General features: G+C 37.5%; 3 protein-coding genes and 2 non-coding genes across 6 annotated transcripts; 3 read left to right on the plus strand and 2 right to left on the minus strand.

Annotated features, from left to right (window-relative positions):
- Positions 1-4,189: 4,189 nt before the first annotated feature.
- Positions 4,190-37,713, minus strand: AAMDC (adipogenesis associated Mth938 domain containing). Its single transcript, XM_068555915.1, has 4 exons — positions 37,565-37,713; positions 29,269-29,418; positions 6,145-6,240; positions 4,190-4,364 (listed from the first exon to the last, which is right to left on the minus strand). The coding sequence occupies exons 2-4, from the start codon at positions 29,398-29,400 to the stop codon at positions 4,224-4,226; spliced, it is 369 nt and encodes a 122-aa protein (XP_068412016.1). The 5' UTR covers positions 29,401-29,418; positions 37,565-37,713; the 3' UTR covers positions 4,190-4,223.
- Positions 35,168-35,274, minus strand: LOC137772756 (U6 spliceosomal RNA). Its single transcript, XR_011075559.1, has one exon. It is a non-coding gene; the product is annotated as a U6 spliceosomal RNA (small nuclear RNA).
- Positions 37,714-37,890: 177 nt separating the features above from the next.
- Positions 37,891-206,403, plus strand: RSF1 (remodeling and spacing factor 1). The gene is made up of 16 exons (XM_068554578.1): positions 37,891-38,285; positions 82,309-82,400; positions 134,975-135,067; positions 136,413-136,618; positions 156,791-156,945; positions 172,205-173,970; positions 175,723-175,929; positions 180,284-180,388; positions 181,635-181,714; positions 186,484-186,538; positions 187,501-187,610; positions 193,571-193,638; positions 194,759-194,966; positions 196,646-196,866; positions 199,138-199,326; positions 201,431-206,403. The coding sequence occupies exons 1-16, from the start codon at positions 38,099-38,101 to the stop codon at positions 201,997-201,999; spliced, it is 4,311 nt and encodes a 1,436-aa protein (XP_068410679.1). The 5' UTR covers positions 37,891-38,098; the 3' UTR covers positions 202,000-206,403.
- On the plus strand, positions 198,952-199,024 carry TRNAG-UCC (transfer RNA glycine (anticodon UCC)). Its single transcript has one exon. It is a non-coding gene; the product is annotated as a tRNA-Gly (tRNA).
- Positions 206,404-218,498: 12,095 nt separating the features above from the next.
- CLNS1A (chloride nucleotide-sensitive channel 1A) lies at positions 218,499-237,560 on the plus strand. 2 transcript variants are annotated; one of them, XM_068556214.1, is made up of 7 exons: positions 218,499-218,692; positions 223,851-223,987; positions 228,091-228,192; positions 228,851-228,958; positions 230,724-230,897; positions 234,278-234,367; positions 236,805-237,560. In XM_068556214.1, the coding sequence occupies exons 1-6, from the start codon at positions 218,568-218,570 to the stop codon at positions 234,343-234,345; spliced, it is 714 nt and encodes a 237-aa protein (XP_068412315.1). In that variant the 5' UTR covers positions 218,499-218,567; the 3' UTR covers positions 234,346-234,367; positions 236,805-237,560. The 2 variants fall into 2 exon arrangements, with proteins under 2 accessions (XP_068412315.1, XP_068412317.1); XM_068556216.1 differs by lacking the exon at positions 230,724-230,897.
- The last annotated feature ends 7,120 nt before the right edge of the window (positions 237,561-244,680 follow it).

A 244,680-nucleotide genomic window follows, 5' to 3' on the forward strand; every position in this document is an offset into this window, starting at 1 on the left:
ATGAGCGTAAGAATTGAATGGGCTGCATTAGGAGATAAGGAGTTTTCCATGCTGGATGTGTTCAAGCAGAGGTTGAACAAGCTCCTGACAAGTTTGTTGTAAAGGAATTCAAGTATCATATGAGCGGTTGGGCTTAACCTTTTAAATTCCTTTTACTCTGAATTCTCTGTGAATTATGAGAATCTTGATTTTTCTGACAGAAACCTGGAAGGGAGCATAAAGATGGCTCCGGTGTGGCACCCTCATTTATAAGTGAATGTGCAAGCCCAGAAAGACTGAGTTAGTAGAAGCAAGTCTGGAACCCAGGCCTCTCAGTCTAATACGGTTTTCATGACAGGGATCTGTTGTTCTGCCTTTTCAGTGGCCAACTATGTACCTTGTCAAAGCCAGAAACTGTGTCACATTGGACTCTATCCTTATGCCTCATATAAAACCAGCCATCAAGTCCTTTAGATTCTGCTTCCTTAAATGTTTCAATCCTCTTCTTGACTTGGTGGTTCTGTCTGGATGCAGCCTCATCATCACTCCTAAGGTATGGGATTAGCTTCTTAATGAGCTGCTTGCTTCAAATCTTGACCCCTTCAGTCTACTCTTCACACAGCTGCCAGAGTAATCTTTCTAAAACCCGGATCTGATCACACCATTCCCCTGCTTTAAACCCCTTTAAGTGGGTCACTTCTGGCCCCAGGATAAAGTTTAAACTCCTCTCCTTGAAGGCTCTTTATGCCCCTTGTGTCCTCTCCAGCCTCATACTCCGTGTCCCAAACATTCTCTACTTCTCCAGCTGTAGAGGATTATCTGTAGTTATTCCCAATACTAAACCATGCTCTCTCTTGCTTCACACCTTTGCACTTGCTGAGCCCTGGAATGTGCTCTTCAGATTGTCTCCTATGGTTCTTTTCTTTTCATTATTCAGGACTGAGCCTCATTCTGGAACCTATCTGTGTCTCCTGTGGGCTTGGTGCACTGCACAGCCTCCTATACGTTCTTCAAGCATGGTATTTATTGCAGGTTCACAAATGCCAACCTCTGAAGCAGGTAGGCAGGGAAAAAAAAGGGGTCAAGTGGCTTTGTCAATCTAATAAATGCATCCTAGGTAATTTTCATGAATGTATTTTTCAAAATTATGAAAAATAATAATCCTTGTACAAATTAAAAAAGGGGGGGTTGTCAAGTGACCTGGAAGAAGATAACAGAGACTTGAGGAATCAGCACATTCTGTGTCAGAAGAAGGCAGTTGCTATTCAGCTCCACTCAGTTCATAGGTATGGACCTGGTGATGTCAGATTTTCTGATTCTTCCAGAAAAGCCAGAAACCTGCATTTTCATGTGAAAAATAACCACGTTAAAAATTTTGGTAACTAAATAAAGTAAATGTTAAAATTACTCTGAGACAAACAAAACCTGTCTCCAGGTAGATTTGTGCCAGTTTGAAACTTCTGCATCGTCACTGCATATTTACATGTCTGTTTCTTCCAACCACTCTGTGAATAGCTAGACTGTAAGAATGTCTGTGTTGTATCCCCAGCATAGCTCCTGGCACATACCAGGCAAGGAAAGAAGGAATGAGTCCGTGAATCCAGAGCAAGTTTAGCAGTACCATGACATGCCTGCAAAACCCAGCCCTGAGAGTCGGGTTTCTGAAAGGACTTTATATTTGGCTTTGACATGATTGACCTCAGCAAACAATTATGGAGAAGGTACACACCTAGCACTTGACAGACTGCTCGTCTTAGGAACCGCTCAAGCTAGAAGAAATTAAATGTGGGCAGAGTGAGGGCTGTGCAAGCAACTTACAAATTAAATCAAAGGGTTTAATGATTAAGACATGGGACTAAGTATAGTGTCATGGAAAAGGAGCTTCTCTCCAGGCTCTGCAAATTGCCAGCATTGACCATGCAGAACAGATTCAGAAGTAGGGGCTATCATCAGGTTCTGTACAAAGTTTAATAACCTCACTGTCAGGTACTTCTGTCTCAAAGAAGTTTGTACTAAGTTCTGTTTAATGTAGAGACAACTCACTTAGGAACATTGATTACACCCACGCCTAATTCAACACCCACTGGAGCTGTCTCACCTTACATTTGACAAAAAAAATTTTTTATTGCATCAACCAGAGAAACAGTCTAAATTTTATCAAACATCCTTCCTAGCTATATATGTGTCTGGCTTTATGAGCTGAGGGAACTGAGATCTAGAAACATCCTGTCATCTGACAAATGGCTGGTTGTAGAAAGGGCACTGAGCAAGACCTTCTCAGACCTCTAGGCTGAGTCTCAGGTCTGTGAGGATCTCTCTCCCACGGGCCTCCTAAGGTGGTAGAAAGAGATCAAGACACAGCATTGGGTTCTAATCCTCCGTTTGCCACTTTCTTGCTGGGTAAGCTTAGAAATTAGATCACTTTCCATTCCAATGGGCTTAGCTCATCTTTTCTGGCCAGGCCACATCTTAAGTTGCTGTTCAGTCTACGGATTGGCTGTCCTGAGGTCAGATGCCCAGTGGGGCCAGTCAGGCAACAGGATCATGTGGAGCAAAGATCAGCTTTCTGGGCTGTGGCTTCAACAAGGGCTGGGGTGGAGCAATTTTATTTAGTTATGACCATGATAGATACCATCCCTAATAAATAGTTCCCAAATGCTTGGTGAATAAATGAACCTCTTCTTGTTCTTTAAGACTTGTGTTACATCCTTAGTGATGTCTTCCCTAATTTTCCTCCCATTCTGGTAGGATAAGTTAGTCCACCCTTTGTGCCACCACTGGACCTTGTAACTAGTATAATGTTAACACACTGTATCATTACTGTCTTGTTTATTTGTTTCTCTCTCACATAACTCCTGAGGGCAAGAACTATATCATTCCTGTACCCCTAGGATCCAGCAATAATTGGTCATAAGAATATTAGTAAGAGACTCTCGTAAATGAATATAAAAGAGAATTACTGAATAAATGAGAGAATAGAGTAGATAATTCCTTTGGGCTCCAACATTCTATGAATCTATGAAGTTATAAGCTGATATATTAAGAACCATAAAATGAAACCAGTTAGCTTTACACAGCAGCCCCATTAGGAGAAAGATACTGACAATGGTTTCAACTTATTGAGTCCTTACTACATGCCAGGCAATGTGCCAAGACTTTCTATGAATTACCCAACTTAACACCTATGGTAACTCCAGGTACTAATATGATCCCTATCTGACAAATGAGAACAGTGAAACTCTGAGAGATTAAATAAAAGCCCAACCAGTGAGTGGCCGTGAAAGCCACAGTTCAAAGTCAAGGCTATCTGACACCAAAGCTGATACTCATAACTCTTCAAAGAGGGGGAAATTGAAAAATAAGGTAATGCTGATTACTATTATAATTCTGTCAGTCTATTCTAAGGCTTCACAAAGGCCACCTGGTATTTAATAGAGCAAAGGCTATCCATGCCAGTAGGGACCATTAAAAGGCATTTAGTCCAGCCCCATCATTTTATAGTGAGGGAATCTGAGGCAGAGAGAACTGTCTGGCAAGGCTCAGGTTTAGTTAGTAGAACAGCCTGCCTAGAACCCTAGTATCAAGGCATAGCTCCTTTTACTGTTATTGAAGTGTTGCCTCAGTTCATTCAGGGCTCTACTCATATGTCATTGCACAAAGACACTTTCCCTGACCACACATCTGAAATAGCCCCATCACTCTTTTTCTTATCTTGCTTTATTTTTCTTCATAACATTCTACTTATATTATGTATTTGTTTCCTTGTTTATTTTGCCCACTAGAATATAAGCTTCATGAGCACAAGACTTTTATTGCTGTTTCTCTGGAGCCTATAGCAGTGCCTGGCATATAAGTTACTTAATAAAAATTGGTTGAATTGATGACTAAACATTTCAAAGCATCAATTGCAATGTGATTTTAATGCGCTGAAACTTTTCTTTGGCTTTCAAACTTCAAGTCAGAAGGCTTTCTTTATTTTTGCCTTTATTTTCGCTTACTTCTGGCCTAACATTTGCCACAATATTAAACTTTGGTAAACTTCTGTCTCCTCCCCTGATTTTCAGCCACCACCCCCCCACCCCCCAGGACAGGGACCTTGCCTAAGTCATCCATGCATCCCAAAGCCTAGCACAGGACCTGGCACAAGCAGCTGTTCAAAAATGCTTGGGGAGGCTGGAGTGGACAGAGGTAAGAGTGACAGTCACAGGCATCATTGCTTAGTGATTTATTCTCTTAAGGCTCCATCAGCAGGTGGAATGGAAGACCCCTCCCACCCTGATGCCTTGGGTAACCAAGGCATTATACTCCTTCACTGCCTGCTCTGTCTGGAGGACCCGCACATCAATGCCTTTTTTCTTGAGGTATTCCACGGTTGATAGGGGTACCTGGGAAGAAGGAAAAAGATGAGTAAATCAGGGGGAAAGGCCCCCAGGATTCCCTTTCCTGCTATGAGGCAAGTATATTCTACAGAACTGGACAGTGACAACTATCACTCCTCAATCACCCGGCGTGTCACCAGTCCAGAATTTGGCAGTGAGTCCCAAGGAGTCAAAAAGGCTTCTAAGAAGTTAACAGAAGTACCATGAAACATGTGCAAACAGCTCAGGTGAAATGGAAACTGCAAAGAGCATGGATTTTGGAGTCAGACAGTCTTGAATTTAAGTCCTTACTAGCAGTGTGACTTTGGGTAAGTGAATTAAATTCTCTGAGCCTTTGTTTCCATGTATGTAAATAGGGATAACAAAACCTGCTTACACGGTTGGTATGAGAATGAATTCAGCTAAGGTATGTAAAATGTTAAATGTTTGAGTCAGTCCAACCTGAGTCTAAATTCTAACTTTGCTGTGTACTAACCAAGAGACCTTTTGAAAGTCTTTCAACTGCAATTTCCTCCCCTATAAAACGGGGATGATACTACTTAAAATCAAACGGTTGGTGTGAGGATGAAGTTTTATGAATGTACGTACACTGCAGCTCAAATGCAAATGTCTTCTCAGAAAGGCCTTTCTTGAACACCCCATTTAGAGCAGCCCCTCATAAGTCACCATTTTCTTCACAGCACTTACTATGACCTGAAATTGTCTACATTTTTATTATCCATGAGGGCCATGACCTTGTTTGCCTTGTTTAGCTTGTCCCTGGTACCTAGAATAGTGTCTGCCCCATAGAAGGTGCTGAATAAATATTTGTAAATGAATTTATATAAAAGATTCTCAGGAGTGGCAGCTATTATTGGATATTTTCTCAACTCTGGCTTGTCTTCAATATTATTTTAAATAGATTTTAATTAGACTCTGCCTTGTCAGAAGGAGCTCTGAGTGAAATGTTTTTTAAAATGCCCTATATTACTTTTTTATATGTTTGAACAATTTTATAATAACAGTAGTCTTACAGATAGGGATCATTTTAATGGAGGAAAAAACTAGGTTAAACTAAAAAATATAAATAAAGGGCACCTCCATCAGTAGGGAACTGGATTTTAGGACATCTGTATAAAGGATAGAATGAGGTAGATCTCTATAAACTTATGTGAAAGGCTGTCCATAATGCAATAATGTAAGTGAATAAAAAGTTACAGAACAATATGTATAGAGTGATCCTATTTATGTAAAAACATGTATATCAGTATGTGTAAGTGTGTATATATTTGCAGATGCATAGAGAGAGCATTGGAGCAGTTATGATTGGGAAGGGGAAATCTTTCACCTTTTTAATTCTACATTTCTGCATTGACTCTTTTACAACAAGCATGTACTATTTCTATAAGTACAATAAAAATAAACTTTCTTTTTCTGAAAGGGGAAAACGGCTTAACTTGAATGTGCCCAAGAAAAGAAAAATTAAAAGTACTGTAAAAATGGAAAGTACTGTAAAAATCTAAAGAGCCAAATATTGATAACTGTAGAGCTTAAAAGAAATTCCAGGATTGAGGAATTTCTGAAAAATAGTTGAAACAGCACAGGCCTATGATTAGAGACTGGAGAGTCCAACCCTGATGAGGAAGAATAGTGCACAGCCACTATTTTATCCTGGGCCGTCCACTGGCTCAGCAAAATGAGGGTGCATGATATATAGAGATGAACTTCCAAGAAGGACATATCTCTAAGGTAAAGATCCAAGAGATTACCAGAAGTCCTCAGGAATGCTGTGCTCACCAATACCTACCTTCAAGGCCTCACTCATCCCTCGGCCAATGACAAGGATCTGCACACCCTTCTCGACAACTTCCTCCACATCTGCAGGCTGCACACCAGGAGAATGCTGGACATGGAAAGAGAAAGTATACCAGCTACCTGCTCTTTTCATCTTTCTTTGCGATCAGCATTCCTGTTAGAGTCATTCATTCACCGAACAAATGTTTACTGATGTTTACTCTATGCCAAGCCTCACTAGGGCCCTGGGAATAGCAGAAGATACAGTACTGCCCTTATGGAGCTCTAAGTCTAGTGAAAAATATAGAAGACTACAAAGATATTTCAGTAGTTTTACAAGTGCTACAAAGAAGTACGTTCAGGGTGTAGTGAGAACATACAGAAAGGGCACCTAATTCAGACCTGGGGAGTCAGGGCAGGGGGTCAGGGAAGACACCCCAGAGGACGTGACCTTTAAGCTGACACCTAAAGGACAAACAAGAATTAGCCAGGTTAAAGGAAATCAGGGGAACAAGGCATACCAAATACAGGGAATAGCATGAACTAAGGCTCAGGAAAGAGCAACCTAGTGAACTACAATTAGTTCCATATGACTGAAGTGTAAGTGACAAGTGAGTGGAAAGAGATAAAGTGGGAGAAGAAAGCACCTGCACACCATGCCAAAACTTGGAAAGCTCCATACTGTTTCCTTTTTGTGAGCCCCTTTCCCACTTAACTCCAGGAAAACTTTGATGCTTTAAAACCTATCTATCACTCTGTAAAGTCTTCCCAGATTCTCCCAGGGATATTTAAGGTAAGGTGTTTAATGAACATTAATCCAACGTTAAAGGATGGTGGCTTCTGAACTGCTTCCACATCAGCAAAGGGGATACAAGAGTTAGAGTTTGGTAAATACCAGCCCAACTATTGGGGAGTGAATAAGAGTGGAAAATTGTCATGGAAGACATGCTGTTCTAACTGCGTCTTGAAGTATGACTAGGAGTATGCCTTGATGCAGTGGTTGTAGAAGCGGTACATTCTAATCATAGTTAGACATGGTTTAGGGAAAGAGCTGCTGAATATACCAAGACAACAACAAATGTACCAAAGAAAGAAGGGTTTTTCAGTCTAAAAAGCTGATGGTTTAGAGAAGATAGGATTGAAATTTATTATAAAAGATATAAGAAGAACAAATATGAGTATTTTTATTAAATCCTGGAATAATAATATCTTACATGTTTACAGTTGCAATTTTCATAATACAGCTATAGAAATTATTCCATGTGATCTGCATTAATAGTAGCACAAAAGCATCCATTCTCCTTGTTTTATAGATAAAGAAACTGAAGCTCACAAAATATATACACACTAGCCAAGATGACACAATTACTAAGTAGCAGAGTTGGGATTTGAACAGAAACATGTTCACCTTTGGTTTAATGCACTTTATTAGAATACTGTAACCTAGGGAGCAACCTTGAAACTTGAAAGAACTAGCCCTAATGACCACAGAGTTGTGCTTAAGCCCAGTGCCTGGCCCATTGTAGGCACACAATAATTGTTACTTTAAGTGTAACCTGAATCTTCCCTAAGGCAATTGCCTGCCACCCACACACACACATGAGCTAAAAAACCAATAAAGGAGACAGACTGAAGTATTAAAAAATACTTGATTAACCCCCCTAAAAATGCAGGAATAAAAAACATGAGGACAAACAGAAAACAAATAGCAATATGTTAACACTTAAACATAACTGTAGCAGTAATTAACTTTAAGTGGACTAAATAGTTTAATGAAAGGCAAAGATTGAGTTAAAAAGCAAGACCCAACTAAACACTACTTACAAGGTATATACTTGAAATATAAAGGCATAAGTTGAAAGTAAAAGGATAAAGAAAGATATAAAATGCAAACACTAAGAAAGCTGGTGTGGTTATATTAATATCAAGATAGGAAGTATTACTAGAGATAAAGAGTTTCATCTCATGATACTTAAAGGACCAATTCATTAAGAAAAACATAACAACCCAAATCTGTACACTCTTAGTGAAAGAGCTACAAAATATATGAAAACAAAAATAACAGATCTGGGACTTCCCTAGTGGTCCAGCAGCTAAGAATCCGCCTTCCAATGCAGAGGATGCAGGTTCAATCCCTGGTCTGGGAACTAAGATCCCACATGCGGCGGGGCAAATAAGCCCATGTGCCACAACTACTGATCCTGTGCACCACAACTAAAGAGCCCCTGTGCCACAACTACGGAGCCCATACACTCTGGAGCCACGACTAGAGAGGAGCCCACATGCCACAACTAGAGAGAAGCCCGCACACTGCAAGGAAAGATCCTGCATGCCGCAACTAAGACCCGACACAGCCAAAAATAAATAAATAAATAAATAAATATTTTTTAAAAAAACAAATAAAAATAACAGAACTAAGGAAAGAGATGAAACCACTGTAGTTGGATTTTTTAAAAAATATCTTTATTGGAGTATAATTGCTTTACAATGGTGTGTTAGTTTCTGCTTTATAACAAAGTGAATCAGCTATACATATACATATATCCCCATATCTCCTCCCTCTTGCATCTGCCTCCCACCCTCCCTATCCCACCCCTCTAGGTGGTCACAAAGCACTGAGCTGATCTCCCTGTGCTATGCGGCTGCTTCCCACTAGCTATCTATTTTACATTTGGTAGTGCATATATGTCCATGCCACTCTCTTACTTCATCCCAGCTTACCCTTCCCCCTCCCCATGTCCTCAAGTCCATTCTCTACGTCTGCGTCTTTATTCCTGTCCTGCCCCTAAGTTCTTCAGAACCTTTTTTTTTTTTTTTTAGATTCCATATATATGTGTTAGCATACGGTGTTTGTTTTCCTCTTTCTGACTTACTTCACTCTGCATGACATACTCTAGGTCCATCCAGCTCTATAGTTGGAAATTTTAACAACCTTCTCTCAGTATTTGATAGAACACATAGACAAAGAGTCTAATTAAGGAAATGGGAGCTTTTAGCAACACTATCAGTTAATTTGACCTAATAGACATTTATAGGTTACTACACCCAACAACTGCAGAATACACATTGTTTTTTCAAGTGTACATGGAACAGTCACTAAGACCTTATGCTGACATAAGTCTCAGTAAATTTCAAAGAAAGGAAATAACAGAGAATATGATATATGACAAAATAGATTTGTTGATAACAATAAGATATTTAGAAAAGACAAATAATTGGAAATTGAGCAACAAAGTATTTTGAACTAAAGGGTAAAGGAAAAATACATCAAGATTTGTGGAATACAGCTATATAATGCTTATAGGCAAATTTATCACTTTAAATACTTATAATAGAAAAATAATTGTCTAAAATCAATGGTGTAAGCCCCCACCTTAAAAAGCTAGGAGAAGAGAAGCAAATCATATCCAAAGTAAGCAGAAGACAGATAATAATGAATATATGTGTGTAAATCAATGAAATGGGAAAGAAATGATAGAGAAAAGTCAACAAGGCCAAAAGTTGGTTCTTTGAAAAGATTAATAAAATTGAAACCATTGTAAGACTGATCAGGAAAAAAAGAGAAGATAAAAATCATAAATACCAGGAATGAAGGGGACATCACTATAGATCATACAGATAGCAGAAGAAAAATTTTAAAATTTGGGAATAAATTTACACTAATAAATGTGATAACTTAGAAGAAATGGACAGATTATTTTTGAAAGACACAACTTATTAAAATACAAGAAGAAAATCTGAATAGTCCTATAGATGTTAGAAATTGAATTTATAATTTAAAACCCACAGAAAAAATTATAGACACATGATTTCAGTGGTGAATTCTATTTTAAACATTTAATGAAAATCCTCAACAAAACATTAGCAAATGCAAGGTTGGTTCAATATTTTTAAAATCAACGTACTTCACCACAAAGTAGAGAAGAAAAATTATACAGTCGTGTCAAATGATGCAGAAAAAGCATTTAACAAAGTTCACCATGTATTTATGATTAAAAAAAAATAAAACTCTCAGAAAACTAAACTAGAATAGCCAAGATATGGAAGCAACCTAAATGTCCATCTAGAGATAAATGGATAAAGAAGATGTGGTACACGCACTTACAGCCACCTAATCTATGACAAAGGAGGCAAGAATATACAATGGAAAAAAGACAGTCTCTTCAATAAGTGGTGCTGGGAAAACTGGACAGCTACATTTAAAAAAATGAAAGTAGAACACTCGCTAACACCATACACAAAAATAAGCTCAAAATGGATTAAGGACCGGACACTATAAAACCCTTAGAGGAAAACATAGGCAGACCACTCTTTGACATAAATCACTGCAAGATCTTTTTTGATTCACCTCCTAGAGTAATGAAAATAAAAACAAAAATAAACAAATGGGATCTAATTAAACTTAAAAGCTTTTGCGCAGCAAAGGAAACCATAAACAAAATGAAAAGACAGTCCTCAGAATGGAAGAAAATATTTGCAAATGAAGCAACTGACAAGGGATTAATCTCCAAAATATAAAAACAGCTCATGCAGCTCAATATAGAAAAAAAAACAATCCAATCAAAAAATGGGCGAAGACCTAAATAGACATTTCTCCAAAGAAGACATACAGATGGCCAACAGGCACATGAAAAGATGCTCAACATCACTAATTATTAGAGAAATGCATATCAAAACCACAATGAGGTGTCACCTCACACTGGTCAGAATGGCCATCATCAAAAATTCTACAAACAATAAATGCTGGAGAGGGTGTGGAGAAAAGGGGACCCTTGTACACTGTTGGTGGGAATGTAAATTGGTACTGCCACTATGGAGAACAGTATGGAGGTTCCTTACAAAACTAAAAATAGAGCTACCATATGACCCAGCAATCCCACTCCTAGGCATATATCCGGAGAAAACCATAATTCAAAAGGATGCATGCACCCCGATGTTCAATGCAGCACTATTTACCATAGCCAGGGCTTGGAAGCAACCTAAATGTCCATCAACAGAGGAATGGATAAAGAAGATGTGGTACATATATACAATGGAATATTACTCAGCCATAAAAAGTAACAAAATAGTGCCATTTGCAGAGACGTGGATGGACCTAGAGACTGTCATACAGAGTGAAGTAAGTCAAAAAGAGAAAAACAAATATAATATCGCTTATATGTGGAATCTAGAAAAAAGGTGGAGATGAACTTATTTGCAAAGCAGAAATAGAGTCACAGATGTAGAGAACAAACTTATGGTTGCCAAGGGGGGAAGAAGGGTGGGATGAATTGGGAGATTGGGACTGACGTATATACACTACTATGTATAAAATAGATAACTAATGAGAACCTACTGTATAGCACAGGGAACTATACTCAGTGCTCTGTGGTGACCTAAATGGGAAGGAAATCCAAAAAAGAGTGGATATATGTATATGTACGACTGATTCACTTTGTTGTACAGAAAGAAACTAACACAGCATTGTAAAGCAACTATATTCCAATAAAATTTAATTGAAAAAGTTCAGGACTTCCCTGGTGGCGCAGTGGTTAAGAATCCACCTGCCAATGCAGGGGACACGGGTTCAAGGTATGGTCCAGGAAGATCCCACATGCTCGGAGCAACTAAGCCCATGTGCCACAACTACTGACCCTGCACTCTAGAGCCCGTGAGCCACAACTACTGAGTCCACGTGCCACAGCTACTGAAGCCTGTGTGCCTAGATCCTGTGCTCCGCAACAAGAGAAGCCACCACAATGAGAAGTCCGCACACCGCAACGAAGAGTAGCCCCCGCTCGCCGCAACTAGAGAAAGCCCATGTGCAGTGACGAAGACCCAATGCAGCCAAAAATTAAAAATAAATAATAAATAAAAATTTTTTTTAAAATGTGGTACATATATACAATGGAATATTGCTCAGCCATAAGAAAGAATTAAATAATGCCATTTGTGACAATATGGATGGACCTAGAGGGTATTATCCTAAGTGAAATAAGTCAGAGAAAGATAAATACTGTATGATTTCATTTATATGTGGAATCTAAAAAACAAAACAAAACAGAAATAGACTCATGATACAAAGAATAAACACGTAGTTGCCAGAGGGGAGGTGGTGGGGGAGATGAGTGAAATAAGTGAGGGACATTAAGAGGTACAAACTTACAGTTACAAAATAAATGAGTTGGGCTTCCCTGGTGGCACAGTGGTTAAGAATCCGCCTGCCAATTCAGGGGACATAGGTTCGAGCCCTGGTCCGGGAAGATCCCACATGCCGCAGGGCAACTAAGCCCGTGCACCACAACTACTGAGCCTGCACTCTAAAGCCCACGAGCCACAACTACTGAGCCCGTGTGCCACAACTACTGAAGCCTGTGTGCCTAGATCCTGTGCTTCGCAACAAGAGAAGCCACCACAATGAGAAGTCCGCACACCGCAACGAAGAGTAGCCCCCGCTCGCCGCAACTAGAGAAAGCCCATGTGCAGTGACGAAGACCCAATGCAGCCAAAAATAAAAAATAAATAATAAATAAAAATTTTTGTTAAATGTGGTACATATATACAATGGAATATTGCTCAGCCATAAGAAAGAATTAAATAATGCCATTTGTGACAATATGGATGGACCTAGAGGGTATTATCCTAAGTGAAATAAGTCAGAGAAAGATAAATACTGTATGATTTCATTTATATGTGGAATCTAAAAAACAAAACAAAACAGAAATAGACTCATAGATACAAAGAATAAACACGTAGTTGCCAGAGGGGAGGTGGTGGGGGAGATGAGTGAAATAGGTGAGGGACATTAAGAGGTACAAACTTACAGTTACAAAATAAATGAGTTGGGCTTCCCTGGTGGCACAGTGGTTAAGAATCTGCCTGCCAATTCAGGGGACATGGGTTCGAGCCCTGGTCCGGGAAGATCCCACATGCCGCAGGGCAACTAAGCCTGTGCACCACAACTACTGAGCCTGCAATCTAAAGCCCACGAGCCCCAACTACTGAGCCTGTGTGCCACAACTACTGAAGCCTGTGTGCCTAGAGGCCAAGCTCCGCAACAAGAGAAGCCACCACAATGAGAAGCCCACACACCGCAATGAAGACTAGCCCCTGCTCACAGCAACTAGAGAAAGCCCGCGCACAGCAACAAAGACCCAATGCAGCCAAAAATAAATAAATTAATTAAAAAACAAAAACAAAAAACAAATGAGTCACAGGGATGAAATATACAGCATGGGGGATATAGTCAATAATAGTGTATGGTAACAGATGGTAACTAGACTTATCGTGGTGATCATTTTGTAATGTATAGAGACATGAAATCATTATGTTGTGCACCTGGAACTAACATAGCGTTGTAGGCCAATTATACTTCAATAAAAATAAATAAATAATAATTATTAATATTTTAAAAATAAACTAGAAGGAAACCTTCCTTAGGTAGAGGACATCTAAGAAAAACCTACAGCTAAAGATTAAGTATAATGTTGAAATGTTAAACATTTTCCCCAAAAGATTGGACATAATAATTTATTTCCTTATTATCTCTTGGACCTGTCCATTCCTCTCCATCTCCACTGCCACTACCCTGGTCTAAGCTGCCATTACATCTTATTTAGCCTGTTGCAGTAACTTTCTAACTGGTCTCCATAAAACCACTTTAGCCCTTTCCAATTAACCATTCTTCAAATTGTAGCTAGAGGAATCTTTGCAAAACACAAATCCATTCAAATCACTCCTCTGCTTAACAGCACTCAATGGCTTCTCATTGCCCTTAAAATAACTGCCAAACTCCTTAACATGGTATATAAGTTCCCAGCTGCCTCACCAGTCTTACCGCATATCACTTTCTTCATGTTCTAGCAGGAAAACAGTTTGGCATTTTCTTAAATATGTACTTACGCAATTCAGCAATCACATACCTGGGTATTTATCCTAGAGAAATGAAAACTCACATTCACACAAAAACCTGTACATGAATGTTCATAGCAGCTTTCTATTGGGGGTGGGGGGAGGCGTTGTTAACTCTTATTTCCTAAACTTAGAAGCAGCATATCCTACTCTAGATTTTTTTTCCCAGTTTTATTGAGGTATAGTTGACATACAGCACTGTATAAGTTCAAGCTGTACAGCATATGACTTATGTATATCATGAAATGATTCCCACAATAAGTTTAGTTAACATCCATCATCTCACACAGATACAAAAAAAGAAAAAAAGAAAAAATCATTTTTCTCTTGTGATGAGAACTCTTAGGATTTAGTCTCTTAACAACTTTCATATATATCATATAGCATTGCTAACTACAGTCATCTGTAGCAGCTTTACTTGTAGTAAACCAAACTGGAAACAGCCCAAATGGTCATCAACAGATTGGGTTATAATCCAACAATGGAATACTACTCAGTAATAAAAAAGGAACAAATTATTGATACCTATGACAATATGGATGAATCTAAAATGTATTATGCTGAGTGAAAAAAGCAAGTCTCAAAAAACTATATACTGTATGATTCCATTAGTATGACAAATAAATGTAACGTGTATTAGGTCAATTGGCAAAATATTAATAAGGTCTGTTTATTAGATAATAGTATTGTATCAATGTTAATTTCCTGATTTTCATCACTGTGTTGTAAGAGAATGTCCTTGTTTTTTGGGGAAATACACACAGGTATTTAGGAGCAAAGGGGTACATCTACAGCAGGGTATCTACAGCAGTTCAGAAAAAAGTCTATTGGAGAAGAGGATGATAAAGAAAATATGATAAACTTAACATTTGGGTCTGGGTAAAAATGAGAATTCTTATATTCCTGTAAGTTTTCTGTAAGTCTGAAATTATTTCAAAATAAACAGCTTAAAAAATAACCCTATAGTATTGGCAGGTTATAGATTAGCAGGAAGAGACCACATATAGGCACACATACCTACTCACTACTTCCTGATTTATTTAGCCAAGGAAACAAAGTTTAGCAGAAGCCAGGTGGCTACACAAAGCAGGAGCAGATGCAGCACATCTTTGCTGGCTTTCTCCATGTCTCTTGATTTCCTGTGGGGTGTACAGCTACTGCTGACACTCTTCACTCAGTCAGTGAGTGTTCCAGAGCTGATAACATAGCCAGTCTCTCACACTAACACCTTTTTATATTCTGACTTACTTCATCAGCATCTTCTTAAGGAATTTACACTAAGACTATATGAGCTTACACTTAAGGGAATATCAGAGTGTTCTAAATTAGAACACCTGCACGTCAAAGAGTGAACCAAACTGATCAGCAGCAACGGTACTTCCTCATCGTGGGAGGGGATGCAGAGCTAGTGCCCAGGTGGCTCTGAACAGTATCTCTGCCTCCAGCTTTCCCTATTCTCCACAAAGATCAGAAGAGATTGGGGGGAGATTAGATTCTTTATCTCTAAAGTCATTTAGGTTTATACATTTTTAAAAATTATTTAGTTATTTATTTGGCTGCATCAGGTCTTAGTTGCGGCATGCAGGATCTTCGTTGTGGCATGCGGGATCTTTCATTGTGGCGCGCAGGCTGCAGAGTGTGTGGGCTCAGTGGTTGCGGTGTGCGGGCTCTCTAGTTGTGGTGTGCGGGGTCAGTAGTCGTGGCACGTGCGGGCTTAGTTGCCCGGTGGCATGTGGGATCTTAGTTCCCCAACGAGGGATTGAACCTGCATCCCCTGCATTGGAAGGCAGATTCTTAACCACTGGACCACCAGGGAAGTCCCTAGGTTTATACATTTTTAAAAGGCAAAACAAAAATGGGGATATTTTTTCATTTGATTATACAATAATTGGTTCTTAAAGAATGTATTGATAAAACGATTGGATTAGATGCTTTTTTAGTTCCACAGCTCTGTGATCAATCCTAGAACCACCCTGAGCTGAACAGCTATGGTATGAACTTAACTTTTTTTTTTTCTGGTACAACAACCAAGGTAAATATTTAACAGAATTACAAATCAGGGCTGGAGAGCTTCACCTGTCTTAAGTAAATGCATTTATCTGAAATACTGAATGATTCCTTCATTTAACAAAGAATAGGGGCTTCCCTGCTGGCACAGTGGTTGAGAATCCACCTGCCAATGCAGGGGACACGGGTTCGATCCCTGGTCTGGGAAGATCCCACATGCTGTGTAGCAACTAAGCCCGTGTGCCACAACTACTGAGCCTGCGCTCTAGAGCCCACGAACCACAACTACTGAGCCCTCGTGCCTCAACTACTGAAGCCCACGTGCCTAGAGCCCGTGCTCTGCAATGAGAAGCCACCGCAATGAGAAGCCCACGCACTGCAATGAAGAGTAGCTCCCGCTCGCTGCAACTAGAGAAAGCCCGCGCGCAGCAACAAAGACCCAAAGCAGCCAAAAATAAATAAATAAATTTATTTAAAAAAAACCCCAAAGAATAGCATCTACTTTGAGGAGCACCATGATCCCCAGGCTGTAAGAGCTCACATTCTCGTATAAGGAAACAAGGCCACTGCTCAATGAAGTGAAAGGTCATAAAAGAGTGCAAAAGCATAATCCTCTCAAGATTCAGAGACTGCAGACAGCAGGAGCCCATCAGAATTGCTGGAGCAGTGGAACTCAATTTGGCTGTTGTGTGCTTTACTGCAGGCCCAGGGTGTCACGTACAGAGCCATGAAAGATAACTGCAACAGCCTGTGGATCCAGGCCCTGGTGGGTGATTACTTACAGCCTTGTGCATAGGTCTGTGTTTGGAGCATCAACCTGTTATTGAGGCGTCCTCACCCTGCCACCAGCTCCCTCTCTGCTTCTTCCAATCCCTCCCGGCAAACCACTAAGGCTCTCTGCCCTTAGTGAGTGTCTGATTCTGTTCCTCTTTAAGAGGCTTTCCATAACATGTCAATGTTACGGAAATCTTATTGTTTTTTCTTGGAGGAAAGCTATTAGCATCTTTTCATGTGTCTGTTGGATATATGTATGTCTTCTTTGGAAAGATGTATATTCAGGACCTCTGCCCAATTATTAATTGGGTTATTTGTTTGTTGGTGTTGAGTTGTATGAGTTCTTTTTATATTTTAGATATTAACCCCTTATTAGATACATTGTTTGCAAATATTTTCTTCCAAAGCCTTTTGGTTTTGTTGTTAGTTTCCTTCATTGTGCAAAAGCTTTTTAGTTTGATGTAGCTACATCAGGGAAATAGAAATAAAAACCACGATGCAATATCATCTCAGATCTGTCAGAATGGCTATTATCAAAAAGATAGCAAATAACAAGTGTTGGCGAGGATGTGGAGAAAACGGAACCCTTGTGCACTGTTGGTGGGAATGTAAATTGGTGCAGCCACTATGGAAAACAGTATGGAGGTCCCTCAAAATATTAAAATAGAAGTACCAGACAATCCAGCAATTCCACTTGTGTATTTTTGCAAAGAAAATGAAAACACTAAAAGAATGAAATCTTGCCATTTGCGACAAGGATGTACTTAGAGGGTATTAAGCTAAGTGATATAAGTCAGACAGAGGAAGACAAATACTGTATGATTTCACTTATATGTGAAATCTAAAAAAACAAATAAACAAGTAAAACAAAACAGAAATTAGACTCATAGAGAATAAACAGGTGGTTGCCAGAGGGGAGGTGGTGGGGGAGATGAGTGAAATAGGTGAGGGAGATTAAGAGGTACAAACTTAACAGTTACAAAAGAAATGAGTCACAGGGATGAAATGTGCAGCATGGGGAATATAGTCAATAATAGTGTAAATATTTTGTATGATAACAGATGGTAACTAGACTTACTGTGGCAATCATTTTGTAATGTATAGAAATATCAAATCATTATGTTGTGCACCTGAAACTTGCATAGTATTGTAGGTCAATTATACTTCAATCAATAAATCTGTCTATTGATAGAGTAAAGAAACACGACAACAAAATGCAATGCATGACCCCTCACTGGATCTTGGGTTGGAAAGGAAAGCCAGCTATAAAAGATATTATTTTATTGGAACAATTGTTATAATTTGACTATGGAGTTGATGCTATTTAATATTATATAAATGTTGGATTTCTTGAGTGTAACATTATGATTATGTAAGGCAGAATGCCTTTGTTTTATTAGATACAGGCTGAAGTATTTAGAGTTAAGTCTCATGATGTCAGTACTTACTTCCAAATGATTCAGCAAATACAGTTATTCAGAGAGAGAGAGAGAGAGAAAGCCACTGAGAGATAAATAAAGCAAATGTGCCAGAATATTAAAAACTGGTAAATCTAGGCTGATGGTATACAAGTGTTTATTATTTTTTTCCAATTTGTTATATAGGTTCAAAATATTTCAAAATAGAAAAAGGGGTGGGAGAAGTTCAACATAGGCTTTCCAGGTCAACCAGGTTTAGAAGGTGAATGGGAAAACAATAGCAAAAACAAACACACACAAATGCAGAAAGGGTTAGGGACAGCTCAGCTCATCTATCTTTCCTTTTATAGCAGTGTCCTGAGTACAAGAACCTTTAGTCTGATCAAATGGACAAGACTCTGAGAATTATGTTATACTTTACACCTACTGCCTGTATTATATATAAAAATAAAACCACAAAATCGGTGATAGTTATAGAGGGCATTTTGGGGGAAATTTGAAGATAGACTGTATACTAAATAGTAATATTGTATCAAGGATAATATCCTTATTTGTGAGAATGATATTGTGGCTATGTAGGAGAATGTTTATGTTCTTAGGAAAGCAATGCTAAAATATCTGCCATTTACACTCAAATGATTGGGGAAAAATGTGTGTGTGTGTTTGTGTGTGTGTGTGTGTGTGTGTTTAGAGAGAAAAAACAAACATGGCAAAGTATTAACAACTTGAAGATTTTGAAAAAGGGTGTGTGGCTATTTATCATATTCATACAACTGTTTCATAGGTTTAATATTGTTTAAAATTAAAAGGTGGGACTAAAATCAACTACACTTCAATAAAAAAATTTTTTTTAAATAGGTGGGGTAAAGTTTCCACATTTCCTTTGGTTCTCTTTAGGTGCCTGCTAATTGGTTTGGCTTTCTTTTAAATTTACACTTTTGTCACATCTTCCTCCTTGTCCCCTTTCAGCCTAACAAAAGGATGTATAAATGAAAGACCTATGCATGTTTCCACATAGAAAACTCTTCTCCAATAAGACAATTATTGCTTTAGGATAGAAATGAGTGAGGACAGTATGTAATAGTAGAAAAGTATAGGCTTTATAGTAAGACTCAGGTGCAAATCTTGGTTCCAAAAATTATTAGTGGTGTGACCCTGGAAAAGCTATATTTGATCAGGCACACAGCAGTTGTTTAATGATTGGTAGAGATTTGGGAGTAGGTAGTAGTAATTATTATTTCAAGGACACTAGTTGAAGACAGTAAATTTTCTTGATATTTCCATTCTGCAATCACTATATCATCTGCCCCTTCCCACCCTTAAACTGATAAAAAAGGAATCACAACATTAACCTCCCTCAGAAGGAATGTCACAAAGTATAAAAAAAATTTTTTAACGACATTTATAATTAAAAATTCAATGCAGCCAACATTTATTGAGCCCATACTTTATGGGCACTGTGCTAAATGCATAGTTCTTGCCCTTAGGGAGTTCACCACTTAGTGAGGGAAACACGTAAATACAAACTCAGTACAATACAGGTGAACTGCACTAAGTGCTAAAATAGAGGCACAAAGTATTATAGGAATACTGAGAATGGAGTAAGCAGCTCATTCTCACAAGGATTATCAGGAAGTCCTTCATAGAGGAGATAAAACAAAAGCTAGGAATTGAAGGATATATAAGATTTCAACAGGTACCAAGGCGAGCAGGTCATTTCAAGTAAAGGAAATGGTTTTAGGGACTTCCCTGGTGGCATAGTGGATAAGACTCTGCACTCCCAATGCAGGGGGCCTGGGTTCAATCCTTGGTCAGGGAACTAGATCCCATATGCATGCCGCAACTAGGAGTTCATATGCCACAACTAAGGAGGCCTGGAGCCACAACTAAGAAGCCCACCTGCCGCAACTAAGGAGCCTACGTGCTGCAACTAAGGAGCTGGCGAACCACAACTAAGGAGCCCGCCTGCCACAACTAAGACCCAGCGCAACCAAATAAATAAATAAATAAATAAATAACAATAAATAAAAGGAAACGGTTTTACCAAAGGTACAGAGAATGAAAGATCATGGTAGGTTTGTAAGGGAATATGTATTTGTTATGGAATAGCTAGGTCTTCAGATGTGTTATGAAATATAGGGGATGAGAATGAAGGAAAAATTTGGAACTGTATCATTTTTTTAAAAAAATGGCCCTGAACACTATCCTAAGGAGTTTTGCTTAATTCTGAGGTCTATGGAAAGGCTGTGAAATTTTCTAAGCAGAGCAGTGACATGACTAGCTTTATGTTGGCCAAGTCAACAAATGTACTTTGTTGGATATGGTGGAGGAGAAAATTGGAGAAATAAAAATTTTGTCTGATGTTTCTCTTCTAGGTGACTGGGTGGATAGTGATTCCATTAATGGAGACAGAGAACACAAGAAAGTACCTGGATATTTGGGGGGGGTGGGGAGGTAGGGAAAAGGAAATGAAATCAGCTTTGGATATGTTCAGTTTAAGTTGCCCAAGGAACAACTCATATGCAGATGTACAACATGTGATTGAATATTCTGATAGTTTGGATAACTGTTCAGCAAATATTCACTCTTTTTGCCCTCTTACTGTGGGCAGAATATACTTCTGTGCCCTACTGATGTGAGAACTTATGTTGGTGAACCTGGGGCAAGCAAAGCCTTGAAATATACTTGCTCAGTGGGGCTTATGTTTGTGAGCTTCAGATAACACTGTGAGAAGATCAGGTCCTGGCTAGCTCACTGGTCCAAGATGGATAAGAGACACACGGAGTACCCAGCCAGCTTGCCAACTGCAGCTTGGAGTAGAGCTGCTCCAGCTAGACCTATAAGCATGATAATAAACACTTATTATTGTAAATCTCTAAGTTTTGGGTAGTTCATTAAAAAGAATAGCTGAACAAGGGAATTCCCTGGCAGTCCAGTGGTTAGGACTCGACGCTTTCACTGCTGTGGGCCCAGGTTCAATCCCTGGTCGGGGACCTAAAATCCTATAAGCTGCGTGATGCAGCCAAAAAAAAAAAAAAAAAAAGAATAGCTGAACAATACTACTATATATTTAGAGCATAAAAAATAACTAGAGATAATACCTCCATCAGTTCATGGCATAAACAATTGTAGTAGTCTAAAGTAAAAAGAAATCCCCTAAACACTCTCAGGCACTTAATTCCCTCAAGGATTCCCTATTAAGCAGCATTTGATGTACAAATCAGAGTGTTTCATGTCCAAGACTTTTAAAAGAATTAATTCAGTCATTTCTATAGTTGAGAAACATACTGTAGAGCAGTATTATATGCTAGGTGTTGTGCTAGGTAACTAAGGAAGAAAAGAAAAAAAAAGATCAAGTATCTACTATGTGACAGGCACTGTGGTAGATGCTTTACAAAGATGAACATATTTAGTATTCAAAGCAACCACGTGAAATATATTATTTTCCAGGTCCCACCCCCAAGAGATTATGATTCAGTAGTTGGGAGGAGTGCAGGAGATACAGAACATGCATTTTAAACAAGCCTCTAGGTGATTGTGATGCAAGAGATCCATGAATCGCACTGAGAAATACTGAGTGAGAGAAAGAATGAATTTGCATGATGGCAAGTGGCATGCATTTTTCAAATTTATTCTTCCCAACCCATTTATTACTCTTACATCAAGCCATGACAAACAGACATTATTATTCTCCTTTTATAAATGGTTAAACTGAGGCACAGTCAGGCTATATAACTTGGTTAAGGTATCTAGTTAAAATGTGACAGTGCCTGGACCTATAAATCTAAATATCTACTAGATATCTCTTGATGCCCTAATGTAAGTTCAAGCTCAACATATTCCAAAAGAATTAATCATTTTCTCTACCCAGCCTCTGCCCCAAACACAAACACATCTGTTCCTCCTCGTCATATACCCAATCTCAATAAATGGCACCACCATGTACCCATGTATCCATGCTAGAATTCTCCTTTGCCTGCTAAATCGAATAAACTGCCTTATCCTGCCAATTTCACCTTCTTTTCTGAAATTAATTTTTTTTACTGAAGTACAGTTGAATTACAATGTTGTGTTAATTGCTGCTGTACAGCAAAGTGACTCAATTATACATATATATACATACTTTTTCATATTATTTTCCATTATGGTTTATCACAGGATATTGAATATAGTTTCCTGTGCTACACAGTAGGACCTTGTTGTTTATTTATTCTGTATATACCAGTTTGCATCTGCTAATCCCAAACTCCCAATCCAACCCTCTCACCTTCTTAATAGTTTTCATATTTGCTGTTTCATATCCACCCACACTACTACTAACTTAACAATAACAGCTTCATTTATTGAGTGCCTACACCATATCTAGCACAGTACAGTAACCCTTAGATCAACTCTGTGAGGTGGGTAATATTACTATCTCCATTTTATAGATGAGGACTCTGAGGCTTAATAGCTTTGATTTGATGTCCTTTTGCTTCTATACAGATGAGTTCTAGTCAACAGCTCAGCTTTCCCTCTCATCTTTCCTAGTTCTTCTCTCTCCAACTAGTTCTAGAACACCTCCTCTTGTTTATTCTACTGACAAATGAAACTTAACAAGATGAAAACTAAACCTACAGCAAACTTTTCCTATTTTCCTATTATCATCACTGGCAACTTCACAGTTTTGTAGTCTTTAGTGTTGAAGTTTATAAGAGGAATCATGATGTTGTAGAAAGGAACAGGAAAGAAAGTTAGAATCTGACCTGAATTTACTATTTGATTTCACATTTTTCTAGCTTTCTAGCTCTAAACTCTGTGCTTATTAAGTTTCCTTAAATACAGAATGAGGTTAAGGGTAATATTAACTCATGTGGTCTTATATGGGAAAAATATATAGTGTTAAATCCATTTCTGAAGAAAAAAAATCTCTCCATTGTGGCACACTCATAAGTTGGTACTCCAATATATCTTAAACCCATAGTCTGGATAATCTTTGTCAGTCAAATCAATCTCCTGCTTAAGTATCTGAAGTGGCTATGTCTTGTCTACTGAATAAAATGTAAACTGAGCTCTGCAGACACCCGACACCCTCAACCATACCACTGCCTATTCTTACACCACACTAGCTTTACTCTATGAAACAATCCAATGGAGTCATTTGGTTCACAAGCATTACAGCTTCTTATTCCTCAGCCTTCTCTCATTCTGTCCCTTCTATATCTCAAAGCCCTCTCATTTCTTTTACCAATCCTTTCTTTTTGTAAAGAAAGGTATATTCCTTTCTTTAAGATCTAGGTTGGTAGCTAACAAGCAACTAGGTGTCTGGATCAAAACAATGAGTGTATGCAGTTCAAAACAAAGGCACCACAATGAGACCGGTAGGAGGGGTGGACTCACGATATAATCAAATCCTGTACCCCAGGGGTGGGCAACCCACAAACGGGAGATTAATTATATTACAGAGGTTCTCACACAGGAGTGAGAGTTCTGAGCCCCACGTAAGGCCTTCCAGCCCAGGGGTCTGGCACCATGAAGAGGACTTGGCTTTGAAGGCCTGCAGGACTTGAACGCAGAAGCTCCTCAGGATTGATGGAAATAGAGACTTCACTCTTAAAGGGCATACACAAAATCTCATACACCCTGGGACCAAGGGTAAAAGCAGTAATTTGATAGAAGACTGGCCCAGACTTACCTGCTGGTCTTGGAGGGTCTCCTGGGGTGGGGGAGACCCTGGGGACATAGACAATGGTAGCAGAAACATCAGGAAGCATTCATCTGCATGAGCTCTCCTGGAGGCTGGCACACCTTGGCACATCGAGACCTGGCCCCACGGAACAGGCTGTAGGCTTTAGTGCTGGGACGCCTGAGGCCAAATAACAAACTGGGTGGGAACATAGCCCCACCCATCAGCAGACAGGCTGCCTAAAGACTTCCTGAGCCCACAGCCACCTCTAGACAGCTTCTAGACACAGCCCTGCCCACCAGAGGGCCAAGACCCAGCTCAACCCACCAGGGGGCAGACATCAGAACTAAGAAAACTACAGTTCTGCAGCCTGCCGCAGGCTAGACACCACCCTGGGGCCAGCTGGCCCCTGGCCCTTGGGTGATGAGAGGGGAGTGTAATCCTGGGACACATAGGATGTCTCCTACAGAGGACCACTTTTCCAAGGTGGAGAAACATAACTAACCTACCACATACATAAAAATACAAATAGCAATTTAGAAAAGATGAGGAGACAGAGGAATATGTTTCAGATGAAGGAACAAGATAAAACCCCAGAGGAAGAACTAAGTGACATGGAGGTAGGCAATCTACCCACGAAAGTGTTGAGAGTAATGATCGTAAAGATGATCAAAGAACTCAGGAGGAGAATGGATGCACAGAGTGAGAAATTAGAAGTTTTTAACAAGGAATTAGAAAATATAAAGAACAACAAAACAGAACTGACAAACACAATAACTAAAATGAAAAACGCACTAGAAGGAATCAATAGTAGACTAAATGAAGCAGATGAATGGATCAGTGAGCTGGAATACAGAGTAATGGAAATCACCACCACCAAACAGAAAGAAGGAAAAAAAAATGAAAAGAAATGAGGACAGTTTGAGAGACCTCTGGGACAACATCAAATGCACTAATATTCGCATTATAGGGATCCCATAAGAAGAGAGAAAGGGCCTGAAAAAACATTTGAAGAGATAGTAGCTGAAACCCTCCCTAACCTGAGAAAGGAAATAGTCACCAAAGTCTAGGAAGCACAGAGTCCCATACATGATTAACCCACAGAGGAACACACTAAGACATGTTGTAATCAAAATGATATAAATTAAAGGTAGAGAGAATATTAAAAACAACAAGGGAAAAGCAACAAATAACATACAAAGCAACTCCCATAAGGCTATCAGCTGATTTTTCAGCAGAAACTCTGCAGGCCAGAAGGGAGTGGCACAATACACTTAAAGTGATGAAAGAGGAAAAATCCACAATCAAATAATACTCTAACCAACAAGGCTCTTGTTCAGATTTGACGGAGAAATCAAAAGCTTTACAGACAAGCAAAAGCTAAAAGAATTCAGCACCACCAAACCAGCTTTATGACAAATGCTAAAGGAACTTCTCTAGGCAGAAAAGAAAAGGCCACAACTAGGAACAAGAAAATTACGAAATGGAAAAGCTCACTGGTAAAGGCAAACATACAAAAAAGGTAGGAAATCATCCACACACATAGCTAGTAGGGAGGTTAAATGACAAAAGTAGTGAAATTATTTGTATCCACAATAAGTGGTTAAGGGATACACAAAACAATTAGATGTAAAATATAATATCAAACAAAGTAATTGTGGGGCTTCCCTGGTGGTCCAGTGGTTAAGACTCTGTGCTTCAACTGCTGGGGTGTGGGTTTGATCCCTAGTCAGGGAACTAAGATCCCACATGCTGTGTGGCATGGCCAAAAAAAAAAAAAAAGTAATTGTGAGGGGAAGAGAGTACAAATGCAGGTTATCTAAAATGCATTGGACATTAAGAGATCAGCAACTTAAACATATTTATATATACAGACTGCTACACAAAAGCCTCACTGTAAACAAAAATCTCTAATAGATATATACACAAAAAAGAAAAAGGAATCCAAACATAACACTAAAGATACTCATCAAGGACTTCCCTGGTGGTGCAGTGGTTAAGAATCCACCTGCCAATGCAGGGGACACGGGTTCAAGCCCTGGTCCGGGAAGATCCCACATGCCACAGAGCAACAAAGCCCACGCGCCACAACTACCAAGCCTGTGCTCTAGAGCCTGCAAGCCACAACTACTGAGAGAATAACCTTCTCTCATGCCACGGAGCAACTAAGCCCATGCGCCACAACTACTGAGCCTGCGTGCCACAACTACTGAAGCCTGCATGCCTAGAGCCTGTGCTCCACAACAGGAGAAGCCACCACAATGAGAAGCCCGTGCACTGTAACAAAGAGCAGCCCCCACTCACCGCAACTAGAGAAAGCCTGTGTGCAGCAACAAAGACCCAACATAGCCAAAAATAAATAAATAACATTTTTTTAAAAAGATAGTCATCAAATCACAAGAGAAGAGAACAAAAGAAGAAAGGGGAAAAAAGACCTCACAAACAAATCCAAAACAATTAACAAAATGGCAATAGTATCATACCTATTGATAATTACCTTAAATGTAAACGAACTAAATGCTCAAACCGAAAGATATACACTGGCTGGATAGATACAAAACAGGACCTGTATATATGCTGCCTACAAGACACTCATTTCAGGTCTAGAGACACATACAGACTGAAAGCGGGGGGATGGTAGATGATATTCCATGCAAATGGAAATCAAAACAAAGCCAGAGTAGCAATATTTTTATCAGAGAAAGCAGACTTTGAAATGAAGATTGTTACAAGAGATAAAGAAGGACATATACATAATGATCAAAGGATCAATCCAAGAAGAAGATATAACAATTGTAAATACTTAGGAACACCTCAATATATAAAGCAAATGTTAACAAACATAAAAGGAGAAATTGACAGTAACACAATAATAGTGGGGGACTTCAACACACCCCACTATCCCATCCCCACTTCTGTGGTCGCCTTGGAAAGCAACAACCTGGAATCACAGTGCAAACCACCAGCTGTGCAATCACCTAATGGATTAAAGCTCCTTCAAATGCCCATTCCCAGAGAACTGTCATTATTTGACCTGTCTGGTGGTTCCTTGGAAGGCCCCACTCATAGGCTGTCTTTATTTGATCTGACTTGGAGCTTGCCAGTGCAAACCATCTTTTCTCCCAGAGGAGCTTGTCAAAAACAGTCAAAGACAATTGTTTAACAGTGCAGCTGCCTGAGGCAGTAGACAACAGGGCAAATGAGAGGTTCCAATAAACTAAAATGAAAAAAATAAGAAATGAGATGTTTATGGGGGCTTTGAAAAGCTCAGGTATGAACCTTGGTATTGAAAAGGCCATACACATGTCCAGGATTGTGCACATGCTCAGGAATGACATGAAAAGGCCCTAAGATCACAATTCTGGGTACCCTTGAGAGTCTGCATAAGCAAGGAGCAAGCAGAGTTTTAAACTGTCTGGCTAAGTGCTGACTGCATACCCCAAATTGCATACAGAGCCCCTTACCATAAAGTGGAACACCTATTGGTTTCAGACATATAGGGAAAGTTCTGTCATTGTTTCAGGAAACCATATCTAAAGAACTAAAGGAAAGTGTGAGACCAGTATCTAACCAAATAGAGAATAACAATAAAAAGATAGAAATTATTTTTTAAAGGAAATTCTGGAGCTGAAAAGTACAATATTGAAAAGTTCACTAAAGGGGTACAATGGCAGGTAAGAATCAGCAAAACTGAAAGATAGGTAAATTGAGATGATCCAATCTGAGAAAAAGGATAGAAAAATGAATGAAAACAATGAACAGAGCCTCAAGAGACCTGTGGGACACCTGAAACCCCTACAAAAAAACAAAAAAACAAAAAAAACACACAACATACTCCCTAACAGTTTTCACAGAGGAGAAGAGATAGAAGGGGCAGAAAGAATATTTGAAGAAATAATGGGTGAAAACGTCCCAAATTTGATAATGAACAACAATCTACACATCTATGAAGCTCAATACATTCCAAGTAGGATAAACTCAAAGAGATCCACATGTAGATGTATCATAGTCAAACTGTCAAAAGTTAAATATAAAGAGAGAATTTTGAAAGCAGCAAGAGAGAAGTGACTTGTCAAATCCAAAGAAATCTTAATAACATTTGATTTCTCATTAGTAACCAGTAATGCCAAAAAAAAGTGGGATGACATTTTCAAAGCATTGAAAGAAAGACTGTCTATCACAAATTGTATATCCAGCAAAACTATCCTTCAGAATGGAAGGATCAACTTCCATCACTACAGGACAAAGAGCTCCATTACTCGCACCTAAGTGTAAATTATTAAAACAAACAAACCAACAAACATAACCTAAAAAAAATTTTTTTAACCCTAATCATTCAAAGACTTTGGAAAAGGTCCAAAGAGGAAACAGCAAATTAAGAAATACGTATTCAAGAAAAAATATAAATATTTGGTAGGAAATGTGAAAATCTGTGATATTTCAAGAAAGACTGCTGCCTGCCTCCCTCCTCCTAGTTCAGTGAGGCGGAAACTCCACTCCAGACTGCTGCAGCCAAGAACATAGGGCTATTTCTTCTTTCAGCTACCAGCTGTAAGGCTTTCTTCCTGGGAGAATCAGGACATCAATGTTTCTCATACTGCCTGCAGCTATCTATTGCTGAAGCTAAGTCCCAAGTGAGTGTGGTGGAGAGGTAGGGGGTTCCCTTCTTTTATCCAACCTCCACTCATGGAATGGAGACTCTATTTTGGGCATGGCACACTGAGAATACTTGAGGAGCTTCAATATAAGGGAAATGAAATTTCAAATCACAATGAGATAACATTTCACATCAACTAGGATGGTATAATAAAAACAAAGCAAAACAAATAAGAGTTGATGAGGAAGGATTTAGAAAAACTGGATCCATCATACATTTCTAACATCTATAATGTAACATGGTGCAGTTACTTTGGAAAACAGTCTGGCAGTTCCTCAAAAGGTGAAACATAGAGTTACCATATTACCCAGAGTTTCCAATCCTAGGTATGTGCTTAAGAGAACTGAATGATTTTGTTTATATGAAACATCTAGAATAGGCACATCTATAGCAACAGAACGTAGTAGTTGCCAGGAGCTGGAGGGAAGGAAGAATGGGTAGTGACTGCTAACGGTTATAGGGTTTCCTCTGGGGTGATAAACATATTCTGGAGTTAGTAGTGGTAGTTATTGTACAAGGTTATGCCAAAAAGTCCATTGAATTGCATACTTTAAAACTCTAATGGTGAGTTTAATGGTATGTGTATTATATCGAGAGAGAGAGAGAGAGAGAAAAAAAAATGGAAGAAATAGTTACTCTTTACTTGGAACTTTGTCATTATGGCTTAGGAGTTTGAAAATCACTTGGTCAACCTTATGCAGTGTCAACCATACACTAATAGCTTACCTCAGTTCCTGTTTCTCGCCAATCCCAAGCCCGACTTCCCCCTGGCCACACTTTGCAGTCCTTATAGATTTTAGTAGAGCCTTGTACTTTCATTTGCCCCCATGAGAGGGAAGCAATTTCAGGGGAAGACATAAGGAACTTAATTGAACTCTGAAATTGAAAGAAAAATATACTAAATCAGTTTTAAAGTAAGGTTGAAACAGCTCCAAAATACAGGAGCTATACTATAAACAGAATGTATTTCAAAATATAATGCTGTATACAAAATATAGTAAGCCCTGGTCCTCTATGAGTTAAGAAGCATCTTTCTCATTTATGTGGTTGTCACTTCTTCTCCGGAGGTCTAAAAAGTGAAATGTTTTTCTTGGGATCCTGAATCATCCAACCATGGAAACTAGATACTACAATTACTTCTCAGACTCTGGAGGGAATTCTCAGGATATTTTTGAGAGATAAAATTAAAGGTGGAGATTTACTTCAGCATGATGGAGTGAGGAAGTTGACAAATCCTTTCCCAAAAAGCAGGTATAGAGCTGGAAAAACTGTCAAAATAACAGTTTGGCACTCTGGAAATATTAAAGACATACTGCAAACTGAAAAACGCTTATTCATGAAAACCACTGAATTTCAGATAAGAACAGTAAGATGTCTTTTTGTTCTTGCCTGGGATTACTCCCATGCCCCTACAACAGTTCTGTTGGCACAGAGGTTCAACTTGATTGGGGCAGGGCATGAAAACCAACAGTCTTGCTGCTAAGGCAGAGGAGGCTCACTTGATTTAGAGCATTTTCAGTTAACCTGGTGATTTCAGTGGCAAGTAAATATGGATGGCAGGTGGCTCTGCTTCCTTAATATTGTTAAGCCTGTTTGGAACAAGCAATGGATTGTCAGAGTAGACAGGGATTTAAAAGGAATTCCCAAGAGGTGCTTGATAAGCTCTCTATCCAGAGTGGAGCAAAGGCTGTGAGCATATGCATCAAAGACAGGAATAGGCCTAAGTCATGGAAATGTTCTGGGCCAATGGAGCCTATAGAACATGCAAGGTGAAGAGGTGAGGGGGCTCAGGAGGACTCAGAAGAATGTAAGAGCCAGGGAAGAGATGAAAACATCTGAACATTGAACGTACTCCCCAGCACACACACTGATCCATCAGTAGAGAGGGTAAGTCTTACTGGCTTGAGGTGTTTGAACACAATCTTTGGCTGTACGCTAAGATATATAGGCACAGAGGAGACCCCCTAGGAAGCCAAGCTTAAAAGTGAAAACAAGGGGAACTCCCTGGCGGTCCAGTGATTAGGACTTGGCACTTTCACTTCTGGGACCAGGGTTCAATCCCTGGTTGGGGAGTTCCCGCAAGCCACGTGGCACGGACGAAAAAAGAAAGAAAAAAAAAAGCCCTTAATACAGATTTCAGTGGCCACACATTGCATGGGAGACAGAATCCACAGATTTAGTTTAGGCAAGTGACTAAACAGAAACAAATAAACTAAGAACAACAATGTAGGGGGAAAATCCAAATCCAGACTTTAATACACTATCTAAAATACCCAGTTTTCAATAAAAAATTACAAGACATGCAAAGAAACAAAAAAATGTGACTCACACTCATCAATTGAAACAGTATCTGAGCACTCCCATATATTTGATTTAGCAAAGACTTCAAAGAAGCTACTCTAAATATGTTCAAAGAACTAAAGGAAACTATTCATGAAGAATCAAAATTATGATGAAACAGGGGAAGGGCAAGTTAGGGGGATGGGATTAAGAGATACAAAATGCTCTGTATAAAATAGATATGCAACAAGGTTATATTGTATAGCACAGGGAATTATAGCCACCAGTGTTCTTGTAACTTTTAGTGGAGTATAATTTGTAAAAATAGTGAATCACTATGCTGTATACCTAAAACTAATGTAATGTTGTAAATCAACTATACCTCAGGGACTTCCCTGGTGGTCCAGTGGTTAAGAATCCACCTTCCAGTGCAGGGGACATGGGTTCCATCCCTGGTCAGGGAACTAAGATCCCGCATGCCGCAGGGCAACGAAGCCCGTGTGCTGCAACTACAGAGCCTGCATGCCACAACTACAGAGCCCGTGTGCCACAACTAAGACCCGACACAGCCAAAAATAAATAAATAAATATTTAAAGAAAACTATACTTCAATGTAAAAATTATGATGACAATGACTCAATGAATATAGAATCTCAATAAAGAGCTAGACATTTCAAAAAAGAATCAAATGGGAATTCTAGCATTGATAAGTACAATTAACTAAAAGGTGCTTGATTCAGGTTTCTCCAGAGAAACAGCACCAATAGACTATATATATTAACAGATTTATTTCACAGAAGTGGCTCATGCAATTGTGGGGATTGCCTAGTGCAAAATGTGCAGGGCAGGCTGGCAGGCTGCTAACTTTCAGGCAAGAGTTGTCATTTCAGTATTGACGTGTTATTTCTTCTTCCTCAAGGAAACCTCACTTTTCCTTTTGAGGCCTTTCAACTAATTGAATGAGGCCTTCCAAGAGTATTGAGGATAATCTTCTTTATTTAAAAGTCAACTAATTGTAGATGTAAACTAGGTCCACAAAACACCTTCACAGCAGCACCTAGATTAGTGTTTGATTGGATAACTGAGTGCTATAGCCCAGCCAAACTGACACGTAAAATTAACCTTCACAGTCCACCCTTGTTAATATGGTACCTATATACTTGTCCTTAAACTGTATTTAATCTCCAAATAAAGACAATAACAAAGTGATATTTCTCCCTAATATTAATAACTACTAACCCATTTTTAAAATGTGGAATATAACAAAGGACATAAACACACTATCTTTGGTGCTATGGGAGGAAGACACAAATTTATAAAACATGATTCTTGTTGAGAAGTTAATATTACACTAGAGGAGAGAAGACATATGCAAATAACTGTAACAATTTTTTAAAGGTGACTTTTAAAAATTACAAGGTAACTTGAAAAGTGGTATAAGGAAATTGTAATGAATTGTTATGAGGGTTGAGAAAGACTTCTGTACTAGTCTGCTAGAGTTTCCATAGTAAAATAACACAGACTGGGTAGCTTAAACAACAGAAATTTATTTTCTCATAGTCTGGAGACTGGAAGTCCAAGATCAAAGTGCCAGCAGGGCTGGTTTCTGGTGAGACCTCTTTTCCTGGCATGCAGATGGATTCTTTCTTGCTTTGTCCCCACATGGCCTTTTCTCTGTTCATGAGCACTCTTGATGTCTTTTCCTTTTCTTATAAGGATACCAGTCCCATGGGATTAGAGCCCCAGTCCTCATGGCCTCATTTAGCTTTAGTTACCTCCTTAAAGGCTCTATTTCCAAATATAGTCCCATTGAGGATTAGGGCTTCAACATATGAATTTTGGGGAGGCACAGTTCGGTCCATAGTAGCTATCCTGTGGCAGTACTACACAGTCTTGATTACTGTAGCTTTGTAGTCACTTTTGAAACCAGGAAGTGTGAGACCTTCAACTTTGTTCATCACTTAAAAAACCGTTGAGGATATTCTGGGTTCCTTGCACTTCCATATTAATATTAGGACCAACTTACACATTTCTACAAAAAAGCCAACATAATTTTTCTTTCAGTAAAAATAATTATTTCATCAGAGAAATTGGTTTCAGTCATGTTCTTAAGAAATAAGAATAGACTGATGCATAACTCTTAAGAAAAAAGATGGTAAGACACTTCTAAAAGTGTTTCTTCAATGAATAGAATTCTATTGCAACAGAGAATTCAGTTATCATTAAGAGAAAGAACCAGAAAATGGCTGGATTAAATCTTGTTTTTATTACTTCTTTTTATTTTCATATATTTTCCTATGAAACTATTTTGAAAACTATAGATTCCTACTTCTGTTGACACAACAGCTTTTTCACTACATGTAACATATCCACATACTTCTAGAAGTATTTCTTGTAAAAGTGAGTTTTAAACAAACCTAAGTAAATTTGCTCATCACTAATTAGGAATTCCCAAACTGGCTCCACAACTGAATTGAATTCACTTCAATATACATTTGCCAGGCTTACAATATCTGTAAAAAAGATTGTGTGACAAATGCAAAGATAATATGTTGGGGAAACAGAAATATGTATAAATTATTCCAATATAAGGCAGACTGTTATCAATGTAATTTGACAAAATTGAAGGCTAAGCCATTAAATTTTAAAATCAGAGCATAATTACATTCAATTAAATGCAGAAATATCTTTTAGAGTTCAAGAGTTTTCACAAATGTATAAACTTGCCAGTCATGAAACAGAATGTATCTTGAAATTTCCCTTGTGCACCTTTCTAGTCAATCCCCTTTCAAGCTCAAAAGAAGCTTTTGATTTCTATTCCCATATATTAGCTAGACCTTCATATTGATGGAATTTTACAGTACCTACTCTTTTGTGTCTTTCTTCTTTCACTCAAAATGCTTTTGAGATTCACCCATGTTGTAATATATATCAAGTGTGTATCAGTCTGAGTAGTAGTCTGTTGAAAGACTGTATCACAATTTATTTACCCATTCTTCTTCTGACGAGCATTTTGTTTGTTTCTTTTTGGTATTTTGAATAAACTAGTCATTAATTCTGAATACAAAACTATTTTGTCTTTTCCCTTAAGAGAATGTGAAATTTGAACTATCTTAAGAAATTTCTTATTCATAAATAAAGACTGAGTGTAGGTAATTTAATTCTTATTTAAAGGCTTCTTTATGGCAGTAGCAATAAATTATAGTTTTTTTTTAAAGCTACTTTTTTTTTCTATCTTTACCTTTTAGTCTGATATATATAACGCAATTATTTAACTACATAAATTGGGATTAAATTCTTGTAACCCACAAATTCTCTTAGCCCAAGGCAAGAAGAGACAGTGCTTATCATTTATTTTTTTTCCAAGAACAGACTTAGTGAAGGTATGACCTAAACCTTGTTTTGTAGTACAACATCTCTCATCTTTTGGGTGGATATAACTTTTGATGCCCATGGACTTTGTTCTAATGCCAATCTTGATCAGAAAAGCAGAAATTCTAACCTTATTTATCAGTCCCCACTTTGAGTAACAATGTCAGCACTGAGAAAAGAAAAAAATTATATAAAGCTTTTTTTTTTAGAAAGTTATATTTACAGTCCCATGGGAGAGCAGGTGAGGTGCTGGAAAAGCTGAAAGCGAAGAGAGAGAAAGGAAAGAGGCAGGGGGGTAGTGTTCAGAAAATGATATAGCTAAATCTTTCTTTTGGTTTGAAGGTTTTTTTTCCATCAAAATTCATTCACAAAGATATGATTTTATTTAATATTGTGTACCTGCTTTTCATTTAAGGTCAATTAAGTTATGATCTTATGAAGATTTTTGTATCTTTGCAAAACTGGTAAGTTCTGGGTCAAATTTTTCTTAAACTGGGGTCTTCAGGGCCCCAGGTATAGAGATATATACTTGGGAGTTTGAGAGTTCTACCAACATATTTCAGTTTACTTTTTTTTTTTTTAATTGAGGGATAGTTGATGAACAATATTATATAAGCTTCAGGTGTACAACAACACAGTGATTCACACTTTTAAAACACAATTTTTAAAGGTTATACTATATTTATATCCATTATATTGTAAAATAATGGCTATATTCCCTGTGTTGTACAATATATGTTTTAGTTTAGTTCTGTTTCATTTCAGTGTTGTTTAAAATATTTTACTACACATTAAATTAAGACTTCTCTTTTGCTATGATAATTCATCACATTTTCCTAAAGTGAGACTTTTCTTTTTTTTTTTAACTTTTTTTTTTTAAACATCTTTATTGGAGTATAATTGCTTTACAATAGTGTGTTAGTTTCTGCTTTATAACAAAGTGAATCAGCTATACATACACATATATCCCCATAAAAATATGGAATGCTTCACGAATTTGCGTGTCATCCTTGCGCAGGGGCCATGCTAATCTTCTCTGTATCGTTCCAATTTTAGTATACGTGCTGCTGAAGCGAGCACTTTTTTAACTTTTCTATTGTGGCACACCATTCTAACCATTTTTAAGTGTATAGTTCAATGGCATCAAGTACATTCACATTGTTGTATAGACTTTAATTACATCAGTATTTCTTAAACTGAAATTTTCAAGAGTATTTGTAAATTTTATTTTTTTTTACTAAAATTAATTTTTATTGGCGTATAGTTGCTTTACAATGTTGTGTAAGTTTCTGCTGTACAGCAAAATAATCAGCTATACATATACATATATCCCCTCTTTTTTGGATTTCCTTTCCATTTAGGTCACCACAGTGCATTAAGTACAATTCCTGTGCTATACAGTATGTTCTCATTAGTAATCTATTTTATACATAGTATCTATAGTGTATATGTGTCAATCCCAATCTCCCAATTCCTCCCCCTCCCAGTATTTGTAAATTTTAAAACAACATTTTTTTCCTTTAAAAAGGGTTTGTAGGGAATCCCCTGGTGGTGCAGTGGTTGCAGGGACTTCCCTGGTGGTGCAGTGGTTAAGAATCCGCCTGCCAAAGCAGGGGACACAGGTTTGAGCCCTGGTCTGGGAAGATCCCACATGCCGTGGAGCAACTAAGCCCCAGCACCACAACTACTGAGCCTGCGCTCCAGAGCCCGCGAGCCACAACTACTGAGCCTGCGTGCCATAACTACTGAAGCCCATGTGTCTAGAGCCCATGCTCCGCAGCAAAGAGAAGCCACCACAATCGCACTGCAACGAAGAGTAGCCGCTGCTCCGCTGCTCGCCACAACTAGAGAAAGCCCGCGCGCAGCAACAAAGACCCAACACAGCCAAAAATAAACAAATAAAATTTTAAAATAAATAAATTAATAAAAAGGGTTTGCTTTTTTTTTTTTTTTAAAGTTTTTGGCTGCACCCCACTGGTATGTGGGATCTTAGTTCCCCGCCAGGGATCGAACCCTCACCTCCTGCATTGGAAGGCAGAGTCTTAACCATTGGACTGCTGGGGAAGTCCCAAAAAGGGTTTGTATATTATTTGAGATTAAGAATCAGTGTTCTAGGTAATAAACTCCTCTTATAATATAGAATTTTTTTCTCTTGATAAACGAGTATTCTTTCTTTCTTTAGATAATAAGTCTGATATAGAACATTACAGTTTTCCCCTTTTTTACCTAGAAATGCAGAACAAAATTCAATTTTTAATTGTGGTAATCATTTTCTCTGTTCCCAATATAATTACTTGACTATATATTTATTTTCCTTTAATTATAAATGGTCCTATTTTAAATGGTTTATATTATACTTTGAAATTCTTTTTAGTAAGTAGATACTATATAAATTTTAAATGCGCACTGAAATTTTTGGCTCAGAGTAGTAAACTATCACTTACAAATAGCTGAATTCAATCTAAATTTTAGGAATTTTCTTCAATAGTAGCAACTAATATTTTTAAAGTATTTACAGTGTGCCAGGGCATTGTGCTAATCAATTTACTGTGAATTATCTAGTAAAATCCTATGTTGTAGGTACTATTATCACCCCGACTTTACAGAGGTTCAGAGAAATAAAAAATCTTCCGCAATGTCCTGAGGCGGTTCCGTTAGGAATCAAGTCTTGCCGAACTCCAAAGCTCAGGCTCTTAACCAAAATGCACATTGTATCCCAAGCTGCACATTCTACTCTGCATTACTGATGGTTTTTCTGAGATTCTTTGTGGGAGAATGCTCACTGCTTCTCCCAACGAAGCGGAACCCTGTCTTGTAAGAAACTTTTTGCCCTTGCACAAAGTTTCCTACCATGTCCACCCTCAGTGTAGTCCTAGTGCACCCTCTGATCTTGGGCCGCTACAGAGCCTGGTCCCCAGATCTTCGTGACTCAACAAAGCCCCTCCCCCTCACACGCTGGCAACCACAGCAGGGCCCTGTCCTCTCACACCTTGGTCCCTGTGAAGAGCCTGGTCCTTTTAGACCCTGATTTCCTAGCAGGGCCCCAACTCCTCAGACAGTGATCCTGGCAGAACCTCGTTCCATCAGGCCCTCGTCCCCCAGAGTTTTCAGACACGCTTTCCAGCACAGGTGCGGTTCTTGTACCTTAGCAGTATCCCTCAGCAAACTTTCACTGAGACATCTCCATACAAAGGTTCCATCCCAACCACTAATTCAGGGCACCTCTCCACCTTTCCCCTCTCCAATTTTTTCTCAGAATCGTTTTTTTCCCCCCTATTCCGCTCTATTGTTGCTTCTTATTCACTCTCCTCAACTTCCCCCACCATCTGGTGCCCCAGTTTCTGTCCCGGGAGTGCCCCCCCAAACTTACCCAATGCCCTCTCTCCGAGGAGCAGCGATCTCGAACGGCTCCCTGCTTTACCTCTCACCTTTGCTCCCGCGGACCCGTTTAGGCGATCCCCCCGCGACTCGCCCGGCCCTGGAAAAGTCTTTTGGCCTGTTATCGAGTGAAGCTCCGCCCCCTTCAAGCCTATTGGTCACCGCTCCTAAAACTCCCGCCTCTCCAGCTTCCAGCCCGCCTCCCTGCCCCGCAGCCCTTGTTTTCATTCCCCTTGTCACACGAGGCAGTGGCGAACCCGAAGTGGGAGGAGCGAGGGAGGGGGGCGGAAAGAGAGCGGAAAGCGAACGGCACTGGGCGCCTCTCTTTCCTACGTCTGACTCGGTTCTCGACTGCTCCGGGCCGCCGTTGTATTGTGGGATCGCTGCGCCGTGCCTGAGACGCTCGGATCCGCAGGGGCGCCCACTTGCTAGCGCCTCCTGTCGTCTGTAAGGTTGCCCTGCCATTCCTCGGCACCCCAACTCCCCCCACCCCCCTATCGCCTCCTCCTCCATCCGCCAGTTCAAAATGGCGGCGGCGGCGGCAGCGGCGGTGGCTATGGCTCCTCCGGGCTGCCCGGGTTCTTGCCCCAACTTCGCCGTAGTCTGCTCCTTCTTGGAGCGCTACGGGCCGCTGCTCGACCTGCCTGAGTTGCCGTTCCCCGAGCTGGAGCGGGTGCTGCAAGCTCCGCCGCCCGACGTCGGCAACGGAGAAGGTAAGCTAGGGGCCCGAACGCCCGGCGGGAAGCGGCCCTGGCACGCTCCTTCTCTCCGCTCTTCACAGACACCCGGGACCTCCGAGGCTCTGTCCTCCCGCCGGGGCGCAGTTCCGCCCGGCCGGCCTTCTCCTCCCAGCCCCCGGGGTCTTGGGCAGTGGGGAGGCGGGGCGGAGGCCCCGTAGGGCCACTCCGCCCGACGCCCATTAGAGGTGGGGGCGTCGCGGGCTAGGTCTGGGCTGGGGGCGGGGAGGGGTCATTGTGCTGGTCGGCCGCCCCTGGGACTGCTATCCCGCGGCGGGGGCCAGGCCCCCCAATCCTTCTCCCTCTCGGTGGCGGGGGAAGGGGAGCGCAGGTTCCGGCCAGCTTTGCGCTTTTCTCCTCTACTCCTCCCTCACTCCCTCCCCTCCTCCCACCATCCTCGCTACCATCTCCGGGGAGGCTGGGCTCATCTTCTCGGGGCGCCCCTTTCTCTCCCTCCACCTGGGTGGGCGGGGGCCAGCGGACACTTCATCTCTCCCTCCCTCTAGTGGGAACTCCCCCGAGAGAGTCGGCTCTGGTCTCTTTTCCTTTCCCCTCCAGGGCTGGTTTAACCCCTCAAACTCCTTCCTCTGAGTCGGGAGGTTTGCTCCTCCTCCTTAGGAGGGGGTCCTCCTCCATTCTCGCTTTGGGGGACGAAGTCGGTTCAGCTTCTCCACTTTGGAGGGTAGAGGGTTAATTTCTCCTCCCCCATAGTTTTCCTCCTCCTCCCCACCTCCCCCCAAATAATAGAAGAGCATCTCCCCACTTTTCCAGTCCCTTCCCCCTTCATCCTGGCATAAGGCTTAGGGGAAGAAGAAGTCGCCCTCCCATTTGCAGGGTAGGGTGGGGTGGTTAGTATGTAGGGTGGAGGAGGGGCTCAGACGGAGGGGAAACAGTTGAAGAAGGTGCTTGTTGCTCATGTTTCTCTCTCTGGTGCCGCCGGTCTATTATTGGTGTTCGCAAGTGGTGCTCCTTCCACATAAGGCCACCGCGCGGCTTCAGGGCGCATGCTCTGCCCGGCCCCATTGAAACTTCCTGCTGGTGCTGCGGCGGCGGCGGCGGCGGCGGCGGCGGCGGCGGCGGCGGCGGCGGCGGCGGCGGCGGCGGCGGCGGCGGCGGCTGGTGGTTCTTTTCGCTGGAGCATCTCCGCGCTGCGCCTGCTGCCTCCAACCCTCATTGAGCGCATCACTCACTCCCTGTTTATTCCCGATCCATGCCTCTGCTTTCTGGCACATTTCTTTTTTCAGAGAAGGGATTTTTGTTGTACTCTGAGCATTGCCTTTATCTGGGAACAGCCCTTGGCTGGAGAAGAAACGTTTCCAAATAGGTCTTTTTTTTTTTCCCCCTTTTTGTCCGTATTAGGTGGCCACAGTGGACTGGGTATTGTGCAAAACAGATAGCTATTTCCTTTACAAGAAATCAGGGCCGCTCTTCAATTCTCCATGGAAATGAAGAAGTTTCTGTTAACAGAATATATTTACATAGCTAGGAAGAGCCCAAGTGTGAAGTTGTTCAAAATATTACCTATAGAGAAAATTATATTATGGCTACCAAAGACTCAGATTAATACAGCAGTATGGTACAGGCATATATCTCTTCTTACCTGCCCAAATCTCGTCTACTATTCATAAACTCTGGCAAATAAAAGTTTATATAAAGACTTCCTGCAGAATTTCTTGAAAAGTTAAACTCCCCAATATAGTAATTTCAATTACAATTTGATGACTATCAAATTGTATTTATATTTCTTTTACGGAAATGGTCATTATGAAGGAGAGTGCCTTATAAGTTACTTTTAGGATACCTTGGAAAATGATGGTAATGTATAAGAGAGAAGTGTGGGAATTTGAGGAAAGGGATTGCTGGTAAATTGTTTTTAGAATGTATTTGGACCAAGTTGGAATGCAGGCATAAATTTTCTGTCATGGCATTATATTTTGGGTGGTATATAAGATTGCTTGCTTCTCCATTCCTTTTAAGTATTTTGGCCACTGCATTTGACTTCTGTTAGTAACAAGAAAAAATATCAGGGTCAGTCTAATACTTCATGTTACTTTTCTATCTAGGATTGAACGATGGGCGACTAGCTGAGTAAAAAATGAGAAGTAATACGAGTTGAGAGCTTATACAGTGGGTTCAGCCATGCATTACTGTTGGTATAGTTTCAACTATAATAATAGATCTTGTCATAAGGTGATCCAAGAATAATAATTAATGTTACACAGCTCAAGACCCTTGGCAAGTGAAAAGTCGCTGCAGGTGAAATTCTGCTACTGTGCAGGGAAAAGATTTTTAGGCCTTTGGTGATGGTTAACCTACTTGTAGTAGTTGATAATACTGCTCCAACTAAGAAGATTTGGACTGAGTCTTGGGGAAGGAGTTGTGGTGCACTAGAAAGAGTTAAAAGACATTGGTTTTAGTTGAACTAAATATTTTGCTGATAATCTCTGGACAGCTGAATCAACCTCTTGAATAGTGTAATAATATGTAGTTTGTGGGGGCAAATTACTTAATTTCTATGGACCTCAGTTTCTTGAGTAAGTAGAGGTAATATCTGGGGATCAAATGAAATGTTTCAAAAATCGTTTCATAAACCAAGTACTTACAAATATTATTATTATTATTTTTTTGGCCATGCCGCACTGCCTGCTGGATCTTAGTTCCCCGACCAGGGATTGAACCCTGACCCTGGTAGTGAAAGTGCCAAGTCCTAACCACTGGACCGCCAGGGAATTCCTTAAATATTCTTGTATTACAAATTTTATTAAAGATATTTGTGAGGTAGAAGACACAAAAGTACATTTGGAATGAAAATGTTAAATTCTTAGCATGTAGTGAGAAAGGAGTTTAAGCACAGTATAATGTTGAGCTACTGTGCTCTTGGGGAAAAGTCTTTGTTATAATCAAAGGAGTTTTGCTCTATATACATTTTAGTATTTTTAAAAGGCAGTTCTTAGTGCCATTTAAATAATCCTATTTTATAAAACTTTTGGTTTTTCCTAGTGTGATTAGTCCTTAAAAGGTTTGTAAAGTATATTCTTCTGAGTTGCCAGTTAAATTCTTTTTTACCTAGACATTTATTGTTGTAGCTATATCGACACTATGACATCTTTGGAGAAGACTGTATTTCTCTATATTATCCTTGTTTGGGCCCTTTATGATCTTTCCCTTAAATTTTTGTTTATAAGTCTTAATTTGACATTATGGCTTCAGCTTCCTTCATCCCCTACAGTCTCAATTTTTAAATTTGGTTTTATAAACTACTTGTTTAGTCTTAAGGATATAAGCTACCATTTATTGAGCATTTACTATGTGCAAACATCATCTCCTTATTTCTTACAACTATTCCCTGAGGTTGGTACTATTATTCCTATTTGGCAGGCGTAGAAACTAGGTTCAAGAGATTGATTCAGCTGTCCAGTGCCCAAGATTATACAGTTTTTGGTAGAATCTTAGATTTGTTATTGATATTAGTTAGAATAGGAAAAGAATGTGCCAACTGAAGGTATGTTTTATTCCCTCTCCCTCAGTCTACTGTAGCCCTCCCAATTCTGTGCTCTGTATGGACTTCCCCAGCTTCCTCTTGATGGGAGGTGGTTGATCAGGAGGTATGGCTGTAAACAAAAGTGGACATTGACTTTGTGGAATTACCAACATCCAGGGCTCCCAAGTATATTCCCTCTCCTCCAGAGGGCATTCTTCTTCAAGAGGAAAATATACTTTTTCATTCTTTAAACATAGTCTTTGTATGGGTACTGATTGAGAAGTTATATGTATCTAATAACAGTCTATTAAGGTGTGTATGGATAAGGTTGAGTGAGTTATTGTATAGTATTAAACAAGTTGAATCATTAGTTTTTTGGTTTGGTTTTTTAATTTTAATTTTTAGAGTAATTTTAGGTTTGATTTGTGTTTTGCATTTTTAAATGAATTGAAGTTTACCTCTTGCAGTCAAAATGTCAAGTATAAAAGGATATACCTTATTTTTTTAACTGGACTTGTGATTGTAACTTAATATGTTCTCTTCTGTTGGTGATAATCGAATTGTGTGACAGCAGTTTTTAGGTTCATTCATAAAGTAGAAAGGTGACTTTACCATAACTAGAGTCACCATCTGTTGCTTTGAGCAAAAGATCTTACCAGGTACATGTGCCAGGAGTTGCATGGATCTACAGTGGTAGACTGTTGGTGGTAGCATTGCTGGAACCAGAACCTCGTTTGGTCGAAAATGTCTAGTTTTGGCTCTTCCACCTTTGAAAGAAGAAATATTCTTTAGACATTTATTAGAGGGAAGGAGAGAAAGGTATTTCTTTTCCATCATTTTTGGTATATCACAGAGTTGAGGTAACCAAAAGTTATGGACGCTTGGAGGGAGGTTGTTGGCATTGTCCCAGAACTGGAGGTAATAGGGACAGGAGTTTTCTGGCTAAATTGGGCCTGTTAATGAAAAATGAGTTTCTTCTTTTTTAAATTAGTAAGAAGTTTGCCTTGAAATTTACCTGTGTTGTTAAATTCTCAGCTAGTAAGGAAGGTAAGCATTTATTAGCTACTTCATTTACTTAATTTGTATATTGAATATTTGCTATATTCTAAGTACAGTAAACATTATGGTGATTATTTATTTTTTAAAATACCCTTTTTTTTTTTTTTTTTTTTTTTGGCCATGCGGCTTGTGGGATTTTAGTTCCCGGACCAGGGATTGAAGCCAGGCCCTTGGCATTGAGAGCACAGAGTCCTAACCACTGGACCACCGGGGAATTCCCTACGGTGATTATTTTAAAAAGACATTAAACATGGGCCCTTCTTTTAAGGATTTCCTAATCTAGTAAGAAGTAGCAAGGCTGAGCTTGAGTTACTATCACCATTCAAATGCTTATTTTTTTCTCTGGGATTTTTTTTTAATATATAAATTTATTTATGGTGCGTTGGGTCTTCATTACTGCATGCAGGCTTTCTCTAGTTGTGGAGAGCAGGGGCTACTCTTTGTTGCAGTGAGCGGGCTTCTCATTGTGGTGGCTTCTCTTGTTGCGAAGCACGGGCTCTAGGCACGCAGGCTTCAGTAGTTGTGGCGCGTGGGCTCAGTCGTTGTGGCTCGCGGGCTTTAGAGCGCAGGCTCAGTAGTTGTGGCGCACGGGCTTAGTGGCTCCACGGCATGTGGGATCCTCCCGGACCAGGGATCGAACCCGTGTCCCCTGCATTGGCAGGCGGATTCTTAACCCCTGCACCAGCGGGGAAGTCCCCTCTCTGGGACTTTTGTCAACTGAAGTTAGTAGTCTATGAATTCTAGTCTATAAGTTAATAGACTAAAATTATTTCTATGACAACTTTATGGTGAGATGTACAACTTCATACAGTGTGGGAAAGTAAGAACAATTCAGACCCAAAGTACACTTTAGCCTGAATCATGTATTCAAGGAAGGTATTTATGTGTGTTCCTGGATTTGAGAAAATTTCTTTGGCTCTCTACCTGATGGATATAGTCTTAATATAGTGTGCCTGGGTGTTTTTGTTTTGTTTTTCTGTTTTTACTGTGTGGCAGATCCCGTTACAAAGGGTATCAACGTGTTTTCTGTTTTCATGTTAGAATTTTTGAAGTATCAAATACTGCTTGAGAGAGTAATGTGGGGCTTCATTTAAAAAAAAAAAGATTGATTCTTTCAACAAATGTTAATTGATTACCTAATGTGTGCCAGGTACACTATACACTGGGGATACATTGGTGAGCAAGATAGATAAGATACTTCTCCTTATGGAGCTCATAGTTTAGCAGCAAAGATAGACAATGAAGCAGTGATTTTTTAAAAAAATGTTATTATATGGGCAAGTATACTGTACACTGTAGTGATACATATTTTTAGTGAACTTTGTTTTATAATTTGTTTAGCTTTGTATTTATCCTATCTGTATGCTTTTTTTCCTATATTTGTACAAGTTTATCTTAATAATTTTCTGGATGGTAGGGTTATAAGTTTTTATTTTTTCTTTGTATCATATTTTTTCACATTTCCTTTTCAATACTAATTATGTATCTCTTTGGTAATCACAAAAACAAATTATTTAAAAGTAGTCGTGTACCAAGAAGTGAACTGGGTGAAAGTGGTCAAAAGGTACAGACTTCCAGTTATAAAATAAATAAGTCGTAGGGATATAATGTACAGCATGGTGACTATAGTTAATAATACTGCATTGTGTATTTGAAAGTTGCTGAGAGAATAAATCTCAAAAGTTCTCATCACAAGAAAAAAATTATAGCTATGTGGTGATGGATGTTAACTTATTGTGGTGATCATTTCACAATGTATACAAATATTGAATCATTTCATACACCTGAAACTAATATAATATGTCAATTATATCTCAAAAAAAAGAATTAAGAAAACTAGTTTTCGGGCTTCCCTGGTGGCGCAGTGGTTAAGAATCCGCCTGGCAATGGGGGAGACACGGGTTCGAGCCCTGGTCTGGGAGGATCCCACCTGCCGTGGAGCGGCTAGGCCCGTGCGCCACAGCTACTGAGCCTCCACTCTAGAGCCCGCGAGCCACAACTACTGAGCCCATGTGCCACAACTGCTGAGGCCCACGCGCCTAGAGCCGAGTGCTCTGCAACAAGACAAGCCACCGCAATGAGAGGTCCGCGCACCGCAATGAGGAGTGGCCCCCGCTCTCCGCAACTAGGGAAAGCCCGTGCGCAGCAACAAAGATCCAACGCAGCCAAAAATAAAAATAAATAAATAAATAAATAAAAATTTTAAAAAAAGGTAAGAAAAATTCAATTAAGAAAAAAAAAAAAAAAACTAGTTTTCTAAGAGGCTTTATAAAAGAAAAATTGAGTTGCTGCCTTATTTACTTTTAATCTTGAATTACCTCTCACCATGAATATTACCATCATCCACCCAAGTCACCCAGATCAGAAACCAAGGAGCCAACTTAGACCTCAGTCTCTCACATTCTTTGTTCCATGTCTTGAGTCTATTTCTTTATCCCATTTTATATTCACCCTCACTTTTCTATCGTCGTTACTACTCTGCTTTAGTCAAGCTGAACTGCTTGCAGGTCTCTGAAGGTATGAAAGGTTGTTTCACATCTTTATGCGTTTTCTTCATCCTTCTCCCTGAGTTGAATATTCTCTTTCCACCTTCCTTCCCTTGCCTGCTCACTGTACTCCTGCCCATCATTAATCTGCTCTTTAAGCACCAACTGCTCATGTGAAATTTTTCCTGCTTTCTCTGTCTCTCAAGTTAAATTAACCATTTCTGCCATTTTACCCCACAGTGTCCTGTGTAGATTTTATATCACAATACTCATAACAGGGACTTCCCTGGTGGCGCACTGGTTAAGAATCTGCCTGCCAATGCAGGGGACACGGGTTCAAGCCCTGGTCTGGGAAGATCCCACATGCTGTGGAGCAACTAAGCCCCCGAGCCACAACTACTGAAGCCCGCGCGCCTAGAGCCCTTGCTCTGCAACAAAGACAAGCCTCCTCAGTGAGAAGCCTGCTCACAGCAATGAAGAGTAGCCCCCGCTCGCTGCAACTAGAGAAAGCCTGCCTGCAGCAATGAAGACGCAACGCAGCCAAAAATAAATAAATAAATGAATACTCATAGCACTTTTTGCACTTACGGTCTAGCCTATGAGACTTTAATCTCCTTGAGGGCAGGGGTAACGTTAATGAGACGAATAGTTTTTTCCCAATTTATTATAATGCCATGTTCTGTTCTAAAACTTCTTTTTAGAATTAAATCTTAGTTAAAGTTAACTTTTTAAAAAACTATTTTTAAAAATTTATTTTATTTATTTTTGGCTGCATTGGGTCTTTGTTGCTGCATGCGGGCTTTCTCTAGTCGTGGCGAGCAGGACCTACTCTTCATTGCGGTGCGTGGGCTTCTCATTGCTTTGAGAGAGGAGGTGCATTGGGAATATAAAAGAGCAAATACCTAACTTTTCCCAGGGGATAGCATAACATCACTGTAGTCATTATGGAAATTTTGATGATTGAAGAGGAGATGGAAGAGCATTCCAGGTAATGAACAGCATGGGAAAAGGCATAGAAGTGTGAAATAATATGGTGTGTCTAGGAAATTGCAACCTAACTTTAGGCATTAGCTTTCCAAAAGATTTGTGGTTGAGGAACTTCAGACCATGTGAGAAAATCAATTGGGACACATGAGTTATAAGCTCCTTAGAAATATATTCTTTTTCTTTAAAGCAAAAAAAAAAAAGCACATGAAATAAAGGCAACATGTCAATGACTTAGCTCCATAAAGAATTCATTTTGCTTTATTCACTTTGTTTCTAGCATAGTACTTAGCATATAGTAGATGCTCAAATGTTGGTTGAAAGAATAAATGTCACATATTTCAGATTAATAATGATGGCTATTTTGATGTACTTTTAGTTTTTCTTTTTATCCTTTGCTTGCTAGAGATTTGTCATGGTGTAACTCTCCTTTTCATTTTGGGTATTGGTTATACAGATATGTACAGTTGACCCTTGAACAACAGGGGATTTAGGAATGCCCACCCTCAGTGTGGTGGAAAATCCACATATAACTTCACAGTCAGCCATCCGGCTGTCTCTGTATGGAGTTCCGCATTGGCAGATTCAATCAATTGCATATCACATAGTTAAACCAACTGTAGGTGGTGTGGTATTGTAGTGAATAAAATCTGTCTGTAAGTGGACCTATGCAATTCAAACCCTTGTTGTTCAGGGGTCCACTGTACTACTAAATCCCCCTCTGTCCACTTGTTTTTTTTTTTTCTTTTTCTTTCTTCCTTTTCCTTCTTCCTTTCCTCCCTCCCTCCCTCCCTCCCTCCTTCCTTCCTCCCTCCCTTCCTTCCCTCCTTCCTTCCTTCCGACTTTCCTCCCAGGTCCTCTCCATCTTGGGTTTTATTATTACTGTTATTATTATTTTTAAACTAGAAGTATACTTTTATTATTATTATTATTTTTAATATATATTTATTTATTTATTTTGGCTGTGTTGGGTCTTCATTGCTGCACACGGGCTTTCTCTAGTTGTGGCGAGTGGGGGCTACTCTTCGTTGTGGCGCGCGGGCTTCTCATTGCAGTGGCTTCTCTTGTGGAGCATGGGCTCTAGGCGTGCGGGCTTCAGTAGTTGTGGCTTGCAGGCTCAGTAGTTGTGGCACGTGGGCTTAGTTGCTCCACGGCATGTGGGATCTTCCCGGACCACGGCATGAACCCCTGCATTGGCAAACGGATTCCTAACCACTGCGCCACCAGGGAAGCCCTGGTTGTACCAGGTCTTAAGTGCATGCCAAAGCATATGTGTTAACCTCTGTCTTCTAAGCTTATTACTTTTTATAGGAATCCTCAGAGTATAGTTTTAAAATCCACTTTTTCTTTTACCTTTCTGAAGTCATCTCAGGGAAAAATCATTATTACTTCTCTGCTAGTTACTTTTTAAATAAAAAAAATTCTCAGCCCAGTTTCTCTGAATTGTTTTATATCATCTCCACCGGGGTAACTTGAAATTCTTATTTTTAAAACTAAAATTTTTTGAGTTGTTGAAAGGCAGTGGGCAGGCTTGAGAGTAGGGAAGTCAGCTAGAGAATATAATATTATTGGTGAGATATGAATTGAGGCAGTGGCTGTGGGGAGTAAGAAAGGCTAGATCTGAGAAAGGTTTTGCAGTTAGAATTGATAAGGACTTAGTGGACGGATTAATGTGAAGGGTCTTTGAGTAAAAAGAATTTAGTATGATTCCCAGGTTTCTGGCTTAGAGAGTGGGTAATTAATAGTTTCATTATTGAGGAAAGAAATGGTTAAAAAGACCCAGGGTATATGTGGGAATGGTGTGATTCCCTATTTTAAAAAATTCAGAATTCTAATAACATATATGAGCACTATTTGAGGAACTAGCCATGTTAATTTTATAGCTTACTAAAAACTTACTCTGAATAAACAGATTATGGCGGTGTATCTTATTTTACAGCTGTTTTGTTTTTTGTGATTTATTGAAGTTGCTCTACATGTATGTGCTATACATATGTTAAATATACATTTAACATTTTGTTAAGGACAGTTTTATAGAGAGCCTTATTTATGTACTTAAGGTAACTAAAATTAGCTTTATTAAAATATCTTGGCATTGGTGCCCAATTGTATTCTCTTATAAGTAAAGCTTTTTTTAACTGAGATATTCTGTCATTTTCATTTGCAAAAAAAATTTGTGGTAATTTTAGAGATTGCTGCGTTCTGCTGGGTAAAGGTTTGTTGTTAGACATTCTGTTCCCCCCTCCCCACAAATAAAGAGATGGAACTTCAAGTAAATTGAAATGCCACTCTAAATAAATAAATACGTTAAATATGTAGTGTGGATTGAGTCCATTATATAGATGAGAATACTTAAGTAAATGTATGTCCTTTGTGTGTGTTGATAGTTGATGAGTAATTCTTGATTAATCTTGAAAGATTCTTTAACAGAAATTTTGAGTTGAATTCCTTTTTAGGAGTGACTCTCCAACTATTACACATGCTATTAGACACCATGTGGTAACTCAAACCTGTATTGTTACCTGAGTTATAGTTTGTCTTGTCTCATGCCATTTAGTTAGTGAAGGGTAGCTCCATCATCTTGAAAGACAAAATGTTACTATATATACTTCTTAAGCTAGAATTATCAATAATGTAAATAGTTGTATCTACAAGGAAATTAATATTGGGAGATTTTTTCCATTTTTTTCTGAGGTTGATACTAGAGCACAGTAAGTTGCCTTTTTTATATTTTATTTAATTAATTAATTAATTTTTTAACATCTGTATTGGAGTATAATTGCTTTACAATGTTGTGTTAGTTTCTGCTGTATAACAAAGTGAGTCAGCTATATGTATGCATATATCCCCATATCCCCTCCCTCTTGCGTCTCCCTGCCACACTCCCTATCCCACCCCTCTAGGTGGTCACAAAGCACTGAGCTGATCTCCCTGTGCTATGCAGCTGCTTCCCACTAGCTATTTTACATTTGGTAGTGTAGATGTCAATGCTACTCTGTCACTTCATACCAGCTTACCCTTCCCCCTCCCTGTGTCCTCAGTAAGTTGCTTTAATAACTCAAGCAATGTAAGAATCTTAACGGGCTTCCTCCCTGATCCTGTCCCACACCCAACCTGCCATGTTTTAATTAGCTGGGGTTTTAGTTCCATATTGTCATTCTTTTTTAAAAAAATAATTAATTAATTTTTGGGCTGCATTGGGTCTTCATTGTTGCGTGTGGGCTTTCTCTAGTTATGGCGCGCAGGCTTCTCATTGCAGCGGCTTCTCTTGTTGCGGAGCATGGGCTCTAGGTGCGTGGGCTCAGTAGCTCTGGGGCTCAGTAGCTCTGGGGCTCAGTAGCTCTGGGGCCCAGTACCTGTGGTGCATGGGCTTAGTTGCTCCGCGGCATGTGGGATCTTCCTGAACCAGGGCTTGAACCTATGTCCCCTGCATTGGCACGCGGTTTCTTAACCACTCCGCCGCCAGGGAAGTCTTTGTAATTCATTTATATTTATGTTTCTCAACAATTATTTAAATTAACTGTATGTTTTACTAGTTTTTTTCACTCACCACTGTTTTTGATTCCCACATTTTTCCTTTTAGATTCATTCTTTTGCTGTAGTACGTTCTTTTTCAAACAGGATTTCTAAGAGGTGAATTTTGAGTTCTTGCATGTCTGAAAATATATTTATTTTGTTCTCTGTTCTGACTGCCCGTTTAGATTGAACACAGTATTCTAGTATTCACAAATAATTTCCCCCAGAGCTTTGATGATACTGCTTTTCTGTCTTCTAGGATCCGCTGTTGCTGATGAGAAATCTGTCAGTCTGATTCTTTTCCTTTATGAGTTTCTTTTTCTTCCTGATTTTTATGATTTTTTTTTCTTAATCCCCAGAGTTCTGAGATCTTTTAGGATGTGCTTTTTTCTTTCAATTTCCTTGCTTTTGCTTTTACTTTGTGTGTGTGTGTGTGTGTGAAAGCGCGGAGTCCTAACCACTGGAACGCCAGGGAATTCCCTTTTACTTTTTAAGACGATAAAATTACAAATTTATTTGAAGTTCTCTGTATATTACTCCTGTTCTAATTCTCTTTCGTCTGTTCCCATAGGCAACCACTGTTCTGAATTTTGGAGTTTATTGTTCCCATGAACACTTTTATACTAAGAGTATATATTTATGTATCCATAAACAATACGTGGTATGGATTTATATGTTTTTTTTATACTTTTTTTTAATAAGTTTATTTGTTTTTGGCTGCATTGGGTCTTCGTTGTTGCACGCGGGCTTTCTCTAGTTGTGGTAAGTGAGGGCTACTATTTGTGGCCTTGTGGTGGCTTCTCTTGTTGCGGAGCACTGGCTCTAGGCGCACAGGCTTCAGTAGCTGTGGCACCTGGCCTTCAGTAGTTGTGGCTCGTGGGCTCTAGAGCGCAGGCTCAGTAGTTGTGGTGCACGGGCTTAGTTGCTCCGCGGCACGTGGGATCTTCCCAGATCAGGGCTTGAACCCGTGTCCCCTGCATTGGCAGGTGGATTCTTAACCACTGCGCCACCAGGGAAGCCCTGGATTTATATGCTTTAAAACTTTATATATAATCAATATAACACTATATGCATTCCTCTACAGCTTCCTTTATTCCCTCTTAACACTATTTTTGAAACATATCCATGTTAATGCATTGCTGTTTTAGTTATTTACTTTTAACTGCTGTATGGTATTCTATTACATGAAAATACTGTAATTTATTTATTTTTAATTGGTGGATATTTAGGTTTGTTTTTGTGCTATTAAGAGTAATGTTGTAATGAATATTCTAGCAGCTTTGCCTAGAGGTAGAATTGCTGGGCTAAAGGGTATACAGTCATCCCTTGGTATCAGTGGGGGATTGTTTCCAGGACCCCCTTGTATACCAAAATCCGAGGATGCTCAAGTCCTTTATTTAAATGGCTTAGTGCAGTCTGCCGTCCATATCTGCAGGTTCTGCATCCAGGGATACAGAAGGTCCATTGTCTTCCTTTTAGCCTTGGTATAGCTGGATTGATTTCCAAATTAGCTTTATCAATTTATACATTGCCAGTAGTGTATGAAGGTTCCCATTTATCCAGGTTATCAAATCATAGCATTGTCAGACTTTTTAAATATTTGATAATGTGGTTGTGAATTAGATTCTTCTTATTGCTCTGATAAGGTTGAACATTTTTTCATGTTTTTTTGGCCATTCACTTTTCTCTTGCGTGAATTGCCTTTTTATATCATTTCTCCATTTTCTTTGTTGTTTTCATTGATTTGTAGCAATTTTTTTAATGTATTTCAGATGTCAATCTTTTGTCATTTTTATTTATTTATTTATTTTTATCTTAATACTGCTTATCTTTTTTACTGTTTTTATAGTATCTTGTTGATCCAGGCTTTAAAACTTTAGCATAGTATAATTGTTAATTATTTATACATTTATACTTTTATATCTCATTTAAGAAACCCTTCTCTTTATGATTTTGAGGCATAAGGTGTTCATCTGTATTTTCTTCTAAAAGTTTTGTTTCTCAAACTGTAGTCTTAAACCTCCTGGAATTTATTTTTGTATAATGTAATTTTTTTTTCCTCCCCTCACTAATTGGTAATGCCACATCTTGTATACCGGTTTCCACATATACGTCGGTGTATTTCTAGGCTCTTTATTTGTTACATTGGTGTATCCTTCACGCGGTTTTACTTGCTATAGCTTTAAAGTAAGTCCTTTTATCTGCTAAGGCAAGTTCTCCCACCATATTCTTTTGGAAATGCTGTTGGTTATTTTTAGCCCTTTATGTTCTCATCTGAATTTTAGAATTGGCATGTCAAACTTCACAAAAATCTTTGGTTGGATTTTATTCTGATACCAGCTGGTATACAGGCTTACCTTGGAGATACAGATTGGGTTCCAGACCACTGCAATAAAGTGAGTCACATGAATTTTTTGGTTCCCCAGTGCGTATAAAATTATGTTTACACCATATTGTAGTCTCTTAAGTGTGCAATAACATTATATCTTTAAAAAACCAATGTACATACCTTAATTAAAAAATACTTTATTGCTAAAAAATGCTGACCATCATCTGAGCCTTCAGCAAGTTGTAATCTTTTTGTTTTTGTTTTTGGCCGCACTGCACAGCATGTGGGATCTTAGTTCCCCAACCAGGGATTGAACCCACGTCCCCCGCTTTGGAAGCGCGGTGTGTTAACCGCTGGACCGCCAGGGAAGTCCCTGTTGTAATCTTTTTGCTGGTGAAGGGTTTTGCCTCAGTTTTGATGGCTGCTGACTGATTAGGGTGGTGGTTGCTGAAGGTTGGGGTGGCTGTGCAATTTCTTAAAATAAGGCAATGAAGTTTACCACATCGATTGATTCTTTCTTTCACAAACGATTTCTCTGTAGCATGCAAAGCTGTTTGATAGCATTTTACCCACAGTAGAACTTCTTTCAAAATTGGCATCAATCTTCTCAAACCTTGCTGCTGCTTTATCAACTGAGTTTATGTAATATTCTGCATCCCTATTTGTCATTTCAATAATCGATTACGTTTGCCTTCTTATGTGGGTGCTTTTCATGTTGCCTCAAAACAATTACAATAGTAACGTCAAAGATCACTGGTTAAAGATCACTATAACAAATATAATAATAATGAAAAGTTTGAAATATTGTGAGAATTACCAAAATGTGGCACAGAGGCAGTAAATGAGTAAATGCTGTTGGAATAATGGCACCAACAGATTTGCTCCATGCAGGGTTGCCACAAACTTTCAATTTGTAAAAAATGCAGTATTCAGAGTGAGACAGTGGCATGGACATATATACACTACCAAACGTAAAATAGATAGCTAGTGGGAAGCAGCCGCATAGCACAGGGAGATCAGCTTGGTGCTTTGTGACCACCTATAGGGGTGGGATAGGGAGGGTGGGAGGGAGGGAGATGCAAGAGGGAAGAGATATGGGGACGTATGTATATGTATAACTGATTCACTTTGTTATAAAGCAGAAACTAACACACCATTGTAAAGCAATTATACTCCAATAAAGTTGTTTAAAAAAATGCAATATTTGCAAAGTGCAATAAAGTGAAATAGTAAAACGAGGTATGCCTGTACTGCAATACAATTCAATTCTGACACCAACCACCTGGAACTAGGTCAGATACCACAGGTTGAAGGGCATGGTCAACAGCAAGACTGCCCCCATTTCAGATGCCAGCTGCGGGTTCCCATGACCTGCTTCAGGTTTGAAAATTTGCTAGGCTGACTCACAGAACCCATAAAACTGCTATACCTGTGATTATGGTTTTATTTTAAAGGATACAATTAAGAACCAGCCAAATGAAGAGATACATAGGGCAAGGTCTGGGAGGGTCCCAGCATAGAGCATTCATGCCCTCTCCCTGTGGAATCAGGGTGCATCATCCTACTGGCACATCAGTGTATTCACCAGTCAGCAAGTGCCACTGAGCTTCAGTGTAGCAGAGTTTTAATTGGAGATTTGACCATGTGATTGAACTCAATTTCCAGTCCCTTATCCCTCCATGGAAGTGGGGCCGATATCACATGAGTCAAAGCCCCAACTGTCTAATCACATGATTGGTCTTTCTGGCATGACTAGCCCCTATCCTAAACCTTTGCACTTCTGGGATAAATCCCAGTTGGTTATGATATGTTATTTCTTTAATATGCTGCTGGATTCAGTTTGCTTGTATTTTGTTGAATTTTTTTGTGTCCATATTCATAAAGGATACTCATCTTTGCAGTTCCTGTGATTTTTCTCTGGTTTGGTGTCAGGATAATACTGGAGTCATAGAATGAGTTGGGGAGTATTCCCTCCTTTTCTATGTTTTGGAGGAGTTTGAGAAGGATTGGTGTTAATTCTGTAGATGTTTGGTAAATTCACCAGTGAAGCTATTGAGTTCTGGGCTTTTCTTTGTGTGGGAAGTTGTTTGATTACTAACTCTTTTTACGTTACTTGAATCTCTTTACTTGAATCCCCTATGGGTATTGAGACTTTCTGTTTCTTCTTGAGTAAGTTTTGGTAGTTTGTTTCTAGAAATTTGTCTTTTTCATCTAGCTTATGTGATATGTTGATGTTCAATTGTTCATAGTATTCTCTTAACAATCCTTTTATTTCTGTAAAGTCATTAGTAATATCTCTGCTTTCATTCCTGTTTTCGTAGTTTGAGTCCTTTCTCTTTTTCTTCATCAGTCAAGCTAAAGGTTTATCAATTTTCTTCATCCTTTCAAACAGTCAACTTCTGATTTCATTGATTTTGATTCCACTTACATTAAATTTCCAGATTAGGCAAATCCATAGAGACAGAAAATAGATCTATGATTGGCCTGGGTTGAGGTGGGGGGAGATTTGGAAGGGGGATGTAGGTTCTTTCTGGATTGATGGAGATGATCTGTAATTAGATAGTAGTGATGGGTGCCCAATATTGTGACTATACTAAAACAACTGAATAGTACACATTAAAATGGTTTAAATGATGGATTTTATGTTATATAAACTTTATTTCAATAAAGTTTTTTTTTTTTTTGGCTGCACCACACGGCATGTAGGATCTTAGTTCCCCCACCAGGGATCGAACCCGCGCCGCCTGCAGTGGAAGCGTGGAGTCTTAACCACTGGACCGCCAGGGAAGTCCCCCAATTTTTTTTAGTTATATGACTACATGTGTATGGGTTTATTTCTGGACCCCATATTCTGTTTCTGTAATATATTTGTTTACAGGCCAGTGTCACTCGTCCTTGACTCAACGCTAGCTTTGTAATGAGTCTTGAAGTCAGGTAGTTTAAGCCCTTCACCTTTATTATTATTCTTTTTTTAAAAAATATTTATTTATTTAGTTTTGGCTGTGTCAGGTCTTAGTTGTGGCACAGGCTCTTTGTTGTGACATGCAGGGTTCTCTCTAGTGTGGTGCGTGGGCTCTCCAGTTGTGGCGTGCGGGCTTAGTTGCCCCGTGGCACCAGGGATCAAACCCGCATCCCCTGCATTGGAAGGCAGATTCTTAACCACTGGACTACCAGGGAACTCCCTTTATTATTCTTTTCAAAGACGTTTTAACTATTCTAGGTCCTTTGAATTTCTATATGAATTTTAACATAAGCTTATCAATTCCTACAAAAAATTTCCCTGGAATTTTTATTGGGATTATCTTGAATCTACAGACGAATTTGGGAAAAATTGATACCTTAAGATATTGTTTTCTCTCACAAATATAGAGAACAGACTACCAGAGGAAGGGGGGTAGGGGATTAAGAGCTACGAACTATTAGTATAAAATAAGCTATAAGGATATATTGTATAACACAGTGAATATAGCAAATATTTTATAATAACTATAAATGGACTATAACATTTAAAAATTTGTGAATCACTGTATAATATTATATACCTATAATTTATATAATTTTGTATATCAACTATATTTCAATAAAAAGATACTGAGTCTTCTGATAGATGAATATGGTACATTGCTCCATTTATTTAGGTTTTTATTTAGTTTTTCTTAGCTGTGTTTTTCGTTTTCAATATACATGTCTTCCACATCTTGCATCACTTTTATCCCTAAATGTTTTATGTTTTTTTATGATAATCTATATGGTATTGTTTAAAATTTTTATTTACTAGTTTTTCATTGCTGATATATAAAAATTCAGTTGTTTTTTGTATGTTGATCTTGTATTCTGCAACCTTACTAAACTCACTTTTAATAGCTTTTAAAGATTAAAAATTCTTTATACATGATCCTGTCATCTGTAAAGAAAGTCTTACTTCTTTGTTTCCCATCTGCATGCCTTTGATTTTTTGTTTGTTTTTGTTTTATTTGTTTATTTTAATATCTTTATTGGAGTATAATTGCTTTACAATGGTGTGTTAGTTTCTGCTTTATAACAAAGTTAATCAGCTCTATGTATACATATATCCCCATATCTCCTCCCTCTTGTGTCTCCCCCCTACCCTCCCTATCCCACCCCACATGGCTTTGATTACTTCTTCTTCCCAGAACTACATGTAGAGTTGTGAGTATAAGTGGTGGTTATATATGGACATTCTTGCTTTCATCCTGATCTTAGGGGGAAAGCACTTAGTCTTTCCCCATTAAGTATGTTGACAGCAGATTTTTCACTATGCCCTTCCTCAGGTTGAGAAAGTTCCCTTTTATTTCTAGATTGCTTTATCAAGAGTGGTTGTTGGATTTTGTCAATTTTTTTGTTTTGCATATACTGAGATGATTATATTTTTTCATTTAAGTTTGTTCATGTGGTGAATTACACTGATGGACTTTTTAAAACTAATCTTGCATTTTTGGGGATCAACCCCATTTAAGTCATTGGTGTGGACTGAATTGTGTCTCCCCCAAGTTTATATGTTGAAGCCATAACCCCCAATGAGACTGTGTCTGGGGTAGGGTCTTAGGAGATAACTAAGGTTAAGCGAAGTCACAAGAGTAGGGCCCTAATAGGACTGTGACCTCTTACAAGAAGAGGAAGAGAGATTCCTCTCTGTCTCTCTGCCATGTGAGGATTCAGTGAGAAGGTGGTTGTCTTCAGAAAGAGAACTCTCACCAGAACCTGACCATGCTATCTCCCTTGCTTTGGACTTCCAGGTTCAAGACCAGTGAGAAAATATATTTCTGTTGTTTAAACTACACAGTCTGTATGGTATTGTGTTTTGGCAGTCTGAGCAGACTAAGATAGTCATTATCAATTACCCTTTTTATATGTTTGCTAAAATTGTGTTAAGAAATTTTACGTCTATGTTCATGAGTGATATTAGTCTGTAGTTTTCTTTCTTTTGATGTGTTTTTCTGATTTTGATATCAGGGTAATACTGGCCTCATGGAAGAAATTGGAAAGTATTTCCTCCTTTTCCGTTTTCTGGAACTATTTGTATAGAATTGGTATTCTTTAAATCTGTGGCTTAATTTGCCAATGAAACCATCTAGATCTGGAGTTTTCTTTATGGTAAGGCTTTAAACTACAGATTCAGTTTCTTTAATAGATGTGGGATTATTCATGTTATCTGTTTCTGTTTGGATGAGCTTTGGTAATTTGTTTCTTCAAAAGAATTTTTCCGTTTTCCTGAAGTTACAAAATTTATCAGCATACATTTGCTCATAGTATTCTTATGTTTTTCCTGTCTGTAATGCATCTCATTCCTGATACTGTTAATTTGTGTTTCCTTTTCCCATTTGTGTTTCCTTTTCCCTCTTGGCTCAGTCTGGATAGAGATTTATCAATTATTTTATTTTTTTAGTTTTAAATTTTTAAATATTTATTTATTTGGCTACGCAGGGTCTTAATTGTGGCATGCGGGATCTTTATTGTGGCATGTGGGATCTTTAGTTGCGGCATGCAGGATCTTAGTTGCGGCATGTGGGATCTAGTTCCCTGACTAGGGATTGAACCCGGGCCCCCTGCATTGGGACCTCCGAGTATTAACCACTGGACCACCAGGGAAGTCCCAAGAGGTTTATCAATTATTTTCATTTTTCTCAAAGAACCAGCTTTTGGTTTCATTGATTTCTGCTGCTTATTATTTCCTTTCTTCTGCTTATTCTTTTTTTTTTTAAATTTATTTATTTTATTTATTTTTGGCTGCATTGGGTCTTCGTTGCTGTGTGCGGGCTTTCTCTAGTTGTGGCGAACGGGGGCTACTCTTCGTTGCGGTGCACGGGCTTCTCGTTGCAGTGGCTTCTCTTGTTGAGGAGCACGGGCTCTAGGCACGTGGGCTTCAGTAGTTGTGGCTCGCAGGCTCAGTAGTTGTGGCATACGGACTTACTTGCTCCGTGGCATGTGGGATCTTCCCGGACCGGGGCTTGAACCCAGGTCCCCTGCATTGGCAGGCAGATTCCCAACCACTGTGCCACCAGGTAAACCCTTTCTCTCTTTTTTAAAATAGGGCTTTGTTTTATTTTTTTTCTCTCAGTTTTTTATTATATAACTTTCAAGTGTACAGCATTATAGTTTTAACATTTGTGTACAATACAGAGGATCACCACCTCAAGTCTATTTACCATCTATCACCATACAGTTAACTCTTTTCACCCATTTTGCCCCCCGCATCACCTTTCCCTCTGGTAGCCACTGTTCTGTTCTTTGTATCTATGCATTTGTTTTTGTTTTGTTTGTTTGTTGGACTTTATTTTGTTTTATTTTAGATTCCACATATGAGTAAAATCATATAGTATTTGTCTTTCTCTGTCTGACTTATTTCACTTAGCAAAATACTCTCAAGTTCCATGCATGTTATCACAAATGGCAAGATTTCCTTTTTTATGGCTTAGTAGTATTCCGTGTGTGTGTGTGTGTGTGTGTGTGTGTATACACATACCATATCTTCTTTATCCGTTCATCCATTGATGGACACTTAGGTTGTTTCCATATCTTGGCTGTTGTAAATAATGCTGCAGTGGACATAGGGGTGCATATATCTTTCTTTATCCGTGTTTTCATGTTCTTCGGAAAAATACCTAGGAGTAGAATAGCTGGGTCATGTGGCATTCTATTCTTAATTTTTTGAGGAAATCCATACTGTTTTCCATAGTGGCTGCACCAATTTACATTAAATTTTCTTTTTTCTTTTCATTTTCTGCTCTGTCTGGGTGAATTCCATCATTTTTCTTCTTGCTTGCTGATTCGTTCTTCTACCTATCCAGTCTGCTGTTGAACCTCTGTAGGGTATTTATTTATTTATTTATTTGGTTCAGTTATAAGTTTTTTCAAAAAGTTTGTTTGGTACTTTCTTATATTTTCTTTCTCTTTGTTGAAGTTCTCACTTGTTCATACATTCTTCTTCCAAGTTCAGTGAGTACCTTTGTGAATATTACTTTAAACTCTTTATTGGGTGGATTGCTTATCTTTATTTTGTTTAGTTCTTTTTCTGAGATTTGTCTTGGTCTTGTGATTGGAACAAATTCCTCTGTCTTCTCTGATTCTCTTTGTTTCTTTCTATATATTAGGTGAATCAGCTACTTCTCCTAGTCTTGAAGGAGTGGCCTTACGTAGGAGATATTTTATGGGGCTCAGAAGCGCAGTCCTGCCTGGCCTTCAGATCCCAGCACTCAGTGGGTACCCCTGTGTGGGCTGCTTGCACCCTCCCATTGTGTCAGAGTTGCAGCTGCTGCTTTGGTGCACTGGTCCTGAGAATGGCTGTGGGGACTGGCTGCTGGGTGCTGTTAGGAGGGGTTTTCATCTAGCTGGGTTTCAGGCCTGAAGAAGGCACAAGAGGTGGGTGAGGCTCTTGGTGGGCCATGCCCACTGGCACTAACAGGTTAGGTGGAGATTTCCAAAATGGCTCCTGCCACTGTCTCAGTCCCTAGGAAGCATCCCAAGTGGTTCCTCCCTCTCAGGTAGATGCTTTAAAATTAGTAAGTGGGTCCCCTTCCCCTCTGGTCCAGGTACTTTTCAAGCTTGTGTTTATGCACTGGTTTTTCAGTTGTCTGAGTCTGTGTGCAATCCCCTTAAGAGCAAGTTTTTTGTTCCCTGTAGTTCTGTAGTTTTCCTCGACCTATTCCTTGTTGGTTTTTAAAGCTAGGTGTTCTGGGAGCTCTTCTATTCAGGATTTAAGGGTTGGGATGCCCAATGTGGAACTCAAATCCCTCACTCTTCAGGGAAAATAACCTTACCTTTGTGATCCTTCCCAGTTGTGGATTGTGGCTGGGGTGTGTTTTTTCCTTTGGTGTCACCGTTTCTCTGTTTCTTCTACCCATCTCAGTGCTGTCCTTTTAGCCTTTGTTGTGGAGACTCTTTTCATCCAGTTTTCAGGTCCCTTTCAGAGGGAATTATTCCATATGTGGTTGTGGATTTTTTGTTTCCGTGGGAGAAGGTGAGTTGAGGATCTTTTTACATCATCATCTTGAACCTGGCCTCTTCCGTTTGCTCTTTTTTTTAAATTTTAGTTGAAGTATAATTGACATACAATGTTATATTAGTTTCAGGTGTGCGACATAGTGATTAGACATTTATATCATTATGAGATGATCACTACAATAAGTCTAGTTACCACTTGTCACCATTTAAAGTTATTACAATATTGCCTATGTTCTGTATTTTGAATCTTACATCCCCATGACTTATGTATTTTATAACTAGAAGTTTGTGCCTCTTAATTCTCTTCACCTATTCGCCTGTTTGCTCATCCCACTATTCCCCTCCTCTGGCAACCACCAGTTTGTTCTCTGTATCTGTGAATTTGTTTCTGTTTTGTTTGTTTGTTTGGTTTTACACACACACTAATGATTTTTAGTTCTATAAAGTTCTGTATAAGTACTTGTTCAGCTGCATGCCACAACACTTACATGTATTTTCATAATTTTTCTTTTTCACTATCATTTCTTCAAATAATTTTATTTCTGTTTTTTGGGAGTCCCAATTATGTGTGTGTTTGACCACTTGAAGTTACCTCACAGTTTATTGATTCTCTTTGCATCTTTTTTCAGTCCTTTTTCACCATGATTTTGTTTGTTTTTTATTGCTGTGTTTTAAAGTTCACTAATGGGGGGGTGGGTAGTAAGGATAACCAGTCTAGCCTCTATGCTATTTAGTGTATTTTTAACATCAGACACTGTAGTTTTCCTCTCTGGAATTTTCATTTATGTCTTTTTTAATATTATCCATGTCTTCACTTAACACGTTCAGTTTTTCCTCTGGCTTCTTAATCACATGTATTATAGTAATTTATAATCATAGAATAAATTCTCAGGTCCCTTTTTATTCTATTATTTGGTCACTTCTGAGTCAGATTCAGTTGGTTTTTCCTTCTCATTATGTGTTTAATTTTTCTGCTTTCTTTTTTGTGTCTGGTAATTTTTGATTTGATACTAGACATTGTTAATTTTAACTAGGCTAGGTACCAGGTATTTTTGTACACCTATAGTATTCTTAAACTCTGGGATGTGATTCAGTTACTTGGGAACTGATTATTTAATATCTTCCCTTTAAGCTTTGTTAGGTGGGTTGGGATATGTGTTTATTCTAGGATTAGGTTTCTTCCGACTGACACAAGACTCATTTTTCTGTAAAGAGTCAGTAAATATTTTAGGCTTTGTGGGCTACTCAGTCTCTTTCTCAGCTACCTATCCCTTCTGTTATAGTGTGGAAGCAGCCATAGAGAGTATTTAAATGAATGAGCATATTGTGAACTTTATTCTGGGACACTGTAATTTGAATTTCATGTAGTTTCATTTGTCATGAAATGTTACCATTTGACTATTTTTCAGTTGTTTAATAATGTAAAAACCATCCTTAGTTCTTGGGCTGTACAAAAAGAGGAGGAGGAGCAGATTGATCTGGGAGATGTAATTTGCTGACCTCTGTTCCAGCCAGTGCTATTTGAAATATGAGCTTTTTCCATTTTGGCTGTTGGGGAATAGAACTTGCTCATAAGGCTTGTATGGATGTTGGGCATTGTTCCCTCTGTTCCTTTTAATGCTTCTTTCCTTGACCTTGGGTAGTTTCCTCACCTACATACACTGATTAGTATTTTGCTGCAGACTCAGAAGGGACTGTTTGTGGATTTCCAGAGTGGTCTCTGCACCTCTCACCTCTTTGTCACTCTACTCCATGAACGCTAGTTCATATCTCTAATTTGCCTTTTTAACTCCCAGCTTCACCTCTTTGACAGAGGGAAATTGCGAGGTTTTGACTGGGTCCTCCCTCTTTGCCTCCTTACCCAAGTAATACACTGGAGCAATTGTGGTGTTTATCGTCTTTGTTTCTAATCTTTCATGTATCATTGTTTATTGTCTTTTGTCACCTCTTATGTAATGTCTTGAGTACCATCGTTTCATATATTTTGTTCTGTTGTTTAGTTGTTTTAGGCATAAGGTAAATACAATTTCTGTTACTTCATATTTATTGGAAACACAAGCCTATTACTTTTTTTCTATCTCTTTGTTTTTTATTGTTTGCTTGTTTTTTACTGTCATTTTAAGGGATTTGTGGAAGAGGGACAGCCCATCTTCTTGGTGTAATGTACCTCCATCATTTTGAGAATGGAAATATGGGGACCTTTTATTCCCCAAGTGTGCATTGAGTGTCTACTGTATGTTAACCCCTTTTCTGGGTCTTATGAATAAAATTTTAAAAGAATTTACATTTTAGGGGGTCTCCAACATTGGATAATGAACATAATGTCCACCTATGAAATAGGAAATATATGTGTTCCTTAGGGATTTACTGGCTTGGGTGAATCATAACCAAAGGTCCAGAAATCATTTAAGGTATTTTTAAATGCCAATTTTAGATTTAAATAAATACATATCTATTTGTCCAAATGCCACATAGGCTAAAAATGACATTGTATCATTGCTTGTTTTTCTTTCTTTCTTTCTTTTTTATTTTTTGTTTTATTTTTATTTGTTTCTTTTTTTTTTTTAATGATTTTTGTAAAAAATTTATTTATTTCTATTTATGGCTGTGTTGGGTCTTCGTTTCTCTGCGAGGGCTTTCTCTAGTTGTGGCAAGCGGGGGTCACTCTTCATCGCGGTGCGCGGGCCTCTCACTATCGCGGCCTCTCTTGTTGTGGAGCACAGGCTCCAGACGCTCAGGCTCAGTAATTGTGGCTCACAGGCCCAGCTGCTCCGCAGCATGTGGGATCTTCCCAGACCAGGGCTCGAACCCGTGTCCCCTGCATTGGCAGGCAGACTCTCAACCACTGCGCCACCAGGGAAGCCCTATTTGTTTCTTTTTTTAAAAATAAAATTTTATTGGAGTATAGTTGGTTTACAGTGTTGTGTTAGTTTCAAGAATACAGCAAAGTGAATCAGTTATGTATATATCCACTCTTATTTTTTTTCTGTTTTGACATTCTTTTCCCATATAGGCCATTACAGGGTATTGAGTAGAGTTCCCTATGCTATACAGTGTTTCATTATTTTTTAATGTTTTTTAAATTCAGTCGTTTGTATCATTGCTTATTTATTTATTTTTGGCTGCGTTGGGTCTTCATTGCTGCGTGCAGGATTTTCTCTAGTGAGTGGGGTCTACTCTTTGTTACGGTGCATGGGCTTCTCATTGCAGTGCCTTCTCTTTGTTGTGGTGCATGGGCTCTAGGCGCACAGGCTTCAGTAATTGTGGTGCGCGGGCTTCAGTAGTTGTGGCATGCAGACTCAGTAGTTGTGGTTCGTGGGCTCTAGAGCGCAGGCTCAGTAGTTGTGGAGCACGGGCTTAGTTGCTCTGCAGCATGTGGAATCTTCCCGGACCAGGACCCGAACCTGTGTCCCCTGTGTTGGCAGCCGGATTCTTAACCACTGTGCCACCAGGGAAGTCCTGTCATTGCTTTTATATGAAATATTCTCAACTTCCTGTGGTAATATCTTTTCCCCACATTGATCAGATATTATTACTGATAGTTAATAGTAACTTTTGCTAAGTAAAACACAGGAGATTTTAATAAATTCAGTTTGGCAAACCAGATTTCTTAAAATGTAGTATCTGTGTTGAGAGATAATGGGACGCAATGTGGTGTAGAGTGAAAACATGGTATTTAGTGTTAGCTGGGTTAGAATCTTAGCCTTGCCACTTGATGTTTGTGTGACCTGGGCAGGTTATTAATTTGTGAGCCTCTTCATAATGGAGACAATAATATTCATGTCTAAAGTTGTTTTAAGGAGCCAATATTCCCTTTTTCTTTTTTTGGAAATGTTACAAACCAGTATCTGATATCCCTATTGTTTCTTTTTAGGTACTTAACATGTGAAAAATAGATTCATTTATAATTCATTCTTCTTTAAATTTGTATGATCTGCTCAGATACATATGTCTTCCATTTTGTTTTAAAAAATGAGGAATTTCATCTCCGGCCATGAAGGAGCAATAAGGAGTCTTTATCCCCTTGTCGCAAATAGTAAACTGGACCAAAATATATGAACTGTCTCTTATCAGATAGGGCAGAGTAGGACTGTGGTCCCTGAGAGAGGGGAAATAAGGAATATGAGCTCTACAACTACCATGGCTTCCTGTCTGGAAGCAAATTTGGGATTGAAGAAGCAGGGAGAGGGAGCCTAATGAGGCTGCAAGCCTCACTCAGTTGAGGAGGCACAGATTGGATTTTGGAGAGACTTAGGCAGCTAGAAGTTGCATGGCCAGTTTCTGAAAAGATAGGAACCATGCAAACAAAAGAACTCCAGAAATGTTTATAGGGGCCACGTTGAATCTTTGCTGAATACTAGGTCATGAATGCATAAAGTAAAATGCTATAAGGCTAGGCAGTGAACATCCAGGGAACTACTAGCAGAACATTTACCAAATTTATGCAGGAGACATTTAATTCTGACCAGAGTGAAAGGTCTTTTGGAGCACCCAAGGCATTCAGTGGAGAACCCACTGGATTTGTCATGTAGTAAAGACAGGAAAGTCCTCAGAGGGATCAAATGGATCTGTAAATAAATGCCTGCCAAAACAAATCCCAACTCTCTCTGGAGTGATTGCAAATACTCAAGAACAGTAGTGTGACTGATATTTTCCAGCATCTAAGCAGAAATCACTAGACATTGCAAGAAACACGTCCAGGGTAACCTATAACCAGTAGAAAAATCAACCCAAAGAAACAGATTAGAAATGATGGAGGTGATGGAGCTAGCAGACAGGGATGTTAAAAATAGCTATTATAGGGACTTCCCTGGTGGCACAGTGGTTAAGAATCCGCCTGCCAATGCAGGGGACACAGGCTCGAGACCCGGTCTGGGAAGATCCCACATGCCGTGGAGCAAGTAAGCCCATGCGCCACAACTACTGAGCCTGTGCTCTAGAGCTCGCAAGCCATGACTACTGAGCCCAGGAGCCACAACTACTGAAGCCTACGTGCCTAGAGCCCATGCTCCGCAACAAGAGAAGCCACTGCAATGAGAGGCCCGCGCACAGCAACAAAGACCCAACACAGCCAAAAATAAATAAATAAATTTATTTTAAAAATAGCTATTATAATTAATAAGTGTATTTAAAGAAAAATATGAACATAATGGCTAGAGAAATGGAAGATATAAACAAGAACCAAATGGAACTTCTATTGCTGAACAAAATTGGTATCTGAAATAAAAAGTTAACTGAACAGATTTAACAGCAGATTGGACAGTGCAGAAGAACAGACCAGTAAACTTGAAGAAACAGCAGTAGATTTAAACTTAAAGTAGAGAAATAGAACTGAAACTAGTCAATGGCTCATTGGTCTGTGGGACAATACGAAGTTGGCTCAACAAAGTGTATTTGACATCCTAGAAGAAGGGTGGAACCAAAAATATTGTAAGAAGTAATGGGTCAAAATTTTCCAAATTTGATGAAAATTCTGAATTCACAAGGTCCAATAATCTCAACAAACCCAAAGCAGGGCAGACCCACACAAAAATACCATGATATAACCAGTTCCTAAAAACCAGTGATAAAAAAGAGTATTTTGAAGGCAGCCAAAGAAAAAGACATTATGCACAGAGAAACAATGAGGATTTCTTGTCAGAAAGTATGCAAACTAGGAGATGATGGAACATTTTTAAAGTACTGAATAAAAAAAAAAATTGTCAACGTATAGTTACATATTCAGGAAAATATCCTTTGAAAACAAGGGTGAAATAGAAACCGTTTCAGAGAAATAAAACCAGAGAATTTACTACTAGCTAGTTGAAATATACAATAAGAAACATCTTAAGATGGAAGGAAAATGGATCAGATGAAAGCTTGGATCTAGACAGATGATGAGTGCAAGAAATGATAAATATGTTTGAATATAAAATACATTTTCCCTAATTTTAAACATCTTAAAAGATAATTGGCTGTTTAAAGCAAAAATCATAATTTATGGTAAGTTTTACAACATATGTAGAAGTAAAATGTATCACATCCATAGTATTAAGGATGAGAGCAGGGAAATAGAAGTACTACGGTGTTGTAAGGGTAACAAGTGTTCACATTTTTGTGAAGTGAGAGAATATCATTGATGGTACACTGTATAGAGTTAAAGATGTATATTGTAAAACCTAGAGCAACCACTAAATATTAAAGTAAAGAAGTATGCCTAGTTAGCCAATAGTAGATATAAAATGAGATGCTAGAGTGTGCCCAGTTAATCCAAAAGAACACAGGAAAAGATAGAAGAGAGGAACAAAGAAATGGTGGAATATACAGAATATAAATGGTAAGATTGTAGATTTAAATCCAATTATATCAATAATTGCATTAACTATAAATGGTTTTAACCAGGGTTTGGCAAGTTTCTTTAAAAAGCCAGATATTAAGAATATTTTAGGCTTTGTGATCAGTACAGTGTCTCTTGAAACTGTTCAGTTCTGCCAGTGTAGCATGAATGAAAGTAACCATAGATATTACATAAATTTATAAGTATGGCTGTGCTCCACTAAAACTTTCTTTATATAGACACTAAAATTTGAATTTCATGTAATTGTCATGTGTGCAAAATACTGTTTTTCCTTTTATTTATTTATTTTTTTAACCCCCAACCCTTAGAAAATGTAAAACCATTCTTAGTTCACGAGCTGTACACTAGCCACCTGTGGTATTTTAGTTAAAGTTAAAGTTAAATAAAAGAAATTGTCAGAGTGGATAAAAAAAAGCAAGACCCAACTATATGCTACAAAAATCCACTTTAATTAGAAAGTTATAGATGAAAAATAAGATGTGATGATTCTGACAGTGTCTTTTCCCCCAGTAACAGCTTTAAAATATGTGAAGCAAAAATTGACAGAACTGAAAGATACATACACAATCTAAAGTTATAATTGGAAATTTCAGCACTCCTCCCTGTAATTGATAGTGCAACTAGATAGAGTATAGGACATGAACAATGTTATCAACAAACTGGATGTTACTGACATTTCTAGAACACTACCCAGCATGGCAGAAGATACATTCTTTTGAAATGACCCACTATACCTCAGATGTTAGTGAGGATGTGTATCAACTGGAACTCTTATACAATAAGGGTGGGAAGATTAAATAGTGCAACCACTTTGGCAAAATGTTTGGGAGTTTCTTATTAAGTTAAACCTACATATACTCTACAGCCTATCAGTTTCCACTGCTGTCTACCCAAGAGAAATAAAAATATATGTCCACACAGAGACTTGTACACAAATGTTCATAGCAGCTTTACTTGTAATAGCCCCAAACTGGAAATAACCCGAATGTTCATCAGATGATTGGATGAACAATATATTCATATAATGGGATACTACTTATAGTAAAAAAGGAGTGGACTGCTAATATATGCAGAACGTGAGTGAATGTCAAAAACATTATGCTGAGCTAAAAAAGCCAGACAAAATGAGTACATACTATATGATACCATTTATGTGAAATGCTAGAAAAGACAGTTCTTAGTGACAGAAAGCAGATCAGTGGTTGCCTCAGGTTAAAAGTGGGGTCACTGTCTATCTAGGAAGAGGGTCACAAGGCAACCATTTGTTTAGTCATAGTCTCTTCTGGTTTCTTCTTTTGTTTGTTTGTTTGTTTTTTGCTTATCTTAGTTTTTTCTCTTGTCACATTAGGAAACTTAATCATTCATAAAGGCAAGTTTATGGTTGGCAACTTGTAAATTGATAAGCATGGGTATAGTTGATTGCTTGGTATAAAGGCACATTGCCAAAGTGGATAGTCTATTTTACATGTTTCCTTTAAGGGTTTTAGAAACTTATCTGTTTTTCTGTCTGCTTCTTTAAGTATGCGCAAGAAACGTATATTATTGTTTATTCATTTGCTAATCAGTCAGTTGCTTGGGTTATGAGTTCATGTTTATGAATAAATTACTTTAAAATTTTATTTTATTGAAGTATAGTTGACTTACAATGTTGTGTTAATTTCTGCTGTACAGCAGTACAGCAGTAATTCAGTTATACATACACATATATATATATATATATATATATATACATTCTTTTCCATGTTATTTTCCTTTATGGTTTATCAGAGGATATTGAATGTAGTTCCCTGTGCTGTTCAGTATGACCTTGTTGTTTATCCATTCTATATGTAATAGTTTGCATCTGCTAATCCCAAACTCCCAATCCATCCCTCCCCCACCCTCTGCTTGGCAACCACAAGTCTGTTCTCTATGTCAGTGAGTCTGTTTCTCTTTCGTAGGTAAGTTCATTTGTGTCATATTTTAGATTCCACATATAAGTGATATAATATGGTATTTGTCTTTCTCTTTCTGACTTACTTCACTTAGTATGATAATCTCTAGGTCTACTCATGTTGCTGTAAATGGCATTATTTCATTCTTTTTTATGGCTGAGTAGTATTCCATTGTATATATGTAGTACATCTTCTTTATTCATCTGTCAGTGGACATTTAGGCTGTTTCTACGTCTTGGTTATTGTATCAGTAAATAGTGCTACTGTGAACATTGGGGTGCATATACCTTTTTGAATTATAGTTTTGCCTGGGTATATGCCCAGGAGTGGGATTGCTGGATTATATACTAACTCTATTTTTAGTTTTTTGAAGAACCTCCGTACTGTTTTCCACAGTGGCTGTACCAATTAACAATCCCACCAACAGTGTAGGAGGGTTCCCTTTTCTCCACACCCTCTCCAGCATTTATTATTTGTAGACTTTTTTTTAAAAAAATTAATTAATTTATTTATTTTTGGCTGTGTTGGGTCTTCGTTTCTGTGCGAGGGCTTTCTCCAGTTGTGGCAAGCGGGGGCCACTCTTCATCGCGGTGCGCGGGCCTCTCACTATCGCGGCCTCTCTTGTTGCGGAGCGCAGGCTCCAGACGCGCAGGCTCAATAGTTGTGGCTCACGGGCCTAGTTGCTCCACAGCATGTGGGATCCTCCCAGGCCAGGGCTCGAATACACGTCCCCCGCATTAGCAGGCAGACTCCCAACCACTGCGCCACCAGGGAAGCCCTGTAGACTTTTTAATGATGACCATTCTGACTGGTGTGAGGTGGTACCTCATTGTAGTTTTTGATTAGCATTTCTCTAATAAAATTGATTTTTTTAAAGGCCACATCATCTATTCATTCAATAAGTGCTTATTGAATGTATGGTATGCGCTAGGCACTGTCCTAGGTGCTGAAGATAAAGGCCTTTTTAATGTGGGATAGAGGTGATCAGACAGGCATTTATGATACAGTGTGATGTATAAGCAGAATCATTTTGGAATATCCAGCAGGGGCACTTAATCCTGATAAGATAAAAGAGTAATCAAAGAATGGATAAAAGAATGATTTCCTAAGGAGTGACAATGAAACAACTCTGAGGATGAATAGAGGTGGGTTGATGATAGAGGGAGCTGCACATGCTAAGGTACAAAGGCTAGAAACAGCAGGGAATGTTTGGGTATTCCATGACGTTGAATATGGTGGATTTCTTGAGCCATTAAACCAAAACTAGCAACTCATTAGTCTGGACTTCTAGAGAAGTCTATATGAGAAAAAGTAACCCATTATATTTGTGAAGCCACTCTGGTAAGGTTTTCTATTACTTGAACATATCCATAACCAGTAGAGTGAGACAACATATTTAAGTTGAAATGAAAGGATGGATGAGATGTCTTAGGAACAAAAGAAGTGAAATCCTAAAATAGAACCAGCTTTCAAGGAAAGGGCAGAAGTGGGCCTGCAAATGAATCCAAAACAGGGCAAAGAAATAGGAGGAGAAATCAGAAAAGTGGTGTTGTAGGATGGCCAGGTTTCAAAAACCAAGTTGTGGTCACTGCTGTCATATGCTGCCAAATTAAGACAAAGACTAAAGCATCCATTTAATTTAACTAATGGAAGTCAGATTGTGGTGGGTTTGGAGCAAATGGGACAGGTGAGAAAATGGAAACTGAGTGCATAGAACTTTTTTCAGAAGGGTAGAGGAGGAGTGTGTGTTAGCTAGAGGCGACTTTATCATACTATTAGTATGACCGCCCCAAGTTGATTTTTCTTTTTGATTCCTTTTTTTTTTTTTAATATTTATTTATTTATTTAGGCTGTACCAGGTCTTAGTTGTGGCAAGTGGGACCTTCCTTGCAGCATGTTTAGTTGCGGCATGCGGGCTCTTAGTTGTAGTATGCAGGCTTCTTAGTTGCAGCCTGTGGACTTCTTAGCTGCAGCATGCAGACTCTTAGTTGTGACATACATGTGGGATCTAGTTCCCTGACCAGGGATCGAACCCCGGCCCCGTACATTGGGAGCGCCGATTCTTACCCACTGGACCACCAGGGAAGTACCCCCCCTCCCAAGTTGATATTTCAAAAGAAATCTTCGCAAGTCCTTTACTCTTACTTGAATTGTTTGAGGCCAGCAGCAAAATCCGTTGAAAGTCATATATAAATGAAAATACTCATAAATATCACATTTTGTGGCTTTTCAAGGGACCCAGTCTTAGTAAACCATTCCTTCTAGGAACATTTTTTTTTTCTTTGAAGTGTAGAGCTTAAGCCAACAGTTGGTGTACTTTCAGTTAGATTCTTATGCACATAAGAACTGAAGATTGAGATAATGATGCTTCTTCGCCAACAATGAAGAGTAAGGGGTGGGGATGTTAGTTTTCAGCATAACTGAACAATCTCAATGGAACACATTAAGATCTCGACTATCCTGAACCTGTAGGAGAAAGGGTTCTTTAAACTGGGATATTTGTATGTCTTTTGGGTTGTCTCTAAACTCTTTGAACATATTTACAGAAATGTTTGTGTTTACATTTTCTTAGGATGGCCATAGCTTTCATTCAAAATTAAGAGATTGATAATCTTATGTTGGATTCCCCAGGCAGTAGACCCTGAGACAGAAATGTGAGTGCAAATAGTTTATTTGGAAACTGATGCCAGGAAACACTGACAAGGGCAGGGGAAGTGATACTGGAAAGGGGAAAAAAAGCCAATATGGGATGTGTTTTCAAGTATGTTACTTTATAGGCTACTGGGACTAAATCCTCTGTTGAGCTGAAAGACAGTGTAGATTATACCTCAGATTCATCCCAGCAAAGAGGTTAAGGAGCTCTGTCAGTTATTGGTTTAGGGATGCCCTCAGGAATGCTTAACTCCACTGCCCTGTAGTCAGAAAAAACCCTCATGTGAAGACTTGCACATGCTTGCAGGTTGGGTTGTACTGGAATCGTAAGTGCTGAGGGGATAAAGGTGAGGTGCTGCCAGCATCTGCTACAGAGGTAACAAAAAAATACAATTTTATTTCTTGGTTAATTGAAAATGTTTTAAAATTGTTTAATTGACTGGAAATTCTGTGACATTAAACAATTATTAGTTTTTAGGTGGTAATAATATTATTATGCTTATTTTTAAAGAGTCCTCATCCCTTAGAGATACACAGTGAAATATTTGTGGATGAAATCATGGTATCTGGAATTTGCTTTAAAATAACACGTTAGGGTGGATCAAGGTGGTATGAATGGTTAAATAACCCATATAAGGCTGCCAGAAAACATGCCCTGTTGTCTTTTTCTTTAAATTGTATCAGTAGTTATCAAATGTTAATAAGAACAGATCAGCTCCTTTAGAAATCTTCAGGCAGAACCTGTTTTTTATTGATTGTGTTTTGCTGATGTTTCAGTTGAACATACTTAAATCACCAGTATTTTATTCAGACAACCTGGTTTGCTTATTAATAATTTTTAATAGTCAGTTGGCTGGCCCCTGAATAAGGTGTCAGCATTTGCTTTAAATAAGACATGATCACCATCTGGTGGTGAATAACAGTAACTTTGGTTTGTATATTGCTTTATGGTTTATAAAGTGTTTTCATGTACATTTTCTCATTTATTGAAATAACTGTAGAAGTTACAGTGAATTCATTTGTTATGCTTTCTGCCAAGATTTTAGGAAACTGTAAGATGACATAGTATGTTTCTTATATAGTTATCTCCGCTTGTCAAATGAATGTTGGTTGAAAGAAAAGCATGATCACTTGTTAGCAAGGAATAAAGATGACATAAATTTCATAAAGAAATAGAGTTATTTTTTTTAAAATTTATTTATCTTATTTATTTTATTTTTGGCTGCATTGGGTCTTCCTTGCAGCACACGGGCCTTCTCTAGTTGCAGTGAGCAGGGGCTACTCTTCGTTGTGGTGTGTGGGCTTCTCATTGTGGTGGTTTCTCTTGTTGTGGAGCATGGGCTCCAGGGCACGCAGGCTCAGTAGTTGTGGCACACGGGCTTACCTGCTCTGCGGTATGTGGGATCTTCCCGGACCAGGGCTCGAACCTGTGTCGCCTGCATTGGCAGGCGGATTCTTAACCACTACGCCACCAGGGAACTCCCAAGAAATAGAGTTCTTTTAATTTAAGTTCATAGATCTGCAGAATGGTCTTTAAAAGAAACAGCAAACTGATTTCCTAACACCTAAAATCATGGTATTGAGTCATAAAGGCATCTTTTAGCGTGCTTTTAAGTTTTTAAATACTACGGAACATACATGATGGGGATAGAAATCTGGCACTTTATAGAGGTCTGGTGTTAGGAAATCACTATATAGGTATTTATTTAATTAAACTTGTGGACTTCATTATTGACTCCTGTATACAAATGTCCATGGGAGCATTCACATCTTCCATCCCTTCCCTCAAAAGGGAGAGAAAAGGGGAAGTAAAACCCTGCCAATAAGTTGTCTTGGGTTAGTGATGTCACTAACCCAAGTGAACTTGGGTTAGTGAACTGAAATTCTAAAGCCACTTTTGCCATCTTTTTCATCTCATCTCCCTCATCACTTTCCTACATACTATTCAGATAATTTTTCTTTCACACCTAAAGGAACTTTCTTTTTTTCTAGCTGTCTGAGAACTTTTAAAATTTCCTCACTCCATCTCTCCCTGTTGCTTTCCTTCTCCTTTATTTTCTTGTCCCTATTCTAGTTCATCAAATAGTTGAATGAGCCAGGAACTGTGCTTGGTGGAGGGACTACAATGATGAAAAAGGCAGATAGATCTGACCCTTACCTTCTTGGAGCTTACATCTAAGGGTGGCAAAGAGGAAGAAGAGGAGATAGATGATAGGTAATTACAAAGTGAGACTGTAAAGGTAGTTAAGACTATATGATGTCAAAGAGCCTACCTTTATTTTCTTTCTCTTTTCCTGTTTTATACTTAGTTCTTACTCTCTCTTAATTGTCAGCATTGGGGATAAATTTAAAACAATTTTTTAGCTACCATGCTTGATTTTCTGCTTTATTTAAATATTAAAATTGTAACATAATTTTTCCCATTATTGTGTTTAACATTATGGATAAAATCAATTCTTGTGGGGTAGCAAGGCATTTTGCATCTTGGCTTTGGTTTCAGTGGATACAGCCTCTTTCGCAGGTTGAGCATTGTCTAAAGATAGTGCTTTACATTTTGAGTAACAATGCTTGCTTTTGAATTCTAAAGCACAGTGTTTCTCAACCTTTTTTTTTTTTTTCTTTTTCCCATGATCACACTCCTAAAGAGAAAACTTTAATTTAAAATTAATTTCTCCCTAGCAAGAGAATATAAATACTAAGGAGTAAGATTTTGTCAGATAGGGTTAAGTTGCTGAGAACCGTAAACCATATCTGAGATTTTTTGCCCTCCTCAAGGATCAGTTTTTGCCCCCTTGGGTGCGGTATTGCTCCCACGGAGAATATATACTGTAGTGGACTTTACTTTTATAATTGTAAATTTTCCAGAAAGCAATTTGGAAGTGAAGTGACTGTTTCAAAACTTTTAACTATAAAAACAGATAGGAAAACAGCAACAGCAGTCATGGTTGCACAACTTTGTGAATGTAATTAATGCCACTGAATTGTACACTTAAAATGGTTAAGATGACAAATTTTATGTTATTTGTATTTTACCACAATTTAAACATTAATCATATAACATACCAAAACCCGTTGATTTGTATACTTTAAAAGGATGAAGTGTATGGTATGTAAATTACTTTTCAATAAAGCTGTTGAAAAAAGAAAGAATGGATTGGGAGGAGTAGTAGTAGTCTTTCTGTTGTTACAGAAAGCTGGATTACATTTTAGAAATGGTTAATGCCTCAGTGCGTAGGCAGGAGCAACCCAAGGTAAAAGATAAAAACCCAGATACTGAGCCATGCAGAAAGGGTGGCTTGATTCATAAGTTAGGTCTTCTGAACTATTCCTCCATCCATTTGATACTTTAAGAAACATTAGAAAGAGCCTTGGATTGGAAGGCCAGAGGTCTGAGATCTTGCTTGGGCTCTCTTCGACCTTGAGCAATTGACATCACATCTTAGTTGCTAAGTTTTCTAGTTTATCAGAGAGTGTGCTTTCAGTTCAAAAATGCTAAATCCTATGACGACTGCTGTGTTATTCTAAGGCAAATAAATACCTGCCTCAATACTTAGACTTGGACATTGACTATTAGAGCTGGAAGACTTTAGATCATCTGGTACAACTCCATTTGTGGATGAGAAAATTGAGGTTTGCACCTCTTTCTCTTGACTCTTTCTAGTGCTTTCCATAATATACATGTAACGCAGTTTTAAAGAATACCTAGTTGAAATATTAAGTGCAGGCTTTTAAGTGCAATATGAACATTTGAAATGATGAAGAGTATGAGAAATAAGACATGGTACACATCAATTTATTTAACTTTATTATTAAATGTCTGTGTATATGTTGCCTTTCTAAATCATGACTAATCAAGCAAAAAGTCGTGGTTTCTGCTTTTAAAAATGAACAAATCAATAGGAATCACATAGAAGACAGATATATATAGTAGTTACTTTCTCAGATTAAGATTGGTGAAGGTGCTTGTTAGAAAATATTTTAAAAATTTTGAAATTTTCTAGATTTTTCAGTTTTCCTTGAGGGTACTTCTCTAAATCTCCACTGCTCCCACCTTAGTCCAAGCCATCATTATCTCTTGCCTGAAGTATGGCACTAGCCTCCTAGTTAGTCTAGTCGTATTCCCCACTTATACAAAATTAGAAAGTTGTATAATGAAGTTTCACATGCTCATCGCCTAGGTTCAGTGAAATTTTGTAATTTTGTTTCATCTGTAACTTCATCTGTCCTCTGCTGCTTAGGTTGTTATGAAGCAGATCCTAGACACAGAATGATCTTTTAAAAACTTAGATCAGGAATCTTTCCTAAATTCCTCCCTTGATTTCTCATTACACTCAAAATATAATCAGAACTCTTTACACGGACCTCAAGGCTTTATAAGATATGACCTTTGCTTACTTCTTCAGTGGCATCTTTTACCATTTTCTCTTTCCTGACACACTGGAAGCTTTTAGCTGCTTCAGGTCTTCTCTACAGGCATTTCCTTGTGCCTGGCATGTTCTTCCCTTCCTTGGCTTGGTTGGCTGCTGCTTTTCATTCTTTTTTTTATTAGAGAGCCTTTCGCTGATGGTTTTATCCTGTATAAAAATGTTTACCTAAAATGTTAGCAGTTGGTGCATTTAGGTGAAGGGTGTACTAGTCTTTCAGCCTTTCACTAGATTTAAAATTATTGGAGGAAAAGATCCCTCCTCTTCCTTAAATACTATGATATCATTATTTCTTTCCTTTAAAATTTGTTTTGGGTCTCTCTTTCCTTCCTTCCCTACCCATGCCCCCACCCCCCATGATTATTAAATTGAGTAGAGAGAAAAGAGAGAAGGGAGATAGAATTATCTGATTAGAGTTGGAGGCGTATGTTATTGGAAACCATTGCCTCAAGTACCTCAGATTCCCTCTGCCAGGATGCTGTTTGTCAAGTACATATAAGGAAAGAGTAACCCTTTAAAGACTGACTGATGTGAGGGTGGCTCACATCATCTTACCTAGAGGTCTTTCCTCCCCGTAAACATCTACCTTCTCCTTCAGGAAGAGGTGCTGAATGCTGGTTATTAGAGCCTCCAGCCATACTGATGTTTATAGTAGTACACTGATTACTTTCTTTGTAGCAGAGTTGTTTTCACGGCTTTGGTTCTGAAATAATCTGAGCCATGTTTGGTGTGTTTCTTTACCTATATGGGAATAGCAGTATGATTCTAAATGAAACCCAAAACCTAAATGGAGCATTAGAAACCTCTTGGTTTGCCTGCTTACATAACACCTATTCTTGGATTTTTTTTTTCCATTATGGTAATAATGGAAAGTTGAGCTTAGTGATTTATATTACACTTACCTGGCATCTCGCATCTGTAAACTATACCTTTTCAGATAATGACCTAAGTTATAGTTCATAGTCTTTTTTTTTTAAATTAATTAGTTAATTTATTTATTTTTGGCTGTGTTGGGTCTTCGTTTCTGTGTGCGGGCTTTCTCCAGTTGCGGCGAGCGGGGGCCACTCTTCACCGCGGTGTGCGGGCCTCTCACTGTCGTGGCCTCTCTTCTTGCGGAGCACAGGCTCCAGACGCGCAGGCTCAGTAATTGTGGCTCACGGGCTTAGTTGCTCCACGGCATGTGGGATCTTCCCAGACCAGGGCTCGAACCCGTGTCCCCTGCATTGGCAGGCAGATTCTCAACCACTGCACCACCAGGGAAGCCCTATAGTTCATAGTCTTGAGCCTTTTTTTTTTTTTTTTTTTTTTTTTTTTTTTTTTTTTGCTTTTCTGAAAACTTAAGATGATTGATTAAATGAACTTTTTGCCAATAAGGTTTATAAAAACATAATAGTTATTTCAAGGATCAAGTGGACTGTGGGACCAGTGTCATTATGGTTAAAACTGTGCTCCCCCAACAGAGTTTGTAAAAACTGACAGTAAGTAAAAGCTTTTTGTAAGCTTATACTTAAATCCCTGTATCTGAAATCAGTGTTCTTTTATCAATGGCCTACATAAAATCAACTGTTTTGTGATTCTAAGTGTATCTCTGCTTACAACCATAGAGGAAGTTTAAGTAAAAGACTTCATTGAGAAATGAGAGGAATTATGTCATTTAGTTATTATGAGCAGCTGTAAATTTCTACCATTAAAAAAGCAGAATTGTACGTAATAAAACTAGAATTGCGGAAGCAGCAGCATTCTTAAGGCTTGGTGCTGGAAAGATGCTTAGAAAAATGTAAAACTATAGAACATCTTTGGGTGATTGGATCAGTAATACATTCTGGGATCCTACCACTTACTGCTGTTTCATACCTGCATCATTTTGGCAGGCCCTTCATGAATTCACAGAGCACCTGACCTTTTCTTCTGCTTCAGAATCTTTCACCTTCTTGAGGCCTTTTGAAAGAAACGGGTCTGTTAGAGGTTATATATCAAATCTGTCATGTGAAAAGGTAGAGATCTTGGTTCAATTGGGACAAAACCTGTAATTTTCAGAATGACATGAAGTTGGTTAATAGATAATTCTTAGAAGGAAGTTAATAATTACCTAATGTTCTCGAAATGAAATTATTTAGGAAATGTTCCAGGTGATAAATAAGTGAATTTATAGATCGTCAGTGCGTGTCATAGAAAATGATCATGTGTTTTAAAAATATGATTTTTTTTTTATAGCTGCACTGCCCCAAACCCTAGCCACTTGCCACATGTGGCTGTTTAAGTTAATTAAAGATTAGTAAAATTAAAAGTCTAGTTCCTTAGTTTTATTGGCCACATATCAAGTGCTAAATAGTCACATGTAGCTAATGGCTACTGTTTTGAAAAGTGCAGATATAGACAGCACTGTTTTAGAGAATGCAAAGTATGGGAATTGTAATATTTTCAATTTAACTTTTCTATTGAAGTTTTTATCTGTTTCTTATTGACTGGCAAGATATTAAGAGCTACAAGTGTCCATAAGGTTATTAGCCTGTCAGTTCTATTTGTAACAAAAAAAATAAGTAAATTGGATGTTAACTAGGCATATTGTGGTGATCATTTTGCAGTATTTACAAATATCAAGTCATTATGTTGTACACCTGAAACTAAATACAGTGTTATATGTCAGTTGTATCACCAAAAAAAAAAAAAATTAAGTAAATTGTTAGTAAATTGTGGGTTCTAAATTTTAGTTTTAAATGTGCTAGCTGTGTGTGATCCAGTACAGTAGCCAGTAGCCAGTAGCCATATGTGGCTCTTGAGCACTTGAAATATGGCTAGGGTGAATTGAGATATGCTGTAAGGGTAAAATGATATATTTTGAATACTAAGTATCACCCAAAAAGTGTACAGTGGATGAAGACGGTCAAAAGGTACAAACTTTCAGTTATAAAGGGAGGTAATATACAGAATGGTGACTGCAGTTAATAATAGTGTACGGCATATTTGAAAGTTGCTAATCAAGGAGATCTTAAAAGTTCTCATAAGAAAAAAAATTTTTAACTATGTATGGTGGTGGGTGTTAACTAGACTTATTGTGGTGATCATTTTGCAGTGTATACAAATATTAAATCATTATGTTGTACACCTGAAAGTAATACTGTCATAGGTCAATGATGTATAATTTTAATTGAGGTATAAATTTAAAAAATAAGTAAAATGTCTAAAAAATATAAAAGTCTGAAATTTTAAATGCTGATAGTATGTTTGAAATAACATTGAGATATATAGTGCTAAATAACATAAATTGTTAAAATTAATTTTGACCTTTTTTTTTTTACTTTTATGAATGAACTACTAGAAAATTTGAAATTATGTGGCTCATTTTATATTTTTATTGGATAGTACTGTGTAAGAGCCAATACTCTAATAAGGAAATCTACTTCTACATGCCTAAATCAAGAATGACTATATTTGCAAAGTGGGATGAGAAACATATTTATTGCATATATTTACTTTTGTCCTCTTGGATTTTTAAAAATAGTACCAATTGCATCAATACTTTTTGTGATTTCATTTGTCTGTGATGTGGAGGATATGAATAAAACACAGGTGCAGAGGTTTTACCTAACTGATAAATGAGTGATGCAGATAATATGAATACTTTGGCCATTCCAAGGACAAAGATGTTGCTGGAATCATTGGAAAGCCATCTCAGAGACTTTTAGGGCTTTTATTGACCAGACATTAAGAGATGAATATGATTCAAGTGGCAGAAAACAGTAAACTGGAGCGCTTGAATAAAAGCCCAGAAAGGTTGTATACTGGGTATGCTTAGGGGATAGTGAACAGGCCAGAATGGCTTGAATCAAGCATTTCAGTGCAGGAGTAAGAGGGAAGGATTGGAGAGTTAGGTTGAAACTGAATATTGGGACTCTTTGGCTAGGGTAAGGAATCTAGATGAGTTTATATAAGTATTTAGGAGCCATCAAAGATATTTATGAACTGGGAAGTGACATGAAAGCAGTATTTTTTTTTTTAAAGATTGGTTTGGTTACAGGAGAGTATCCATACCTGTTTTGAGAGAAGTGAGAAGGTGCAATGATATCATAGAGAAATTGGGGGAGATAGGGAGCAGGTTTGAGATGTAGGAAGGTAGAATCATTAAGACTACTGTGTTTGGGGAAAAGGAAAAAGGAGAAATTGAAAGTGACCTTGGTTCCCCAAATGTTGTGACAGAAGTGAAAATAAAGGTATTTTAGTTTTGTATAATGTTTTCTTTTTTTATTATTATTAATTTATATATTTTTGGCTGCATTGGGTCTTTGTTGCTGCGCGTGGGCTTTCTCTAGATGCGGCGAGCAGGGGCTACTCTTTGTTGTGGTGTGCAGGGTTCTCATTGCGGTGGCTTTTCTTGTTGTGGAGCAGGGGCTCTAGGCACGCGGGCTCAGTAGTTGTGGCTTGTGGGCTCTAGAGCGCAGGCTCAGTAGTCGTGGCGCACGGGCTTAGTTGCTCTGCAGCATGTGGGATCTTCCTGGACCAGGGCTCGAACCCATGTCCCCTGCATTGGCAGGTGGATTCTTAACCACTGCGCCACCAGGGAAGCCCTGTATAATGTTTTCTGTTTTTAAAACTGTAAGATAGCCAGTTCAACCCTTTATTACAGACGAGGAATTTGAGAGTCATTGTTTAAAGAACTTGACCAGAATCATGGTCTCCTTGTCTTAAGTAGTAGAGCTGAGAACTGAGCCCAGGTCTTTTTCTTCCTGATGTATTGTCATTGGCATCTACTCAGTTGCCTACGTCAGTGCCTCAGTTTTTCTTGATGCTTTCACTTTGCTCAGTCAGTCAGTCCCTAAGTTTTATTATTTGTTTCCTAAACATAACTCAAATCTCCCCACTTCTCTTGGTACCACCTCTGCCTTAGTTCATGTTACTCCCATCTTTCTGGATTGATATTTTCCTGAATTTATATCTAGTCTCTACCCTGCACACTACCTCCTAAAACAAATAAGCAAATAAAAGCTGTTTTCCTACAGTTCAGTTTTTGAGATCTTTCTAAATTATAGAGCACTCTCTTGCTTAAACTTTTTAATAAAATGTAAACTTTGTAGCCTGTTCTTACAAGATTCTTCATGATCATACCCCTTTTCTGAGTGCTCCCAGTTCCATGCTCACTTTGTTTTTCAGCCTTTTGTATCTGCTGTTACTTTCATAAGCAGTGTCCTTTCCCCCTTTTCTCCACTCCACCCTCAATCCCATGTATTCTGGTCTTGGCTTAGTTTAATTGTCTGTTTACTCGTCTGTAATCATCCCTCCCGTGCTTCTTTCCTTTACCTCCAACTCACCCACCATTTACTGTCCCCCTCCCCGCCCCAGAGAAGACTCCCTTAAGTAGGCTCATTAAAGGTAGAGGCTATTTCTTGCTTACTAATAGTGGGCCCACAGAAATTTGTTGAATAGTGAAATGTTTTTATGCTTCAGGGTCATTTCAAGTTTGAAGTGGCTTTAGTGGAGAGTAAAGAATCTGAAAGAATGAATAAAAAAAATTAGTCCATCACTTCCCAACCTGTACTTCAGAGCACTTGTATACTACAAGGTATTGTGTGTTTCACAGAAAAAGATTCCATGATCAAATATATTAGGGAATGCTGCAGATTATATCCAAGATAGGGATATAAGACTATTTATATAAGACTAATCAATTAAGGCTTCAGGAAGCTCTGTGGTAAAAATAAATATATATTTTCCTAATGTATTTGATTATGGAAACTTTTTAGATAGTATAAATGTAATTTCTCTTAGGTTACTAGCAGTATTTAGTATTTGGGAAATGCTAAATGTGTGTGTCCTTTATTTCCCTCCGGTCTAATTAATACAGTTATACCATATAATCAGATGATGCCCAAGGGATATTTGGAGGAACTCTGGTTGTTTACAGTTGGAAGAGAAAACTTGAGGGAAGATACAGCTGTCTTCAAATATTTGAAGGTTCCAATAAAAGAGGGATTGAAAGTATTTTCTTTGAAACTAGAGAATAAGAGCAAGAAACAGGGGAGGAAGGTGTAGGGAGGCAGATTTTTTACTTTGTATAAGGGTAACTTTCTAATAATTAGAATTTTGGAAGGTTAAGTAAATTTTCTGTCCCTGTAGGTTGTCAAGCAGAGACTTACAGGGATGCTGTAGAGGAGTTCAGCACACTAGAGAACGGATAGATCAGAAGAGTAGTTTTCTTCAGCAGCTTGAAAACCACTTAGACTCTGTTTCTGAGATATCTGTCAATTTGGAATTTATATTCGTTGATTCCTTTCTAATTCTGTGAATCTGTGTCTTGGTCTGCAATCTCAGTCAAGAAACCAAATATGTGGTATGAGAAATACAGTAGAAATTTTAGTTGTATAGTTAAGTGCTTTTACTTTATGGTATTTTTTATAGACTTTATTTTTTAGAGCAGTTTTAGATTCACAAAAAAATTGAGCACAAAGTATAGAGAGTTCACATATACCCTCTTTCTCCACACTTGTACAACCTCTCTCACTGTCCACATCCCACACTACTATGGTACATTTGTTGAAATTGATGAACCTACATTGACACATTATTATCACCCAAAAGTCTACAGTTTACATTTGAGTTCACTCTTAATTGTTGATGTTTTGAAAGAAAACATGAATATTCTTGTTCATGTTTAAAAAAGTAGTTTTCAGTTATTTCTTGCCCTAGTTTAGTCTTTTCTGATTCAGAGTTCTAAAAGATAACTAAATCAACATCTATTTTGAAAAAGTATTCAGCATTGGAGAAAGTTCTTTTTTTATGATCCTAAATGTTTACAAATGTTTTATTTTGCTGGCTAACAGTATTTTTTCTTCCTTTTAAGTACCTAAAGAATTGGTGGAGCTCCATTTGAAGTTGATGAGGAAGATTGGCAAATCTGTTACAGCAGATAGATGGGAAAAATATTTGATCAAGGTAAATATTTGTAAATCACCTTCTCTATATTCTATCTAGCATAAATCGATGTTATGTTTCATAATATGCTCTGATTTTTAAAATGGTCTCCTAAAAGTTGCAAAATATGACTCAGAAATCTATATGATTACTACTGGTATGTGATTCTTTTTTGCAGCTACTAAGCAATAGTCTAGAGTCCCAAAGGTAGATTTCAGAGGTGTTATCTTTTGTACCAAACACTGTGCTCAGGACTTTTCATGTTTTCTCTCAGTTTCTTTCATGATTTCTTAAAATCGTCCTGATCAACTCAATTAAGATACAGATAAGACCCAACAAAGTTGTCATTTTTCTTTGAGATCACATAGTATGTGTAGACAGAGCCAAAATTTGTCTTTTACTTAAAAAGTAAAATGTCCAAAGACCTTTAGGTCAGTATGGAAGGCTTCTAAGTTAACAGTAGGCCAAACCTATCCTTAATGAGAACGACCTGGGTAATCAGAAAATGATTGCTTTAGGATAAACCCTATTAAGGGCACGACCATTCAGGAAAAATTGTCTGGATGGAATTGCATCCGAACTTTTGAGATCGGGGGTGATATTTTGAACTCTAACATACTAGAATATTAGGTTATATTTTTAGGCGATTGAAAAACTGTGTAATTTTCTTATCGTCTTTTTAAAAATGTATGTTTATGTATACATGTATTTTCATATCTGCTTTTGCAAGGGTGTGTATATGATTGTAGAGTGCTATGAAAAGAGGAACCATCAGGGAACAAGAGTTGCTTGTTCTTATCATAAAAAATCACATGTGCTGTTCCAGTTATCTTTGCTGTGTAACACACCACTCTAAATTAAGTGACATAAAACAATAATCATTTTAATCAGCTCAGTGACTCTCTGGGTTGGGAATTTGGAAAGGTCACTTTCACTGTACTCTGTTGGTTGAAGCAACCACAGTTCTCCCCAGATTCAGGGAGAGGAGGCATAGACCTGAATGCTCAGCAAGTGGTAGGAGTGTCTTAACTTTTGAAAAGCCCAATATGAGATATATTTCAATATTTTTGCACAATTGAAGCCCTGGAAAGTTGGCTCAGCATTTCAAAAATCTGATGCTGTGTGATTTTCTAAAAGCCTTGATTAACTAATATTTAATTAAATCTCTGAACTATATTAAACTGTGGATAATAAATGAGCAAATTTTTAACTGTTTAAAGTCCTTTTAAAAATACCAGTGGGGCGGGGGGGTGGATACCAGTGAAGTTGCTGCTTTGCCTTTAACAAAGTATTTATTAACAATCTAGGTCTGGACCTTAAAAAGAGATGCTGGAATTTCAAGACAGTAGTTTTTAACATAACATTTTAAAGGGTGTAGTTGTTTGTAAATCTGTTTATTAAAGTGGGTTTGTTTGTTTTTTATATGTTCTGAGAACTGAGGTAGAAATATCTTGTATACTAATCTCAACTCTACTGTTAACAAAATTTGGGTCCATGGATAATCTGCTTTTGCCCCCTTGTATCTCAGTTTCTTTATAAAATGTGAGAATTGAGACAAGATGATTTTACAAACCCCTTCAGTTTTATGGTCATAACTACAGGTTCTAGCTCAGTATTTTTGAATTGAGATACATTCACATAACATAACATTTGCCCTTTGAAAGTGTACAATTCAGTGTTTTTAGTATATTCACAAGGTTGTGCAACCATCACCAGTATCCAAACCAGAACATCTTCATCGCCCCCAGAAGAAACCTCATACCCATTAGCAATTACTTCCCTTTCCCCCAGTCCCCCAGTCCTTAGCAACCACTGATCTGTTTTCTGACTCTATGGATTTGCCTATTATGGAGGTTTCATATAAATGGAATCACAATTTGTAGCCTTTGTGTCTGGCTTCTTTCACTTAGCGTAATATTTTCAAGGTTCATCTGTGTTGTAGCATGTATCAGAACTTTGTTCGTTTTTATGCTTGAATAATATTCCCTTGTGTGGATAATATTACATTTTATTTATCTGCTTATCAGTTTATGATATTTGCCTTGTTTCCACCTTTTGGCTATTACAAATAGTATTGCTATGAACATTTGTGTACAGATTTTTGGGTAGACAGGTGATTCAATTTTTTGAGTATATATTTAGGGTAGAATTGCTGGGTTATATGGTAATTCTTTGTTTAACTTTTTGAGGAACTGCCAGACTGTTTCCAAAACAGCTCCAACGTTTTATATTTCCCCTAGGAACCTATGAGGGTTCCAACTTTTCCACATCCCACCTTACCAACACTTATTATTGACTGATTGATTTTAGCCCTCCCAATGGGGATGAAGTACTATCTCATTATGTTTTGATTTGCATTTTCCTTATGATTAAAGGATGTTGAACCTTCTTCTCATGGGCTTGTTGGACTTTGTATCTTCTTTGGAAAAATGTCTGTTCACATCCTTGTCCATTTTTTAATTGGTTGTCTTCTTGTTTTTGAGTTTTTAAAGTTTTTTATATATTCTGCATACTAGACCCTTACCAGATATATGGTTTGCAAATATTTTCTCCCATTATGTGTGTTGTCTTTTCAGTTTCTCTGTAATATCTTTTGATGCATAGAAGTTTTCATTTTGATTAAGTCCAATATTTTTCTAATGTGGCTAGTGCTTTGGTGTCATATATAAGAAACCATTGCCCAAGCCAGGTCATGAAGATTTAATCCTATATTTTGTTTTAAGAGTTTGTAGTTTTAGTTCTTAAATTTAGATCTATAACCCATTTAATTTTTGAATATACTCTCAGATAGGAGTCCAACTATATTCTTTGCACATAGATATCCATTTGTTCTATTACCATTTGTAAAAAAAAATTATTCTTTCCCCCACTGGATTGCCTTGACATCCTTGTAGAAAGTCAACTGACCATAAATGTGAGAGTTTATTTCTGAAGTTTTCATTCTGTTGACTTACATGTTGTTATTTATGCTAGTACCATATAGTCTTGATTACTGCAGCTTTGTGGTAAATTTTGAAATAGTTCATCTTTTCCAAAATTGTTTTGGCTGTTCTGCATCACTTTCATTTCCTTACGAGTTTGAGAATCAGCTTATCAGTATCTGCAAAAATGCCAGTTAGGATTTGCATAGGGATTGTATATAATCTATAGATAAATTTGGGGAGTATTGGCTTCTTAACAGTAGTAAGTTTTCTGATCCATGAAAACAGGATGTCTTTCAAAATATGTAGGTCTTTAATTCCTTTCAAAAATGTTTTGTAGTTTTCTGACTCTGGTCTTATACTTTTCTTCAGTTTATTCCTTAGTATGTTGCTGTTTTTGATGGTATTGTAAATGGAATTTTCTTAATTTCATTTTCATATCATTCATTGCTATTGTGTAGTAATATGACTAATGATTGTATGTTGATCTTGTATGTCGCAACTTTGCCAAACTCATTATTAGCTCAAATAGCTTTTTTTGTGAATTCTTAAGATTTTCTATGTACAAGATTATGTCATCTGCAAACATAGATAGGTTTACTTCCCCCTTTTCAATTTGGATACCCTTTATTTCTTTTTCTTGCGTAATTGCTCTACTGGAACCTCTGGTACGCTGTTTGTTTTTTTTTTTTTTTTTTTTTTTAGGCATCAATTTTATACACATCAGTATATACATGTCAATCCCAATCGCCCAATGCAGCACACCACCATCCCCACCCCACCGGAGTTTTCCCCCCTTGGTGTCCATATGTCCATTCTCTACATCTGTGTCTCAACTTCTGCCCTGCAAACCGGCTCATCTGTACCATTTTTCTAGGTTCCACATACATGCATTAATATACGATATTTGTTTTTCTCTTTCTGACTTACTTCACTCTGTATGACAGTCTTTAGATCCATCCACGTCTCAACAAATGACTCAATTTCGTTCCTTTTTATGGCTGAGTAATATTCCATTGTATATATGTACCACAACTTCTTTATCCATTCGTCTGTTGATGGGCATTTAGGTTGCTTCCATGACCTGGCTATTGTAAATAGTGCCGCAATGAACATTCGGGTGCATGTGTCTTTTTGAATTACGGTTTTCTCTGGGTATATGCCCAGTAGTGGGATTGCTGGGTCATATGGTAATTCTATTTTTAGTTTTTTAAGGAACCTCCATATTGTTCTCCATAGTGGCTGTATCAATTTACATTCCCACCAACAGTGCAAGAGGGTTCCCTTTTCTCCACACCCTCTCCAGCATTTGTTGTTTGTAGATTTTCTGATGATGCCCATTTTAACAGGAGTGAGGTGATACCTCATTGTAGTTTTGATTTGCATTTCTCTAATAGTTAGTGATGTTGAGCATCTTTTCATGTGCTTCGTGGCCGTCTGTATGTCTTCTTTGGAGAAATGTCTATTTAGGTCTTCTGCCCATTTTTGGATTGGGGTGTTTGTTTCTTTAATATTGAGCTGAATGAGCTGTTTATATATTTTGGAGATTAATCCTTTGTCCGTTGATTCATTTGCAAATATTTTCTCCCGTTCTGAGGGTTGTCTTTTCGTCTTGTTTATGGTTTCCTTTGCTGTGCAAAAGCTTTGAAGTTTCATTAGGTCCCACTTGTTTATTTTTGTTTTTATTTCCATTACTCTAGGAGGTGGATCAAAAAAGATCTTGCTGTGATTTATGTCAAAGAGTGTTCTTCCTATGTTTTCCTCTAAGAGTTTTATAGTGTCCAGTCTTATATTTAGGTCTCTAATCCATTTTGAGTTTATTTTTGTGTATGGTGTTAGGGAGTATTCTAATTTCATTCTTTTACATGTAGCTGTCCAGTTTTCCCAGCACCACTTATTGAAGAGACTGTCTTTTCTCCATTGTATATCTTTGCCTCCTTTGTCATAGATTAGTTGACCATAGGTGCATGGGTTAATCTCTGGGCTTTCTATCTTGTTCCATTGATCTATGTTTCTGTTTTTGTGCCAGTACCATATTGTCTTGATTACTGTAGCTTTGTAGTATAGTCTGAAGTCAGGGAGTCTGATTCCTCCAGCTCCATTTTTCTTTCTCAAGACTGCTTTGGCTATTCGGGGTCTTTTGTGTCTCCATACAAATTTTAAGATGATTTGTTCTAGCTCCGTAAAAAATGCCATTGGTAATTTGATAGGGATTGCATTGAATCTGTATGTTGCTTTGGGTAGTATACTCATTTTCACAATGTTGATTCTTCCAATCCAAGAACATGGTATATCTCTCCATCTGTTGGTATCATCTTTAATTTCTTTCATCAGTGTCTTATAGTTTTCTGCATACAGGTCTTTTGTCTCCCTAGGTAGGTTTATTCCTAGGTATTTTATTCTTTTTGTTGCAATGGTAAATGGGAGTGTTTCCATAATTTCTCTTTCAGATTTTTCATCATTAGTGTTATAGGAATGCAAGAGATTTGTGTGCATTAATTTTGTATCCTGCAACTTTACCATATTCATTAATTAGCTCTAGCAGTTTTCTGGTGGCAGTTTTAGGATTCTCTATGTATAGTATCATGTCATCCGCAAACAGTGACAGTTTTACTTCTTCTTTTCCAATTTGTATTCCTTTTATTTCTTTTTCTTCTCTGATTGCCGTGGCTAGGACTTCCAGAACTATGTTGAATAATAGTGGTGAGAGTGGGCATCCTTGTCTCGTTCCTGATCTTAGAGGAAATGCTTTCAGTTTTTCACCATTGAGAATGATGTTTGCTGTGGGTTTGTCATATATGGCCTTTATTATGTTGAGGTAGGTTCCCTCTATGCCCACTTTCTGGAGAGTTTTTATCATAAATGGGTGTTGAATTTTGTCAAAAGCTTTTTCTGCATCTATTGAGATGATCATATGGTTTTTATTCTTCAATTTGTTAATATGGTGTATCACATTGATTGATTTGCGTATATTGAAGAATCCTTGCATCCCTGGGATAAATCCCTGGGATAAAAAATATATATCTATATATCATGATCTTCAACTTCAAGTCATTGCAATTTAACAAATGTTGCAGTGCTTACTACATGCAAGGTACTGTGCTAGCTGGTTAACTTCCGTCCTCCCCCACTCTCAGTGTTGTCAGACATGTGTCAGACATGGTCCTTTTAAAAATCCATTGTTGCTTTTCACTTGCCTCTCAGAGAGTATTAAAGATATGAATCGTGGAAAAAAAAAAAAAGAAGACACTGATTTTCTGAGACAAACCTCTTGTACAAAATAAATTGAGAGATAATAAATCTCTATATAAAAATGATTGTACACACACACACACTTATATGCCCACAAACACATATTTACCTTTCATTTTAAACAAATCACTAGGAAAATAAGGGTTGAAGGAAAATTTCCTTGCTCCTTTACAAGGTAGGCAAATCAACATAGGGTAAAAATAATACCCCAAGTCACCTAATCTATTTTGGAATAGTAAAACCAAAAGAAATGAAGAATCAGTTTTATCTTGGGGAAGTTGTTTCTGATTTTAAAATGTAAGCACAATACACATGATGATAAAATGGACTTCTCAACTCAGAATAAATGAACTTTTATGAGTGTACATAACTCTAAAGTAATGATAATGAAGTAATTCAAATAAAGGGAAGGTTCGTGTGTGAGATGTCTCCAAAATTTTTCATAATATTTGGTTTTCCCTTTACTTAGGACTTCTTTTAAACAAGGCGAAAACTTAAGGTTTTCTGGCCTGTGGACGAGTTGTTATGAATTTTAGCATCTCATCTTTAAATCTCTATTCTTGAACTCCAAATGTTTCCCTCGATTACAGTGTACAGTAATAAACAACTGCTACTCTCTGCTTGTTCCCACCCACTTGTACAAGTAAGTCTGTAGTAGTTCAGGACCTCTGATTTGGTTTTCAAGAGGCTTTTTCTTGTCACTGGCTCTCCTCCATTTCTGCTGACCCAGGCTTCCAAGAGTGTGAGGGATAATGGGATACACTCTCCGAAGAGTTTGATGCCCCTCTTTTTATTTGTTTTGCTTATCACTGTATTAAAAACATAAAATTCTAACTGAGTAAATTTGAAGATCGAATTGGCTTTATTCAATGATTTATGAATCGGGCAGCATCCCATTGAGCAAGTAGAAAGGAGCTCTGGGGAGCTGTAAAAAATGCAAGAACTTTACAGGCAGGAGGGGGCAGAAAAGGGAAGTTTCTAGCTAAGAGTGGATTGTTTCAGGCAGGGTCACGTTCCTTTTGGGGGAAGGTGGGGGGTCACCCCTCTAGTGCTGACCAGGTAATTCCAGATCTATTGGTGAAAGGTCCCATTCCTGAGAGAGGCTGAAACTGCAATTAGGTTAGCTATTAAGTCTTGGTTTGCTGACGTGGGACTTAGCACAAGTGACTCCATTTGGGGTTTGTTGTTTCTTTACTAACAACTGTATCTCATTCCTAGCTCTTAACCCCAGTACCTAGATACTTGCTGGTGAATGGATGACCAGACCAGTGAATTCAGAATTTCAGAGAAGTTCTTTATAATGAGAGACAGGCAGAGAAATGGCAGTTCTACCACCCAGTAAGTTTTGAATTCTTGCAGGTCTGATGCCCAAATCAAGCGTGGGAACGTGAACAGTGAGACTGAGTGAAAACACAGCAGTTCTTTGTGTTTCTGTTAGAGAAACACTGGTGGGAGACAGAGGACAAAGGAAGGAGACACAGGACTGGAGTGACCTCAGCTGGGGGCGGGGTTTCACAGTGTTGGGTGCTGCAGAGAGGTAGTCAGCAGGCGCAGGGGCTGTGTACGTCATAAGAGGCATTTTTTATTTTATTTTATTGTTTTTATTGACGTATAGTTGATTTACAATCTTGTGCCAATCTGCTGTATGGCAAAGTGACTCAGTTATACACATATAGACATTCTTTTTTTATATTCTTTTCCGTTACAGTTTATCACAGGATATTGACTCTAGTTCCCTGTGCTGTAGAGTAGGACCTTGTTGTTTATCCCTCCTATATATAATAGTTTACATCTGCTAATGCCACACTCCCAGCCCTTCCCTCTCCCACCCCCCTCCTCCTTGGCAACCACAAGTCTGTTCTCTATGTCTGTGAGTCTGTTGCTGTTTCATAGATAGGTTCATTTGTGCCATACTTTAGATTCCACATGTAAGTGGTATCACATGGTATTTGTCTTTCTCTTTCTGACTTACTTCACTTAATAATCTCTAGTTGCATCCATGTTGCTGCAGTCATCAAAGGCATTTTAGAAGAGGCTCTGCTTGCCACAGCTTCTGGCAGCGTTGCTTCCTACAGTGGAAAGAAGAATGTTGTTGATGGGAATTCCCAAAGTTAGGCTAAAGTGGGGGTGAAGTAACTTTTCTAGGTGAAGTTTTTTTTTGATTTGTATGTGTGTGTTTTATTATATATTAGTCTCTTAAATCAAATAGAAGACAAAAAGTGGAGCTACAAACCAAAGTTACAACAGTACTAGCTTTTCTCGTCGCCCGTCTGTCTACTTTTACCAGAGGTCTTTATTTCTTCATAAGGCTTTGAGCTACTGTCCAGGGTCCTTGACTGCAACCTGAAGAACTCCCTGTGGCAGGCGGGTCTGGTGGTTAAGAACTCTCTCAACTCTTGATTAACTGGGAATGTCTTGATTTCTCCCTCATTTTCGAAGGAAAGTTTTGCTAGATATAGGATTCTTGGTTGACGGTTTCTTTCCTTCAACACTTCAAGTACATTGAGTCATGCCATCTGGCCTCCGAGGCTCCTGATGAGAAATCTGCTCAATGACCTTCCTGGCAAACCTTCTCTCAGCTTCATAGACTTTCATAATGTACCGTATCATGTCTTATGCAACAGAACATTTTGTGTAGTATCGTGAAGTCAGTTAAGTTGTAACGTTATTTTGAGACCAGAATTTAAGGAAAAGGAATTGAACATTTCAAGTGTAGACATTATGAGGTCTCTAAAATTATTACACATTTTCAAACTAGAAATAAAAAGGCCACTGAAGTATCCTGCAGATTTTTATTTATAACAAAGTGAATACCAATATCTAGTAACACACGTAAAGAAAAATTTCTTTGGGATCCTTTTTCCTAAGTGTAAAGGGGCCTTGAACTCAAAAAGTGAGAAAACCACTGTGGTGTATCCCCAGCGGTGATGGGTCCATTTCTTGCTCTGACCTCAGAGTGCACCATTGTGATGTACTTCACAAAGCCCTATGAAAGAGAAAGGTGGGCCCAGGTTTTTGGTCCTTAGAGCCCAGGAAGCTGCTTTTGGTGACCTGACGGCCTTGGACCTACAGTTAGCTTGTGTTTTCCTTGTTTCTGCCATTTTGTTGATTTTCGTTTCTCCTTTCTCTACTCTTTTTTAATTGTGTCATTGTTCTTTCTACAGTTAGCATAGTGAGTATTGTTGGTATAGTTAATACTTGATTAGCATAGTTAGTGTAGTTAGTACTAGTTAGCGCTGTTGGTACAGTTAGCGTAGTTAGCGTTGTTAGTAGAGACAGCATACTTAGCCCTGTTAGTACAGTTAGCATTGTTAGTTAGTGTAGTTAGCGTTGCTAGGTAGTGCTGTCAGTCAGTGTAGTTAGCAGATCACCATGATGCAGGGCCTCACAGCCAAATCTGCTGGCAAGGAGGCTCATATTGATGACTTCGAGATCCTCCACACCATTGGTGAAGGCACCTTCGGTAAAGTGAAGTTGGTCCGGCACATTCTGACCGGGACACAGGTGGCTGTGAAGGTCATAAAGAAAAGGCGTCAGAGCTTCTCAAGTGTCCAGGCACTTTTCCGGGAAGTGTGCAGTCTGAAGGCTCTGAATCACCCCAATATTGTAAAACTGCTGGGGGTGATTGACACAGAGGAGACATTTTTCGTGGTGATGGAGTACCTCAGTGGGGGGGACATGTCCCGCTATTTGAAGACCCATGGCCGTATGACAGAGGCGGAGGCCCGAGGCCCGTTCCAGCAGCTGGTCTCCGCCCTGCAGCACTGCCACCGGAGGGGCATCGTGCACCGGGACCTGAAGCCACTGAGCCTCCTCTTTGATTCCAACATGAATATCAAACTTACAGACTTTGGCCTCAGCAACAAGTGTGATGACACTGTCCAACTGGACACGATCTGTGGCACACGCCCTTATGCTGCCCCGGAACTCTTCCTGGGGCAGAGCTACAGCGGCCCTGCGGTGGACGTGTGGAGCTTAGGAGTAGTGCTGTACACCATGGTAACTGGGTCCCAGCCCTTTGTGGGAAAAGACTTCCAGGAGCTGCGGAAGCAAATCCTACAAGGGCAATACACCATCCCACCTTATCTGTCTTTGAAGATAAGGGATCTGTTACAAAAAATGATTGCCCTCAACCCCAGTGACAGAGGCACCTTACCTGACCTCATGAGGCATCCATGGGTCAACATGGGCCAGAAGGAGCCACTCCAGCCACCCTGTGAAGAGGACCTGGAGGTGACAATGGTGAGGACTCCGGGCTTGACTTGTGACCAGATCCAGGACACTGGGACAGGCAGTGTGAGCTCCAAGAAACCCAAGGTGGAGGTCTCCATCATAACTCTGAAGCCCTTCTCTTACGGGGACCTCTGTGGCAGTGAACTTGAGCCTTCTCCAAGCCCTGTGGTGTCCTCCCTGCAAACCAGGTGGCTCTACCACAGAAAAAATGTGCAGCTGCAGGAAGACCAGCAGGCAGGGCAGAAGATCGGTGAGTCTGCCTGTCCCCCACCCAGCCTGGAGGCGAGGACTGCCACCCCCAGCCCAGCCCCCCAGTGTGGCACTGGGATATCCACCTCCAGCAGCAGCAGCAGGATTGGAGCCCCAGAGGGAAGCAGCTGCCCCCTGGGTGTGATCAACACTGGAAGGTCCTCCCACGCTGGGCAGCCTGAGAGTGTGTCCTCATCCACTGTCTCTGGCCAGAGCCAGAAAAAGCAAGGGGTGGCTGGGAGAATCTGGAACTTTATTTTGAAACATCTTTGTTGCAAGCTGCCCAGCATGAGGCGTCATAATAAAGTGAGCCCATGTGAACCCCATGGATGACCGAGGCAGGAAGGTCAGGCTGCCGCGCTCCCTGGGGCCCGGTGCAGGGGAAGAGGAGTGTGTTCTCTGCACGGCCTTCAGAAGCATCGTATCCAAGACCCTGGCCAGCTCAGAGGATGGTCCGGAGCAGCCCGGGCAACTGAAAGCGAGGCCACCGTGGCTGCAGGTCTGCCCCTCAACCCCCACCTGGGTGAAACTTGAGAGACTGGACTGTCATTCCTGGGGCACGTCTCCCCTCCCCTACTCTTCTGTCTTCCGTGTTGGTGGGGGAGGGGGATAGTTCTTGTTCCAAGAACTCCTTGGTTCTTCCAATTCTAGTTAATAAACTTGATGCTCCAGAAAAAAAAAAAAAAATGTAGAGTGCATAGATTAAAACTAAGGATAATATAATGCCCATGTTTCTGCCACTCAGAATTAATGCTTTTCTGTTTTACTAGTCCTTTCACATTTTTACTAACTTGAATTAGATAGTACTTCTCATGAAATGTGAAATCTGTCCCCACTTTATCATTATTTTTTGGCAAATATTCCAACTTTTAATTATGTTAGTGAACATATATATAGTCTGTTAACTCGTAGAGCACTTTTGTACATTTTGCCTAAAAGTCTGTTAGTTTTACTTTGCAACACTAAGCAATTAGCTTTTACAGACAAAATGACAAACATCTCTGTTACTGATAATCAGGTACCCTCATCTACTTAGCCATTGATACATTTGTCGACTTGGAGTTTTATTGTAGTTGCAGTGATTTGACTTTTAAAAATTAGTTTTAATGTATAAATAGGCCATGTTTTGAGATTACAGAACAAGTATAGACATGCTTTTAATCTTCGTTTTCTTTGAGAATTTTGTGGTCTGTGCACATAAAACATTAATTAGATTGAGAACTTCCTTTTAGCACAGCAGTTTTCAACTTGTTTTTCATAAAGCCATAGGGTTTCCCCAGAATTGCTTCTGGGCCCAAGTGTTGGTCCACTAGGGCTACTATAACAAAATACCACAGAGTGGGTAGCTTAAAATTTATTCACAGTTTTGGCGGCTGGAAGTCCAAGAGCAAAGTGCTGGCAAATTTGGTTCCTAGTAAGCACTCTCTTCCTACCTTGTATTAGGCCTTCTTGCTGTTTCCTCAAATGGCCTTTCCTGTGGGTGTGCTCAGGGAGGTGGAATCTCTGGTCTCAGCGACACCAGTCCTGCAGGATTAGGGTGGCCCTGCTCTTAAGATCTCCTTTAACTTTAATTATGTCCTTAAAGACCTTACCTCCATATACAGACACCTTGTGGGTTAGGGCTTCAACATATTAATTTTGAGGGGACACAATTCAGTTCATAAAAACTAATGAAATATTTTGTTGGAAGAAAGTGATTATGGTGATTAATAAAAAGGGAAGGGGGGTTGACAACTACTCATACATTATGTAGTTCCTTCAACATAAGAATTTATTGCATTCATGTACAACTTTTCAGGAGCCTATTTATTTAGTGAAATGGAGATTCATCCCTATAAACTGTCTTTCCTGGGATTCTAGATCTCTCTTAATTTCTTAGTAATTTAGATTTATAGAATCTTAAATGATGTAAACAGTCAGGAATTCCCATTGACTTGAGAGTCATTAAAATTTTGATTACAGTACGGTATGCTTCAGTAAATTATTGTAGAGTCTGGTTGTAGTGATTTGTAGACTAAAGTTAAAAAGTGTTGAATTAAGAATCAGAGAGTTCAGGACTGGATCAAGCTGGCGGAAGAGAAGGATGTGGAGCCCACCTCTTCCCACAAATACATCAGAAATAATCATTATGTGGAAAAATTCTCACAGAATACCTACTGAAGGCTGGCAGAAGATCTCATAAAACCAAAGTGGCAAGAAAGATCACCATGTAATGGGTAGGACCAAAGGAAAAAAAAAGGGAATTGGCACAGGACGTGCACCCCTTGGAGGGTGCTGTGAAAAAGAAAAGGTTTCCTCACCCTAAGAAGCCCGTTCACCAGCGTGGAGATCAGCCATGACAGACAGGGAGCTTCAGAGGCTCAGAGGAGAGTGCAGCAGCTAGCTTGGGGCAGGCAGAACAGAGAGAGACCTGCACAGAACAGATCCTGGACATCTTGCTGCACTCCCCAGCTTGAGACACATGTCTGCTGGTGTGCATGGGGGCTGGGTGCTGAAATTTGGGCTTCAGAGGACAGACATGGGGAGAGGCTTGGGGTTGGCTGTGCAGAAACAGCCTGAAGGGAATGGAGTGTGGTCTAAGCCACAACCGGGGGTTTGCACAGGAAGGAGCCAAGGTCTGCCATTGAAGCCCCATTGGTAATGTGAGCCCTCTAAGGGAGGGCAGGGCCTGCCTCATCCTCGATGTGCTCACAGCAGGCACGACTCTGCCTCTGCAACCTCTGGGGGCACACAAGCACCTGTGAATCAATACAGACATACAGGGAGAAATTGGTGGAAATACAATAATAGTAGGAGAGTTTAACACCCCACTTACATCAATGGACAGATCTTCCAGACAGAAAATCAGTAAGGCAACAGAAATCCTAAATGATACAATAGAATAGTGCGACTTAGTTGTTGATTTTAGGACATTACATCCAAAAAATCTTTTCAAGTGCACATGGAACATTCCCTAGGATTGACCACAAGCTAGGACACAAAACAGGCCTCAGCATTTTAACACATGATTGACTGGAGATGTATTAAGACATCTTCTGTTACCTGAACGTTATTGACCAGAGATGTATCAATATTGTTTTACAGAGTGGTACAATTAACATCACCATGTGAAGTTGTTGGAGCTTAAAATTGATCAAGCGTTCATTATACAACTTATAATTGTCATTATCATAAACATTTTGTTCCGTTAGGTTTTTGGTCCAACCTTGTGTATATTATAAACGCAAGTTTATTACCATAAAATTTTCAAAAACGATGCATCGCGAAATTTAAGTGAAAAAGAATTTTTCGGTGAATTTTATGCAGATACCTTCTGTGATTGTCTGAGCGACATGTATACTAGTGTCTCAGGAGATGGTAGTTCTTTACAATATAGTTCTGATTCAGTCGATCAATAGTCGACTTCAATTCAATAGTCAATCTAACTATTAGACCAACAGAAAGACAAAGCCTCAGTGATTGATTCTGATAAGGAAAGTGAAAATGAAACTCATGGTGCTAGAGAACTCTCCATTGCTGCTACAGAAGAGTAGATTGAAGACAGCAATTTCACGAAAATTAGAAGGCTTTACAGGTGTGTCAGGTGTAACTATTGAATGTAATAACCTGCAAAGTGATTGTGATATAACAGAAATAATTTTTGGTAACGACTTTTTCAAGTTGGTCGCTTCTCAGACAAACTTGTATCACCAACAGAATGAAAAATCATATAAAAAGTATGATAAGGCTTTAAAATGGACTGATGTAACCAATAGTGGCATGAAGAAGTTTCTTGGATTAATAATTTTGATGGGACAAACAAGAAAGTCACACTGGAAAGAATATTGGTTGACTGATCCCTTACTTGAAACACCTATGTTCCCAAAGATTTTGACGAGATGAAGGTTAACTCCACTTCCTGCAGACAGAATTTCAAAAGTTAAACCTCTTTTGGAATATTTTCTCCCAAAATTGGAATCAATCTGTATACCCAAACAAGAGCTATGATTTGATGAGGCAGTGAATCTGAGTTCATTGCCTCATGAACTCAGAGGACGACTCAGATTCAAAACATGTAAGTGAAGAGGACAACTCAGATTCAAAACATATAATCCTAGAAAACTTACAAAATATGGAATTTTGGTCATGATGGTTAGTGAAAGTGAAACTGGATATATATATATGCAACCTTGCGATTTACACAGGTGAAGGAAAGAAACTGCAAGAAACAGTATTATTGGTCCTACAACCTTATCTTGGTTCATGGCACCATACTTACCAAGACAATTATTACAACAGTGTGTCCACATCTGAAACATTGTTGAAAAATAAAACCAGTTTGTGGGACTGTAAGAGAGAATCATGGGCTACCAAACCAATTAAAGGAGAAATATAAAAATCTACAGAGGGGAGAAATGACATTCTTACGGAAGGAGAAGTGATTCTTCTCATATGGAAAGACAAGAGGCTAGTCCGCATGGTGACAACTATTCACGATGCCTCCGTAGCATCTACAGGAAAGGAAGACGGGAGGACTGGCCATAAGATAACTGAGCTCACTTGTATATTAGAGTATAATAAATATATGAAAGGAGTTAATTGATCCAATCAATATCTGGCAAACTTCAGTATCCTCTGGAAAACTCAAAAGTGGTATAAGAAAGTGGGTTTCTCTTTGAGTAGTTGCGGTTTATTCAATGCGTTTAAAATTTATTGCAGCCTTAATGCGCAGAATAAAATGACTTACAAGCAATTTTTGTTAGCAGTTGCTAGAGAATGGGTAACTGACTTTTCTGGTGAATGTAGTGTTAGTCCCACACCTGGTCCTTCTTGTGGCGTTTCTAAAAGAGCCCCCCACAAAGATCCATCTTGTGGACTATCAGGTAAATTAAAAGGACATATTCAGGAGAAAATAATACCTACAGGATTAAAAAAAAACTGCCTCCAGGAAGTGTAGAGCCTGCTCTTCCAGGGGAAAGCATGGTGATACATGGTATATTTATAATAGATGTTCTGTTCCCCTGCACAGAGGTGCCTGCTATACTGCCTGCTATACTGCCTATCACACTCTAACAAAATATTAGAATGCTTTACTACAACATATACAAAGTTTCAAATAAATACATTAAGTACAAAAAAAAGTTGTTGATATTTACTCAGATGTGGTATTTCAGTATTCACTTACATAACAAATTGCTGGCCACAAGCGTTAGTTTCTGCAGAAATCCCCCAGCCAATAATGTGTTAAGAGGATAGAAGTTATTTTGAGCATCTTTTCTGACCATAATGGCATGAAACTAGAAATCAATCACAGAAAGAGAAACGAGAAAAAAATGATTACATGGAGACTAAACAACATGTTACTAAAATCCAGTGGGTCAATGATGAAATCAAAGAGGAAATTAAAAAATACCTCGAAACAAATGACAATGAAAACACAACCATACAAAATCTATGGGATGTAGCAAAAGCAGTTCTTAGAGGGAAGTTAATAGCAATACAGGCCTTCCTCAGAAAACAAGAAAAATCTCAAATATACAACCTCACCTACCACCTAAAAGAATTAGAAAAAGAAGAACAAACAAAACCTAAAGTCAGCAGAAAGAAGGAACTAATACAGATCAGGTAGGAAATAAATAAAATAGAGGTTTAAAAAACAGTAGAAAAATCAGTAAAACCAAAAGCTGGTTCTTTGAAAAGGTAAACAAAATTGACAGCCCTCTGGCCAGGCTCACCAAGACGAAAAGAGAGAGGAAGCAAATAAACAAAATCAGTGAAAGAGGAGAATTAACAACCGATACAGCAGAAATACAAAAAACCATAAGAGAATACTATGAATAATTATATGCCAGCAAATTAGACAACCTAGAAGAAACAGACAAGTTTCTAGAAACATATGGCCCACCAAAACTGAATCAACATGAAACAGACAATTTGAATAGACCAATCACTAGAAGTGAAATAGAATCTGTAAAAAAAAAAAAAAAAAAAAGGCCTGCAAACAAAAGTTCAGGACCAGATGGCTTCACTGGGGAATTCTACCAAACATACAAAGAACTTGTACTGATCCTTCCCAAACTCTTCCAAAAGATTGAAGAGAAGGGAACACACCTAAAATCATTCTGTGAAGCCACCATCACTGTGATACCAAAACCAGACAGACAATACCAAAAAAGAAACAGGCCAGTATCTTTGAAGAATGTAGATGCAGAAATTCTCAACAAAATATTAGTAAACCAAATCCAACAACACTGAAGAAAAAGATCATACACCACGATCAAGTTGGATTCATCCAAGGGTCACAAGTTTGGTTCAATATATGCAAATTAATGTGATACACCACATCATCAAATGAAAAGACAAATACCACAACTTCCTGTAGTCCAGTGGTTGAGAATCCATCTTGCAATGCAGGGGACTCCAGTTTGATACCTTGTCATGGAAGTAAGATCCCACATGCCAACGGGGCAACTAAGTCCGTGCACCACAACTACTGAGCCTGCATGCCACAACTAGAGAGCCCATGTGCCACAACTACAGAACACATGTACTCTGGAGCCCACACGCCACAACTAGAGAGCCTGCATGCTGCAACTACTGAGCCCACATGCTCTGGAGCCCATGTGTCACAACTAGAAAGTCTGTGCACTGCAACTAATGAGCCTGCTTGCTCTGGATCCCGTGAGCCACAACTAGAGACAAGCCTGCTCACCACAACGAAAGATCCTGCGTGCTGCAACTAAGACCTGTTGCAGGAAAGAAATACATACATACATACATAAAAACTTTTTTTTTAAAAAAAGAAAACACAAAAACCACATGATCATCTCAATAGATGCAGAAAAAGCATTTTATAAAATTCAACATCTATTCATGATAAAAACTCTTACCAAAGCAGTAGAGAGAGAACATATCTCAACGTACTAAAAGCTGTTTAGGACTTCCCTGGTGGCACTCTGGTTAAGAATCTGCCTGCCAGTGCAGGGGAGATGGATTCAATCCCTGGTCTGGGAGGATCCCACATGCCTCGGAGCAACTAAGCCCGTGTGCCCCAACTACTGAGCCTGTGCTCTAGAGCCCGTGCACCACAACTACTGAAGCCTGCGCACCCTAGGGCCCGTGCTCCACAACAAGAGAAGCCACTGCAATGAGAAGCCCGTGCACTAAAATGAAGAGTAGCCCCTGCTCACTGCAACTAGAGAAAGCCCGCACTCATCAACAAAGACCCAAGGCGGCCAAAAATAGATTTAAAAAAAAATTTTTTTTTAATAAAAAAAAAAAAAGCTGTTTATGACAAACCCATGGCCAACATAATGCTCAGTGGTGAAAAGCTGAAAGCCTTCCCACTAAAATCTGGAATAAGACACGGATGCTCACTCTCACCACTTCTATTCAACATAGTATTGGAAGGCCTAACCACAGCAGTCAGACAAGAAAAAGAAATAAAAGGTATCCAAATTATAAGAGAAGACGTAAAATTGTAATTATATGCAGATGACCTGATAGTATATATAGAAAACCCTAAAGACTCCACACAAAAATTACTAGAATTGATTAACGAATTCAGCAAGGTAGCAGGTTACAAGATTGACATACAGAAATCTGTTGCATTTCTTTACACTAACAATGAAATATCAGAAAGAGAAAGTTAAAAAAAAATCCCTTTTAAAATTGCATCAAAATAACACCTTAGGAATAAACCTTAGCAAGGATGTGAAAGACTTATATGCTGAGAAGTATAAAACATTGATAAAGGAAATTGAAGATGATTCAAAGACATGGAAAGATTTCCAATGCTATTAGATTGGACAAATTATTATTTTTTAAATGGCCATACTGCCCTAAGCAGTCTGTAGATTTAATGCGATCCCTATCAAATTACCCATGACATTTTTCACAGAACTAGAACAAATAATCCTAAAGTTTACATGGAACCATAAAAGACCCAGAATTGCCAAAGCAATCCTGAGGAAAAAGAACAAAGCTGGAGGCATAACCCTCCCAGACTTCAGACAATACTAGAAAGCTACAATAATCAAAATAGCATGGTAGGGCTTCCCTGGTGGCGCAGTGGTTAAGAATCTGCCTGCTAATGCAGGGGACGTGGGTTCGAGCCCTGGTCTGGGAAGATCCCACATGCCGCGGAGCAACTGGGCCCATGAGCCACAACTACTGAGCCTGCGCGTCTGGAGCCTGTGCTCCGCAACAGGAGAGGCCACGATAGTGAGAGGCCCGCGCACCGCAATGAAGAGTGGTCCCCACTTGCCGCAACTGGAGGAAGCCCTCGCACAGAAACGAAGACCCAACACAGCCAAAATAAATAAATAAATAATAATTAAAAAAAGACAGCATGGTATTGGTACAAGAACAGACATATGGATCATTGGACATAATAGAGAGCCCAGAAATAAACCAACACACCTGTGGTAAATTAATCTTCGACAAAGTAAGCAAGAATATACAATGGAGAAAAGACAGTCTCTTCAGTAAGTGGTGTTGGGAAGGCTGGACAGCCACACTTAAATCAATGAAGTTAGAACGCACCCTTACACCATAAACAAAAATAAACTCAACATGGCTTAAAGACTTAAATATAAGACATGACATCATAAAACTACTAGAAGAGAACATACACAAAACATTCTCTGACATAAGTAGTACCCATGTTTTCTAAGGTCAGTCTCCCAAGGCAATAGAAATAAAAGAAAAATACACAAATGGGACCTAATCAAACCTATAAGCTTTTGTGCAGCAAAGGAAACTATGAACAAAACCAAAAGCAACCTATGGCCTAGGAGAAAATGCTTGCAAACGACGTGACCAACACGGGCTTAATTTCCAAAATAATCAAACAGCTCATACGACTCAATAACAAACAAACAAGCAACCCAGTGAAAAAGTGGGCAGAAAACCTAAATAGACATTTCTCCAAAGAAGACATACAGAGACTTCCCTGGTGGTCCAGTGGTTAAGAATGCGCCTTCCAATGCAGGGGATGTGGGTTTGATCCCTGGTCGGGGAACTAAGATCCCACATGCTGTGGGGCAACTAAGCCTGCGTGCCCCAACTGCTGAGCCTGTGTGCTCTAGAGCTTGTGCGCCACAACTAGAGAGAAGCCCACGCGCCGCAATGAAGAGCCCGTGTGCCACAACTAAGCCCAGATGCAGCCAAATAAATAATAAATAAATATTTTTTAAAACCAAAAAAACTAGACATAACAGATGGCCAACAGGCACATGAGAAGGTACTCAACATTGCTAATTATTAGAGAAATTCAAGTCAAAACTGTAGTGAGGTACCACCTCACACTGGCCAGAATAGCCATAATTTAAAAGTCTACAAATAACAAATGCTGTAGCGGGTGTGAAGAAAAGGGAACCCTCCTTCACCATTGGTGGGAATGTAAATTGATGCATCCACTATGGAAAAGAGTATTGAGGTTTCTAAAAAAACTAAAAATAGAGTTGCCTTATGATCCATCAATCCCACTCCTGGGCATATATCCAGAGAAAATTCTAATTCTAAAAGATATATGCACCTCAGTGTTCATAGCAGCATTATTTACAATAGCCAAGACATGGAAGCAGCCTAAATATCCATCGACAGAGGAATGGATAAAGAACATGTGGCATATATATACAATGGAATACCACTCAGCCATAAAGAAGAATGAAATAATGCCATTTGAAGCAACATGGGTGGACCCAGAGATAAGTGAAGTAAGTCAGAAAGAGAAAGGCAAATACTGTATGGTATCACTTATATGTGGAATGTAAAATATGACACAAATGAGCTTATCTACAAAACAGAAAGAAACTCACAGACATAGGAAACAGACTTATGGTTACCAGAGGGGATAGCCGGGGATGGGGGGAGGAGTGATAAATTAGGAGTTTGGGATTAGCAGATACTACTGTATATACAACAAGGTCCTATTGTATAGCACAGGGAACTATATTCAATATCCTATAATAAATCATAATAGAAAAGAATATGTGGGACTTCCCTGGTGGCACAGTGGTTAAGAACCCGCCTGCCAATGCAGGGAACATAGGTTTGAGCCCTGGTCCGAGAAGATCCCACATGCCGTGGAGCAACTAAGGCCGTGCACCACAACTACTGAGCCTGCATTCTAGAGCCCGTGAGCCACAACTGCTGAGCCCACATGCCTCAACTACTGAAGCCCACACGCCTAGAGCCCGTGCTCTGCAACAAAAGAAGCCACTGCAGTGAGAGGCCCACACGCTGCAAAGAAGAGTAGCCCCCACTCGATGCAACTAGAGAAAACCTGTGCGCAACAATGAAGACCCAGTGCAGCCAAAAATAAATAATTTTTAAAAAATGTGTGTGTGTGTGCATGTGTGTGTGTAACCCCTTTGCTCTACACCAGAAACTAAAACATAGCATCGTAAATCAACTGTACTTCAATTAAAAAAAAGAAATCAAAGAGTTCCAGCTCTGCTGGATAAATAAGTTTCACATTTCTGTGACTTGGCACTTCCAAGTAGAACATAAAAGAATATGGAGAAAAAAGAATGCCCCAAATCTCAATATTGGGAATCATCATGTAGTAATCATAGGTGTGAAAGTACTTTGAAAAGTAAACTTCATGGAAATGCAAATTGAGAGCTTCACCAGTAATTTGCTTGAATTTCTCAGCTAAACAAAAGATTTATTTTATTTTCAATGTATGTTAAAACTCTATTGGCAAGAAAAATTATCCCATTTACTCACATTATTGCATAGTTTTTGGTAAGTGGTTACCTCCAAAATAAAAATGTTAGAAGGAGAAACCATGCGGTAATTTTTCTCTTGTCCCTATTGATGGGATGACTTCTAACATAATGTGAAATTCCACTCCATCATGATTGTTGTGGTAATAATAACAGCTACTTCCATGCTATTCTTCGAAATAAAATGCTATTCTGTTAAAATTTATAGAATGTCCATTTGGAAACTTTTGAGTAACATTTTGTTTAAAAATAGTAATCCTGAATTTATAACTTCATTGTATTATTATAGTCAAGCTTCTTAAGAATTGCCCACAGGGACTTCCCTGGGGGCGCAGTGGTTAAGAATCCGCCTGCCAATGCAGGGGACATGGGTTCGAGCCTTGGTCCAGGAAGATCCCACATGCCACGGAGCAACTAAGCCTGCGTGCCACAACTACTGAAGCCTGTGCACCTAGATAGAGACCGTGCTCCGCAACAAGAGAATCCACCACAGTGAGAAGCCCGCGCACCTCAACAAAGAGTAGCCCTGGCTTGCTGCAACTAGAGGAAGCCCGTGCACAGCAATGAGGACCCAACACAGCCAAAAGTAAATAAATAAAAACGAAATAAAGGCCCTTCTATCACTTAAAAAATGTATAGAATCTAAAAAAGATTTAAAAAAGAAAAAAGAATTGCCCACATGTGCTGTATTCAGTATTTCAGTTCTACTGAATCTTCCCCGTCTGGTTCTGACCCCACCATGCCACCAAGACCAAGTCTTGTCAAAATGAGCCTTGTGTTATCAAATCCAGTGGACATTATTTAGTTCTTCTTCAGTAAATATTTTATCAGTCTTCCACATTTGAACCTTTTTTAATCTCTCTCAGCTTTTCTTGATTTCTTCCTCTGGTTGTGTGGTTTCTTATTTTCTTTTGCTGGCTCTTTTGACCCCTGAACATTTCATGAGTAGTACACAAAACAGAATCATCTAATAGAAAAGCTGGAAGATTCCTTAAAATAAGTCATTTAAATGCGGCTTCTAACCATAAATGTGGTTAGCTAAGAATCCACAGCTACTAAAGCTAGCAGATTTTCACCCACCTAATCAGTAAATAGTTTTTGATGGCCTACTCTGTTAGGGACTCAGTAGGGTATTACAGGGGATGTGTAAGACACTGATGTTCTTGAGTCTGGAGTTCAGTGAAGGAAGAAAATAACAGATACACAAATGCATAAAGTGCCAAGCAGAAGTGCAGTGTGGTATCAGGAATAAAGTCATCTGAGGGTATGCAGAATACTTAAAATTTTCTCATCTTTTCAGTGTTTGTAGTAAAGATTGACTCATAAAAAATAGATAATCATTGATTGCTTTCCTTCTTTCTAAAGAGCAATGCTTATGAAAATAATGTGAAAGATATAAGTAGACCAAAGTGGTGAGATAGGAAGTGTCCGACATGAAAGCATACTTCGAGAAGTGGTCACTCAGTGGTTTTTTTATGGAAGGCATTTAGAACAGCTGATATGGGTTGTATGGTGGACAAAAGTTTGACCCTTATGGCCTTTGTTCCTTGGTGTTACATTCTTTAATATGTTATTTGCCAAAGGGGGCTTCATGGATATACTTATATTTATTAATCAGTTGACCTTAAGATAGGGTGATTTTCCTGAATTATCCAAATGGGCCCAATGTAAATTACATGAGCTGTTACAAGCAGAAGAGGTAGACAGAAGTCAAAGATAAATGCAGTGTGAGGACTCAGCATACTTCTGCCAGCTTGAAGGTGGAGGGTTATGTGGAAAGCATGAGAAGGAAATGAATTCTGCCAACAATCTGAATGAGCTTGAGTGGTTTTCTTTGCCCAGAGCCCCCAGAAGGAGCGCAGCCCTGCTAACACCTTGATATCACCTTCATGAGACGAAGCAGAAAACCCAGTCAAGCCGGACTACACAGGACTTCTAACCCATAGAAATTGTGAGATAATAAATAGGTGTTGTTTTAAAATGTTAAATTTGTGGCATTTTGTTATGCAGCAGTAGGAACCTAATACAGATTTATTGTATGAATGAAGGATTTATAATTTGATGAGAAAACTCACGTATGATTGGAAGTTTAAAAAAATTCCTTGCAAAAGTATTTTTACATCTTTCATTTTCATCAAAAATGTGCTCTTTTCCTGTAAAAGCCAGAAATAGAACATGAAATTCTCAGATTAGTGCATTTAATTATTTACTGCAAACCTAACCTGATGCTAAACATTAAACAGATTTACTTTTTGGTACTAAATGAGGTATTATTGGGTTGGACAGAAAGTTCGTTCGGGTTTTTCCATAGCCTCTTACGGAAAAACCCGACTGAACTTTTTGGCCAACCCGATAGGTTAGCTGGAAAGAGTTACAGAGTTTTGATGGTAGAAAATCTGGGCTCCATTCTTGGCTCCTCAGCACTGTTGATGTCAGGAAACTTTGTCACTTGTCTGAACCCAAGCTGACTGATCTGTAAAGCTGGGAAAATGCAATCTTATTAAATGGAGAAACTAACAATTTATCTTGCAGAATTGTGAGAATTTAATGAAGTAATGTATGAAATGCACTCAAAACTATTATCTTCACATATTGGCTTCAAGAAGAAAACTATTATTGAAGATAATATAATATTGAAGGTACTATTGAAGCTTACATTATTACCTAATTTTTAAGATATATAAAAGCTAATATTAAGGTAATTTAGTTAACAGAAGGTACCACACCACAAAAACTCTTAAAGTATTTACTGGAATGGTAGGTTGTTACTAAATTCTGAAGGTAAAAATAGATGGCTTTATATGAAACAGGAAGACAAATCAAGATATGTTCAGCATGGAAGTGTCCTTTCCCTAATGACTAGGGAATCAAAGTTGTATCTGTTGGTTGGCTGTCTAGGCCACTTTAGTCTTCACATTTTAATGCCCTTAAATACAGTCCTTTATTAAAAAGGGAGGAGAAAGTACCTTCTATATGCATATGCAAATTCCTACCCAGACCCTGCAGAGTAGATCCATATATTGATATCCCCATTTTACAGATTAGGAAACTGTAATTGCCTTTCTAAAAATCTCTGTCCCTCACCAGAATTCACAAGAGCTAGACCCTGTGTGCCTTATTCACTTTTATGTATATCAAAAGTCCTCAAATTATGGCCCCCTGCCTATTTTTATAAGGCTTGTGAGCCAAGAATACTTTTTTGCAAAGAACATTTGAAATCAGTTCATTGAAAGAGGGAGTACTTGCTTTAATTCCAATTAAGTGAACTATTATCTATCCCCCAAATAGTCCTCTTCTTCTCATTAGTACACCTGTATTACAAAAAAATTATACTTAATTATTATATATTACATATAACGTATATGATATACTACATAGTATATCACATTTCACATGTAGTTATTATATTTTAAATTTCATCAAAAATATTGTGGAGGCAGCTCCCTGGCAGAGTCTGCCTCAGCGGGCCTCCATGGGCCCATCCTTGAGTTTACATCCGAAGGAGCCCTGGCTGGGCTGAGGAAGGCCACAAGACTCGTGACCTTGGCAGCGTCTGAGGCCAAGCTTGCTGGCCCAGCGTGGAACCTGGGCAAGCCAGAAGCTAGGCTCAGCAAGCTGCCTGCCATGTTGTAAGCAGCCCTTTGAATGTCCCAGGTGATGGCAAAGAATGAAGACGCTTGCCAACAGCCAATGAGGAACTGAGGCGCTCTGACCTGATGTGAGCTTGTGAGCGGCAACTTCCACATCAGTTGAGTCTTTAGATGACTGCAGCTCTAGCCAATAGCTTGACTGCAGCCTCATGAGAAAACATGAGCCAGAACCACCCAGCTAAGGTACCAATTGAATTAAGAGAAGCACACCTCCTCCCAAGAACAGTACTCCAGCTATGACATAACGCCTGGGTAGGGTTCGAAGTAGCAGCCAGGCTGTAATATAAGCTGGAACTTCAATCAAGGCAGAGAAGAAACAGTTCAGGAGCTGGCATGAGGCATGGCCAAGGACACTGTGAGTCCTCACTGACTGTCAGGAAGTGAATCTGCTTCCGTTGAATAGCTGCTTCTCCTCGTGGCCTCCTGCCTGTAGGGTTGAATCAAACACATTTTTCCCTCTTAATCTGGACATTCAAAAATCACCAGTATATACCAGCATCAGTGGTATGCAGCAAGACCAATAAAAAGTTGGAGATTAAAAAATATATATAAATGGATAACTAATAAGAACCTGCTGTATAAATAAATAAATAAAATACAATTTAAAAAAACATATTGTGGAAATGTTTTCTCTCTTGTTACATAGGTGCCTGTATAAGATCCTTGATTTAGCCTCTTGGCCAGCAAAGCCTAAATATCAATATTTACTATCAGGCCCTTTACAGAAAAAGTTTGCTGACCCTTGATACACATCATGCCTAGCACAGTGCTTGACACATAGGTGCTTAATAATTATTTATTGAATGAATGAATGAATTATGATTATAAATAACTTTGCAAAGGACACAAAGCCAAGTTACCAACCCAGGTCTTTCTGACTTTATAGCCTTAAAAACAATAAAGTTCTCTTTTTTTTTTTTTAACATCTTTATTGGAGTATAATTGCTTTACAATGGTGTGTTAGTTTCTGCTTCATAACAAATTGAATCAGTTATACATATACATATGTTCCCATATCTCTTCCCTCTTGCGTCTCCCTCCCTCCCACCCTCCCTATCCCACCCCTCTAGGTGGTCACAAAGCACCGAGCTGATCTCCCTGTGCTATGCGGCTGCTTCCCACTAGCTATCTATTTTACATTTGGTAGTGTATATATGTCCATGCCACTCTCTCACTTTGTCCCAGCTTACCCTTCCCCCTCCCCATATCCTCAAGTCCATTCTCTAGTAGGTCTGTGTCTTTATTCCCGTCTTGCCACTAGGTTCTCCATGACCTTTTTTTTTTTTTCCCCTTAGATTCCATATATATGTGTTAGCATACTGTATTTGTTTTACTCTTTCTGACTTACTTCACGCTGTATGACAGACTCTAACTCCATCCACCTCACTACAAATACTTCCATTTCATTTCTTTTTATGGCTGAGTAATATTCCATTGTATATATGTGCCACATCTTCTTTATCCATTCATCCGATGATGGACACTTAGGTTGTTTCCATGTCCTGGCTATTGTAAATAGAGCTGCAATGAACATGTGGTACATGACTCTTTTTGAATTATGGTTTTCTCAGGGTATATGCCCAGTAGTGGGATTGCTGGGTCGTATGGTAGTTCTATTTTTAGTTTTTTAAGGAACCTCCATACTGTTCTCCATAGTGGCTGTATCAGTTTACATTCCCACCAACAGTGCAAGAGTGTTCCCTTTTCTCCACACCCTCTCCAGCATTTATTGTTTATAGATTTTTTGATGATGGCCATTCTGACTGGTGTGAGATAATATCTCCTTGTGGTTTTGATTTGCATTTCTCTAATGATTAATGCTGTTGAGCATTCTTTCATGTGTCTGTTGGCCATCTGTATATCTTCTTTGGAGAAATGTCTATTTAGGTCTTCTGCCCATTTTTGGATTGGGTTGTTTGTTTTTTTGTTATTGAGCTGCATGAGCTGCTTGTAAATCTTGGAGATTAATCCTTTGTCAGTTGCTTCATTTGCAAATATTTTCTCCCATTCTGAGGGTTGTCTTTTGGTCTTGTTTATGGTTTCCTTTGGTGTGCAAAAGCTTTTAAGTTTCATTAGGTCCCATTTGTTTATTTCTGCTTTTATTTCCATTTCTCTAGGAGCTGGGTCAAAAGGATCTTGCTGTGATTTATGTCATAGAGTGTTCTGCCTATGTTTTCCTCTAAGAGTTTGATAGTGTCTGGCCTTACATTTAGGTCTTTAATCCATTTTGAGTTTTTTTTTTGTGTATGGTGTCAGGGAGTGTTCTAACTTCATACTTTTACATGTACCTGTCCAATTTTCCCAGCACCACTTATTGTAGAGGCTGTCTTTTCTCCACTGTATATGCTTGCCTCCTTTATCAAAGATAAGGTGACCATATGTGCGTGGGTTTATCTCTGCGCTTTCTATCCTGTTCCATTGATCTATATTTCTGTTTTTGTGCCAGTACCAAACTGTCTTGATTACTGTAGCTTTGTAATATAGTCTGAAGTCTGGGAGCCTGATTCCTCCTGCTCCATTTTTCGTTCTCAAGATTGCTTTGGCTATTCGGGGTCTTTTGTGTCTCCATACAAATTGTGCAATTTTTTGTTCTAGTTTTGTGAAAAATGCCAGTGGTAGTTTGATAGGGATTGCATTGAATCTGTAGATTGCTTTGGGTAGTAGAGTCATTTTCACAGTGTTGATTCTTCCAATCCAAGAACATAGTATATCTCTCCATCTATTTGTGTCATCTTTAATTTCTTATTTCTTTCATCAGTGTCCTATAATTTTCTGCATACAGGTCTTTTGTCTCCCTAGGTAGGTTTATTCCTAGATATTTTATTCTTTTTGTTGCAGTGGTAAACGGGAGTGTTTCCTTAATTTCCCTTTCAGATTTTTCATCAGTATATAGGAATGCAAGAGATTTCTGTGCATTAATTTTGTATCCTGCTACTTTACCAAATTTATTGATGAGCTCTAGTAGTTTTCTGGTAGCAGTTTTAGGAATCTCTATGTATAGTATCATGTCATCTGCAAACAGTGACAGCTTTACTTCTTCTTTCCCGATTTGGATTCCTTTTATTTCTTTTTCTTCTCTGATTGCTGTGGCTAACACTTCCAAAACTATGTTGCAATAATAGTGATGAGAGTGGGCAACCTTGTCTTGTTCCTGATCTTAGTGGAAATGGTTTCAGTTTTTCACCATTGAGGACGATGTTGGCTGTGGGTTTGTCATACATGGCCTTTATTATGTTGAGGAAAGTTCCCTCTATGCCTACTTTCTGCAGGGCTTTTATCATAAATGGGTGTTGAATTTTGTTGAAAGCTTTCTCTGCATCTATTGAGATGATCATATGGTTTTTCTCCTTCAATTTGTTAATATGATGTAGCACGTTGATTGATTTGCATATATTGAAGAATCCTTACATTCCTGGAATAAACCCCACTTGATCATGGTGTATGATCCTTTTAATGTGCTGTTGGTTTCTGTTTGCTAGTATTTTGTTGAGGATTTTTGCATCTATGTTCATCAGTGATATTGGCCTGTAGTTTTCTTTCTTTGTGACATCTTTGTCTGGTTTTGGTATCAGGGTGATGGTGGCCTCGTAGAATGAGTTGGGGAGTGTTCCTCCCTCTGCAATATTTTGGAAGAGTTTGAGAAAGGATAGGTGTTAGCTGTTCTCTAAACGTTTGATAGAATTCGCCTGTGAAGCCATCTGGTCCTGGGCTTTTGTTTGTTGGAAGATTTTTAATCACAGTTTCAATTTCAGTGCTTGTGATTGGTCTGTTTATATTTTCTATTTCTTCCTGGTTCAGTCTCGGCAGGTTGTGCTTTTCTATGAATTTGTCTATTTCTTCCAGGTTGTCCATTTTATTGGCATAGAGTTGCTTGTAGTAATCTCTTATGATCGTTTGTATTTCTGCAGTGTCAATGGTTACTTCTCCTTTTTCATTTCTAATTCTATTGATTTGAGTCTTCTCCCTTTTTCTCTTGATGAGTCTGGCTAATGGTTTATCAATTTTGTTTATCTTCTCAAAGAACCAGCTTTTAGTTTCATTGATCTTTGCTATTGTTTCCTTCATTTCTTTTTCATTTATTTCTGATCTGATCTTTATGATTTCTTTCCTTCTGCTAGCTTTGGCGTTTTTTTGTTCTTCGTTTTCTAATTGCTTTAGGTGCAAGGTTAGGTTGTGTATTCGAGATGTTTCCTGTTTTTTGATGTAGGCTTGTATTGCTATAAACTTCCCTCTTACAACTGCTTTTGCTGCATCCCATAGGTTTTGGGTCATCGTGTCTCCACTGTCATTTGTTTCTAGGTATTTTTTGATTTTCCCTTTGATTCCTTCAGTGATCACTTTGTTATTAAGTAGTGTATTGTGTAGCCTCCATGTGTATGTATTTTTACAGATCTTTTCCTGTAATTGATATCTAGTCTCATAGCGTTGTGGTCAGAAAAGATACTTGATATGATTCCAATTTTCTTAAATTTACCAAGGATTGATTTGTGACCCAAGATATGATCTATCCTGGAGAATGTTCCATGAGCACTTGAGAAAAATGTGTATTCTGTTGTTTTTGGGTGGAATGTCCTATAAATATCAATTAAGTCCATCTTGTTTAATGTATCATTTAAAGCTTGTGTTTCCTTATTTATTTTCATTTTGGATGATCTGTCCATTGGTGAAAGTGGGGTGTTAAAGTCCCCTACTATGATTGTGTTACTGTCGATTTCCCCTTTTATGGCTGTTAGTATTTGCCTTATGTATTGAGGTGCTCCATGTTGGGTGCATAAATATTTACAATTGTTATACCTTCTTCTTGGATCGATCCCTTGATCATTTTATAGTGTCCTTCTTTGTCTCTTGTAATAGTCTTTATTTTAAAGTCTATGTTGTCTGATATGAGCATTGCTACTCCAGCTTTCTTTTGATTTCCATTTGCATGGAATATCTTTTTCCATCCCCTCAGTTTCAGTCTGTATGTGTCCCTAGGTCTGAAGCGGGTCTCTTGTAGACAGCATATCTATGGGTCTTGTTTTTGTATCCATTCAGCCAGTCTGTGTCTTTTGGTTTGAGCATTTAATCCATTTACATTTAAGGTAATTATCGATATGTATGTTCCTATTCCCATTTTCTTAAATGTTTTGGGTTTGTTATTGTAGGTGTTTTCCTTCTCTTGTGTTTCTTGCCTAGAGAAGTTCCTTTAGCATTTGTTGTAAAGTTGGTTTGGTGGTGCTGAACTGAGTCAGCTTTTGCTTGTCTGGAAAGGTTTTTATTTCTCCATCAAATCTGAATGAGATCCTTGCTGGGTAGAGTAATCTTGGTTGTAGGTTTTTCTCCTTCATCACTTTAAGTATATCCTGCCACTCCCTTCTGGCTTGCAGAGTTTCTGCTGAAAGTTCAGCTGTTAACCTTATGGGGATTCCCTTGTGTGTTATTTGTTGTTTTTCCCTTGCTGCTATTAATATGTTTTCTTTATATTTAATTTTTGATAGTTTGATTAATATGTGTCTTGGTGTGTTTCTCCTTGGATTTATCCTGTATGGGACTCTCCGTGCTTCCAGGACTTGATTAACTATTTCCTTTCCCATATTAGGGAAGTTTTCAACTATAATCTCTTCAAATATTTTCTCAGTCCCTTTCTTTTTCTCTTCTTCTTCTGGGACCCCTATAATTCGAATGTTGGTGCGTTTAATGTTGTCCCAGAGGTCTCTGAGACTGTCCTCAGTTCTTTTCATTCTTTTTTCTTTATTCTGCTCTGCAGTAGTTATTTCCACTATTTTATCTTCCAGGTCACTTACCCGTTCTTCTGCCTCAGTTATTCTGCTATTGATCCCTTCTAGAGTATTTTTAATTTCATTTATTGTGTTTTTCATCGTTGCTTGGTTCCTCTTTAGTTCTTCTACATCCTTGTTAAATGTTTCTTGCATTTTGTCTATTCTATTTCCAAGATTTTGGATCATCCTTACTATCATTATTCTGAATTCTTTTTCAGGTAGACTACCTATTTCCTCTTCATTTGTTAAGTCTGGTGTGTTTTGCCCCTGCTCCTTCATCTGCTGTGTGTTTTTCTGTCTTCTCATTTTGCTTATCTTACTGTGTTTGGGGTCTCCTTTTCACAGGCTGCAGGTTCGTAGTTCCTGTTGTTTTTGGTATCTGTCCCCAGTGGCTATGGTTGGTTCAGTGGGTTGTGTAGGCTTCCTGGTGGAGGGGACTAGTGCCTGTGTTCTGGTGGATGAGGCTGGATCTTGTCTTTCTGGTGGGCACATCCACATCTGGTGGTGTGTTTTGGGGTGCCTGTTGCCTTATTATGATTTTAGGCAGCCTCTCTGCTAATGGATGGGGCTGTGTTCCTGTCTTGCTAGTTGTTTGGCATAGGGCGTCCAGCACTGTAGCTTGCTGGTCGTTGAGTGAAGCTGGGTCTTGATGTTGAGATGGAGATCTCTGAGAGATTTTCGCCGTTTGGTATTATGTGGAGCTGGGAGGTCTCTTGTGGACCCGTGTCCTCAAGTTGGCTCTCCCACCTCAGAGGCAGAGCCTTGATGCCTGGCTAAGAGCACCAAGAGCCTTTCATCCACACGGCTCAGGATAAAAGAGAGAAAAAATAGAAAGAAAGAAAGAGGATAAAATAAAATAAAATAAAGCTATTATAATAAAAAATAAGAAAAAAATTTATTAAGAATTTTTTAAAAATAAATTTATTAATTTTTTATAATAAAAAATAAAAAAGTATTAAGAAAAAAATTTAAGAAAAGTTTAAAAAATTTTTTTAAATAAAAAATAAGGAAAAATTATTAAGAAAAAATTTATTAAGAAAAAAAATTCTTTAAGTAAAAAAAAAAAAAAGGACGGACCGAACTTAGCACAAATAGTGAAAGCAAAGCTATACAGACAAAATCTCACCCAGAAGCATACACATATACCTTCACAAAAAAAGGAAAAGGGGAAAAATTAATATATCCTGCTCCCAAAGTCCACCTCCTGAATTTGGGATGATTCGTTGTCTATTCAGTTATTCAACAGATGCAGATACATCAAGTTGTTTGTGGAGCTTTAATCCGCTGCTTCTGAGGCTGCTGGGAGAAATTTCCCTTTCTCTTCTTTTTTCGTACAGCTCCAGGGGTTCAGCTTTGGATTTGGACCCGCCTCTGCGTGTAGGTCGCCTGATGGCGTCTGTTCTTCGCTCACACAGGACGGGGTTAAAGGAGCAGCTGCTTGGGGGGCTCTGGCTCACTCAGGCGGGGGCGGGGAGGGAAGGGTACGGATGCGGGCGAGCCCGCAGCGGCAGAGGCCAGCGTGTTGTTGCAGCAGCCTGGGGCACGCCGTGTGTTCTCCCGGGGAAGTTGTCCCTGGATCACTGGACCCTGGCAGTGGCGGGCTGCACAGGCTCCCGGGAGGGGCGGTGTGGAGCGTGACCTGTGCTCGCACACAGGCTGCTTGGTGGCGGCAGCAGCAGCCTTAGCGTCTCATGCCCGTCTCTGGGGTCCGCGCTGATAGCCGCGGCTCGCTCCTGTCTCTGGAGCTCATTTAGGCGGCGGCGCTCTGAATCCCCTCTCGTTGCGCACCACGAAACAAAGAGGCAAGAAAAAGTATCTTGCCTCTTTGGCAGCTGCAGACTTTTTCCCGGACTCCCTCCCGGCTAGCTGTGGTGCACTAACTCCTTCAGGCTGTGTTCACTCAGCCAACCCCAGTCCTCTCCCTGCGATCCGACCGAAGCCCGAGCCTCAGCTCCCAGCCCCTGCCCACCCCGGCGGGTGAGCAGACAAGCCTCTCGGGCTGGTGAGTGCTGCTGGGCACCGAGCCTCTGTGCAGGAATCTCTCCGCTTTGCCCTCCGCACCCCTGTGGCTGCGTTCTCCTCCGTGGCTCCGAAGCTTCCCCCATCTGCCACCCGCAGTCTCCACCCGCGAAGGGGCTTCCTAGTATGTGGAAACCTTTCCTCCTTCACAGCTCCCTCCCACTGGTGCAGATCCCGTCCCTATTCGTTTGTCTCTGTTATTTCTTTTTTATTTTGCCCTACCCAGGTACGTGGGGAGTTTCTTGCCTTTTGGGAGGTCTGTCGTCTTCTGCCAGCGTTCAGTGGGTGTTCTGTAGGAGCAGTTCCACGTGTAGATGTATTTCTAATGTATCTGTGGGAAGGAAGGTGATCTCCGCGTCTTACTCTTCCGCCATCTTGCCCAGACCCCCAATAAAGTTCTCTTTATGGGCAAAAAGAAAGAAATCCTTAGGTTGTTGTTTTTGTTTTGTTTTTTTTAAAATATTTATGTATTTATTTAGGCTGTGCTGGGTCTTAGTTGCGGCATGCAGGATCTTCGTTGCGGCATGCGGGACTTTTTTTTTTTAGTTGCAACATGCTGACTTCTTAGTTGCAGCATGCATACAGGATCTAGTTCCCTGACCAGGGATTGAACCCTGGCCCCCTGCATTGGGAGCGTGGATTCTTACCCACTGGACCACCAGGGAAGTCCCTTAAGTTGTTTTTAAAAAGGAGCATTATAATTATTTGCGTATATTATTTTCTTCTCTAAATCACCAGGAGTGAACATTTTATGTGAAACCTGATAATAGTATGGATACTGGGTATAATTGATAAGTACTTGACAATAAACTTTATTTATGTAAAGTTATAAGTTACATTATAGTTTTTCTAAAAATATAATTTAAAAATCAAAGTACAAGTTTTATTGTGGCCAAAAGCTATATCAGGAATTTTTTTCTTTAGCCATTCTTTCTGCATTGTTAAGAGAGCTATTGATAGTCTAGAGGAGGAGTTGGCGCACTATAGCCAAAGCCAGTTAGCTGTCTGGTTTTGTGAAAAAGTAGTATTTGAACACAGCTGCATCTGTTTGTTTACAGATGATCTACAGCTGCTTTCATGCTGAAGTGCAAAGTTCAGTGGTCTGTTTAATGGACTGTATGGCCAGTGAAGCCTAAAATTCTTAGTATTGGCTATTGATAGAAAAAGTTGGACACCTGGTCTAGAAAGCACATTAACCACCTATTTCTCTATTTCTCTTAGTTCTGTCGTTTATGAAATTAGAATACCAGAAAGCCACTTGGTGTTGGATAGATAAAAAGGATAAGGATGACTAAAGAACACATCTGTACCTGCTGCAGAACTGCTTTTGCCTGTTTTTATTATCTCTCATATTAGTTGTCTGCTGGTTCATAAGCAGATTGGAACTATGTCTCCCGTTTGGACCACAATTTACCCAGCTCTAAGCATGTTGAATGACTGAACAAACGTATTTGTATGGAGTCTAAGCAATAAGTTTCCTTGAGAGTTGATTACTAGAAAAAGCTTTGCAAACGCTGACTCCCAAAGCTCTAGCTCAGGCTTTTTTTTTTTTTTAACATCTTTATTGGAGTATAATTGCTTTACAATGTTGTGTTAGTGTCTGCTGTATAACAAAGTGAATCAGCTATATGTATACATATATCCCTTATACCAGATTACAAACATCTATATTTATATCCAACTGACTGCTTAGTGAACTGGTTTCATGTAAGCAAATCAAACTCAACATATATCAAAAGCTAAATTCTGTTATTCCTCAATCCTCTTATACATACTGAATCCATGATGTATTTCACATCACCTCCAGCATGGTGAGCCCAAGCCATGATTCTGTCATTAAACACAAAGGTTTAAAAGTAACTGTTATATCACTTACAGAGTTACTTAGTGATTCTCTTTCTTTTAAAAATCTAAACTATGTCTTAGCATTCAAAGCTCTTAATGATTTAGCCACTTTCTTTAGCCACATCTAATGACATTCACTCCTGTGTACCCTGCTACTTGACTCACATTCTGAGTCATTCACAGAAAATACTATCTTTTTCATTCTTCAGAGTTTTTGCATATACTGTATCTTCTGCCTAGAATGCCTTCCCACCAACTTGTTTTCCTGGCAAACATTTATCCTTTAGCTTTCACCTCAAGAATTACTTTCTTCTTGAGACCTTTCTTCTCTCAGGAAGATGTTCCTCCATGGATTTATGTGTAATTCCATTTTAGAAACTACTGTATGTTTTTTATATTGCATGTTCACTATGTACCAGGCACTGTGTTTAATATTTTCCTTATATAGTTCACTCTTGAAGTAAGTATTATCCTCACTTTATGCACAAGGAAATTGATTTTAAGAAACAATAACTGGACCAGTCTCTCATTGCTAGAAATGGCAGAGCCAGCATTGAAGCCCAGGACTTTGTGAATCCAGTGCTTTAAAACACCGCTAGTATTGCCCCTCATATTTGTCTTTGTTGTAAATTCTAAGCATCTTGATTGCTTTTTGCATCTTTTATGCATCAGTATTAGATGAATTAATCACTTAAACGATTTCAGTTTTCTTTCATTTGGCTGCTAATAAGCTTAACTCTGTATTTACTTCTTAGTTGTATTAGTTGGTTACATTAGTTTTCTAGTGGAATTTTTACCTTCCCTGTTAACATGCCTCTTGACCTTTTATCTTTTTCCTAGTGGTACCATTGTGCATATGTATTATGGAGAGCTTTTTCTTTTCCTTTTGAAGTCAGTGGAACATAATTAATATAAAATTATGTTTAAATCCAGAGCAAATATCTGACATCTGCTATGCCTTGTTCCTTGGCTCATAGCAGATGTTACCAGTCTAAGCTTTTCCTGCCAAGTCTAGATTTAGCAGACTACACTGCCACCACAAATCGTCAGCATTGGCATCTGTTTGTCTTGTCTTGTTTGTGTCTCCCTAAAACAGTTGAACTGAGACCTGTAGAATGAGCAGAAACTTGTTAGGAAATTACTAATAGCTTGGCTTCACTATAATATAAGGTACCTAGAGAGAATGGCAGCGAGTGGAGGCCTAGGGTTCACGTGAAAGAAAGTTACTGTAGTAATCCAACCGAGCAATGAAGAGGCCTGAATTAAGGTTTTGGCAGTAAGTATGGAAAGAAAAGGGTTTATGTGAGAGCTATTTGGAAGGTAGAGTCAATAAGTCTTTGTAACTGATAGCGAGGGAAAGAGAGAGGTGTCTAGCAGCTCACCTCAAGAAGGGCATCATTGTTGTGCTATATCCTGCACTTGCTAACATATATTTCCCAATTTCATCCAGAATGTAAAGGAACCTGAAAATCTAGCTGGTGACTTTTTACTTTTAAGGTGGAGTTACCCTCCTAAAAGAAACCCAGTGAGTAGAAATTTAAAATAGCAGTTCTGCGACGTCCTGTTAACGTCTTGCTTCATTGGATAGGCCTTGGCCTTATTGAGCTTCAGATTCCTTTTGGTGAGTCACAAAGAAATTTCTCTGCCAGTGAACTCTTATGCCTCCATGAAACTCCTCTATTTCCTGTGGTGGTTAATGACTTTAGATACCATGTGAGCAATTTCAGACACCTTAGCCATGGATAATGAATACCACCGTGTCAATAAACAGGTATGTACCTTCAACAAATTCATTATCTGTGCCTCTGCTTTCCTACTGCCCTGCCTCCTGCCCAAAAACAACAATAAAGAGGCCCTAGAAACTAATGGGAAAGCTAATTTTTAATAAATTATCCTTTAAAGGAGTTGATTTCCTTTAGCCTCAGAATTATTTCTAAGAGACAGATGGTAATTTATTATAGCTTTTTTTCTTCAATTTTGTGATTTCTTCAGTGCATGCCACAACCAGTGATTTAGAGACAGGTTTTCAATGAAAAAAGAAATACTGTCACATTGAATGTTACCATGGATTTTAAAAGGCTGTTGATTTTAAGAAATGTTAACATATTAAAAAATATATGCTTATTAGAATAAGCAAAGAGTATTTGCTGGTGCTCAATACTTGAGAGATAATGACCTTCAGTAGAAAATAACCTAATGTGTCTCTTCTGGGATGTCTATCCACCACTTAACAGAAAATGACCTCATTTATCCCTCAAAAGTAAAGGGAAGATAAGAGATAATCTCTGTCCTTTGGTTTCTAGTAACAGGTTTAGAACTCTTTGGAAAGTGAATAAATTTGGCAATAGATGCGTTTAACCTAAATGACAATTTCAGTAAAGCCCATTGCCCATTGCCTTTACTCCTTTTACTCCTTAGGAAGCTGGTCATGTGTTAGCAAGTCATAAGGGTCATCTTTTATCATTTGCTAATTTGGATATATTTTGACAAGGGTTAGATATTTCTCTACTGCAATAAATACTGTTTTCAAAAGTAAACTAAGGTTGTTATCTTTCATTTTTATTTGCCTTGTTAATATTAATTTGTTTTACTTTATTTGAGATATAATTCATACAATATAAAATAATAATACAACATAAAATTTGCCATATTAAAATATATTCATTGATTTTTAGTATATTCATTGAGTTTTAGTATAGTCACTGTGTTGTACAACCATAACCACTATCTAATTCAAGAACATTTCCGTCACCCCAAGAAGAAACTGTACCCATTAGCAATCCATTCCGTTCAAACCCCTTCCTGCTCAAATCCCCTGGCAGCCCCCAATCTACTTTCTGTCTTTATGGATTTGCCTATTATGGACATTTCTTATAGATGGAATCATAAAATAAGTGGCCTTTTGTGTCTTCTTTCACTTAGCATAATGATTTCAAGGTTTATTCATATTATAGTATATATCAGTATTCCATTCCTTTTTATTGCCAAACACTGTTCCATTGTTTGGTTTATACCACATTTTATTTATTCATCATCAATTGATGATCATTTGGATTTTTTCACTTTTTGGCTGTTAGGAGTAATGTTGCTATGAATGTTGGTATACAAGTGTTTGTGTGGCCATGTATTTTCATTTCTCTTCTGTATGTACCTAGGAGTATAATTACTGGGTCATATGGTATTTTTCTGAGGAACTGCCAAACTGTTTTCCATAGTCGCTATACTATTTTACATTCCCATCAGCAATTTATGAGGGTTTCAATTCTCCAAAGCTTATATTTTAATAATAATGATAAGAGCTAACATTTGAGAACTTACTATATACTAGATCCTATGCTATTTTACATACATTATCATTTAATTCATAGTACAACCCAGATCATGGAGAATAAATAACTCCCGAGGTCACATGGATAGTAGATGATGAAGCAAGGGTTGAACATAAGTTTGATGCCACAGAATGAATACTTAATGCTTTATTTATTGGAAAGCATTTTCACCTACTTTTAACTTTGCAAAATGTTCCTTAAAGAGTACCATTTACTCTGTGGTAATGTGTAAGTAGCCATAATTTACCCTCATAAATGAATTGCATGCAGTGGTGTAGAAAGAGCACTGGATTTCTAATGGGGAAAAACCTGAACTCTGCTAGTTACTAGGTGCGTAAGTTTAGTTACTTCTTTGATCCTCTGTTTTCTCATGCAAGTATGTGTGAATACTTTTCAGCATAGTCTTGTCAAATAGTTGGAACTCAGCAAATGTTGTTTAAATATTAATAATAAATTATCAGAGAAACAGTGGCAGTTTTACTTTTTTTTTTCCTGTGTCTGGCATTCTTTTGGAAGTTGATAGCAACTTGGGCCAAATTATTTATACTTGTGGATATGGAAATGTTGGGTTGCATTTTCTTTAGTTTTCTAGTGAACTTCAGGTGGTCCAGTGAATGTTTTATGTTGATAATATATCTGCAGGCTTTTCCAGTCAGAAGGGATCAGTGCCTTAATTATGGCTGGGAAGTCTCCTGTGGCAAGAGTGCCCTTGTAGGTGACTTAAGAAACGCGCTTTTCCCCTCCAGAGATTTTTTTTCAAGTGTGCACACTTGTATTGGTCATAACCTCTCAATTATATACTCAGGAGTACTGCTCCTTCATAACCACATTTGTTTATTTAGTAAACATACCTGTAACTCTAGTATTAGTGTGTTTTGAAAGAAGTTACATAAAAATACCAATTTAAAGTTATATCTCATTACTTCAGCTACTAAGCAGGTAAACCTGGGAAGTAAAAATAAAATCTCCTAAAATTTCCTATGTATAAGAAGCTTTAGGAACCCATTGAAGAATATGATAATGATGTGTATGTCTCTTTTTATTTATTTATTTATTTGTTTGTTTATTTTTGGCTGCGTTGGGTCTTCATGCTGCGCGCGGGCTTTCTCTAGTTGCGGTGAGCAGGGGCTACTCTTCGTTGCGGTGCATGGGCTTCTCATTGCGGTGGCTTCTCTTGTTGCAGAGCATGGACTCTGGGTGCACGGGCTTCAGTAGTCGTGGCACGTGGGCTCAGTAGTTGTGGCTTGTGGGCTGTAGAGTGCAGGCTCAGTAGTTGTGGCGCACGGGCTTAGCTGCTCCACAGCATGTGGGATTTTTCCCAGACCAGGGCTCGAACCCATGTCCTCTGCACTGGCAGACAGATTCTCAACCACTGTGCCACCAGGGAAGCCCGATGTGTATATGTCTTGATTCTTGTCTGAGCTGAAAATGAGAGGATGGAGTATATAAGATGTATTGAGAATTTATTGTAGTGTTTTTAGAACTTCTTTTGATTGTTGCCTGTAGTATGAAATATGTATTTCTTGAGATTTAACAACTTGCAAAATGCAGTAGATACCCTACCTCATACCATATGCAAAAATTAACTCAAAATGGATTAACAGCCTAATGAAAAGAGCTAGAACCATAAACCTCTTAGAATAAAATATAGGGATAAACCTTCACGACCTTGGCCTTGGCAGTAGAGTCTTAGATCTGACACCAAAAGCATGTGAGCAACCAGAAAAACAATAGATAAATTGGACTTTATCAAAATTAAAAACTTTTGTGCATCAAATAACATTATGAAGAAAGCGAAAAGACAACCTACAAAATGGGAGAAAATATTTGTAAATCGTTATGACTGATAAGAACTTAATATCTAGACTATATAAGGAACTCCTAAAACTCAACAACAAAAAGACCAACCCAGTTTAAAAATGAGCAAAATTTTTAAGTAGACATTTCTCTAAAGATATACAAAGATTAATAATTAGCACATGAAAAGATGCTCAACATCTTTAGTCACTGGGGAAGTGAAAATCAAAAACACAATGAGATATTACTTTATACCTAATAGGATGACTGTTTTTTAAAAAGAAAATAATAAGTATTGGTGAGATTGTGGAGATATTGAAACTCTGATGGGAATGCAAAATGGTGCAGCTGTTGTGGAAAACAGTTTGGCGCGTCCTCAAAAAGCTAAACATAGAATTGCCGTGGGGCCTATCAGTTCTACTCCTAGCTATATACGCAAAAGAATTGAAAACAGAGACTCAAACAGATACTTGTATGCCAGTGTTTATTGTAGCGTAATTCATAATAGCCAAAAGGTTGAAACTACCCAAGTGTCCATCAACAGATGAATGGATAAACAAAATGTGGTGTATTCATACAATGCAGTATTTTTCATCCCTGAAAAGGAATGAAGTTCTTATATGTGCTACCACATGGGCAATCCTCGAAAACATTACACTAAGTAAAAGAAGCCAGGCACAAAAGGACAAATATTGGATGATTCCACTTATAAGAACTATCTAGGGCTTCCCTGGTGGCGCAGTGGTTGAGAGTCCGCCTGCCAATGCAGGGGACACGAGTTCGAGCCCTGGTCTGGGAAGATCCCACATGCCGTGGAGCAACTGGGCCCGTGAGCCACAATTACTGAGCCTGCGCATCTGGAGCCTGTGCTCCGCAACACGAGAGGCCACGACAGTGAGAGGCCCGCACACCGCAGTGAAGAGTGGCCCCCGCTCGCTGCAACTAGAGAAAGCCCTCGCACAGAAATGAAGACCCAACACAGCCATAAATAAATTAAAAAAAAAAAAAAAAAAAAGAACCAAAGTCCCATGCCACCTTAAAAAAAAAAAAAAGGACTATCTAGAATAGGCAAATTCATAGAGACAAAGTAGATTAGAGATTACCACGTGCTGCAGGGTGGGAGGAGAATAGGGAGTTATTGCTTAAAGTTTAAAGAGTTTCTGTTTGGAGGGAATTCCCTGGAGGTCCAGTGGTTAGGACCCTGTGCTTCCCTTCCTGAGGGCCAGGGTTCAATCCCTGTTCGGGGAACTAGCATCCCACAAGCCACATGGTATGTCCAAAAAAAAAAAAAAAAGTTTCTGTCTGGATAATAAAAAAAACTTTTGGAAATAAAAAGTGTTAATGGTTATACAACATTGTGAATGTGATTGATAAATGCCACTGAATTATACTCTTAATGGTTAAAATTGCAAATTTTATGTTTATTTATATGTAAACATTATATCTCTATACTAAATTCGTATATATTTCACAATATTTAAAAAGGCAGCAGTTAGGGAATTTTCTCTAGATCTGGCAGTAATCTTAGCTTCAACATACTATCATGTTGGATACAGAGTATAACAAGGCAAGCCATTCAGTATAATATAGGGTTAATTACTCAGAAAATAAAAGTAGGGAACTAAATCAGTCACCAATAATTTTGTTTAAATATGACATTTTTATTAATATATCTGAAACAAAAGTGTCATGAAACAATGTTTATGTACAGTTTGAAGAATACCAATATACTTCCTACCAGCTCTTAATTCTCTGTGTATTTTCTGCTGTGTTCCAGTTGGTTCTTGTGGTGTTTTTCTGGATCCATTTTCAGGTTTGCATTTATATAAGTAGCTGTGGCACTGTGAGTATCTGATCTTCCTAATCTCATCTCTTTTATTAGCAACAAAACCTCCATTTTACAGATGAAGATCCTGAAATTCAGAGAGGTGATTGACCTTGACAAGATCAGACTGCTGATAGAGCCTGGATTTGAATCTCAATCTATTTTATACTAAAGCCTTATTTCCCTTTCTATTTAGATTATTGATATAAAGTAGATCTCTTGGAAAGAGGTACTTACCTATCACACACTTTCCATTTAGGCCTAGTTTAGGTATATGGTTACTCTTACCTATGATACAAAATAGCTATGCTACGTAGAGATCTTATTTTTCTTGCTGGATTTTTGTCAGATACTTGCAAGGTACCTTTTCCTTAACTAAGACTTCAGAATAGACTACTTTTGAGGTAGCTTCTGAAATTTTTGACATGTGTAAATGTGCCAAATTTATAGGTTAACAGATTCCAGCTGCCTGTCCCACTAAGAGTTCCTTTAGCAGGAGTTGTAGTGTCTTACTTATCCTGATGTCAAGCACAGTGTCTGGCATACAATAAAGTCCTGATAAAGGACTGTTTATCCTGTTTGTGGAATGAGCTAATTAACTGATACATACCTGTCCTCTGGTCAGTTGTTGGGGTTTTTGTGTTCTTTTGATTTTCAAAACCATGTTGTTAGAGAAATCTTGCCATCGAAATATTTCCTGTGTGTGTGTGTGTGTATATATATATATATATATATATATATTTTTTTTTTTTTTTTTTTTTTTTTTGGTGAAAAAAAGAACCATCCAAAATTTATTCTCCGACAGACAGCATCAGCAGGTAAAAACTACAGGGATTTCTCCGTAGATCATACATTCACAAGGCATTATTAGCTTAACAAGTGAGAAAGCCTCTGGTGTGTTTTCCGTAACAATATCCACTTCACCGTGTAAACAGGTACTATTATTGTGTTCACTTACAATTCCAGAAGGAAAGGCACAACTTGGCAAAACAAAAAAAAATTTTTTTTGGATCCTAAAGTCAGGTGCAATTACCTGAGACTTGAGAACAGTCGCAATACACTTTTCCACATAGAGGGGCAAAGACTTCACCCAGAAATGTGGGTCTTTCTTTCTCCTTCCTTGTTAAATCCTCAAGAGTAACGCTTCATCATCTGCTTAATATCACATATACAAAAGGGGGATTAAGAAAAAAAGAATCACAACATCTTGAACTTCCAACTGCTCGCACCAATACATCAACTCTTAGGTTTACGACAGGGCCTAGGAACACTTCAGCGGTCATCAAATAAGAAAATAGAGACTATAGCTACAAAAATAACACATGAATGACGTAGATAAATTAAAGCTTTCACATCCAGGACTTGCCTGTTCCAACTTGGTAGCCTTCATGCAATACTCAGGAAAAAAAAAAATCTCATGATTACTTGGCATAAGTCACAGTCAAGAAACTTCTGGTACAAATCAGTATAAGAAGTTATTAGTATATAATAAGGAAACACGCCCTTCCGGTGAGTTTGTTTCTTCAAGAACGGACACCCAGCGCTTCAGAGTAGGCACCGGTGAACTAAATTAAGTCACCTGAGATTCCCTGCTCAGGTGCTCACCTCTCCTGGTTTTAGGAAGAAGAAGCACATCTGGAAAGCATAGGGAGGACCTTGGCACTCTTGGGGCTCCACCTGAACTGTATTTAAATAAGCAGCAACACAGACACTGACTCTCTAAGGACTAAAATCCGTCCATTTGAGGGCATTCTACTTAAGGTTCCAAGGTTGAAAAAAAATTTGGAATTCTACAACCTTTGTTTAAAAAAAAAATACATTCAAAAAAGAAAAGAAAAATGGGTGTAGGGTTGGGAGAATACAAAACAGGTCCCTAAACGGATGACAGACCTTGTCCATTTACCCGTATACAGTCAGCACCGAAGTAAGTATACAGTAACCCACCCACCCATCCCAGCCCCCAAACAGGCCAAAACAGTTGTCTTCTCCATGGTGGTTCAACACCTTCCAACTTGAAATAAGTGACAGTCTTTTATTTCCTGTATATTTTTTAAGGAATTAAAGAAACATCCATTGTATATAACTCTTAATATACATTCTTATAGGCAGTGTTCCCAGATAGCCCATCATAATAGTAAGTTGACTCTGTAGTTATATCAGAGAACATTGATACAGTAAATATTGAGTGTCCACTATTAGCAAGGCCCTGAACTTGGGAGATACTGTAGGAAATAGAAAGATGAATCAGACTTTGTTTTTGCTTTCAAAAATCTTGTAGTTTTACAGAACATCCACTCCAAATGAAATAATGTTTGTGAAAGTTCTACTGTAAATAGTAAAACATTTACTATGTAATATACTAGGCATAAAGCTTGTTGTTGCTTTGTAAGATATGTGTACTAACAATCTGAATCTGCCTTCTCTTGAGTATCCTCTTCCAAGCTTAGCTCCAGCTTCATCACCTTTCCCATGAATTATTGCAAAACAGGCTTTAGTGGGTCTCCTTGACCTCAGAATCTATCCTCCTGTCTGTCTTGCGTGGTGCAATAGAACTGTTTTTCATCAGTACTTCCAAATGCTTGTTGAGTCCTCATATTTATGAGCCACGACCTACTTTCATGGCCTTGTCTCTACCCACACCCACCCCCCAACACTCATGATCTAGGATTCTAAGGGCTCAGCATAAAGAGCTCCTCTATTCGCCTTCACATTGACAGAACATACCAAAATATTCACATCCCCAATGGTTTTCATATTGTTCTGTTTTTCTTGAAATACTCTTTATTTACCTCTTTTTCTGGTAAAACCTCATTCATCCTTTAGGTCCTAGCATAAATGTCACCACTTGAATAAAACCTTCTTTGATCTCCCTTCATCCATTGGCTGAATAAGGGTTTCTCTCCTCTGTATTTTCATAGTAGTTCATAGATACATCAGTTACTCAGTTTGTAGATGACTCTGACTGCTTTCCACCTCTATAATTATTTGTTTTCATGACCATCTCGCTCTCTGAATTCTGAACTTCTTAGAGCAGAGACTGTCTGTTAATTCATCTTTGCCCTCCAAATACTAAATGTGCTCAGTAAATGTTTCGTTTAGTCCTCTGGAAAGAATATTATATACAAAATAGTCGGACATATTTAAGTATTAGGTCAGGGGGACTTGGTGAGGTGTAATTTGAGTATAATAAAGGAGCTGAATGATTTCTAATTCTCAGTCTAGCTTTTTTCCATAGCTTGGTTGGTGATAACTGGCCTCATTGGTGTCTTAAATATATTACTGATTTCACCATAAATTCCTAGAGATACTAATTCCTACTTCTCTCATTTCTTGGCTAAATCACAGAACCTCCTAAGGATAACAGTACACCCCTCTCAGGCTTGTGAGAATTGACTGAGTTAATATTTTAAAGCAATTGGAATAGTATTGGCACATGGTAAACACAATAAATGTTAGCTATTATTATCCTGGTAAGAATTTATAATATTCTCCAAGATGTGTTGTGTTGCCTATAGAAGTTACTGGTGGTTATCTTAAAATAATAATACTTTAAATTAAGGTAAAAACATTGTTTTTCTATGTCTTTCGTTTATTCATCAGATATTTGTGTTTTGTACCTGCTGTGTGTCTCATACTTCGTCACAAGCTAGGGATACAAAGATGACTTCTCAGAGCTCAGCCAAAAAATTCTTCTTGACTCAGATTTGAAAAGGTTTAAGTAAAGACTGTATATGATCCAGTGGAAAGATCTCTGAGCCAGGAGTCATAAGCTTCAAGATTCAGCTCAGTCACTAACTTTGAGAAGGACATTTCTTAGATGTCTAATACATACCTCAAATGTATGAGGTACGAAAGAGATCTCTTTTCTCTCAGGTATTCCTTTATATCTTCATTAAAAGCACTTTCATCCTTCCATTTGTTCAAGGCAAGGAATTTAGATGTCACCTTTGGTTTTTCTTTCCATTCACCTTCCATATCTGTTCTTTCAGAAGTCCTGATGATTCTACCTTCAAAATACAGCTGTCTACTTCTTTCTGTTCCCACTACTACCACCATAGTCCATGTCATCATCATCTCTTGCCTTAAAATTGGTTTCTTAGTTTCCATTCTTTTCCCTCTGCAGTCTGTTTTACACACAGCAGCCATTTTTGAAACATAAATCCGATCTAATTATTCCCCCATGTAAAATCCTCCCGTCATATTGAAACCCTCCTACCCTGTTGGGGGGAATGTAAGTTGGTGCAGCCACTATGGAAAACAGTATGGAATTTCCTTAAAAAACTAAAAATAGAGCTACCATATGATCCAGCAATCCCATTCCTGGGCATATGCCTGAAACTAACAAAATATTTTTTAATTTTTTAATTGAAGTATAGTTGATTTACAGTGTTGTATTAGCTTCTGGTGTACAGCAAAGTGATTTTATATATATATATATATATATATATATATATATATATATATATATATATATATACACACACATATGGTCTTCATCTTCTTTTCCATATGGTTTATTACAGGGTATTGAATACAGTTCCCTATGCTATACAGTAGGACCTTGTTGTTTATCTATTTTATATATAGTAGTTTGTATCTGCTAATACTAGACTCCTAATTTATCCCTCCCGCTATCCCCTTTGGTAACCCTAAGTTTGTTTTCTATGTCTGTGAGTCTCTTTCTGTTTCATAGATAAGTTCATTTGTGTCATATTTTAGATTCCACATATAAGTGATATATCATATGGTGTCTTTCTCTTTCTAATTTCAGTTAGTAGGATAATCTCTGGGTCCATCCATGTTGCTGCAAAATGGCATTATTTCATTCTTTTTGATGACTGAGTGGTATTTAATTGTATATATATGCCACATCTTCTTTATCTGTTCATCTGTCGATGGACGTTTAGGTTGCTTCCATGTCTTGGCTGTTGTAAATAGTGCTCCTATGAACATTAGGAGTGCATGTATCTTTTCGAATTAGAATTTCCTCTGGATATATGCCCAGGAGTGGGATTGCTGGATCATATGGCAACTCTATTTTTAGTTTTTTAGGAACCTCCATACTGTTTTCCATAGTGGCTGCACCAATTTACATTCCCACCAGCAGTGTAGGAGTGTTCCCTTTTCAACACAACCTCTCCACCATTTAACACAATATTCTGTATGAGCTATGCTCTCCCCACGCAAAAAAAAAAAAAAAAAAAAGATTGTAAAAAATCCATCACATTTGAAATTAGATTTTAATTTCTTACCCTGGCCTACATAAATTTGGCCTTTGGTTACCTCTTCAACTTTATCTTTTGCTGCTCTCCCTCTTAATTCTACTTCACTTACACTGATCTTTTTTTGTGGTTTTATAATATGCCAAACCTTAAGGCTTTGTGCTTGCTGTTTCTTCTACCTGGAACATTCCTATGCCAGGTCTTCATGTGGCTGATTTCTATTTTATCAGTCATGTCTCAACTTTTTGTGTCAAATGTCAGCTTTTTTTAATGAGGCCTCCCCTGAGCACCCAATCCAGAGTAGCACTCAGACTTTTCTCTTTCACAGTATTCTATTTTCAACATAGCCTTTGTCTCTACTTGATATTTTCTTATGTTCACCTATTTGACTGCCTCCTAGAATATAAGCTCCATGGTGGCAGGTTGGTTGTTTTCTTTACCTTGGTATTCCAGGTCCTAGACTAGTTCCTGCCATAGAACAAGTACTCAATAAATATTTGTGGAATCGCTGGATAAATGAATCTCTTTAAATTTCATGTCTCTCAGTGGTAAAATAAATGTTTTCATCTGAATGATATTCAGGGACTCCCCCATCAAAGGTAAACAATGGCAGACACCAGTTAAAGGCTGTAATGACTGATTTTATTCAATAACTACGGTGGTAGTGTTAGCGCAAGTTCGTGTGCCCGACACACAGTGAGGCCAAACACACCGAGTCATCGGAGTTTGGAGCAGAGAAAGGTTTATTGCAGGGCCACGCAAGTAGACAGGTGGCTCAAGCCCTAAAAAGCCCCGAGCTCCCAGAAGGGTTTCAGCAAAGCATTTTTAAAAGCCAGGTTGGGGGTAGGGTTCTCAGGGTATGTGATCAGCTCATGCACAATTCTCTGACTGGCTGGTGGTGAGGGAACGGTGGAGTCACAGGAGTTAACATTATCAGCCCTTAGGCTCCAGGAGGCCTGGGCCTATGTGCTCATGGTCATCAAGTAGTTAACATCTTCCATTTGGTGGGGGGTTTTCACATCTGTAAAACAACTCAGGAAATGTGCATCAAATACTCTTACCTAGGTACTTCAGAGAGGAGCTAAAGCAGAGGATATGGGGGAAAGGGCTGTCCTGGGAAGGCCCCCATGGGGTCCTGCTCGGTTACAGTAGTAGATGGAGCTTGAGCTTGATTTCAGTTTGCCCAGAGGTGGCTGGTGTTTTAAAGGGAGAATGAGGGAGTTGGGGAGATGATAATGAGGGAGTAAAGGGGTCGAGCAGGGTTAGGGAAATTCAAAAATCACAAACACCTGGTATGAGAGTTGGTCAAAGTTAGCTTGATTAGTGCTTTTGTGCCTGCTAACTATGCAAGTTACAAGACTTCTACCCTCCCACAGAGTCTGATGATTACATATAAAAGGAATGGCTTTCAGGTCCTTGAGAAGGACACCCTGTCTTGTAGGAGATACATACACATCTCAGAGGGACAGAAGAAAGAGTTACAATTTTAAGTTTATGTTTGTTTTTAAAATTAATGGGGGAATTCCCTGGCAGTCTCGTTGTTAGTACTTGGCGCTTTCACTGAGGTGGCCCAGGTTCGATTCCTGGTCGGGAATTAAGATCCTGCAAGCTGCGCAGCATGGCCAAAAAGAAAAAAAGGAGGTGAGGGACCTAGATCAGGTATTGGCTGGAACAAACAATAAATTCTTTTGGCAACCTTGAGTTTTCTAGACAGCAGTGAGGGAGGAGCAGGGTTGTGCTCGGGACGTGTCCTTAGGCTGATAGAAGCCATGCTGGAGTTTGGTCTGGTCTCTCAGTGCAGGTGTTTGGATATTCATGCTGAGAGTTTTTGCAGTTTTTCTATACCCCTCCTCCTTTTTAATGCCTTATCTTTCGAACTGTCAAAAAGAGAAGAATTACTGGTACTTCCATTGTGTATATGAATCTAAGATTAATATGTTAATGATCTCACTGAGAAATTCTGTGTATTTGCTGTGTAGGCATGTGAAACTACCTTTCTTATAAATATTGAGCTGATGTGAACTTTTAAATGCCCCCCCACGCCCCCTCCCCTTTATTTTCCATCCTCAACCTTGTTTTTCTCTGTGTAGAAGTTAGGAAGAATAGACACAGGGAGTTTTGGAGCGACAGCAGGCAGCCAGCCAAGAGGTATCCCAGGCTGAATGGCATTCAGCCTTGCAGGCACGGGACATTTGATTTTGTGTGTATATTAGAAAGACTGTTCCTTAGGCACCATACAGGGGACGCAACAAATGTGACCGCTCATTAACTACATTTAGAGAGAGTCAAACTTAAAACCAGTATTACGGAATTATAACTTATGGTGATAAGTATGAATGTTCTGGATATTGGAACATTCTCTAAAGAGGAATTGCATGCAAAACCAAATTATAATTATATATTGATACAAGGCTGCTTGGTTAGAATCAAGTTGGAACATGGGGAGTTAATGTGAATTACCAATCTGCTAGGGATCCCCTTGCTTTAAGGTCCCAAGAATAACTGTCTAGACAGTCTCTGATAAACAAAGCTAATTTCTGGTTCTCTAGGCAAACTGTGGCTCCTGGGTCAAATCTGGTCTGCTGCTTGTTTATGTATGGCTTGAAAACTAAGAATGGTTTTATGTATTTAAATGGTTGGGAGAATGGTTGACATGAAAATCATATGAAATTTAAATTTCCTTGTAAAGTGGTATTGTAATACAGTGAAGCTCACTTGTTTATGTATTTTCTGTGACTGCTTTTGCACTATAACAGCAGAGTTGAATAGTTGAAAAAGAGGCCATATGGTCACAAAGCCTAAATTATTTCCTGTTTGTCACTTAGAAAAAGTTTGCTGACTCTTGGTGAGATTATATAGTCCTGCATAAGAATTACTTAAGTGTCATTTAGAGTACTTTTTTTATTTGCAGGTTTTATTTGCAGTATTTACTTTGTGGTAACAATAGGTGAGGGCTATTTGGACAAATTAATTAATGTGCCTTTGGTGGGGGGGGAGTACCTCAAATGGCACAGTAGTATGTCTACATTGCCCTTAAAGAAACAGAAAATGAATAGCATGTTTATCTCTGAATATCAGCACAACAGAGGTTTTACACCCTAAGCATTGTAAATGAAGGTCAGTAAATTGAAGCTAAGTAGTGAGGAAGCAGAGGCTTATATCTTAATTATCTTTGTTATCTACCTCTCTTTCTCTTTCCTCCCCTTTCACACAGTAAATGATAATCAACAGTTGTTCAGCTGTATTTGGTGTCTGACGCCGTGAGCTGTTGGCCATGCTTTGGAGCTGTGTCATTCTCAGCCCCTTTGGTGAAACTGAACTTCCCCACACTCAGCTTTAGCCTACATCTTCTTCTAGGGGTGTGGTATACAGTAGAGCACTCAAGAAATGCTTCATCCAAGTCATAAGCTTGGCTCTGTGTTGTTGGCTGTCCCTCTGTCTGATATTTTTAAATTGAGATATTATTCACATACCATGAAATTCAGTCTTTAAAAATATGCAATTCAGTGTTTTTAAGCATATTCACAAGGATGTGCGCTATCTTAACTGTAGAACACTATAATAATTGTAGAGCATTTTTGTTACTCTGAAACGAAGTCTGCTCATAGCCACCACTGTCTGTTCCTCCCTCTGCTTACCCACTAGCAACTGCTAATGAATTTTGTCTATATGGATTTGACTCCTGTGGAAATTCCATATACAAACTTTCATAAATTTGTGACCTTTTATGTCTGGTTTCTTTCACATAGCATCGTGTTTTGATGTTCATCCGTGCTGTACAATATATCACTACTTCATTCCTTTTCATGGATGCATAAAATCCCATTGTATTTATATTCCACGTACTATTTTATTCATTCATCAGTTGATGGAAATTTGGGTTGTTCCCACCTTTTGGCTATTGTACTGTGATGAACGTTTGTACAGTATATGTTTTCATTTTTTGGATGTACATACCGAAGAGTGGAATTGCTAAGTCATGTGGTAACTCGGTATTAACATTTTGAGGAATTGCTAAACTTTTTTTTACAAAGCGGCTGCACCATTTTACATTCCCATCATTTGCTATTATCCTTTTTTAAAAAAAAATTAATTTATTTATTTTTGGCTGGGTTGGGTCTCCGTTGCTGCGCGGGCTTTCTCTAGTTGGCGGCGAGCAGGGGCTACTCTTTGTTGCAGTGCGCAGGCGTCTCATTGCAGTGGCTTCTCTTGTTGCAGAGCATGGGCTCTAGGCACGTGGGCTTCAGTAGTTGTGACGCGTGGGCTCAGTAGTTGTGGCGCGTGGGCTCTAGAGCGCAGGCTCAGTAGTTGTGGCGCACGGGCTTAGTTGCTCCACAACATGTGGGATCTTCCCAGACCAGGGCTCGGACCCATGTCCCCTGCATTGGCAGGCGGTTTCTCAACCACTGCGCCACCAGGGAAGCCCCTATCCTTCTTTTGATTACAGCTATCCTAACAGGTATGAAGTAGTATTTCATTGTGGTTTTGATTTGCATTTCCCTAATGACTAAGGACATTGACTATCTTTTCCTGTGCTTATTGGCCATTTATATATATTCTTTGGCAAAGTGTCTATTCACATTTTGACCTTTAGGTTTTGATATAATCATTTGAGGTCTTCCTTGTATAATATTCCAGAAATTTCCCTTATTCTGTATATCTCATTTTTTTTTCTCTACAAAATGTAGTGCTATCAGTCAGAGGAAGTATGGTATTCCAGAGAATGGAGAGCTCATTCTTCCTTTTTGCCTTTGAAGATCCCCCGTGATATAGTTCCTGGCCATACTGCATTCTATCCTGACTTGGTAAAAAAAAAAAAGATGACACCAATACAGGAGAGGAAAAGGGTAGCCCTCCCAGGAGGGCCAGCCTGGTCTTATTCCTAGGTTGAGGTGGTTATATAAGCAGTTTCACTTGCCTGTTTGTTTTTCTCCTGCCAGCGTTTCTAGCTAATTGCCCAAGCTCCCAGATAATTTTGTGCCTTGTATTGGTTCTTCTCCCTTGGCCTTCATTGTACTCTTTGTTCCTTGGATTGGAAAAAGAGCATGAAGTTTCTAGGCACTTTATATCATTTTTTATGCCTATTTCACAACCTTTAAGGTCAGTATTATTACTGCTCCCCTTTTGTTGCTGAAGAAACTGGCTCACAGAGGTCATAAAGCCCATCGTGCATCTCCTGATAAGTGGAATGGTTATCCAAATCTTCTTTCCTCATCCTGTTAAAGTGTCTCTGGTTTGCTTGCAATGTTTGTATGAGAAGAGAAGCCTAGAAATTTAAGTCAATGCCACATTATAGAAGGTCTCAAATGCCAAGAAGTGGAATCTTTACCCATAATTAGGAGGACTTTGAGTTGGAGAGTTACTTGAATAAAAATGTGCCTACAATTTGGCGTGTTTTTTTTAGCTTGCTTCTATTGTAGGCATAGAGATGAATAAACTATTGTCCTTGCCCTTGAGGAACTTCTAGGCTATTTAGAGAGATGGAATCAGATAATTACTTGCATTTGGGAAAATGTGCCACAAAAATGTATATAAAATTCTTGAGAGCAGAGGAGAAAGCTGCAGGGATCACTGCTTACCTTAAATTGAATCATCAGACAGTAGTAAACATTTCTGGTATATTTAAGTAGTAGGTATTTCAGGGTGGGATTGGATTCAGTTGTGTTTGGTATAAACTTTTTCCTTTATATATTAACAAAACAGTTAACATAATTATACAACAAAACTACCAATGTAAATTTAAATTGCTTTTATGTATTAAGACTTTAACTTTCTCTGACAGATATGTCAAGAGTTTAACAGCACCTGGGCATGGGAGATGGAGAAGAAAGGCTATCTTGAAATGAGTGTTGAATGCAAGTTAGCACTCTTAAAGGTAATAAATTTATTATTTGTTACAGTTATTTTAATTAAAAAATTCACTTTTGACTCCTTCTGGTTGAATTGGGAAATAACTAGAAAGTAGACTTTTGGTGGGGGGCTCACGCCTGCGGCATGTAGGATCTTAGTTCCCCGACCAGGGATCGAACCTGCACCCCCTGCAGTGGAAGCACCGAGTCTTAACCACTGGACCACCAGGGAAGTCCCCAAGTAGACATTTTTACTGTTAGTGGAAAAGGACAATAGATTTTTCTTTTTCTTGTTTATTTTTTGGTGATAAAACTGTTCTTTAAATTACTGGTTTTGGTTGTTTTTCAATATACAAGTATATCTAGGTTTAATGATCTCTGCTTGTAGGGACAATAGTAGAATGGGTAAACCCCACATTCATTTTATGCATTATTTGTAGCCTTCACAATCATTGTTAACAAATATGGTAAACTGTGGTTAATCTTTTACTGATTTACTAAATTAGTAATTTGATCATTAGTTTTCCAGATGACTAGGGGCATGCCAGTGTGTACTTAATAAAAGTCTCACATAACCAAACCTACTTAATTAAAATAGGTCTTCTCAAAGTATAGATTTATTTTCAAGTTTGAGTTCCCCGTTTTCTCCTTGCTTGCTTCAGAGTGTTGGCCCTAATTATTAGCAATGTGGTCAGCATAATGAAGGGGAAAACTACCTTTATAGAAGAGAGTCTACGGGTGTAGACACCACAGGCAAAGGCAAAGAGGCTATGATAGGAACGTCATGTATTTTCTGCCTGGGCAGATAGGTTCAGGGAAGAAATCTGACTTTATACACTAATCATACACAAAAATTTTAATAAAAAATTAAAGTTCTTCCAATTTGGTGATGTCAGTATTTTTTTTTAAAGAGAATTCCGCAGAGGCAGTTATCAATAATACTGCCTTCCTTAAAAACTGTATATGCCTCAAGCTTTCAAAAATAGATAGCCATTTCAAGAATAAAGTTCATCTAAAAGCTTTAAGAGAGAAGGAGTGATTGAAAATTTTATACCATGAACAAATTTGGGAAACTTTAATACAAACAGACTCATCGCTTTAAAATATAACATCACTTTTGTGTCATTGGTTGGGTTAAACCTATAAATTTCTGTAATACAAAAATTAAATGTTAACTTAGAAATTTATGTTTTAAAGTTGGTTACTGAAAAATAAGTTTACAGAAGGGGAGAGAGGAAAGTGAAAGATGGATAAAACTACACGTATTCTTTCTCCTGTCCCCAAATCTGTTCCTTGGTTGAACATATCACATTTATTTTGATGGAGAAACATTTATGGGGTATTTTAAACCATGTTATGACTATTTTCCAGTACCTCTGTGAGTGTCAGTTTGATGACAATCTCAAATTCAAGAATATTATCAATGAGGAGGATGCCGATACCATGCGTCTCCAGCCAATTGGCCGTGACAAAGATGGCCTCATGTACTGGTACCAGTTGGATCAAGATCACAATGTCAGAATGTATATAGAAGAACAAGATGATCAAGATGGCTCTTCATGGAAATGCATCGTCAGGTATCTTTTATTGGAATTTTTTTAATGTTCATTTGCATGTCTCTTACTTATATCTCTTCTCTACTGGAATATAATCTCTAAAGCTGGGTGATCCTTTTCTTTTTATGAGGTTGGGAATTTCCAGGACCTAGCCTAGTGCCCAGCGTAATACCCATAGCAGGCACTCAATTATTTGTCAAATAAATAAATATGTTTAGCAGTGTGGTCCATATCAGGACAAATACCTTGTACTTTGGAAAGCTGGAATCTGAAAAATAATGATGCATAGGTAATATGCACACAGAAACTCACCGTTAGAAAGAAATGTAAGAAAAACATTATATATATATTTTTTGGCTGTGCTGCACAGCTTCGGGATCTTAGTTCCCGGACCAGGGATCAAACCCATGCCCTCGGCAGTGAAAGCCCAGCGTCCTAACCATTGGACTGCCAAGAAATTCCCAGAAAAACATTATTTGATTTTTATTTAGCTATATAGTTTTCTATTAGGCATTATTTGTTTATTACTCATGAATGTGGCTAATTCATCTGACACTTTACTATATTTTCAGTTTTTCCTGTGCATACATTTCTTTACTGAGGTCTGAAGAAATCTGAGGAACGTTCTACTTTTTTTGCCCTAATCTTTTTTTTTTCTATTCTTAATTTCTTTCATTTATTTATTTATTTATTTTACTTATTTATTTTTGGCTGCATTGGGTGTTAACTGCTGCATGCAGGCTTTCTCTAGTTGTGGCTAGCAGGGGCTACTCTTTGTTGTGGTGCGCGGGCTTCTCATTGCGGTGGCTTCTCTTGCTGCAGAGCCACAGGCTCTAGGCGCGCAGGCTTCTGTAGTTGTGGCTCGCGGGCTCTAGAGCACAGGCTCAGTAGTTGTGGCTCAAAGGCTTAGTTGCTGTGCGGCATGTGGGATCTTCCCAGACCAGGGATCGAACCCATGTCCCCTGCATTGGCAGGTGGATTCTTAACCACTGTGCCACCAGGGAAGTCCTTCTATTCTTTATTTATTTTTTTTCTTTTACATCTTTGTTGAAGTATAATTGCTTTACAATGTTGTGTTAGTTTCTGCTGTATAACAAAGTGAACCAGCTATATGTATACATATATCCCCATATCCCCTCCCTCTTGCGTCTTCCTCCCATCCTCCCTATCCCACCCCTCTAGGTAGTCACAAAGCACCGGGCTGATCTCCCTGTGCTATACAGCTGCTTCCCACTAGCTATCTGTTTTACATTTGGTAGTATATATATGTCAGTGCTACTCTCTCACCTTGTCCCAGCTTCCCCTCCCTGCCCCATGTCCTCAAGTCCATTCTCTACGTCTGCGTCTTTATTCATGTCCTGCCCCTAGGTTCTTCAGAAGCCTTTTTTTTTTTAAGATTCCATATATATGTGTTAGCATACAGTATCTGTTTTTCTCTTTCCTTTTTTTTTTTTTAAAGGAACTCCTTTATTTTATTTATTTATTTATTTATTTATGGCTGTGTTGGGTCTTCGTTTCTGTGCAAGGGCTTTCTCTAGTTGCGGCAAGCGGGGGCCACTCTTCATCGCGGTGCGCGGGCCTCTCACTATCGCGGCCTCTCTTGTTGCGGAGCACAGGCTCCAGACGCGCAGGCTCAGTAGTTGTGGCTCACGGGCCCAGTTGCTCCGCAGCACGTGGGATCCTCCCAGACCAGGGCTCGAACCCGTGTCCCCTGCATTGGCAGGCAGATTCTCAACCACTGCGCCACCAGGGAAGCCCCTGTTTTTCTCTTTCTGACTTCACTCTGTATGACAGATTCTAGGTCCATCCACCTCACTAAAAATAACTCAGTTTTGTGTCTTTTTATGGCTGAGTAATATTGCAGTGTATATATATGCCATATCATCTTCTTTATCCATTCATCTGTCAGTGGGCACTTAGGTTGCTTCCATGTCCTGGCTATTGTAAATAGTGCTGCAGTGAACATTGGGGTACATGACTCTTTGAATTATGGTTTTCTCAGGGTATACGCCCAGTAGTGGGATTGCTGGGTCATATGGTAGTTCTACTTTTAGTTTTTTAAGGAATCTCCATACAGTTCTCCAGTGGCTCTATCAGTTTACATTCCCACCAACAACACAGGAGGGTTCTCTTTTCTCCACACCCTCTCCAGCATTTATTATTTGTAGATTTTTTGATGATGGCCATTCTGACCAGTGTGAGGTGATACCTCATTGTGGTTTTGATTTCCATTTCTCTAATGATTCCTGATGTTGAGGATACTTTCATTTGTTTGTGGGCAGTCTGTATATCTTCTTTGGAGAAATGTCTATTTAGGTCTTCTGCCAGTTTTTGGATTGGGTTTTTTGATTTTGATATTGAGCTGCATGAGCTGCTTGTGTATTTTGGAGATTAATCCTTTGTCACTTGCTTCGTTTGCAAATATTTTCTCCCATTCTGAGGGATGTCTTTTCATCTTCTTTATGTTTTCCTTTGCTGTGCAAAAGCTTTTAAGGTTCATTAGGTCCCATTTGTTTATTTTTGTTTTTATTTCCGTTACTTTAGGACGTGGGTCAAAAAGGATCTTGCTGTGATTTATGTCATAGAGTGTTCTGCCTATGTTTTCGTCTAAGAGTTTTATACTATCTGGCATTACATTTAGGTCTTTAATCCATTTTGAGTTTATTTTTGTGTATGGTGTTAGGAAGAATTCTAATTTCATTCTTTTACATGTAGCTGTCCAGTTTTCCCAGCACCACTTATTGAAGAGGCTGTCTCTTCTCCATTGGCTATTCTTGCCTCCTTTGTCAACGATAAGGTGCCCATGTATGTGTGGGTTTATCTCTGGGCTTTCTATCCTGTTCCATTGATCTATATTTCTGTTTTTGTGCCAATACCATACTGTCTTGATTACTGTAGCTTTGTAGTATAGTCTGAAGTCAAGGAGTCTGATTCCTCCAGCTCCATTTTTCTTTCTCAAGATTGCTTTGGCTATTCAGGATCTTTTGTGTCTCCATACAAATTTTAAGATTTTTTGTTCTACTTCTGTGAAAAATGCCATTGGTAGTTTGATAGGGATTGCATTGAATCTGTAGATTATTTGGGTAGTATAGTCATTTTCACAATGTTGATTCTTCCAGTCCAAGAACATGGTATATCTCTCCATCTGTTTGTATCAGCTTTAATTTCTTTCATCAGTGTCTTAAGTTTTCTGCATACAGGTCTTTTGTCTTCTTGGGTAGATTTATTCCTAGGTATTTTATTCTTTTTGTTGCAGTAAATGGGAGCGTTGCCTTAATATCTCTTTCAGATTTTTCATTGTTAGTGTATAGGAATGCAAGAGATTTCTGTGCATTAATTTTGTACCCTGCTACTTTACCAAATTCATTGATTAGCTTTAGTAGTTTTCTGGTAGCATCTTTAGGATTCTCTGTGTTTAATATCATGTCATTTGCAAACAGTGACAGCTTTACTTCGTCTTTTCCAATTTGGATTCCTTTTATTTCTTTTTCTTCTCTGATTGCCGTGGCTAAAACTTCCAAAACTATGTTGAATAGTAGTGGTGAGAGTGGACAACCTTGTCTTGTTCCTGATCTTAGAGGAAATGGTTTCAGTTTTTCACCATTGAGAATGATGTTGGCTGTGGGTTTGTCATATATGGCCTTTATTATGTTGAGGTAGGTTCCCTCTATGCCTACTTTCTGGAGAGTTTTTATCATAAATCGGTGTTGAATTTTGTCAAAAGCCTTTTCTGCATCTATTGAGATGATCATATGGTTTATCTCCTTCAATTTGTTAATAAGGTGTATCCCATTGATTGATTTGCATATATTGAAGAATCCTTGCATTCCTGGGATAAACCCCACTTGATCTTCATGTACCATCCTTTTAATGTGCTGTTGGATTCTGTTTGCTAATATTTTGTTGAGGATTTCTGCATCTGTGTTCATCAGTGATATTGTCCTGTAGTTTTCTTTTTGTGTGACATCTTTGTCTGGTTTGGGTATCAGGGTGATGGTGGCCTCGTAGAATGAGTTTGGGAGTGTTCCTCCCTCTGCTGTATTTTAGAAGACTTTGAGAAGGATAGGTGTTAGCTCTTCTCTAAATGTTTGATAGAATTCGCCTGTGAAGCCATCTGGTTCTGGACTTTTGTTTGTTGGAAGATTTTTAGTCACAGTTTGAACTTCAGTGCTTGTGATTGGTCTGTTCATATTTTCTGTTTCTTCCTGGTTCACTCTTGGTACGTTGTACTTTTCTAAGCATTTGTCCATTTCTTTGAGGTTGTCCATTTTATTGGCATAGTGTTGCTTGTAGTAGTCTCTCATGATCCTTTGTATTTCTGCAGTGTCAGTTGTTACTTCTCCATTTTCATTTCTAATTCTGTTGATTTGAGTCTTCTCTCTTTTTTTCTTGATGAGTCTGGCTAATGGTTTATCAATTTTGTTTATCTCCTCAAAGAACCAGCTTTTACTTTTATTGATCTTTGCTATTGTCTCCTTCATTTCTTTTTTATTTATTTCTGATCTGATCTTTATGATTTCTTTCCTTCTGCTAACTTTGGGGTTTTTTTGTTCTTCTTTCTCTAATTGCTTTAGGTTTAAGGTTAGGTTGTTTATTTGAGATGTTTCTTGTTTCTTGAGGTAGCATTGTATTGCTATAAACTTCCCTCTTAGAACTGCTTTTGCTGCATCCTATAGGTTTTGGGTTGTCGTATTTTCATTGTCATTTATTGCTAGGTAGTTTTTTATTTCCTCTTGTATTTCTTCTGTGATCTCTTGGTTATTTCATCATGTATTCTTTAGCCTCCATGTGTTTGTATTTTTTACAGTTTTTTTTTTTCTGTAATTGATATCTAGTCTCATAGTGTTGTGGTCGGAAAAGATGCTTGATATGATTTCAATTTTCTTAAATTTACTGAGGCTTGATTTGTGACCCCAGGTATGATCTATCCTGGGGAATGTTCCGTGTGCACTTGAGAATGTACTGTATTCTGTTGTATTTGGATGGAATGTCCTATAAATATCAGTTAAGTCCATCTTTAACTGATAAAGATGGGCTTAACTGATATTAAAGCTTGTGTTTCCTTATTTATTTTCATTTTGGATGACCTGTCCGTTGGTGAAAGTGGGGTGTTAAAGTCCCATACTATGATTGTATTACTGTCGATTCCCCTTTTATGGCAGTTAGCATTTACCTTATGTTTTGAGGTGGTCCTATGTTGTGTGCATAAATATTTACAATTGTTTTATCTTCTTGGATTGATCCCTTGATCATTATGTAGTGTCCTTCTTTGTCTCTTGTAATAGTCTTTTATTTTAAAGTCTATTTTGTCTGATATAAGAATAGCTACTCCAGCTTTCTTTTGATTTCCGTTTGCATGGAATATCTTTTTCCATCCCCTCACTTTCAGTCTGTATGTGTCCCTAGGTCTGAAGTGGGTCTCTTGTAGATAGCATCTATACGGGTCTTGTTTTTGTATCCATCCAGACAGTGTATGTCTTTTGGTTGGAGCATTTAATACATTTACATTTAAGGTAATTATCGATACGTATGTTCCTATTACCATTTTAATTATTTTGGGTTTGTTTTTGTAGGTCTTTTCCTTCTCTTGTATTTCCTGTCTAGGAAAGTTCCTTTAGCATTTATTGTAAAGTGGGTTTGGTGGTGCTGAATTCTCTTAAGTTTTGCTTGTGTGTAAAGGTTTTAATTTCTCTGTTGAATCTGCATGAGATCCTTGCTGGGTTGAGTAATCTTGGTTGTAGTTTTTTCCCTTTCCTCACTTTAAATATGTCCTGCCACTCCCTTCTGGCTTGCAGAGTTCCTGCTGAAAGATCAGCTGTTAACCTTATGGGAATTCCCTTGTAGGTTTTTGTTGCTTTTCCCTTGCTACTTTAAATATGTTTTCTTTGTTTTTAATTTTTGATAGTTTGATTAATGTGTGTCTTGGCGTGTTTATCCTAGGGTTTATCCTGAATGGGACTCTCTGCACTTCCTGGACCTTCCTGGGCTTGATTGACTAGTTTTCGACTATAATCTCTTCAAATATTTTCTCAGAACCTTTCTTTTTCTCTTCTTCTTCTGGGACCCCTATCATTTGAATGTAGGTGCATTTAATATTGTCCCAGAGGTCTCTGAGACTGTCCTCAATTCTTTTCATTCTTTTTTGTTTATTCTGCTCTGCGGCAGTTATTTCCACTATTCTATCTTCCAGGTCACTTACCTGTTCTTCTGCCTCAGTTATTCTGCTGTTGATTTCTTCTAGAGTATTTGTAATTTCATTTATTGTGTTGTTTATCATTGTTTGTTTTCTCTTTAGTTCTTCTAGATCCTTGTTAAATGTTTCTTGTGTTTTCTCCATTCTATTCCTGAGATTTTGGATCATCTTTACTATCATTACTCTGAATCCATTTTCAGGTAGACTTCCTATTTTCTCTTCATTTCTTTGGTCTGGTGGGTTTTTACCTTGCTCCTTCATCTGCTGCATATTTCTCTGTCCTCTCATTTTTTTTAACTTACTGTGTTTGGGGTCTACTTTTCGCAGGCTGCAGGTTCATGGTTCCTCTTATTTCTGGTGTCTACCCCCAGTGGGTTAGATTGGTTCAGTGGCTTTTGTAGGCTTTCTTGCAGGGGGACTGGTGCCTGTGTTCTGGTGGATGAGGCTGGATCTTGTCCTTCTGGTGGGCAGGGCCTTATCTGGTGGTGTATTTTGGGGTGTCTGTGAACTTAGTATGACTTTAGGCAGCCTCTCTGCTAATGTGTGGTGTTGTGTTCCTGTCTTGTTAGTTGTTTGGCATGGGGCATCCAGCACTGGAGCCTGCTGGCCGTTGGGTGGAGCTCGGTCTTAGTGTTGAGATGGAGATCTCTGGGAGAGCTCTCACTGATTAATATTACATGGGGCCAGGAGGTCTCTGGTGGTCCAACATCATGGACTCTTTGCCCTAAATCTTTTTCAAAAAACCTTGATTTCTTATATTTGTATTGACAAATATATTTGAATGGAAACATTTAATGTAAAACCTTAAAATAAAACTTTCTTTTAAATTGATAAGTGACTGGGACTGTTATTCAGAATCTTTGTGTCTCAAATTTTCTGTTTTTGGAAATTAATTATTTAGAATTTATTCTTTTAATTCTCACAATTTATATTAAGTTTGAAAATATCAGGGGGTTTATAGCTACAGTAGGGATAACTAATAGATATATATCCACTGGCTTACGAAAAACTTTTAACTGTAACTCATCTTTGTTTTTGCTCAGATTTGGCAGATTTTTGTTAGTGGTCATTTATTAATGTTTCGAAGAGATAATTCATAGAAATTCGTAATAATTGTTTGGGTCAGGGAAGCTCAACTTTCATGCCCTAAGGATAAACATTAAATGAGCTGTTGGGGGATTGTTTTATAATCATCCTTTCCTCATATTATGATATGGTTTTCCATGTAGTTAATTTACTAAATTAAGATCAACAAAATGTTCCTGAAATAAAATATACTCACCATCTTTCCCTATGAATACATACATTAAATTAGGTTCTGTTCATTCTGTTTTACCACCACTTCTAATTCCTATATCAAGCTTGCATAGTTGTTTAAGACATATTGTCTTCTGCTTTGTAGATGAAGAACATATGACAGAGAAAAATTATTATGGTTATTATTAATCAGTCATACACGCTTAAAACAACTTCTAGTTTACACTGTTTTAAGTAGATTATACCCCAATGCATGATGTGAGAGAAAGAGCATAGATTTTATAGTTAATAACTGTTTGAATCTGGGTTCCTCTGCTTATCATCTGTAGGCAGGTTACTTAATTTCTCTGATACTCTTTCCTAAAATGAAGATGATAATACTTCTGTGTTAAGTTGTTCTGAGAACTATAAGAGAAATCATACTAGGGCCATAGTACATGCTTGATAAAAATTTGTTCCTTTTCTCCCAGTTAAACTATTGTCTTTTCTTAATTAATTAATTTAATTTAACAAGTAACAACTAACAAAAATTAATTTAATTTAATTAATTTACTTTAACAACTTCTATCCCCAAAGATTGAAACTTAGTTTCTTCATAAAAGAAATATTTATCAGCAGGAAGAGAAAAGGGCAAATTTGCCAGGCAACTTTTCCCAAATATGCAGTAATATTTGGGATCATTAATAAAACATTGGGTTTTTGACTCTGATTTCAGGTAATTAAAGCCAAATTCTAAACACCTGATTGTCACACTAATGTTCCTTTATTTCATTAAACTAATAGATTTCTATCACATGCCTACTTGTGTAATTGGCACTGTGCTGAGCAATGGGGGATATGGTAGTGAATAGAACAGCTCTGACATCTCTAGATGAGCTTCATGCACCTGTGGAATCCTTTATATTTTAAGTAGTAGCTCTTAGTTGTAATTAATGTGTGTATTTTCTGGGTAAGTACCATAGTTTCGATAGATTCTCAATGTGTCCTGTGACACGAGGGTATTTCAGTTAGCTTTAACTTGACATACTAGTACTGTTTTGGACAAATGTAGTGAACCGTTTTATCCATATAGGTCTCTCATTTTTTGAAGGTTGAATGCAAAAGCATTATGTTGTTATTCTTTCCTTTCCTGAAAGTTGAGATCTTAGTTGTCATTAAAATACATTAGGTACCCAAAATAATGTAGGGTATCATTTCATTTTGCACTGATGAGATTCTTCCTGGAGTATAGTATTTAGATTGGGATGCCAAACTCTAAGAAGAATATTAATATAGTATAGTGAGTTATTTATGAGGAGAACCACAAAGAAGATGATTTAATGAAATGAAAATACTTTATCTAGCAGAAATTTAGGGGAGATATAACTGTCTGTATACATTTAAAGAATTGACTTGTGTAAGAGTATTTCTTTCATGGGCTGAGCCAGCATCAGTGGATACAAATTATGGGGTAGTAGAACTGAGCTTATAGAAGTGAGAACATTTGCTCTTCCTATATTGCAGAGAAATAATTATCTTAAGGCTGACAGATACTGTTAAAAACATTTTCTAAACTTGCAGGTTTATGTTAAGTAGAGTTTATGAGGAGGCAGTCATCTTTTTAGCAAGAAATACCTTTAGAAATTGAGGTAGTAAGTTAAGAGAAGTAAAGCAAATAGAATTTTGACTTTTTAATTTAATAGATTGCACTTGGGTGTTTTTCTTTACTAGTGAATATTATTTTTTACTAGTGAAATAAAAAGCCTACTTCTCTTGTTTAAAGCTGTTTGTTTAAAGTAAAACTTAGTTTCTCAGAAATTTTGGTGTTGGAAACACGTTTCTGCCTAATCACTAAAAGAAAACAATGTAACAAAAATTATCTAGTATTTAGAATTCTATTTTTTTAAGCTGTAACTCTTCTTAATGATTGATAAATGTATAAATTAACTGAACTTTGCAATGTAAAAATCAAATGGAATATTTCTTCAAAAAATAGGAATCCATCAAAAAAGAGAGGATTTTATATATTTGATCGTCTGAAAATCGAATACCTAGAAACATACGGTGTCTGCTCTCAGACCACGATGAAGTTAAACTAGAAATCAATAACAGAAAGATAACTGTAAAATCCCCGGATAGTTGGACATTAAACAGTACACTTCTAAATAACACATGGGTCAAAAAAAATCTCAAGAGGATATTTTAAAATATTTTGAATTAAATGAAAATAAGCACGCAAATTACCAAAATTTGCAGTTGAAAGTTTGCAGCGAAAACAGTGGTTAGAGGGAAATTTATAGTACTGAATATATATGTATAAAGCAAAGGCTAGTTCTTTGAAAAGATCAATAAAATTTATGAGCCTCTAGCCAGGCTAAGGAAACAAAGAAAGGTGACACAGATTACTAATATCAGAAATGAAAAAGAGGACATCACTGTATATCCCATGGACATTAAAAGGATAATAAAGGAATGCTGTGAATAACTCGATTCCCACAGATTCGATAACCTAGATGAAATGGACCAATTACTTGAAAGGGACAATCTGCTAAGTCTCACAACAGAAGAATAGATAATATGCACAAGTCTCTATGAAAGAAATTGGATTGATAATTAACCTTCTAAAACGGAACACCAGGCTCAGATGGGTTCAGTAGTGAATTCTAACAAACATTTACGGAGGAAATTATACCAATTTTCTTCAGTCTTTTTCAGAAGATAGAAGGAGAGAGAATAATTCCTAACTAATTATATGAGGCCAGCATTACCTTAATACACAAACCAGACAAAGATATTATAAAAAAAGAAAATTATAGGCCAATATCTCTCATGAACATAAAGACAAATTTTCAAAAAATATTAGCAAATTAAATCCAACAATGCATAAATAGTATAATACACCATGACCAAGTGGGATTTATCCCGGGTATAAAAGGCTGGTTCAATATTTGAAAACGAGTTTTCACACATCACCAGGTTAAAGAAGAAAATATCACATGATCATGTCAATACATACAGAAAAATCATTTGATAAAATTCAACACCCTTACATGATTAAAACTCTCAGTAAAGTAGGAAGAGATGGAAACTTCCTTGATTAAAAAATATATATATTGGGAATTCCCTGGCCATCCAGTGGTTAGGACTCTGCAGTTCCACTGCTGGGGCCCCGGGTTCCATCCCTGGATGGCGAACTAAGATCCCACGAGCCATGCAACGTGGCCAAAAAAACCCCAAAAAACAAACTGATTCGCTATGGAGGCAGAGAATAAATCCTATACAAAATTGGAGGATTTCCAGTACTTGGCTTTCAACAAAAGTGAAGGAGCATCTAATAGATTTGTTAGCTGAATATTTAATTAAAAATTATTTTTTAAAAAATCTACAAAAACTTACACGTAACATCTATTTAATGAGGAGTAACTTGAAGTTTTTCCCACTAAGATCAGGAACAATGCAAGGGTATCTGCTCTCTTCATTCCTTTTCAACATCATACTGGAAGTTCTAAGTAATGCAGTAAGATAAGAAAAGGAAATAAGAGATACACAGATTGAGAAGGGAGAAATAAAACTGTTGTTTTTTGCCAATGACATCATTTTCTATGTAGAAAATGTGAAAGAATCAACCAAAAAATCTCCTGGAACTAATTCGTGATTATAGCAGTGTTGCAGGATAAAATGTTAATACACAAATGTCAATCACTTTCTTATATGCCATCAGTGAATGTGTAGAATCTGAATTTTAAAACATAGTAGTACCTTTACATTAGCTCCCCTAAAACTGAAATACCTAGGTATAAATCTAACGAAATATGAAAAAATGTATATGAGGAAAACAAAACTAATGAAAGAAAGAAGAATCAATAAATGGAGAGATATTCCATGTTCACGGACAAGAACACTTACTATTGTCAAGATGTCACTTCTTCCCAACTTAATCTGTAGATTTCACTGCAATCCCAATCAAAATCCCAGCAACTTATTTGTGGATATCAACAAACTGACTCTAAAATTTATAAGCAAAAGACCTAGAATACACAGTGTTGTAAAAGAACAAAGTTGAAGTACTGACAGTACCTGAGTCCATGACTTACTATAAAACTATCATAATGAAGAGAGTGTGGTATTGGCAAGAGAATAGACAAGTAGATCAGTGGGGCAGAATAAAGAGCACTGAAATAGACACACATAAATATAGTTAACTTGTGTATGACAAAGGAACAAAGGCAATACAGTGGAGAAAAGATAGTCTTTACAAATGGTGCTGGCACAACTGGACATCCACATGCAAAAAATTGAATCTAGACACAGACCTTTACAACCTTTACAAAAATTAACTCAAAATGAATCACAGACCTGCATGTAAAATGCAAAACTATAAAACTCCAAGAAGATAACATAGAAGAAAATCTAGATTACCTCAGGTTTGATGATAACTTTTTTGATGCAATACCAAAGGTGCAATCCATGAAAGAAAGAATTGATATTCTGGACTTTGTTAAAATTTTAAAATTTCTGCTCTGTGAAAGACAGTGTCAACATAATGCAAATATAAGCCACAGAATGGCAGAAAATAATTTATAAAAGACATATCTGATAGAGGACTGTTATTCAAAATATACAAAAAACTCTTCAAGTCCAACAGTAAGAAAACAAACAACCTGATTTATAATGGGCCAAAGACCTTATCAGACAGATGGCAAATCATTACAGGAAAAGATGTACCATGTCCTATTTCATCAGGGAAATGTAAATTAAGACAACAGTGAGGTATTACTAGACACCTATTACAGTGGCCAGAATCAAGAACACTGATAACACCAAATGCTGGTGAGAATGTGGAGCAATAGGAACTTTGATTCATCGCTGATGGGAATGCAAAATGGCACAGCCACTTTGGAAGACAGTTTGCTGGCTTCTTACAAAACTAAACATTACCATATGATCCAGCAATCGTCTTCCTCGGTATTTGCCCAAAGAAGTTGAAGACTTACATCTATACAAAAACCTGCACATGAATGTTTATAGCACCTTTACTCAAAACTTGGCAAAACTTGAGAGCAACTAAGAATGTCCTTCAGTAGGTGAATGGATAAACTGAGGTGTATCCAGACAATGGTATATTGTCTAAAACAAAACAAATGAGCTGTCAAGCCACGAACAGACACGGAGGTTAAATCATATTAATAAAAGAAAGAAGGCAGTCTGAAATTAACTGTATGATTTCAACTATATGACATTCTGGAAGACATAAAACTATGGAGAAAGTAAAAAGAACAGTGGTTGTCAGGGTTTAGAGAGGAATGAGGGATGAATCGGTGAAGCACAGAGGATTTTTAGAGCAGTAAAACTACTCTGTCTGATACTATTGTAATGATGGGTGAGTGTTGCTATATATATGTCCAGACTCGTAGAATGTACCACACTAAGGGTAACTGTAATGTGAACTACGGACTCTGGGTGGTAGTTATGTGTCAGGATAGGTTCATCAATTCTAACAAACATACTTTTAAGAATGGAGGAAGCTGTGCATTGGCATGGAATACATGTGAAATCTCTGTACCTTCTCAATTTTGCTTAGACCCTAAAACTGCTCTTAAAAAATTAAGTTCTTAAGTTTGTTTAAAATTTAATGCTATAACATCATAGTTTTAAAACTTCTGCAATTTCCATTTCTGTTTGTGTAAAATTTATTATATAAGTATATATGAGATGGATAGATAGGAAGTGGTTAACTGAAATATAATTGTATTTTAAGTTTGAACAATTAGATTTAGTAAGTTACTTACAAAATAGTAAAAATCGTTCAAGTTTCATTGAACCAACATTGCCAACATTGGCAATGAAATTGCCAACATTTGAACATTTTAACCTAGAAAACAGGCAGTTATGTATGGCTTAACCAAGTATTATATTTCAAAAACAAAAATGTTTGAGCTCTAGCTAGTGTCCCACTCATTTCAACTAATGTTCAAAACATAATTGATGTGAAAGAATAGTATTTGTTATAGTTATTTCATCACTACTTTAGTCCTCAATGAAAGAGGATAAAGTACAGAAAAATATTTTCTATGTCTGATGAAATAACATGCTATAAGTGATATTAATTTATGCTAGGGGATATGTCAAGCAATTTTCTTTAGGAATGTAAAAGACGAGCAAAAAATATGAATACCATGAAGTGGTAGTTATTGGTTATTAATGATCAGAGAATTTTAGCACATCTTAGACCAGACTTCATTAGGCGATTCTTCAAAATCAGAAAGGGACTGCTGAAAGTGCTTTTATACTAGGTCTGCTAAGAAAGATAAAGTTTTATGCAGACTGTTGAACAGTTTCTTTGTAAAGAATATACGGCCCATAGTCACATGAAAAAGTGTTTGATACCACTATTCATCAGAGAATTCCCAATTTAAACCATAATGAGATACTACTTTACCTCCACTATAATGACTAAAATGAAAATGACTTACAGTACCAAATGTTAGCAAGAATGTGGACCAACTGGAACTCTTAAACACCTTGCTGGTGGGAATGTAAAATGGTATAACCACTTACACTTCAGCCATTTGTTCGAATGTTAAACAAACTGTTACCCCATAACCCAGTGATTTCACTCCTAGGTATTTATCTTAGAGAAATGAAACCAAATGTTTACAAAAAACCTTGTGTAATAATGTTCATAGCATCTTTGTTCATAATAGTCCCCATATATGGATTATTACTAGGCAATAAAAAGAAATGACCTATAATGCATGCAACTCTATGGATTTGTCTCAAAGGCATTATCATGTGTGAGAAGCCAAAAAGTACATACTGTTTTATTCCATTTAAGTTCTGGAATTAACCAAACTGATCTATGGTTACAGTGTTCAAAACTGTAATTCATTTTCGCTTTTGGTGGAGGAGAGGGATTGAGTAGGAAACAGGGCAGGGGGGAATTTTCTGGGGTGATGTGTAATATTCCTTATCTTGATGGAGGTGTGGATTACACAGATGTATGCATTTGTCAGAACTGATTAACTGAACACCTAAGATCTGTTCATTTCAATGGATGTCAATTATACCTCAATAAAAATATTTTAAGTATTGATAGTGGTTTGACAATCATTTTCAAAGAGCTGATTTCTAAATAGTATACAGAGTTTTCATGAACCCATAATTAGAAAATCTGTCAAGACATTTCTGCTGCTAATATAGCACAGTGATTGAAAAGATGGTCTCTGAAGTCAGACTGTCTATAATTTAGTTCTGCCTTTAATATGTACTAACTGTGACCATAAGCAAATTACTGTACCTTTCTGCATGTTCTCACTTTCCTAGTCTTATAAAATGGTACCTATTTAATAGGTACTTATAAAATAGTACCTATTTAATCAGATTATATTGGAATTATATGAATTAATTCATGTAATGCTTCTGGAGTAATTCCTGGAGCATAGTGATCACTCACTAATGTTAACTTCTGTTATTAATATACTGCTGTTGATATCACTCATTAATACCTTCCTTCAGTTTCTTGGCCCCCTTAAGGAATACTGTCATACTCAATTATCTTCCTTTTTGTCTACTCAGTAATTTGGACTTACATGAAAAAGATTATTGGTAAACCTTGGAATCATATATTACAGGTGTTTGCTAAAGACTTGCTGTATAACTAACTGTCCTGTGCTCTGGAGGTACAAAGACATGATTCCATTCCTAAGCTCTCCATATTGTGGGAGAAAGATACAGGGAAGTAGTAAATGGTAATATAATGTCATAAATGTGATATGTGATGGAGATCACTCCAGTGTGCTATGGAGGAACCAGATACCTAACCCATACTTGGCAGAAGATGATACCTATGCTTGGCTGTGTTTTTGTTTTGTCTTTTTTTTTTTTTAATTGAATTGGGCTATCAGGTCAATTGCTTCTGAACGGTTTATCCCTACCACTAATTCTAACTCTGAACATCCCTTAGACTAAGACAAATCATATTCCACATTATAATAATTAGAATGATATGTTCTACTTCACTCAAGTCTAGATTAACTTTAGGTACAGATAGTTAAGAATCCATTAAGTCAAAGTCAGTCAATCTGCCCATAACTTGAGCTTCCAGCCTTTCCACTTCAATGTTTCTCCCATCAGTTAATAACATCCATGTTTGCTTGGATCCAAAACTTGAGAGGCACATCATTAACTTTTCTTTTTCTCTCACTTCCCAACCATTCTTGCAGCAAATCCAGTCAGCTCTCTATGCAAAATGTATCCAGTGTTTAAACGTTCCTCATTCCTTTCATAACTACATTCTTGTCCAAGTCACCATCACTTTTTAAAAATATAATTTAGTGATTTTTAGTATATTCTCAAGGTTGTGTAGCTATCGCCACTATCTAACTCCAGGGCATTTTCCTCACCCCACAAAGAAACCCCATACCCTGTACGTTAGCATTTACTCACCATTTTCCCTTTCCCCAGCCCACGGCAGCTGCCAGTCTACTTTCTGTTTCCCTAAGTTGCCTTTCCAGACACTGCATATACATAGAATCATACAATATGTGGCCTTCGTGTCTGGCTTCTTTCAGATAGCATAATATTTTCAAGGTTCATCTATGTAGTAAGAATCAGTACTACATTCCTTTTTATGGCTAAATAATATTCCCCCTTGTATGGATATACCACGTTTATCCATTCTATGTTTGTCTTTGAAATAATGATTGGAGTTAGTCTGAAACGCACTTTGGGCTGAAGAGAACAGAAATGTAAACACCTGAGATCATAAGAGAACATGGCATTTTGGAGGAATATTTCTGATTTAATATGCCTCAGTGAAGAAATGTTTTAAAGAAAAGAAAACAATGGAGAGAGGGAGGGCAAAACGACTAAACTGTTGTTAGAATCCACAGTCTGCTTTAAAAGGTCCTGTAGGGAACTCCCTGGTGGCACAGTGGTTAAGACTCCATGCTCCCAATGCAGGGGGTCCGGGTTCAATCCCTGGTCTGGGAATTAGATCCCACATGCATGTCGCAACTAAGAGTTCACATGCCACAACTAAGGAGCCTGCCTGCCGCAACTAAGACCTGACGCAACCAAATAAATAAATATCCTGGTCCTGTAGAGGACCAGATGGCTTCACAGGAGAATTCTACCAAACCTTTTGTTTGTTTGTTTTAATTATTTTTTTTTATTGGAGTATAGTTGATTTACAGTGTTGTGTTAGTTTCTGCTGTACAGCAAAGTGAGTCAGTTATGAATTCTACCAAACCTTTAGAGAAGTGTTAACACATCCTTCTGAAACTATTCCAAAACATTGCAGAGGAAGGAACACTTCCACACTCATTCTATGAGGCCAACATCACCCTGATATGAAAACTGGACAAAGATATCATAAAAAAAGAAAATTACAGGCCAATATCACTGATGAACATAGATGCAAAAATCCTCAACCAAATACTAGCAAACCGAATCCAGTAATACATTAAAAGGGGACTTCTCTGGCCCAGTGGTTAAGACTCCACATTTATACTGCTGGGGGTGCGGGTTCGATCCCTGGTCAGGGAACTAATAAAATGTCACATGCCATGTGGCACAGCCAAAAAGAAAAACTCAAAACGTTAAAAGGATCATACACTGTGATCAAATGGGATTGATCTCAGGGATGCAAGGATTCCTCAATATCTGCAAATCAGTGTGATATACCACATTAACAAATTGAAGAATAAAAACCATATAATCATCTCAATAGATGCAGAAAGCTTTTGATAAAATTCAACGTCCATTTATGATAAAAACACTCCAGAAAGTGGACATAGAAGGAACGTACCTCAACATCATAAAGGCTGTATATGACAAACGCACAGCTAACATCATACTCTATGGTGAAAAGCTATAAGTATTTCCTCTAAGATCAGGAACAAGACAAAGATCCCCACTCTCACCACTTTTATTCAACATAGTTTTGGAAGTCCTAGCCACAGCAATCAGGGAAGAAAAGGAAATTTAAAAATCCAAATTGGAAAGGAGGAAACTGCCTTAAACTGCCACTGTTTGCGGATGACATGGTGCTGTACATAGAAAATCCTAAAGATGCTACCAGAAAACTACTAGAGTTCAGCAGTGAATTTGGAAAAGTTGCAGGAAACAAAATTAACATACATGGATCTGTTGTGGTTTACATATATTTATACACACACACACACATACACATATATATGCACAATGGAATGCTACTCAGTCTTAAAGAAATTTTGCCATTTGCCGTAACATGGATGGACTTGGAGGGCATTATGCTAAGTGAAATAAGTCAGACAGAGAAATACAAATACTTTACGATATCACTAACATGGAATCTAAAAAATACGACAGACTAGTGAATAAAACAAAATATAGGCAGACTCACAGATATAGGGAACAAACTAGTGGTTACCAGTGGGAGGGGGAGGTACAGACTGTTGGGTGTAAGATAGACTCAAGAATGTATTGTACAACATGGGGAGTATAGCCAGTATTTCGTAATAACTGTAAATGGAAAGTAACCTTTAAAAATCGTACTAAAAATAAAAGGTCCTGTAAGAAGTAAGAAATTTGGATATAATTTTAATATATGTATATTTATTAGAATATCCTCTAGTTCTAATTTAGGGTTTTTAAAAAATTATTTAGCATACTAAATCTAATTGTAAGATCGAAACAGGAGAAATCCAGATGGGTAGTTTTCTGTTTTCATATAATAATGGCTATTTTAGGTTTGCGTTTTAATACAGTAGTCAGGTTAAAAGCCTTTAGGGGAGTTTTTAATTAATTTTTCTGCTAAATTTTTTTGTTGCTTAGAGTAATGGAAGTAATTGACATGGATTTTCTAGCAATACTGGCACTCTTCTAATGTTCAGCAGCTTTTAAAAATAGGAATAGTGAAATACTTCAATATTTTTTTCAGTTCCCAGCATGACCTCAAAAAATAACAAATGGAATTCTCAGTGAAACATCATAGTAATAACATTAAGTGGATAGAGGCTTAGGTTATAATCAGGTTGGTCTAATGAAGTTCAGAGATAGAAACTTAGCCAAAAATTAATTTATTTAACATATCTAGGTTTTAATTTTCCTTTTTTGTAAAGTGATGTAGTACCAGACATGATCTTGAAAGTGCATCTAATCTGACCTTCTACTATTAGATAATTAAAATTCTAAAACTATTCATTTTATTGTATATGCTAATGTGATAGTTATAATATATATAAACATGTATTCATTCCCATGCACAATATTTATAATATGTATAAACCTGTGTTCATTGTCATACACAATGACAAAATGGTTGTCATTTTAATTTCTGAAAGATGTCAGTCACTGGCAATTTTATTACTTTCTTTGGAAGACAATTTAATAATACTTGAGAGAATCCAGTCTTTTATAGATAAGGAAACTCAGGGCTAATGAAGATATATGACCTGTCCAGGGGTACATTGCCATTTAGTTTAGGAACAGGGATTCTATTCATTCATTAAACATCTTTTTAGAGCCTACTTCATAAGGCAGCTAGGTGGGATGGAGGTGGAATCGGACACAGGTGGAAACAGAGGATAGAGGACATACGTGGCATGACAGATAAGAAAACAAGTAGTTTCATCTTAATACTAACTACGTAGAATTAGAGGTGCATGCACAGTGCTTTGATGACACAGATGGGAAGATCATGGTGCTGTTTAATTAACTTAGTGGCAGATCTAGAACTAAGTTTCTCAACTCTTAGTCCAGGGTTTCCTTTTTATTTTCACTGTTACACCCTGTTTATCTGAGCAGGAAAATATTTAAATTAGTTTTCTTGTTTGTAAGTGGCATTAAAATTGACCATACTACACCTGCGGATTTGGTAGTAAAAACAGATGATTTGTAGATTGGTATCTTATTTATTTGGAATTTTCTTGTATTTTTTATTCAAAATGAATTCCCTTCCTGTAGTTGTAAACTCTAATTGACAAAGCAGCATCCATAACCTAAATTTTGGGGTTTTTGAACTGTGTTAGTAGACTTCCATAGCAGTTTCAAATATTATTCTCTATGTAGGTGGAAAAGAGTTCTTATTCCCAAATGAATCAAAAACTTGAATCATTTAGTTTAAAAAAAATTCTTCTTCAAGCAAGGTTTCCGTTGATTTTGTACTCCCTAGACATTGCATAGTATTTTAAAAAATTATCAAAATTTGCTTTTTGTTTAATTTTTGTTCCTACTGTTCTTTTTTAACCAAAGACATTTGCATTGCCATTCAAATCAATAGAATAGTCTTAAGATTCCTCTTTGGGGAAGAGTTTATTTTAATATGTATTCATTCCTAAGTAAGTAATTTTAAAATTTAAGGTTAATTAGGGTTAGCTGTACTAGTGTTTTGGATGTTCTTAATATGTTTTTCTTTTTAAAATTTTAATTTCTAATAGATATATTCTGAAATCTCTTTAGAACAGAAGAAAGATTTTTTAAATTTTATTGAAGTATAGTTGATTTGCAGTGTTGTGTTAATTTCTACTGTACAGCAAGGTGACTCAGTTATACATATTCTTTTTCATATTCTTTTCCATTATGGTTTATCACAGGATATTAAATATAGTCCCGTGTGCTACACAGTAGGACCTTGTTGTTTATCCATCTTATATATACTAGTTTGCATCTGCTAACCCTAGGCTCCCAATTCTCCGACCCTCCCCCACCCCAACCCCTGGCAACACAGGTCTTAGAAAACAAGAAAGATTTTTATGCTGTCTTTTTTTTTTCCACTTTTTTAGAAATCGAAACGAGTTGGCTGAGACTCTTGCGCTCCTGAAAGCACAAATTGATCCTGTACTATTGAAAAACTCTAGCCAACAGGACAACTCTTCCCGGGAAAGTCCCAGCTTAGAGGATGAGGAGACTAAAAAGGAGGAAGAAACACCTAAACAAGGTTTTTTTTGTGTGTTTTGTTTTGCTTTGTTTTGTAATTTCTTCTCTTTTCTACTCCTCTTCCCAGCTATATAAATTGAAATTCCCTCAATTTGAAAATTTTTAACCCTTCCTGTAAAAGGAGGTACATTTTCCTTTTATTTAATGAAAAAAAAAAAAGCAGCAGCAGCAAAAAAACCATTGAGGACTTTGGTCTTTTATATTGAACATTTAAAAAATTTAAATAAAAAATGTTCATATCATCAAAACATAATATCTGTTACTAATTTAAGAGTACAAGATATTAGTGAACTTTTTAAAAACTATTGTGGTAAAATATGCATAACATAAAATTTTATCATTTTAACCATTTTTAAGTGTACAGTTCTATGGCATTAAGTTCATTTGTGTTGTTGTGCAACTGTCACCACCATTCATCTCCAGACTTAGCTCCCCCAACTGAAACTCTGTACTCATTAAACACTAATTCCCCTTTTCTCCTCCCCTCAGCCCCAGGCATCCATCATTCTACTTTCTTTCTCTATGAATTTGACTAACTCTAGGAACCTTATTTCAGAGAAATCATGGCAGTATTTGTCCATTTGTGACTGTCTCATTTTCATTGAGCTTAATGTCTTCAGTGTTCATCCATATTGTAGCAAGTATCAGAATTTTTCCTTTTTAAGGCTAATATTCCATTGTGTGTATCTACCACATTTTATGTATTCATCTGTCACTGGATACTTGGGTTTCTTCTACCTTTTGTCTGTTGAGAATAATGCTGCTATGAAAGTGGGTGTATAGATATCTGCTTTCACTTCTTTTGGGTATATACCTGAAGTAGAATTACTGGATCTGATGATAGTTCTGTTTTTAATTTTTTGAGGATCTGCCGTACCGTTTTCTACAGCCACTGCACCATTTTACATTCCTACCAATAATGCATAAGGGTTCCAATTTTTTCACATGCTACACATCACTTGTCACTTTCTTTTCTTTGTTTTAAAATAATAGCCATTCTAATGGATGTGAAGTGGTATCTGTGGTTTTGATTTGCCTTTTCATATTGGCTATAATGATGTTGAACACCTTTTCTTAGCCATTTGTGTATCTTCTCGGGAAAAATATCTATTCAAGTCCTTTGCCAGTTCTTTAAGTGTGTGTGTGTGTGTGTGTGTGTGTGTGTGTGTGTGTGTGGTGTGGATTGGTTTTCTTTATTTGTTTTGTTCTGGGTTGCCCTTAGCAAATCCTTAAGTCTACAAGAATTATAATTATTAAACTTGATTTCCTGATTGAGTTTCCTAGTATGCTTAACTGAGCAGATCAAATCGTAATCTTTTTAGAAGGACAGAACCAAGTCCTAACTTTTCTAGAAGCAGAGAAACCAACTGAAATTTTGTCTAACATCATTTTAGTTAATACTTTTTGTTGATAACATACCTTTTAATGACAGGGGAGAGAATTTGCTCTCCTTATTATGCTTTCTTCCTCTACTGTTAGTTTTCCTTTACTGTTTTGATTAGAACCTGAAAGCAATATGTTTTTACCTTATTTGCTGCTTTGAGGGAATTAACCATAAAGTCATCCCCTAGCTGCAAGCATTGCATAAAAACAAGTAATTATGCCTTTTAATGTAGGGTATAATGTTCGTACATATTAAGCATTGCTTTTAGCAAAAATCCTGCTTATTGTCCTCCTTTGACCAGTGTTTATATGATTTCAAATATCTTTGGTGGTCTTACTCATAAGCCATATTTCTGATTTGAAACATTATTTTCTATATCTTAAAATTCAGTTTGTAGCCTACATCAGTAAAACTTAATGATTTTGAAGTAGTCTAAACCCACTATTGAATTTTAAGATGTTTTTAAATTGAAGTATAATTGACATATAACATTATTATTCGTTTCAGGGGTACAACATAATGATTTGACGTTTGTATGCCTTGTGAAATGATCACCACAATAAATTTAGTAATTATCTGTCTCCATACAAAGTTACAAAAAACTTTTTCTTGTGATGAGAACCATTAAGATTTACTTTCTTAGCAATTTTCAAGTTTACTATATAATGTTATTGAATTTTCCAGATTTTTTTAGTAGCATCCCTAAGGATTAGTTCTGAGTTTAGACTTAATATTCATTTGGTCATTCAGTTTGGTCATTCATTCCTGTTTGCTTCTTCTCCAGTGTATTTAAATCAAGACCAAAGAGGTCAAGGCAATAGAAATTTAAGAGGCAATATTCCTATTAAGTGAACTTAAATTTTACACTGATTTTGAAGGGGGAGTCATTGTATAGTTTAAATTAGAAACAAAAACAAACTATTTCCTCAATAAAGTAAAGCTCTTTCTTGTATTTAATTCTAAAATTTCACTGTTGGGGGCCTTATAGGCGGGGGGTGGAATTTCAACAATAACACCAACTAACATTTATTGGGCATGTCCTGCTTCTTTGGAGCCTACCAAATGCTTCATGTGCATTTTTATTTAATCCTCTTAATAAAAGGATTAGCAGCTCTTTGAGGTACTATTATTATTTCAGTTTTACAGATGAAGGAATTTGGAAGTTTATAAGCTTGCCCAAGTCATATAGATAATAATGTGTCAGAGTCTAGATTTGAACTCTAATTCTTGTAAAGCCTATGCCTTTAACTAGAGTGATCTAGAACTGTACTTCTCAAATTTTAATATGCATGATGTTTACCTAGTGATTTACCTGATTCACCATTTTTACAGAGGCCAAGTTGATGTTGATGCTGCTGGTCAGAGGACCACAGTTTGAGTATCAAGGTTATAAAGGCAGTCTTCTCCTAACCTTGAAAACAAATATGGTCATCCCTTGGTCTCTCTGGGGATTGGTCCCAGAACCTCTGCTGATACCAAAATCCAAGAAGGCTCAAGTCCCTTATATAAAATAGAATAGTATTTGCATATCACCTATGCAAATCCTCCCGTATACTTCATTTAAATCATCCATAGATTACTTATAATACCTAATACAATCTAAATGCTATGTGAATAGTTGCCTGTGTGTGGCAAATTCAAGTTTCTCATTTTGGGACTTTCTGGAATTTTTTTTCTGAATATTTTCAATCTGAGGATGCAGAGGGCCAACTGGACAATAATGGCTTTCATACAGCTGTTTCTGAAAATATTCCTCAGTGAATGCTGATGTTCTGACTCTCAGTACAATTAAAAGAAAGTCTGTAAGGGAGGACATCTCTTGAAAAAGCAAAGGAGGGGAGGAGCAAGACATTTAGTTCTCTGGTTTTTTTCTTTCTCTTAAATAGTGTCTCTTCTGTTTCTCTTATTCTAACAGCAAAATGATTCTTATTCATTCATTCGACAAATACTTATTGTGCACCTACTATGTGCCAAACATGATTTTAGGCATGGGAATTTAGTAAACAAAGCAGAGTAAAATCCTTGCTTTCGTGAAGCTTACGTTGTAGTGGATAAAATAGCTGACACGTATATCATCACAATGTGCCAACACTGTTCTCAGTGCTTTACATATTTTTTTTTTTTCTCAATCCAGATGTAGTTCGTCCGTTAGAAGTTATTGATAACATGAGCTCTGTGGCCTAGTGATTGAGTTGACATTCCAATTTTTGGTTTACAAGAGGAGCAGAACTTAACCAACAGTCAAGTTCTCAGGAGAAGGAAAAAAGCTTTTCTTAGCCCATGGCACATAGATGGCCTAGTCATGGTGTGCTGCTAAGAAGCTTTGGTGGGGGGAGGGATTAAAACTTTTAATATCATTCAGGGAAGGATCTTTACCTTATCAATTAATATTTTCCCAAAAACTCCAATTTATTGGGTTGGTGATACAATGGAAACATTTTTGATATTGCAATTTATGAGTTGATTTATTCATTTTTTGTGAAATTGGTTCAATAGGAAATGTAGCAGTTAAGGGATAATCTGGCACACTTTCCTATACTGCATTTGGTATCTAGAAATGGATGTTATGGCCTGCATTCCGAAATAGGTTTTCTGAATTCAGTCTTTTTTTTTTTTTTTTAATTAATTAATTAATTTATTTAGGGCTACATTGGGTCTTCCTTGCTGCGCGTGAGCTTGCTTTAGTTGCGGCAAGCAGGGGCTACTCTTCGTTGCAGTGCACGGGCTTCTCATTGCGGTGGCTTGTCTTGTTGCGGAGCACGGGCTCTAGGTGCATGGGCTCAGTTGCTCCGCAGCGTGTGGGATCTTCCTGGACCAGGGCTCAAACCCGTGTCCCCTGCATTGGCAGGCAGATCCTTAACCACTGCGCCACCAGGGAAGCCCTGAATTCAGTCTTAAGGAGAATAATTAATATTGTTTACTTTGCCTTCCTGAAGTAATACTGACAGAGTGGAGAGAATAGCTAAAGGATAAATTACTAAACCAAAGTTTGCTAGTACAGTACTGAAAACTTAATGATGACCTTCAGTTACAAAAATTATGTGAATATCCTGAGTGTAGATGCCCTATTTATACAAAACCATTCTTTAAAATTCTATCAATTTGAAAATGCCTGATAGAATTTTAAAGAATAGTTTTGTATACAGGGCATCTATGCTCAGGATATTCATACAATTTTTGTAATTGAATACCATCATTATTTAGTTTTTAGTATTATACTAGCTCTTCATTCCACTCTAGGAAGGAAGGAAAGGAGAGAAGGGAGGAAGAAGAAAAGAAAAACGTTTCACGATTAGAGAAACTGTTGAAGTTTTCTTTTCTGATTGAGTTTGTTGTGACTAGAATCAGAAGGTGATAATTTAAGTTATCATTCATAATTTTTGGAAAATATCAGTGGCATGGTTTTTGACTCTCTACAGATTCCCCTATAAAAGGAACATTTTGATGGCAAAAATAAAAAACTGTTAACAGTATGTGAAATTAAGATCTTAAAGGGACTCGGTACTCTGGGCCTTATGAGTTCTCAAATTTCTCCAGCCAAAGTTCCCTTCCAGGACTAAACTCCACACAGAGCTTTGTGCAATCTGCTGGGAATAGGATCTAAATTAAGTACAATAGGGACAATGGAGACAAGCAGAAAAGAAGGTGCAAATAAAAGTATGGGAGAAGGCTAGAGTTAGGTGACCTCATAAAGTAAATCTCTTTAATTTTTTTTTTTTAATAAAATCTGGTAGTTCTTTTTTTTTTTTTTTAAATGGTAGGTTTCTGCTTTTAAGATTTATTTATTTTTATTGATTGATTGATTGGTTGCTATGTTGGGTCTTCGTTTCTGTGCTAGGGCTTTCTCTAGTTGCGGCAAGCGGGGTCCACTCTTCATCGCGGTGTGCAGGCCTCTCACTATCGAGGCCTCCCCCGTTGCGAAGCACAGGCTCCAGACGTGCAGGCTCAGTAGTTGTGGCTCACGGGCCTAGTTGCTCCATGGCATGTGGGATCTTCCCAGACCAGGGCTCGAACCCGTGTCCCCTGCATTAGCAGGCAGACTCTCAACCACTGCGCCACCAGGGAAGCCCCACTTTAATTTTTAATATAAAAAATGCAGAGCTCTATAGCTGTGGAATTAGAAAAACTGTCTACTTGCCATGAAAATGAGCAACTAAAAAAGATCCAGGTCAAATCCCACAGAATTATAATAACAAAAGAGAATAAGAGGTAAAATAACATCACTGCAGAGAATGAAAGCTTACCCAAAAGACATTCTTACTAAACATATGAAAACTTAATAGGTGGTAGAGTTATGATTTTTCAAAAATCTATGAATAACATCTGAGTCAACAAACACAAGAATTATTGACCTTAATAAATAGCAGATGGAAAGGTGTGTGTTTTTTTAAAAAGTTAAAAACAAAAGCAAATGAATAAAGAGATAAAGATTTGAGAGAAAGAGATAAGGATTTGAAGATACGCAGTGAAAATCCAACAGAGGTCCATAAAAAAGAAAACCAAAGCAAGGGAACAGACAAAAATGCTAAAGACTATGCTTAACAAAACTTCTTGAAATAAAAAAAGGATATGAGACTACGTATTTAAAAGACACTGCGTACCTTGGAAAATCAACCCAGAACAACCAACATCAAGACATATTCTAGTAAAATTATTGGGCTTTGAAGAAAGTACTTTGGCAATCCTGACAAAAAGACCAGGTAACTTATAGGGGAAAGAATATAAGACTGCCATCACTATATTTGAAAGCAATGACTTATGCCAGAAGAAAATGCCATAACATATGTAAGGGGGAAAAATGTGAACCAGAGATTTTATGTCTAGCCAAACTGACTTTTAGATAGAGACTACAGGTAAACTGCTATCGAAGACCTAATTCCCCATGAGTCTTTTTATAGGGATCTTCTAGTGAATGAGCTTCAGATAGCCAAAAAGACTAACAAAACCTCAATGGTGGGTGATATAGAAATAAATATAAATGTATTCATTTGTACATTTTAATATACATACATGTATTTCTTACCTCTGTTCATGAGAGGAATCTAAGAACAATGATACCCCAGTAGCAATGAGCACTGTTAGCTTCTAGATTTTTATTTCAAAATATTGTTTTCCATTAAAAGGAACTAGTGCCCCTTAAAGACAAGATTGATTCAGGAGATGGGCAGGGAAAATATAGGATAAACCTAGAATATCTTAGAATGACAGAAATGAAGGACATATTCAAAAAATAATTTAGGCATCTCAGTAGTACACAGTGCCAACTGGAAGGAGCTCTCAGTGGTGAAAGCAGAACTGTTTTAGCAACAAATTTATATGATGATAGACTTTAAATCTTAGAATAAAAGAAATACCTATGAGTTCCTACTTATATAAGTACTTAATTGAATAAATAAATAAATGGAGGTGAAGGGACAGGTCTTCCCTGCAGGTGAATATCAATTAATTCCTTTTGCACTGCAGGGACTACATTTCCCTGCAGTGTAGAAGGAATGAGAATAATAACAAATTTACCATTAGGGAAATACTGCAGTAGTAATTGTTGCAGGGAAGATCTCTGACAGACAATAAAATTAGTGGGTGCAAATTTGTGGAGAAACAGGATATTAGCATAATCTCAAAGTATCTCCCCAAGACATTTACCTGTTACAAAGGGGGAAATGGTTAACTTTACAGTGGAATGAGCAGCCAACACCACTGTAACTGAATGATCAAGGTATTTACATCATCATGTAGCCTCTGATATAATGCACAACATTTCTTCTGTGAAATTTTTCATCAAAAATGTATATCTTAATCTAGAGAAAACATCAAACAAGACCAAAGTGAGAGGTATTCTACAAAATAACTGTCAAGATCAGAAAAGACAAGGAAAGAATGAGGAATGGTCACAGATTGGAGGAGACTAAGGAAACACAAGAACAAAATGAGACATGGATCCTCAAAGGGAAAGGATCTGGTGGGGGGTTGGTTGGGAGGAAAGGCAAAATTTAAATAAAATCTGTTTATGTTTAATAGTATTTTACTAATGTTAATTTCCTGGTTTTGATAATTGTGCTGTGAGTATGTAAGTTGTTAACTTAGGGGAAACAGGGTGATGATGTACTTGAACTATTTTTGTAACACGTCTATATGTCTAAAATTATTTCAAAATAAAGATTTAAAAAAGAATGTTGGGTGAGCATTAACTTGGTAGTTACATGTAACTAAACCTAACTGACAGATACAGAGAACATGTAGTCTTTAATGGCTATGTGTTTTCACAGTGGAGCTATAGTAAGACAAAACAAATGGAGAAAGAATGGGAAGAGTACGTGCAAAAAACTTGTGAACCTTTCATTAAATCACTTTGGTGATGGTGGTGTCATTGTTATTCTGAAAACGTGCATAATATGAGGAAAAAATAACTGATGTTCTAATTATATCATCTGTGGTGTCCTTGAAAACCAAGATTCTCAGTGTGGGAAAAAGAAATAAGATGTAAGACAGAAAAGTTAAGGAAAAACAAATATCATTATGAACTCATGGGTTAATTTTATTATTTTCTAGCGCTGTCCACTGAAAAGACGTAAAAACAATGGCCAACCCAGTAGCAGTGAGCATCCTTTAGCACCCAGATCGTGGTCTTGAAATACAGTTTCCCATTAAAGTAAACCAAGGTGTCTTGGAAAAGTGGCTGATTCCAGTTCTGGGGCATAATGAGCCAAGAAACATCCTGTCATTCCAAGTAGTATGGACTGTGTCAAAGTCATTTCAGAAAGACTCAAGAGCCAACTTAAAAAGGTTTCCATTGTCTAAGATGGGACAATTTAAGCATCACAAGGAAAATAACTGTAGTGGATTAAAACACATTGAATATGTCTTAAATCCATGACTTCATCATAATACTAATAGAAAAACTGGTTACCTTTGGAGAATGCCAGTGGAGACCAAATTATTATTTTGAAAATTGTTAAATAAACAAAAAGAATTGAACTTTAATCCTGACTTTTCAGTATTAACTGTACCACTGTATAACAAAACAATAAATTAGTAAAGTTTATTTTTATAGGGTTTATAATCACTGATGGAAGATTGACAGAATGGGAATATCATTTTGTAATCCCTAATGAGAAAACGTTTTAGATACTCAGCATTAACATCTCTTAACATCACATGAAGAGATGATCAGACATTAATGCCTCTTGATAAAGAACATACCACCACTGAAGTAGTTTTGCCACAGAAATTGAACCTGAATCTGATGCAGGCTATAGATTAAAGTGATGATTTACAGGGAAAAAAGGACAGAGGAATATGGGAATGCAGTCAGCAAAATCCAGAAATTATAGAATTGAGTCACCATCAAATTACTTGATTTGGTGACTCAAATAAATTGCAAAAAAAGTAAAGGATGGAGGAACAATAGTAGGTTAAAGAGACCTAAAAAAGAAAATAAAAGGTAAAACTAAACTATAAAGCAAAATAAGGAAGTGATTAATATAAAAGTCAAGGTAATATTTATACTTGTTAAAGAAGGAATTACTATCAGGAAAAGGGTTGTGTGTGGCTTTTCGGGTGCTGACAGGGTTCTATTTCCTGTTTGCCTTCTAATAATTTATTAAGTGGTTCATTTGTTTTCTGTGGGTGGCTTTACTTTTTAAATTTTTATTTATTTATTTATTTGGCTGTGCCAGGTCTTAGTTGTGGCATGTAGGGTCTTCGTTGCAGCATGCGGGATCTTTTTTTTTAGTTGGGGCATGCGGGATCTTTTAGTTGAGTCACGTGGGATCTTTGTTGTGGCATGTGGGATCTTTAGTTGTGGCATGTAGGATCTAATTCCCTGACCAGGGATTGAACCCGGGCCCCCTGCATCGGGAACGTGAGTCTTAACCACTGGACTACCAGGGAAGTCCCCTGTGGCTTTATTTTGTTATACTTAATTATAAAAAACTTCTTGATACCTTTTTGGGAGATATCTACCATGTAATTTTTAAATAAGTTACAAAAGGATTGGCACCAGTTCATATCCCTTTAACATGCAATAAAATGATAGTACTGATGTTTTAGTGAAGGCAGCTCCTATTATTTGTCCATTAGATACATGTTGGTAATATCAAATGATAATTTCAGTATTTTGAGTCCAGAAAACTATTAGAGCTCATTAATGAATACACACAAAAGTGTTGCATTTCTGTACACTAACAATGAAAGATCAGAAAGAGAATTTAAGGAAACAATCCCATTTACCATCGCATCAAAAAGAATAAAAGACCTAGGAATAAACCTACCTAAGGAAGCAAAAGACCTGTACTCTGAAAATGGTAAGACACTGATGAAAGACATCGAAGATGATGCAAAACAGATGGAAAGATACACCATATTCTAGGATTGAAAGAATCACTATTCTCAAAATAACTATACTACCCAAGGCAATCTACAGATTCAGTGCAATCCCTATCAAATTGCCAATGGCATTTTTAACAGCACTAGAACAAAAAAGTTTTTAAATTGTATGGAAACACAAAAGACCCGAATAGCCAAAGCAATCTTGAGAAAGAAAAATGGAGCTGGAGGAATCAGGCTCCCTGACTTCAGACTATACTATAAAGCTGCAGTCAGTAAAACAGTGTGGTACTGGCACAAAAACAGAAATACAGATCAATGGAACAGGCTAGAAAGCCCAGAAATAAGCCCACGCACCTATGGCCAATTAATCTACCACAAAGAAGGCAAGAATATCCAATGGAGAAGAGACAGCCTCTTCAACAAGTGGTGCTGGGAAAGCTGGGCAGCTACATGTAAAAGAATGAAATTAGAACATTCTCTAACACCATACACAAAAATAAACTCAAAATGGATTGAAGACCTAAATATAAGACCGGAAACTATATAACTGTTAGAGGAAAACATAGGCAGAGCACTCTTTGACATAAATCCAGCAATATATTTTTGGATCCACCTCCTAGAGTAACAAAAATAAAAACAGGGACTTCCCTGGCAGTCCAGTGGTTAAGACTCTGCTTCCACTGCAGGGGGCATGGGTTCGATCCCTAGTCGGGGAATTAAGGTCCCACATGCCGCGCGGGTGTGGCCAAAACAAAAACAAAAATAAACAAATGGGACCTAATTAAACTTAAAAGATTTTGCACAGCAAAGGAAACCATAAACAATACAAAAAGACGACCCACAGAATGGGAAAAAATATTTGCAAACGATGCAACCAACAAGGGATTAATCTCCAAATATACAAGTAGCTCATGCAGCTCAATATAAAAAAAAAACAAACAACCCAATCAGAAAATGGGCAGAAGATCTAAAGGGACATTTCTCTAAAGAAGACATACAGATGGACAAAAAGCACATGAAAAGATGCTTAACATCGCTAAGTATTAGAGAAACACAAATCAAAACTACAATGAGGTATCACCTCACACAGTCAGAATGGCCATCATCAAAAAGTCTACAAACAATAAATACTGGAGAGGGTGTGGAGAAAAGGGAACCCTCCTGCACTGTTGGTGGGAATGTAAATTGGTACAGCCACTAGGGAGAACAGTATGGAGTTTCCTTTAAAAAAGTAAAAGTAGGGCTACCATATGATCCAGCAGTCCCACTCCTGGGCATAAATTCGGAGAAAACTGTAATTCAAAAAGATACATGCCCCCCAATGTTCATAGCAGCACTATTTACAATAGCCAAGACATGGAAGCAGCCTAAATGTCCGTCAACAGATGAATGGATAAAGAAGATGTGGTACACATATATATATATATAATCGAATATTACTCAGCCACGAAAAAGAATGAAATAATGCCATTTGCAGCAACATGGATGGACCTAAAGATTATCATACTAAGTGAAGTAAGTTGGACAGTGAAAGATCAAATATCATATGATATCACTGATGTGTGGAATCTAAAAAAAAAGATATAAATGAACTTATTTAAAAAACAGAAACAGACTCTGAAAACAAACTTCTGGTTACCAGAGGGGAAAGGTGGGGGGGGGAATAAATTAGTAGTTTGGGATTAACATATACACACTACTATATATAAAATAGATAATCAACAGGGATCTACTGTATAGCACAGGGAACTCAATATTCTGTAATAACCTAAATGGGAAAAAAATCTGGAAAAGAATAGATATATGTGTATGTATTACTGAATCACTTTGCTGTACACTGAATCTAACACAATGTAAACCAACTATATTCCAATATAAAATAAAAGATTTTTAAATTTATTGATATATATCAATAATGCTATATGTTGTATTTTTTAGATTCCACATATATGTGATATCAGACAGTATTTGTCTTTCTCTGACTTATTTCACTTAGCATAATGTCCTCCAAGTCCATCTGTGTTGCTGCAAATGGCAAACTTTCATTCTTTTTTATGGCTGAGTAGTATTCCATTGCATATATCTACCACATCTTCTTTATCCATTCATCTGTTCATGGACACTTAGGTTACTTCCATAACTTGGCAATTGTAAATAATGCTGCTATGAACATTGGGTGCATGTATCTTTTCAGAGTAGTATTGTTGTTTCTTTTAGATATATATACCCAGGAGTGGAACTGCTGAGTCATATGGTATTTCTACTTTTAGTTTTCTGAGAAACCTCCATTCTGTTTTCCACAGTGGTTGCACCAGTTTACTTTCCCACCAGCAGTGTATGAGGGTTCCCTTTTCTTCACATCCTCACCAGTATTTGTTTGTTTTCTTTTTGATGATGGCCATTCTGACAAGTGTGAGTTAAATTTTTTTCTTGTAATAAAAAGTCATGTGGTAAGCAGTTCAGGTCTGGTTCAGCAGCTCCATGAAGCCGTCAAGTACCCTTCCTAATCTGCCATCCTTAGCACGTGGCTTTGATTGTTCCCTCTCCAGGTATTGTGTGCAGACTCTGGACAAAAAGCAGGGGAAGGGGCAGAAGGCATAGGTCAACTGAACCTTGTAAGTCTCACCCAGTAGATTTCCTCATGCATCTCATTGGCCAGAATTGGTTCACATGACCCTTAGCTATAAGGTATCTGAAGAGGCAAGTACTTTCTTGAACAAAATCAGAGTTGTAGTAGTAAGAAAGAAGAGGAGATTGATACTGGATAGGTAACTAGCAATGTCCTTCAGTGTTAACTTACATAGAACATTCAGTGTTTCATTACATAGTGATTGGGATGGGTGGGAAAGCCTACAATAGGTGATTAATAGATAATTGTTGAGTAGATGAATGAATGTGCTTTAAAAACCCACAGTAAGTAACACTTGTCTTGAATCACCTTAAGTTTGTCAAGCAGTGTTGCTGTTGCATTGTGATTTTAGAGGTGAATTTTTCCTTGAGTTTTGTTACTTCAAATTTCATGTCTCTTAAACTCATTTGGATCTTCCTTTATAGTTAGTTTCCTTTTGACAGAACTTGTTGAAAATGCTTGTATAACTGAATGACCTTTTTACCAATTATGATTGTGCTTAAAGTTTCATTTCATGTCATGGTTTTTGTGTCTTCGGTTTTAGGGATACATCCATGTGATCTACAGGAGCTAGAGTTATAATTGTTATGTTTTTCTCTTATAAGAACTAAGCCAAAAAAATATATTGAATATTTTGGGGTTAAGAGAACTATAAGCCAGTGAAGAATAATTGTTGAGGTCGCTTAGTCCAGCTGCTTTATTTATACATGAAGAAATGAGGATCAGAGAGTTTGTGACATATCTAAAGATACACCAACAGCTGAATTAGGATTACTGAATCTAGGAGTCTTGAACCTAATGTTACTCTTAATTTTATTTTGCCACGTTGTTACTCAAATCAAAATCAGTTTAAAGGACTTATTCGTTCACCACCCCAAAAGCAAAGTGTCATTTTAGCTTGGGTGGGAGTCACAGTGAGAATCCTGAGTTGCTTTTTGAACCAAAATATATAGAAAAAATATGAAATTGTGTTTAGTATACTCTTTGTATTAGGCTAAAGTTATTTATAAAGATGGTAATCTGTATTTTAATTGTTAACCAAGATATTTATTTAATTAGACTTCCTGATACATTAACCAATTTCAATGAATAGGAATTTACTAAACCTGCTTAATCAATGGGAAAGGGAAGACATTCAAACTAGATAATTTCTGTCATGTCTTTAATTTTCTTAGTGACATGCATATGTTAAATTAGTATATGACAGTTAAAGAGGGAGGCGCAATACTCTAATCTCAGGTTCTCAGTAGTTATCAGTGGTTCTTGAATTTTTTATTTGCAGTATGATTGAACATAAAAGAAATGGTGGTTTGTAATAAAAGTACTTAACTTTTTAAAAGAAATGTTGAATTCTCACTTTAAAGAACATGTCCTACTTCATCTCACTTCTGTCTATTATATTTTATTCCCACGAAAACGTTGAAACTCTGTCTGGTGTATCAACTTGGCAAGAATCTGTTCAGAAAAAAGTTTTTAATTCCTATCTTGCTAAAACTTCGTTTAGAATTGAGGTTTTTCAGTTGCAAGGATAGGGTGAGGAAAATTTAGGTAAAATTAGTAGTTAAAGAATTCTGAAAACATTGCTCAGATTCCCTGAGCACAAGTTTAAAGCATATATGCATTCTCTGTAATTCCATTCAAAGATTATGATATTTACTAAATATGACTCTTGTTATATTTATTTATTTATTTTTAATAAATTTATTTATTTATTTTATTTTTGGCTGCGTTGGGTCCTCGTTGCTGAGCGTGGGCTTTCTTTTAGTTGTGGTGCATGGGAGCTACTCTTCGTTGTGGTGTGTGGGCTTCTCATTGCAATGGCTTCTCTTGTTGCGGAGCTTGGGCTCTAGGCGCGCTGGCTTCAGTAGTTGTGGCACGCGGGCTCTAGAGCGCAGGCTCAGTAGTTGTGGCGCACGGGCTTAGTTGCTCCACGGCATGTAGGATCTTCCCGGACCAAGGCTCGAACCCGTGTCCCCTGCATTGGCAGGCAGATTCTTAACCACTGCGTCACCAGGGAAGCCCCATACTTTTGTTATATTTAAATTTGCACTATTAGGTACTCCATGAAAGTTGGAAATATATAGCCGATAAGGTAAAAAGAGGAGTTGATAGATAAACACAAATAGTTTCCTTATAAAATACTAACTTCTGAAATGTTCAGTAATGGCATTTGATAAAGTAAATTGTAATATAACCATATTGAGGGATGTTACATAATTAAGTCCAATTTCTGTAAAGGCATTTAATATCATAAGAAAATGCTAATGTTTCAGTGAGAAAAATGGGGCAGCATGATCCCAACATTCTCAAAAATATATAAGACTAGAAGGAAGTAACCTAAAATAAAATATTAATAGTGATTGCCTCTGGGTATTTGGATTATGGGCATGTTTTTTGTTTCTCCGTTTTTCATTTTCTGTACAGAATTGTTACTTTTATAACCTGAATAAAACATAAAACATTTTCCCACTGCCTTGCTCATGTTACCTCAGTGAAATGAAGTGCTTAGTGACTTGTAAAGAAGAACAGTTGTCAGGTTTTAAAACAAATATGGTCTTTTGGAAATGTTTTATGATATATTCTTAGTTTCATATTTTTGAGCCATCACTGGAGCTTGAATAAATTATTTGAGCTGTATAAATATTTATATTTCATTGAGAACATTGAAGCTAAAAGTATAAAGCAGAAACCTGAGTCTTTCTAAACAATAGAAAGACTATTTTTAATATCTAAAAGTTGTACTTCAGAGTTTGGTAATTTTCTTTACTGTCCGATTTTATTTTTTATTGTCAGATGTCCAGTGACAGAAGCCACCTCTTTTAAGAGAGAAACTTCAAATGGAAATATATTTTATGTTATGCCTTATATATTTTATAATCTTGAATGCTTAGATTCATGTGAACGTTTTCTGATTTTTAGAGGAACAGAAGGAAAGTGAAAAGATGAAAAGTGAAGAGCAGCCAATAGATTCAGAAAACTGTTCTACACCCAGTGCTCTAGAAGAGACTACTGTGAAAATAGAAAAAGAAGACGAAAAGGAACTTGTAAAACTGCCAGTCATAGTGAAGCTAGAAAAACCTTTGCCAGAAAGCGAAGAAAAAAAGATTATCAAAGAAGAAAGTGATTCCTTCAAGGAAAATGTCAAACCCATAAAAGTCGAAGTGAAGGAATGTAGAGCAGATCCTAGAGATATCAAAGGTAGCATGGAGAAGCTAGAGCCTGAGAGGCTAGATTTTGCTGGCAATGTTAAATCTTCTCAAGAAATCACTGAGAAGTCTACTGAAGAAACCGAGAAACTTAAAAATGACCAGCAGGCCAAGATACCACTAAAAAAACGAGAAATTAAACTGAGTGATGATTTTGACAGTCCAATCAAAGGACCTTTGTGTAAATCAGTTACTCCAACAAAAGAGTTTTTGAAAGATGAAATAAAACAAGAGGAAGAGACTTGTAAAAGGATCTCTACAATCACTACTTTTGGTCATGAAGGGAAACAGCTGGTAAATGGAGAAGTTAGTGATGAAAGGGTAACTCCAAATTTTAAGACAGAACAGATGGAGATGAAGTTTTATGATACAAAGGAAGATAGCTGTAGCCCCTCTAAGGACAGAAGTGTCATCATGGAGGGAAATGGAGCAGAGTCTTTAAATTCTGTCATAACGAGTATGAAAATAGGTGATCTTGAGAAAGAAGTGGTCACCTTAGGGAAAGATGCAGATAGTTCAATATCAGCCTTAGAGAGACAGAGTCACAAAGGGCACATAGAGGAAACTGGTCCTCCAGAAATGGAAACCTCTCTTGAGACTTCTGAAATAGCAAAGGATCTCTCTTTAAAATCTGCTTTATCTACTGCTGAATCCTGTAGCATGAGAGTTGAAGAGAGGTCTCCCAAAAGTAAGAAGGATAAGCGCACACCAGTCCTAGAATGTCTTGAAAAGTTAGAGAAGTCCAAAAAGACTTTTCTTGATAAAGACACGCAAAGATTGAGTCCAATACCAGAGGAGGTGCCAAAGAGTACTGTAGAATCAGTAAACGCAGGGTCTCCCGAGACAGCTGAAACTTCTCCATCATCTAACGTGACTGTCCACTGTGAGAAACTAGCCTCAGAAAAAGAAGTGGTAGAGTGTCAGAATACCAGTTCCACTGAAGGTCAGTCCTTGGAGAAAATAGACCCAGAAATTTTAAAAGTGGATTCTGAATCCACAAAGGTAGAAGTGGATGATCTGGACAATGCCCAGACCTCTGGCACAGGTGATCCTTCTGAGACAAAGGGTTCTATGCAAAAAAGCAAATTTAAATATAAGTTGATTCCTGAAGAAGAAACCACTGCCTCAGAAAACACAGAAATAACCTCTGAAAGGCAGAAAGAGGGCATCAAATTAACAATTAGGATATCCAGTAGGAAGAAGAAGCCAGATTCTCCTCCCAAAATTCTAGAGCCAGAAACCAAGCAAGAGAAGACAGAAAAGGAAGAAGAGAAAACAAATGTGGGTCGTACTTTAAGGAGGTCTCCAAGAATATCTAGACCCACAGCAAAAGTAGCTGAAATCAGAGATCAGAAAGCTGATAAAAAAAGAGGGGAAGGAGAAGATGAAGTAGAAGAAGAGTCAGCAGCTTTGCAAAAAACTGAGAAAAAAGAAAGTTTGAAAAAAACAGAGAAGGATACAAATTCTAAAGTAACCAAGGTAAAATTTCTTCTACTCTGAGTTTTAATTTTTCTTAGAAATACTTGGCTCTGAGTGTTTGTACCTGTTTGCTTTTGGCTAAATCAGCTCATTCAAAGATAACTAAAACAACAACAACCACAAAAAAGCCTCTCTTCCTATATCTGAGATGTTTTTTCTTAGTAGTTATCTCCAGACATTAAATTTCAGACTGTATAATCCTGTCATCTTTTAAACTTTTTCTCTGTTGTAGGCAATATAGAAATATATTCTCTGTATTGTAAACTATCCAAGTAATACCTAACCTGTATGATTGAAAAATGAAAATTCCTTAGAAACACTATTAACAGTTTGGGCTACATCTCTTTGCAGTCCTTTTTCCATATATTCATGTCCATGTTCGTAAATACTTCCCATTCTTTTAAAAAATAGATCGAATCAAATTATTTTTCTATGAGCTTTTCACTTAACAGTGTGTGTCTGAACTCTCTACATATCAGTAGATATAGTGTACTTTTTGGTTATTGGTGGCCACGTAGTATTCCATAGTGTGGGTGTACCTCAGTTTATTTAACCACTCCCTGCTTGATTGACATTTAGGTCGTTTCCAATTTTTCACTATTACAGGCAGTGCTGCACTGAAGATCCTTTTGGACATGAGTGAGTATTTCCTTAGAATAGACCCCTAGAATTGGAATTGCTGGGTCAAGGGGCATATGTGTTTTAAGTTTTGATAGCTTTCTCTATATTGCCCTCCAAAAAAGGCCCAGTTAATGTACCCTCTCATTGCCAGTGTTTGAGAGTGCCTCTGTGTCCCCATTTTAATCATTAGTCATAGAGCCAGAATTTTTTTTTTTCTATGACCCTCTTATTTTAAGCAAAATCTAGTACAAGTCTTTGGCTAGCCTATGGGAGTTTGTTGTAATTAAAAGTGCTACTTTTGTTTTTGATATATTTAAGTGGTCAGATTGTTCTTAATTGCAAGTGATCCTTTGTTCCCTGAAATACTAAATTTTAGAATTTTTACTTAAAAAAAATTTCCCCTTCTGTTGTTAGAATTATTTTGGTCTCTGGTGGGGACTTACACTGTAGGAGTGAACAGAAATATGACTTAAAATATTGTGAAGCCAGCCAATAAAAAGCAGTTCCCAACATTATAAAGTTATTCTCTGAATAATATTTTTTAAGTTTGTCAGGATTTTTGTATGTATTTTTGACCCATTAAATTTTTTAAATTCATCACTAATACGGGAATTAAATTTTTTATGTAACAATATGTGAGAATATAGTCAGCGCTCTATTATAGAGCCTTTGAAAAGCACATGACCTTTGACCCAGAATCCTCTTCAAGGAATTTATCCTAACCACAGAAGTGTGTGTAAAAGTTTGTATTTGCAAGGATACATTGTTTATGAAAGTGAAAAATGGAAAACTACCTAAATGTCTGTCTAGTAGTGGATTAGATAAATACAGCTATGTGATGGCTTATACATATATATACACACACACATGATGTTAGGAGACTATTTTATAACTAGGGAAAATAGTTATAAGACAGAATGTTCATTATAATTCTCCCTTCCAAAAAGTAGAAAAAAATAATGGAAATATATACCAAAATTTAATAGTAGGTATATCTGTGGATGAAGCTACAATAATTTTTCTTTTCTTCTCTGTATATTCACTAAATATTCTACAATGCATATGTAATCAGAACTGTTTTTTTAACATTCTTATTACATCAGATTATCCTAATGTTTTATTTTATACAAGGTAAAACCCAAAGGCAAAGTTCGATGGACTGGTTCTCGAACACGTGGCAGGTGGAAATATTCCAGCAATGATGAAAGTGAAGGGTCTGACAGTGAAAAATCATCTGCAGCTTCGGAAGAGGAGGAAGAAAAGGAAAGTGAAGATGCCATCCTAGCAGATGATGATGAACCATGCAAAAAATGTGGCCTTCCAAACCATCCTGAACTAGTATGTACCTGATCTAAATGGACAGTATTCAAATTATTGGCATGCTGTGGTGTGAAGCAGCCTAACTTCTGGGTTTGATCATGATTTCAGTTTTATGTGTGCAAAATAGCCTTTATTTCTGTTTCGCAGGTAATAACCCAACTGTAGGGAGGATTAGGATCTTGCTTTCATTCTTACCTGGCTTTATATTGATATTTCCTCTACTTAAGCATGCACTCCTATAATCTCTTCTCACAGATCAATTAGTTTATTCAGATATTTCTATTCTGTTTTTTTCCTTTAAAGTTTTCTTCTTTTCCTTTATGTTACTTTATAATGATATTTCTGAAGTGGCAGCTTTAAATAAGTAAGACCTAAAGGGCCTGTTGCCTTTCTGTAAAAACATGCAAGTCAAGTAGTAACCTAGTAGGGCTTTAAACTTTAGAAAGTGGACAGTTGTAAAAAAAAAAATTTAAGAGGATAATTATAGACCAGATATATTCAGAAAAATAGTGACAGATTTACATGGGACTTTCTTATTTAGGAAGTAAGTTCTTCAAAGATTGCCTAAATCAGGAAAACCAGTTCCTAACCTATATATGTATTTTTGCAGTTCATAAGTGCTTTCTAAAGAACCTATTGAGGAAACACTCTTGTTATGCTCAATTCTATGCAACCGTTCTGTTCTTTGGAATAGATTTGACTTTAAAAGCGAGCTCCACCTATTAAGTAGAAAGAGACATAAAGAAAGAAACTTCCACATAGGTTGAGTTGTATGGGAGCAGAAATAAGTTATGTAAAGTTGCCAAGCACAGTTCCTGATATCTGTTGTGTGCCGGGGTAAAGCTGTTTGTGGTTTACTTGCAGTTTTCTTCCTAAATGTGAAAATTATATCTGGAAACCAAATCAGTGAAGTTTATCAAATCCCAGTAGTTTCAGAGGGTTCAAGTAAAAGATATAACTTAGACCCAGAGAATAACTTTAGCTCCGAGAAGAACAGTTGTCAAAATTACACTGAGAAGACCCTTCTAAGCGTTTTTATGATCATCAAACTATAAAAGTAAGGTCGAGACTTTTGTGTGGAGAAAGGCAAAGAGAAGATTGACATAGTGGTCTTTTCTGCCCCCTAAATCAAGTAAAAATCAATATTTGTGTTCTTTCCCTACCATTTCCTAATATTTTTTTATACTGAGAGAATGCATTTTGACTGAGGCAGCAATAGATGTCAATGACAAAGGGGTGTGAAGAAATGAAAAGTAAAATGAGGTGAGCAGAAATGACATCCAGGAGATGGAGAAAGTTGCACCCTTCTTGGAACACACATAGGATTTTTATTTGGTTATCTTAATAACTGCTGTGAAAATCCCATTGCTGGTTATTGTGGCAAAGAGAATGACATTGGAAACTGAAGATCCCAAATATGGTGGATTTCTTATGCTAGATATTTAAGCATAATCCTCAAATAAAAATGTTAGGCAGCTGTTGTGTGTTAAGTGGTAGGGAAATGATGCTGAATTAGATGTGGTCCTTGTTCTCTTTGAGCTTACAGCAGAAAAGCAATAAATTCATAGATGAGTATAGAACTCTATCGGGTTTTTCAGATGCTTTAGTGAAAATAAGTGGGATCATTGCCTGAAGCTTGGAAATCTCACGTAGTAGTATTTATTTTAATGGGTTTTTACCTTTCTTGAAGAATAGAGACAATCATCATTTTAGAAATAAACTGAATTCTAAAAGTTTATTTTTAATTTTGTTATTTGAAATTTAGATTATGTTTTAAGATAGAAATGATGTGATAAATCGAATCAGGTGCCCAGGTTAGTCCACATATGCCTATGTAAGCAATCAATCACATAACTGAAGTATAATGTTAATATAACTTAAATTGAATTCTGGCTATTGGTAGCAAATGGAGAAGGGAGTTTTTCACTTTTAAAATGTGTGCACATTCTGTTCCCCACTCTAAACCCTCCCCATGGTACATGTTAGCAATTCAGAAACTATATATAACTATATACAAATAAAACTATATACAAATAAATGAAGTGTAGCTAATGGGAGCCAGCTTTCTCACTGTTAAAGAAGTTAGAAATAAGGCTGAAGGCTAGAATGAACCCTGTGGTGCTGGATTAGATGGTGAGTTATTAGTATGAACTCATGCTTATTTTAATATAGATATATGTATATACATGGGGTGCTATACATATATGTATTTCCTAGCTCTGTCCTCTGTGAGAACTTAGAATCAGGGATACCCAGGAGCAGTGAGCACTCAGCACCCAGATCTCGATTTCTAAATACCATTCTCCAATAAAAGAACCAGTGTTTCTGGGGAAAATGGCTGATTCTAAGGCTTGGGCAAGGAAAATATAAGATGTGCCTAGAGTATCCTGTATTACCAGAAAGTAAGGAAGTGCTTTAAAAAAAAATAAAAGCATGCAAATGGGTCCCAAGGACACAGGGGCCAACCTGAAAACTCCTAGTATATCAATGGCTAGAACAATTTGAACAATAAATTAAATAATTGTTTTAGATTACAACCCAAAGAATAAAATAATATTCATTAGTTCATTCTGATACAAATAAATAATTGAATAAACAAAAAAATGGGGTAATGGGGGAGGGACTTTTTTTTTTTTTTTTTAAATAGAAGAATTCCAAATAGCAAATGTTGAGGGCATGAGGAAAACAGAAAATCACCATTAGAACACTGTAGTAATAATTGTTTTGTTTTGTTTTGTTTTGCTTGTGGGATCTTAGTTCCCAGACCAGGGATCGAACCCAGGTCCCAAGCAGTGGAAGCACAGAGTCGTAACCACTGGACCACCAGGGAATTCCCAGTAATAATTATTGCAGCAAGATCCACTGATGAGTCCTAAAACTAGTGGGTGAAACTGTAAGGAAAAACAGGGTATAGCATAACTTCAACATATCTTCCCCCCAAATATTTATTAATTACTGTGGTGATTTTAACTTATCTCTACAAATTCTTTGATACTCCTCTCTTCAGAAAGTGGAGCTTAATTCCCTTCCCCTTGAGTATGGGCTGGAGTTATCAATTTTAATGAGAATAGAGTATAGAAAGTGAAAAGTAACTTTACAGTAATGAAAAACAACAGACACTACTATAACCAAGTGATCAAAGTTAATGTCACCAGTAATAAGTCATATTGCTATCATGTACCCCCAGATATGATGTAGTGAGCAGGGCATTTCACCTCTATGGTATTCTCAAAAACCCATAACTTCAGTCTAATCATGAGAAGACATCAGACAAACCCAAACTGAGGGCAGTCTGCATAATATCTGACTAGTACTCTGCAAAACTGTCAAAGTCATGGAAAACAAAGAAAGGCCAAGAAACTGTTACAGATCAGAGGAAATTAAGAAGAGATGATGAAATGCAGTATAATATCCTGGATTGGATCCTAGAATCAAAAAAAGGACAATAGTGGAAAAACTGGTGAAGTCTGAATAATGTCTGTTGTTTAGTTAATAGTTTTATACTGATGTTAATTTCTTAAGTTTTGGTAAATGTACCATGGTTATGTAAGATATTAACGTTAGTGTCCTATCTTGGCAACTCTTCCATAAATCGAAAATTATTTTAAAATAAAGGATTTTTTTAAGTTTAATTCATGAGTGTGTACCATTTTAAGTTTTAGAGAACTGGTCATCTGAAACTCGAATAGCAAAAAATAATCAACTTAAGATTAATTATTCGTAGCTTTTTTATTTGAACATGATTGTCCTTAGTGTAGTTCGATTCCTCTCATGTTTGAATTTACATGATAAAAGGAGCCATGAGTGTTTCTTACAGATAGGTAATTGAAATGCTATTTACAGTGGAAATTATTTGTATTTTAAAAGTCCTTTGTGTGGTAGGGGAGTTTATGGTACTTCAGCTATAAAACTCTGTTATAAAGAATGTGTTGTCATATTCCTCATGGCATACAAAAAAAGGATTGTAACTCTAGTTCAGAAAAGACTTGTTATTTTTCACTTAATTTGTTAGCTTAACATTTTATTTTTTTTGGTTCTTAAATTTTTTTTTTAAATTATATCTTAGAGGGGAGTTTCCTGGCGGTCCAGTGGTTAGGACTCCGCACTCTCACTGCCAAGGGCTCGGGTTCAATCCCTGGTCAGGGAACTAAGATCCCACAAGCTGTGCAGTGAGGCCCCAAAAAAAAAAAAGACATGTTAGGTTCCTAATTATCAGAGCTTTTTTATTATTATGCTTTATGCAGATAAAGAGTATAGTATAGTATATTACTTAGTTTTATGCTAAGAAATATAGAAATGTCCTTATTTTAACTTGAGTCATTGAATATTAGTCATAGAGTTAGGTTGACAATTAATCTGTGGTTTTTTTCAGATTCTCCTGTGCGACTCTTGTGACAGTGGATACCACACTGCCTGCCTTCGCCCTCCTCTCATGATCATCCCAGATGGAGAATGGTTCTGCCCCCCTTGCCAACATGTATGATGACCCAGCACAGTTCTGTTTTTCCAGTCTTTGATTTTATATTTAAATTAATAATATTTCTTGACAGCCACTAAACATTTTAATCTTCAATTTGTAGATATTGTTCATCTCTTGTTTAAATTTCTGTGAAATTAAGAGACTATTGATAAAAACTACTTTTTATTAGTATCTTTTAGGTCTTCCCTTTATTTTTTTTCCAAAGCAATTCTTAGAAGACCTCTGGGTTTTGTAAAATTATAATCTCTGGTTTATTTTTTCTCACATTCGTTAAAGGCACAAAAACCCCCCAAACTAAGATAATATACAAGGGAAGAAATAAGTTTCTTCCTTTTGTTTATCCCTTTGTTTCATTCTCTTTTTCATTTCTGCCTACCTTCTTTTTGTCAGTTTTATAGATGATATTATGAATTATGCACCATTATAATGGTACTTTGAATAGAAACATGGATTCTGTTTCTCTCGTATCTCGATTCAGGTGGATTTCTTTTAAAACTGAAGAGCAGGATATTTTTTTGCATCCAAGAGGTCCTTTCTCTCACAAGCCCAGTCTCATTTTACTTTAAAAATGATGGCCTTGGGACTTCCCTGGCGGTCCAGTGGTTAGGACTCCGCACTTCCACTGCAGGGAGCATGGGTTCGATCCCTGGTTGGGGAACTAAGATGCCGCAAGCCGCACAGCACAGCCAAAAAAAAAAAAAGATGGCCTTTATTGCATTTCTTAGTAAAGTGGAATTTTTTTGGCTTAGCGTCATTTTAGCAATTACATTCTTCAGCTCTGTTTTGACCCAGTAACCATGTGGCATGGTTTTGTAAATTTTTTTCCATTCTCTTTTTAAAAAATAGTGATTGGCACCATTGTATTTTATTGTACATAAACCTTCTTCCTTAAAAATGTCTTAGGATTTAAAAAATTTTTTTAATCACTGTCATGTATATACAGTGAACCAAATGCTATTTTAAACATTGATTACTGCCAGCAAGATAAGCATTGAACATGTTTCTTGGCAAAGCTATAAGTTTCTTTAACATGTGTGTTAGTTTAAAGATACCCTGCTCATCTTCAGTTCAGTGGATGAACTGAAGCGGCATGTCTTTATTTAATTAAATACAAGGAACATTTCAGTGTTCACTGCGTGGCCCCTTATCAGCTCTCATAGCATGGTATCTATAGCTAATAGGCAAGATATAAATGATTGTGGAAAGGTGTGTAAAATGACACTCATCTGTTTTATTTTTTCAGAAACTACTGTGTGAAAAATTAGAGGAACAATTGCAGGATTTGGATGTTGCCTTAAAGAAGAAGGAGCGTGCTGAACGCAGGTATTGTGATACATGTGTTAATGTTTTACTTGGGAATTTGACCTCAGAATTGTCTTCCAGTATAGACTAATGTGTCTGTCTAAAGCAGGGTTTGGCAAACTCTGACCTGTGGGCCAAATATGGCCCGGCTAAGAATGGTTTTTTCTTTTTTAAATGATTAGAAAAAAATCAAAACAAAAATCATATGTCATGGCACATGAAAATTGTATATTCTGATTTCATTGTCCATATATAAAGTTTTATTGGAACATAGCCATGCTCATTGGTTTATATGTTGCCTGTGACTGCTTTTGCACTACAGCAGCAGAGTTGAGTAGTTGCAACAGGGACCTTATTACCCAAACCTAATTTATTATCTGTCCTTTTACAGGAAAAGTTTGACTATCCCTGATCTAAAATATTTATCAGAACCTACTCTGAATAAGTATTGGCCCAAGTATTGTGGAGGATATGTAGCTAAGTATGTAGGGAGTACAAGAAAACTGTAAGAACTCGTCTACAGTTTAGTTACCCATGTCGTCTCTTTGGGTGGGCGGAATTAACACTGGTGAAATAAAGAGCATTTAAATGCTGAACTGAACTGTGTCCTACTGACTGTAAGCAATGCCTCCCTTTTCAATATGCCACTGCAGTGTGGTCTAAAGCAGTTGAAGAAGGCTTCTTGGAGGAGGTAAGATTGGAGTTGAGCTTAATCTTTAAAGGGGGCTCAAAATCAAGACAGTAAGTTTGTATTTATTTATGTTTATATGTACCTTTGTTGATTAGTCTATTGCTAAACATTCATTCATTCCTACTGTGTTCCAAACTGAAGAGAAAAGATGAGTAAGACAAAGCTCTTGCTTACCTGGAGTTCACCTTCTACCAGAGGACGCAGATGTATGAACCAGTGATTCAGTAAAGTAGACAAATCGAGGTATATTTGGAGCAATACTAGAACATTGTGGAGGAGCACTTTAGTTCTCCTAGGAGTTGGGGATATCAGGGAAGTCCTTGGAAGATAACTAGGGGTTATATAGGTGGACATGCAGAGAAAGGATATTTCAGGCAAAGAGCACAGTACAAGCAAAGAGAGTGTAAATGTGAGAGTAAAAGAGTGGCGGGGGATGAAGCTATAAAGGAAACCGAGGCCAAATTGTGAACAGCTTTGCGTAACTGGCTAGGAAATTTGAATTATTCTCTAGAGGCATGGGGGAGCCATCAAAGGAGGGATGTGCATAATCAGACTTTTATTTCAGAAAAAATGCCCTGGTAACAGTAAGAAGAAGGAATTAGAGTTTAGGCTGTTGGAATAAAGTCTATGAGAGCCAGTGAGGCCGAACTAGAGCAGTCATCATGATAATAAAGTAGAGAGGTTGAAGAGAATTTTCAGAGGATTAATCAGTAGGACTTGATGCCCATCTGTACATGGTATGAGAAAAATCTAAGCAGTGTCTCCTGATTGCCCCTTCATTTGCTGCTACTTTAACTTTTACCTCCGTCACATAGTGTTCCCCTCAAAACTTCAGTTTGCGTTGAGACAGTCTGCTCATTCCATAGTCCACACACTTTACTCTGTGCCAAGTTGAACCTTAAAAATGGGTTCAGCTTCTAGATCCTTTTTCCTCTTTACTGCTCACCTTGAGCTCTCTCTGGCTCATAATGTATGCTGCTTAGTTTAAAGGCAAAGTTTATCTCTGAAGTTCACTAGGAGATAAAAGTAGTACTTTTTTTTTAATCGGTTGTCTAAATACCTTTATATGTAGGAACTAACAGTCCTGTATACAGTTATTAGGACTATTTTGATGTGCAAACTGCTCCTGTCTTAATTTTTGACACTGGAAAAGATCTAACTAAAGATGCTTCACATTAAATCATAATTAAAAATTAGACTCGGTCTTCCTGCAATCTGCCTGCCCTTCTGAGAAATGAGTTCATGTTCTGAAGCTGATCTGACTTAGCAGTGTAGATAGCTAATAGGCTCACCCTTTAAGGACTTGGAAGAAAGTAGATTCTCTCTAAAAGCCAAGAATGTAAACCACTAAGAATTTGTCTCATACTTACATTATATCCGTTTATTCTTTGGAGGCCTGTGATGCTTGTACGTTTTATATGTGGAAAGATTGGTGAACATTTATTTTACTCTTGCCTCACACACTTTAGAATATGCTGCTGCAGTTAAGAAATACTTTCAGTTTTAGAAATTTATGTTAAAATGTGCCACAACATTTGTTTATATTATTGGTCTCCCATTTACTAGTTCATCTACTTTCTCTTCTATCCTTGGTAATCCTCTTTACTTAAATGTCATCCTTTAAGAGGACATCTGTAATTGTGCCTTTACATCACACACTAAATCCTATACGAGACCATTCTAACAAGGCAAGTTAACTGTTACTGTTGTTTGTTAATTCCCCCAAAAATCTGGTTAACAAAGCTTTCATTATTTATAACTCCTAATATATGTATATATTAGGAGCTCTAAATAGCAAAATATGTATGTTTCTAAAGCAAATAATATATTACCTGTAAATTCAGGTGACTTCATCTCTTTTTAAAAGTGAGCATTTTTATTCATCCTGTTTCAAATCTGTGAAATAATTTCTCTAGCATTCATCCTAACAACTTAGAGCCTTGCTTACTGTCTATGTCATAGTGCTAGAGTATCTTTCCCCTTGTTTGTTCTTTTAGTCAACATTTAATGAACATTTATTGAGCACCTGCTTTATGCCAGGCAATGTAATCAACATGAGGTGTATGATATGTGGCTCTACGGTATGGTGGAAAAGAGGGATGTGTCAGTGAGTAATTAGTAACTAGCCAGCAACTGTCTATAGAGCTGGAGCTGTGATGCTCTGTGAAATCTGATGTTTCAGAAGTCCATCCAGCTGATATGTAAATGTCCCTTCCTGGACTTGGTGCCAGAAATTATTGGGCATTCAAATAGCTGTGTACTTCCAAAGTACTATTACTAGTGCTTTGCTAGCAGAGAGTTGGATTTAATCAGGGTTGGAATTTTCCAGGTAATATAACAGAGGGAAGGAGAGAAAGAGACAAGGAATTTGAGAGTGTATGCAAAGGAGTATTTGTAATGATGGACCATGGAGTCTAAGCCAGGTAAGGGGGAAAGTAAGGACACAAAAGGAGTGCTGGACAGTGAAAAAAGGGTAGGGTCAGTGGATAGAGGTCCCACTGGAGTCAGGGAATGGTTGAGATCAGTGTAACAGAGGGAGTGAGCTGGAAAGTGAGTCAGTAGAAGTCAGAGAACAGGTTCCTTGAAATTGAAATTTTAAAAAGGGTGTGGTTATTGGTAATAATAAGGTCTGGGCCCAATATGATCATTGAGCTAGGTGGTGAGATAGAATGGAAGATGTAACTTTCATAAGATTACTGAGCAAGAGAATGCCTTGATGAGAAATCATACCTGCCTTCAAGGTCTTACTCAGATATTACCACCTATTTAAAGCCTTCCCGAGTTTCTCAGCTCTTCAGAGAAAATCCATTCCTTTTTCTCATTTCCATTATACCTGTTCATAATGGACTACAGTTAGTTGTTAAATAATTGTGAGGGCAAGAACCATGTCTCATTTACCTTTCGATTTCCAAGCCTGACACAAGTCAAGACCTAACATAGAACATGACTAGCTAAGTGTTTTTTCAATTGAGTTGAGAAGAGAAATAATGGTCAAGTGAAAATAGAGCTTTTGAGGTATGAAAGAGGAAACTGATACCACAATAAACTTGGTTAATGTAAAGAGACATGTCAAACATATTTAATAACAGAGAGCTGAAGTTTTGAATTATCCACGTAGCCTTCCCTATTAATTTCAGCTAGTACTGTTCTTCCTTTCCTAGTTTTTAGTTCATTAACTGTACTAATTTTTTTAAACAAGTTTTGATTAAAATAACTTTATTATTTTCTTACATGCCAGTTTTTATTTAATAGCTTCATAACCCATCTCTTAAAAAGAGTATAAAATTCTTGTTAGCCCAGGGTTTATGGGGCAGTAAAGGCTGTGTTCTAAAGGACCCACACAACTGGATCATTAATGTCCTATATGGGACATCACAAATAAAGGGAGGAAGAGTGGTTACTATTTCTGTTTAGTTGAACATACACTGGCATGTATGTAAAAGCTCAGCTGTTCTTGGTGAATTGAATTAACTTTGGGAGAACCAGAGAAAGCTTCTGTTCTATATAGCAATTCGTTGTGTAAAATCTGTTGAATTAAAATCAACAAAGATTTCTTTGAAATGAAACTCTATGTCATTAGTGTCCATAAATCCACATTTTCTGGAGAAGTCTTAACTGGCTCTGAAGATATCTTTGTTGTAAGCATCCTAGAGTGCAGAGACATATGGCTGTATTGCTGCTTTTCTTCTCTGCAAACAAGAAGTGGATGGTCTTAGAATCATTCACATAAAATATTACTGAGAACTTCCAGCATAACAAAGATCCAATTTGTCCAGAGTTGGTGTTCCATCTAATCACTTCATCAGTGAGTCACAAGCATGACTCTTTTCATCAGATTTCCTTGTCTGTTTCACTTACAGGTTTTATTTTACCTGGCATAAGTCACTTCTAAAGCTAAGTTTTCATACCTTTAGGAAGTTTTGTGCCTGCCACAGATACCAATATTATACGTTTCATGGATAATAACTAACATGTCTGTGACCTAGCTTCTGCTGTTACCATGAATCATAATTTTAGTATTATCTGTGTTAGTAATGTTTTCATTACAATTTCATTTTTAGCAAATCTCACTGTGTGCTTTTTTGTTTTTTACTTAAAGGAAAGAACGCTTGGTGTATGTGGGTATCAGTATTGAAAACATCATTCCTCCACAAGTAAGTTTCTGGTTTATAGTATTTTTAAAGAGGAGACTGCCAAAATTGTTCTAAAACTTAACTCACTTTATGTAATATGAGTGTTTTTAAATATATAGTATACCTATTTTATTAAAAATGAAAATTTAGCACCTTAAAGAAATCACCCATTTCCCTCATGATTGAAATTATGTGTATGCAGATAGCCCCAAAATGTAATATCACATCCAAACCAAGCTTAAAGCTCACCCCACGGAGTTTATGTTCTATTTTTTTTTTTTTTTTAACCTAAATTGGGTAATTCGTTTTTAGCTTCTTTATGTGCTATTTATGTAAAGTGACTAAAAAATAGTTCAGGGAGATTTGGTTTTTAATTCCCTGCTTTGGGGGTTATCAGAAACTTCAATTTGTGTTCTTACAGTTCAGTTTCTTTGAAGGGATACCATTGTTTTGCATTTATTAATCTAATTTATAATTGAGAAAGCTATCTCATGAATGAAAGTATATGTAACATGATATTCATTTGAAATGAAGAAATTTTCTTAGTTTCATATGCAGTTTCATTCAGGCTTAATTAAATCACACACTGAAATAACCTGTCTTGGTTAGTTATTTTTCTGGAGCACCATGTCCCTTTCTTCTCCTAAATCCATTAGATTTATTCAGCATATCTTTTGATTTATGTGTGTTAAGTTTCATTATCGGTGGATAGACTTCATCATGATTGTTTTAAAAAAGGTAATTATAAACTCACAAAAGCGTAAGTTTAATACAGAAGTGTTTTCATCCTTTGATCACCAATATTCTTTTTAATCTCTGTACTTAGTGTTGCCATGTTTCTTCAGTTTTGAGGGAATCATTTCACTTTTTTTAAACCTTTCACATGTGCTGCCTAGATGGACATTAGAAAGCTATTAATTCCAAGGAACTTTGTTCTGTTGTGGGTAATAACCTATATACTTATTATCATATTTTTAAACCAGGAGCCAGATTTTTCTGAAGATCATGAAGAAAAGAAAAAAGATTCTAAAAAATCCAAAGCAAACTTGCTTGAAAGGAGGTCAACAAGAACACGGAAATGTATAAGTTATAGGTATGAAATCTGTGAGAATGAAGGAGTGGAAAATGTTTTTGAAACAACCTGACCCCAAAGTATATGCTTTTCCCATTACAATGACAGTGATGATTAGAAGTTGTATATATATTTCTTACTTACCGTCTTTAGAATCATAGAATTTTAGAGCAGCCAACATCATCTTTTCCAAATGTAATTTGCTCATGTTATCCTCTTCTGTTTAACATACTTTGTCCAATTTCTGTAGCTCTGGGGATAAGAACCGATGCCTTTACCAAGGCCCACAGGCACTGCATAGCCTGCCCTGCACTTAGCTTTTCAGCTCCACCTCATCCACGTTTTTCCTTACTCTCTCAGGTTAGCCACACTGTCTTCTTTTGGTCCCTTTGTGTAGACTGCTTACTCTGCCTAGAATTTCTCTCCTGTTTTTTACCTTGTTAACAGTCTTCTCTTAATCAAACCCCTCTATTATATGCCCTCATAGCAACCAGTTTGTCTTCTTGAAAGTACTTCTATAGTTGTAACAATCGTGATTTTAATTTTTTGATTAATATTGCTCTCCCGCACTATACTGTTAACATGAAGGTAAGTACCATGTCCGTGTTATGCATCCCTCGGTTCTTTACAGCTAGCATAGTGCTCCATCAGTGCCTATTGAGAGACTCAATAAATATAGTCTGGTTTACCATCTGCCACCAGAAATATCAGAGAGAGATTTTTCCATAGTCACTCTTGTTAGTAGCTAAACCTAGACTAAAACCTTATCTTCTAATTGTTTGCTCATCTAGTGTTCTTTCCACGAAACCACCCTGTCTCACTCAAATAATAAATAAATGATATTTTAATTATTTTAGACCATTGTTAGACAACACCAAAACAGTCTTTTAACTTGAATAACTGGAGATGAAAAACAGAGTTGATTTTATAGAACTTTAAGCTTGTTTCCTGATTATAAACTTTTGTCAGTGATCATGAAAGAGTTCCCCTTGTGTAGTTTCTGTTGTTATTGTTAAAACTTTATTTTGGGTTGGCCGAAAAGTTTGTTTGGGTTTTTCCATAAAATGTTATAAATAAAATAAAATGCAGTAGGATCAGTAAGAGTAAAATCCTTAATATTTATGGGAATGGTGTCCATCTTATTGCTTAAGAAAAAAAAAAAAAACGTTGAAAAAGTACCGTTTTTTTATAAAATCATTAAAACTAGTGAAGTCAAAACCTACTAATGGAAAGTGCAAGTGTTAAAGTCAGTTCTACTAAAACACAACAAATGCATTCCTAAAAATTGCCATTGTGTGCAAAATTGCACAAAAACTATAGGGATTATGGGAAATATGGAGTTAGGGCCACACACTCAAAAACTTCATTAGTGACACATTAAAAAAAAAAAGATAACAACGGTAGTACCATTTGACACATCTTAAGTGGTTAAGAAATAACATAAATACTACAATAAATACGACATTTTATGTTGAAAAAAGACCTGAAGCTTGTCTGTGGAAGTGATTGTGAGGAGAGTTGCAATTTGTAAATTATTGTGTAGTGGTAGAAGGAGGGTTATTTGAAATCAGCCAGAAAGTTGTAATACCAGATGCAGATGGCTATAGCTTATAACACACATGATGAGCTTGGGTAGCTGGTAAATGTTTGTAAGGTGTGTGCACGTGTTTGTTTTGTGTATTCCTACGCGGCTGGTGCAGTTTTCTACATTTACCTAGTGTTTCTCACAAGGAAAATTACATATAAGCAAGTATGAAATACATGTTATGCTTGAATTATTTCCTAATATATCAGTTATGTTGGAACAAATTTACATTATCAGAACAAGCATCATAGGGGAACTGTATTGTCTTTCAATCCTGATGTAATTGTGGATTTTAATGGGAGAAGAAATTTGTTTTATTAGCATTTCATCTTGGGTATATACCCAGAAGTGGGATTGCTGGATCATATGGTAGTTCTGTTTTTGTTTTTTTGAGGAACCGCCATGCTGTTTTCCATGGCAGCTGCACCATTTTCCATTCCCACCAACAGTGTACAGGGTTTCTGGGTTCTCCACGTCCTTACCAACACTTGTCGGCTTTTGTTTGTTTCATGGCGGCCATCCTAGCAGATGTGAGGTGATGTCTCATGATTTTGATTTGCATTTCCTTGATGGTTGGTGATGTTGAGCATCTTTTCATGTGCTTGTTGGGCATTTGTATGTCTCTTCTCAATTTTTCTTTTTTCCTTCTGCTTCTTAGTACTTTTTAAAGAGATTTAATAGAGTCCTCCATATGCTCTAATTTTTTAAAGTTTTATTCGTCATACTTAAGCTCTAAATACACCTAGAATTTACTTTGTACATGGGGTGCAATGGGACTGTTGTGAGGATAAAATCTAAAGCACTTAATATATCAACACAGAAAAAAAACCCTCCCCCCCAAAAAAAATTTCATCACTACTATCATTTAATAATTGTTTGTTGGATTCTTATAGCTCCTAACAGAGGATGATGTCAAAGTTGACTAGAAGGAGCATTGGATTGGGGGCCAGAAGACTTCAGATTATAGCCCTCACCACGCCACTAATTAGCCATGTATCTTTGAGTGGTTAGTCCGTTTCCCTGAGTCTTGGTTGACATACCTATGATGGTGAACTAACCCAGATGATCCCTTCAGCTTAAAATTATAGAACAGTAATATAAACTATGTTTTTTAGCATAATATGTATTGTGTGATTCATTTATTTATACCCTGCCTAGTTCCCAAAAGGAGGTAAGGAAGATATATATTCTTATGTAAGGAGCAACTTTTTAAGCATAACACCAAACACAGAAACAATAGTGAAAAGGATATTTGATTATATAAAATTAAGAAAGACTCAGACAAAAAGCATTTACAAAAGAAAATGTTTGCTTGCAAAGAAATTTTGTAAAGGAGTTAAAATTCAAAAGGAATGGCTTATGAGTTTTTAAAATAACAGTGAGTATATAGTTTTTTCCATAGTGGAAATAGTTTTTCCACATGGTGTCTGCAAAGACTGTTGCATACTTCAGACATTAACGTTGCTGAAGTCAAGGATAAAAAGCCATTATTGTTAGGAAATCAGTTCTTTAAGAAAAATTAAGTTTCCATGCATTTTGAAGACTAGAAGTAGACAGCATGATTTGTTTTGTTTATTTGGGAGGGAGGCTGACTGGAGATGTGATGGGCACATATTTGTAATGATAGCAGGACAAAATGTCAGTTTTCCTGTCTCAAAACTTGAAAAAATAAGCAAAGGTTAAAGGGGAAATACACTTTGGGGACTTCCCTGGTGGTCCAGTGGTTTAGACTCAGCACTTCCACTGCAGGGGGCATTGGTTTGATCCCTTGTTGGGGAACTAAGATCCCGCATGCCATGGCGTGGCCCAAAAAAAAGGGGGGTGGGGAATACACTTTGGATAGAAATAATTGCAACATATGACAAAGATGTTAAAATCTTTAATACATAAAAAGCTCTTACAGATCTGTAAGGAAAGATGAATGTACTGGCTAATAAAATGGGGAAAGGACACAAACCAGTACTTGCAAATGAAAAAGTAAAAATGACCAGTAAACATGAAAATAATATTGGCTTTACTGGGTATTCAAATTAAAATTAAGGAACAAAATAATTTTGTTTTTCCATATTAGCAAAAAAATCTTAATGGTAAAATTCACTTCATGGTTGTATTTTAAATTGCTACAACCCTTGAAGAACAATTTGTATGCCCTTTAAGCCAACAATTTTATTTGTAGCAAGAATACCAGGAACAAACCTATAATCCAACAAAATCTCATAGTGGAACCAAGGGGCATCTCACCAAACAAAAGAAAAGATAAAGTTATGAAAAGATACTGAGGAAGGGTAGAGTTTAGATGAAATTTAAATGAAGAGTAAGGCTCAAAGCAAAGCAGGACTGTGAAAGGGTCAGTATCATATGTGGACAGCATGGTAGACACAGGGTCCTATTTACTTGAAAACAATGAAGATAAGAGTGTGGAGTGTTGTGTCCAACCCCTTATCCAAACTCTGAATCTGGGATGTGAATCAAGGCTGCTTATTTGTGTTAAGTGACTTAGATCCTCTAGGCAGGGGTGGGTGTTTCATTCTTACTGCTATAATTTCCTTTGTCCAAGGGTTCTGATGGTCTCTGAATTTAGAAAACAGAGTGTCTCAGTAAGAAAGTAATAGTGGCTCAAAGAAATAGATTGTTATGGCACTTTACAGCTGCATCTTATCCTTGGGAGAAATCCTGTTTTCCATTAACTTTGTATCTGGCTTTATCTGAATCTGTTATTCTAGCCTGATGAATAGATGCACAGATTTTTACTTTCTCAGAATTTATCTTAAGGAAAAGCTAAGCTATATCTATAAGGATGTTTTTCATAGCATTGTTTATAATCATGAAAAAATTGGAAGTAAACTGTTGCATTTAAAAATATGTTGTAGAAGAAAAGTTCTTAACCTGAAACTTGTGAATTCTCTGAAATTATATGTAAAATGTTATGTTTGTGTAGGTATATATATCTTCCTAGAGAGGAAATCTGTAGCTGTAATGAGTTTCTCAACTCAAAAGGCAAAATATTTGGCTATTAGTCATTGTTTTTTTTTTTAAAGGACTTTTGATTTTATTCTTTTTTTCTTTTTGCCTGCGTTGGGTCTTCGTTGCCGTGTGCGGGCTTCTCATTGCGGTGGCTTCTCTTGTTGTGGAGCACGGGCTCTAGGCTGGCGGGCTTCAGTAGTTGCGGCGCACAGGTTCAGTAGTTGTAGCTTGCGGGCTCTAGAGCACAGGCTCAGTAGTTGTGGCACACGGGCTTAGTTGCTCCGTGGCATGTGGGATCTTCCTGGACCAGGGATCAAACCCGTGTCCCCTGCATTGGCAGGCGGATTCTTAACCACGGCGCCACCAGGGAAGTCCTGGCTATTGGTCTTAACTCTGTTGTTAATCACTGTGTAACTTTAATCCAATGCTGTCCAATTTACTGTGGTTATGGAAATGTTCTGTTTCTTTGCTGTCCAGTATGGAAATCAGTAGCCATATGTCACTGTTGAGCACTTGAAATATGGCTAGTGAGGAACAGCATTTTTTATTTTAATTATTTTAAATATAAATAGCCACATGTGGCTAGTAATTACCATATTTAGCATGATCTTCAAGTCACTTTATCTTTTGGTCACCTCAGTTCTAAAGTGAAAGGAGTTTTGTATGTGAATAAATCTTAGGAATCATCTAGTCTTGGTTTTTTGCTTTAAGTTGGAGGAAACAGCCCTTGTGAGAAAAAGTATGTTTAGCTAGTTTTAAAATTCTGACCATCTGTATATGAATTTCAGTAATAATAATAATATAATCTTTAATAACAACAATAGTATACTCCTCACACTTAGTATTATTTCTGGAACACGAATTTTGTTCAGTTTACCTTGTCATATGATTTGTATAATCGGGTTGGCAAACTGGCCTGTGGGCCAATCCAGCTCACTGCCAGTTTGTGTATAGCACGTGACCTAGGAGTGGTTTTTACATTGATAAATAGTTGAAAAAAGAACCAGAAGGATAAAATTATTTGAAAATTACATGAAATTCAAATCACAGTGTCTATAAATAGAGTTATATTGGAACACAGCTACTTTCATTCACTTAAATTGTCTGTGGCTGATTTTGCACTACAATGGCAGAGTTGAGTAGTTGCAACAGAGATTGTACAGTCTACAAAGCCCATTACAAAAATATTTGTTGCTGCCTGGTATAGATGATCTTTGAAAATGAAAAAACAACTTAGAATTAGATACTGATTTATAAATCTCTGTTTTACCAAAGAAATTGAGGTTAACAGGACTGAGGTGGTCTAATCCAAGTCCCACAGCCCCAAAGTAGCAGAGAGCAGTTTCACATTCAGCCCTTTTTCACTTCAGAGGCAATTTTCCTAACCCATATGCCAGGACAGGCTGTAATGTGATTGTTGTATGTATTTTAGATTTGATGAGTTTGACGAAGCAATTGATGAAGCTATAGAAGATGATATCAAAGAGGCTGATGGAGGAGGTATGTGTTTATCATTCTCTCTTTTTCATCTAACTCAGCCAATACGTTAACTAAGATGCCCTGATTAGAGCAGTGAGCAAGCATATTTTCTTACTCTCCTCAGTATGTATCACGATCACTACTGATGTTAACTGTCTGAGATTCAAAATAATCTCTGGACACGGTGTCAATGTATAGACTCAGAGCTTCTAATTATTTTAAAAATAGTATTATTTTATAATCTGATATGAAACATAAATGTTCCTCCCTAGGTTAAATGTTCCTCCCTAGATTAAAAAATTTTCTTCTGCTTCCAAACAGAAAACTTTGCTGTTGTCTTTCCATTTTTAGATCACTACTGCTACAAAGTCACAAAAATTATGGATAATCAGAATCTAAATGATTGCTTTCAATTAAAAATCAATTTATTAATTTCATAGTCTTTAATGGGTGACATTAAAATAGAAGAATTTGAAGATAATTTAATTAAAGAGCTATGTAGGAAATCACCAGTGCTACAGTGTTATTATGAAAGCTCTAGAAAGGATTAATAATAAGTAGGCTGTTTGTAGTGAAACCGAAGAAGTCACTAGCTTTTCCAGACATGTGTGCCTTATTTACATCTTTGCTGCTGAATTCTCACTTTCTCTGCCCTGCAAACACAGTTTAAAAAAAAAAATTTAAAAATGGATTGGCCTCTTTCTATAAAGCCATGTCCAAAAGACAGCTTTCAAGAAGAGATTCTTGAGTGACTGCTGATAGGTATGAGGTTTCTTTTTGGGGTGATAAAAATGCTCTGGAATTAGTGGTGATGGTTGCACAACTTTGTGACTATACTAAAAACCTATGAATTATACACTTTAAAAGGGTGAATATTATGGTACATGAATCATATCAAAATTTTTGAAGAAGCAAGTTCTCTACATAGTCAACTTCTATTTAGTAGGATAAACAAAAGAGAGCTCTGTCAGCTAAAGTTGTGAGAAAATTGCATATCTGTAGGAAGAAAATAAAGAAATGAAAATCTGCTAAGGACAATCTGTAGATATTAAAGGGAAGCTTTTAATAAACATATAGTTTTCTCTCTCTCTCCCTCCCTCTCTTCCCCTCACCTGCCCTACACCCTTCCCCCTGGACTCAGGAGTTGGCCGAGGAAAAGATATCTCCACTATCACAGGCCACCGTGGAAAAGATATCTCTACTATTTTGGATGAAGAAAGAAAAGAAAATAAACGACCCCAGAGGGCAGCTGCTGCTCGCCGGAAGAAACGCCGGCGACTAAATGATCTGGACAGCGACAGCAACCTGGATGAAGAAGAGAGCGAGGATGAATTCAAGATCAGTGATGGGTGCGTGGTCTGTCAGTAGATCCCATTCTCTAGGTCCAGGCTTGAACAGGCCTACCAGATAAGCTTGGCCCTGCTCTGATGGAGTTTTTGTTCTTCATGCACATAGACAATCTGTTTTCAGGATACTTTAAACAAATTCAGCGATGCTGATTTTGGTTCTTTCTAGATTAAAACGAAGTTTTATGGGTTATTGTTTGTTTTTTTGGGGGGGCCCACACGATGCGGCATGTGGGATCTTAGTTCCCCAACTAGGGATCGAACCTGTGCCCCCTGCATTGGGTGTGCAGAGTCTTAACCACTGGACCAGGGAAGGGAAGTCCCTATGCTTGTTGGTTTAATATTCAACATTGTATTTAAGTTTCATGAACAGCAGTTAGCATTCATTTGTGGTGTACCTCTGTGCCACCTTCTGCCACCATGACCATGAGAGGTTCCCAGTCAAATGTGAGAAATGGACAGGTATGAGTATTTAGAAACTGTTCTCTGGTGACCCATAGGGGTTTGGGTTGGGGCAAGTAATTCAGTATGGAAGATCAGGAAAGGCTTCCTTGCAGAGCAGGTATGGAAAGAATACCACAAAGTTTCTCCTCTCATATTGTTTAGTGGAGGAAACAAACATATAAACCACAAAAAAGTCATTCTGCATGATATGATAGCTACTAAAACATAAGTCAGGGTACAGAGAAGGGCCAGATCAATCCAGGGAGGTCAAGGAAAGCCTCAGAGTAGAAATAAAGTTTTATCTGAAATGTGAAGAATGAATTGGGCAGATTGATGAATTTGAGATTAGAAGCAGTGAAGGAAAGAAAGTATTCTAAGCAGAGAAATCCTGTCCAGGGCAGCCAGGCATAAAACGTCATAGAATATTTAGGAAACTCCTGGTGTGTCAGGATAAGAAGAACTGAGGAAGCAGCAGAAAGTGCCCTGCTGGAAATGTGGCCAAGACATAAAAAGGAACCAGATGATGGAGTATTTTGTTTGTCATGCATAAGAATTTGGACTCTTTCCTGAAGATGATGAAAACCCACTGAATGGTTTTAAATACCAGACTAATATGAGGTTTATGTTTCAGAAAGATTCATCCTGGCATTCATTCGGAGGATTTACTGAGGGAAAATGAGTGTAGTGATTAAAGAGACTTTGGGGAATTGCTGTAGTAGTTTAGATAGGATATGAGAGCCTGAACTGAGAAGAGGTATCAGGTTTGAGATATTACCTTTATGAGGTAGACTCCGGGGGAATGAGTCATTGATTAGATGTGAGAAATGAAAAGGGAGAAAGAAATTAGGATAAATACCAGGTTTCTGCTTTGAATTACTGGATGGGTGACAGTACCAAATACCAGGCTAGGGAACAGAAGAGAGGAGTAGGTTAGGAAATAATGAGTTCACTTTTGGGCATGTTGAATTTGAGGTATGTGGGGGACTTCCCAAGAGGCCAAAGCAATTTATGTACAAAAATCAGCATCAGTTCATGTTCATAACTCCTTCTAAAAAAAGGAGAGGGGGCAAAACATCTCTTCATTTTATAAACAGGGAAACTGATACAGTTAACTGGATATTTTACATTAAACGTTACTTAATAATTCACTGGACTTGTTAGAATTTGAACTCAGAACTCAAAAACGGGTTCACGGTTTTGAGTGTACCATCATAATTCATTTGGTTTCTCTTGGACAGATCTCAAGATGAGTTTGTTGTATCTGATGAGAACCCAGATGAAAGTGAAGAAGACCCACCATCTAATGATGACAGCGACACTGATTTCTGTAGCCGAAGACTAAGGCGACATCCCTCCCGGCCTATGAGGCAAAGCAGGCGTTTGCGGAGAAAGACTCCAAAGAAAAAGTACTCCGATGATGATGAAGAGGAGGAATCTGAGGAGAATAGTAGAGACTCTGGTAAAAATAATTTGTATCCACATCTCACGAAGTCAGTAAATTCTTATGACTTCTGGAATTAAGATTTCTTAAAATAAAATTCCATTCAATTGTTATATAAGCTTTCTGATGAAACTTTGAGTTCTGTTCTTATGATTCACCACTAATTAAATCTTTCACATAAAGCACATCTGAGAAGACAGATACAGATGGATATGTTAACTTCATGCCAGATTCATTTAGGATTGTGATGAATCCTTTTGGTGCCAAGTGTTTCCATGCCTAGACTTTACCTTCATAGTGTTTCTTGGGAATCATTCTTAATAATCTGAGAACATTTTTCTCAGATGTCTAGCTATTAGAGAAAGATTACCAATTATCTCTAACATTTAGATCATGATCGGTGATTATGATTGTTAGTTTTTATAAATTATCAGTCGTTGATGTTATTATAGCTTATGCTTATCTCTGTTAACTAAATAAATAATGAGAGGCACAGCAGGTAAAAGAACAGATAGGAGTGCTTTATGGGATTGGCAGATAGGTAGCTGTCGTCTTACTGAGGAAGTGCCACAGACAGGAGTATTATATCCCCAACTTAGGCCAGGCTTGTGGAGTTTTACATAACCACAGTACAATATCAGAATCAGGAATTTTATTGATAAAATACTATTATCTAATCAACAGTATACATTCAAATTTTATCAGGTGTCCCAATATTGTCCTTTATATAAACATCTTTTCCTGGTCAAGGATATAGTTCAGAATTACATATTGCATTTATTCACGTCTCTTTAGTCTCCTTTAATCTGTAATATTCCTCAAACTTTGTTGAATGTAGCATTTTTGAAAAATACACACTAGTTATTTTGTAAAACATACCTCATTTGGGTTTTTGTAGCCTTGTGATTAGATTCTAGTTATACATTTTCGGCAAGAATATCACAGAGTTAATGTATGTCCTTCAGGTCTCTCTATTATTTTCCCTTTTTAATTAATAAATAATTCACAGGAAAATATTCTGAGACTGTAAATATCCTGTTCCATATCAGATGTTTCACCCACTAGCTTTAGCATTTATTCATGAGTTTTCTAACTCCTTCCTTCCTTTTATATTTAATACTTGGTGTTCTGTAAGGAAGAGCTTTCTCTTCTCCCCTATATATTTATTTCTTTGTATCAGTGTGGACTTAACAGATTCTTATTTCAGTCGGTGGATATATGTTACCATCACTATTTTGACACACTTTGCCCTAGATTTGGCCAGTGGGGACCCCTTTAAACTGTTGGCTAGCTGTTTTGAGATATTTGAAATCCATTAGAAAACAAAGCTAGATATGATGATTCAGTGGAATTTGTTAGCATTCCTGAAAAACTGCTCTGACACAATGCCATAGTCTGACTTTGGTTTATTGATCAGAGGTGACATGACAAGAATAGTGCTATTTAGCAGTGCTTTGAAAGTTAAAGTAGCCCCATGAGCTGTATTTAGCAGATTTTAATTCCGCATGGAAAAAAGGCAAAAATATAACTCCAATTCTGTACTTATTTGAAACAGGCGCATCAGTTTTTTGTGGTTAGAAAGTTTAACCTCTTCAGTACATTGTGAAGCTATGACTGTAGCCATATAGCTACATACATAGGAAAAGCAGATTATCATGAGGCAACGTAGTAACTATCCACCAAGAGGAGCAGTTGTGGCAGCCATGCAGCTCACTGGGTAGCTCTAGGTTGTATGAGATAAGGATTATGTAAAAAGTTTTTTTGTTTTTTTTTTTGGCTGCACCGCAGGATCTCAGTTCCCCCACCAGGGATTGAACCCAGGCCCTTGGCAGTGAGAGTGCGGAGTCCTAACCACTGGACTGCCAGGGAATTCCCTGTAAAACATTTTTTAATCTTGAGGGTTGACTGCTAATAGGATACATTTGTGAGGTTTGGCATTAAAGCCCCCCCAGATGTACTCATATTATTAAGAAGAAAATGAGAGACATGATTACTGTTCATTTAAAAGTTATGACTGAACTCTGCCTAATAGCTTTATATTTTTATAACCTAAGCTAACTACTTTTCTATTTAGTGGAATTAAAATTTGTACTTGATGGGACTTCCCTGCTGGTCCAGTGGTTAAGACTCTGCACTTCCAATGCAGGAGTCCCAGGTTCAATCCCTGGGCGGGGAATTAAGATCCCACATGCTGCACGGCACAGCCAGAAATAAATTTAAAAAAAAAAAAAAAAATTGTGCTTGATTTCTTTTTCCTTTCTCCTCTTTTTTTTTTTTTTTTTGTAACAGAAAGTGATTTTAGTGATGGTTTTAGTGATGATTTTGTAGAAACTCGGCGAAGGCGGTCAAGGAGGAACCAGAAAAGACAAATTAACTATAAAGAAGATTCAGAAAGTGATGGTTCCCAGAAGAGTTTACGACGTGGTAAAGAAATCAGACGAGTTCACAAGCGTAGGCTTTCCAGCTCAGAGAGTGAAGGTAAGGAATAGCTCTCCAGTTTACAGAAGTTTGGACAAGACAGCAGTACAAATTATAAAGTGGACTCAGGATGATGATTCTGTACCATTTCTTAGAAATTTAATATAACCCGTAACATCTTTGAGACAAAACTCATTATTTTATGCCTGGTCAACTTATAGTTTAAATAACTGATACTTGATAAGATACTAACTTTTAAGGTCTTCATCATAATAATTAAATTCTTCATTGAAACTGGAAGAGTATCAGAAAATTGTGATCTGAACAAGATTTTTTCTGCTCCCTTATTATTTATGGCCCTCATTTTGAAATAACCTCCTATGTCCTGAATACCTGAACAGTTCCAAACCAAGGGTGCCTACTGTCTCTCTCCACCGTAACAGTGAGCTTTACTTGGTAAACTTTTATTTCTTAATAGCTTTAGCTGTGCCCCATACCAGAAGTACAGGAAAAGATCTAAAATATGAACTTGTGATATCCATTTAGTCTTTGTAGTTATTCCAGAGTTCTTCCCAAGTTCATTTTAAATGAGTCTAACCCTTACCTTCCCCCATTTCTTTTTTATATATTTAATTCTCCATTGTTTATGGTCTGTTTTGAAGATTATTTGCTTTCATAGATCCTTGTCATTTAAGTTTGAGCCCAAGCCAGGAGAGCAAGGGAAAAAAATGTTTGGATATGGGAGACTAAAGAAGGGAGGTAAACATCTGGGTGAATGTGTATTTATCTTCATGTGTCATTTAAAAAGACAGATATAAATTAATTAATTCAACTATTAAAAATAAATACTTACTGAACTAGTCACTGTCCTCGGCACTGGGAATAGAAGAGTGAAAAGAATAACCAAAAACTTATAACTCTGTCATGTAACTCTTATTTTAGTTGGGGGAAGAGAGACAATAAACATGATAAATAAGTAGAATATATATTAGGTGGAGATAAATGCTACAGAGAAAAGTAAAGGAGAAAAGGAGCATAGGTGAAATTTCAGATAGGGTACCAAAGGAATGCCTCACTCAGAAGATAACATTTGAGTAAAGACCTGAAAGAAATGTTGATACCCACATGTGATTAGTGGGTACCATATTAGATAGTGCAGTAGACCATTGTATAGACTTTGGAATTTATTCTGTGTGAGATGAGAAATAATTGGAGGATTTTGAGCAGAGGAGTGATATGATCTGACTTACATTTTAATTTGCTATGGTATCTGTGTTATGAGTACATTGAAGGGGACAGGGAGGAAATCTAGGAATCTAGTTGGGAGGCCATTGAAATAGGCCAGCTGATGATGATGGTGGGTGAGACTAGAGCAGTAGCAGTAAAGGGGTGAAAAGCAGTCAAATTATGGATATACTTTGAAAGTAGACCCATAGGATTTACTACTGGGTTAGATGGGAGAAAGAAAGGAATCACGGATGACTGAGCGATTGGAAGAATAGAGTTGCCAATAACCAAGATGGTGGAGACCAGAATGGCTCAGGTTTGAGGAAGAAGTTTAGGAGCTTGGTTCTGCCTATTTAGAAATCCAGGCATAGATGTTGAGCAGGCAGTTTGATACATGAGTCTGGAACCTATGGATTGGTTGCCTAAAACAAATGTGAGAGTCACTGGCATATGGATGGTATGCAAAGCCATGAGACCAGGTGAGTCAAGTATAAACAAGAGAAGACGTTTCAGGACCACCAAGGACACTGAGTAACATGGAATGAGAGTTAGCACAGTATTTCAGATGTCCTGAATTGGGTGCTTAGTTTCTTTCCGTATCGGTATGTTTACATGACTCCCTAATTTGAGGGCTAGTGGGAAGGAGTTGCTTAGTTTGTGACCAGCCTGTCTTCATTTAATTTAAGGATTCTGCTCTTTCCTAAAATCTCGGGCAAAGTATACTGTGAATCACATTGGGCATTGTTGGGGGACTGAGAGGAGAGAGAAATAAGGCCAGTTATTGAAGGGAAATAGTTACGTACAGGCAAGTCTGAAAGCAGGACATGGGATGAATATGGGGAGGAAAAGGAGAATTACTTAAATCTGTTAAAGGAGAATTACTTAACTCTGTTAATGGTTAACTGTGCCAATGGCTTAAATGTGCTGTTTATTCTAGAGAGCTATATATCCAAGAACTCTGAAGATGATGAGTTAGCTAAAGAATCAAAGCGGTCAGTTCGAAAGCGGGGTCGAAGCACAGATGAGTATTCAGAAGCAGATGAGGAGGAAGAGGAAGGTAAACCATCCCGAAAACGGCTACACCGGATCGAGACAGACGAAGAGGAGAGTTGTGACAATGCTCATGGAGATGCAGACCAGCCTGCCCATGACAGCCAGCCCAGGGTCCTGCCCTCAGAACAAGAGAGCACCAAAAAGCCCTATCGGATAGACAGTGATGAGGAAGAGGACTTTGAAAATGTAGGCAAGGTGGGGAGCCCTTTGGACTATAGCTTAGTGGACTTACCTTCCACCAATGGACAGAGTCCTGGCAAAGCCATTGAGAACTTGATTGGCAAGCCAACTGAGAAGCCTCAGACCCCCAAGGACAACAGCACAGCCAGTGCAAGCCTGGCCCCCAATGGGACAAGTGGTGGGCAGGAGGCAGGGGCACCAGAAGAGGAGGAAGATGAGCTTTTGAGAGTGACTGACCTTGTTGATTATGTCTGTAACAGTGAACAGTTATAAGACTTTTTTCCATTTTTGTGCTAATTTATTCCACGGTAGCTCTCACACCAGCGGGCCAGTTATTAAAAGCTGTTTTATTTTTCCTAGAAAACTCCACTACAGAATGACTTTTTAGAAGAAAAATTTCAACAGACCTTGAAGTCTTTCTGTGAAGTGACCAGTTTTGAACTTTGAAGATAAATAATTGCTGTAAATTCCTTTTGATTTTCTTTTTCCAAGTTCATGGTCCTTGGTAATTTCAGTCATGGGAAAAGAATCTTATTGTAACAACAAAGATTTGTATATTTTTGACTTTATATTTCCTGAGCTCTCCTGACTTTGTGAAAAGGGTGGATAAGAATGCATTCCGAATCTGTGAGGGCCCAAAAACAGAATTAGGGGTGGGAGAAAGCACTTGTGCTTTAGCTTTTTCATATTAAATATATATTATATTTAAACATTCATGGCATAGATGATGATTAACAGACTGCTTAAAAGTTCAAGTCTGTATTGTTGCAGTTTGAGAATTGTAGATAACATCATACATAAGTCATTTAGTAACAGCATTCATGAAATCAGCTTGTTTACTATTGGAGATAACCACACTTAATAAAGAAGAGACTGAAAAAGTACCATCGTAAAAAACTCTAACCTAAGTTTCTCTTATAGCGGAGTTTGTTGTTTAAAAAAAAAAAAATCATCTGAAAAGCATTTGTACAGTAAAATGTATAATGAAGCTTTGACATCCAGATTGTGCTAGTAAAAAATTTTTTAAAACAGCTTTATGCAGTGGTGATGAGGTGGCCTTTAATATGCTATCATGGAGAATTACTAGTGAAATGATGAGTGTGGTCTTTCATAAGGCCCAGGTGGACTGTAAACTTTGCAGATAGTGTAACTCTTGTCTTCTGGCCACTTAATATTTAAATATCTGAAATACCATTTTAAAAGAAGTACATCTATACATAACATACATGAAGAGATGGATGCTAAGCTGACCGCAGTATTTTAGCACATTTGTAGAAGGGGAAAGGATTTTCAGGTGAATTTTAACTGGTCTATTCTTGCCCTTAGTATCTACTTCAAATTGAAGTCTACAAACAAAGCAGTTCCTTTGGGAGGTTTTTAGTTTGAGTTTTAGTGTGTGTGTGTGTGTGTGTGTGTGTGTGTGTGTGTGTATGTGTGTGTTGGAATTTCCTATCTGCCTGGATATATTAGCAGGGTTTGAATGTAGTTTTGGCCTTTGGCCATTAGACTTCTATTAAAATTCATTAATAGTCACACGACCAATATAGAATTGATTGAAAACCGCCAATGTACTTAATAGGTATGACATCCTTTTCAAACATCTCAACACTTTAAAGAAAGATAAGCCCTTTGTTTCAAGAAAAAGGGGTTTGTAACTAACTAAATATCTAACATGTAATTGACACTAAAATATGAACTTGTCTTAGTTTCTGTTACAGCTGTAAAATTTCAGGCAGAGCCATAAATAACATTGTACAGAGTGTAGCACTTGTGATTAAACCTTGCCTGTCAAATTCTGAAACCTTCAGCCATTACTTCTGTGAATACTTTTGCCCTGGGATTGGGTTTTCTGTTCCAGTGTTGTGTCTGTTGCCGGCAATGGACACACCATATCTGCTGCTGGCCCAAGGAACTTCATTAATTTTTCTTTCCATTAAGCATTATATGTGCTAGTCAGTGTGTAGTAAAGCACTTCTCTTTTTTATTATTAAAAAGCTGGCATTAGACTTGCATTATAAATACCTCTCTAGAAACTTTATACTCCTTTTCCTCCCTCCACAGGTGTTGCCCTTAAATCTTATCTTTTGGCCTTGAAAGTTTATAGCTGTTGTTTTTCACTTGTTGGTTCTTGGTTTTTTTTGTTTTGTTTCACTTTAGTTCTGTAGTACCTACCCATTAATATTTTTGCTTTGATTCTAGCAGTGTACATGTATCTGTATAAAAAATAAAAGAATGAAGCAGCCTAAAAATAGGATGCACCAACAGCATGTGGTTCCAAGCAAGTTGTGATTTTTATTTTGAGACAGTGTTCCACCAGAAGGGAGGGAAGGGCTTACATTCACAGACAGTAAGTAAGGCTATGTAAGGAGCCACATTCACTTACCAAGCCTGCTTTCTGGCTAGGTTTGTTTCATTTATTTGGAAGTCAGTTAAGAATGTTGGCCTTTTTAACTATCTAAAACAGGCAGGCAATAGAAGGATTCCTATTAATGCAAGGTAAGTGGTTAGAATGTGCAGGTGGCCTATCCTGCCCCGTCTCCTGCTACCATTTTAGTCCCACAGCTGGGTAAAGCCACTAAGGTGCAGAAACTCCCATGTACCCTCTCTCTACCTCTGGACACACCAGCTTCTGCTTCAGCCTATTAGTTTTCTTCAGTTAAGCAAATGACAAGAAGTATTAAATGGGTAGATTATTTATTTTACAGGATGCCTAATGTGAAATAAGGAGTTCTTTTTACTCTTCTGCTATAGAGAGCAAAAGGTAATTTTTATCTTAGTAAGGACTGAGTATTCTATTTAGCAAATGTCCCACTGACATTGATACCATTTTTGCTGCCTGTTATTTACCAAACTTGAATTCAGTGTTTGTGAACTTGATAGTGTTTCCCTTTGAAAATTCCCTTCACATTCTGATTAAACCAGTTAACTACGCTTCATCTACAAAGAGTGCAATCTAAGCACCTGTTACAAATTGTTATCATGCAGGTAGGTTAATTATGGCTGATTAAATGTTGAACAGTTCAAAAACAATTCTGCTGCTTGGTGTTTAGATTCAGTCCCTCAGAGAGTCTGTGTTTGCTGAAATACTAACTCTGAACATGCTTTGAAGAAGTTAAAAAAGAACAAAATGGAGGAAAAAGTGCATTTTCTATTTCCAAAGACATAATTCAGTCATTAGGAACTGGACAGAGTATAGGAAAGCAGCAATTCATCTAGAGTTTAGAACATCTTGGATCCTTGTAATTAGAGTACTAACCATGGATTTAGGCTCCCAATAGCTGCTATGTAATAGAGCCCTTTAATACTTTAAACCCCCTTTTTGGAAATACAAATTGGACTCCCATTATCAAACTCCACAGTCTATAGCAAATATATTAAGGGGAGATGTAGTTTAGTACTCAGAATATTTAGTTTGCAGTTTCTGTAAAGGTTTGAAAACTAGACAAATTTTCACAAAGCAGAAACTTTGAATTAAAATACGTGAAAAGAACTCAGACTGAAAATAACATGTTTTGGTTTTGTAGACTTGTGCTGATGAAATAGTGTTTCGTGTAAACGTTTTCTGTTGTTGGCACATTACTAGAGAATGACGGCAGCGACATTCTCAAGAATATATCTGATTTATTGAGGTCAGGTTTCCTTGGCACGTCTTTTTCCAGTTGGTCAAGGTTGCAGATTCCAAGAATTAAAAGGAGTTTCATTTAGAATAAATTGATGTCTACTGATAATTTTTTTAAAATGATCTACCAAAGAATCAAGGATTTCAAATGCTAAAGAAGTTGTTGAAAAAAAGATTTTTAAACAAATTAACTTTAACAGGACATTACAAACTCCAGTTTTTACTTTTTGATTGATAGAACCCATCCCATAATATGCATTTGGGCAAAGAACATATATTAAGAAAAATGTAGGTGTTTACTGTTATTTAGAGTTTAAAAGGTGGGGAGATGTTAGCTATTTTTAAGTGGGACTGATGGAATTTCCTCTCACAAGGAATGCCTTTTTAGCTTCTGTTTGTGGGGATAAGAGATGTTAACTGTTCGCTAGTTCTACCATACAATTGAAAGGAACCTAATGAATTTACAAGTTTAATACTCAGAAAAAGTTGTGAACTGCCCTTCACCAACACAGTGGAACAAGCAGGTCCCTGATTCATGGCATTGCCTCACAGCTATAGGACAAGTATTCAAAGACCCAGATCTTTTTTTAAATGGAATAAACATATATATGTATGTGTGTGTATATATATATATATAAATTAATATGTATATACATATCTTAGATGTTAGAAGAAATAAAAATGAACCCTTTGAAATTATTTGACACTATAAAAAATAAGACATAATTGTAACTGATGTGAAATTATGAACATCATTTAATTACACAAAGCCTAGAGAAAAATAGGGAAGTTCCTCTTCTTGGTTTAACATCCTGGTTCTCCCAAGAAGCAAGAATGCCAAGACTGCATACCTTCTGTATCTACCTAGTCCTCTGCTTAATATCTGTTATTAAACTTTCTTAGAATAAATTCCATTCCTATTTTATCCACCATTCCCAGTTTGTACCTGTAAACCTACCTTGGAAGTGGCAAGCTAACTGCTGATTTACTTCATTGTTTTTATACCAATCCTGAAAGACAAGACCCTTTGCTATCAGTGTATTTAAACTGAGTTATTTTGTTATATGTATACTTAATAATTTGTTTTCAAAATATTTCACTCTTAAATTATCGTTAACATTTTGAGTGCCAAGAATTGCTAAGTAACTATGTAACATATATTGAAGAGTGTCATTCTCCAGCAAGCAAGCAGTCATTAATAAGCAAAAATGTAGTGCTCTTGGTATATAGCTACTCTAGGTGGTACACTCGACACTTCCTAAAAATTCATATAAACCCTCTCAGAAATTGATTAGGATATGATTCCATTAGTGAATTTTTTCATTTTTGTCATGTAAGCTCAATTTTTTTTCCTTTCATGTTTATACCATTTCGCTCTGGGAAATGCTGCAAACCCTATTCTGACACATTGTAGTGATTTCAGTTAATAAAGATTTTTATTTTAATAACTAAGATGTCTATCCTATGCATAAGTTATATGAGAGGGCATAACAAATTATTGGACAAGTAGAAATTTATTAATTAAGCTCCTTAGACATTTTGAATGAGAAAAAACATTTTTAAAGGAACTACATTTGTGTTTTTTGCCAAACCGGTACAAGCTAGAAAATGCACTAGGGACTGAGTGACCTGCCTTGTTCATTTTGCCACTGGATGATGTAAGTTAAGAATGGAATTGTTAACCCTAACTATATATTTTCTTGACTTTCATCAGTTTCTAAAATCTAATTCAAGTGTTTGGGGTTTTGTTTGACATGTATTTATTGAGTTCTGTTCTTAGACCAGGAGCTAGCTGCATGTTGTGCTTATGAATGGCCAAGAACACAATCATTGGGAAACTTAATGGCTCAAGACCTTCTGAATCATTTAACTTATTTTGTATGTTGCAAAAAAAAAAGTTTATTTTGCTTGAGAGTCACATTTTTTTATAACTGTACAGCTTTTAAGGGAGGGGAGGTGGAAAAATACCCTAAAATAGGATGTAGATTTTTACAATTGTGTTTATGCTAGAACATCTACAGGTGCATTATGTAATTAAACCTAAAATTGTTTAAAAATTTGTGCCATGGTCTTTTTCATTATCCTGCCCTTTAGCAGAGTTGGTGCACATCAATACTGCTATATGGACAAGCCTTGAAATTAGGCTAATAACCCTGTCTCCAAAGCTTTAAGATCATTGCATGAAAATTACACACACACATACACATACGCACATATACACACATGTAGACATATATACACAGATCTAGTTTATATTAGTGTAAATGGATCTTCAATTTAAGAACAGCTATAATAGCCCAAATTTGGCATTTAGCAGCATATTCTTAAAAGTGCGTGATTTTCGTGATGCCTAACTAGGGTATTCTCAGTGTTGGTCTGATGTTTTGTTCTCTTATCAAAGTAGAGTCTTGATAATGGTATCTGAATTATAGCTTGCCCAAACCTGCCAGGAGGTTTTGTATACACCTTGAAAGGATGTGTCCTGTGCTGGGATGGGGTTTGGGAGTGGAACAGAGCTTGGTTTCTTTGCAATCTGTAAAAGAAGGAGAAACTAGAATTGTTTGATTTGGTTCTTGTAGACTCAATTCAGTAGACTTAATTCCACAGGAATATCTGTCTGCTGGAGGCATGGCAGGAAGGGATATCAGATTCAAATTCCAATTCCCTTCTTACTTGATAAAAAGTATTTTGAAATCTTGTAAATCTGCTGATTCTAGAAGCCTTATATGGCACATTTTACCATAAGTTATATTGACACCTTTGTTTAAGTGCCATTACTTTTTTCCATCTGATAATTTACCATTCTAATTTCTCACCTTTGTAGCGCAACTGTATTCTTGTAAAGAATTAAATCCATAACTTCTACCTAAGTTACCTGTATCTATTGTCAGTTAGTGTAGGATGTCAGTTTCTTTGCTCTCCTCATCCGTTCAGAAATGAAGCCTGGGAATCATTTATTTCCAGGCAAGGAATACAAATTTCAGATAAGAATTTGTAGATGGCTTATGTTAGATTTGCATTTTAATTTTAAAGTAGTAGCTAGGATCCAGGGAGTGTTTAATCAGAATGCCTCTTGGATTTTCAGACATGCTTATATGAAATGCTTTATTTTCCTATGCATAAAAAATTATTCCTGGAATAGGTTCTCAGAATGCTTTATTTTGTTTCTAGAAGATGAGAGCTAAAGCAGAAACTCCAAGATTAGCATAAAACTCTTGAAGTAATAAGGAACGTGCTATTAGTTAAACAGGAGAAGCTGGCATGCTCTCTGCCACGTATGACATACTGCATGTATCGGGGTGGGGGAAGAGATTTGAAAACTGGAAATGTGATTCCAATAATGCACAAAGTAAATTTTGTGCATAGAAAATATAGGAATTCCTGGTAGCTTAAAGCTTCAGGGGTTAACTGCAGTGTATGAACACCTAGTGTGTTAGAATTGCAGTGCATAGTTGTTTAAATACAATATTCCTTGTTAGTGACAACCAGAATACATTGTGGCTCATGCCAATATTTTTGTTAATGAAATGTTCAGTGTCTCACTATAGTCTGATCAAAACTCTTGGTGTTATAAGATAGGCCCAAAGCTATTTGATGGCTATTGGCCTAATTGTGTAAATTTTCTTTCAAAATGTTTTATTATAATACTTCTGTCATTTCTTTCACTTAATATATGTCAATTGTCATAATAAAAAAATTAAATAATTTGATGTATTTAGCATGATGTGTTTGCAAACTTAGTTTATTTTAAACTTTGTAGCACATAGAAAGTTAAGAATTTTCATTAAGTTGATGAAGGTTGAAAATTTTTATCACCCCAGGAATAGATGAATTGTTCTCTTACTATCTAGAAAGTAAATTTGCAAGTGCATCAATTTCCCCAAAATAATGTTTAAGGCTATTTGCCAAGGATGTGAATTATAGATATTAGAAAGCTATTCTTGATTTCTATCTTTAGCCTCTGGAGAACGGACATATTAAAGAGGCCTTGGACTTGTTCTGTGTGGCCCTGTGGGAGCACAGAACTAGGCCAGAGGGCAGAAGCCGTAGGCAAAAGCTTTCCGTTTATTCTATGGAAACTCTTTTTTACAGAGTTCTCTAATAACTTGGATGTGAACTGTCACCAATAGGGGATGTTTGGGTTTAGGCTGAACTGCCATTTGGCAGGACTATGATAGATCAACACATTTAAAAAGGGGTTAGACATTTAAGGGGCCCTTCCAATCCTGAGTATAATTCTCATCTACAAATGTTGATTTGATAGATTTTCCTTACTCTTGGAATACAGTAGGATGCACAACGAACTCATTTTTTCCCCAACAAACTAGTGGAGTTCATTACTTGCAGTTCTCATTTAAAATATTGATAAACTATTTAGGTAAAGAACTTTTTGGATCAGAATTTCACTTAGTGGAGTGAAAGCTGATCTATGCTGGCAAGAAATGACCAGCTACAGTGCTGCTTAGTGATTTATTTGAAATGTTCACTTAAACTGAATTGGTCAAATACGAGTGAGATGCTGTGTTGGAGGCTAAGGGTGACAGCGCTGTGGCAGCCTTGAGAGAGTTCAAAGCTCTTTTCTGGAGCTGACAGTGGGGTCCAGAACATGACTGTCGACCCACATCCCTTTCAGGTTATGAGACCAGAGAATGTAAAAGAGTTCTTTTCTTTTAAAATCTGAGAATTGGTCTACTATACTGTGATCATTTAGTAGCGGTAGAATTATAAAAGGTAATGAAAACTTTCTAGTGAAACTAAATTAAATGTTGGGTGAGATGAATGCTTGTGTGTCATTCTGATTCTTCAATCACTTTGCATAAGCTCTTTAAGGTCCTAAAAGTCTAAAATGAAAAAAAAAGAAAAAACACTCTAAGGAAATGTGAATTCATATTTGCAACATTAGTTTTACACATAAAGTCATCCGCAAAGCAAAGTCAACTAGGAACTTACTAGTTCATGGTATAGGTCACGTATAGCTTCCTTATTGTTCCTCTTTGCCCATTTCAGAGCCACTTTATCCACACTCGAGCACCCGTCCTTCTCTCCAGTCTCCAAGGAACAGATGTCACCTCTGTTTTTGCCACATCCCCTCTGCCTGTGTCCTTGATCTGGCCCCTTCCCTCTTGCCTGCTCTGGGTCTTCCCATCTCATTGATTTCTCTCTGATCTCCATCCCTCTATATTCACTTTCTCAATACAAAGCTCTCCCTTATCATGGAAAACAAGTGTCATCCTGTCTCCCATCCAATCTGTTTCCTACTTGACGACCAGTCTTTAAAATAAATAGGTTATAGAAATATTAAACTATATTTGAAAACTCTCACTGAAATGTCAGAAATTCCGAAGAGAAACTCTAGGACCCTAGCAGGCTTCTCAAGAACATACCTGAACTCCATCATGAGGAACAACTGTTACAGAAAGCTGAAATTTACAATATGGGAGATGGTCCTCCCTTTTCCCTGCAATTGTTTCATGTTTTTCTTTTGAAATGTCCATTTTCTTTTCTCTTTGGCATTATTGCTTGCTAGTGGGATGCCAGTAATTGCATCTTTTTTTTTTTTAAGGATGAATTTTGAGGTTAACTAGGGCTTACCAACATCAAAGAGAAGCAAGCTGACTCAATTCTAGAAAATCAGAAAGTTGGCTTCAGATTCAGACTGATTGAGAAGGCAAGGCTGAAATTTTACTGGGAGATACTATACGCAGAATCAGGACAGTGCCAAAGAGGCAAGGATGAAAGGCAGGGACCCACAACCAGAAAAGGCACATTGGAAGGGGAGAGAAGGCTAGGAAGCAGCCTTCAGGATGACTGTCCTCTCCATGACACAGCCACTTTTAATAGTCTGGATGTGCTTATGCAATGGTTTCCAAAATAAAAGTTCTTGTCAATTTTATTTTAAAATCTTTCTTCTTGGTTTTTAAAGCTGAGATATAATTCACATGCCATAAAGTTCACCATTTTAAAGTGTACAATTCAATGGTCTTTAGTATATTCACAAGGTTGTTGTCACCCCCCAAAATAACCCCATATTATTAGCAGTCACTCACCATCCCTCCCCACCGAGTCCCTGGCAACCACTAATCTACTTTCTGTCTGTAAGGATTTGCCTATTCTGGACATTTGATATAAATGGAATTATACAATATGTGGCCTTTTGTGTCTAACTTCTTTTATTTAGCATGTTTTCATGATTTCACCTATATTTTAGCATGAATCAGCACTTCATTCCTTTTCATGGATGAATAATATTCTATTCTATGGATATACCAAATCTTGTATATCCATTCATCAGTGGAGAGATACTGGATTGTTTCTACTCTTGGGCTATTAAGAATAATAAACATTTGTGTACAAGTTTTTGTGTGGACATATGTTTTCAATTCTGTTAAGTACATAGCTAGGAATGGAATTACTAGATTATATGGTAACTCTTTGTTTCAAGTTTTAAGGAACTGCTAAACTCTTTTACACAGCATCTGCATCTTTTTACATTTTAGCAATGCACGAAGGTTCCTATTTCTCCACATCAGTAACACTTATTGTCAGTCTTTTTTTGTTATAGCTATCCTAGTGGATATCAAGTGGTTTCTCAGTGTGTTTTCGATTTGCATTTCCCTGATGATTAATGATGTTGAACATCTTTTCATGTGCCTACTGGCCAGTTGTAAATCTTCTTTTCAGGAACATCTATTTAAATCCTTTGTCCATTTTTAAATTGGGTTATCTGTCTTTTAAATTGTTGAGTGTCCTTTATATATTCTGGATACCACACCCCTACCAAATATATGATTTGCAAATATTTTCTCCAATTCTGCAGGTTAGTCTTTTACTTTCTTGATGCTGTCCTTTGACGCACAAAGGTTTTTCATTTTGATGACATCCAATTTTTTTCTGGGTTTTTTCTTTGCTTGTGCTTTAGATGTTTTACCTAAGAAACCACTGCCGAATGCAATGTTACAAAGATTTATGTTTTATATTTGTAAGAGTTTTATAAGTTTATGTTTAGATCTTTGATTCATTCTGAGTTATTTTTGTATATGATGTGAGGTAAAGATCAAAATTCATTTATTTGCATGTGGCTATCCAGTTGTACCAGCACCATTTATTGAAAAGACTGTCCTTTTCCCCACTGAATTATCTTGGAATCCTTGTCAAAACTTAATTGACCAAAAATGTATGAGTTTACTTCTGGACTCTCAATTTGATTCCACTTATGCATATGTTCATCCTTATGCCAGTACTATACAGTTTTGATTATTGTAGCTTCGCAATAAGTTTTGACATCAGGAAGTGAGTCCTCCAACTTGGCTTTTTTTTTTTTTTTTTTAAGATTATTTTGACTATTCTAGGTACCTTGAATTTTCATATGAATTTTAGGTTCAGTATATCAATTTCTGTCAAAAAGGCAATTGGAATTTTGATAGGGCTTACATGTAATCTGTAGATCATTTGAAGGAATATTGGTTTCTTAACAATAGTAAGTCTTTTAATAAATGAACATGAGATGTCTTTCCTTTTATTTTAGGTCTTCCTTAATTTTTTTCAAGAACGTTTTGTAGTTTTCTTTTGTTAAATATATTCCTATGTATTTTATTCATTTTGATGGTATTATAAATAGAATTGTTTTTCTTAATTTTATTTTTAGGTCGTTCATTGCTAATGTATAGAAATACAACTGATTTTTTACTCAGGAATAAACTTAACCAAAGAAGTGAAAGACTTGTACACTGAAAACTACAAAATGTTGCTGAAAGTAATTAAAGAAGACACAGATAAATGGTAAGACATCCCATGTCATGGATTGGAAGACTTAATACAGTTAAAATGTTAATACTATACACTAAGATATGTTTTCAGCAGAAATAGAAAAATTAATCCTAAAGTTCATATGGAATCTCAAGAGACCCTGAATAGCCTAAAGAATCTTGAAAAAGAAGGAAAAAAGTTGGAGGACTCACGCTTCCTGCTTTCAAAACTTACTACAAAGCTACAATAATCAAACAGCATAGTAAAAAGACACATGGCACAAAGTCAGCCATATAGACCAATGGAACAAAATATAGAGCCCAGAAAAACCCTCACATACATGGTCAAATAATTTTTGACAAGAGTGCCAACACCATTTGATAGGGGAAAATACAGTTTTTTCAACAAATAGTGCTGAAAAAATTAGATATCCACATGCAAAAGAATGAAGTTAGGCCCTTACCTAACACCATATGCAAAAATCAACTCAAATGGATCAAAGACCTAAATGAAAGACTTGAAACTATAAAAATCTTAGAAGAAATCATAGAGGAAAAGCTTCACAACATCGGATTTGGCAGTGATTCATTGGATATAACACCAAAAACACAGGCAACAAAAGAAAACTAAAACAGATAAATTTGACTACATCAAAATGAAAAACTTCTGAACATCAAAGGACACGAACAACAGAATGAAAAGGCAATCCATGGAATAGAGAAGATATTTGCAAATCATATATCTCATAAGGGGTTAATACCCAGAATAGATAAAGAACTACTACAACTCAACAACAACAACAAAATCTGATTTTTAAATAGGCAAAAAACCTGAACATACATTTCTCCCAAGAAGATATACAAATGGCCAACAAACCAATAAAAGATGCTCAACCTCACTAATCATTAGGGAAATACAAATCAAAATCACAAGATATCACCTCACCCAGATGGGTCTCCCCTGGACAAATATCAACCACTTTACATAAGCTCAGAAGTATCCTATTCCTTTGCACCTTGTTAAGGACATTTCAGGCAGTCATCCCTGCTAAGTTCTTTATCTTCCTTCTTTCTCTCTCACCTAAATAATTGCCATCAGCCTACACACATGCTGTAATATTCCTTGTTATCCCTAAAACAAACACACACACAAAAAGCAGAAACAAACAAAACTCTACCCTAATCCTTTAACATCTTTATTGACATATAATTAACATTCCACATAGTTCATCCATTTACTACCCTGATTCTTTACCTTCCTTTCTAGCTACCAACCCCATTCACCTGCACTCCTTCAAGCCAAACTTCTAAAGAGGGTTGTCTGCCCATATGGCTTCCAAGTCACTCTACATACCTTAACAGAAAAGCCAAAACTATAAAGTTTCTAGAAAAAAATAGGATAATATTTTCACAACCTTGGAGTAACCAAACATTTCTTAGACAGGATATTAAAAGCAATAACCATGAAAGAAAATATGAGTAAATTAGGCTTCATCAAAATTAAAAACTGCTCAACAGAAGACACCATTAAGAATATCCAAAGGCAAACCACGGACTGGGAGAAAACATTCATAACACAGGCATCTGACAAAGTATTTGTATCCAGAATAAATAATTCCTACAACTCAACAATAAAAAGACAATCCAATTTTTTTAAATTGGCAAAAGATTAGAAAATATACTTAACCAAACCAAATATATATATATGTGTGTGTGTATATATATACACAAACGGCCAATAAACACATGAAAAAGTGCTTTAACACCATTAGTTATCAGAGAAATGCTAATTAAAACCACAATGAGGTATACTACACATCCACTAGAATGGTTAAAATGAAAAAGACTGACAGTACCTAGCACACAAGCCCTCCATAAGTGTTAGTTGCTATTTTCTTGTTAAAATTATAATAATAATAAAGATTGTTATTATTACTGGATATGAAGAGTGAAAGACTAACCTGGGTTAGCATAGAATACAAAACCACTATTTTCTTTTATCTAATTTATTTTCTCACTTTATGATTTTAATTTTTTAATAGTTTTTTTCCTGAGTTTCCCCCCCTTCATGTTTTTTTCTTCAGCTATTTAATTTTACTTGTCTATCTGTTTATTCATCCACTACATTATAAAAGTTAACTTTAGCTCACACCAGACTCCTGACATTGTCCCAGTATGTTAATAGAGACCTTCTCAAAACCTTAAATTCAAGAATATGACAGCGTATATCATATCCTCTCCTCCCACCCCCTCCCCAAAAGAAAGAAACCCACACAATGAAGTATGGTTTTGTGAGAGTGGTAAGGTAGGTTAAGTCATGGAAAGAGGCAAGAAAGCTAAGTTGAGTGTCATTGCAGGGCAGTCACCTGGGCTCATTTATCACCTCACCATCTGTCTTAGAAATTGTTACAGATTTGAGGGATAATCTGTGGCAGGCTATCTATGAATGCCAAGGGCCTGCTGTACATAGCCCTTCCCAGATTGTCCCTGCCTACTTTCTAGCCCCACCATGCCATCATGTGCCACACACAAATTCTTGCAGTTCTCAAGCATCTCATGCCTCTTTTGTGCCATTGAATGGAATCACCTCCACTCCTTCTTTTCCTTCTCTGTCTTTGAACTCCTCACTCTCAAGTCCCAGTTCTCCATGAAGTGCTCTCTGGATTCTCATGCAGAGCAATCCCATGGCACTTGGGTCTGTGCAGACTTCAATACCACACTTACCACACAAGATTATAATCCTTCCTGTATCTCTTATCCCAAAGACTATGGGGCCTCTGGGTTCACTGAATGAAGACCAATTTGGAGGCTCTTACAACAGTTTAATTAAGAGGTGACATGGCTTGAAGTGGGCTGGAGGAAGAGTGAGGGGTCAGGTCATGAGATAGGAGTTAAGAAATGACAGGACTTGGTTGATCGGAGGCATTAGAATGTAGTGGTTGAAGGGTGTAGGCTGTGCTGCCCAGCAGCTTAGGTTCTAAATCATACTCAGCCACTTGGTGGCTATGGACCTTGGACAAGTTACTTCAACCTTCTTACTTGTTTTCTTATTTGTAAAATAGGAATAATGACAGCATTTATTTCCTAGGGTTGCTGTGAAGATTAAATGAGTTGATACATATAAAGTGCCTAAAACAGTTAGTACCTAGCACATAAGCCCTCCATAAGTGTTAGTTGCTATTTTCTTGTTAAAATAATAATAATAATAATAAATATTGTTATTATTACTGGATATGAAGAGTGAAAGAGAGGAAGGAAATAAGGCTAAGTCCAAGGTTTCTAACCTGAGCAACTAAATGGAAGGTGGTATTTTTTCATAAAACAGGACATTGAAGAAATAACAGAATTGAGTGAGAAGATTGTAAATTCAACTTTTTTTTTTTTTTTTTTTTGCTTTTTTTGCTTGCAGAATCTTAGTTACCCAACCAGGGATTGAACCCGGGCCACGGCAGTGAAAGCCCAGAATCCTAACCACTAGCTACCAGGGAACTCCTGTAAATTCAACATTTTTCATTAAGACTTTATTCTTTCAGAGCAGTTGTAGGTTCACGACAAGTTTGAGGGGATGGTACAGAGATTCTCATATACTCCCCCTCCCACTCATGATAGCCTCCCCCATTATCTACATCCTCCACCAGAGTGGTACATTTGTTACAACTGATGAATCTACATTGACACATCATCACCCAAAGTCCATACTTTATAAGTTCAATTTTTGATAAGTTGAATGACAGGTGCCTGTGGAACTTCCAAGTGGAGATGTCTAGTAGGCTGTAGGGTGTAAATGTCTGTAGTTCATGAGACAATTCTGGGATGGAGATACAGATTTGGGAATCATCCACACAGGGTAATTCAAATAATGGGCATGGATAAGCTTGCCAAGTCAAGTGTTTAAGGAGCAGCACAGTGGCTAATACTGTTCAAGGTTCTTTCTCTTTCTCCTCTCTTTAGTTAGTGTATTAATTATCTGTTGCTGTGTTTACCCCAAAACTCAGTGACTTAAAACAACAGCTATTTGGGACTTCCCTGATGGCCCAGTGGTTAAGACTCTGCACTTCCACTGCAGGTGGCTCATGTTAGATCCCTGGTCAGGGAACTAAGATCCCGAATACCGCGTGGTGCGGCCAAAAAAAAAGAAAAGAAAACAAAAACCCAGCAGCTACTATCTCACAGTTTCTGTTGGTCATTAATCTGGGCACAGTTTAGTTGGGTGCCTCTGCCTCAAAGTCTGTCCCAAACCTGCAGTCAAGATGTTTAGCCAGGGATGCAAGCATTTCAAGGCATATATAGTACTACAAAGCTCATTAAAAAAAAAAAAAAGATGAAAAATCCAGCATATCCTACCTGTGGTTACACTCTGTAACTTCCAAGGCTAAGTGAGAAGAGGCCATGCAGCTTCTATCAGTCTATTTCTTGGGATACTCAACTTCGAAACCCAGCTGCTGTGCTGTGAGGAAGCTCAGGCCACAGGGAGAGGCTATGTAAATGTGTTCCAGCTGATAGTTCCCACAGAGGCCCTAGCTGACAGCCACCATGTGTCCGCATGTCAGTAAGGAAGCCTCAGGATCTCAGGATCTATCTATTCCTGGTACATACTTTCCACTAGCTCTCCTTCTTTCAACTCCATCTCTGCCACATCGTTGTCACTAAGAGGAAATGAAGAAATAATAAGGGTAAAGTGCTTAGAACAGTGCCTGACACATAACACCCAGTTACCATTAGCTAGTATTAAGATTATTTTAGAAGTTTTTCTTGCTCTTATTACTTTGCTCTTCGGTGCCTAACGAAGAAATAAAGCAAAAAATCCAAATCTAGTGGATTAATTCTTTTCCCTTCAGCGCCCCATCTGCTTACTGACATAACTAGCTCTTCACCTAGAATTAATTACCTCTTTGCGCTCGTTTGCCCGTCTGAGACCAGGGGATATGTGACTCGTGCACTAGGACGGCCTTAGGACCTAGACTGAGGTCTGGGGCGTGGCTGTTGAGACGTGAACAGGCCTAGATGAGGAGGGCGCAGGTGAGAAGAGTAGAACCCAGTTAGGAGACCTCCGACCTGTAAATCAGTGTGGTCTCTACTTCCTACGCAACCTCAGGCAAGGACTCCCTGTCTCACGGTTCCGCTTCCCCTTCTGCAGAAAAAGTAATTTATTATTTGTGGTGCTTCCTCTCTCACAGGGTTGCTGTGAAGACCCTGAGGTAGGATTTCGGAGAGAGAACACTCCGTTATTGCAAGCCTGGAGCCTCAGAAATGGGAGGGAGAGAGAAAAGGGAGTCACGTGACAAACTCGGTCCTCTCAGGCCTCCAAGAGTTTGCCCTAGAACGTCTCATTTCTATGGTAGATGGCGCTGGAATTTCCGGGGCAAAGATTTTGCTCTTCCGGGGTAATTGTTACCGCTTCCGGGTCGGGACGCGGCGAGCGGGGTTTGCTGTGCTTTAGTTTGCTGTTGACTCGTGTTTCCGCGCTCCTTGTTGCAATGAGCTTTCTCAAAAGTTTCCCGCCGCCTGGGTCGGCAGAGGGGCTCCGGCAGCAGCAGCCAGATACTGAGGCCGTGCTGAACGGGAAAAGCCTTGGCACCGGCACCCTTTATATCGCTGAGAGGTAGGGTCTCTGGTCCCGAGTTCTGGCTTCCTGCGCGCCTCCTTCTCCACGGGCGCGGGCGGTGCGGAGGAGCGGGGCGACACCACGACCTCTGGGGCTGCGGGGCGGGGGAGCGCGTGCTCCGCGTTTCCTTGGGGGTGCCTCTGCTGGGGGTAAGATTCGACTGTTCCAGTGTCGTCTCCTCGGAGCCTTCCTTTTTCCTCATTCATTATGCTTTTTACCCGCCTGTTTACCCGAGGTTTGGTGGGGTGTTGCTCTTTATTCAAGGTCTCATTTTAAGGTTTTGAGTTTCCAGGCCCTGAGTTAGAGTCATCAGTGTGCTTGCCTTCTTGATGAACAGGAGCGGGAGGTGTTGCCCTGGGCAGGATATGTAGGTTTAGAGCAGATTGTGCAGCATTTTTAAAGTTTGGTTAAGGAGTATAGGTTTTCTTCTGTGGGTATGGGTGGGGAGAGGAACACCTTCAACGCCACGCAGGTTGGGGTTATATCCAGAGGGACCTGACTCTCATTTTCATTCCTAGAAGGAATTGCCCTTTTATTTGCGTACCTGGGGCACTTTGTACTTTCACAGTCAGATAGACTTGTGTTAAATGTTGAGATTGTAGAATAGAGGTTCCCATTTCCATGATACACGGTTCCATTCATCTTCAGGCCAACAGTGACACATTGAATCCTTCTGTCCTTCAAATGTCTCTGACTTCTGCATCAGTTTTGTCTACGTCCAGAGAAGATTCTCTGCTTCTAAGAGGTCACATGATTATATTGGACCCACACAGATAATCCAGGATAATCTCTCTATTTTATTGTCAACTGATTAGTAACCTGAATTACATACACAAAGTCCCTTTTGCCTTGTAACATAACACATTCACAGGTTTGACACCAGGGGATATTGGAGTCATGGGGGCCAAAATTCTGCCTACCACAGAGGGCACAAAAAGATGTAAAGAACCCTTGGTTTAGAAGGAAATCTAGTCACTGAGCAAAGCTTAGGCTTTTGGCCAGTCACTGAGATAGGAAATATGGATGGGAGGAAAAGCAAGTTTGGGGAATGAGTTTGGTCTGTATATGTGTGGATTAATTGCACATATGAGCATGTTTCTTGGGACAGTGGTGTTAAAGATGGATAGATTAGATACCCAAGAAGAGAAGAGGACCAAGGGTAGAACCTTGGGGACACATCTACACTAAGAGGTAGGTTATAGAAGAAGAGACTTGAGAGGAGAGGAGCAGTCAAATAAAATATCTGAAAAGCACCTATTGGGTATTGACAAGGAGACCTTCAGTGATCTTGGAAGAGCAATTTCTTTTAAGGGGTGGAAAGTGGAACACAGATATGTTCCTAGCCCCTACTCAATACCCTTTTTCTCCATGGCTTCTCTGTGTATTCACTCTTCTATAATATAAATCCTGTTTTGGGAAGGTCCTATACTTGTCTTTCCATTTGGAAAAATTTCAAACCTAAAGAAAAGTTGCAAGCGTTGTTAATTAATACCCATGGCTCCTTTGCAAAGATCCATCAGTTGTTAACATTTTGCCACATTTACCTCTTTCTCTTTTTTTTCTGAGCTTCTTGAGAGTTGCAGACATGTCATCACTTCACATGTAAATACTTGAGCAAAAATCTAAGAATAGGGACATTCTCTTGTATAACCACAATAACAATACAGTTATCACACTGAGGAAGTGCAGACTCCTTTTTAGCTCTTATCTGTTTAAAAAATTTACTTATTTCAACTTTTCACTAACAAATCTTTTTCTTTAAGAAACTATTTTTATAAAATATACATACAAAAAGAATATAAATTATAAATATATGGTTTAAGGAATTATAATTAAACTGACACCTGCATAACACCTCCAGGTTAAGAATAGAATATTACCAGCACCTTGGACACCGTTGTTCGTCCCTCTACTGATTGTTAGAGTTACCTCCTTGGTCTCTTTCCCTTTTTGTTCTTTCCCACCTAGCATTTCCAAATCTTGATAGACTCAAGATCGCAATAAACTGGGAAGGCTTCCTAGAGGATGTGACAAATGAGGATTAACAGTCAGGTGAATGAGGTGGGGCTAAGAGGAAACATTATAATTAGAAGAAACAGGATGTTCAGAGGCAATGGTGAGAAACAGTATTGTGTGTGCCAGGGTATATATCTGTGTGCACACATGCACACACACAGTTCAGCAGTTCTTCATCTGAGGGACCGAGGGAGAAAGAGTGGAAACATAATAAAGCTGGAGAAGGAGGGAGTCATGTTTATGAGCTTAGCTTATAGCCCAAAGGTTTTGCAGAAACTATTTTAGGATTTTAGGCAAAGAGGAACAGGGTCTGATTTGGTTTTAGGTAGTTTTTCAGATGTGTATTGAGAGATTTAGAACTCTTGGGCTTATTTTCAAAGCTTAGTTTTCATAGAAAGTTGACTTTTTGTCCAAATAAGGAAGGGAACAGAGGCATGAATCATTCAAAATAGATCATTTTGAAACAAGTGAAATAAAATATTTAATTAATTTAAAACTAGGTATCTTAAACTTACAAGTTATGCTCTTTTTATATCTTATTCCAAAATTAATTTAAAACCAAATAATTAAGCCAGCCCAAATTCAAAACCTCTCTTACCTTTCTGTCCTGTTTTTCTCCCCACGCCAGGAATAAAGTACAGTGATATTCTTCTGCAAAAGCATTGGAGGTTAGCAAAACATTTCTCTGCATCTTTACTGGCTTCCTAATTCTTGATTTTCCCGTATGTGACTCATGGTTTCTTTGGGACTGGGTATAGTTAATTAGATATTTTGGTTTTGAGGGCTTTTCTTCTAGAATATATGAGAAGAGAATAAATAAAAATGAAAACTTAGTAATCAGAGTAAACGTTGCTTTTAGCTGAAACTTTCTTCTGTAGAGTACATAATCCATGTTCCTGCATAAGATTATGAGAGCTCCATATGAAATGCTGTGGTGAGGTAGCATTTGTGTTCTGCCAGCAGTAAGGAACTACAGAGTAATTATGTGCTTTTTAAAGTGAAAGCCATAATTTATAGGCACTGAATCTATGCTTATATTTCAGTTTTTCCAGCTCCTAATTGAGTCATTAAAGAAAGTTTTGTGGCTTTGGTATTTCAAATCATTTTGGACACCGAAATTTGGAATACTCCTTTCTGACTTGTGATAATGCCAGGGGGTTATTGAGCTGAGAAAAAGGAGTTTATTTGCTTAAAGTAATATAGTTTTAGTAAGGGACTGGCAATATTTCTGTGATACATGAGCACTATTTCTTCTACACAGTAAGAGGAAAGCAGTGGAGGAAAGGCCCATAGAACACACACAATCCAATTACAATAATAAAATCTATTTCTTTGGACCCAGTGGGATGAGTCATTCTGGAAAATCATTTGTAGAGCTTTTACCACTTCAAGCATCTTAAGATTTATCACTTTAAGCTTCCCAGATTTTCTTTTTCTCTTTTTTTAATAAGCATGTTGAATGGAAATCTTTCTAAATGACAGTGCATATTTTTTGCTTTCCTTTTTTTAGTGTACAGTTCCTTATGTTGTTTTAGTGTATTTACAGAGTTGTACAATTTTACCACAATCTAATTCTGCCTTTGCTTTTGATAAGTGAGGGTCAAGTGTTGCACACTTGTGCTATTAGACGTTGATTTCCTTTAGGGACTAAGGTATAAAGTTCAGCCTCGCCTTACATCAGATATGAATGCTCTCAGACTGCTGTACTGTCATTGTTCCTGCACAAGGGAGTCCTGGGTTCTACTTTTGTATTTGTTTTTGCTTCATTAGAAATAAGACCACCAGGCTTGTTAGAGTTGTATAGAAAATAGAACGACATGGGGGTTTTATTGCGTTAACCTCTTTTTAAAAGAAAAGCTTCACTGAGATAATTTACATAGCATGCAATCCATGTATTTGAAGTATACAATTAAATGGTTTTTAATCTATTTACAGAGTTGTGCAGCCATCAACACAATTTTATTTATTTTTAATTTTTAATTAATTTATTTTTTTTGGCAACGCCACGCAGCTTGTGGGATCTTAGTTCCCTGACCAGGGATTGAACCGGGCCCCGGCAGTGAAAGTGCCGAGTCCTAACCACTGGACCACCAGGGAATTCCCAACACAATCAATTTTAGAATATTTTCATTCCCCCCGCAAAAACTGACACCCATCACTTTCTATTTTCCTCCAGCCCTGTGCAACCACTATATTGCATTAACTTTTATTTCATTAACATTTTTTGTGTGGTTTCTTAAGCATCTTTTTCCTACTTTTTTTCCTGCTAAGTGGTGAAGTATTACCAAAAAATTAGCCAGTCTTTGCTCAAAACTCAAGGTACAGATTTTCTTGATATATTTCCTTTGTTATACCAATAAAATATTTACATTAGACCACTTTTGAGGGAAAACTAGATGTTGCTTATTTGTGGCTTTCTGTTAAAGCTGCAGAATAAATGAAAGGCTTCATAAAGTCTGCCTTTCAATGTGATTATTATTTTCCAGCTTGTGGTATGATTACAGCCATTTCATGTATATATCATTTAATGTAGGATTAGTGGAGAAATTAGTGATTCCTAGGTATTTATTGCATACTTACATGCTAAGCACTATGGTAGTGGTTTTGAAGAATGTTAAATAAAGGAATATGACAAGTTTTGTCGAGTAGCTCACGTTCTGTCAGGGTACAGATAAGATTCTTTACCACAGAGTTAGGTGCTCAATAGTATATTACTGAGCATAATTACAGTTTAGAAAAAGAAGAGATCATTATGGACTGGAATAATTGTAGGGAGGGCTCTTGGAGTGGCTGAGACTTATTCAGATGAAGAGGATTTGCAAAAGCAAAAAAGGTGCCTGAAGACATTCCAAATACGAACAAGCATAAAAAGGCATAGAAACACACAGTCACTTTTCTGTGACTTAAGAAAAATTGCATTTCAAATCTGTTTGAATAGAGGAAAATTAACTATAACAGAATTGGTCTTAAAGAAATTCAATTCCTGCTGTTGAATTTTCTTATTTTAGGAATATTTCTAAACAGTATGCTTAAATTTATTCACATGTATAAAAATGTCCAAGCTGAACTTTTATAAACGTTAGGACATTAAATTAGGATTTAAGTTCTTAAAATAATCTACTTAAAACATGTTTTTCAGCCGCCTGTCTTGGTTAGATGGCTCTGGATTAGGATTCTCACTGGAATACCCCACCATTAGTTTGCATGCAGTGTCCAGGGACCTAAATGCCTATCCACGAGAGCATTTGTATGTTATGGTGAACGCCAAATTTGGAGGTATGTACGGTATTATTTAACCTTGAGCTTCCTTTGGTAGTATATTATATTTCAAAAAGCAGTCTCTGATCATAATCAATGTAATAAGCCATTGACTTATTTCGGATAATACTTTCTTAAGCAAAATTTCAGCACAGTAAAATAATTTGGCCTTTTTTAAAAATTTATTTTATTTTTTATTTATTATTTTTGGCTGTGTTGGGTCTTTGTTGCTGCACACGGGCTTCCTCTAGTTGCGGCTAGAAGGACCTAATCTTGGCTGTGGTGCGTGGGCTTCACATTGCAGCGGCTTCTCTTGTTGCGGAGCACGGGCTCTAGGTGTGCAGGCTCAGTAGTTGTGGTGCATGGGCTTAGTTGCTCCGCGGCATGTGGGACCTTCCTGGACCAGGGATCGTACCCATGTCCCCTGCATTGGCAGGCAGATTCTTATCCACTGTGCCACCAGGGAAGCTCATGGACACTGCCTTGTATTTTCTATATACTTGGACTTAGAATTATTTAGCTATTGTGTGTTTGTATTTCTAGTTTTTCCTCTTGAGTTTAACTGTTTATTCTTTCTCTTTGTAAAGACATTTACATTTGGCACCCTTAGAGGCTTGGATCAGTGTACTTTGCTTCTAAGAGTTTAGGATAGAACATGTTTTGTTACAGAAATGGTTCTCAGTGGTGGACATGTTGCCCTCCCCCCATATTTGGCAATGACATTTTGATTGTCATGACTAGAGGTGGAGAGGAGTGCTACTGGCATCTAGTTAGAGGCCAGGGATGGTACTAAACATCCTACAATGCATAGGACAGGCTCCCACAACAAAGAATTAACCAGTCCTAATGTCAGTAGTGCCAAGGTTGAGAAACCCTAGGGTACAGGATTCCCAAGTCTTGCATAAACTACAAAGATTCATAAAAATCTAGTGTAGTTGATGAAAGAAGCAAGAAAGATTTTAAAAATCCATTTTTTTAGGCTGTCCACAAAAAGTTGTAAGAATTCTGAATGAGAAACAAGTTAGGCATGAAATAGAATCTTGTGCTTGATTTTTGTAAGTATAACTAAATAAGAAGTTTATATAGTATATTGTGTTAGTTTAATATGTTCATCTTTTGTAGAAATGAAGAACTTAGGGGTTGAAAAGACAATTGTCACATCTTTAGTAAACTTTTGCTTTTAAAATAGTGGATTGCTTTTCTTTGAAATAGCACATAAGAGACAATCCCATGAGTTTTCCTATTGAGCTATTGCTCCTTCAATTTGAGATTTTAATATGGTTTCAGATATAAGATGAACATTTATATTGTTACACAGGTGTGGATCCTATTTTCCCAGCCTTCGTTCCTCTGGTCCTGATTCAGACTTTTTTTTTCTCTTTGGCTTACTTCCATTAACCTCTAAAGTGGACCATCAGCTTATTGTTGAGAACATGAGATTATTTTTAAAATGACTAAAAATACATTCCCATTTTTGAAAATTTAGAAAGTTTTAAGGAGACAGAGTGTGGCAGCCACTACTATGATCCAGCATGAGATGATGAGTGTTTGTCATGGTAGTATTTTCTTTTCCTAATTGTAAAAATGCTATATTACATTTCTGTTTACTGCCTTAAGATAGATTCCTGCAGATATAAAAGAAGGTGTTAATTAATAGTAGTTATTTCTAGGGAGAGGACTAGAGGGTAGGGACTTTTTCCTTTGAATCCGTCTTGACTCTTTTACTTATTTTTATACCAGCATGAATTACTTTTTTTTTTTTTTAATTTTTATTGGAGTATAGTTGCTTTACAATGTTGTGTTAGTTTCTGCTGTACAGCAAAGTGAGTCAGTTATATGTATACATATATCCCCTCTTTTTTAGATTTCCTTCCCATTTAGGTCACCACAGAGCACTGGGTACAGTTCCCTGTGCTATACAGTAGGTTCTCATTAGTTACCTATTTTATATATAGTAGTGTATATATGTCAATCCCAATCTCCCAATTCATCCCATTCCCGCTCTGCCCTTGGTATCTGTAAGTTTGTTCTTTACATCTGTCTCTGTTTCTGCTTTGCAAATAAGTTCATCTGTACCATTTTTCTAGATTCGACATACAAGTGATATTATACGATATTTGTTTTTCTCTTTTTGACTTATTTCACTCTGTATGACAGTCTCTAGGTCTATCCACGTCTCTGCAAATGGCACTATTTTGTTCCTTTTTATGGCTGAGTAATATTCCATTGTATATACGTACCACATCTTCTTTATCCATTCCTCTGTTGATAGACATTTAGATTGCTTCTGTGTCCTGGCTATTGTAAATAGTGCTGCAGTGAACATTGGGGTGCATGTATCTCTTTGCATTATGGCTTTCTCTGGGTATATGCCCAGGAGTGGGATTGCTGGGTCTGAGTTACTTTTATAATTTGAAAAGTGATATCCATTCAGTTATAGAATAATAATTACAGTATGATACTACTGTTTTTTTAAATGCATTGAAAAAGTTTGGTAGTACCATAATGTATTCAACTACTTAGAATTATTTGGAACTCTCCAATATTTTTGTATTTTAGTTTTTACAGAAGACACCTCTATTATATTTGACAATTTAATAACATTAGAAACAGGACAGAAAACGTCCTGTTAAATCTGCTCTTTAAAACTGCTAACAGTGGCCATTTAAATTTTTTTCCTTTTTTGCTTATCTGTATTTTTTCATTATTCTGCAGTGAACTTGTATGACTTATAAAAGGTAAAAAAAATTTAGTGGATACCCCCTTATTATTGATTCCTATGAGTAGAACTGCTGCATTAAAGGTAAACATTTTTAAAGCTCTTAACATATATTGTCAAGTTGCTTTCCAGAAAGTTTATACTTTCAATACCTCTCTACCTTATCTTCATCTGTATGGAGAATTAACATTTTTTCAAAATGGTAACTGTAATATGCTAAACAAAAGTTATATTTTTAAGATGATTGGTTGAACATATTTTGGTGGTTTTGGGGTCTTTTTAAGTGTTTTATTGACCTTTTTTAAAAAAATTTTTATTATGAAGTAATTCAAACATTGAAAAGTACAGAATAATAAAAAAATTTCCATTATTTAATATCCAGTGTAAATTCTAACATTTTTCATAATTACTCTAGTCTAAAAGAAATAAAACTGTATTAATACTATGGAAATCTTTTTTGTACCCCTCCCCATTTCGTTCCTAACTCTGTCTCCAGAGTTCATCTTAAAGATGGTGTGTGTCCTTCTTGTCTATGCTTTTAGATTTTTACTGAATATGTATATACCCATAAGCACTCTAATGGTTCTCTTTTGTGTTTAAAATTTTAATGTAAGTGGTATATATATTCTGCAACGAGCTCTTTCACTCACTTATATTTTAAAATCTCTTCATTTTGGTACATATAAATCACATTTATTCATTTTCAGCTGCTATCTCTCAAACACAGTATGACCAGGTTACAATACATCTATTTCCTTTTTTTAATTAACATTTATTTTTTATGTTTTCTATAGTACATATAGTAGTTCAGTAAACATTCACGTACAAACTCCTTGTGTACACAATATGTAGTTAAATGAGGAATTTCTGGGTAGTAGGATAAACATGTCTGGAATGGTTTTAGCAATTTCTGCTTCCACCAGCAGCATGTGCTAGTTCTCTTTATTGAACATTTGTATTTTTTTCTTGCCAACAGACTTTGTTAATTTATCTTTTGGGTCAGTTAACTTTCATGGGCCTTAGTTTTCTCATCTGTAAATTGTTGGTGATGAATCACATCAGTGGTTTACAAACTGCTGCTGAACCCCTTGTTTCAAGGTGAAAGAAGCAGACATGACAATGGAACTCTACTTGATAGAGGCCTGACTGTATCGGTTTCCTCACCCCCACCATGATGTTGGGGCTTGGAATCCCTAGGACTCAAAGTACAGTGTGACTAGACCAGAGAGACTATCCAGAGTCTTTTTTAGCTCTAAAATAACAATGTTCTTATAATTTGAAGTAAAAAATTGCAGTATTTAGATATATCAGTAAGCATCCTTTAAGAAATTCTTTTAGGCTTCTATTTTTGAAAACAAATAAGCAACATCATTAAAAAGCTATTTTTTTATTCCCTTTCTAGAAGAATCAAAAGAATCTGTTGCTGATGAAGAAGAGGAAGACAGTGATGATGATATTGAACCTATTGCTGAATTTAGATTTGTGCCTAGTGATAGATCAGCCTGTGAGTATTCTGTAGAGTTGATTCTTTTCCCTTTAAGTACAAAGCATTCCCTCATCCCTCCCCCCACACACTTACCTTCACCCTCATTACCTCTGTTCTGTTGCTTTTTCTTCATTTTAGCATCTGTAATATCATTGAGGACCAGATAACTATTAATATAAAGATTGTGAATGAAGTGATAGTACAGTAGATGCCATGTTGCCTGGTATGTTTTGTGAGTGGAGGAATATGTTATTTTTATGGACTTGATGCTGTTGACTGAATCTCACTGGATAGAGGACAGAGGACTCATGGCAATTCCAAAGTGGAAGATGCCAGGATAGCTGGAAAGAGCCCTGCCAGCTGAGGGGCTTCACCCTGAGGCCAGTGGTCTGACCAGGACACTGACACTTTTTTTTTAGAAAATCCAGCCAGGCATGAAGGGATGTCAATAATGTTTCGAAATGAACTCTTAATTATTTTGTGGCGTGTTCATTGCTATCAAGCACTTTTCAAGATTGATTCTCCTTGGAATTTGGCAGGTTTTGTAAATGTTGTGACCCTAGTATACCTCATGTCTACTCATTAAATTTATTTGCCCTGATGGTTATTTTATTAAATTTTTATTGTACATTGGTCAGAAAAAAATTAATTAGAAATTTTTAATTTACTTGTTCAGTGGAGGCCATGTTCACTGCAATGTGTGAATGCCAGGCTTTGCATCCAGATCCTGAGGATGAAGATTCAGATGATTACGATGGAGAAGAATATGATGTGGAAGCACATGGTTAGTGAAGTGGATTTTTTAAAGTGTTTGTGTATGTGTTTCATTTTAAGCATCTATTTGTATAGGATATAGGATTATAGTTCTTTATATCTCTAAGTATCCATATAGCTTGGTTTTTAATAAAAGCGAATGGCACAATTCATGTCTAAGCCAAATTAGAAAATTTCATGAGCTTCCGAGGCTTGAGAGCAAAAAATAGAGATTACTCAGGGGAGAAAGTAGATAGAGATAAATGGAAGGAAAGAAAATGATAGGATAGTGGGTAGTCGGGAGAGTCTTTTAAGTTGATGCAGTTGCTCTCAGAAAACAAACCTTCTCTCTCCATTGCTTGGAACCTGTGTCATCTACATCTTTAACATAGTCCATCAAACACCTCATTGCCAAAGTAATTTCTTTTTCCCAGAACCATACTTGATTTATCTAAGAATATCTCCCTTTACCTCCCCAGAGCATAATGCAGGCACTAGCTTGGTGTAGAGTCTTGTTACTTGAGGTGCCTGCTGTTCTCTTTTCTTTTTCCCTCTGGTCTCATGTATACAAGTTTGGCTCTCTAAAGCCTTTTCCTCCATATGTACCACTTCCTGGCCTGAGAACACTCATTTCTGGGATTCCCCTTTATATATCTAAATACATTCTCATCTTTGCTGAGATTTTGGGGTAATTTAATTTGTTTTTTTTAAATAAATTTATTTATTTTGGCTGCATTGTGTCTTCGTTGCTGCGCGTAGGCTTTCTCTAGTTGCGGTGAGTGGGGGCTACTCTTTGTTGGGGTGTGTGGGCTTCTCATTGCAGTGGCTTCTCCTGTTGCGGAGCACCGGCTCTAGGCGTGCGGGCTCGGTAGTTGTGGCTCGCAGGCTCTAGAGCGCAGGCTCAGTAGTTGTGGCACACAGGCTTAGTTGCTCCGTGGCATGTGGGATCTTCCCGGACCAGGGCTCAAACCCGTGTCCCCTGCATTAGCAGGCGGATTCTTAACCACTGCGCCACCAGGGAAGTCCCAATTTAATTTTTTTAATCCTGTATTTTCCAGAATTTCTGATTTTTTTAAATTAATTAATTAATTTTTGGCTGTGTTGGGTCTTAGTTGTGGTGTGCGGGCTCTTCATTGTGGTGTATGGGCTTTTCTCTAGTTGTGGCATGTGGGCTTCTCTCTTGTTGTGGCACACGGGCTCCAGAGTGCAGTGGCTTGTTAGTTGCAGTGCACAAGCTCTCTAGTTGAGGCATGCGGGCTCTCTAGTTGTGGGGTGCAGGATCAGTAGTTGTGGTGCATGGACTTAGTTACCCCACGGTATATGGGATCTTATTAGTTCCCTGACCAGGGATCGAACCAGCGTCCTCTGCATTGCAAGATGGATTCTTAACCACTGGACCACCAGGGAAGTCCCCAGAATTTCTGATTTTTTAAAAGGAGCATGTATTTTAATCAGTAAAAAACACTTACATGTAAAATTCCCACCTTGGGTTAATATATGACTTCCTAACCTTAGGAACACCCTCTTTTCCTTCTAGTCTCTGGACATTTGATTCTTTGGGAATTGCTGTTTACTGGCTTGTTATGTCTTGGAATCTCTTCTCATCCTAGAGAGTAGAGACATTTTCTTTGTATCTCTGTCTTCAACAGATGGCTGATATATGTATGTTAAATGAATGTTGAGTGTTTTCCTGGAAGCCTTTTTTCATTTTAGCTTATCTTCAGTAAGTGCATTATTGATTATCTTTTTTTTTTCTAATTGTTTTATAGTAGCTTAAAAGCTTTTTATTTATTTAGAACAAGGGCAGGGGGACATCCCTACATTTTATACCTATGAAGAAGGATTATCCCATTTAACAGCAGAAGGCCAAGCCACACTGGAGAGATTAGAAGGAATGCTTTCTCAGTCTGTAAGCAGCCAGTATAACATGGCTGGAGTCCGGACAGAAGATTCAATAAGAGATTATGAAGGTGAGTACACAGAATTAACTCTTTATAGCGTAGGAAGCAAAAGTAGAATTACATAGAATGGGAATTCTATGTAAAATTTTTTTTTTAACTTTTTTCCCTAACTACAAAGATAGTCTATGTTCATAGTCAAAAAAATTTTTAATGGGCACAGGCAAAGAAGAAATGAAAAATCAAGTAGAATTCTAATTGAGAGACATCTGTTACTTTCCTGCTGCATATCTTTCCAGTCTTTTTGTTGGCTTGCTTATGTAAGTGTATGTGCAGGCACACATTGATGCTGCCATTTTAATTTTTTAAATGAATTCCTGCTTGATTATGTGCAAAACTAGTCAGTTGATTAAGAGGGCTAGACAGCATTCAAGAAACTTGGGTTTTCTTTTAGTGACAGACATTTGAACCTTACACAAGTGGCTTTAACTGTTTCATTTGTCTCATATTTGTAAGCCGCTTTGTAAATATTTTACCTGTTAGACTGGTTCCCTTTTCTAAGTGTCCTATTTCAGTTAGAATCTTAATGTATTTCTGTTGACTCAGCCTTTACCATTTTTTCCGTTATCCAGTCCAGTACTGAGTTCTATGGATTTTTCCTTTAAATGACTTTTCAGATCTCTTTGCTATAACTACTGCTATCCTTCAAACCTAGGCCCTTTTCTTCTCACACTGGATTTACAATAGTAAATTTTTTGCCTCAGTCATTCCTTCCTCCAGCTCACTGTACCATATTAATCTTCTGAGAACACTCTGTGTCATCCCTGTATAAGGATGTCCCCTCAGTGATTGTCTGATACTCACCATATGAAGTTCAAACTCTTCTCTCTGACTCTGAAGAGACAGCTCTGTCTCCGCCCCACTTGTCTCCAGTCTTGTTCCTACTACCCTCAATAAAACATTTAGATAGTGCTCTTATGTGCCAGGTCCTGATTTAAGCACATTATATGTATTTGCTCATTGAATCCTTCCAAGAACCCTCTGGTAGATGCTGTTATGATCCCCATTTTACAGATGAAGAAACTGAGGCACAGAAAGGTCACATAGCTAGTAAGTGGTAAGAGGATTAAATGAACTAATATGCAAAAACAATACGCCAGGCACTGTTATGAGCATTTCTTGCATCTTATATGTATTCATTTCAGTATTTAATGTTGCTGCAGTCTTAATACTTCTAATTTTTAGTGATGCAGAATGTTCTTAAAGAGGGTTACCATGGTTTTTCTTTTATTGGTACATTTATGTTTCTCTCATAATGTTGTGATCAGTATCTCCATGCATATAGAATTCGGACCTGGGGGTCCTGAAGTTCTGGGATATTTAATTTGGAAAAACTTAGGCTTTGGGTCACACTGTTTTTCCTTATGTCTCCTCTCCATTTTAAGCCTTAGATCGTGAGCCTCTAACGCAGGCTTTAGGGTGAGATGGCTCAGGTGATTTCTAGTTCTCTGCCAAACTCTTAGCTGAAAGAATTCAAGATATTACTTTTTTTATTATAATGATTAACTGAAGAGTACCCTTGGACACTGAAAAATCTTTCATCACTGAAGGTTTTTTGTTGTTTTTAATTGTAAAACTCCTTATTTAATGCTTTGTAGCAAGTGATTTTAAGGTCACAAACACTTGTTGCTAAAGTGAGATTTTTGGGCTTGTATTCCTAAGCCTCATTAGCATATGGAGACTTGCCTATATATAAAACTTCTTCAGCCTGTACCATTCTCTATCTTCTAAAGTCCTGGGTACCCATATCACTCTCTTGCCATTTATTTATTTATTTGACCTGTGCATTTTCTTTTTTTTAATTTATTTTTAAAATAAAAATTGTATATATTCAAGGTGTACAACATGATGTTTAGATATATACATGGTGAAATTTCTACTGCTGGCATTTCAGTGCTTTGTGTGTTTATTTATGTAAGAGGTGTTTGTTGAGCTACAGTGTCAGGTACAGAGAATACAGGAGTGCTCAAGATGCGGTTATATCTATCAATGGCAATCTAGTGGAGAGAAAAATAAATTAACTAATTAGGTAGTTATAGTACATTGTGATACAGCATTGAGATATAGGGGAGACTTGAGGAAGTGTGGAATCAGAGACTGGGCCTGTCACTCAGCTTGGATAGTCAGGGAGAGATTCAAACTTCATGGAGTAAGTGACGTTTAAGCCAGAATCTAAAGATGAATAAAAATGAACCAAGTGAAGAGGGATTGCATACAGTTTGGGGAGAGAGGCAGGTAAAGGGATCAGTCATGTGCAAAGGTTCAAGAGACCATTTAGCTTTGGGGAACTGAAAGTTCATATGTCTGGGACTCTGAGTGTGAAGGGTAGTTATAGCAACAGATAAAGGCGGAGTAGTGAACTGGGCTGTATATTAAAGGAACTTGAAAGCTATGTTAAAGAATTTCAACTTATGCGTAGGTCATTTGGAAACTATTGAAGAATTTTAGTTTGATTAGTGTTTCAGAAGATGACTCTGGCTATGATACAAAAAATTAATTGCAGAGGGAAATACTAGAGGAAAGAAGACAAACCGTGTTAAGTACTTTATGATTTAAATTAGATAAGAGATAGTGGCCTAAATTACGGAGCGGCAGTGAATGTCAAAAGACAACAGATTTGAGAGATATTTAAGAGAAGCAACAGAAGTTAGAGACATGGTAGAGGTTTCTGCGTTGGGCAGGTAAAAGGTATCCTTTTGCAAGACTCTTTGGAAAGAGAAGCATTTTCTATGTGGAAAGATGATGAGTTAATTTTAGATAAGTGTTGTTTTTGCATGCCCTGCTGGATACCAAGGTGGTGGTGTGCCAGTGGGCTGCGGGCAGAAGCCAGTTTGTGGTGGACTAAAGAGTTGAGGGGTGAGTGGGAAGTGAAGAAGTGGGGAAAGCGGCTTTAGGCAACTCTTTCCAGAGGGCTTTTTTTTTTTTTTCTTGTCCTCCCCCCTCCTTTTTTTTCAATGAGATAAGAAAAAGAGATAAGTAAGAACCTCGCTCTACTTAGTCTTCTCTCCTGAATTATGTTGTAAGCTTATGAAGATAGGACTTCATACCTTAAAAAAAAGTCACACAGTAAACACCTAGCACTGTTCTGTGAAGAGAGAACAATGGATGCTTACTGCATTTGAAAGTCCCTTCCTAGTGTTCTTTCAGTGTTCAGGTTGAGAATTGCGAAGTAAATGTTAAATATATAGACTAATTTTAACTTGGCCTAAATCCACAGGTGGCATTTTTCTTTCTCAGTTTGTTCGTTGGTACTTTTAATTTTCAAAAGAGAAAGAAACTGCAACTCCTACAAGCAGGGGGCACTAGCTTCCTTCTGGTCTAACTATGAGCTGAATCTTTACCTATGTGAAGTGCTTAGTAGACTGTTGCTCAGTGGTTAATTTTTTCTTCAGATGGGATGGAGGTAGATACTACACCAACAGTTGCTGGACAGTTTGAGGATGCAGATGTTGATCATTGAAAATGACTGATGCTGCTTTAGGGTGAGTAGTTTATTGTCTCCCTTGTCACTGAACATGAAAATCATGTGAAATAATTGATTTTTATTTTCGTAATTGAGGAGAACTCTATAAAATTAGCAGTTGTGGAAAAATGTTAGTTATCCATTTATGAAATTATTTAAAATTGTGTAGGTTTTTTCCCTAAGAAATCAAGATCTGCCAACATGGTAATGTTCAGGTTAACATTTATTGAGCACTTATTACATGCCAAGCACTATGCTAGGCATTGAGAGTACATGGAAGAATAAGACACACCCATCTTCAGTGAATCAGGAGAAGGACATTACCCTTTGTTCAGAAACAGAGATTTCCCTGGTTGGCTCAGGTGGGAACAGCAGAGCCTGAGGTCATGTCCTGTTCTGCTCAGTCACCTTTTCCCACTTGTGATGTTTGAAACATTACCATACTCATCAAAAAACACAATGCAGAGATTTGCTGCAGCTCACTACTTTTCAGTTGAGGGAGGAAGTAGAAGTCATTCCAATCTGAGTTTAAGCCTTGAATCATAATCTTGTATCAGTTTCCCTCTTTTTGAATATAATGGAGGACCAAGGTCCCGGGCACTTCAGCGTTAAAGGCTGATTTGCCAAACCATATCAAGTCCATGTACAGTTGCCCAAAAGCTATCATTTCCTGAATGAAGCTATCAGTTGCTTCATTCTTGCTTTTCTTGACAGACATGAGCTCACTGCCAGTTTTCTCTCCTCTGACACATTCTCATGAGCTTTGCCTGAAGTTTGTTCCTGACTGTTTGTTACATGCTACTCTGAGAAATAAATTGTCCTTTGTCAGTTTGAGTATCTCAACTGTATGTTAAATACTAGCTGAAGGTCATGTAGCTAGTTTATATCATACAGAGCTAGGATTAGTAATTAGCAGCCCTTCCTTTAAAAACTCTAAGATCGGGAATACCCTGGCAGTCCAGCAGTCGGGACTCCGTGTTTTCACCACCGAGGGCCTGGGTTTGATCCCTGGTCCAGGAACTAAGATCCCACAAGCTGTACAGCGTGGCCAAAAAAAAAAAAAAAAAACTTAAGATTTTTACATTGTTAAATTGTTGTTCCACTGTCCCCTTTACAACGTCCTTCTACTGCTGACCTTATAGCATTTTCTTGAATACTAGCTGTTTTCCATTCTTTGAGTACTTATACCCAGGTCCTTTGTTTTATTAAAGCATATAGTAATAACATGGCAAGATTTATGTATTTTGGCTTGAGTTTTATACCATTGTCAGTCATCCAATTAGGTTGTAAGATCCCTTGTTTTTCAAGTTCCATTTACCTTCCAGATTATTGCCATTGTGAATATAACATCGCTTCTTATAGTACCCATGAATTGTGATAATGGATCTCTGCCTTCCTCTTAGATGCCAGTGAAACTATTAGAAAATAATCTTAAGAGTTCTGTGATTTAATATCTTTTTCTTTAAATATTTATTTCCACAACATTTACTTCTGTCATTGGTAGCCATATAGTTTAAAATCAGCAATGTCTCCTCTGCAGTTAGCTAAAATTATGTGTTCACGTTGCTGGAGCTCTGTTAACATTAATTTTCAGATCTCACAGTTCCAGATGTCAGTATTTCACTATTCTACTTCATGGGAAATCTTTCAGTACCAATACAAGTCTTCTTCCCTTATTTCTCAGATTCTTATTTATTACATTCTTTATAGCATATGGATTTTTTCAGTAACTTTTATTGAAACTGGAAAACAGTTTTTGATCTGGCTTTAACATATTTCTTCTTGAAAACAGACTATTCAGAGAACACCAACTACTCTACTAATAAGATTGAGAAACTTATTTGGTATGTCACTAATGGTTACACAAATGGGATGTTACGGTATTTTCCTGCCGAGAATTCTTAGGATTCTTTGTAATGCAATTTTATGGTGAAATAACTGTAAAATAGCCCAGACTTTCTAATGAGCTGATGATTTGTTTTCTGTTCATTTTGTGCTACAGCTGGAGCAGAGAGATACTTTATTCATAAAGTTTATATAAGTTCTTCATCTGGATAATTGACCTCAATTCCAAACAATGTCTGTAAATTTTTAATCATTTAAAATTACATTTGATTTTGAGGAGTGAACAAGGAATAATTAGAGTGTATATGCAACTATTAAAAATGTCAAGATAATGGAACTAGGACCTCTCAATGCATGAGATAGGGTGGAGGGGAAGGCACATGAATAGTGGAATCACAACTCTACCACATACCAGCTGTGTGTCTTTGGACAGGCGTATAACTTCTCTAATTCTCAGTTACCTCTTCCGAAAAATGAGGATGATAGTAAATACCTGGCAGGATTGTTGCAAAGACTGAGATATAGTATATCTAAATCCCTGGCACTCTTGACTAGGCATTTAATAAATTAGCTATTATTATTATAAACACTGTAAACCTTTTGTTTTTCAGATTCTGCTCATAACTGTAGGAGAGAACTTGGTGCCTCTTCCACTGTGGAGTGGGTATTGATGAAAGTCTTTTTCCTTCTCCAAAACTTGCCTGAACCAGTTCTTTCTTGAGACACATTATACTGAGACAACAAGTTGTCACCAGCACAAGAAACTATGACCTTTATTAACAAAGGTGAATTAACTTAACCAAGAGGGTATTTGTAGTTTATCATTTACTCCAACACTTTGTGTCTAGGTGTACCCTCTGTAGGCTTATAATTGCTGCCTTCACTATATGCATCCTCATAACCTAGCAGGACTACATGGTGGAAATGCACTGGCACTTGAAGGTGTAGGTAGACTGCATGGGAAAGAGAGGGGCTGAATACAAGATATACACCTTAGGGCCTAAGAATACCCTTACTCCTTAAAAAAAGAAAAACAGATAAATCCTGGCCTATGCACAGTCTCCACAGGGATAAAGGTCTTTTTACTAATTGGGAACCAAGATTAATTAACTCTAGGGAGCCTTTTCAGAAACAGCCCAGCCACACATACTACCACTAACACAAGTGCTTTTGCCTAGCCTTTGCTCCTTTCACCATGTTTCACCAGTCTGTTCTCTTATAACCTCTTAGGTTATATCCTTTCATTTCCAACCTCTTAGGTCAGTTTCTGTAAAAGAACAAGTGAAATTGGGATGAAGTTCTCAAAGTACTTCAGATAATTGTTTTGTCTTTGTAATAGCTTAACAAATAAATCTAGGTTTTCTATATTATTGTGCTCTCATTCTTTTTTCTTTTAATTAATTTTTATTGGAGTATGGTTGCTTAACAATGTTGTGTTAGCCTCCACCGCACAACAGAATGAATCGGCCATACGCATACAGATATCCCCTCCCTTTTGGACTTCCCTCCCATTTTCATTCTTGACTAAAACCATTAATGAGAAACGTTTCTTAAAAAATTAGTGTTGGCAAAAACTGAGCATCTTGTTGGTCTTATTTTTGTTTGACTTTTGTTGAAACATGAACATGAAATAAGTAAGAAAATGGTATAGTTAGAGCTTCAGGCAAATGTTTAGTAGGGCAAGGTCATAACACATTTCAAAGGGATTTCTGCTTCCACTTGAATCAGGAGTACTTTCTCATAGCATACTTTTCAACTCTCAGTTTTCTGTTTTCACAGACAGCTGGCTAGTTATCAGGTTGATTTGTAATTACAGGTTTATACTTGGACTTTATGACCTTAAAAAGAGGTTAAGAAAGCTATTCACAATTACTTGGCTAATTAGTGACTAGTGTGTCACCACTAAGCCCAGTGTTCTTTTCAGCACTTTTACTTGGTTTCCCTCATCTTGCATGGTAGACTGAAAAAAACGAATATTCCTTTTCCTGACCAGACTCTCATAAATACTGAATTTGTTACAACAAGCAAATATAAAGACCGCTTGGAAATGGGAACTGAAATTTACTGAGACCTTCTCTGTACTGTCCTGGGTTCTTTACATGCATTATGCATATAATATTCTTAACCACTTTATGAGGTATAGGTGCTTTTATGATCCCACTTTAGAGATGAGGAAACTGAGTTACAGAGAGAGGTAAAGTAACGCTTGAGGTCACACAGATAGGGAGCTGTGATTTTTAAGCCTATGCTCCCAAATACCATTCAGCCTTACCATCTACCAACAGCTGAAAGGAAGCACATTTTCTCTTTACTGCAGGGTTTTCAGTGTTAAAATTTCAATAGACAGCACAGGAAGTTCCCAAATTTCTCTGCTACCAATCTCAGCAGCATTCATAATCCTATGCTAGACGTTTATCCATTCTTCAGTAAGCAGTCCGGGTATTCTTATGGGCTAATCTTAGCAATTCTATTTGAATTCCTTTTTAAAGTCATGCTTACATACTTGTAATCATGACTTTTAGTGAAACATAAAGTGCTCTTTGATAACATATCAACAAAATGTTGAGGTTCTGTGCACTGCTTCCTGTAGGCACTGCTGCGGTCGGCCTGGTATTGTGGATAATGCAGTCAGCTAAGATGCAGAAGACCAAGCATCTAGTTCTGACTTGGCAGACAAGATATTTAACCTCTCTGGACCTACTTCCTCATCTTTGTAAAATGAGAGGACTAGACTTTCAAAGTCTGAATGACTTCAAAAGTAATAGTAGGCAGGTGTACCCATAGCTTTGAGAAAATAAGAGAAAGAAGAAAAGATGAGGTCACACTTTTTAAAAATGAAATTCATAATGATCAGCAAGCCAACATTTCTTGATTCTATTTGAACTTAGTTTTAGGGTTGCTGGAATTGTTTACTGTTTCTTGGTGTAGAGGAAATTTTAAGAAAAGACATAGACATTCTGCCCCCATAGCTAGGGTTAGTGGTTGTCTGATCTAGGTTCTATTGTTTAAAATTGTATTCATTAAAATATCCCAGTGGATTTCTGCCTCCCTCAGGTCACTTTGTCAGATATTGATACTTTTCAGATAGGCTTGTTTAAATGTTTGTTGATTATGTATTTTGAGATCTTGTTGGGATCTTGCCGGTATTGTTAAAGATGAGGGATTATGCACAGATGATCATAGTATATAGCCCTTTATTTTTAGAAGACAAGTGTGATTACTCATTGTTCAGAGAAATTTTAGATATTTAGATAAAATTTTATTTATCTGCAGGATTTCAGATAGAATCACTATATAGTTAATTGTCATACAAGTCATATTTTTAAAGTATTTCTAGAATGGGTGAATCTGCATCTGGTAGCCATCTTCTGTGGCTAATAGATCGTAATTAAAATCTGAGAAAATCCCTTATGAGGATTCGCATAGAATTATTGCCATCCCTTGACAAAGAAGCTGAAATTGAAAAATACTTTCACTAGCATCTCACTCTGTCTGCTCATATCTACGTAAATAAAATCAATATCTAATGTCGGGGACTTAATAACTTCAGATGAGAAATCAGGACAACTTTGGGGAGAGCAGTGAACTTAGAATTGTTTTTAGCACAATTTTAAGAAGATAAAGTAGAAATACATAACTTGGGGGTGAGAAGGCTAATAAATAAAAGTGTATACAGGCTAGTTCTTAGGATTTTATTTTTGGATTATTTTGAAAATTGTATGAATCACTAACAACAGTGTGTAGAAGATGATGCAATAAATGTTAATTATTACCAAAAGTAGTTAATTCTTTCTATAACAGAAAGAAGCAGCTACAAATGTAATATTAACTCAGCTCTTAGAATACATCTGAGATGCCTGATATTTAAAATTCCACTGAGCAATTAAAACAGATGTGATAAAATTATGCATTTTTCTCGAAGGACCTTCAGGCCTTCACTGCAGGTCTCTACCCTTGCTCTACAAACAGGTCCAATGTACTTGCTCATCTAGTTTCTAGTCATGTAACAGGTTAGAAAAGGGGAAAAGGGGTGGTTGCATCAGGCATATCAATAGCATCAGTAAACAGCTGACAGAATTATGAAGAAAAGCAAATATGTATTACCCCAAAATATAGCAGTCTAAGCCTTCATAGCGTGTAATGCAAATATGAGAATAGTGTAGCAATTTATGTTCATAAAAGTATGACCAAAATTATCAGCCTAAATTCTGGTTGTAAATATCCAAATCTGGCTAATTTAAGCAGAAAAACAAAAAAAAAGGCTATCTGGTAGCTCACAAAATGGACATGAAAGCTGAAATAAACCAGGCTCAGAAAAAGGTTAGGAACTAGGATTGGTTTACATAAGATGTTGTGATTCCTCGGGGTGTTAGACTGATTGAATTGCTTCTGTGTCTTTGAGTCCCCACAGGGTCCTGGTTGGCACCGTGTGTGTTGCCAGAAGACAGGACTATCTGGCCCTTTCAGCTTCTGTAGTGGGAGGGCACTGCCCCTGCTCAGATTCTCACAGTGGTGGATTATCCCAAATAGAAAGGATGCTTGGATGCTGGCTTGCAAAAATTTACAGCTGTCTACTGCAACCCGAAACCTTAAAAAACAAACAAACAGAAACAACAACAACAAAAACTACAAATTGGGGTTGTATATAATTAAAGTTAAGAAAGGTTTTTATAGAAACTGAGGAACGTACTATTGATATTTGTCAAAGCTTAAAATGCACATGAGAGACCCAGAGACTTCACTTAAAGGAATTTATCGAAAAGATAAATTTGCACATTAGGAAAGTCATAAGCACAAGGATAGTAATTGCAACTTTATTTGTAAAAGACTGAAAACAACCTCAATGTCTATAGTTAAGCCTGGGTCAGTTATTTACAGTACCTCTGTACAATGGAAAACTATCCCTTAAAAAGAATTGGTTAGATACTATGTACCAATAATGAATAGGCTCCAAGATACATTAGATTAAAAAACAAGACACAGAGATATTTGTATCGAAGAAAAGGGGCTGGAGGTTACAATGGGGATTTTACGTATCATGTGCATATACATGATGCATAAGAAAGTTGTTTTTGGGAGAAGTAGGGGACTGGGGTAGGAGGGAGACTTGAGTTTTTTTTTTTCCCTGTTCGTGGGTTGAATTGTGTCCCCTCAGAGCGATATGTTGAAATCGTGACCTCCAGCATCTCAGAATGTGACTTTATTTGGAAATAGGATCTTTACAGAGGTGATCAAGTTAAAATGAAGTCACTAGGATGGGCCCTAATGTAATATTTACTGGTGTCCTTATCAGAAGGGAGAATTTGGACACAGAGACAGACATGGCAGAGGGAAAGCCACGTGAAGGTGGGGGATTGTAGTGATGCATGTACAAGCAGAGGAATGCCTGAGGCTACCAGAAGCTAGGAGAGAGGTCTGGAACAGATGCTTCCCTAGTGCCTTTAAGAGGGATCATGGCTCTGCTGACACCTTGCTTGGACTTCTGACCTCCAGAACTGTGAGAGAATAAATTTCTGTTATTCTAAACCACCTGGTTTATGGTACTTTGTTACGGTGGTACTAGAAAACTAACACATCTCCTGCATGGTCATAATTTTTATCTGAGGAATAGGGATCTGGGCTATATATCGTAGTTTAGAGTTTCAAAGAATTAAAAAATTTACAATTATCATTCATTGTTTAAATGCAAAACTCTGCAGGTAAAGGAAAAGTTGGTTATCATTACCTAACTTTATAAATAATTTGTGTTCTGAAATTTTTTTGGCATATTAAAAAGATTAATGTAACCTAGAGAATATTATGCTTAGTGGAATAAGTCAGAAAAAGACAAATACTATATGATATCGCTTATATGTGGAATCTAAAAATAATACAAATGAATGTATATGCCAAACAGAAACAGACTCACAGATATAGAAAACAAACTTGTGGTTACCAAAGGGGAGAGAGAAGTAAGGGAGGGACAAATTAGGGGTATGAGATTAACAGATACAAACTACCATGTGAAAAGTAGACAGGCAACAAGGATATATTTTGTAGCACAGGAAATTATAGTCATTATCTTGTAATAACTTATAATGGAGTAAAATCTGCAAAACTACTGAGTCACTATGCTATACACCTGAAAATAATATTGTAACTCAACTATACTTCAGTTAAAAAAAAAAAAGACTAATGTTAACACATACCCATATACTCACATGCAGCTAAGAAATAAAATTGTACAAATACAGTTGAAGCTCCCTTTGTATTCCCCAGATCCCAGTCCCCTTCCTCCTCTTCAGAGGTAACCGCTATCCCAGATTTGGTATTGATCATAACTATGTATGTGTTTGTATTTTTGCTAAATGTGTATGTATGCTATAAACACTATATAGTATTGGGTTGCATGGTTTTTTTTTAACTTTTATTAATTGAATCTTTCTGCTGCTTTTCCTACTTAAGCACTTTATTTTTTTTCAAAGATTTTAAATTTTAATTATTTATTTTGGCCACGTTGGGTACTTTGTTGCTGCGTGCGGGCTTTCTCTAGTTGTAGCAAGCAGAGGCTGTTCTTTGTTGCGGTGCACAGACTTCTCCTTGTGGTGGCTTCTCTTTTTGCAGAGCACGGGCTCTAGGCGCGCGGGCTTCAGTAGTTGTGGCACGTGGGCTCAGTAGTTGTGGCTCGCAGGCTCTAGAGCACAGGCTCAGTAGTTGTGGCACACGGGCTTAGTTGCTCCGTGGCATGTGGGATCCTCCCGGACCAGGGCTCTAACCCATGTACCCTGCATTGGCAGGCGGATTCTTAACCACTGTGCCACCAGGGAAGCCCCACTTATGTAAACCTTAAAGTTTGCTAGATTTTGCTAAACTGTTCTCCAAAACGATTGTAGCTATTTACAGTTCCACCATTAGGGAATAATGCTTCTCTGTACCCTTATCAATTTTTGATATTTCCAGACTCCTGAATTTCTGCCAACCTGATGAATATGAAAGTAGAATTTCATCAAGATTGTAATTTCCATGTTCCTGATTATTAGTGAAATTGAACACCTTCCTGCTTTGTACATTTGACTTATACATATTTTTTGCCCAGTTTTTTTTTCTTACTGATCTGTCCTTTATATATTCTAGATTCCAGTCTCCTAGTCTGTGTCTTGTCTTTTCATTTTGTTTACAGTGTCTTTTAAAAGCAAGAAGTTGTGGAATCCTGTGTGCTTTTAGAAGCTAGGAATTATTCCTTATGTAGGATGCTTTCAAGTGTGGTTATTCTAGCCCTAGCATTCTAATACAGTTTTGCTACAGTGTGTTTTTAAATAATGTGAACTAGCTCACAAGTGATTGCTAAGTAGGGCAGTGATGTCCGTATAACCCAGAAATCACATTGGTTCATGTGCAGTTTTTCCCAGCACATTAATATTTTGCACCAACAATTGCGTACAGTTTTGTAATAGTTAAATCGAAGAATATATGCCTTTAAGTCTGAAATAGAGAGCTGTTGCATGATTTGATTGTTTTAATAGGATCACTCTGGTAATAGAAACAGGAAGTTATTGCAATAATCTGGACAGGAGTAAGTAAATGGAGGCTTGACCAAACTATGCTAGTAGGCCATAATGAAAAGTATGAAAGCCTACTACCCTAGAAAAACACATGTACACAAGAAGACCTGCACAAGAATGTTTATCACATGCATTGATTTAATAGTGAGTAAGTACAAATACCATCAATAGAATGGATAAACTATGCAGTTTGAATTAACTAGAGCTGCATGTATTAACTTGAGTTATATGTTAGACAACCAAGTATAGAGTTACATTTACAGATGGATATGAGTCTGGAGTTCAGGACAGTTGGACAAGCTGGAGATAGAAATTTGGCAGTTATTAGGATATAGTTGCCATAAAGCCACAAGACTGGATAAAATTACCAAGGGAGTAAGTATAAATAGAAAAGAGCTCAGAGGACTGAGCCCTGGGAAACTATCATTTAGTTTGGGGAAAGGAGGAAGAATAAACTGAGAAAGCAATAATTTTCTGGAAGTGAAGTGAATCAGGAGGAGAAAGCAATAAATTGTATCAAATGCTGCTGATAGGTAAGGAGTATGAGAACTTGATTTAACAGCATGGAAGTCATTGATGGCCTTGGCAGGAATTTCAGTGTAATGGTAGAGTTGAAGGGCTGACTAGAATGCTTCAAGAAAAAATGGGAAGAGGAAAACTGAAGAACTTCTTCAGACTCCCACCATCACATCTGTTCAACCAACTCTTCTTGTGCCCATATATTCTTAACCTTTTCTCCTGTTACTATGAATGATTTGTTTGTGATTCTAGCCAAGGCCAGCCCCTTCAGTTGTGCACTTGCTTCTATCTTTGCTAGCCAATTAAAAACTATGGACCTGGGAAATCTCCCCTCCCTTTCCTACATCATTATTTTCTCTACTGCATCATTCCCCTCAGCATGTAAACATGCTGATGTCTTTCCCACCTTAAAAAAGGAAATTCTTTC

The sequence above is a fragment of the Eschrichtius robustus genome, chromosome 11 (genome assembly GCF_028021215.1).
Source record: "Eschrichtius robustus isolate mEscRob2 chromosome 11, mEscRob2.pri, whole genome shotgun sequence".
In the NCBI taxonomy this organism is placed as follows: Eukaryota; Metazoa; Chordata; class Mammalia; order Artiodactyla; family Eschrichtiidae; genus Eschrichtius; species Eschrichtius robustus.

Bases quoted from the DNA above. Each gene is read 5' to 3' on its own strand.
- AAMDC (XM_068555915.1), bottom strand. From the start codon at position 29,400: ATGTCTTCCCCTGAAATTGCTTCCCTCTCATGGGGGCAAATGAAAGTA. The intron at 6,241-29,268 runs GTAAGCTATTAG...TTCCATGTCCAG, and splicing joins GGCGAGAAACAGGAACTGAG to CATTCTCCTGGTGTGCAGCC. The intron at 4,365-6,144 runs GTAGGTATTGGT...CCTTCTTCCCAG, and splicing joins GGATGAGTGAGGCCTTGAAG to GTACCCCTATCAACCGTGGA.
- RSF1 (XM_068554578.1), top strand. From the start codon at position 38,099: ATGGCGGCGGCGGCGGCAGCGGCGGTGGCTATGGCTCCTCCGGGCTGC. The intron at 82,401-134,974 runs GTAAATATTTGT...TTTCTCTGACAG, and splicing joins GGGAAAAATATTTGATCAAG to ATATGTCAAGAGTTTAACAG. The intron at 181,715-186,483 runs GTATTGTGATAC...TTTTACTTAAAG, and splicing joins AAGGAGCGTGCTGAACGCAG to GAAAGAACGCTTGGTGTATG.
- CLNS1A (XM_068556214.1), top strand. From the start codon at position 218,568: ATGAGCTTTCTCAAAAGTTTCCCGCCGCCTGGGTCGGCAGAGGGGCTC. The intron at 228,959-230,723 runs GTTAGTGAAGTG...TTATTTATTTAG, and splicing joins ATATGATGTGGAAGCACATG to AACAAGGGCAGGGGGACATC. The intron at 230,898-234,277 runs GTGAGTACACAG...TTTTTTCTTCAG, and splicing joins TTCAATAAGAGATTATGAAG to ATGGGATGGAGGTAGATACT.